The following is a 288358-nucleotide window of genomic DNA, read 5'->3' on the forward strand; positions in this document are numbered from 1 at the left end:
AATAGGATTCATTCCTAACAGGCTGACTGCTCTAAAAATAGTGACTTTTTCCCCCTTTTTGCTCCAAATAGAAATGTTATGTGAGGACATTTGCTGCACATGAATCCCAACACAGTGACACAAACATATAAGCACGCTTATACACCACTTCAGTGCTTCACTGCACAATACAGCACATGTAAATACAATGAACTACATATTTAACATTTCATGTAAAAGCAAATCCATCATCATTATTGTTTTATACCCTTAGGACTTAGGACTTAGGCAAATGAATATTTTGCTTATCTTAACATTTACACCTGGAGAGAGCTCGTAGGGTTAATGTGCAAGGTCAGGTCAGGTGACTTAAACAGGGATTTAGGGCGATTTAGGGCGTCTTCCAGTACTTTCACAGGTTGAAGGCAGAGGTTGTTGGGCAGCTTTTATATTAGCATGTGGAAAGATTTTCCATTTGTGTTTTTAAGTTAAGATAGTATAGACATGCAAACTGGTTGGTTGGTTTGCCTTAGAAACACCATTCTAAATCTAGTAGTATTTAAGTTGCCAGCATTTGTGGTTGCTGTATGGATTGTTGGCTTTTCCACTCTATAAGCCAGAAGAATCAGTGAATCCAAAATGAATCCAGTTTCTTGACAGTGTGACCATGTGTGACCACTGATGTACCTTTTAAGTGAGAGTGTTTATCCCATCTTATAGGCAACCTTTGATTTAAACGTCTAAGCCTCACCCTTTAACTGGAGCCATGTATCGGTGCTTCACCTTCCTCTACATATGCTTCATTAAGACTGTGACTTAATATAGCAGGAGTCCTGGTGCACAGCAGGTTGCACACTAATTAGGCCTGACATTTTAACTGCAGCCAGGAGGGGGGGAGTGCTAAGCCTGAGCATCACTGCACACGTGCAAGCTTGAAGGATGATGTGCTTCGGGGAGTCCTGCTGTGACTATGATCCACACTACGTCCGCATGCAGTGGAGGCTGCAAACCTAATTTGAGTCATTTTAAAGTCCATTTAATGTGGACTAAAAGTTCTTAGAAACCTCCATCAGGCTGGCAGAGCATGCCTGACAGAAGTTGATTAAGGAGAGGACTCTCCCTAGGAAAGCCCACGATTAAAATATTAGCCTCAGTTAGCTTCTGAGTCACTCCTTCCCCTCATGACTCAGTAGGGGATGTGGAGGGGAGGTCTTTCTCTTATTTTCTTCTGTGAGTCAGGATATAATGAAATGGTCACCTCCACCCCACTGTGAGCTGTCAAGCTTGTTAAGACTAAGAGCAGATGGTGTAAAGGGTCACCCCGTGGATGTGCGTGTAGTCTTCACAGGTGCTCATGTGACTAAGCACTTCTTGATTCTCCCCACATCATAAGGACAGGGAGGGACTGGTATGCCGTCTGTGAGCCCCTGATAAGGAGAGACTGCCGTGCATCCTGTGGCTGTTTCCTTGTCCTTGAAAAGATTGATCTGACCCAGAAGGATATTTAGACTAGAAAGGTGCATTTTTTTTAAATTAGCGTCACACGCTGTGGAGCACATACAACAAGGTGGAACATATGCTGAAATGTTTTGAGCCTTGTGACTGTTTTACATGCACCGCCACAGCAATCTGTCAGAGGAGACTGTGCCAGCCTGCCAGTCTGGGATGAAGTAGGCTAATTAGGGGGGCAGTTCCTGTAGTATTTCTATGACATGGCCCCAGAAAATAAATGGGAAATTTAAATGCTGCCATTTACAATGACACGACCCATGAGACAATTCTTTCTGCTGGCCATCATGTCTTAATTGCTTTGTAGGGAGGTACCAATGAATACATATCATGAGACAGCAATTAGAAGAGTAGGTGTGAAACAGGTGATGTTCAGCCGGTAAATCATTTGAAAACCTGCAAAACCTGGTGGATATCCTTACATATTTTAAACAATATGTCAGAGCGATACAGTCATGGTAAAGGTAAACACCCTCTTTAAATTATAAGGTTTTACATATAAGGAACATTCAGCTGTTTGCTAATACGATGCTAAAGAGGAGACACATCAGCAATGATTTTACAGAAGCAATTGTTGGTGACCATCAAACTGGGAAGGATTATAAGGATATGTCCGATATGTCCAAAAAAAAAAAATTCAAGTCCAAACAGTGAGAAAGATTATTAACAGATTGAAAACAGAAAGAGAGCTGCCAGTCTTCCCAGGAGTGAACTTCCTGGCATTCATCCCAAGGTCAGACAACGCAGTACTCAGAGATAATTTAAAAAAATGGGTGGATGAAACCAAAGTGGAGATGTTTAGTCATAAGGTACAAAAACCCAACAAATAAATGCTTCAGATTCTCATAATAAGAATCTGAAGCTAATAATAGGCTGACTTCAAACTAAATCACAGTGAGATTAAGTTACAAGTCCAATCAAATCATCTTTTTGGAGGTCTATCTTTAGTTCTGTTACAGTAACAAAATTACTTTCAAAGCACTACAAGAAAGGGTTGAATATAATAATATTTTTTTCATTGTTTTTTACACAGCCATATATACTAAGGTATATTAAGAAATTGTATCAGACTATGAACTCATCTGTAAAACTAAAGTATTAGCGTACTAGAGTCAAATGTAAGGCCATCTGTCAGACAGCAAACTGAGTCATGCAACAGGACAATGATTCCAAAGACACAAATCTACAACAGGACGGCTGAAAAAGACAAGAATCCAGGTGTTGCAGTGACCCAATCAAAATCCAGCCCACAATGTGCTTGTGGTGTGGCCGTAAGACAGCTCTGCATAAACTGACGTTTAAAGACCTCTGAAGTGATGTTGTAAAGAGGGGTGGGCCAAAACTCCTCGACAACAATGTGAGAGATAAAGTCAAACAGAAAACAATCAATACAAGTTAATACCTCTCAAGGCGGTTCTATAAGCGACTGAATCAAAAGGTAGACTTAGCATTTCACTCACTGCTTCTGCTTTTTCATGGAATTTTGTTTTTAAAAAAAAATGGACTCGGTGTAATATGTTGTGTTTTGTATATTTTTTATTGCATTGTTAATCTGTGATATTTAAAACCTTAGAATTGATGATGATCATGTACTTTCTTTTTGCCGAGACTGTATATTTAAATTGTGAGCACAGCAGACTACAATAAAGACTGAAACATGAAAAGATAAACAGGCAGGTTTTGTGCTCCTGAGAAAGACAAAAAGAGGCGCTCATGCTTGCTGATGATCAGTTAATTGAGTGATCATGAACGTGTAGTTGCTACTTACCCTCCTAACCCCCATGGAAGCAGTATGGGTGGACTTTGTTTTTCACACGCTGCTTCAGTATTTTTGTTACATACGTAATGACAGGATGTGTTGTTTCTCATCTGCCATGGACCCGATTATATAAAAGACCAAAAATTTGGTTTTGACAGTAATGGGTCTGAGATGGTTTTTCTTGTCTCCACTGTCACTGTGACAAATAATAAGAAAACCTGAGTAACAAGACCAGGCAATGTCGTTGAAAGCTATTCTGGGCATTAAGGAAGCAATAAGAGGAAAAGGAAGATGAAAAACAAAATAGAAAAATGCTTCAGAGCTCTGTCATGAGCCAATTCAGCTCATATATCTATCTATCGCTCTCTCTCTTCCTCTATACACACACACACACACACACATATATATATATATATATACACACACACACACACACACATATATATATATATATGTGTGTGTGTGTGTGTGTGTGTGTGTGTGTGTGTGTGTGTGTGTGTGTGTGTGTGTGTGTGTGTGTGTGTGTGTGTGTGTGTGTGCAGTCCCTATCTTGAGTGAAAACAAGGGTTTGCTATGAAGGTAAAACAGGGTATCGTGCTTAGTCATTGAATTTTGCTGAGCCAGGAGTTGCTTTCTAAGTGTTTAACTTAGGGTGTTTAACACCCTTTATGCAATGGTGAAGTCCAAGTCATGTGTCCAAAGCTTCAGCAGATTTCAGTCCAATCTCAGGGTGATTAGCAAGGCTTTTCAGTCTATCCTTAGCATCCCATGTATCTGATTAGCAGGTAGGCCCGCTTCCTCAGGGAGGACTTTTCATTGGTTTCTCTTTTCTTTCCTTGCAATAGCCATGGTACTTCTCTGGGAGTTTACATCTCACATTCTATAGTTTTGGGAGTTGTTTTAATTGCCTGGACTATAACTGTGGATCATGTGAGTATACTGCCTCTGATTATGTGTATGCTTTTGACTGTAGTTACTACACATTTTGATTGAGCTGCTGCACTTAAACTTGCTGGTAAATTAATATAATTTCCACAGCAGAAATGCAATGACCACAACGATGAAATGCAGTTTCAGTTGTGTGAGATCACATTAAGTATTTAAGATATGCTGGGTAATTTTTTTTTTCATGTTGTAACATTACGTATCAACCTCAGTGGACCCATCTGCATACACGAACTCTTCTATATATTGCAGTTTGGTGAAAAAGAAACAAATTTTGTAGGGTAGATAACTGGTATTTAATTTATTAAATTGAATATTACACTGAGGCATTTTTAAAAATAAAATATTATGTGCATTATGTTTGGAAATTGTTTATTTCCATAAACCATCCAGTTTATACAAGCACATATAAACTATCAGTTCACACTGATAGAGGAGACACCTGTAATGTGTGACACGAAACAGTGGCAGCATTCAGTGTCACACATAACAGGACACTGAGGTACTTATTAGTATAGAACACAGACGATATAATTAAGATTAAATACATTTATAAAAGAATCAAAATAAACATTTACACATAAACTAAGTGAAATGGACATTCATAATCCTGATTGTGGGCAACAAAAAACCCCTTTTCGACTCATGTTTTGGCTTCAATAATCAAAAACCTTTTGGGGGATATAAATGGATATTTAAACGTTAAACGACTTAAAAGTTAAACGACTAAAAATGGCAACATGACATGTGAGAATACAAAATAACTGGCTCTTCTTCTCTTTGGAAATGTTCAGCTTCAGGAAACACTTGCTGTTTGACTAAAAAAATTACTAATACAAGAACAAGGATAACAGCCAAGCCTGTTCTTTATAGGTGTCAGTCAAGCTTAGCCTATTTTACCATTTAAAAAAAAAAATCTGTGGCATTTTTATGTGCATTTCATAGTGGGCATGCATCCCTTTTCCATCCGGCAACAATGAATTGACTTTACGTCCAAGTATTGTCACAGTAAGGCTGCATTGTGCCTATTGCAGATATTTCTGCTTTTTTTAGGTAATCCTTGAATTTTAATTGCAGGAGAAGCTGTTCGAGAGTCTATTTTTGTCAGTGACAGGCGCAGTCGCTGAGGTAATGTCCACTTCGACTGTGAGCAGAGACTTAAGCTTGTTATTTAAAGTCACTTAAGGATTTATTTGTGGCTGTAGCCTCATTATCCCTGCCTTTATGCACTCTTTGATCTTCAAAGCAGTCTGTATATATGGCACATGCATGCTGCGTGTGTCACAATATATAATGTCACATTTTTTGTTTGGGCGTAATTGATTTGGGTGTAAATCTCTTAATGAATCCGATTTTAACTGGAATATGTTTGTCTGTGTTTTTCAGTCATAAATGTGGACATGTAGAAATACTGAAATGAAAGCCTTACTGGAACATTGGCTAAACATATTAAAGGATAAAATGACACAACAGCTATTTTTAATTTTTTTTTACAAATAAGACAAGATAAATGTAGAGCAGTATCAAACTTATTACACTAACACAGCGGTCCCCAACCTTTTTTGCTCCACGGACCGGTTTATGCCCGACAATATTTTCACGGACCGGCCTTTAAGGTGTCGCGGATAAATACAACAAAATAAAACTAGTAATGGTACCGAAAAAAAGAAGATTTATTCATAACACACGTGAAAAGACCCAGGAAAACAGAGTTAACGATAAAAACGATAACAAAATAACGCTGAAAAACGATAAAAACCCTGAAAACCATACATTTCACACCTGAGCCTCAACTCTCGACTCACGGCCCGGGGGTTGGGGACCGCTGTACTAACAGATTTTCATATTTCATCATCAGACAGTAGTCAGTGGATTTAAATTAGATTCAACAAATGTGGCCCTTTTTTCCCTCCACACCAGCTGTTTACTTGCTCAAATGTGATTGATCAAATGGAAAACAGAAAAACTGGTTTGTAAGATGTTTCTAATGTAATCTCCTTTCAACGCATGCATTTTCATGTATTTTTTCCACATTGTTTCTAGTGAGCGGAGGTTATGCAGATGTGCGGTGCAACACCTCACCCTAGGCAGCTGCAGAAAAACATGGCAACCTTTCAGGACTGTTTGCCAAAGCTGACCTGGCCCCTTCTTCTGCTCACCTGAGCTCATCCTTCCTCCATTCTGAGCACAAACCCAATCATCAACGTCACCACAGTCCAAAATGTCTTCCCACAGACGCCACTTTCACTGTTTTGACGCTGTAGGAGGCGAAGGCACCCACAGGTCTTCTATTCCTTTTAAGAGCCACAGCACCCGCTTACCCAGAATCCCCCAGCATGGCATGGTGGCCCATCATGAACCCACAGCCGAATGCTATGTTTGCTCAGAGTGTAGACACGCCCATGCCTTGGAAGCAGTAGAGACTCAGTTGTCACCTTTCTATCACACTCACCGGTCATGTCACCACCACAATCCACACCACTATGTTCTCAGTGGGCCGAGCAGGCCTGAAGAAACACCTCTGGGCCACGAACGTCATCATCACCGATACAGTAAGAAGCTGGTGTTGGTGAAGAACAGTGACCCCTCATTCAGAAAGACCATCATCTTGCACCGCAGGGGTCTACGCAGTTTGGGGCTTTTCTTAGAGGAGGTTTCCGAGCTCATGCAGTACCACATCAGGAAGCTGTACACTGTGGGCGGGCACAAGGTGAGGTCATAAACAGCTGGAGCTAGAAATTCACATATTAAGTTTTGGTTTCCTGATTTTCTCTCACAAACCTTCTGAATAAAAGGAGTTAGATAAGATTTTAGACAGGAATGGTTTCCTACTACTTTCAGGGAGAAGTTTTGGTTAGGACCAAGGACCATATGTTAATTAGGCACAAATTTTTACACTGCATGTCGATTATCCTGATGAAACCCTCTGGTTTATCCTGACTTGGAACCGGGACCATTGTGACCCCTGACACTGTATTCGTGTCTTAAACCAAGACTCTTTTGCATATAATCTAATTCTTTGGTCCACAGTACACACGAAGCTTGTGAATCCTGCAAAGCCATGCATTGATTTTCCTATAATAAAACATTATAAAAACCATTAGATCTCAAAAGAAGCGAACGCTTGCAGGAGATTTTTTTGCTCCTCCAACAAAGCATTTCAGTAAAAACAGGAATCTGCACACTAATACATTCAAATCTACAAGATTTTCTATTTTTACTTGGTGTTTAATTGCTCTATAACCCTCTTTATTGTACAACAGGCACATTCATAATAAGTCAATAAATAAATAGCATCATTTCATCAACTTTGCAAATAGTTATAATCCCAGATAAGATACTATGAGGGTGTGAGGGAATGAAATGGGGATATTCCCTCACCCATGCATTCAGATTGTAGAGATTGCTCCAAAACCCATTAATCTTGATCATATCAGTGCTATTTTTGAGAGAGAAGAAACAGGTCAATGTTGAAACTCCCCTACTTTGATACCAGAGGTGTCTCAGAAATGTGTCTTCCACCATGGCAATTAATTATCTTCACCTGGGCTTCGTGTGACCACAGATGAAGCAATTCATCTGCCTTTAACAGCAGTGGCTTTAAAATTCAGAACTGCACTGTCATCACAACGAGCCGTACACGAGCCAGATAAAAATCAACAAAACACTCAATACTTCGGGGCTACATGCTTTCACAGCATTTTATGACTGACAGTAGAGAACATGAGTATTTAATATTAAAAACATAGAAAGAACAATATTACAGATTCATAATATTCTAAGAGTGTTTTGGTCATTTAATTCTGTTATAGACATATTTAACATGCCTATAAGAGGATTTAATTAATTCATTTATTAATGCTTAACAAAATAAGTCCTTAAACCTTAAAAGATTGCATTCTCTGAAATCTGAAAAAAAGGATCACAAACAACAAACATATATTAACCAAGAAGGTTACTCCTGCTAGGCCTTTGTTTGAAAGGTTAGTACACACTCTGTACCCTGAGATTAATATGAATTGTTTCAGGTTAATCATCTCTGACGCAGGAGACAAGTCATCCTAATGCTGATAATTAGCTTGCATGATGTCCAGTTTTATTATCAAACTTTTGATAATAGCTGGAGGTACCCTAAAACTAACTAAATCTTTGTGTCTGAGCTTTATTAATATAGATGAATTACGCAGACATTTAGTCAAACTCTTTTGCACACTCAGCAAGCTGCCAGTACTGCTGAGCCACGCTGATGCTGCTCACAATGGCAGTTCATCATCGTACAAATGCACCGTCATTTCACAGAGATCATCCGGGATTAGGATAGATGCTTTGTCTTGACTCACTGCATGATTCACACCCTTCTTTGGCAGGGATTTAGAACTCTGCCGCTGTGCTCGAGAGGTGGCAGTGTCCTGACACAATGAAGATATTTATTATTATCATCATTACTCAATAAAAGAAAGACCCCACCTGACTAAAATCACCGTAACAAAATAACACTGAAATATTTTAAAATGTATTCATAATGTTAGGAAACAAAAACATGCAGTATTTTCCATTCTTAGTATGACATCCATTTTCACAAATATGTTGTTATGTAACCCCAATATGTACATCAGCTGCTGTCAAATCCAGGTCTCATCCGCTGATGGCTCAGCTCACGGCCCATCTGGGTATCCTTTCGCCAGGTCTTGTACAGGGAGCGCTATTTAAGTAATTTTAGCCTTCCTAGAGTTTCTGCAGGTGATGCAAGGCGCTCTATAGCCCACCTTCATCTCACCTCATCACTGTTATACTGTTTCTAAATTAGATTTAATTTAAATTAAATTAGTTGATCATTGTCCTCTTCACCTTAAGCTTTCTGTGCGGATGGGAAGGTGAGAAAGAGCCCAAAAACCAAAGGTATAACTTTTAACTCCTGATTGAAATATGGGACTCTAATTAGTGTGCCAGATCAGATTGTTAAAGGGGGAAATGATGTTTCCCCTACAGTATATAGCGAGAAGCTATTAGATTGTTTTGGATCAAAACAATGGCAGCTAGAGATCAATCAGAATCTGACAACACTGATAAGGGTAACTTAATTTCACTCTTCAGATGGCATTAAATTCTTACTTTTGCTGATTAATTGTAATTAACGATGGCATTCTTTTTAAATCATCTTCCCTGTGTTCCTTTAAAGATAACAGCAAACTGTAAACAAACGTATTCGTTATTTGGTTTCAGATCGACAGCGTTCAGAGTCTTCTGCAGTGCCCCTGCGTTCTTGTCTGTGTCGGCCGGGAGCCTTCTCACCCATCGATTGTGGAGAACTTTCGGAAAACATCCGACGATAAACTTCCAAAGCTGAGTGTGAGGTCACGCTCCGGTGGCTGCACTGACGGACATGAGAGTAGGAAAAACTCTTAAAGTGATAATTACATTCTTACAAGTAGTAACTACAAAGTAGAAGTACTGAAAGATATGCTATGGATGGTTCTCTAGCATCTAAATTAAATGACTTTTGTTAACGTACACCTTTAACAAAAGGCCTAATTTGAAATATTTGTCTTTTTTCTTTAACTGCTGCATGAAAAATCAAGGACTCCCTTCAAAGAAAAGTGTCATCCATCCAAACCTGGAATCTGGAAACAAAGTTATCAGGCAGTCAGTGTCATCTGACAAGTCAGGCCCAGATGGAACTGATTCACCAGACAATGTCAACTCTTGCCCACCCACTGGTGATGGGGTGAGGGAAGATGATATAGAGAAATGTGTACGTGTTAATAAAGATGGCAGTTTATCAATGGAGATGAAAGTGCGCTTTAGACTGCAAAATGATGAAACAGTGCACTGGTCCACGGAAGTAAGAAAGACCACAGGCAGGACCTGTGACTACCACCAAGGAAACAATAACCCACACTTTCCGAGCTATCTTGAATCTGAAAACATCTCTGCTGTTCAGCCAGATGACCATTTCATGAGTCAGCACTATCAGAGACATCAAGAAGAACCTCATTGTCCTCACTGCTGCAGTCACTGCCAGGATTATGAAATCTGGAAAAATGTACCAAGAACACATGGGGCAAGTCGCTGCATTCAAACATCTAGCTCAAGTGCATCTTCACATACAGTGGTCTCTAGAAAGACAGTAGTATCTAGATCAAGCGAAGAGCTTACTGAACAAGTGGTGGAGACAGAGACTTGTGTGAAGCAGACTATTGAGGCAGCTGAAACTGTAGAGTATTGCACCATCGGGAGTGAGGCTTGCTCACCAAAGTGCAACGTGCAATCTTCCACTTTGTATAACTGTCTAAATGAGAAATCAGAACAAACAAGATCCATTACTAGGCAAAATCAACCCCAGAGTCCTCAAGATACAACATCCAATGCTTCAGGACAATCTAGCAAGTCAAAAAAATCTAAACCCTCACACGCTTGTCATTGTGGAGTATCTGAAGAAAATACAAAAGGACAAATCTACACCCGAGCTGAAGAGGAAGGCAAAATACAAAGAGATTGTTCAAGTGCCATGTCTTTAAAATCTAATGTCTCTTGCAGATCAACTGTGTCTGGCAAAATACAGGACCCAGAGACAAAGGATGAAGAGGAGAACAGGTCTAAAAGTGCCATGTCAGTTCATTCAAATGCCTCGACAAAATCCAAATCGGATGTTTTGGATGTTGCAGTTGGAGGATCTCAAGCATGTGATGACAATGGAACACACAAAAGACCACTGAGCAGCATGTCTGTTAAATCCTCCAAATCTGAAAAATCTGTGAAGTCTGAGCATCAACAACATAAATCAGAGGAAGATGTTGAAGAAGAAAAACCAATAAGTCCCATCTCAGCAAAGTCAGAGATGTCTATTAAATCCAGAGGATCGAGGGCATCTTCTTTCCTAGGTGAAAAAGAAACAAAGGAGGAAGCTCAGCCGAGGACACCTAGTGTCACATCAGCTGCTTCAGATTCTTCTGTAGAGTCACCTGAGGCATCTGCAGAAAAAAGCATTCAAAAGCCAGCTGAGAATGAAACTGAACTGAGAACACAAAGCACCATGTCTGGGAATTCAAACACTTCAGCAACATCTACAGAGTCAAGCGCATCTGAAGATCCACATACAGGAAATGCAGAGGAAAGATCTGAAAGAACAGTAAGTGTAATGTCAGCTAGGTCTGTCAAGTCAAATGAATCTGCAACATCTAGAAAGTCAAACGTTGAGACAGAAGAGACAAGGGAGGCAACTGATGCCATGTCAGCTAACTCTAATTCATCAGCAAGATCTAAAGGATCCAAGAGGCCCGATCCTCCTGATGCAACTGAATGTGTTGGTTCATCAGATGACATAAATACTGAAGAGCAAAGCGGAGAGAGACCACAAAGCATACTGTCAGTCAAATCAGCAAAGTCTGTAAAGTCCAGTGTTTCTGCAAAATCCAGCAGATCCAAACACGGAGAACAGGGAGAGGAGAGGGGACCAAGTTCTTTGTCAGTAAAATCAGTTCAGTCCAATGTGTCAGGAAAATCAAAAGGGTCAAACACTTCAGCCAAATCTAATATGTCCGTGCCCACCGATATTGAAGCTGAAGAACAGGCTGCAGTTAATGATGAATATGAAGAAAGACCTCCAAGCAATACATCAACCACATCTGCTAAATCTTTAAAATCAAATGCTTCTGCAGTTACTCCTGAAAGCTGTGGTGATGCTTCTGAAGAAACTAATATTGAAGGTGAGACTGAAGGAGAATCAGTGAGCTCATTGTCAATTACATCAGATATTTCTGCAACATCGTTTAAATCAAAAGACGAAGGCACTGAGATGCTTCAAGAAGCAAATGATGAAGAGGAAACTGAACAAAGACCACCAAGCTGCTTATCAGCTAAATCACTTCAGTCACATGTTTCTGAAATATCTGCAGAGCGAGTACCAAGTGCTTTGTCAGCTAAATCAGCAAAGTCACGTGCTTCTAACACATCTAATAAACCAAAACCCTGTGAAGTTTGTGCTTGCCAAGCCAATGAAAGATATGGCGAAGAGGAAACTCAGGAAAGAGCACAGAGTGAAGTATCAAACAGATCTGGAAAGTCAACTAATTCTGCAAAATCTCCCAAGTCAAAAGATCACGAAGAGGAAAATATATCTCTTCATATGGAAAATGAAGAGAGAGCTCCAAGCAATCTGTCAGTCAGATCAGGAAAATCAGGAAAGTCAAATGCTTCTGCAGCATCTAAAAGATCAAAGGTTTCTGAAATTTGCTTGGAAGACTTTGCTGACCATCCCGAGGAAAGAATCGTTGAAGGTGAGAGTGAAGTGAGAGCAGTGAGTGCTATGTCTTCCAAGTCAGCTAAGTCAGATATTTCTGCCAGATCAAACAGAACAAATCATTCTGTTAATGGTCCAGGTAGCGAAAACTCAGAGAACTCTAATGAAGAAAATGACAAAGAGCAAACAGAACAAAGAGCACAAAGTAGCCTATCAGCCAAATCAGGTCAGTCACATATTTCCGACAGATCTAAAAGGTCTGCAGATAGATCACCCAGTGCTTTGTCATCTAAATCAGCAAAGTCACATACTTCAAACAAATCTGTGAAATCAAATATTTCTGAAGTTCTGTGTAGTGATACTGATAAAATAGATGGTGAAGATCAAACTCAAGAGAGACCACAGAGTACAATTTCATCCAGAACTGAAAAATCAACAGTTTCTGCAAAATCTAGTAGATCAACGATATTGGAAGATAATATAGTTAGGGAACACACAGAGAGAGCTCCAAGCAATCTGTCGGTCAGATCAGAAAGATCAGCAAAGTCGAATGTTTCTTCAGCATCAAAGAGATCAAATGTTTCTGTAGCTGTCTTAGAAGACAATGTTGACCCTTCTGACGAAAGAATTATTGAAGGTGAGAGTGAAGATGGCACAATGAGATCAGCATCTGCGCAGTCAGATATTTCTGCCAGATCAAATAGGTCAAACCAGTCTGCTGATGCATCAACTAAAGAAAAGTCAGAGAGTGCTGATGAAGAAAATAACAAAGAGCAAACGGAACAAAGAGCACAAAGCAGCTTATCAGCCAAATCAGTTAAGTCACATGTTTCTGGTAGATCTAAAAAGTCTGCAGACAGATCACCCAGTGCTTTATCAGCTAAATCAGCAAGGTCACATACTTCAAACAAATCTGTGAAATCAAATATTTCTGAAGTTCTGTGTAGTGGTACTGATGAAATAGATGGCAAAGATCAAACTCAAGAGAGATCACAGAGCGCAATTTCAGCCAGAACTGAAAAATCAACAGTTTCTGGAAAATCTAGTAGATCAACAAGAATGGAAGAAAATAAAGTTGATCATGAGGAACCCACAGAGAGAGCTCCAAGCAATCTGTCAGTTAGATCAGGAAAATCAGCAAAGTCAAATGTCTCTGCAACATCTGGAACATCAGATATATCTGAAGCTCTTTTAGGAGACTGCATTGACAATACAGAGGATGTTAAGGGTGAAACTGAAGAGAGGGCAATGAGCTCATTGTCTGTCCAGTCAAATATTTCTGCAAGATCAAATAAGTCAAAACGATCTGTTGATGCTCCAATTAAAGAGGACAGAAAGATCTATGATGAAAGGGAAGAAAGAGCACAAAGCAGCTTATCAGTCAAGTCAGTTAAGTCACATGTTTCTGAGAGATCTAAAAATTCTGCAGAGAGATCACCCAGTGTTTTGTCAGTTAAATCCACTCAATCGCATGCTTCTGTAATATCGGTCAAATCAAATGCTTCTGAAGATCAGTCTGGCACAGTTGCGCATACTGCTGATGTAGGAGACCCTAAAGATGAAACTGAGGAAAGAGCACCGAGTGCAGTGTCAACCAAAACTGAAAAGTCAGCTATTTCTGAAAAATCCTCAGTGTCAAAAGTATTTCATTGTCCAGATGAAAACGATATCTGTGATCTGGAGGACCATGAAGATCGGTCTCCAAGCAATATGTCTGCCAGCTCAGCAAAATCAGCAAAGTCAAAGACTTCAGAAGTTTCAAAAAAATCTAAATCTTCTGCCATTCAATGTGATCGCATTGCAGAAAAGGAAAATAAAGAGGAGCACACTGAAAGCAGATCAGTGAGTTCAATGTCACTCCATTCGGCTGATTCAAATTTTTCTGAAATATCAGGTATATCAAAATGTTCAGCAGAGCCTCCAGCTGAAGAGAGAGTTGCCACACCTAAATCCCATGTATCTACTATATCTCTAAAATCTAAAGCTTCAAAAGTTGCTTCACAGCATAAATTACCAGCGCAAGGAAATGATGAGGATGAACCTCAAAACAGAGCAGAAAGTGCAATGTCAGCAAAATCCTCTATTTCTGCCAAATCCAATAAGTCAAAATTATTGGCTGCCCCAGTAGAAGAAATATCTCATGATTCTGATCATACTGAAAGACCTGTAAGCAGTAAATCACAGAGATCAGCAAAATCCACCAAGTCAAATGTTTCTGTGAAATCTAAGAAATCAAAAGCTACTACTATCCCTTCTGAACACAGCACTGAGATTGCTGATGCAGAGTCTGAGGGAAGAGCGAGCTCATTGTCAACACAAACGATAAGGTCAAATATTTCTTCAAAATCCAAAAAGTCAAAATGTTCTCATGTACCAAATTGTGAGACCTCCAATGAAGATAATGACAAATCACAAACTGAAGAAAGATCTCCAAGTGTAATGTCAGTCAAATCAAATATTTCCCATGTTACAGAAAGATCCAATGCCTCTGATATTACTGAAGACGTTGATGAAGTCACTGATGTGTCTGCTGAAGAGCATGTGGCAGAAGATGTAGTGAGAGCAGTTAGTGCCATTTCAGCTGGATCTGCAAAGTCGCATGCCTCAACACGATCTACGAAATCAAAAGGCACATTTCCAGGTGAAGGAAGTGCTGACGAAGAAAGCGCAAAGACAACAACAAGTTGTACATCAGCTAACAAAGAAAATGTAGAGCGAGCACAAAGTTCTATGTCAGCAAAGTCAAGTGGTTCAAGGAGATCTGCAAAAGGATCTCGAGCTTTTGCTGGAAATTCTGCTGAGGAACATGCTGAAGAAGAAACTGAGGAGAGGTCACCAAGCAGCGTGTCGGCCAAATTAAACAATTCAAATGTTTCAGTGTCATCAAGGAGCTCGACAACTTGTGAAATATCTTCAGAATACAACAATGCCAATGATTTGGAGACTGTACAGAGATCTCTAAGCTCCTTGTCAGCAAAATCAGCCCGATCCACCAAATCACTGCAATCCAACATTTCTTCAAAAACTGCTAAGTCAAAACCCTCTGTAGGCAAAGAAAATCATGAAGCCAATGTGGAGAAAGAAACAACTGGTCCCATTATATCTACTGAAAGTTGTTTAAATGACACTGATGAAAATACAGCAGAAGACTCAGAGAACAGAGCAATGACCTCAATGTCTACCGAGTCAAATGCAACATCAGTATCTGCAAAAACAAGAACTTCTCAAAAATCAGGGAAATCAAAAGTGCTGGAGCAGGTAGCTGATAAGGCAGATCCAGCACAGAGGAGTCCAAGTGTTTTATCAGTGAAGTCAAACACCTCAGGAAGAACAAAAAAATCAAATATATCTGGAACAACCACCACTGAAACGGTTGGACATGAAGAAGAAGCTGATGACAGTGCCATGTCAACCAAATCAGTTAGTTCATCAAAGTCAAATAAATTACAAGGTCCAGAAATCACTACTACAAACAGTTCTGGCCATCCTAATGAAGAGAATACTGAAGAGATATCTGAGAAAGCACAGAGTGCTGTGTCAGCAAAATCAAAAAGGTCAGTAAAATCAACAAAATCTGACATTTTAAGCAAATCAGATGTCCCCATCGTGACCGTTGGGGAAAATGAAACCAGAGCACCTACAGCCATGTCAACGAAGTCCAAGGCTTCATCATCTTCAAAAAAGTCCAAAACATCTGAGATCAGTGGAAAGAAAAGTGCCACAACTACAGATGTCTCTTCTGAGCGGACCAGTGTTTCTCCACTAAATTTAGAAGTAATGAAGCCAAAGGAAAAGAGCCGATCTACTGCCAAATCAAACTCTGGAAGACATTCAGCAATGTCAGAAACAAGTCAGAGAGCAAAGCAGCAGAAAGAAAATGAACAACATGTCATATCTCACACAGAGTCAAATGAAAGTAACTTGTCACAAACTCTGTCTAGTTCAGATATCATCAAAGAGATGTGTGAGTCTCCAGCACACAGTCACTCAAAACGTAATGTTCCTCACAAGATAAATGGTGACCTGGATACTAAGGAAAGTGGTGGAAGTGTCACTGACAAGAAAACTGACAGAAGCAGCAAATATCTGCATAAGAGCACCGAAGTTGATGATTTTGACCTGGTCCCATCCAGCCTACCCAACGCATCCCCTACTGAGGTTGTAAACGAATGGCTGAAATCACTGCCAGCAGAGGGTGAATTAGAGGACGTAGAGGAATTTAATGAAAACTGCGATGGACCAAAAACTGTCCCCACAACAGAAGAAATTAACACAGCGGATACTGTTAACAATCCAACTGAGAATTCAAAAGGCCCAGTAGAAGGGGAGGCAAAGAAATGTCTTCCTAATAATGACTGCGAAACAAGCAAAGAAACACCAAAGGAAGATAACGCCTCTACTGATGCAGACAATGCCTCAACAGTATTTAACTCTTCCATACAAGTGATGAAAGTCCTTTTAAATCCGAAGCTAGACAGATGCAACAGTTTACCAGAAATTTCTCCAGCTTATGGACGTAAACTGAGCTCCTCAGCTAGAGGTTTTTTGGATTGCCTTGTGAAGCTGCAGCTAATAGACCATGATCCAAAAAATGCCAATGAAAAAAATGAAAGGTATCAAGAACTCATGGGTATTCTTCAGTCCCTTTGGCTTTGTGATCCTCCTGAAAATGAACATGCATTACGGAAAGATGATCACCATTTTGCAGATGATGATTTCAATCATACGTCATCGTCTGGCGTGGATGTCAACAGTGGCTCCACAGGCTCCGGGAACAGCAGTGATGGTGTAAAGAGTGGCAATGACGTGAATGGTGATGTTTCTGAGCCTCACGCCACTGTGGATATGTTTAAGAAGGTACAACAAGGGTGTGAAGTTGAAACAGATGCAGATGTTCAGAGCACATCAGTAAGAAAGGCAGAAGGAATGTGTGAAGATGAGCAAAAGGAAGATTATCCAGCAAGCAGTGATAGTCCAAGAGAACAATCTGAAACACCACATTCCTCAAACGAGAGTGCAAGAAATTTCAGCGAGGGCCAAAAACTTCCAGAAGCTGAAACCGATTCTTCAGAGAACAGCAACTCTGAGAGCCTTCTCCTCATAGAAAGAGAAGAGCTAGCTAAAATGATTTCACAAGATGATCCTGCTTGGGTCTTAACCTTATTAAATAAAATTGAAAAACAGTTCATGACTCATTATATCAAAGCGATGAATGAGTTCAAAACTCGATGGAACCTGGGAGATAGTGAGCAACTTGACAGTACGATTAATGAACTTAGAGCTGAGGTTCACAAAAGAATCCAAGCAAGTATTGACAGAGAACTGTGGAAAATTCAAGGCCAAAAAGGCCAACCGAGACCTCCAAGAGAGACAAAATCCCGTGTTTCAACGACACAAGCAGAAGAGAGAAGACGGAAACTGAAGGTCAACCTCAAACCATCGACTGATTCACATGCAGAAAAAAGTGACGATTCAGCAACAGGAACGTCTTATAGTGACCAGCGCAGTGAAAACGGCGATGAATGCTGTCAATGCGAATCGTGCATTAAGAAAAAAATGACGTGTAGGACACCTCTTCAGGGAGATTCGATGACACCTGTACCTGCTGCCACGGCAATCAAGTGTGCATCTCACCCTGGAAATATTCATGAAACTCAAGCGGCAGAAACCCTTGTGGAAAAAGTTATTGTTAAAGCTTTAAGGGAAGTGCGAGAAGTACATCCAGGCCCTGAAGATATCTCTGAATTTGCAGCAGATGAAAAGGAAGCAGATGATATGAGTCAAGATGCAGTTCGTGATGAGGTTTCTGAAAAGAATGACGCAAAAGAACATGTTGCCAAAGAAATGCCTGAAAAAACTGTTGCTGAAGAAAATAAGGAGGAGAATGATGCCAATGACATAGGTGATGAACTGCGAAAACAAAAAGGTGATAAAACAAGCGAAGATAAGACTCAGAAAGAAATGTCAGTGGAAGAGTCGTTTTTGGCATCAACAGCTAAACAGGAATATGACAAAGGAGGAGCAAAGAATAAATGTTTGATAGCAAAGAACATAATACTGCCATCAATGCAGCTGATCATGCAGAAGATGAGGGCTAATGAAAAGGATGCCACAGCTGATGAATTGTTACATGAACCAAAAGAATCAGGAAAAATTGTGCAAATTGTATCCACAAATGGAGAAGAATTTGCTGAAGCTATCAGGTCAAATGATGAACTCCCAAAACAAGAAGATGGTGTATATTATAATAAGAGTGCTCTAATAAAACATATTGTGGTTACGAGTGAAGATGACCCTAAGGAAGACACAGTAGAGACTTCAACAGAAGAGACTACTCTGACATCTGATGCTAAACATGAACCTGAGGAAGAAGCAGCAAAGAAGGAATGGTTAACCATAAAGAATACATTGCTGCCATCAATGCAGATGATCATGCAAATGAGAATTCGGAAAGACCAGCTGATGAAAGCAGATGGAAGTGATGCAACAGCTGATGAACCGCTAAATGGACCAACAGAAGAAGATGAAAGTGAAGACACTGAAGCCTCAAGTGAAGATAAGTCTAAGGAAGATGTTGCTGAAGGTACCATGGTTCAAGATGAAGACACACACGTTGCAGGAGCAGCAGCTGAACAAAATCCGATGCCAGAAGAAAGTAAATCAGGGAGGTTTAAGGTAAAGAAGAGAGTGCATATGATGCAGGAGGAAGCAGTGAATGAAGACTTAGCTATAGTTGATGAATTTTTAAAAGAAGAAGAAGAAGCATGGTGTAAAGGTAAACTTACTGCAGAAAATGAGACTGCCAGTTTGAGTGAAGATGAGTCAGATGAGGAGTCTGCTGAAGATACTACTACTGAAGATGAAAATACAGCAGTAGAAGCCACCACAGAAGGGAAAGATGAAGTCTGGGAAGAAAAAATACTCCCTGAAGAAGAGAAAATGTCTACCGTTAGTGAAGACGAGTCTGCAGATGAAAGCACTGACACAGCTACAGGTGACGAATCTACAGAAGAACCAGGTGACCCGGCAACAACTGAGGATGAGACAGCTGCAGAAAAAGAGACTGGTCTCACAAGAAAAGCAGAATCAAAGCATGAAAATGCTGAAGATGAGATTGAAAACAAAGATACTGCTATGGTATCCTCAACTGATCATGAATCAGAGAGTGAGGAAGCTGTGGAATCACTGAAGGTTGATGATGGAGAAGAGACTGATGCTACCAGCGAAGATGACTCTGACGAAGATTTAAATGCCACCACAAATGAAGAAGAAGAGGAAAATGATGTCACAAGTAACGATCTGTCAAATGAACCATCTGAAATAGCAACAACTGAAGATGAGTTTCTTGTAGAAAGAGAGACAGCCGCTACAAGTGAGCATGAACTTACGGAAGGCACTTACGAAGCATCCACAGCTGAAGATGAAAATGTAGCTGTCGAGAGCAGCATGGTGGCCACAAGTGAGCATGAATCTGAGGAAGACGAGGTTGTGGAAAAAGGAACAGTCACTGATGAAGAGAAGATCCCTGCTATCAGTGCAGAGGAGTCTGAGGGTGAAAACAATCACACGAACAAATTGTCAGAAGAACCAGATCGAGCAGCATCAGCTGAAGACAAGACAGCTGTAAGTGAAGAGATTTCTTCAGCAGGAAAAGGTGACTCAAAGGATGAAACTGCAGTGGAAGCAACTGACAATGAGGAAGCTGTTAAAGCAGAAGATGCTGACAATAGTGAAGAGATTGGTGCTGTCACTGAAAATGATTCAGGAGAGGACCTAGATGCCACCACAAATGAAGATGAGACAACAGAGGAGGATGACACCACAGAACCAGCTGAAGAAACAACCGAAGATGAGCGGGTGATCGAAACAGAGATTGCTGTTTCAACCGAGAATGAACCTAACAGAGGCGCTGCTGCTGAAGAAAACGTGGAAGGAACCACAAGTGACAATGAAGCTGAAGATTATGGTGCAGCAGAAGAGGCTGCAACAACTGAACATGACTCAGACACAGCAGTGGCGGTGGACACCGCCAGCGCAAGTGAATCTGAGTCAGAAGATGAGGTTTCTGAAGCAAAAGAGAGTGCTGTCACAAGTGAAGATGAGCTGAAGAAAGCTGCTGTTGAGGTCGCTCAGGAAGAGGCAGCAGAAGATGTGACAGATGCCGAGCACGAATTTAACAAAGACACCAGTTCAGATGAGTCGGACGTGAAGGGAACGGATGAAAAACTAAGTGAGGGTGAGATTGCTGAGCAAAAGGAAATTGCTGCCACAAGCGAAAATGAAATGGCAGAGGAAGCAGATGAAACCAGTGATGAGTCAGACAAGACAGAGTCGTCTGAAAAGATCGGAGAAAGCAGTGCTAATGAAGAATGTAAAGAAGAAGAAAATGATGAAGATAACAGTAAGAAGCTAGTAGAAGGTGAAACAACTGGAGATGAATCGGAAGAACCTGGAAAGGAAGCGGTGGAATCTGGTGAAAATGAATTGACTTGTGAAGATTGCACAGAGGCTTTAACAACAGAGGGCGAGACTGAAAAGCATGAAACCACAGAGGAAGACTCAGGACAGCCTGAAGCAGGAGAAAATGAGACTGATGAAAGTGACAGCAGGGAAGAATCTGGAGCAGAAGGTACATCTGCAGGAGAGGAGGCTGAAGAAACTCAAACGGGAAAGGTGGAATCTACAGACGATACAGAAGATGAATCCGAGCAAGATGAAGGACAGAATGCTGTCAGTGAATCAGAGGATAATTCCAACAAACCAGAGAGTGGATGCCCAGAAAGTGATGTCACTTGTCAAGAAGATACTAATGATGTAGTGGAGCTTAAACCAGAAGAGGATGAGGAGATGGAGGAAAAATCAGAAACCAAAGAAGAAATCAGAGAAAACAACCCAGAGGATGATGTTACACAATGTGAATGTATTAACATCCCAGATGGAAGTCATGATAATAATGAAGAGGATTCCAATGCTTCTGAAAAGGAGAATGAGGAAACCGAGACACCCAATGAAGACTGGAGTGAAAAACAGGGAGATTCAGCTGATGGAGAAGACGAAGCAGAGGAAGACTCAGATGAACCAGGGGAAGAAAGTGGTGACATACAGCTTCCTTTGGTTACCAGCAAGATAGACAATCAAGATGTAGCTAACATAGTACCTAAGGAAGCGCTAAAGCCACTTGATACTTTGATCAAAAAGACCGCAGAATCTGAGGACGGCACTTACGCTGACATTGAAGATTCAGAGCCTGAAATAAACAGCCAAGATGACATTAAAAGCCTTGAGACAAAGAGTGTGAAAAAGAAGTTGTTTTGAATTGACCGTGACTCTGCCAAAGCTGAAGGTGACTGATAGAGAGTGAGACATGGGAGAAAAAAACGAGGGGTATTCTTAATATTTTAGGTTAGGTCTCCTAAATGAAAAAAAGCAAAAGGATTGATGTAGATTATCCTAAATCTTAAGTAGCACTATTAGGCTCTACTTAACAAGTACTAAACATGACAAGCACACAAGATGAGATACTACAGCAAATTCTAGTATCTGCAGAACACAAACTGCTCATGCAACAATATGAAAAACTTGAATGTATATAATGCATATCTAAACTAAATCATAGAGTATTTTATTACATATCACCTGCAATTCTGAGCCTTAGACAGAACACGGCACTGTTTATGAGCTATGCTTTCCAAAACTTGACAGTATGGTCCCGTTCCTGTGAACAACTTACAAATGTCACACATGCACACACATACTGCAATTTTTGTCAGAATTGCTGCAGTTCTTTTACATGTTTTGCTGCTTAACATTTTCTGCAGGACTGTGGGTGTTTTGAATGTATCCTATTTAACCAAATAGGTTTTGATTCTACTATAAGCATGCAAAAAAAATGTGTAATTTTCCATAACCCCAAAACTGTTTGGGTGCTGTGTATAAAAAGTTCTTTAAAAATCAATTGAGATCTTTATTTATTTATCAGATTTTTGAAATATATAATTCTCAGGTTCAATATATTTTGTCTTTGAACCTTTTCTAATCAATTATATATGGATTCTGGCTTCTACCTGTCTTATACAGCACCCACACTCTTTTGGAAAGAAAGCTTGTAAAATAAGTTTTCTCAGCAACCTAGAAAAAACGAATTATATTTATTTATGTGTTTGGTGTACTGCTGTGTATGTAATATACTCTTGTACTCTAGTGTTGCATATACAAAGCAAAACTTGAAGATGATCGCCATCAGTGTAAGCAGATGGTAATGAAAGCCAGAGCTGGGTTTTATGTATCACAACATCCTGCCCTTATGTATTTTAGATGATTCAGCTGTAATTACATGAAGAATTATGTGATTTTCTGTGGTACAGGGAATTACCTTTGCTCAGTGTACTGCACATATTGATATTAAACATACTTGAAAGTAATTTTATTGTTCTTTTATAAGCTGAGATTTCACACAACAAATTAAGGCTTCCAAATAAAATGTTTAACTTAAAAAAAAATCTCCACTACATAATAAGCACGCTACCTATAATAGATCGCAACTACTTTCAGTTACTCCCTTACCACAAGGGGTCACCACAGTGTGTGGGGCTGCATGTTTAATTTGTCAGAGTTTTATGGTGGATGTCGCTCCTGACACATTCCAAAGGGGATTTGTGTCTGGCTGGAATGGAACCAGGAAATTTTCACTTGCCAAGTGTGTGTGTTAACCACTACACTATGGAACTACCTATGATAGATTAAAATTATTATTTTTTTTTTTATATATATACATTGTTTGCTATGACTATTTTTTTATAAAGCATGGTACAGTTTGAAATACTTTATACTAATAAGTCATCACAATTTACTGTGAATTAAATAAAATTAAATAAAATTTTATTTACACAGCACAAAATCACAAAATCACTTTATATTGTAAAGTTAAGACTATTTCTAATGCAGAACCCCAACAACCAATAACTTCCTATCAGCAAACATCTGGTGACAGCGGGAAGGAAAAACGCCCTTTTAACAGGAAGAAACCTCTAGCAGGACCAGGCTCAGGGAGGGGCAGCCATCTGCTGTGATTAGTTGAGGGGAAAAACAGGACAGAAGACACGCTGTAAAGGAGAGCCAGAGATTAATAATAACTAATGATTAAATGCAAAGTAGTGAGAGTGAAAGAGTTGAGTGAACAAGAAACACTCTGTGCATCATGGGAAGCCCCAGCAGTCTAGGCCTACTGCTGAGTAACTAAGGGTTACATGGTCACTTGATCCAGCCCTATATAGTACATTTGCATCATGACTGAAATCAGCCCACTGAAGGAACAATGGGCTAGGAGGTCAGTTCCTTAATCATAATTATGCAAATTCTCATGACCATTCATCAACAACCACTAATCAAAGCCCACTGATCAATGACCATGAGTACCATTCACAGAGAGTTGGGGAATGGCTCTGTGTTAAGCTTGGGGAAACTTGCAGTCAGCTGAGATTGAAGAAGTCACTTGGATGAGTGACGAAACGTTTCTCCCACTGAAAACGCTACATCCAGATGAACAGAATAAACTTTTGGTAACTGGCAATAGCTGATAAACAGAGCGGATGGATGTGCCTCTCTCAGTGTTTCCATTTGCAGTCGATCATTGCTGTCACTTGCAGCACTCTTTTCCATCTAGCTAATTGAAATAAGAATATAGCTTGTACTCTCTTAAGTCATTCCAGGTGCACGTGCCATCTGTGTCCAAGAGTTCCTTGCTCTACAAAGCAACACTCACAAGTGCAGTTATGTGGAGTGCAGTTTGTTTGCTTTTTCCCCCTCTATCTTTGCACAGACACGAGGGCTTCTGTGGTGTAGTGGTTAACACATTCATCTTGCTTGCAAAAGATCTCAGATACTACCCCACTCAAGCTAACTACTACTAGTGCTGGTTGCAAGCCCAAATAAATGGGATGACTGCATCAGTAAGGACATTCAGTGTTGAATCTTTGCGAAGTCATGCATATCAATCAGCTATGGTGACCCTTTGGGAAATAACTGAGTATGCAAAAATTGAAAATGGAACTTCATTTTATGGGTGTATGGGTGCAACATACACTCATACAAAACCATGGGTGCAACATAAAAGTCCCTCCATGACTAGCTTACACTCTTATAGATAAAACAGCAAGCTAGCTGCTATAAAAATAGGCATATAAAATCTTAACAACTTTTTAAAAATTCTTCTGTGTTTGGGTGTTTTCACATTCTGGTCTGGAATATGAATATGGACCAGCACAAGTAGTCTGGTTACTGCGTAGGACTGTTATGAAAATGCATGTCTTACCACATCCTTAGTGAGACAGGCAAGTGTGCAGACAAGTGTGTAGCATGTCGCTAACAAGCTGGCACAGCTTCTGCCTATCCAGGACACTGCTGAGTCATTTAGTTAGTCTAGCAAATTTGACTGTGTCACTGAACCTAAAAGAGGGTTTTCATTTTTTGATTGATTAATAAATGATTAATAAAGGATATTGCTTACCCGGTGGTTTACCAGTGTGCCAAATTTATTAAATAGCTAGCTGCTAGGGAGTTAAATATCTATTTAATATCTCCAGTGGCATGGTAAAGTTGGTCTGTGGACGCATCATATACAACTAAGCTAAAATTAAACAAGCTAAAACAAAGTCTCATCCTCTGGGGCTGAAAAATGAAGCTAATCTGGATCAGCCAAGAAGGTAACACCTTCAACCTCTGGGTAACCACAGTCAATCGCAAACTGAAAGGTCAGTGTTTTATCACAATTAATTGCTGAGTATCACAAACAGCTTTTATGTAATTGACAACTTGACTCCATTCAAATGCAATCTGATGGCAGACTGATTGCACATTGATGGTCACTGTTGTATGGGGCGCTGTTTGCAAACTGAAACTGAAGCTGAAATTAACAGCAACATTTTTCCACATTTAGCTCAAAACCTTACTAAACCATATTTTTCAAGTCACTTTTTACAAAATTTACTAAAATATTTAGCTTTTTATATTTAAAACACAATTTTGTGTTAAATCTAAATGTTATGGGAAACTAAATACTTAGCTAACATGCACATTTATTGTATATGTTGGAAATACCAAAATAAAAGCTTTACAAAAACCTCCAGGGCTAAAGTGTGCTGGTAGTGGTTAGGTTGTGTGCCTGCTCTTCCCTGTTGGTCACTTCTCAACACCATGAGCTGCTTCACTTCTTGCATACCAGCATGTCCAGCAATTTAGCTGCACATATGCTGCGGCGATTGTGAAGTGGAGACTGCAGCTGCTGAAGGGTGAACTACTGCTGAACCTTTGGATGGCCAACAAAACAGATCTTCCAATGTTTTCAGCTAAACTGTGGAAAAATGTTGCTGTTAATTTCAGCATGTTTCAATTTGCAAACAGCACCCCATACTGTTGGGTATGAAGTGCAACTATAATCACATTTTTATTTTTCAATAATGTGTGTACAGTTAAAATGATGTAACTACTCGGGTTGCAAAGGTTCTTCAGTTTATGGGGATAGAAAGAAAAACAAACATCAAACGTGCATTCTCTTCTTGTTTAACAATCAGAAAATTTCAATTCATGTGTGGAGATGAGAACAATTGCTTAGGGGCCTAATGTTTTTATTTCTATTCAATAAAAGGACAAGAAAGGACAAGAGTATGATGTTAAACTGCATCAAGGACAGACAGCATGCTAACGCAAAGCTAGCAAGGAACCTAGAGTGAAGTTAGGTTAGAAGCTCAGTGTATGCTGACCCCAGCCCAGCAACCAGAGCCTCAACTTCAACAGCTAATAAAGGTGTTGATGAGCAGTCAGGCTTGCAGCCTCAATTTTTAACTGTACATGTTACTACTGTAAAATCACTGTGGCGATCAACTTGATGTAGCACGTAGCACGTTGACGCCGTGTAGCCCCACGCACAGGGCAATCCGCGCTAACTCGCTAACGGAGATTTGCGGGGTTAATACGGTTATGGGCGTTAACGTCATTTTAACGAGATCAACGCTGACAGCACTAGTTAAAACTTAAAAACCCTCAAAGAAAGATTGTGCGTGCCCTCATTAGCATAGGGATTTGTGACCGCATGTTAGCTTAAGCTTTATTGTTCTTAATTGATAATTATGTGATAGTTCATTTAAAGTCATGTTACAGAATAACATGAAAGTAATCTAAGGAGTAATGTAACAAATTCGCTCTCCGAGCTGCTCTGGGCAGACTGTTTCAGTCTTACTGACTTTTTCGCAATCTTCATGCACCGGAGATGCTTTGAAGGCGACAATTGTCTGCAAGGTCCCCTTTTCAAACCTTTTCAAAGATCGCACACTCACTGAATACATCAAGAAAAATGTTTTGTTGTTCTGTGGTCTCTAGCTGTCATTTTCCCTAGCATGACTGTAGCATTATAGCTGAAATTAAAAAACGTTTAACCTGGTACGAGACACTGTTCCAACGTGGGTGTGTATCAGAGAACATGGAGGTTTTTATTATACGTCACCCATTCAAGTTCTGTTAAGGCTTAAAGTTTCTATTATTAGAGGTGTGGCCAGTTGTGCTGACTAAGTAGCTAGCTATTTGCTAGGCTTCACCTGAGCTTATTTGACTTACTGTGTTTCAACAATTCATTTGTGTTGTTTGGGCCTTTTGGCTGTACCAAACAGCAGAAATAATGCCAACCGTAAGAAGCGTGCGATGTCACCACACCAGTCAAAAAAATTAGTCTAGTCCAGCAACCAACAGGTATTTTTTGTCCATTTAGTAAGCAGGGATGAGAATAGAGATCTTTTACATTATATGTCAATGTGCCCACTAAATAACTCTTTCTTAAAATATGTAGCAAAGCATAGTCTTATATAAACGAGCTCATTTAAATCATAGTTATGTGTTTAAACATGCTCCAGATTAGAGATGGAAGCTGTCTGCGATAAGGGCAGTCCCAGTTTGTTTACAGAGGAGGAAATGTGATCAACTGTTTTTCAAAATGAGTTTCACTGAAAGCAGAATCTGTTTTCAATTCGAAATGTCATCAGCATTTAATTCTAATCCTATCGAATAAAAATATTTGTTACTGTCTGGCAAGAATGTTGCAGGAGTGTTTGATTTGCTGAGATGAACTGAATCCTCAAATCTTCTGGAAAAGCAAAGACCTTTTGAGGAAGCACCTGCCCGCTGGCACAGGATAATTTCCACAGTAAACACTGGAAGAGTGAGGAACGTCATCCGGAGCACAATAATAAGGGGTTTTCCCGCAGCTATGTTTACCTCAGAGCAACTTGCCCCTGGAACAGCTGCACAGATTTGCTCCCAAGTACATTAATGCAAAATCCTACTGCATGTGTTTTTTGAAAGTTTCATAAGCAGCCTTTAATTAAGGGCAGTGCAGCTACTGGTAACTTAGAATCTTATAGTCATGCATTATTTTCACCTTAAATATGCAAAGGAAGAAATAACTGCTAGATAAACATGCTGAATTCAGCAAATTATAGCTGCTATCTTATATACAGTATACTGTCTGATTAAAAGTGCTATTACAGTGAATTTGACAAATGAAGCTATAATACAGCTGAACCAGTGGTGTGTTATGTCTGCAGTACAAAGAGCATAATATGGGAAAATAGTACAAGGAAAACTGAAGCTCAACTAAAACTCATGAACATCCTGGAGGTACAGCAAAAGGTTTTCAATACATCGGGGGAGCTCAATTGTTCCTTCTTTATTGACAATCACTTTGTCTTTTTATGGCAAATGTAACAGAAAGACCTTCTCTCAGTCTATGTGTGACAGAGGATAAAAAAGGTTCCCACACTGAGAGGAAGTCAAAGAGGGGCCACTTCTGATGCGGAGGGGGATCAAAATTGAGGAAAGTGCGTGCGTGTGAATGTGCGTGATCTAGGTATTACTCATCTTGTGGGGACCACAATCAAAAATGGACAAAAAGTACACGTGTGAGTGGATGTGTGTCTGTCTGTGTATCTAAATAAATAAAACCTATGGTAAGATTTGAAACAACACTAGCTTGCTGCACAGAAATCACTGTAGAGCTTTTCTGAAAACACCCCCACCCCCACTAACACACAATTATAAAACACGCACATTTGCAGTCACATGCAGTGCACACTCACATTAATAATGGGAGTTGAAAGTATCTATTGGCAGCATGTATACTTTTGGCACAGAGGTGGTCAGAAGTGCATTTACTAAAGGAGACCCACGCTCCCTTTCTTTCCCACTGTTGTTCAGGTTATCCTGTGGGGCCACTTATGACCCTTCTGCAGGCAGGATGCAATGTCTGGGGACCCCAACAGAGCTGTACACGAGCATCCGCCAAGCCCTGGGAAGAAAACAAGGGCTGATGGAAAACTAGAAGAAAAGAGTATAAAGAGAAACGGCAGTTAGTAACCAGGACGCACTCAATAACACTCACCATGCACCTGCAGCCTGTGTGTGTGTGTTGCTTTGTGTAAATGTGTGTACATGTGTGTACAGTGAAGCAAGGTTGTTCCTTCAGTGAACTACAGCATAGCACAATCCCCACACACAGCACAGGTGGTCCAAACAAAAACCTGTGAAGTGTTGCCCAGAGAGTAATATCCCCACGTTGTGTGTTGTATAAACCCCCCCATAGGAAACAAACACTTCCGGTGTTGCAAGATTTATTGTTCGGTGCACTTATAGGTTACAGTATACTGTGACTGATATCTTCCTTATACGGTTCTTTGATTTATTCTCAATATTTAATAGCAATTTAGCATGCACGGGAGACATGAAAGGGTCATAATTACTGCTAGATAACTCAAGGACATATTGTTTTGTGTTTATTGTCTCACTCTGAAGAAGAGGGGTGAATTCCCTTGGCAGTGCATTGTGTGGTGAAAAAAGGAAAGACCTGGTTAACTGTTTTGTATGGTGTGAAAAACCAAAGCATTGTTGTACTTTGATAGACTGACCGCACACCATCTTGCTAAATTTTTGCCCCAGATAAGTCACGTTTGCATTCGATTTCACATCTGCACACCTGCACCACATACAACACACAGAGGAATCCACAACGGTTCAACACTATGCTTCTATAGGTGATGTCATTGTAAAGGTCATATATACATAGAAACGCCAAGAATTAGTCACAAATGATTCCCCAACTTTGAACTGACCTACTGTAAGGACAATCTGGGATTAGAATAAGTCTGGTTACACCCTCTAGTGTCAACACTGGGGAACATCGGGAAGCAATAAATAAACAGACATTATATGTATTTCAGAACTGCCTATTAATTCCTTGTATGCCCTTCTATTTGCAGGCAACATTAAAACAAAACCAAAGAAAATATATACTGCCAAACCTAAGTCTCCTTTTGACTAGTGCTATAAACAACAATAGTATCAGAACCATTAAAAGTAAGCTAACTAACATAAGATTAAATTATGGCCACATTTTTGCCCAGTAACCATTTTATATACCAGCAGAAAGATGTCCTATCGATGCTCGACTCACTAACCTAAAGTGTATCTTTATTAAGTATTTGGTGGTATTGCATTGAGAAGTCATTATAAGCAACACACAGTCGTGTGAAAAAGAACATTGTCATAACACTCATTTCATACATTGCAATATTTATATGAAAAACACTAGTTAACACTAGCTTCTTAAGGGACCTTAGGTTCTTATGCCAGTCATCTATCGTCTACTGTCAGAAATCTGGGAGTAGTGCTGGACAGTTCCCTCAAATTAGATAAGCAAGTGGCTGCAGTGGTAAAAACTAGCTTCTACCAACTACGCCAAATTTCGAAGGCAATGCCTTACCTACGACACAAGGACCTTGAAAGGCTCATTCATGCTTTCATAACCTCTAGACTGGACTATTGTAATTCTCTTTACTTAGGCCTCCAACTCTCCCTCATCCAACGCCTACAATTAGTCCAGAATGCCGCAGCACGCCTTTTAAGCGGCACTAGAAGACAGGATCATATCACTCCTATTCTAGCTAACCTCCATTGGCTTCCTGTCAAGTACCGTATTGTTTTTAAAATTCTTCTATACACTTTTAAAATCTTAAATAACTTGGCACCCAGTTATTTGATTGACCTTCTTAATTTATATATCCCTACAAGGGCACTCAGATCCTCTAATCAGGGGCTCCTAATGCAACCAATGTCTCGACTAAAGACGAAGGGGGATCGTGCCTTTGCTTTTGCTGCACCAAAACTGTGGAACAGCCTGCCGGTTGATGTCCGTGCGTCGGAAACTATTCAATCTTTCAAATCACGGTTAAAAACCCATTTGTTTAAGCTTGCCTTTCAAACTACTTAGCTTAATTTCTTCCCGGTTCATGCTTGTTGCAATAGTACCATCCTATAACTGTATTTTTTGTTGTTGATTGTTTTCTTTTGCTGTAAACCTGCAAGTGTGGCTCGTCTGTGAAGCACTTTGTTGTACCTGTGACTTTTAAATGTGCTATAGAAATAAAATTGAAATTGAAATTGAAATTAAGGTATTTGTGTATGCACAGCTCTCTTAATATCCTGTAACAGCATTTGAGGTCTGGACTTTGACTGGGTCACTAAAACATCTTGATTTTTTCAGACATACTCTTGTAGGTTTGCTGCTGTGCATTGTCCAGCTATTATTGTACAAGATCCAGTTTCAGCCAAACTTTAGCTGTTGGACAGATGACCTCACATTTGACTCTAAAATACTTTGGTTTAACGGTGAGTTCATGGTGGAGTCGATACCTGCAAGGTACCCAACCGCCATACTAGACAGTGGTATGAGGCGTTTGTGATAACATGCTGTGTTTGGTTTTGGTTTGTTTGGCAAAAGCATCATGGCCAAACATGTTCATGCTGGTCGTGTTGGTTGAAAAGACAGTATTTAAGTAGTCTAGGTTTATTCAGATCCATCTTTGCAAGCCTAAAATGCTCATTTTAGAGAGAAGAGCGTTTCCCCTTTGTGACCTTTTCAAACCGGCCATACTTATTCAGTTGTTTTGTAAACATGCTGCACTGAATGAGGCATTTAGAGTCTCAGATGTGGCTCTTGGGTTACCTTTACCTTCTTTATTGCTATGGAAGCCGTATGAGTGTTGTTTGTTTTTTACAGTACTGCACAGAGTGCTGGCATAACATTTTCATATGACTATATTTAACTATTTTGGGGTTTCCTGTGTAATAGAACTTATTGCATACAGCCTTTATAATGAAAAAGTATCAGTAAATCAGTAAATGGGAATTGTGAAATCTTGCTCTGTTATTACATGGAAACAGACTGAAACTGGGTGCATTTTTTGGATATACACATTCACACTTTACTGTTTTCTGTGGTCATCAGGCAATATAGGCAAAAGAAGAGCTGCAAGGCCCTCATTTGTTGCTATTGTTACTGCAATAAAAATATTAATTAACACAATAGCAATCAATTATTGACATTAAAACTTGCATAAAATTTATAAAAGGGGTATATTACCAGGGTGGTTGCACATCCCACTAGTAGCTAAACACTCCCTCTTGTGGCTCGAATTGTGTATTGTTTTACAGTATTACTGTAAACATGTTTCTTGACACTGAAAGGTAAAGATATGAGTAGCAGAGGCCAGCAGAGGAACTGAAATGTGTGTCATGGAAACCATGCCCTGTTTCTTTATCTTGCATCTTATACACTTGAGCAGACAACACTCCACCACACCTACATTTAACACCAATCACCCAGACACACAATACAAAACAGTGCAGACGTTTCTTTTTTCCATCGCATTGTTGATTTGATACCAAAGGTCATTTGCATTTTTTAAAAAAAGATCACAGGCACAAATTTTGCAAATCATTGACCGCATCTACACATTCTGAAGTACAACGAGCTCTACTGATAACTAACCTAAAGTCCTTCTTGACCAATAACTTTGAGGACCATACATTTGTGAGTTTTAATAGATGAAATACAGTTATCAGTTGTGCTCACTGACTAATTGCAGGACTGGGGCAGAGTAACTACTGCAAGTGAAGTTTAATCAGAAGATTATTTTTGCACTCTGTAGGTAGATCATCTGCCTGAGAATCAAGGGAGAAATATAAGAGAGCAGATAAAAAAGCAAACTGCTGTCTGTTTCCAGTAAACTGAATGTAACCCCCAAGGGGAGGTCCTGGTCTTCACTGTTAGAGAGAGAGAGAGAGCGAGAGCAAGAGAGAGAGAGAAATTAGAGCAGAGCAAAAGAGAGAGAGAAACTTTCCAAACCAAAATGAGTGAGTGAGAGTGACACACTGACAAGCACTCAGTTTTCAATGAGGAAATTGAAGACATTTTGCATCTGGAGTACTTCTGAAGACACGAGCCAAAGACAAGCTAAAGGTATTTATCTGCTGAATGAAAATATGACGTTATAGAGCAGTGACAGGGACTGAGAATTTCTAGATATTGTGAGGTAGTGGTGAACATAATAGTGTAAGTATTATTTTATTTAAATAATGTTGTACAATGTTGGTAAAACACATCACAAATTAAACAAAACATAACGCATAACGTGGATGATAAAATATGTGCGGTAGAAAATTGGCAAAAGTATCAAGACTAATTATTATTATTAATTTTCATTCCAATTATCACTTTCTTTCGGGTGAAATCCATAAGTCAACGGTTTGTGTAAAGCCTCCCTAAAGTCATGCATTTCTTCACATGACATTTTGTTATTACAAACCACTGAATATTAAAGCACTGCTCTTGCTGTTTTAGGTGTAATTTTCCATTTTAAGACGTAATTAAACCATCGATATTCATAATACGGTACTTACGCTTACAGTATAAAACACACACAGTCCAAATCTGCTACATCATTATTTTATCAGTGTTGTGTATTTGCATGTGCAGTCATTATCTTTAGCTTCTGTAATACACATTACATCAACTATATTTGACTTTGTGATCTAAAAAACACTTTTAACTTTTAACATTAACACCTCATACAACTTGCTTCAGATAAACAACAGTTCTTGTTTAACACCATCACTTAGTTTGGTGACATTTCTACACCAGTGTGTTTTTAGCTATTTTTAGCCGTTTTCTTTTCCTCTATTTTTAACTGGAACATGACAATGAAGCCCCACCATAAACTGTACATGCTAATGCAATGGTAAAGAGCTGTAAACACATTTTCACTTCCTCTTTTGAGAGCCAGTTTTAGTTTTTTTGTTTTCTTGTTTCAATTTTATTATTTTTCTTGGGTCACCTGTTACCAAGCGATACACCTAAAGAGACGCTCACTAAATACATTTTAGCAATTTTGAGTCATTAGATGTCATTTTCCAGCACCGGGCATGAAGTCAAAGAGCAGGCCCTGCAGTGGGAGGAGTGGAGACTAAAAACAGCAGCAGTAAAGCTCATCTGTTTGATCAGGTAACAGCAAAGTAATAAGCACATTGTAGCTATGTGAGTCTCTTTCCAGAAACTTATTGGATCATTGTTTACTGATACTACACTAAACAGTGCATTCTGTAATTAGATATGTGATTTTAGTAAATGTTAGCGTCATGTAACGTAGCTAAAAGAGGTTTCCACCAAACACGCAGGATGGGCTGCACTTGCAGTGGCGAGAAACAAGAAAAAGAAGAAGGATTCCGCAAAGGAAAACACAAATCACATGCCTCCCCGTCATCAAACCATATAGTAAGTAAAACACTAAAAAGATTTACTCGGATGTGAAACTAATTTTACTCTAATTACCTCAAAAGGTTTACTTGACACACTGGACATAATCAAAGTCTTCTTTTTTTCCTCCCAATTCTTTCAAGGGACGAAGTGGAAACGCCTATACAAATAATGGTAATCACAAACTTCCTTGCATATATCAACCATCATAGTGGAAAGTGACAGGCCTGCATTCACGGACCCAACTGCTGCTGCGTTAAGAGACATTAGTGGCAGTAATAAGAGCTACAGTTTTGTGATCAAAATCTTGGTTGAATTTCCTCTGTTTTCTTCTGGGGAATAGATGAGATTGCAAACACATGAAAGTAATGTTAATGTCACAGATGTAAAATAACACAGCGGTTGCTCGGAGAATGAAAACAATATTGCCACAAATTGCGCATGTTAGAACACAGGATCACGTCAGGTAAAAATTAGATTAAAAATACACTTTTAAAGAAACTCTGTGCTCTTCTTTCCTTTAGATGACACTATATTTATTGCACAACACGACTTCAAAGCGACCAACGACAGTGATCTGCCTTTCAGAAAGGGAGACAAACTTAAAGTATTGCAAGAGTAAGTCTCGTTCTATGGTTCCCACAGTAGTGAAAGTGACAATAAAGAAAGCGCACAGAGAAATAAAATGAATTCGGCATGTTTGTCTGGTGTACAGAACCGGAGAATGGTGGCTGGCCCGACTGCTGACGACTGGACAAGAAGGCTTGATACCATCGAATTATGTAGCCAGAGCAGATACGCTGGAAGTGGAAAAGTAAGCTTGAAATATTATGAAATGAAATGTAGCACACATCTATTGATTGATTAATGCTGTTATACGGGGTTTTTGTATTATTATATTCAGGAAGAGTGACTTCTGTGGTTTTGTGGTGCTCTCTCTTGCAGATGGTTTTTCAAGGATTTGGGCAGAAGAGAAACCGAGAGGCTACTTTTAGCACCCGGAAATAAACCAGGGTCCTTTCTAATTCGAGAGAGTGAGACCTGTAAAGGTGACCACCATCAGTATCTTTCCGAGATCATGCCACAACTCACATTTTTAGCAGCTACCTCTATTTATTTTCATTGTGGTCAATAAACCCAAATGTCCTTTTTTCCCCTCTCAGGGTCATTCTCGCTGTCAGTCAAAGATTATGAAGGAGAAAGAGGAGATGTAGTAAAACATTACAAAATCCGTTGTTTGGACAAAGGTGGCTACTACATCTCCCCTTCCAACACGTTCCCGACCCTACAGGAATTGGTTCAATACTATACCCGTAAGTAACAACTACAAATACAACATCTCCACCCTCAAAAAGTTTGTATTTTCAGAGATGTATAATTTAAGAAACCATATCTATGCACAGGATTTTCTGTTTCCATGTTTCCAATTCAGCATTTATAATTGTAAAACCTGCATCTTGCATTAATTGGACTCATATTAAGCTTGCTGCTTTGAATTCTAAAACATCTGCAGTGACTTTGAATTAAAGGGGGAAGTTCGACCCTTGTGATGTGTTGTGCATTTCCTGAGTGAGAGGAGTGATAGTCTTTCCACTCCTGCGACTAAACCACAAGATAAGCAGGCCAGATCTTGAGAAAGGTTGTCTCAAAGATCAACTTATGAAAAAGAAATGCACGAACAAACATGCTTTTAGAATTATCTAATGAAAGATGAGATGTATAGTTTCTGTAACTATATTTATCACTTGTGCAAAGAAAGATGGAAAAGATTTTTGTTTGTTATATCTGAATGTATCGTATTTGGGTGCAGACACGGCAGATGGGTTATGTCAGCGACTGTATGCTCCCTGTAAGCCTATGGCCCCTCAGCAGCCATGGGCCCATGATGAATGGGAGATTCCTCGAGAGACAGTGAAAATGGTGAAGAAATTGGGGGCCGGACAGTTTGGGGAAGTGTGGATGGGTAAGGGAAAGCCACCGATCAAACTGTTTGAAGACACCTAATAAACCAAGACGGCAAAGTCAATAAAGCATTCTGTTTGAATTATTTGGCAGGTTACTACAAGAACACCCAGAAGGTTGCTATTAAGACCTTAAAGGAGGGGACAATGGCGCCTGAGGCCTTCCTTCAGGAGGCCAACCTGATGAAGCAGTTGAGGCATGACCGACTGGTACGACTTCATGCTGTTGTCACTAAGGAGCCCATTCTTATTGTCACCGAATTTATGATCAATGGTAAGTGAAACAAAGAAGAGTTTTAAGAGTTGCTAATAATTAAATATTAACTACAATATATATATATAATGTAGTACAAATTGGACTTTCACCAATAAATTAAAACAGAAGTAATCTGGTACTGATTTTCATGATTGTTTTTTAAAACAATTTACTTGAAAATATTAAAGAACATAGTCGCAGTGGCATTAAGGGCTGTCTTGATTGTCCGAACAACACAAGTGTTTCCAATAAACAAAAATATCTTTTTGGAAGCAGTTCGAAACTGTGGGCAAAGAGCGATTTTTTGGTTAGTCTTAATTCTATAGGCCAACCAAATATAAGATTTTTAAGATTGATACAAACACCAACATTTGGTGATTTGTAAATCTGATATTCCAACATATCAGCCAATATTGTTTTTCTTCCAGAGACACGAAATACAAACAGATTTGCGTAACACTTGTTATTTATTTAATCATTTACACTCTTCACTCTGATTGGATCAGCTTATTGTTGTTTTTTGTCAACAGGGAAGTTGCAGAGTGCTCTCTGCTGAAGGGTGTTTTCTCCCCTCTCTTCTTTACATTTTAAATTTTCAGTCGTCATTACAAATTCCAGTACTGATAAACTGGCAACTAACTTGTATCATTCAATAAAACAGTAATACCTGACATTTCCCAATTAGTACTAAACCAAAAAGAGTGTTGATAACATACAAAATTTAGCAAAAATGCAAACCTTCTAACGATGCAGCTGGTGGTGTACCACAGCGCCACAGCGCCTGGAAGGTGGGAGGCGCCCAGTTGATATCGCTGATAAAATAAACCATAGCACAAGTTACAGATGTTTGTCACCCAAGGCCTAACTTTACTCATGCAGAAAGCATTTAACTTATGAACTGAATTTTACCCAATTGCAACTGATTAAAAGTTGGTTCCTTTTCTGAAGCGTATCACTGGTGGGAAACATGCTTTGAAACATATTACTTGTTCTTCCTGACTTTGCTTTTATCATTTGCGGAAATGTGTGCGAACCTGTTGACGTCAACTATGCAACCATTTTTTGGCAAATGTTATAGAGAAGTTCACAGTCATAGCCGCTACGGTAACAACAAGGTGGGGGCGTAAAAAAACATCTGCGCCAGGGCCGATCGCAGAGTTGTTACGCCAAAATATATATAAAAATATATACACGTGGACATTAAGATAACATAAGATGACATGAGATATATGTTACACTTTTTCTTTTTTATATTCATCCCAAAGTTGAGGAATATAATGTATTATCTAAACACATTAACAACAATATTTGTGACTCTTTTAATATTCGTCTTTTGCAACTGTTTGATTATATGGCTATTGCTTAAGGCCTTAATGTTCGGTGTATTGGTGTGCTAAATGAGATTCTGTAGTAAAGGCAAGCTAATTTAAATATCACACCTACTGACTTCACCAGGAAATGAATATTAAAATCTTTGGTTTGGGTTTTGATTAGACTGGTGCTTGTTGTACTGACTCACTTTAGACTGAACAGACGGCTCTTATTATGGCTAACGGCTAGACAACTCTGCCGTATCCTCATTTTTCAAAATGTGCACCAATCCAAAAGCCCCCAACAACAACTGGAACATTACAGAGCTTTTCTGTTAGGAGATATGTAGGTAGAAGTTTCAATTAAACCACAGTAGTTTCAGATAATATGTGCTTCTCTTTTTTTATTTGCAGGATGTCTTCTAGACTTTCTAAAAACAGACGAAGGGAAAAAGCTAAAGCTAAATAAGCTGATCGACATGTCAGCACAGGTAGGAAACTTCTAATAAAGAAATTCAGTTACATGATTTCAGTTAACTATCGTGTGTGCATGACATTTTCAGCGATAACAGTCACTGATACTGTAATCTTGTAAATGCCAAAACATTTCTTTTTGCTCTGAGTGTTTCCATAATTCTTTCATTTGTGTCTCTTCTGCTGCTTCTGACTGTGATAGTCAGCGTGACTTTAATCTTTAATTAAAAGATGAGTGTATGCTTTGTTAAAAAACAAATACACTAGCCATCTGGCTGACCTCAATGTCTATTTTTACATTCTTGCTGCTCTACAGTAACATTTTGAAAGTACCATATACTATGCGCTTTGGCATCACACACACGGAAACTGTCAGCAGATGCTATGTGGTTTCTGTGGTGGTGCTTTTGCTTGTCTGATTTGAAAGCCTCACCCTACGTCAATTATTAACATCCGGACAGGAAATCATGCTATTTTTCCATCCACAGTGAGCTCCCCCAGAACTCTTTTGGCCCTCCAAAAAACTTTTGACTTCCTGAGAGTTGGCACATCCTGTTAAACCCACTCTACTGTCATTTTTTTTTACAATGTGAACATAAGTATTAACACATACAGCTCGCTGTAGAGGCCTCATTGCATGTGCTCGGCTTTTATAAGACATTCAGATTCCTATCAAACTGATGTGCTGTTGTCTTGTGTGTTTTTACGATGGAAAACCAACATTTCTTGAATTGACATTTGATCTAACAAATCTGCTATTTCTTTGGATATACCAGATAGCTGAAGGCATGGCGTACATTGAGAAGAAGAACTACATCCACCGTGATCTGCGTGCAGCTAACATACTGGTCAGCGAGACGCTGCATTGCAAGATAGCAGACTTTGGCCTGGCCAGAATCATCGAGTCAGAATACACGGCTCAAGAAGGTGCAGTAGTTTTGACGTAAACGCGCCTCCGGTGCCACAAACAGGATTTTAGAAACACTCGCGTCACAAAGAAACGCTGACGTCTTGTCTGAAGACACATTTCCATCTCCTTTAGAAATTTATGACCCAAGTTTTCCTTCTTCTATTAGTAATATAGGTTGTTTTTATATAATGTATTTTTCTGTAGTTTTCAACATTAAGGACGACAATCAATAGTGTCTGATAAATGTCTCAAGAGGGCCTTTAGTTAATATACAGCAGAATATAGAATTCAATTCTTAACTTTAAACCAAAGTGCTCAATAATTAACAGATAATTAAATCATATTAAGTAGTGGAAACTTAAAAAAAAAATGTCTACACAGAAATTTTGACCTTTTTTGTTTAAGATACTGATTTTTTTTTTTTTAATAACTTGATTTGTTTCACAGATTAAGAAACCATCACTTAAAATTGGTAATTTCACATTACTTATTTCTATTGCGTCCTTCTCCTAGCCTGCACTTGTGCATTAATACTGTAGCGTTCGTTTCATTGTGTCGGGCAAGTTCTGGATTTGCAGCAGCATGCATGCTCTATTGCAATGAGTTGGTTGGTATGTGCTGATTTTTGGTGGGCAGGTTTCCGTAGCTTATAGTTGCTGAGATTTTGTTATATTTACTTTTGTTTCAAAAAAAGCAAAGCAGTAAAACCATGTTTGAACTGAGTTACGGGGTTTGTGACTATGACTGCGGTGGTACACACAGGAGTGCACGCAGCACGATGCGTCGTTCATTATAAGGAAGATTTTTGAAATTGTTTCAAAGCACTCTTGTTGATGCTCGTCGGGAGCGATATACTGCTTGGTGTGTGCGCGTGTGAGGGCGAATGTGTAAAATAGAAAAAATGTGATTTCATTTAATCATCTGAGCTTAACTTTAATTGAAAAAGGCACATATAGCACATATAGCATTCAATCACCACTTCACATGTAAGCGCAGCTGCCGAAATCCTTTTTTGAGCTGAAGGTCATTTCCTCTGTTAGCAGAAACTCACCCTCCTCCCCTACCAAAATTAGTAAAGAGTGATTGCTTCAATTATTTTTAAAACAGCATATTGTGTTTTTAAAGTATGTTATAAAAGTGTGAGTACAATGCCCATAATTTTCAATCAGGTGTATACAAGTGTATATTCTAATATCAATATATATTTGGAATTGTATTTACATTTTGTCTAACTCTGTGAATTAAAAACATATAAATCTGTCACAGTGATTGAAAATCTTGTAAAAAAAACAAGAAAATAGAACCCATAGATTTATCAGAGCGACAGAATGATCTGTAAATTCTCTAATGGAAAGCTTTCTCATTATTTCAGAGTATTTCCTGCCCATTAATCATCCCACATTAAAAGGAAAATAAACATTTACACAAATGCGAACACACCTACATATCCTTCACAGTGAACAACAAGTAACACAACTTCCTTCCATTTTTTTCCTTTTACTTTTGTCTAATAATCAGGTGCTAAGTTTCCCATTAAATGGACGGCTCCAGAGGCCATCAACTTTGGGACGTTCAGCATCAAATCGGATGTCTGGTCCTTTGGGATCCTCCTGACAGAAATAGTCACCTACGGAAGAATACCATACCCAGGTATGGGTTATTTGAAATAACTTCATATTCACAGAAAACAGCTCAAATATTGCTTTGCTATCTTATGAAAAAAAAAAGTTACAAAGTATCTGTCAAAGTGCATGCTTTTTTTCTCTCTTCATCAGGTATGACGAACCCAGAGGTGATCAGGAGTCTAGACAGGTCATACAGGATGCCATGTCCAGACGGCTGTCCAGAGGAACTGTATGATATCATGATGGTGTGCTGGAAGCAGAAGCCTGACGACCGACCGACTTTTGAATATCTTCAGAACACTCTCAACGACTTTTTTATTGCCACGGAAGGACAATATGAGATGCAGCCGTGATGACAGAAAAAGAGAATGTTTTTCGTTGTGGACAATGAAATCTCTTAAAAAACCATGACTTGAATGGATAAAGGACCACATAGCTTTTTGATGATACTTTTTCTTTTAAATAGAGTGATGGATACGTTTTTCACACCTGCCTTCTAAGTGAATGTTAAAGATATTCATGGCTTCTTCTGTCTGTAGCGGATATCAGTCAGATATGCAACGCGGCTTCATGTCAGCGCCTTTTCTCGATGGAGCATAAGGTTGCATTCTTAGAACTGATGTATGATGCGTATTAGGACGATGGATATACAAATACAGTTCACTCATGTTGTAAAGCAACATCTGGACCCAGAGAAGTCAGCACAGGTAAAGTTGAAGATTAAACATTTGCATGGTACAGAAACTAGAACCCTGAGATTACATGCACAATACTTTGCACTTTTTTTTATTTTTCTAAAAAAAATAAGTAATTCAGCAGATTTTTTTTAAGTGCTTAGCAAAGAGACGTTATTCTTGCATTTATGTCTTTTGTAAATAAGAACTTGCAGTTCTTGTATTTAAATCAAAAATTTGAAATTACAATGCTGTAAAAGCATTTCTCATGTAGGGCTTTAGTGGTGACTATCACTTTTTACAGTTTGGTGTTTGAGACAACGAGGATGTGTCTCAGTTCACCGATCATTAGAGAAAATAGCAGCGTTTGTGTTTTGTTTTGTTTTTTAAAAAAGACGTTTGACATCTTAAGTGTGAAAGTAAAGCTAACACTCTGGATGAAACAAAAATAAAAATAACTTTAAAGTACATCACCTCCCTCGTGAAAACAAATGGCAGCAATGTGTAGACTGAGTTACTAACTCTAGTTTCGATCATGTTAAAATGATGAAAGGGGTGACTGACCCGAACATACCCCCCATTTTGAACGGCAACCCATAGGAAGCCTTTAAAAGCAGCTAACTACTAAATTACAGCAGTCTTCAACTGAGCCTTCCCAGGGGGAGCACAGACAGTTAGTGATAAGAGACTGGAATGGCTGTGTTAGCCAAGGGGTGAAACTCTGCCATTTCCTGAATGGACAGGAAACAGGAAGTGTGCGTCAGCATTCCTAAAATGCCACAAAGCTAGAACAGTCTCGCATACCAAGTTAGTAGTTGTCTTCACATTTTTCCTCCTGAAATACATCCGTTTGAAATTTACTTTTTGTTGTTATTGCTGATTGAGCGCCTCTGAATTTTGAGGGAGAGGGAAATTGTCATTTAACATAATAGTGATGGTAAATAAAAACCATATTCTTAAAATATATAAAACATTGTTATTAATCTTATTCAATAAGAGCACATGAGAATAAACATGCATTATATCTAAAAATGTCTGCCATGTCTGTTTAAAAAAAATATGGCAGGTGATTTTATGTTGACATTTGTAATATAAAACTGAATATGTTTTAAAATAGCCTGTAAAGCCAGTTGAAATGTTTTTAATATGCCTGACCACTGGACTTTTTCCTTATAAATACAAATTAATCTTTAACCTCGCAGAAGACCCAAAGACGTTTCAACATTTTTAATCTCTCATATGATCCATGAATTCTGTCCCATGCATACTAATATCAGATATGGCAGGTGCTATGTCAGCATCAGCGACAGTGTATCAGTGTTTTAGATTTTCTTGCTGTTGTTTTTTTTAATGATTGCAAGCATGAATGTGTTAATAGTAGTTTAATTTCAGTTCATACTGGTTAATACCAGCAGTGTCTTGGAAATCAATTATATAGATTATTTATTCTCTGTAATTAGATTACTCTTTTCACCTTGTGGACAATGCAAATCAAATATGAAAATGCAAATACATGTGTATTTTTAAAAAATTAAAGTGGGAAGTGAAAAACTGAAAGGCCACAGGGCACAGTGCCGCAGTTCTTTTATACTCCTATCATCCTGCAGATGTCAGTGTTACACAGTATAGCATTCTGTAATGTATCTACAGTATAATGCATGATAGCTTTGAAAATTCTGGAAATTTTTCATAGAGGTATTTGAGAATAGTCCTGGTGAACTCACCGGAAACAGTAGTGTATATCAAAGTACTTAATAACAAAATGTCAACACTGAGTCTTAAGTTGCATTTAAAGTAAAAAGGGTTTATTTGCATACTGCTAGTTTCTCCCAACTTCCCCTAAACTGTTTTCATAAAATAAAAAGAAGGCAACATGCCGCTCTGCCTATGGCCAAAAAATAATATACTCACAAATGCTGTATGTTCTCCACCTTGTTCACAGCTGTGCTCACAAATTCTTCATAAATCACATATCAGTCTGAGCAATTACACAGAAATCCACACAGCTAACCATTCTGTCACGCACTGATCCTATCACAGTCATCTGTATGTATTTAGTCTCTGTCGCTCTAATTGGCTTTCTTTGCATCTGAAGGCCGTGTTGAAAGACATTTACACGGCAACACACACACACACACATTTATTTAGGCTGTTTTTTATGTTAATTTCGCTCTTTACCGTGAATGAATTATCTATTCAACATCCAAATAAACTCATCAACTGAGGATGAGCGTATTAAGTTATGAGGCAAAGCCAAACATCGACACAGCAGTCTGTCAGCCAATCAACTGAAAGGATCGCCATTAAGAAAATCTCACACTGGAGAATGATTGATAAGAAACATCACCCTGAAAAGAGCTTCATGTTAACGCAAGATGACAAGACGCGAGGGGTAGAGGTTTAAAGGCCAAATCATCCTCGCTCCTCCTCCTGTGCATGACTGCTGGCTTAGAGTAATAATGAAGGGAAACAGTGGCTCGCACACAGATTAATGAGTGATCCCCCCAGAAGGCAACACATCATTAGCATTTGATAGCGATAACCCTGCATGGCCCTCTGGGACAAAAAAACAAACAAAAAACAAGCACATCACCACAGATGAAAAGAGATGTGCTTTCATCTTCCAATAATGTCTTCAGTGGTGTTTAGTTGGCATTATGCTCCTCATAAACATGTTTTCTCTTGGTCTCTCTCTTGGGCTTTGATGTCATTAAAATGATGGAGTCCATCAATCAAATGTGTTCGCTCTAATAGAATTGAGGGCTCTTGAACCCGTGACAGACGATGTTTCCAGAACATTTTACCAGAATAGATAAGAAAGTGCAGATAAGGAAAGAGGTGAACAGATGTAGTCATGAATTTCACTGAAATTGCTCTCACAATAGCAGCTATTTTGTGTTCTCTGATTAAACCTATGAAAAAATAATGACTTGCATCTCTCTCCTGAAACATTACCTAATTTTATGGGCTGTTTAACAACTAATGTGTAATACTTTGAAAAAGAAGCCCAGCTCTTTTCATGCGTGCGGTATGAAATGAATCTGTAAAAACTTGCTGTGCACGAGGTCAAGAAGTGAGATAAACAGGCCATTTTCTCGGGTACGCAGAAGAAAAATATGTCTAATGTTATACTATATCTCTGCGATGCCTTTTACAACACTCAGAAGCTCAATTTCAAGAGCTTATTCACGTAACATCACTCAATGGTGAAGATGCTCGGATTTGTGTTTTCTCACAAATCCAGCTAATTTTTAAATGTTAAATCCATCAAATCGTTGCATGTACAGCAAACACAGTTGCTCGAAGAACTGTTAACTTAAAAGCCTCTCAGTTCTGGAGAGCACTGTTTGCTTTCACATTAATTTTGCTTTCAGACCCAAAGCAAGAAGATGACCGACTACAACCGCAGCAAACGAGAAGCTTATAAAAGAACTCAACTGTCAGCACAGAGGCAGAAAGACAAAGCCTGGGACTAGCTGTTGAACATAAAGGAACCAGGATCAGACATTTCCCCTCACAAGTAGGTGAAAATCAGACTAAAGCTTTAAAGGGATTGCAACATTATACAGCAAGACACCCCAGCCAAAACAGGTTCAAATACAGACAATATTTCCCCAGTAAAAACTGGGGGTGTTATGACAGCAGACGAGCGCACAGGCCTACAAAGGTTGATGCTGTTTCCATGTACATTGTGATATCGTCGCATTATTACAATAAACAAAACAAATTGTTCAATTCCAACTACTTTGGTAAACTGTTGTAACTAACAGTCATTTAAACATAAGGCAACACATTTGTGCCAGTCATGTATACGTATATGTAAATAATAGCTTCTCTGCCCTGATGTTACATTGATAAGTCTGATTTGCGACCTACGTGGTGTCTATCAGGTATATGTGTGGAAACGTATGATAGTCTATGCTACAGTAACACGCTCACCACCACCGCTTTAAAAGGAAGTGATGTGTTACACGCTTGCTTCTCTTTCTCCTAATTAAGTTGTGTCTTATGTGCTGTAGAGATATCGCCCTAAATTTTCATGTAATCCCAAGTGTTGTGTTAAGACTTTTCTAATTTCTTCCCCCAAATTATTAAATCAATACTTAAAGCACTCAAACACTCACCAGTCATTTTGTTAGGTGCAACTGTTCGACTGGTACCTAATGAGTCAATCATATGACAGGTATTTCAGAAACTGCTGACCTACAGGGATTTTCCCATTGCCATGAGTCTACATGGTCTGAGAGTCTTATCTTTTATCATCAGAAAGAAATAACCAGCTCCTAGAGGACAGGTGGAAGAGGACGGGCAGATGATTCCTGGAGCCAACAATTCCTAGCTGTATTTCTCCATCCTGCTCCAACCATGACAGGTTGTATAAGCAGCTGAAGAGAGCAGGTCACCAGGAAGAAGGTCGATGGTGCTGTCATAGGGGACAAAGATGACACTTTGTCTTTGCTGAATACCTCCTGTAGGCCATGACTACACCATCAACCTTCTTCCTGGTGGGCAGTTGTGGGTTTGTCAGTTGTCCTTTGTTGTGGGCAGTCTGAGGTACACCTGTGCACTACTCATGATGTCAGATCAGCATCCTGATGTGGCACACCTGTGAGGTGGGATGGATTATCTCAATATAGCAGATGTGCCCACTACCACACATTTGGACTGATTTGTGACCACTGTTTGGGAGGGATGGTTATAATGTGTATCTGGAATGAATTTTAGGTCTCTACGTCCATCCCATGGGGAATGGGAGCAGTAACAAAGGTGTTGCGTTTATATTTTTGTTGAGTGTATATAGACAGCTCAAAAAATAAAATAAAATGAAATAAAGAAACACTTAGAAAGTGTTGGATGAACTGAAACATAATGTCCTTCTATTAGACTTAGGTCAGGTGATCATTGGTTCCAATCAGTGGTATCAGTTCCTTCATCCTCCAGGAACTGCCTGCATAATCTCGTCACATGATGCCAGGTATTGTCACTCACCAGGAGGAACCCAGGACCCACTGCACTAGTGTAGGGTCTGACAATGAGTCAGCCCAAGGATTTCCCCAACCTAATGGCAGTTGGGGTGCCATCGCCTGTGGAGGTCAGAATTTCCATGGACATGCCTACCCACACCATCACTGACCCACTACCAAAAAGGTCATGTTAAATGATGTTGCAGACATCTCCACATCTTCTTCCAGACCCTTTCATGTCTGTCACATGTGCTCAGGGTGAACCTGCTGTCATCATGTCATCTGTGAAAAGCATAGGGTGCCGGTGGAGGACCTGCCAAGTCTGGTATTCTAGGGCCAATTGGGCTCCACAGTCCCTACAAGGCCCACAAGAGGTTTTTGGGTCCTCAGGCCATCATTATGAAGTCTGTTTCTGATTGTTTTGTCTGAGACATTCAAATCTGTGGCCTGCTGGAAGCCATTCTGTAGAACTCTGGCAGGACTCATCCTGTTCCTCCTTGCACAAAGAAGCAGGTACCAGTCCTCTTGATTGGTTAAGGACCTTCCACTGCCCCGTGCAGCTTTCCTACAGAAACTGATGTGCCATCCTGGAGGAGTTGAACTACCTGTGCAACCTCTGTAGGGTTCAGGTATCGGCTCCTGCTACCACTAGGCACACTGACACTAGCCAAACGCAAAACTAAAGACAAAACAGAAAAGATGCAGAGGGAAAAAATGTCAGCAGCCTCCACCTGTAAAACCATTCGTGTTTTGGAGGTTGTCTCATTGTTGCCACTCTAGTCCTGGTGTTCATTTCATAAACACTAAAACAGCTGAAACTGATCAACCCATAGGTTTAACAGACATGCTATACTCTGATTATAGTGTTCCTTTATTTTATTTTATTTTATTTTATTTTATTTTATTTTATTTTAGCAGCGTAATTGGTTTTGACTGGCGTCCCAAAGAACATACTCTAATAATGTGAAGAAAAAAACAACAAGACGGAAATTGCATGCAATATTTATGGGTTGTGTTCCTATTAAGTATTATTAATAGCATTCAGCAATTTACTACCACAGCTACATAGAGTGTTTTATAATGTCCTTTTACAAAATAACCATTAACTTTAGAACTGCTTCATACCCAAGCCAAAAAACTTTTAATGCATAGCAATATTTCTAATATTACACTTCAAGTATCTGAAAATAACCTGGCGGAGCAATAAAGAGTCTATGTCTGCTGTCATTTGTTAAGTCCCTGATATCTCATTACTCATAAAGTCCTTTTACTGGCCACTGAACACCAAGCAATTAACACTTTAAGTCTTCCTCGTGTCAAGTGATGCTTTCCTTTAGGGACTTTAAACCCCGGGATGCTAAAGAGATGCTTCCTGAAAGTTTTATTCAACTAAATGTAGACCTAATAGCACAGAGAAGAATTCAAAGTAAAGAGGAGGAGAGAGAGATAAATAGGTTTCAAAAGGGAGCCAAGGTGTGAAGTGACCTTCTACCTTTAAAAGGTTCTCTGCATTTCATGCATTTATTAAAATGAGCCTTTTAAGACACCACCTGCATAAAAAGATGTTTTGGTTACGTGAAGGTACAAAAATACTGCCAGAGGTTTGTAAAAGCCATTTTTTTCTTTCTTCAGAGTATAAGGAATGAATCTCAGTGAGTTTACCACAAGTTCGGAGAGTAGACAGAAAACAGTCAACAGTTCATAATGAGTTTGAAAATATACACTAAGAAGCAGTCAGTGTGAATGACGATCAACAAGACAAATGAACTGTGAAGTTAGTTATTAAAGCTCAAATAGTATTAAAATGGTTGCCTGGGTCTGATTTTGTAGGGGTTTTTTTCATCTTCATTGTAACCTATAAGCAAAAGAATCATCACTACAAAGTACGGTTTCATTGTACAGCACATACATTCCACCAACTGAGTTGCCAAAACTGATCTTCACCTCATAATGTAATCATTCACAGTATACTGTAAATTCTAATTTACATTGGAAATGTGTACAATGCACTCATAGTGAATTTTTCAAGTTTAAGCAAGAAGATAAAAACAGTTTAGAGCACTTAATATATTAAGTCCAACATTAGTGAAGTCTAGTCAGAATTGCAATTTTAAACAACTAATTTGAAAGTAATTTTTAAAAAATATAAAAATATTTTGTGGTTAACAAGAGTCTCATTTACTTGTTAAACCATGACGATTGACTGCCTGGAAAATGGCAAGTCAAACTCATACTTGCACATTTAAGAAATCCACAGTGATTAATGAAAACACAGTTTGATTTTCACCTTTCTGACTGACACTGCTCATCTGAAAAATGAATTTACACCAGTGGAAGGACAGTATGACAGTGAAGTGTGAACATTTTTGGTGGCATGATCTGTAGATGGGGCCCAAGTCGCACAAAAACAGGCTTAGTTTGCACAAGTTGGCACTGGTTACATAAAACAAGTCACAAAGCATGATTTCATTTCACCTGTGATGGGTTAAAGTCACTACAGGAGACAGTAACATTTTTTAAAGGCAGGAAGCTACTGCCATAGATTAAATAAAATCCAAATCACCAAGTATTAAACATTCAACTGTTTGGGATCTAATTCCTTTTATTCATTGTCTCCTGTTTTCAGATGGGTTTTTTTTTTTTTTTTTTTTTTTTTGCCTGTCCCATTTGGATCTTTAGCCATCAGAAATGTTGTCTGAAGGCCAAGAAAGATGCCAAGCGGCTATTTTTAGATGTTTAAAAGTGAATCTAAGTGAAGCTTGTGCTGGAATGTCACTCTGGATTTTATTATTTTATTTGAGATCTATTTTAGTGGACTCGAGCAGTGGCTCGAGATTGATCTTGGGATAATCTGTGGTCAATCTCTGTCTTTTGACTCTCATAATAAATCTGTGACCCACTCCTGCTTCTTTCATTTAAGAAATATTGCCAAAGGAGGTTTAGTACATTGTTTACAAATCACTGCAAAACTATCCTGACTTCCAGTCTTACACTGAAGCTGTAATAGTAGATAGAACTGGTCTGAATAAACTAATCTTTACATCTATAAAAAAAACTTTTTTATTACACTATAGAGAAAAGAAGTTAAGCTTGATGCAGAAGCTGAAAAAGAAAAACAACAGCACACGTCTGCCTCATCACAGAGTCCTCAATTTTACCATCAAACATCTGTATTTATATTGACTTTCATGCTGAGGGAACATTCACAAAAGAATACAGTCAATACAGTGAGTGCTAACCACAATAGACCCACTTTTCTGAGCTCTCATGAAGATAAATGCCATAGAAATGTCGGCCACAAATAGACAGCTGTCATGGCAACTCCATATCTAATATCTAAAACGTCGCATCCGTCTGCTCAGACTCACAGAAAACTGGACACTAAAAGGTTAAGAGCGCTAATTTAGTTGGCAGAGTTATGAAAAAGAATTAAACGCACGATTAAGTTTCGAGAGGGTACGTGAGTAAGTGTTATTTTACTTCTTTATTCCTAGTAATTGAAAGATTTGCCACCCGTCCCCTGCTTTACAGTAACAAGAACCCAAATATTTGATGACTTCTTTCCTCTTGTCTGAATAAAGACCGCAGTAGCCCTGCGTGCGGCTGGCAGATTCCCCGTAGATAAGCAATCTGCCTTGAAACGCTCGTCCCATGAGGCAATGCACTCAGCTTATCAACGTGATTCATCTTCCTGATTGTTTGGCGTGTCTTAGGGCGCTGTGCAGTGTGCGGTGGGTGAGAGGCACATCGACCTGCTGCAGCTGGATGGTGGAACGAAATGCTAATCATCCGGTATTTATGATCAGCGGTTTAGTGCATGTGAAAGAACGGGAGGACAGGCTGTCTGTCCCATTGTACTGCCATTCACTCACTCCCCTGTTGCTTCCCTCACAGCACAGGCCAGCCTATTGCGGTAAACATTAGCCCCTGGCACTGCTGCTGAAATATTAAAGCATCTGGAGGAGGGTGTGCGCGCACAGGTAGGCGTGCAGCTGCTCCTCTCCTCTGATGACACGTGGAGGATTAATCAGTGCAATGCGCGCGCTTTGGCAGAATAGCTAAGTGTTAGGAACATCGCTGGTCTCATTGGCTACTTGGAGAGAGCGAGAGGTGGGGGGAGGCTTTTAAAAAAAAAAAAAAAAAAAAAAAAAAGGTCCGCAGGATGACCAGCCCCGCGTGCCGTGCGTGAATAAACACGTACAGGTCCGAAGCTGTAAACAGTTTTTAAAAAAAAAGAAAGGAAGAAGAAGAAGAAGAAGAAGAAGAAGAAGAAGAAGAAGAAAGAAAAGAAAAAGAAAAGAAAAGAAAAGAAAAGAAAGGAAAAAAGAAAAAGAAGAAAAGGGGGAAAAAAAACCTTAGAGCGTAAGGGCTCGGCGGAAACTGGAAAACTTAGGCGCTGTCCATGGTGCTGAATTTGAATAGCCCCTCGCCGTCCCCTTGGGCCGTGGGGGGACCGGCGACCCCGCTGTGAAGCATCACATTATTCGGCGACCTGCTCGTACCTGAGCTCACCGGATGATCGATGATCCGGAGGTCGGTGGTGATGGTGTACGATTCCAACCGGCAGGTTTAGAAGGACAGCAGACTCGGTCTCGGTTCGCACGGGAACATGGATGAAGGACTTGTGGGATTAAAAGCCCGAATGAAAACAACATGTCTCTGAGGAGGCGGCTCGCTACGTACTTTCACAGGTTATCTGTTTACTGAGCAGATCGAGCCCGATTCCGCTAGAAGCAGCAGGAGGAGGAGCAGGATCTCAGTCACTCATCCCTCCATTCATGAGAGGAATTCCAACACGTTGCAAAAAAGATGAACTGCTGTAATTTAGTAACCCTTCAATAATAGGAGATTTGCATTAAAAAAATATTAACATTAATCTAAGAAGAGCAAATACATCCACCAAGGCATGGCTCGTCTTCTTGTTTTTGTCAACTCCGTGGTCCTGTTGCTTTTTGGCAGCGATGTGTTCTTGGTGGGAGCAAGTAAGTATGAGCCTCTCAAGCAGACTCAAATTAATTATTGTGCCTTCTTGTAGCCTTGTAAAATGCGCCATTACTCAAACTATTACAGCCCTTTGGAAGGGTTTACGCACCTCAATCCCACAACTCATTCATATACATCAAATACGTGCTAAAATACGATTATGCCGTTGCATCCAGCTTATAACACCTGTTTAACCTGCTGTATGATCTGGGCCTTACATTATCACTATTCTTACCTTATTTACTATCTCTAAATCACTAATAAAACCAGATATAGTGTTTGCAGTGTTTTAAATATACCTTTGGTGTTTTGAATAGCCTGATTACAGATAAACAAAAATCAAACCAAAAACTATTTTAACAAGTCTATCAAAAGAGCACATTCTTGTTTCCCCTCTACTCAATTTAAAGGTAATATTATGTGCAATTCTACTAAAGACAATTCAGTTTAGCCTGTTTTAATTAGACATCCAAATCCATACATTTAATTTCACTACAACAACACTAGTTGCAGAGCCAATGGCGCCTTAAGTTCAATGCAGCAAAGAGACAGATCACCAGTGCATAAACTGTGGTTTGTTTGCATTCTTTCCATTGCGAGGTCCGCTTCAGGCTTAAAATGTATGAATCCTTGCTATTTCTGCCACAGAAGTCTCCTGAGCCTCTGTGTGCATGCATCTACAGTATCTCTGTCTCTTTATCTGTCTACCTCTATCACTTTCCCCCTCGCCTCTCAAGGGAACTGAGTCCTACATGTGATAGCGCCTTGAGAGAATCAGATTGGCACTTCACGGTCTCTGTGGGTGGGTGTGCTCTGTCTGCCTCAGACACCTATTCAGAGCTTCTTTTTTTTTTTTTCGAATGTTTTGTGGCTGACATGTGACGCAAAAAGGCATCTCTGATCTCTGTGGAGTTTGCCCAGAGCGTAAGCTTGTCACTGCTGAACACATAAATGTTACACTCACAGATACAAATGTGGCGGCTGCTCTGAGGTTTAAAGTAAATTGAAATAAATGCTGGATTCATTACCGCCAGTCCAGACTAAGCTAGGAGAGTGCTGGATTCAGTCATTTAGAAGAAGGTGTGACTTAATTTTATGATAATTCGGTGCATGGTGAAGGTATGGAAAAGGATCATTTCAAGTCACTTGGAAGTCCAAATGAAAATGTGTATTTATGGCAAATGTTAGTGTAATACAAAGGCTCTGAAATTTATTTTTCCTTCATTTTCATGTCTTATTTCATCTGGGCCAAAAGCTTTTTCTGCAGCTTGTTAAAAACCGGTCTTGAAAGTAACGCATCAAACTCATCACTGCTCTTCCAATTTTTGAGAAAATTCCAGCACTTTCCAGACAAAACCAAAAGTGAGATGCAGTTCTTCCTTAAATCAATCAGTACAAGCATCCACACTCAATTTCTGTCATTCTAGGTGATATAAAAGACTTGAATACTAGTACCTACGTTAACATTCACACACAAGCTAAAAGCAAGCACATTAGGAAATAGATCCCACGTGAGCGTCAGACACTAAACAAATGTAAATGAAAACTTATTGGATTTACTGGCTTGCCGGGCTCATATCATCCTTCAAATTGGCAATATGCTGTTCATAAACCTGGTGACACATTCATGACAAATAGATGTTCTCAGTTACAGATGAATTCATTAGTATGAAAGCCAATATTTGCCCATCTTGTCATAATTATCTGCCGTGACACAGTATTTATTTTAAACAGACACACACACATAACGAGGGGGAAACGCAAGGTAGATTTTCAGCGTGTTTTTGTGTGTCACTCTTGTCTTGTTCAGATGTCTGCAGAAACCAGTAAACACCCACTGTTGGTGCACATTACACTTTGAGGCGGATAAAGTGATGTCCGCTTGAAACTGAAAAGGCTCAAGGTTGGGCCAGTGATTATATTAACCTTAGAGCGGTGCCGTGTCCCATCTGGTCTCACTGCCATTTCACAGCCTCTGGATCTGCGAGTAATAACACAGAGGGTACCTACAGTAAAGAAAGGGGCGCTAAGTGGTCCTACAGTCAAGGGGATCTGAATTGTGGAGGAAAAGACGCAGGAGCTAGCCAGGCCCGCTTACACACATAACCACTTCAGACTGCTGTGGCAAAACTAAATAGAGAAGTGGATTGAAGCGAGAGACTTAAGATCACATCAAATCACTGCTCCCGCATGACATCATGTATGAAAGAAGAGGATTGAGAGTGAAACAAGAGGGAAAAGGCATTCGCAGGTAATACAGGGATGCACGGTGCTGCAGCGGAAATAAAAGCAGCACAGCACTGCTTAAAAGCTCGATAGCAAGCAATTTACAAGCAGATGTGTGACAACCTCCTGTTGTGCAGAGGAGAACATTTAGACTTCCCATGACTGACTCTGAAATATGTCCTGATGAAGCCATTTGAAGATTGACTGGACAACACGTCAAAATCGGAGGCTCAGTTCTTCCCTTTATTTATGTCAGCAAGAGTTTAATTTTACGAGGGAGGTTGACATTATAAATATTAGATAAGGATTAAACTATAAGTAGTCCTTCAAACTGTCACTATCTTAGAGGTAATTGAAATGTGACTAATAATAAAGGAACATTAAAAAAAAGCCATTGTTCTGCCTTTAAATGTATTTTTACCAGTAAACAGATCAGTCCCCCTGGACCGTTTATGCCCTCTTAACTAAACACAAATTCATGTTAGGCAGCTTTTAAAGTAGCAGCAGCAGCAGCAGTGTAGACGTTTACATAGAAAGACTGCAGAAAACATCAATACAGTTCAATTGAATTCATTTAAAAAAAATGTGGGAAGAATGGAAAACCACCATAAAATAGGTCAGATATTGTGATATCCAGCTGTAGCAGATTTTTTTTATATATGGTCATTTCATGAACCTTTTACAAAATAACATTAATAGATTTAGAAAATCTCTACACATGGGGAACAAAGCTGAATATCTACAATGAGCGGCAGTGATCTTCAGGCACTCAGACAGTGTGTTAAAAGCAGTTATAACTCTGTAGTGGACATCACTGCATGGGCACAGAAACACTTCCAAAAACACACGCGATCACTACCCAATTCATCTATTCATCAAAAAATGGAAGTTAAAACTCTTGTGTGTGAAGAAAATCAGATATAAAAAAAGATCAGAAAAATGGTCCAGTGTAGGAGCTCATTTACATTTAGGTGAAACTAGGTTTGAATTTGTTTACATTCTTCTTCGAGCTAAAGCGGAGAGAGCATCAGTCTTATCAGAACACTTGGAGGACCACGCCTTCAAACACGCCCCCTCTGGGTCTTTTCTTTTATATATGCTCCCCCCCCCCCCCCCAAGCTGTTTGTTCTCATTTTTGTACCCCACCCCACCCTCTCTCCTGGTTTTCCACTCCCTTCACTTCTTCACTTCTCATTAGTACATGGGGATCTGCCAGGCCCGGGAGCCGCCTCCAGTCCCCATCGAGGTCTTCCCCAAACGGCAGCTCTATTCTTGATTAAGCCATTCACCTTTATCTACTAAAAAAACCCTGCCCAACCTAAAATAAGGCCCAGCTAGTGAAAGTATGTAAGATAGCATCCATGACTGTGTTGATGGCATACATAACTTAACTGAAGCTCAAGTTATCAATGAAGGAACCATTAATGTTGAGTGGCACAAAAAGATTTTGAAGCAACACAGCACAAAGCAACACAACCAGACAACTCTTTTTTTCCCCAGGGAAAGCGTTGCTTATTTCAGCAAAACAACAACAAATCTCATTTTGCACACATTCAATCACAGCGCTGTGATAAGACAGTCTGGGGTCTGACTGGGGACAGACCTACAAAACGCTGTTGAGGAGATGAAATCCCTTTTCAAGGCATAATAGGATAATGTCTTATTCCCAGCCTTAAAAATTCCTGTATTCCAAATATTGTCTTGTGTTGACAGACTCAAATCTTATAGATTTGAACTATAAAATGTTTTAATTTCAACATTTAATATTTTGTCTTTGTATTAATTTCACATAAAGATGCAGTTTAAAATACTTCAAAATCACTGAATTTTGTTTTTATTTTCATTTTTCACAGCGATCAAACTGTTTTGTTTTTTGTTTTTTAAAGTTGACTAAGTAAAAGCATAATCTCTCATTTTCCACTTCCAAATTCCTGTTTAACCATCGTGTCATGCTTATGCATTGCTGGGATAAAAAGCATCATAAGCTGTCTTCATACAGTAAATCTGAACTTTTATTTTCTGACCATAAAACATATCCAATTAGTCTTATGGTGTAAAGCATGAGCAGCCAATAAGAAAACAGGCAGTTCTGCTTCGCAAGCAAACATAGAGGTCAAAATAAGAGATGCTGCCCCTTTATCTGGCTCCGATAAACTCAACCTGGGCTCATTTCCACATGGCTCATCAGCCATTCAAAGATCCACCAGCCTTTTCTCCATGTCTGTGTGTGCACTCTGGTTAGATGGGGCACTAGCTAATGTGCTCTGCTTTGGCTATAAGCTATGATTCATCCTGGCAGTGCTCCCACATCCCGAGAGGGATGTACCTATTGCCTTTTTATTTCAGATCTTACATAATGCATTCCGTTGAGTGGGGCTTACCCCAGCCACATGGCAGATAACAAGTACTGAAGTCTCTGCCATGACAATCATTACTGCAGTGGAGAACATCAAAGAAGCTAGAGGGGATCATTTGAACTTCTGGGCTGCACATTAAACACAATGCTGTCTAATAAGCCAGCTGTGATTCAGTTTTATAAATGTAAACACCTATTTTGTTTATTTAGTCTTTCATATGATTGAATAGCAGTTTTAAATGTAAGCATTTCAGCAAATCCTTCATTTATAATGCCTCATGCTTCAGGTTTAAATATGCGCGTCCCAGTCAAATTTGCAAGTAATGGATACGGCACCTTATAGGAAGCGGGCTTCACGTAGTGCATTACATTAGCAATGATTCAAGGCCCGATTGCCCTTTACTGTCACATGCTCCATCATCACCAAATGATCCGCAGACAGAGCATCATGGATACGAGCTGTTTCTTTACCCATGCGCGACTTCGTGTGACCTTCGTTACCTAAAGGACAATGAGCTAAAGAGAAATGAACACGTCCCATCTGGGATGAATGCTGCCCCCTGCTTCTGGCGAAGGCTCACTTTAGGGCACGTGCTGATGGCAATCAAGCCTTAATGGTCTGTCGCTCTGTTAACAGCGGAGTCAAGTGTGACCTCGCTAAACAACGAGCACGGGTAACTCTGCTGCAACAACAACTGAAGCTTCTGTGGAGCTCTGTTAAAAAGGCGCCATTACTGTCAGTCAGTCCCAGGATGTTGGGATTTAATTTGAGTGATGAAAGATTTGAGCATAAATATGACATATTCGCAGTCAGAAGACAATTAAACACTGTCACAACAGAAGGTCGTACATGATTGTACATATATATATCTACAATGTCCTAAAGGATTTCCAAAGTTCAAAGAAAATCAAAAACTATACAAGACTTTCTGTCAGTCTTAACACTGCATAGCCCCTTCTTACATAAAGTTGTTCTCATTACATGGACAAAATGAGGAAGATATAACCTCCAAACCTCTTAATGCCTGTGTTACCCCCCTCCTCCCACCTCCCCCGTCCTCCCCCCGACTATCTCCACAGAACATTAATTTCCTCTCGCACTTTCCATCACAGGGTAAGAATTAGCCCGGTCCCTTGTTCAGCTCATTCACTCCCTTCCACAAACCAATCCGAGCGTGTCATGAGCCAGAGAAACCGAGCATCATGCTCGTGATTGACCCTGACCCCCATGTGCCACGTAGTGCCATGGGAGCTAGGGCAGGGAGACTGATAACCTTGTCTGAACCGGGCTCCATGGATCCACCTCAGTGTCACCTTTTGCACAGAACAGAGCGACTGTTGCTGATTCTCTCAAAGATAAAATAGGAGGCAGGAGTACCAGAGATTTTAAAAAAAAGAAAAAAAAGAAGAGAGACAGACGTATGTAGATAAGCGCGACTGAGCCAGGAAACCGCACATCATCTGAAAAACCTCTCAATTTCATCATTTCGGCTTTCATCTTTCTTTTTCAAGCAATATCTTTTATGGTCCATGCACAGCACATGCTGTGATCTCAAGACAGCTGTGCTATGTATTATTAAATCCATGCTGCATGACTTTACAAAAGTGACTGAAATACAAATTTACTTCATAGCTGTCAATTAATGCTCACTTTGAGGTGAATCGTTAGAGCAAGCATTACTTAAAGGGGCCAGTTGTATATGTTTTACAAGGTCTTCTTTGATGTCATTGCAGAAAATTTCCACTCATGTGACATTTTCCACATATCACCAGCTACCAAGAGGCCATTAGAAATAATGGTAGCAACAAAAGGCTCACAGATAGTGTCCAGGTTCCAAACTGTCGAGCCTGTCCCATCTTACCTATTCATCTGACCTGAGTGATTGCTTATCGCTGTTCAGGCCTCCCCCCGTCACTCTGTAATTCTCCTGCTCTTCGCTTGCCCCCGCTTTTGTTCCCACTTTGCAATCAGCATGTGTACTGGCAACCAAATCATGATAGATGGCTGCAAAGTGACAGGCTGAAGAAGCATAACCCTGTCTAGAGAGGTGAACATGATATAGACAACTATAAGGCTAGTCAGTCAGGCTGACCCAGAAGCTTGTCAGGACTAGTGCAAATATATTTGCAGGTTCATTTAAAATGCAAGTACACAGGTTATTTAAATGAATTTATTTGTCATTTATTGTAACTTTTGGGTTAAAAGAGGCAGGGAAATACTGGTCCCTTCAAAAACACACATTACAAATAATTAAAATAAGTCCAGAGTGTACTAACGGTTTGTGGATGCCTGTAGAAATAGATCTATTCCTGACCTGAGTACAGTACATTACATTTTACAAGTAAGACTGAAAGAAGTGAGTATGTGGGTTCTCTGAATCTTAGACTTCAGAGTACCAGCACGATTTTAGAGACCCCTCATGAACACAGATGGCGTGGGTCTACTCAAATATCTGGAAAAGCTGCTGGATTAACAGATCTCTCTCTTGCTGTTTACTCTCCTCCAGACCGGCCACCAGCTCCTGTCAATGTGTCTGTCATGCACCTGCGAGCCGACTCTGCAACTATATCATGGGAAGTTCCAGAGGGGGACATAATAATTGGTTTCTCCATCTCACAGCAGGTAATTCTTAAAACTTCAAATGCAAAAAAAGGAAAGAAAATTAAATTCAAAGTTTCCTTCTTTCTTTCTTTTTTGTTGTTTTAGCCCTTTTGATTTGTAAATAAGCTTTCATCATTTCCTGTTTTTGGTGCCAACATGCCAGCAGATAGACTGGTGAAGTGGTGCATAATAATAACCTGCATAAAATTGGTACTGGCTGAATGGAGCATGGCTCTTAGCGTGAAGCTAGAATAAAACCTGGTATGCCCAATTTGCAGAGAGAAAACATGAATGCACAGAAGTATGTGACGCTGCCAAAAGTGCATTTTTTTTTTCATAATGAAAAAATTTCAGGCTTAAAATAGGAAAGCCAGTAAATGCTAACAACGAATGACAGAATGCAATACGCTGCTGTAATCATGTTTACGCTTTACGCAGCTGAAAACATTATGCACCCATTTACTTTGTTTTTCATTCAGTGTGACTGATGGGCTGAACACGACACCCACTCTCCTTCTTCCTCCTGTATAGCAGCTGCATTTGAACACCATCAGCATTCGCCTTCAGTGTCTATGGCAGTTTAATCAGAAGATTATTCATTGTTTACAGACAGCTACATGACTTTTTTCTCTCCCCCCAACAATAAAATCTCTCTGTCAAGCGCGGCCATAGAAATAAATAAGAAGACATTTGGCCTGACGTCACTCTAAGTGCAGATTGTTTGTGAGCGCTGAGATCCCTGCATGTTACTGGAGGAGTAATTCTTTTTTGCTTTAGGTCCTGATTGCTCCAATAGCGTTCGGAGAAGTCAAAGATAAAGTTTGAGATTGTGAAAACTTGTCTCCCGGCACTTGTGGTCTAACTTAATCAGACATCAATTCCTAGTCGAGACCCCATATGGTGAAAATAAAGTGCCAACTGCTAATATGATAAAATACTCAGCATGACTTTCACCAGAACCTGGAATATTTTCTGGTTGGTCACCTCTACCTCACATTGGTTCCCTGATTGTTTTTTTAATGACACTGGAGAGAAATACATTGTTGACTATAGCACTAGCATAAAGAAAAAACCTCATGAGGTGAAACAAAGACTGTCTTACCTTTAGAGCCATTTTGAGGTTGTATTTATGCTATCACTGAATCTACTCTGCTCTTTGCTTTCTGTTTAACCCTGCGATTTCACGCATTAACAATATTGCTAAATATCCAAATCATTTTTTAATGTTTCTGTAATGGTTATTCTACCAGTACTTGCAAGTTCCTTAATCCAAATTCTATTTTTAACGCTTTAATATGATTATTGTGTTTATCCATGAATTTTCTTATTTTTTGTTTTATCAAAAAGCTGGAAAAATAGTAAAGCGCATTATTATTCATTATGTTTTGATTAAGATGCTAATTACATTTATATACCTGCAATCCTGAACAGAAAAATGAGTTTTAGTGGTTAAATGTTAAACTCGATTAATTTCTGACTTGTCAGAGTAGTCACATTTGGTTATGTGCCTAGTAAATAAAAGATTTTTAGTTTTTGGCAGATTTCTAAAACATTTGTGGTATCTTATTTTTATGACTGGTGATCCAATGCATTTTTTAAACAGTGAATATTTTAAAAAAGATTGTACTGTTTTTTTGGTCCGAATCTCAAGGTCTTGTTCAAAGAGAATTACTGTGTTTCGCTCTAGAATATATGTATGGTGGGTCTTTACCACAGAGTGTATATTAAGGAGTGACATAAAAACGACCTAAAATCTGCATTCTTTCTAACCATCAGCAAATGGGTTGCTGGTCTTATTTTGCACAACATGATGTTTGGTTTGTAAGTGATAGTGCAAGGAAAACAGATCATAGAGCAGGTTATGCTTTAGGGTGGACCTAACTTTTGATAAATTGTTAAAGGTGAGTGGGCAGCAGAGACACCCCTCATTTGTAATGTCTGGTTTAAAAGAACCAAGAAGGTGCCAGCCTAAATGCTTAGCTCAAGACTTCATTCTATAGTGCTTGCGTTACAATACAAACACTATGTAAACATTTGTTGTGAATTCACGCCAAATAATAGAGAACTGGATTCAATTCACTATCGCTTTGTTTTTCTTCTATTCAAATATTCAGAGGCAGGATGGACACATGCAGCGATTCATCCGGGAGGTCAACACAACCAGCCGTTCTTGCGTTCTTTGGGACCTGGAGGAGGATACAAACTATATCATTCAGGTCCAGTCTATTGGCCTCTATGGCGAGAGTCAAGCCAGCAAGAAGGTCCATTTTCATACCCTTAAGAAGTCAGACCGCTTTCCTTCCAACAGCTCCAACCAAGGTATGGTACTCTGAGACCTTGAGCAAAATTCCTCTAAAAAAAAAAGGGGGGGGGGGGGGGGGTCTCACAACATGCTATGAGTCATTGAAGCTGTAGGCAGACATGATCAAGATTACTGCTACGCTTACAAATCATTGAGACCTGCATGTCTTCGACATGCTGTGGAAAGAAAAACAAAATGTGGCAAGAGCAGAATTCTTGACAGTTCTGCAAAGAGAACAAAATGATTCTCAAAATGAGATAAATATGTGGATTGCTATTGTGTTTCAAACTGAATACGCTCTTCATTTAGTGTCCGAGGAGCCTTCAATCTTCTAATCAGTCATTAAACGAATTAAACAGAGAAGTACGCGGCTAGGTGTTTGGTATTATTGTGTGCTCCACACAGAACAGCGAAAACGAAAAACAAAAGCAGCAAGTTGTCTGAGGAGATAAGAAAGAAAGGATTCCAAGGCATGATGAAGGTGAAGACTACAATACATCTCCAAGCAGCTTGAATCCTGTAACCAGAGATTAAATCTAATTAATAAGTTTGAGGGCCACAGGACTGCAGCCATCCTATCTGGAGATGGATGCAGAGAAAAACTGACACAAGACTGAATAGAAGTTTAGAATGTGTAGAAGGGAAGACAACCAAACTTTGAAACAGTACAATAAGTCCCTTTGGAGATTACAAAATCTGTCAAAAACTTGTTTAAAGCTAAAAATTATATTTCTCATTTATTGGGAAAATAACAAACTGAATTCATGTTTTTACACCCAAATGTGAGGCGGCACACTCAACCGGATTCTGAGAAGTCGCAACTTAATCAAGCGCAACATTCAACATTCACTAAAACTCATTTTACTGTTCAGAAATTCCAATGAATAACTGTAATTTAGCATCTTAATTTAAAAAATAATATATATATTTTAAATGTTTTCTTACATTTTTTTTGTAAAACTGAAAAATTGAACGTTTACAGATGAGAAACAACAATTATTTTTTGGCATTAAAAACATAATTCAGAATAAAGACTCCGTACATACTGCTGGATTAACCATTCCTAAACATAAAATGTGATTTTTGTAATTACCAAAATTTTGGGTAGCTATGGCATAAACCTTACACTGGGTGATTGTGTCAGAATTGTCGATGCAACACCTACTGTGCTTTACCATTTTTTAATCGATTTATTTATTTATTTATGGGGGTTTTTTTGCAATTGGTGACACATGGTGGCATAAATGTGTACAGAGTACAATAAAACAAAAAAATCATCAGAGTGTCAGAGAGATCTACTGTGTCACAGCTGTTCTAACAGACCTCTAACATCTTAAAGCACCCATATTGACACGATTCAGAAGTGAGCTCTGAGTCCCAATCTTAACTCAGCCATAAGAAATCACACATTCAACCTGACAAAATACATTCAGGAAGAGTGAACAATCTACCAATCTATCAGATAAGACATGTGGAAGTCTAATTAAGTGCCAGATTCCTGCGATTGGCTTAAACAATCGTTATAAACGATTCAGTTAGGGTGGGCAAGATGCTGTCAAATTTGTCTAAGTGCAGTAGAATTGATAAGTTCACAAGAAGCCACAGCACCAGTTTTGTGCATTATGTAACACATTTGCTTTTAATTTTACACGGTTTGCCACGGGCCTCAGGCAGGCACAGGCAGAAGCAACCCATTACAGGCACTCTTCCCGCTGTTGCGCTAAAGCCTCTTCTTACTCCTGAATGGTTTTAAGCACCCTAACACTGAGAATGAAATGCAGTAAAGGTTAGACAAGAGCAAGTAACCAGAAGCTTCCTCTCAGAGCAGCTCTCTTGCAGGTGGGGGGAGTGGGTTTCAAGGTGAGGGGTTTTATTTCTCCTAGAAACCAACACATTATTGACAGAAGCTTCAAGCAGGTCTGCTGCCAAACTGCTCTGAATTTATGCAGCTCTATATCACTCTGGGTGTTCCTGTTCAAACTCTAGAACAGCTCATATTCCATGTGTCGGATCAGCTCGCGGGCAGGAGAAAAAATGAAGACCATGACCTAAAGAGAATAAGTTTAGTATCTCTCAATTTCATACAGCTCAGATGTGGAAAAGGCTATTTGCTTGTTATATACTTCAGAGCAAAGTCCTCTGGTAATCTTCTCCGCAGTACTTCAGCCACGATTGTGGGATGAGCCAAATGCATTAACTCATAGAATAACGGCAACATTGCTCTAGAAACACGCCTGACGCTTCAAAAACTGTTTTGTAATTTTTATAGTCTTGTCAAAGTCGTGAATATACGGAAGTGCTGATGCAAGGGAATCATAAATGTTTCTGTTCGGCTGACTCAGGTTGCGTATCATTAGTTAAGCTGGCAAGCCTGGCCAAAGCAAAGAGGAAGAAACTAATTCCTGCTCAGCACACGAGTCTGCTCTCATGCAGGAACTGACATTGCATTCCTTTCCTGTTGCTTTACATTAAGTGTCCAGGAAATTATTTTTTTGGCACTTGTGTTTTTAACTTAAGTTTTCTTTAAGTAAAAAAATTGACCTCGGAAAGCTAAATAACCATCAATATATCTCAATAAATTGCTGAGCAAGAGCAAAGACACGGCCGGTGCAGACGCTTGGAAAAGATTTATTATGCAACATTAATCAGGATTTGTAGCCTCTCGAGTCATCCAACTGGGTCAGAGAAACAGCCCATTCAGTGATGCTCCTCATTTGTAGGATTTTGTTTTGGTGCGTAAAAGACATCAATGTCAGCTTTCCATAAATCTAATGCCGACACTGCTGACTCCTCACGCCCAAGCTTTAAAGTCCAATCACATCAAGTTTCTAGGTGCAACTTTTGTGAACCGCATTACTCAACTTCTCTTTTCTTGTTTGACCCTGTATCAGTATTTATGATTTCAATTTTCTTGTCAAACCTAATTCAGACTGAATTACATTCACACGTGGTGTGACTCACACAAACCATCATACACCAATTGAGGGTGTAGAGTATTGTGATTCTCCAATCAATGACAGCATCCATTCTTACATTTCACCCATGAAAACCTGTCCCAGCTTAACTCTTATAATAAGATCTGCAGGTTGAGCTACAGGAATCCAATGTGACCCATTTTTCACTAAGCATTCACCCACATGTTAAAAACAGAACTAGGCTGTCTGGTGGTCACAGCCCACAACTGGGTTATAAAAAAAAGTTTTCCACATTCAGGAGTGAATGTCTTAATGTTAAAATACGCATATAAAATATCTGAACACTACAAGGGATCAAGCAGATGAAAAGACAGCAGACTCAGCTAGCTTATTATTTATCACAATATCAATAACAAAAAAAGACTCCCCTAAATTTCTGCATATTAACAACAAACAAACAAACAAACAGAAAACGCAGTGTCTGTTATGTTTTTAATTTATAATTTTTTGAAATCTTAATGCGCACTGAGTTCATGTGATATTTTTTGTTGGAGATCTTCCTGCTGACTGTTGTTCCATAAAAGTCATTTTATCCTAGCTGGCTCCAGCACCACAGAGCCATTTCAGAGGTCCTTTGTCACAGCCAAGTGCCTTCTATTGAAACTAAATTGATTTGTGGTATACACCAGACAACCCAGAGTCAGAGCTATGATACATATGAATCAATAGGAGGGTTTTTTTCTCTCTTTTTTGTGAACAAAGCAATTTTATTAATAATGTGATTACATGGTGTATATTATTTACCTGGGCTGGCCAGACTCTGCATCCTCCCATTTTCTATGAAGTATTTCCTGGCAAGATTCAATAAATACATTGGAATAGACTGCAGCACTCCTTTTATAGCATCGATATCACTTTCCAAAGTCTATTTCAGCTTCATTAGTGTCACAGAAAGCTTGTGTGAGTGTATGTTTATGTGTGTCACCTGTCCTTCAAGAGAAGTAAGCTGTAGTTCTGCCTTTCACTTGATTCCCCTTTCAGTCAAATTTCAACTATACCAAGAATATACCAAGAATATATATATATATATATATATATATATATATATATATAAGAAGAAATGAGGAATGATTCAAATTTTTACACAGTACTATACATGCATATGCAATTGCAAATTTAAAAAAATTACTTGCGCTTGAATGGAATTAATTTTAGTTAGATAAGCTTAGTTTAAATTCCAGTCACATGAATTTGGTTCGCAAAAGATTCAAACTTTCAGACAAAGTTGGGTAAACTAACACGTTTTGATTCAAACACAAAAATCATTCCGTAGCACAGCAACTGAGAAGAAACCGCTGACACCAAGTAACTTCCAATCCACTTCACACGGTGTAACAAAAAGGAAGAGTATTTTCAAAGGATGAAGACTTTGAGCAGTCTAACCTAACTAGGCAGGTGGTCCCCTTAGACACAATTACTGCATGATGCTTCAAAGCAGAGCTTAGCTGTCTCTACTGAGTCAGAAGCTACACCTATAGGGTCTCCTATTAACAGCAGTGAGACAAAGGCATGCCACACACTGTCTAATAGCTTCATTATGATTCATACTTGGGCTTATCTCTATCTGCATTCAGTGATTTATATAAGGTTAAAGGCTATTACTCTAGAATATTATGCAACCAAAATAGCTGCAAAGAAATACTCTTATTATTATTATTATTACTATGTAAGTATAAGCATTATAAGTATATGCTTATTATGACTTTCATGGGGGCAACATGCATGACAAAAGCTGGGGCACAAGCTTGTTTATCACTATGTTACATCTGTTATTGCGAACTGAAGAGGCTGTTTTCTATAACTCAGCTGCTCAACGGCATGGGGCATCCTTTGTCACATTTGCTATATTACAATGTTCATGTGTTTGGGCAACACGTCCAAACTACAAGCGGGACAATTCAACTTTTGAACTTTTTGGGAAACATGGCTGCAACAAAAATTGTATTTACTTTCATTGTGATAATCAGTTAATAAGTCCGATCTTGAAGCAAACTTTTTCAGTGGAAAAACTTTTAAAGGAGCAATGCAGCCTAAAATAAAATTGCTCATTCTAAAGTAAACATTATGAAAGACTTCAATGATGCACCATTGTGGCATCAGCACAGAATCCCTGGTGTGTTGTCGCAGTTCACAGCCACAGCCAACATCTCGGGATTAGGGGGCGAGCAGAAGCAGGGTCGACTAATTATCTCTGCACAAATTATTTGGTGTACAGGAGGCAGCGAAATCTACTCATTCCTCTTTAGCACAAATTCACACAGCATATATGAGTCTGCCACCAACATAAAAAATTTATGAAACAACACATGGAAATGTTATTCAGATCTTTGTGTTATTACAGCATCATGTTTCTGCATATATAAGCCAATGATCCAAAGGGTAATGACCACTCACATCGAACAAATAAACAAGTCTTATTTTACAACACTTAAAAGATCTGGTGCCAATATCTTGGTGTCAGATACATTAGTAACCTGAGTTGTTTTGGTGGCAGAAGAAGGAGACATACAAGGTTATAATGGTTAGGTTTATCAGTGTAGTATATGCACACTATACAGCCTGTACCAGTGTGCTCTTGCAAGTGAAGTTTGATCATTAGATCAACTAAAAAACTTCTAAAAGGAACGAGAAGTTCAGTGGAGAAGTAAGAAGTCTCACAGTTTGCATTCATCTCTGAAGCCGGTCTTTGATGTGCCGTCATCAACCCAACGCTTCCACCAGAAGTCTCTCTACGCACAGACCCGGCTACGTTTTCAGAAGTATCTTGCAGTGTAGACACCAAGCCTTCCTACATATAAATGTTGAGTCCAAAGTAAGGTTCAGAACTTTTTCATCAGATTGGGATATCAGCTGCAACTCCTATCTCTCTCACATAGCACACAGCAAAAGACCATCACACTCACGAGGTTGCTGATTGGGTAGTCTTGAGGAGGCGTAACACAGGCCTCAGTACTGGACATACACTCGATATTTCACTCATACTAAAGTTTGGATAAAGCTGAATGAGTGTTTTTGTTTTTTGTGGCATAGGTTTACAACCAGAGCTGGCAGCAATCCTGGGTGCTATGACAGTTTTTCCACCACAACTTAACAAGATATTGGTATCCATGGGAACAAAATGATGGAAGTTGATGCTAAGAAAAAAAAAAGAAGAAAAAAAGGGGAAAAAGTTAATTTATCATGATTTTTGCTTTAATCCCTTCAAATATCCAGTCATCTGTAATTTTACATGTAGTTCCAAGTCTTTTTGGCAAATTAGCATCCTGCTTTTCTCTTTAATTTGTGGTTGATTTTGACGATGTACTCCTACTTCTGCCCTCTCGCCGCTGACATCCTCACACTATCAAGATGGGGGAAAATGTGACACTCCAATTGACCCAACTATCTGACTGTTTTTATGCGAAGAGAGCTGAGTGTCTGGCATTTGAAGCCAGTTTCTTGACAACTTGATTCCATAAAAGAGGCAATTGGGAAGAGTGGGGCTCTGGAAGAGTTCCATCCATACGAGCTGAGAGGCAGTTTGGAAAGTTTCTAGTCAATCCACTTAAAGGAGGATTAATGTTACAAGATTGATGTGTGGGAATGCCCACCAAAACTACTGTAGTTCTGTTAAATGGCATAACTGTCATGAAGGGTAGAGAAAGTATACATTTTTGTCAATCCGTGCAGACACAAAGTGAGTTTGATTCATATTATAAAGCAGACAGACTCTCTCAGACTGTGCCAGACTATTATTTCTACTCCATAAAATGTCCCAGTGGATTGTATTTAAATGCGCAGTGCCTCTTAGATTTCATATTTAGTGTTCTGATGTGCTCTGTCTGTCCTCTCTCCAAGATGACCCCACTGTGCAGGGACTGGACAAGTCTCGACATCTACAAACTGGAGAGATGATCATAATTGTCGTGGTCTTGGTCATGTGGGCAGGTAAGTTTGTAGATTTCATTCAATTAAAAAAAAAAAGAAAGAATGAAGAAAAGAAAGAAGGACCAATAAGCAGGAAGAGGGGGGAATAAATATTCAGTGTGAAGCTCACTCAGGATCACTTTAGTCACAATAATAATTCTAATGTGTGCTTTGTACGATGACAGCAACATCACTCCTCCTTGCACCCACCATACAAAACAGAGCATCAGTAAAAACTGGCGGGACACTGATGAAGTAAGAAAAAACATAAAACAAAGAATCCTGAATCAGATTCAGGATCAGCTGATTTAGTATGAGACTACTTCTTATATTCAGGTATCATTAGTCTGACAGGAGATTGAGTACTGTCTAAAATGCAAATGTTACAGCAGTTGTTTTAAGTTAAATGAAAGCTCTGCAAAAAAAAAAAGTCAGAACTATAATGGGACAGTTTTTTCACAGTAGGTAAAACCTGCGGCACAGCAATCAAGTTTAAGCTAAAGTACAAAAAAATGCAAGTGGGTCTGTCTGTAAACTAAATCTGACGACTGCGCAGCAGTGTCAAACCAACATCACACTTTTCTGAGCATTCTCGTCTTCTGGGGTTCTCCTTTGAAGTAGTGCGATGATTAATGAAGTGTTGAGGCACAATGAGAAGTGGCGTATCTGTCAGGCAGCTAGGAGCAAGGCTTCCCACCCACGAGGACCAGAGTGAGATGTTAAATAATACTAATGAGAGAAACCAAGGTAACGCGGAAGCTGTGAAGAGCGGGAGTGAAAGACAAGAAGCAACCCGTTTGGCATATTCATAATGGACTCCACATTTGTTATCCGTCAAGCTTAATGTCGGATTTACCTGATCCTCTTTGAATTTATTCATTTAGAGTTAAAACTTAAGACACTGCTCAAAGAAATCAAATCAAATAATAGGGAATAATTGATTCTGTCAGTGTAACACAAAGTCAGCTACACTTTAGGAATATCAATCAGTGCAGTTTGGAGCGGAAACCATCGTGAATCCAACCTGACCGAAGAAGCTTCTCGGATGAAAGCTGAAACGTCTTCAAGCAACTTAAAGAAGTCCAGACGCTTTTCTTTCTAAGCTCCTTAGACTACGATGACCTGGATGACTGAGAACCTTCACAGATATATAACCTGACCAATCTTTCTCTAGCTTTGCTTTTTGCTCGTGGAGTGAGCTGGGTTCTAGTGGCAGTTATGCCAGTTGAGCTGGATGGTGCTGGTCAGTGAGCACAGGTCACTAAAGGACACTGGGCCCTTTAGTGGGAGTCTATTCGTGACAGTTTGGTCAAATTCCTGCACATGAGATCATTTTGAAGCGCTCTGGCAGTGCTCCTCCAGCTCCTCCTTGCACAGAGGAGCAGATACAAGTCCCACTGTTGGGTTGATGCCCTTCCACAGCGCTGTAACTGTAGAAGGGCATCAATCTTTATGTAACTATCCATGTTTTGATAACTCATTCACACACTTTTGAGACTGCTGGGAGGCACAGCAAAGCTTCTTGTGACAGCATGTGTAGGTGTGTGATCCTAGAGATTCTGGACTACCTGTGCAACCCTGAATGGGCTTCTGGGATTGTCTCATGCTACCAGAAGTGACAAGCACACTAACAAAAAGAAAAACTAGAGAAAAATCAGTCAAGAAGGAGAAGGAGAGAGCAATGGTCTGTGACCACCACCTGCAAAACCTTTTTAGGGGCTGTCTTGGGGTTTCCTCTCCAGTGCACCTGTTGTCACTTTCATTTGCACCGAAGCAGCTGAGATGGATTCATAACAGTTTAAACTTACTAACGAGAAATTAATGTTCTAACATTTAACTGTCTGTCTTATATTGTGATGATCAAGTGCTTCTTTAATTTTTGGAGCAGTGTGGTATAACTAAGTGATTTTTAATATAGTGCTAATCTTTTCTGCTATTCTGTTTAAGATTTCAATGTACTAACTTAGTCCTGACTAAACCATACTTAAAGTGTAAAGAAAACAGCAATCAGACATACAAAGCTGTGTAGCTGAAGTTTTTGTGGATACTCTCATTCTCCACTTCCGCAAACGCCTTTGTAATTCTACGACAAAACAATGAGGATAGATGCAGAAGTACCCACTCGTACCTTTCTGCAGAGGGAATGACGTGGCTGCAATGCAGGAGACGACTTACATGATGCATGAATAATAATTTAACGAATGCGTCTCAGAACAGCTCTGTAACTCTCATTACCAGGACTGTATATCACTTTCTGAATATTTAATAAAAGCGCCCCCATAAAAATTCATGACCTCAGTGAAGCAAGGAAGATAATTGAGAATATACAGTACTTATCCAAATTGGAGGCAAATCTGCATCTGGCAGATTTAGCAGTGAAAGAAAGCAAAGAGTATAGTGAATGACTCTCCTCCAAGCTTTGAGATAAAGGCGCAGCCGTCACCCTCCCGTGGGAACAAAATTCCATTATCCACATGGCATTTCAGCATGTGCTGTTAGAGGAATTGGTGACATGACAGTGATTGACAGCTGCCTCACGACTGAATTCCTATCCTCTTTTGTGTTTTGTTGCAAATGTGCCCCTGTCTCACCTCCTGGCAGCTGTTATTGCCCTATTCTGCCGGCAGTATGACATCATTAAGGACAACGACTCCAGCAACAATAAGGAGAAGGCCAAGCCGTCGTCAGAAAGAAGCACGCCAGAGCACCACAGTGGAGGACTGCTAAGGAGCAAGGTGAAGTCTCAGGACTGAGGGCACACAGAGACGGAAATATTTGAATTCGGTTCTTGTTAAGCTTCACACCAGCCTCAAACAGCTGTATATATACATCCAAGTAAAGTCTCTCTATACACACCATATGTATTGCTATTTCATATTCCACTGCTATGACAAAAGTTTATTTTCTCTCACTCTCTTGACATACTAGTTGAGCTGAAACTTTCCCTGAGTTGATGGCTGAAGTAATACACTGTACGCTATCACAAATCTGATCTGAGTCACACCAATCTAATAAATTTCCACTGGAGGAACAAAATCATCCATTTTTCAGTAGGCAACTGTCCAATATTTACACATATAAAAATGTACAAACCTGAGACTATACTGGTCATTAAAAGTGCAGATTAAGTCCCTTGTCTTGAACAATACGTAGATAAAGCACCGGCAGAGCCTTAAAGAAGCATCAGACTGGAGTGGATAGATTAATGCAGAGCCCACGACCAATCAATTATCAAGGTCACTTACACTGAGAATTTTGACCTCAAGCAAAAATGTAACATTGCTAGACACTGAGTTCTCTCATCCTTATTAGGTAGTTGTCAGACACCTTGGATCAGTTTTCTCTTCTTAGATTTGGTGACTAGCACACTTGGTTTACCTTGAACCCAATAAATGTCTTAAATCATTTATTACTGAGACAGTGACAGCATACAGTTTGCTCCTTAAAGACAGAGTGGGGCCACATTTTGTCATTTCTTTGAAAAAGCAGAAAATTAACAATTCATCAACTGATGTAACTTGGAAGTACATGTTTAAAGTATTTTACATGCAAAATAAATTTTGACATTTCTTGATATTGATCAATCATTGGAGCTATAACTATATATTATTAAAATTAGTTGTTTTGTATAAGACGGTGCAACTTGAGTAAGCTAGCAGTGGCTTGCAACATATGAGCCAACACTGTCCAAACAAAATACAAAAGTATCAAAAGTATCAAGTTCAACAAAAGATAGAGCTGAATAAAAAGTTTGTTTAGCCTCATGGCTGCTACTTTATTTCCTAAGGTGTTGCCATAGCTGATGGCAAATGTATTAACCACTACACCTAAAGCACAGTAAGGCTTTCACACTCCACGTTTAATGGCTCTGTTAAATTCTGAGATCAAGGCATCCATGTGAGCAGTGACTAATACTTATTTGTATTTTGTTTTTGCAGTTTCACCCTTCTGTGCCATCAATCAACATCATTGAAGTTTGAGAAGAAGAAAGCCAAACTTAAAATCCCATCTCTTCTACCATCAAAGCGTTTCGACCTTTCTCCCTGACGAGGGGGATGAAAGTAGAGAAAAGGAGAGAAATATACAAGGCTTCTGTTGGTCATCAGCAAAGAAAAAAAAAGTGTTGACAAAATACCTGCATGCACCCAGTATTTGTAGGAAAATGCAACACAAACCGACAGACACACTCCGAATGCCATCCAGTAATCCTATAGAAATCCACAAATGCCTACACACAGAAACACCAGAGAGTAAGTACAACAGAATTCTACTCCTGCGGGTTTATTGTACATAGATTAATGTTAACCCATGGTGCAGTTAACATTGATGTCTTTGCCAGGTGCTTGGTATATTATTGCAATACAATACACACAATACGACGTATAATCTCTGGGAAGCCTGTCTTAGTGACTTTAAATACGCAGTGTATTTTTGATATTGGCATGTGCAATTAGACACCACGTTCACACGTTATAGACAAGTGCAAATAGTATTAAAAACTGCCTGGTCACTAATGTATATTATTTTCTGAATACAGTCAGTAGACTAATAAGGCGAGAAAGCAAATACATTAATCTAAAATTAATTTGCTACATTTCTTAGTTGTTGTTTTTTAACCTAATATTACAGTTGAACTGCCCTGGTCTGGATGTTTTTCTTCATACATCATGTAAAACAGATATCTCTGTACATACTTCATCCATTTCCTAATAAAGTTGCATGCAAGTTATTTGCGTGTAGAATAGCCTTCAATGTGCATTCTAAGCTAGATGCCCCAAAATAGGGAAATAAACATGATTGCAGTACAATTAAGCTCTTAATGTTTTTATTCTTCTATTTTATCTGCTTTTAGAAAAAGGCACTGTCATTTATCATCCAGTGTTTTATTTCACATCTTGTACATCTTCTGCAAATTGTATTTTCTAAAGTGTAAAATAAAGCTTCTTTTGAAACTCCCATTACTAAATTGCAGCTAATGTAATAAACTTTCTCTCACCGAAAGGCATAAATCACTTTAACGTTGCACAAATTGCACTCTGACATATAAAAAGAACGTCAAATGTTACAAAGGTGCATGGTGTACATTAAGCGGGAGTGAGACTTACACCAGGAAAGTGCATTTCATGCACAAATTGCTTGGCAAGCCCCCTCACAAAAACGTGTTTTAATCCAAGTAATACTCTCCAAGAGCTACAAATTAGCCTGTTAATGATGTGGTGGCCAAAATCTAAACTAGGTTTCTTCACTTCCAGGTATAAAATGTGCACAATGCTTAAAAATTGACAGATTAATTTCTATCTTGTCACAGCAGTTTTTCTGATACAACATAAAAGCTCTTTGTGGCTGGTTTCTTACCAAAACGCTACATAAATAAATTTTACTTACTTAATTTTACTTACTAACTTTTGGAATATGCTGGAGAAGTAAAACAAATACAAAAAACATTAAAAAAAAGAATCAATAAATAAAAATCTCATCAGTAAAAACTTACTATTTTACAGGTTCTAAACCTTTGCCAAACCTTTGTCACTTAACTTTCTGTTTGAGTTTGTGGTTACACACTGTTTTGTTTTTTGTTGTTTTTTTCCCCCCAATAGGTTTAAGGACCAGAGGAAAGATCACGATACAGCTGGGACAGTGATATCATGTACTGTTATGGGTACTCACAGGGACTTGGTGGAGATAAAGTCATGTCTTGTTAAAGCTCTCCAAATCAGCATGAGAAATGGCTGTGCTTAAGCTCTTCTTTGAAGTAATAAGACAAACACTCTATAAAAATCTCTAGACTAATGTCATACAAACCGTATATTACATTCACATAGCAAACAAAGCATTACCATTCAGGGATGTTTTTATTCACTGATCAAAGTGAGAAAAAAAAACAGAGCCAACACTGACTGAAAAACTGAAGTTATTTTAATGGCCACTGGAATTTAGCTTCAAAGCAAAATTGTCTGTTACTCAACACATGTAAACATGTTTAAAGATACAAAAATTGAATTTTTTTGACTCATTTAAAATGTACTAAGCTATGCATTGTTAGCACTGTGACCACTTTTACTGACACGTCGATGCTAACACATGCAACTGTTTCTGCGAGGCTAGCTTCTGCTAGACTTAAATTTTTCTTGGACTCTGGTGGTGTTGGTGGATTTCAGAGTAAGTTTATTAGCAAATATTTGATAAACAACATGGTATTTTTCACTTATAACTTTTTCAGCAAGCACCTGTGCCATGCGTCCATGTAGTCTATGCAACTTTCTTACCAAGCTAGCCAGAATTAGCTGATATCAAAATATGGTCACTTCATAGGACTAAAGCTGAGGCTTCAAAATTCAGGCTTCTAAACCAATGAATGAATGATTGCCCTGTTCAATCTATGGTACAAACATCTGAATGCACATAAATACCTATATTTGCTGCTAATAATAAACAATCTACTTGCTTAAAATGGTCAATATTTACACGTTAAAATAGCTCAGAACAGTTGGTTAGTGCACCAGCAGCTGCTGCATTCATTTATGAGACTGTCTGCTGCGGTGCTTTAGAGAACAATGAGCCATTTGATCTAGCCTTTAAACTAGAATGTTCCTAATCAAAAATGTAATTACACTAAAGTATCTAAGAATACAGCACATCTTAAAATAGAAAGAGATTACAGTGTCCTGGGGATTAATAGGTAATATTGTATTCCCTCTTAACTCACTGTCCGTGCAGCACAGCAGACAATTTTTATTAGTTGTCCAGGTGATTTATGGGCTGTTAGGGCCAAGTGGTTAGATTTTAGATGTGATTCAGAGATCCAGGGATATGGTGAAGCTATAAATAAATAAAATCTATAAAAAAAAAAAGGGTTTGCATTGGAGTCTACCTTCATTATTGTATTGCTTGGCCCCATCTTTCCAATATTAGCTTTCTCCTGTCTGTCAGTATTGGAGCCAAAATAGATAGGCAATGAAGATATATAGAAAGACATTTATTGCAAGCTCACTGCAAGTTATTACAGTTTATATTGTGTGTTCTAAAATTCCAGTTTTATAAATATATTCATATTGGCCCCACATGCATATACGTGAATATGAAAAGACTGATGGTTCACAGGCACTGAAGAGCCGGCACATCCATATATATATAACTACATCAGTAAATGTGCTAAAAATGAAATGCAGGTTATGGCCCTCCCTATGATAACAATCTCAACTGCAGTGAAGTGTCAGCCTATCTGACCTCCACAAGCTGGTCTCTCCGGAGTCTCAGTATCAAATGGTACAACTATTACATACACAATATTAAGCCATTAGAGCAGGGCAGAGCACCTTATCAGTCACTAATTAGCCATCACAAAATTGTGTTAAATAGGCTATTAGCAATCAATTACACACTTATGAATACTAAATGAGCTGTTCATTGCCATATCCCGGGACACAAAGGACAAATATGACATTGGTAATCAACATATCCCTCGAAAGTTAAACAGTAATTTCAAATTTAGAATGACTGTTTAACTACGTCAAGTGTAATATTTTGTCCCGCGGAGCTAAATGAAAATAAGCCTTTTTCTTTCCCCATCATACGTGACCTTAATTTAATGTCTATGTCCAGAGGTGATTTGGATTACCACTCGTGAAGCAAAACAATGACAAAGCTATTTATTGCTGCTATAAAAAAATAACTGGTGATGGTACTGAATATTCTTACTCTTGCGATTTCTTTTCATGCACTAGGGTTTAATTGACTGCTGCAGACTTTGCTGACATGACATGCAGGTGAGCTCTGCTTCGTCACGCAGTGAGCTGAGAGCAGTTTAAGTGGAAAGATTTATGCACTCCAGTATAATCAACAAAACAAGGCCTGTGCTGCATCAACCCCAGTTTACACATATGTAATGGAAGCAGAAGCAGCACACTAACAATGCTGTTGTTGTCAGTGTGACAATACAATGAAATAACACAGTGTGCCTTTTTAGTCTCTAGTGAGTTCTCTGAAAACATCAAAGAGGAGATTTTCTGTCACTTTTCTTTGTTACTTGTGACAAGCTGATCTTCTTTCTGAGGGTGGGCCGGGTACTCCACACTCTTTGTTCACAGAGTCAGTGATTTCTGTCACACAACAGGTCTGTCATACAGCATTTTCATCATAGTGAAGTTTTCTCTGAAATGTTTAACTCTTCTGATCTAAAGTAGAAGACAGGCCTTCTTTGATCTCATGAATCTGATTAGTCAGTTCTCTATACACTGATCAAACATAACATTCTGACCACTGACAGGGGAAGTGAATAACACTGATTCGCTCTTCATCATTGCACTTGTTAGTGGGTGGGATATATTAGGGATCAATTGAACATTTTGTCCCCAAAGCTGATTTGTTAGAAGCAGGAAAAATGGGCAGGTATAAGGATTAATGTTTGATGATCAGATGACTGGATGGGATTTTCCCATCTTCCTGATCTGCAGTAGTCAGGATCTATTAAAAGTGGTCCAAGGAAGTAACAGTGGTGAACCTACGATGGGGTCATGGGTGGCCAAGGCTCACTGATGTACTGTACTTGAGGAACGAAGGTAGGCTCGCCTGCTGCTTCCAGATCCAGCAGGCGAGCTACTGAAGCTGAAATTCACAATTGACAATTCCCGACCCATGTCCATAACTGAAAACGCCAATAATGAGCACATGAGCAACAGAACTGGACCACGGACCAATGGAAGGAAGTGGTGTGGTCGGATGAATCATGTCTTCTCTTGCATTACATGCATGGCCAGATGCATGTAGGTCACTTACCTGCGAAACACCTGGCACCACACATTACTTTGACACATACCATCTACTGGAGGATTGCTGCAGACCATGTAAACCCTTTCGTGGAAATGCTATTTCCTGATAGCGGTGGCCTCTTTCAGCAGGATAATGAGCCCTGACACAAAGCAAAATGGTTCAGGAATGGTTTTAGGAGCAAAACGGTGAGTTTGAGGTGTTGATTTGACCTCCAAATTCCCCCGATTACAATACAATTGAACATCTGTGGGATGTGCTGGACAGACAAGTACAATCCATGGGAGGCCCACCTTGCAACTTTTAGAACTTAAAGAATCTGTTGCTAACATCTTGGTACCACAGCACAGCTTCAGGGGTTTAGCAGAGTCCATGCCTAGATGAGTCAGGGCTGAGTCAGAGCTTCTGCCATGAATCTCTAATATTTTAATCCCGAAACGTGATTGATTATTATCTTAAACACATATTTTTTTTAAACCACTTTGTGTCAGAGCTGATTCTCATTCCCACTTCTGCACACAGTCTGATAATGAGATTGGAGGCACCCTACTGCGATGCATCCTTGGAAATGAAAATATTTGCCAACCATAATTAATTGGTCTAAACAAACACTCAGATAGCTGACAGAAACACAAGCCCACAGAGCTGATCAGATTGGGATTTTTAAACGTGTGATAAAAGCCCTTGACACTTCAGTGAACTGTTCAGATGAGCTTGTACAGAAATATTCATTCTTTAAAGGCTTTCTCAGAAGTGTGATCATTCTTCATTCAATTAAAAGAAATAAATTGTTAAAAATCTGCAGTAATGTGCAAAAGCCTTGAGCCACCTCCTCATTTCTATATATTTTGATAGGAAAATATTTATTGAAATACGCAAACACAAAGGGAAATAATCCATAAAGTGTTTGAACAATTCTAATAAACTTGAAAGTCAATATTTGGCATGACTACCCTTATTCATCAACACAGCCTGAGCTCTTTTAGACAAACTTTCTTGTAATTTCTTTAAGTAGTCTTCAGGAATAGTTCTCCAGACTTCTCAAGGACATTCCATTCTCCATCAATTCATCCATTTTCCAACAAATTTCCCACGTGTTGGACTAATAAAGTTTATCTTATCTTATCCAGACAATCCCACATTGCTTCAATAACATTGAGGTCCACTGATTTTCAGTGCAGTTCTTGTGCAATATGGCATACTTCTGCATTTTCTTCTTGTTTCCCTTCCTTTATGAATTTCTCCTTGACAGCCACTGTTCCAATGAAAGCATTTATGCTGAGACAAAAGAGCAGAAGGATCAACTGAAGGGTCAGATGCATCTCTCGGGTCCTGTGTCAAATCTTTGCTGTATTTTCCCCACCGATTTTTTAAGGACATAACTCTTTGTTATTCACCTATCTGGTGCAAATAAATGAGGAGTGTATATTATTGTTTACACTTACATTTATAAAATCTACTATACTAATCTATACTTTTATTAACATTTCACAGCATTTGTGCTGCAGTTCACCTGATTTTGTTTATAATGTTGTATATTGCGTTATCATCACTGACAATCAAACATAGGTGGCACCGTATTTGTGTTATGTTGGGTATGGTGCAATATTTTAAATGACTTTCATGTCAATTTTGGAACATATAATCTATAAATCCAACACAACTTAAGGTGAAAGAGCTGCAGAGGTCTGTGAACACAGTATCAAAACCAGCAACATCAATAGAAGGTGAGGTTTTACAGTTACAGTGGGGCAAAAAAGTATTTAGTCAGCCACCGATTGTGCAAGTTCCCCCACCTAAAATGATGACAGAGGTCAGTAATTTGCACCAGAGGTACACTTCAACTGTGAGAGACAGAATGTGAAAAAAAAAAATCCATGAATCCACATGGTAGGATTTGTAAAGAATTTATTGGTAAATCAGGGTGGAAAATAAGTATTTGGTCAATAACAAAAATACAACTCAATACTTTGTAACATAACCTTTGTTGCAATAACAGAGGTCAAACGTTTACTATAGGTCTTTACCAGGTTTGCACACACAGTAGCTGGTATTTTGGCCCATTCCTCCATGCAGATCTTCTCGAGAGCACTGATGTTTTGGGGCTGTCGCCGAGCAACACGGACTTTCAACTCCCGCCACAGATTTTCTATGGGGTTGAGGTCTGGAGACTAGCTAGGCCACTCCAGGACTTTCAAATGCTTCTTACGGAGCCACTCCTTTGTTGCCCGGGCGGTGTGTTTTGGATCATTGTCATGTTGGAAGACCCAGCCTCGTTTCATCTTCAAAGTTCTCACTGATGGAAGGAGGTTTTGGCTCAAAATCTCACGATACATGGCCCCATTCATTCTGTCCTTAACACGGATCAGTCGTCCTGTCCCCTTGGCAGAAAAACAGCCCCATAGCATGATGTTTCCACCCCCATGCTTCACAGTAGGTATGGTGTTCTTGGGATGCAACTCAGTATTCTTCTTCCTCCAAACACGACGAGTTGAGTTTATACCAAAAAGTTCTACTTTGGTTTCCTCTGACCACATGACATTCTCCCAATCCTCTGCTGTATCATCCATGTGCTCTCTGGCAAACTTCAGACGGGCCTGGACATGCACTGGCTTCAGCAGCGGAACACGTCTGGCACTGCGGGATTTGATTCCCTGCCGTTGTAGTGTGTTACTGATGGTGACCTTTGTTACTTTGGTCCCAGCTCTCTGCAGGTCATTCACCAGGTCCCCCCGTGTGGTTCTGGGATCTTTGCTCACCGTTCTCATGATCATTTTGACCCCACGGGATGAGATCTTGCGTGAAGCCCCAGATCGAGGGAGATTATCAGTGGTCTTGTATGTCTTCCATTTTCTAATGATTGCTCCCACAGTTGATTTTTTCACACCAAGCTGCTTGCCTATTGTAGATTCACTCTTCCCAGTCTGGTGCAGGTCTACAATACTTTTCCTGGTGTCCTTCGAAAGCTCTTTGGTCTTGGCCATGGCGGGGTTTGGAGTCTGACTGTTTGAGGCTGTGGACAGGTGTCTTTTATACAGATGATGAGTTCAAACAGGTGCCATTCATACAGGTAACGAGTGGGGGACAGAAAAGCTTCTTACAGAAGACGTTACAGGTCTGTGAGAGCCAGAGATTTTCCTTGTTTGAGGTGACCAAATACTTATTTTCCACCCTGATTTACGAATAAATTCTTTACAAATCCTACCATGTGAATTCATGGATTTTTTTTTCCACATTCTGTCTCTCACAGTTGAAGTGTACCTCTGGTGCAAATTACTGACCTCTGTCATCATTTTAAGTGGGGGAACTTGCACAATCGGTGGCTGACTAAATACTTTTTTGCCCCACTGTATACGCTAGACTGAAGAGTTTCCAGCCAGAGGAAGATTAGAAGTTAGATAAATATACATGTACTTTCCTTAAAGTCCTTCTTTGAATATTATCAGGGGTCACAAATCATTCTATCCATGCATGCAGTATTTAAAACAATTTTCACCTGAGTTTGTACTTTAAATGGCCGTGTAAATGACACTACACAGGCATTTTTATTGATAGCCAAGAAGAATCACCAGACACTACAAATGGTGTGCATTTTTTTAAACCTTTAATCAGGCAACAGCGGTCGACAGAATTTAGAGACATATTGATCAGACAGCCAAAGTGCACGTCCTTGGTTGTGATTGACCAGTAAACTGGGAAATGTTTGAGAAAAGTACAGATTGAATAAAATACTGTGGACAGTTTAGCAGAAAGAGCTAAATCAATAAAGACAAAGCAAACTGAAATGTTTGATTTTGAGCTGTTTGTCTGCAAACCGAACAGCTATTTTAAAGCTTCTTTTCTGAAGATTTTTTAAAACTTCAAGTTCAGAATCATTTTGATATTCTGGTAGTGTCCAAACAGGATCGTAGAAATTAAACAGCACGACAGAAGGCTTCTAGTTTAATAAAACACAGGCTTCTGTGGACTGGTTTCTTAATCCTGTAATTAAAATGACATTTCAGCAAAATGCAGAGTTTGTACAAAGTCCTTTATTATGCATAAATATGTAACAAACCATAACAGCCTCAAAATTCTGTACACAATTTTACACAGATTAGGACACCTGCTTGTGAATCATACACAAACTGCTATTAACATAATATCACAACACTGCTGGAAACCCACTATTTGCATAGATAGAAAATAAGCACCTTGGTAAAGTAAATTCATACTGTAAACGTCAGTGTTTATTTGGGGTTAAGAAGTACAGTAGGTTTTCTGAGAGTACTTGGCTTCCCCAGTCGAAACTCTTTCTCATTTTTTAAAAACCTAACAGCCTAAAATGCTTTCTGGGCTCAGAACCTCACAGGGTGATTTGTATTCAGTGCACATAAGACTCAGTTTGGCATGCTGTACCTCCAAGTGCTAGTTTCTCTCTCTTCACTCCCAAAGACAAAAATCTCAGCTGTGCCAAAGAACCGCATCCAGTCAAGATTTGCTGGGAATCTGCCACATTGATGGCTTGCTGTTTCCAGTATACTAGCTACATGAAACAATACTCAGAGGAGCCTGATGGAATTATCTGCGTCATAATGTTATTAATCCAGGACTTTCTTCTTCTTACATTAGATTACTTTTTATGTTTTATTAATTTACAAATAATAATTTAGCTTTAAGCCTATACAGTACCACAATTTCACCTGGACGTTTTTTGGGACTTTAACACCATGACCATAGAGAAACTGTACAACAAAACCTGCCCATGCACTTTCTCTCATGTCTTTGGCCACTCGTGGATTAATTGTGCTGTGCAGGCAGTAACAGAGCTTTGAACGGCTGTTATTTCCTACGTGCCAAAAGTCACTAGCTTATCACTTTAACAACATTACAGTCCAAATAAAACTTAAAGTGTTTCGAGAATGAGTGTACATGATGTGCTCTGTCCTTATTACAACGCCCAGGACAACATTTCGTATTTAAACTGAGCTCACTACTACATTAATGATTACTACAATGTCATTTAGAAATATTAAGAGTGGTACATTAAAGATCATGGCACATTATCATGGTTAATGTGCCATTTTTTTTTTAAAACTATGCAACCTGTTTTTGCTATAACTGCTGCAGCATAAAGTAAAATAAAGGTTTAAAACCATAAAAAAAATGTTCCCAATATCTTTAATAGTATGTTTTAGTAGTACGTCTGTTTCTAAATTACCTGAGGTGTAAATGTAATACATTATCATAATTTAATATTATTATTATTATCCGGCTCCACAGGTTGAAACTATTGGGGTTTTTTTTTTTAAACGGCAGATTTCACAGATTTCGCAGCTCTTGGACAGCAGCCAATCTTAAAATATCTAACGGCACTGAATCAGCAGACACATCCACACAGGAATCCATCAGTCAATCAATGACGGGTCTGAAAAAGGTGAGTACAGATCATTTGTGCATTACAGCATCGCACTGGCAGCGCACTCTGCTGACCTCCAAATTCACAGTCAATACTAAAGTGAACACATCGCTTCCTAGACCATCCTTGACATGACACAGGGCATTTCTGTTATCCATACTAAATAGTTTCGCTTTAAAATTTGTAATAGAGTTGGTATTTCAGACAGTCAGGAATGAAACAGTGTAATTAAGCCTCATGTCGTAACCTGATAAGCCATCCAATTATTCTGCAGCGGGTGTCATGACAACAATACGGAGCTCCCTGCTACCTCCCACCTACCACCGCCACAATTATTTTCAGTCGTGATGCCGTGAATACAGAGAAGACCACTTCAACCAGACTGTGGCACAATATAACATGCTCTTGACAACAAACAGCATTTGAGTGGTGGATATAAATAAACCGCACAGTCTAATAAAAAAACAAGAAAACAATTGGAATGTATCATTTCCATTAATGAAAAGAGATGTTTAAGAGAAAAGGAAAAGCATCCTTTAAAGAGGACAGTGTGAACTATGTAACTGAATATAACAAGTAAAAAAAAATGAGCGACTCCTGCAGTAGTAAAACCCAGTCATTTAAATCTGTACAATCGTCTAACCTAACGCAAAAGCACACAAGCATCTACACATCCACGTCCCAATTAGTGATAAAAAAAAAGCCCACCTGTGAAAAGCCCTGATTCTAATCATCCTACTTCATTTATAATGATACAATATGTATACATACAGTAAATAGGTACAACTTTGACACTGAAAAAATACAGCATATGGAAATAGGTTTCTTTAGTCTGATTTTGGGCTTGAAACACAGTTTCCATAACCTAACAGCATTAACAGTAACATTGTCTTTATGTACAGTGACAGCTGAATGAATGAGGAGATGCTAAACTCGCCGTATTCCAGTCGGACCGTGATGATCGTTACAGAAATCTCAGCCTGTTACTTTCGAGAGTAAATTCGCATTCATATTTAGCATTTAAGACAGAAAGAAAAACAACTATGTAAACTTTTATGTATGCAGTGCAAACCATAGGCAGATCACTCATTCACCCATAAAAGGCTGCATATGATTAAAATTTGCTTATCTTTTTTTTCTTATTTTGCACAACTACAGATCTTCGGCATAAAGCCTGGGGTGCAAATTGGTAGTGTGGTGAACTTTCAGACTTTAGCTGCTGCATTGTAGAAAACGGAAGGCAGGATTTTGGAATTAGTAGTCACAACACCATCTCACCCTCTGTTAGTTCAATTTTGATCACTGTTAGCATACATTTTTCTATTTATTACAGTTGTAAATTGCCAGAGTAACTGTTTTAACATAAAAACAGCTGGTTGTTGTGTGCATCCCTAATGGTCTTGAAGCTTTAGTTACTTAGTGAATACATAATTTTAAACCTGATAATGACACTAAATGCAAAAGGGATACCAAAATACTTTACCTATAAGGAAAAATAAAACATAGATATAAGGTTCTTTCTTGACCTTGAAAATAATAATCTGGTAACTTTCCCAACATCCAAAGTTCAAGGACTCCTGAAGCTTTCTGCCTTATGTTTCCCAGCAGAAAGATGCACTCGGATTTAACAATTTCTGGGTCCTGTAACAAAAGACGGATGAATAAATTGGTAGTTAAATTCCCTCTTCTCATACATTATCTCTATTATAAATATGATGGATTCCAAACCCCCCCACCCACTGCAAACAATGACCCGATATATAACAAACTGAACCATTCCCATGACAACCTGGCACATCTATCTGCTGGGAAAGGTCACAATAAGTGAATGAAGTGAATACCCCTCAAGCAGTGAGAATTTGGGACCAAAAAACTACGATCATATACAGTTAGCTGGAGATTAAATTTAAGTACTCCACTTTACTTTGTAAATGTTACAAGTATTCTTCTTAAAGAAACATTTCCTTATTGACTGTGTTGCCAGGGGAAAAAAAACCTGACACACACTTTTATATATCTCTGTGTCTAATGGGGCCTTCATCCCCCAAAAGAAATGGTTTGTTCGATACAACAAACTGGATGATTCGTGTAAAACCCATTCAGCATCATGACAGAGTGTTCACTCCAGTGTCTGATGATGACTCCTAACACTGGACTTCCTCCAGCAAGTGCTGTGACTGGCAGCTGTTACTGCACCAAAACAAACAGCAAGATTAGAGAGTGCTCACATTTTCAGAAAGCGATAGCAGGCATATATACAGTGCACGCATCTTTGGACTGTGACGTTTGTGCAGTCTTTACTGTAATTTACAAGTGGAATCCACATGTGGAAATGTTTCACAAATTATTACTAAAAGGAGGAGACTCCAAACTTCATCCTGTGTGATTTGCATTGTGTATAAATTTGTGGTCCTTGCTCTCTTCGCTGTGGTGTATTGCACACTGTGTGCACCAAATTTTAAGATGGCAGGAGATGGCTGTTTACACTGAGAGAAGTGGGTTTTGACAGGCAGGCATTCATAGAAATAACATTTCATGATATCAGGGTATTCACTCTGGCTTCTCTGCAGCAGTGACTGAATATCAAATACAGGCTTTCTCATTCAGTTTGTGCACCGGGGAGGGTGATATGTTTTTTTCTTTCTGATTGAGTAAAGCATGCTGTTTTTGTCAGCCTGGGTACTGGAGCGTATGCTTTTTGTCTAATTTCTGTGGTGCTGTACGTCGGGCAGCTATTGCCGGTATGTTATTTAAACTCATTGTTGCAGACAGGCAACAGATTCTCAGTGGAGACCTCCGGGAGACTCAAAGCTGCATTGTCAGAGATGGGTTCGGAGCGGGACTCGGCCAGTCTGACAGAGACAGAGAAAAGCAGAGCATTGCTAGAACATTTTTTTCAGAAGACAAAGGGGTTTACAGTCTATACAAAGGTTTAAAAAACTGACAGAAGAAGGAAGCATATAATGTAGCAAGGTCACAGACACAAACACACAACGCCAGAGGATGTTGATTTGACTCAAAATGACAAAGAACAAATGGGAAAAGGGAGTGCTAGTGGATAAAGTGCAGCGTGTGAGGTCGTGAGTGGCAGACAACAAGAAAATTCAGTGTTTTTGATGTTGTTCGGAAAAACACTGGCAACACTGAAAACAAAAGCCAACTCCAAAATTGAACAGAAGCGCTACCCTCATTTATTTGGTATATTATATTTTAACAATAAACATTTTTCAGCACGCCAATGGCTTTGATGTGCAACTTAATGATTAAAATTATATCATTCACTCAGTCACTTTTTTTGCACTGGTGATGGACAGGATGACAGACGAGGTCAGGCAGGAGTCTCCGTGGGCTATGACGTTTGCAGATGACACTGTGATCTGCAGTGAGAGTAAGAAGCAGAGTAAGAAGAGTCTGGAGAGGTGGGGGTGTGCACTGGAGAGAAGAGGAATGAAAGCCAGTAAAAGCAAGATGGAATACGTGTGTGAATGAGAGGAGACAGGTGACCGAAGGATAGCAGCAAGAGTGAAAGGGACGGTTTACAAAGTGAAACCTGTTGAGGTATGGTTTGGTAATGGTGGCACCAACAAAAAGACAGGAGGTTGAGATGAAGATGTTAAGATTTACATTGGGCTGGACCACTAACCAAGGAAATGTAATATTAAAATTAATATTGAAAAACAGATTTTAAGTAATAGTTTAATCCTAATTGAAATCAAAATAATCTTTTCAGGTAAAAACAAACAAACAAACAAAAACTTTAATGTGGCTCTGAGCGTAATATCATCTTCTTATTAGTGGAGTCACATACGTCCAGAGGCCAGTGCTTTCCCCTTGCAGAGAGCAGATTGGACTGGGATAATAATAGTTAGGATTTTTCACATTAGGCCTGAAATAAGGAGGCAGAGCAAGCATGTACTGTCCTAAAACAATACATTTATCACATCACTTACCAGTGTCTGTCTCCTCTGTTTCCATGTTGCTGCGTGCCAGATACAAGACAGAAGAAATCAAGACAAAGTGAATCAGTGCTAAAGGTTAGGATAAGTGAAGAAAAGGTGATAGGAACTGTTCCGGTAAAGGGCATCAGGAGTGTACATGCACACATTGTGAAGTGAGCTGCCCCACTTTCACCATGCGGTTAGCAAAGTGACACACAAAGAAGCCTAAACTAAACTAAAAAGAACACTTCAGATTTCAATGGGGAGAAGTACTTCAGTGCTAAATCGGCTGTTACACAGGGTCGCCGTTCATTTATGAAATTTTAAATACCATAAATGAATCATTTTAATTAAACCAGTTTGAACTGAAGCTGAAGTCAATAGTTGTGAGCACTTTTGGCTCTGCTAAAAATAGATTTTTTAATGAGGTCTAAATCCTGACCTGTGCAGCTAAGTGTTAATTAAAATTATTCTACTGAAGTTGGTTTAACGGTATCAGCTGCAGCTCAACTCGCAAAACTACAAAGTGCTACCAGTGACCCCTAGAGGTCATGCTGCTGCTTACACCAAAGTGGATTAAAGAGATTTAAACTGAATCGCCAAACCGCAGACCAATAACGTGACCCCGATGCTATATTTAAACAAGCGCACTCGTAGATATACCAGGAAGCTGAAGAGGCACTGGTGATGGAAACTTACTGCAGTGTGTGCAAGAGATTCAGACAACCACCCAACCCCAAACCAAACAGACAATTCCTATACAAACACCTAATGTTATGAGCTATACAAAGTTAGAGCAAGAGTAAAGCAAGAGTAAAATACTTCACCAAAAACATTTTTAATGGGTACTAGCAAAATTCTTTGCCCCTTAAAGACGACCCTGACTGCTTCCCCAGTACCCTTAATGACGAGTTTTGACACCTCATAATATATAAAGACATGGTTTAAGACCACTAGAATAGTTTCTGGGTTTTTTAAAGGGTAGCTGTAAAGGCAGAGACTACCTTCACTAACATTTGAGGCAAACCCAGTCATTCTGTTGTATAAGCAGGCCTGAAATATAACAGAAACCACTCAGTTCACAAAAGAGCTTTTTCTATTTAACAGTAAATCTTTGGCAGTTAAACATACTTACATTTTGGGAACCAAAGGGCTAGAGAGTAGATAAACAGCAGAGACATTTTAAAACAGAGTTCTCCTTGAACATATGAAGAGCCACAAATAAAACCCTCCTCTGTTGTATCTAAAGGCATTCCCGAAGTCACATACAACATTAAATAGGTGTGACAGCCATGAAAACTCAATGTCACCCAGATTCTTCAGAGTTTCAGGCCGCGTCTCATTCACCAGTGCTGTACCACAACTGCAGCGCTTGACATCCTTGCTGACCCCTGCAGAGCACGTTCACTCTAAACACTTCAAACTCCTTTAGTGCGACTCCCAGGACGTCAGATTTAGTAGACGTTTATCTAGAGTTTCACCTACCCACTATTTGACAACTGTCCCCATCCCTGCTGAGAAGTGCCTGAGTGATGACCTGCTTTCCTTTTCTGCTCTCCACGCATGTAAAAGCAACTTCCACAGAAACACACATGCAGAAAATCCCTTCGTCGAATTTACTCATTTGCTTTCCCCAAAACTTCCGTTAGCCACAGGCAGCACAGCTTAACGAGTGCAATGTCTTTAATGTGTGCAGCACCATCTTTCTGTAGCTCTTCTCTGTCTTTGTAGACAGATTTTACAGAGCTGTAGGATGTATACACAGTCTCAGAGACTGAAAGCTGGCTACACAACGAAATTAAGAGTCATGCAGACAATCATACATTTTGTGAGCTGCGAGTTTTCAGAGTGATCAAGTGCATCAAGTAGTAACAGGTGAAATATACTATGTTTATATATTTAATTTAAAAGATACACAATTTTTAAATTGGGTATCTGCATGCAAGGATTTGTAACAATCAGGCAGAATTGGGGGTATTCCTTTGACGTGTGACTTTTTCATATCCCTCATGTCTCATTTCACCTGAGACTCACATTCCTGTCTCTGCAGGTATCCTACACCTATAAAAAGTCAATTTTACAAGCTGTCACACATCGTGGTATAAGCGCTGTATCGTAATCCTAGTTCAGTGACAAGGTGTTGATGCATTGTGGAGCTCCCGCACTGGTTTGAGCTGGTGTGCTCCTGAAACCTCTGTCTGGGAAAGTGGTGATCTTGTAGCAATCAAAGGAGGTTGCTTGTTCCACATGATCTCTATGAGTCAATTATGCTTGATGTTTAGAACAAGCTTACAGCTTTAAGGGTGCATGTTGTACAGTGATGCCCTATAAAACAAATAATGTATATTTATGGAAACCTATGAATAAAAATTCAGTCAAATTCACCTTTTCAAAAAAGGTTGGCCATTGCGTATAGAGCTAAATAATAATACAGATTTTCAAAACAAAACGCCACATGTCATTAAAAATAAACACACAAATAAATAAGGAAATAAATTCCTCCTTTTAATGTGAAAACAACACATTTCACAGAAGCTGGGTGAGGGGTGATGAAAGACTGGAAAGTTTTTTTAATGCATTGGTGTGTACAGCAGTAACAGCATATAAATGTTTTTGGAGCAACACATGCTGTGGTGTATACATTTTTCAGGAAAAGCCTGGAATATTTCATCAAAAATGCTGATAACACCATTCTGCATGTACTTCAAAAGAGCGGCTCAACAGGAAGAGAACCAGGGTGTGCAGCCTGGAGTCCAGAGCTATCACCCCTTTAAAACATTTCATAAATTATGAAATGAAAAATAAGGCAAAAGAGTATCTGAACAGCCTCGGAGAAGCTGAGATTCTACAAGAAGCAAGAAAGGGAACATATTTTCTTTTCAAGACAACAGAATCTGGTCTCCTCAAGTTCACAGAGTTAAAAGAACAGTTAAATGATAATTACTATATTATTACTATACAGTAGTAGCACTATTTTCTTTTTTCTTTTTCTTTTTTTTTTAAATTGAAACACGTTTATCTTGTAAATAAGACACTAAGTCTCAGTGGGATTACCTGTAAAAATAAGGTTGAATAAAATAAAAGACAAATTTGCAGAATTCTGACACTAAATTTGGTGGAAAGGTGCCTCTCACACAACGGTCATATTAGTGGAGGATTCACAACAAAGTGAAACAGCGCAGCATAACTCCAGAGTGTGTAACTTGTAACTTGCAGAAGGTCTTTTGCATGAGTCAGATCATTTCTAAAGCTTTGAATTTTTCACACAACTCTTTGGAGATCAGATAATCCCACTCAACTATTCACAGTAAGAAATTTTGATTATGCCCACCCAAACCTTTGCATGCCACTGTGAAAATATCTTAAGACAGCTGCTTTGAATATCAAGTTATTTCACCAGTTTCAATGCCATCTTTTAGACCAAGGTACCTTGGAAAATCACGTTTATCACATTCGCCTGCTTATTTCAGTTTCTATGTGACTTTCAATATCTGTTTTCAAAAGAAAAGATATTTCATCCAAAGACTCAAAGGCCCTCAGTGTAACTCAGGAGCTATTCAACTGTAATCAAAAGGCAATATTCATTGTCACAATGTGTTGAATACATTTGTTTCTTATGGTAGTATTTAAATATTAGTGTGCATAAAACAAGAAAATCAGATTTTATTCTCATTAGCGCTCTGCAGAATTACAGTCACGAACAAAGCTCACCTTGAGAATGCATCCTCAAGTCCATCTTCCACATCCTGTTGAGACACAACAATAGGACTCAGTCCACGTTCAAAGTGCTTCAAGTTATAATCCTGCTCGTTCTGTACTTTCAAGCATTTGTGCATCTGCACTGAGCCAGGTGCTTGCCTGTTTGCTTATTCACATAAATGAACTGCTACTGAGGAATCAATCTGTGAAAATAGATTCTCTTAATCCAGTCACAGATGCAACTCAATTAACAGTCACAGTAATAGATATTTAGTACAATATGAGAAAGTACCCTGGAAAAATACCCCACTTAATAAGCACGGACAGATGATAAACTGCACAACTGCAGCAATAAAATGAACTTGAACCAGCTTGAACCAGGTCTCGTTCAGCCACAGGATCATTTCTCACTGAGAGGAAAGGCACATCAGGGAAAAATGTGCATCATCGGGATTTCCGTGTATGAGATCAGTGTATATGGGAGACATTCGTATGGGTATGGTGTCACCTAGTGTTGAAAATCTGCAACTGAACACCAGATTATATACAGATGTGCAATAAATGTATAAAATTAGCTCCCATTATTTTATACTTTGCACATATTTATTACGTTTTATAGAGGATAAATGGCAGGATATGACCAATAATCATGCTATACTATTCCTTCCCACTTTTACATTTTAATCTTTTTTTCCACTGAAATTTAAAGTTTCAATTTTTTCCATTTAAATTTGGCTCATGTAAAGAAGAGGTCCATGGATATATGACCATATTCATCATTCTAGTCCACTTATTCGGTTTAAAAGTTTAAAGCACATTTAATAGAAAGACAACATCAAACTAAGTTGAAATGATACATTTTACATGAAATAAACATGGTTTAAAAAACTAAAAACAAATATTATGTATGAACATTTAACAGTGGGATTATTTGATTGTGAAAGGAAGGCTATTGCAAAGCCTTGGAGCAGCAACCACAAAAGCGCAATGTCACTAACCACTAACCCCAGTATTTAAAAGCAGCTGGTTTGAGGATTTAACAGACATAGTGATATATTAGGAGTGGAGAACTTCTGAAATGTGCAGTACCCAAATGCTGAAGCAGGCATGGATTTATAGGCAAAAGGAGCAGACATTAATTCTGTATTTGACAGGTAGCAAGAGCACGCAAGCTAGCAATGATGTAACGCTTTAAAGCTGACCTACCCAAGAGTCATGTTTGATTGGTCGCCTTCGAGTAGGGTTACTACGAGGTGAGGGCGAGCTGAGCGAAGCAGAGAATAAGGGCCTCCGGAGCTTTTCCTCCATCCCACTGGGCTTATGTGTCTCTGGATCTATGAGAGATGGCAGGTGCTTATGAGAGGCTGCCAAACAATAAAGCAAAAGAGCAGGAAGAAGGAAACATAGAGGGCAGAGTAGAGACAGGCAGATGAGAGGTAAAGGACAGACACATCCGGACGCAAAGGAAAGGAAGAGCTGTCAGATTTCAAAGAGGTGAAACAACATTTCCAGCCCGTGGCACTCAAAAACTTCTTCATGACAGGCACAATTTAAATCATCTCTGTAAAACTTTAATGCATCTGTCCGTGTAGTTATTCCAAAGGTCCTTGAGGCTTTCACACCAGACTTTCTCTATGTCCTCAGGCCACTACCACTGGGAGCAGAGCAAATTTTAATTGAAAGAATCTGGGAAAACCAGGCCGCGACTAACAATGGATGATTAAGTCTCATTTTGTAAGTCTGCTGACCCTCTGAGGTCAGGAAAACATTTTGACCTATAAAGAATAACCTATAAATGTCACAGTCATTAGAAGGCGCTTAAAATTCACTGTTTCCCTGAAGGGTGATTTGCCCTGAGCGTGTATGACAAGTGACAGATGACTGATACATTTGTGAGAGAGCAGTGTCAATCAAAAACTTAAAAGCCAAAATTGTGATAGACTTAGTATAACTGAAAAGGTCATTTAAGATCATCATAGGACTGACTTGCAGTGACTTCCACTTAGTCACGATGAGTTGAAACGGATAGGTTTGTGCAGATGAAACAAATCAGCATCTTATTATTGCTTCACTTCAATAACACAGCATATTATTTTCTCAGCATTAATCAGATCCCCGTGTGCAGACTGATTTCAAACGCGGATCTTGAGAATTGATTACAGAAGCAACAAACCTGAAAAAAGGGTTTAAGAGAAAAGACACTCTTTGGCATTCTTGCTGAGAGATAGATGAGAAGATTGACGCCACTTTCTCGTCTCGACAGTAAATATTGTGCGACTCAAAAAGACAGCTGCAAGTTAGCAGAGCGTAAAAAGTGGAAACTGCAGGAAACTGTCAGCCGTGACGCATGATGAATTCTAATTTTCTGACATGAAGGCCCCAAACAGCTTGAGCAGCGTAGATCAAAACTTTCAGCTGTTTTAATGTGTCGTCTGCACCCAAACACAGAGTGGTTTAAAAAAGAAAACGTAATGCTGCACATCCCTAAAAACGCTTTTATCTTCTGAAACATGTTGCCTGCCTCAAATTCATTAAAAATCACATTTTTTCAACATTTAAAAAGTTGTATTTGTACCATTTTCAATAAAATTAGAGCAATAATAAAGATTTTCAAGTCATGACCTTATTTTGGAAAGCAGATTGTGTAATCAGCCTCTGTCATATCTTAAAGACTTCATAGTACCTCATTATCTTAGCACAGAACTTCTCTCTCAGACTGCAGGCTTATTTGTAGTAAGTGTTTCAAAAGTTTTCAACAGTAGAAAGAAAAAGTCGAATCCTGATAAATTTTGGAGTTAGGGCTGGATCAGATTACCCTGAAGCATCTCATTGTTATACTGCAACAGGCTTGCAGGCTATCCCATGATCCACTGAGTGTTTCTTCTTCACTCACCTCTTTTAACTCTCTGTGTGTTTATACATCACTACTATTTAATCATTAGCAACTATTAAACCCGGGTTCTATCTGCTCTCTTCTCCCCTCACCCCCAACTACTCATGGCAGATGGCTGCCCCTCTCTTAGCCTGATTCTATCAGAGGTTTCTTCCTGTTAAAATGGGGTTTTTCCTTCCCACTGTCACCAAGTGCCTGCTCGTCGGGGGTTGTCTGGTTGTCGGGGTTTCTTTTTAATACTGTAGGGTCTTTATGTTGTAATATAATTAATATAACACACCTTGGCACAATATTGATTATGAATTCAACAGAATTTTTATAATCCCCCCCCCCCCGGTTTTATGGTGATGTGTCAGACTTGTTAAAAAGCAAAGAAAATGAATTTAATTTGGATTTGTTGCTATTTCTAATATTGAGAACTAGATAATTTGTTAAATCACATTAAAACAACTTCACAGTTAACACAGTATTTAACATTCTGCTGTCTTTTACCTTTCACTAATATAGTTATTTCTTGTTCGATATGCGGGGACACAATATGGATGAGGACACAATAAAATGAAGTTACCTGCTGGGACACACTGAGCGTCCGCTGCCTCCGTCTGCCCATTGCTTGCTGCGCACGTACAGCAGGTCCTGGCCTTCTTGCTTTTGTCTGTGAACCAAGAAGCTGTTTCAAACTCTTAGAAAATAACAGACTCCAACTATACTTGAAACTTTCATTTATGCACAGACAATTTAATGTCCACAAAATGCTGAGTATAAACGTAAGTTCCAGAGTCATTTCCTCTTTGTTCAGGGAACTTACCTTCCTGAGCAATCTCCCAAAGATCTAAGGCCACTTTAAAGGCCTGGGCTACTGTTAATGTTACAGCCTGAGCCTGGAAAGAGAATAACACAGAGAAACTAGATGAAATTAAATTATTTTTAATAATGGGTATTTGATTTTGTGATAAAGAAGATATTTTAACTTTTTCTTTGGATAAGAGTGTATCTATTGTGAAAGATTTGTCAGAAAGCAGTATTTTTTTAATACTAACCACAGAAGTAAATCTCAAGTATCACTAAGGAAACAGCCACAAGATGGAGCCACACGCCACCCATTGTTATGTTGCACTTAGAGTTCACAATTATTGGTCCTGAAACAAACTGAGCATCCTCCTAAAGTCTGACAACATATATCCAACACATCAGTCTAAATCCAGGTATATACAAGAAACCCACGGCACTGCAGACTTACAATTTTCTTCTTTTGGCAGAGAAAGGCATGGCACTCTAGAGTCTCGTTGAACTGACTCTGTGAAACATATGCAAAGACCTTATCCTGAGTTTTATCTGCTGTGCAGTATGAGATTCTGTTTTAAAGGAAAGAGAGAAATATGAGAGAGAACAGAATTTTATTGCAGTGTAGCAGTTCCATCAATTCACATGATATACAGTCAGTTACAACGGCTCTACATATTTCAGCCAAGCACATAAATAAAGCAATATCTAGTCCTTACCAGGTTTTAAAAATAGGTGAATAAAACTAAGATCATTAACAACACATGACATAAAACACCATGTTATTTTTATTTGACAAAAATGGAGCAAAATGCAGAAGGAACGCAGGAAAAACGAAGATGATTTAGTAGTTTAGTAGAACCACATTTGATAACGATAACTTAAAGCAATAATTTTCTGTCTCTCACATTGCTGTGGAAGAATTTTGACCATCCTTTACAACGTTTTCTCAGTTCATTAGGTTTTGTTTATACACAGCAAACCTAAGGACTTGCCAAAGCATTCCAATGAGGTTGCGGTCTGGACTTTAATTGGGCTACTGCAATGACTTGATTTGGGTTTTTTTTTTTTTTTTAGCCATTTCTGTTATAAATTTGTCCCTTTGCTTTGAATCATCATCCTGTTGTATGGCCATATGTAAGCCACGTTTTAGCCATTAGACAGATTGCCTCACATTTGACTTATTATTGACACATTTGACATTGGTATGCAGAGGACTTCATGATCAGTAATAACTAAAAGGTGCCCAAAGACCAAATCATCACCCCTCCACCACTGTGTTTGACAGTTGGTGTAACATGTTTGTGCTGATATGCTCTGTTTGGTTTTCACCAAACATAGTGCTGTGCAAACATCTCGTCTATCCAGAAGTCTTCTATTTTTTTCCAATGCAGCTTTCTTGAATGTTTTCCACTTGGGAATATTCCTTCTCGCTGCAGAATGATGGCCTGTTTTTATAATTGGCCTTAAAACACTTCCCAGATTGATGATCACCAACCGTTCATTCATTGCTGCAGTCTTCCCTCCTTGGCATTGTATTAACACATAGCTGAATGTTCTAAACCATAGAACTACCAAAATTTCTGATTTCATGGGAGATGCTAACATTTACTGATAACCAGTTAACAGTGGATTAGCAGCACGCAGCTGCTACTTACAGTCTTAACTCCTATGGAAGCGGTAAGGGTGTAATATCTCATGTGTTTCTGTTCATCTAAGGTTGTATTTAGTTAATTTTCAGACCCAGTGCGGACCATATAATGTTTTTTAATTATGTTCCGATATGTAAAACCTTAAGAGTTTGAATTTTGCCATGAGTGTACATCCATTTATAATGAATGATACACGAAAAAGTACAAATAGGAAGGCTTTAGTGTCACACATGCGACACAAAGTACACAACATTACCTACTAGTCCGCACTGTGAATGAAACCTCGTAGATCAAGGTAAGCTGCACTGCCTACATGTCAATTAAGGCTGTAACTTTGCGGTTTACTTTTTGCATATGCATGAGCACACCAGTCACAGCACCAGAGCAATGGATATGAATAATATGCTGATTGAGTCCCACAGCTGGGCAAAGACAAATGAGCAGCAGTGACATCCATAAGTGAGTTGTGCTTGAAGCTGTAGGAACTTCAGAGTTTGGATGGAGAGAAAGTGTTTCATGCCGAACTCGAATGTTGATAAAATGTTACCTTTAAAGACTGAGCTTGTCGATTAACCCTGAATTTTCAGCAAAGGAGCATTATTTACACTTTTGTGATGAAAATGATAGAATTATTCAAAGGTAAAGGACTTTTTAAAAAAATATTATATTCAGATCAACTGTTTGCTGTTCCTCATTTTTTATCTGAGAGCATCAACCACTGCAGGAAGGCATTTGAAACTGCAGTAAATCTGCTGAAGATTTTCTGAAATAACCTCCCTGACAGTTACATAATATATTGCGAATTCTTATCAACCGCAGAAAAATGTCCCCATCATGTGGGTATATATAAACATTTAAATTTCTACCATCAGTGGAAAATAGAAAGTCTAAGATTACAAATTGATCTCCACTGTGATTGTATTGCATTTGAAACCTCATTCCCAGCAGTCACACTGAATCCACTATCTGGTTTTCAAGAAATCCAATTGTCTGCAAATCCAGCCACAGCCTCGGCCCTGTGATTTTCAATAGTTATCTAAAACCCAATCCAGACAAAGTCCACCAAGCCATTTTGTTCTCCCACAGCAGCTTGTTTGGGGCTCACTGAGGCAACAAAAGCAGTGAATTTCCTTTGTCAGATTTTACACAGGCTATTAGAAGCTGTATTGATCTTCAGTCACTCTGTGTATATGCGATGGTTACCTGAATCGGCAGCATGCGTCATTTGTTTGTTGCCTTAAATAGATATGCAAATTAGCCACGGTAAACGTTGCACTTGACCTTTTTCACTATAATTAAAAACAGCACAACAAGGACAATTAGGGGCTCCTTCCATAGAGCCGATAGCAGAACTCTTCGACACGAGCTATGTTGCTATTTTTTATATTCATGCTGTCATCATCATCACTGGAGAAAAGAGAAAGCTCTGGGTTGATGGCTGTATAATCTGCCATCATTAGAGCAAATTGTAAACTACGTGCAAAGGGGATTTGTGGATGGCTGACACTCATTTGCTACCCCAATTCAGAGGTGGGGGTTGGGTGGGTAGTGGTGCTAAAAATGAAGTTATGTATTAGATCAAACAACAACCATGAAATCAACAGCGCTCACTACTCCATCTCAGATTGTTTGCTGGCTTGCACCACTGATGCATGACCCACATAGCAATGCCCAGGATACCCAGCTTTGCGTATTACCCCCTCTCCCGAAGCGCGAACTTATATTTGGGGCCGTAATTGCATAAAAATGAGCAGGGAAAAGTTGAAAGGGTTGACCTATTTAAAATTAGAAAACAAGAATGACGAAACTCAAGTACTACTCAATACAACTCAATTATCATCCTATTGAGATAGTATGTGCTTTTAATTAACTTCATATATTTTCCACAAGATGAATTTCACTTATTTTAAATATTTAAGCATCCACATGCCTTCATAATTCTTTGTGTTCTCAGAATTTTATTTACTAAATAATATGCTCCCTTCAAGGCATCTCCTTGTGCACATCTGGATCGCTTCTAGCAAACATAGATTTCCATTCTTACCACTACACTGCATCTGCTATTTCGCAATCGACTTGCAAGTACAGAAAACACTACTGATGAGAAATTATCCTGACCTGTGTCTAAAGGTAACAAACGGAGCACAACCAAGAGCATAGCAATCTTTATTTTGGATTATGCAAGTTAAGCCTGTCAGTGACCCAAAAATTGTCTCGTACCATGCTTTCATCATGTTGCAACTATTCACACCACACTCAAAAACAGTTGTTTGGCCACACCAACACAATCCCTACTAAGCTACTGCCCTACTTGCCAGATTTGGCTCGCGCAAAATGAGATTTATTTTGAAGAATCATTATTTTGATCTAGTGGCGGACATCCAGCGCACATGCAACTGATCAGAAGGGGTGATCTAAAAATAACTGGGGCTTAAAGGAAGCAGACCCTGAAGGCGATAGCAGCTAAAAATTACATCAGGCGTGTTGTGTTTTTTGCATTTTTCTCGTTTCTTTCTTTTGCTTTTTAAGGACTGATCTGCTAACCTCAGAAAAAGTTCTATGAATAGAATTTAAATCAGTAACTGCAGCATTTGACATTTTATTTTTATTTAATGGCAGTATCTAAGCTTTAGCTGTTCTTGACATATTTTTAAAACCTTTTTTAGCCTTATTATGAAAAAAAAATAAAACTTTTTCACAGTAAGTCTTTAGCTTTCCCAGAACAATGTGCTGTAAGCGAAATATTAAAATAGGTCAGTGCACACGCAGTGCATGTCTTGCAAGTCAGTGACCCCAAAGCTGTTTGTGCATCAGTTATGATTCACATTACTAATATTATTATTTTGCACTGGACTGTCCAAAATCCCAATATCACAATAATCATATTAAGAAGCACATGCCACATTGACTTCTACTGTCAACAGCATAAAAGTCAGACTTATACATATAGTTACATGTATTCATCAACAAAGAGGCCTCTGTCCAGTGAATGTACATGTAAGATTTAATCCATGTGCCAAAGACACGTTTCTTCTATTTATAAAAACTCTTAAGAAAACTTTTTAGTCATTACAGGATAATAAGTGTCAGACGTGCGGCGCAGTGGATCTTATTTTCAATACAGGCCTTCAGGTTTAAAGAACAACAGGAAAAAAAAACAACCTGACAGTATCGCATAGTTCCCGCTAAGCTTGAACAACAGAAGCTGAGCTGTCAGTCGCCATCATATCTCCAAAGGGGCTGTCTGGACTGCAAGCCTTTGATCTTCTTACTGTGTACCGCACCGGTATTTGTGAGGCAGCGAGAGAACGTGATTGGATATTATTTAAATATTTACAGTACAAAGCCTGAATAGATCTTCACACATCAAAGCCTCAAACCTTTCATACGCTGAATGAAACAGGTCTGCTGCTTAATTCGACAGTGATAACTTCTGTTCAATTTTCAACTTAGCAATACTATAAAAAAGAAAGAAAAAGCAGTGGGTTTTTTCATCTTTAAATAAAATGATGAAAGAAGCCATGTTTCCATGAATGTTTAGGATCACTGTTACACCCAATAGCCTCAGCTTAGAGATCGTACAGACACATGTCAGAACCACGTGTATCATTACAAGGTGCGTTGTCAGTCTGCATTTCAGCTCTGCTTTTCTGACCCGTATGCTCTGCTAATTGATATGCTGGCTGTTCCCTGAGAGCTCTTGTCAGAATATGAATCAGCAACGCTAGCCCAGATGGAGTCTGAACACCCTCACAATGTTCTCTGCTGGGAGCATCTTCTGTCTGCATGTTTTAAACAAAGCATGTTTTTAAAAGGATGACAAACATCGATTACTGTATTGGCGTTGAATATCTGGATTTTTCTACACCGGCGCACATAAAGGCCTCTCCAGAGTGTCAGTACTCAAAAACAAACCAGCCACTTGTCTACTGATCCAGTAAGTGGCTGCATTAATCAAACTCCCACATCTTCTCCTACACCTGCAGATCTGCAAATCTGTGCATGACCCAGTAACAGAAAACACACAGATTACTTATATTTTGAACTAAACACAGGAAGATTTCTTCATCACTGATTATGGTTCAAACATCTATAGGAATCCTTTGTTAGAGACTGATCTAAGAACAAGAAGCTGTAACTTTAGCCTAGCATAAAGACTGGAGGTAAACAGCTAACCTGGCTCTTCTTGATAGAAAGCTGTCAAACCAAATAGGTTCTGACATTTAATTTGGATTAACTGGATCTGGTGAATCTTTGGACCCCACCTAATGTGCACTTTTGAAAATTGTGTTTTGTTAGAAGCAGAAAATTTGACTTCTCCCTAATAGGAACTCTGCTTCATTATCATATCAATGGATGTTTTCCACTTCCTTCCTTATATATAAGCGCCATCACTGATCTGTAAACTACTGACAGGTATTATCATTACAATCCAGGGTTATGCCTGAGGTAGAAAATCATCTATTCACCTCCTGTGTGGTGTAATCCTTCACTGCTGTTTGCAGTTAGACAACAGCAGCTCTGCAAATCCGGGAACATCAAGCTTGTGACAATAAGCTTTAACCCTTTAACATCAAAGTATACAGGCTACCTGGACTTATTTTTTAATTTTGGCTTTAAAATTGCAAAATAATTATCATCTTTCAGGAACCACTTAAATTTTCTCTATAGCGAAAACATTTCAGCAGTTATGATAATGTGAAGCGCACTGAGATTAATTTTCTGTGTTCAGACAGAGGACCTTGTGAAAGCTTTGTGCTACCATGACATGCCGAATATCCCCATAAAGCTTGTCTTCTCTCATTTCAGAAACCCTTTTAATTCTGTCTCTGGCACAAATGGTAACAGAGTTATGATCATTTAAAAAGTGCCAATGAGGTAACCCCCCCCCCCCTAAAAGCTATTGGATATTTTGAAACTGTAAAAAGTGAAATTCCACCCATACAGGTTAGTATTGCATTGTTTTGGGTGTGGATGGGTGCAGTGGGAGGGTTATGGGTGCTGGGATCCTATTTTCTATGCCATGCACAATGCCCTCCTGTCTGTTTTCTAACCCCCACTAAGCTTCCCCTGAGGGGAAACAGACTGGCTTTAACCCAGTGTGAATCCAAAATTAATTCTACAAACACACAAATTTACATACACACTCACTGTGCAAGTTACATCCACAAAGTCACAATGTGTGGACATATGTGCACATAACTTGTGTATCTAACTCCCCCTGTGGATGCTACGCACTCTAAACACAGTCTTGATTTGCTTGATTTGAATTCTTTCACACTCTGCTTGCTTTCTTGGCCAACAAATGGATTATGTGCAGCAAAAAAAAAAAAAAAAAAGATACGAGGGGGTGGGGTGGCTACAAGGAAGTGGAGGTGGGGGTGGGGTTCCATAAAATCTTCAGTCAACCCGAGCACAGCATGTGGTCCTTCACTGAGTCCTGTATCATATCTCGGCAAACAATCGAAGCTCGAGTTTCAGTCTAAGAACTCTGTTGTCCTGTGTTCAAAGCTCAGTTTAAGATAATGAGCATAAATAGGAGCTTTTTTTTCCTTAGACAGTATAAAGGAAAAGAGGAGAGAAAAGAAGGAGATCAAAGACGAGGCAGGTTTCACTAGCCTGTGGTCTGTTACTGCTGATAAGGTGGATCAAGAGGGGATCCAGAGCTACACCTGCACACACATCGATTCACCTTCAAACACATGCGTCTTTTATCAAAGCTTGTTCTGTAATCACAGTCCAGCCATATGATATTTAGACTGTAATCCCCAACAACAAGAGGCCAAGGCTGTATTATAGAATGCTACCCAGAGAGAAGCCAGCCAAACATATCATATCCACACACACACACACACACACACACACACACACACACACACACACACACACACACACACACACACACACACACACACACACACACACACACACACACACACACACACACACACTATGGGCTGATTTACCCACTTTCTGTTATGTTTTTGTTGTAATTGGTTTCCTTTACCCTTTGGTGCCAGGCAAAAGAAGATATTTCATTACCCTATTGTTCAACATTTAGTCCAAAATTGATGTGATACAACAGATAATCATCTTGTGATGTACCCCTAATTGACCCACTCACCACAGCTCTGAGCAGAAAACTGCTTAGTTTAATGCTGCAAAAGAAGCACGGCAATGGACAGAAGGGAAAATGACCTACATAGAAGGTCAAAAAATGAAGCCATATCATAACAACAACAGCAACAAGACTTATATTAAGAGCATTATATCAAAGAATGGCTGAACAAAGAATAAAATAAAGGAGAAATAAAATAGCAGCAAATTATTATAGAAAAGAGGGGACAAACCAATGACCTCTTGTAAAATGAATTAAAAAATAATAATTTAAGTGAATTTGAATTTAAATTGAGTTTGGTACAAATGAGTTCTCTGCTGGAGTGTTTGTCTCATTCAGTTCCAAATCCCTGCAGGTGTATCTGCTAACTCTGATAGCAAACTAGTATATTACATGCACACGCTGCTTGGGAAGTTTGAACCAATGCTGGTACCTCTGCAAGGTTGTAGTCCACTATAATGTTTTCCACTTTAATCAGTTTATATCTAGAGCACAGATAGACAGAGAGTACATTGTAGCAGTACAGTAGAGCCTGAGAGGAACTGTTTCTGATAATGAATGTCAACTTTTATGAACCATGCTGATTGTTCAGTTTTTGGGATTTTTTTTTTTTTTTTTTTTTCTTAAGAAAAGGGCAAAAAATTGAAGTACAGGAAAATGGGGTAAGGGAAGTTCTCTGGGAAACATGAGTATTAAAAAAAATCTTAGTAATCAATCACTGTTGTGGACTAACAGGTTCAGGATAGAAATGCGATGGCCGTACCTGTAAATGGAGACATTCTCTATGAGGTCTGTGGTTTCTGTGTCTGTGATAACGATGCCTTTCGGTGAGACTGTCAGTGTTACTTTCCGAAACTTCTTTGCACCGGCTCTGGCCTGTGGATATTGAACACAAAACATATACAGTAATGTGCAAAAGTCTTGAGCCACCCCTCATTTCGTCCAGTGAACCAGACTTTATTAACATTTGTAATGTGGTCTTGAACAACAGTTCTCCAGGCTTTCTGAAGGTCTTTCAAAGTTTTGGAATGTTTGTTGCTTTTTCACTCATTTTCAGTCCAGTCCTTGTACCTGACCATTTTCAGAGGATTTTTTTTCTTTTTGTTAAGATGCTTAACTCTCAAATATATATTTTTCAAGCATAAAGAGGTACCCAACTCAAGGGATGAACCTGTATCGTATGTACAAAATTAGACAACATAGCAAAGAAGAAACTTCAAGCAGTCTTTTTAAAGTGCATCTTTAAGCACTTTGTTACTAGTAGCCTGTGCCATTTCTTTAGTTGACATGAAATAGTCATTTTGTACAACCAATCAAGAGCAGGTGAAGAGTATATGAAGGTCATGTCTTTAAGAAATAGAAAGCAATCCATCAAAGACCTGACACAGGATCTAAGAGATGGATATAGCCCTTCAGTTGATCCGTCTACTGTTCTCTCAAGCCTCATCAAAGATGGTTGAAATGGAAGTGTGGCTGTATTTATGCCAAATTAAATCAGTGGCAAGAGTTCTGATGGGGTGATGAATTCAAAGTGACATTTTTGGTTCAAATTTCTGTCAACGTGTACGGATGAGGTCAGGAGAAAGGTACAACAGTGAGTATCTACAGCCAGCTGTAAAACACCTTGGAGGCTCTGTCATGGTTGCATTTTAGCCAGCGATGTTGGAGATCTTGTCAAAATGAATGCAATTATGAACGCAGAAAAATATAGTCAGATTTAGATCCAACATGTAATATCATCTGGAACGTGTCTCAATGGCATGTTCCAGATAGTATTTTTGCACGACAACAATCTCAAACTCGCTATAATAAAAGTATACCAGGATAAAAGAACAGACAATGAAACACTACCTTAATATTGTTGAGGCAGTGTGGGATCATCTTGATAAAGAATGGAAAAAAAGGCAGCCAAAATCCAAAAAAGAGCTTTGAATGTCCTTCAGTAACTTAGAGAAGTATTTCTGAATACTAGTTAAACATTTTTTCTTAAAAAAGAAAGCCTGGCTATGTTGAGGAATAAAGGAGGCCATTGCTGCACCCGTTTCTCATTTTCCTATCAAAAACTAGGAAAAAGGAAGGATGGCTCAAGACTTCTGCACAGCAGACGCACACTGTGTATACAAACATAGATGAAAGAAGATGAGGAAACTGGAGGAAATGTTGCCTCATAGAAGAAAATGCAGGCCTTCTATGTCACTCTGACATTAATACGAAATGACCTTCTGATCAAACACTAAAAGCCCTCAACTTGTAAACAGTATGCTGTTAAGCAAAACCAAGCAGCCTGCTTTATAAAAAGCGACAGAATGAGGGGAGAAAAGCTGCAACATGCAGCCCAGAATGAGCACTCCAGGTCGGGCCAGCAGCCACTGACTCTCCCTGAAACTTTACACCATCTGGACTTCCAGAAAATACTGTTGACAGTGACAATAACCTCCAGATAATACAATTAAATAGCAAATGACAGCAGTTTTTTGCGACACTCAACAGATATCAGGCTAAGCATCAGTAGAGTGACCACCAATGAATAGATTAAATACATATAAATACAAATACATTTAAAGAACTACATAATTTAGTATTTCCATATGTTGAATTGTGTAAGAACTTTTTTATTCATAAAAGAATGATGGTGAGAAGCTAAAGATCAGTAGGAGTGAGATCTTTGCTTAAACAAAACTAGGACTTCTCAAGGACAATGGGAATGGTGCCATGGCTTGCTGTAGGAATTGTAATACCCTGGAGATGGTGACATTGAACAATAGTCTCTGCTTAGAACCACAACGCTTAAAAGCGTGCTGTAGCTGATTGTGGTAGCTCTTTCATGCAGGAAGCGCTAACGGCTACAGTTGCCGGCGTCATGTTTCGAGTGCCATGCCACAAGGCAAAAACCAATCTGTCGGCTTGAGATACGCCAAGTTCAGCCTTTCTCTATGTTTGCTTCCCCTGTCTTGTCTAATCATGTCTTACTGAAGCATGTAGTGAACAGAAAAGTCACTTATTTATTCAATATACCCATTCAGTTCAGTCAATTATAATGGTTACCGAGGGAACAGACTTTTTGTCTTGGTGTAAATCAACTGAATCTTAATCCCACCATTAGGTTTGGTTCAGTCTCTAATTGAGAGGCGGGGGATTTATGATTGTACTGCTGCCTGTGCCAGGCTGTTCATTCTGCAAAGAAACATCAGACATTTGCATTGTTGAGAAAGTGCCAAGTGAATAGGTGTGCAAGTGTGAGCGTTAGTAGAAACAGAAACATGAGTATCAATTTGCATGAATAAAAACGGTCCAGGAATTGGCTTCTTGGTATGTTTCCAAGTTAACTGGTTTAAATGCAATGGTTTTCTTGTAGTTTCAAGAGAAAACTGCCAGCCGGCTGAACTAATGTAGAAAACCGTACCCAGAAATCCCCAGTATGCTGGTGGTAAGCACAAACATGAAAACAGAGATTGGCCTTCTGCATGTGTGCAACCCCTGATAATCCTGGATTAGCTGCTCTATTTCCATGCATATACGTGCAAACCCTGACACAGAGATAAACTTTGTAAACAACTTGGCAAGCATATTACAGAAATTTCCCTGTGAATGATGCTGATTACTTGGTTTAAGAGTAATCGCAGTAAGCTGTTAAATATTTCGCAGAACGTCTCAATCAAAAGATTTCCTTTAACTGAGCTGTTTATCCTTAATACTCATATAAGACAATAATCAAAGGTTATAGTTTAAATGATTCTGACAGTGTCACAGTGATTTTGCTCCTGTTATGATGACAATCAAATTCACTGACCCTTTGCTTGCTTATCTTTAAAACAATGTCCTGAGCCATTAAGATGACATGGATGAAATCTAAATTTAGCAATCAGTCATCTTAGAGTCACTCAGATAATGTGCACTGGAATTTGAAAGTACATTGTCACAGTAATCCTCTAAATAAATATCACTGCAGTTGAAATGTTCACAGTTTCCCTCTTTAAACTTTAGAAATATGATTGTGACCTTTGTGGTCTGGCTAACTAATTTCACTGTATAAGCAACTGTACATTGACAATAAAAACGTTCTAAGTTCTAGATCTTGATGACAGATTTTTGCTAATAGGGTATAATTTATACACTACTTAGTTTAGTAAAATCAAGTAATACCAGCACAGCTCATATAGTGACATGCATTATAATGCATTAGGTTTAAGCTTCTAATGGGGGATAGAGACTCACCGTGGCAACAATTCTGCGAATGGCAGCAGAGGCCATGTCCTCTCCTTTAGGCTGGCCCACCAGAGTCATACCCAGGTACTTCACGTTGAACACCATCCCCTCCAACAGAGTCTCCTTCGTGTCTGTCCAGTTCTCTGGCAGCTCTGGAAAAACAAGTTCATCCCAAAATAAGGTGTTAAGTTACTTTTTCTTTTTGGAAACCGACACACTTTCAAAGTAGTGCATTTGCAGGCTCATGCATATCACCTCAATTCCCAAAAAAGTTGTGACACTGTGGAAAATGGAAAACCAAAAGCAGAATGCAATCATTTGCAAATGTCACACATTCTGGAAATTTTTTTTCCCACTCTTTCAGGATCAGTTTCTAGGTCAGCGTGGTCATTCTAAAGATTGCTGAGCAAACAGTTTACGGTACTCAGCCCCAGCAACGTGTGAGCTGGCAAAGTGACATCACCGCTCCGCACATACTGGTATAAATATAGAGTCAGATTTTGTGTAACATTAGAAATGTAAAACATGAACAGCTCTAAATATTTAAAATATCTCTGTGATATTTTAAATGGGACTAATTTGAACTTCACTTTTAAATCTAAATTAATTTTGAATGAAATGGGTAACCACTTTTGAATGATTGCATCATTACAGTAGAAAATAGTATGAATTTAAGTAAAAAAAAAAACCCAAAACAAAACAAAACATCCACTGGCAAGCAAATCCAGTATCAGGGCTCTGATAATGCCATAACAGAATGCCTGCAATATCCTGTTGTCTCTGCGATTCCCAACAGGTAGTACCAGCTGTCCTCGAGCTGACTATTGCAGGCAGTGTCAGTGACTGCACCCATGCAGAGAGCTGAAAATATCTTTCAGAGACACCTGGACACCCTACAGATGAGCAGCAGGAGAACAACAACAACTTACAAAACTGCTACAGGCCACATTCTGTGATAAAAACCAACAGTTGAACAAGGGAAACATCTGAGCTACAGATTTTCAAATGACTCTTCCAACACCAAAGTGTGATTAAACTACTATAAATATAAAACTATGAAACAATCAACATTAAGCTCTAGCGCTTTCCCCCTCTGTCTTTCTTCTCCATATAAATTCAATGCTGCTTACACAATTGAATGAAGTGAGAGAGTGAGATTGACAAAAGGAATGAGCAAGAAGAGCAGGGTGAGGGAAAAGAGACACGCACACACAGTGTCCAACACTCTATTGGGATATACTGGCACTAAATTCTCCACATGGGCTGAGCCATCTGTCACTGGCAGACCCCATGCAGCTGTGAAGCGAACAGCAAACACCGCCATCCCCGTCCCACTGCTTCCAACGACGCTGAATTATTAACTAATTTTCAATCACACTGTGGGGGCTGTTTCAGAACCAGGAAGCACATTTGGTGTTATGAAATGCAAATTCTAAGGTACGCAGTGGCCAGCTTACTGTAAATCATTTGACAGCTCTGGATGAGAGGTGGCTGCTGATAAGGAGTCCCATAATTTATCCTCCATGAAAGTTCTGCCTTTAAATGTAATATATTTACAGTCCCGTGTGACCTAGCTCACTACTACCTAGGAATGGTACTTGAATTATTTCCTGACCCCTTCTCACAGTGGTGTCCCTTCTCACAGAAGGTCAAAGGGCAGGTTTGGCTACATGACAGGAAAAAGGGGTTTCAGGCTTTTAAAGAAAAATACATGAAGGGAGAAATTAGATAAGGGACTCCATCCCTGGAAGGATTACTCACAAACAAATTCCATTGACTTTCACCGGCAAAGGGAGCAGGATTCTATATAATTACATTTTTGTTCTATTATGAATGGGTCGATGAGATTTTACTGAACTAATGCATTTAGGTTTTTCAAAATGTTACTGACCAAAGACGCAGATGCTGAAGGGACATTTAAAAAAAAAAAAAAAAAAAAAAAAAAAAAAGAGCACACACATGTTTTTTAAAACACTAAAAACTGATATCAGTTTTTGACTGTTTGCTGTACCCCTCAATAATCTCTTCCTTCCACTGCCCATACTTATCATTGTGGTGTGCTTCAGGCTACAGCATAGACAAGAGACATGCGCATAAATGTAAAGTATGGTTTAAAAGCTGTGCCTCTGCCCTGACAGAAGCTGCACACCCTTCCTAGCTTTCATAGTTAAATATAGCTTCAGAGAGCCACAGTATAAAATTATTTTTTACTTATGGTCTTAGGAAGTTTACACGAATAACTACATCTAACAAGTGTTATTAAAATTCTATTCAATTATATAAATAAAACTAAACTGAGAATGTATTACCAAATCACAACAACAGTCGCCTCAAGTTAAAGGAAATATTAGAAAGAAGCCCCATCAGATGAGCCACTATGAGCAAGTACATGGTGACAGTGGGAAGGAAAAACTCCCTATTAACAGGAAGAAACATCAAGCAAGACCAGCCTCAGGGAGGGCTAGCAATCTGCCGCCACCAAATGAGAGTGACACGAGGGAGAAATCAGTTTATGTTTTGTGTGTCTTAAAGAAAAAAATACCAGCTGAGATTGGCTTATTTTAACTATCAAATATCGGTATTAGTCTAAAAACCCAATATTAACCTAAATACATACAAATGTTTTTGTTTGTTTGTTTGTTTGGTTGGTTTTTACACAAACTGGTCAACAGATTACTCTCATGGGTGAAGTTGTCAAAAAAATATAGTCAATACTAATCGATAAAAATTACTATCAGATAAGAGAGCGGTCCCCAACCCCCGGGCCGAGTCGTTTGGTACCGTGCCGCGAGAGCTGAGGCTCGGGTGTGAAATGTATGGTTTTCAGGTTTTTTATCGTTAACTTGGTTTCCCTGACTCTTTTCCCGTGTTGTAGTTGTGTGTCTTATTTTGAAAGAAATAGTTACACGTTACATTAACGACCAGAGAGCATTAAGAGGAGGATGTTACTCTCAATGTTGTTGCCGCATTTCAGGAGGACGCTGCTAATAAAGTTACACAATTACACAGTGAATTCGTGTTTATTATTATATTTACAAAATACCACAGTTTTTCTCTTGGCCGTATCATTTTATTTTGTTGTATTTATCCGCGACACCTTAAAGGCCGGTCCATGAAAATATTGTCTGACATTAAACCGGCCCGTGGCGCAAAAAAGGTTGGGAACCTTAAACCTAACCGAAAAAATAGCGTTTTACGCTCTTTTTGCACACTATGTTTTTCATACATGTCTTATAGTTGCGTTACTCTATTTTTTTATGCTATGTGAGAAATTGATGACATTAGTAAACTAGTATTATAATCCTATTCACAGTTAACTCATTTGTTACACGGCAGCTGTGCTCAGGCAAAGCCCTAATGTTTACCACTGCTCATGGGCTAATCTGTTTTAAAATATTAATAAAATATCTTACAAATAACAGGAGGAAAAAAAACACATTTTTGTAGTACACATGAGTCAAATTTTTAACATTTCCTGTTTAGTTTTCATCATTTCAGTTAAGGGATAGCTGACTTTACCTGGGACTTTTCTCAGTCTTTACCATCATATACCTATTTAAGACCCTTTTACATCACAAACGTTTTACACAAAAAAGTTAGATTTAATTAACAAGTTAAGCTCAGCTCATAAAATCTGCTTCTGAAACAACAACTATGTTTTATTTATTTGTTTTTTTCCCAGGCAATAAAATCTACACTTATCATCTAAAAATAAGACGTCCGTTTTTGTTTCCTCCTGTGCAAAATCAGGGGACCATTGTTTAAAAGGGGACCATTGGGGCGATCGTGGCTCAAGAGTTGGGCGATCGTGGCTCAAGAGTTGGGCGTTCGTCTTGTAATCGGAAGGTTGCCGGTTCGAGCCCTGGCTCCGACAGTCTCGGTCGTTGTGTCCTTGGGCAAGACACTTCACCTGTTGCCTACTGGTGGTGGTCAGAGGGCCCGGTGGCGCCAGTGTCCGGCAGCCTCGCCTCTGTCAGTGCGCCCCAGGGCGGCTGTGGCTACACTGTAGCTTGCCATCACCAGTGTGTGAATGGGTGGATGATTGTGTATAGTGTAAAGCGCTTTGGGGTCCTTAGGACCAAGTAAAGCACTATACAAATACAGACCATTTACCATTTAAAAGGATTTTTGAGCCCGTCTGTCACAGCTGTCACTACAAACTGTATCCACGGTGTTAAAATAGAAATCCTGTCACATGGCGCTTCTGCAAGAGTGGCGGGGCTTAGAGATTGGTCAATCCAAAACAATTAAATACACTTCACCCTGTCAACTTTATTACCAATCTTTCAGTATCCATATGACTTTATGTCATTCAAAGCTGCAATGCGTCAGCTTCTGGTCGAAAGATTTATTGCACAGTTTGGCTCTGTAAAAATGTCACAGCAATACAAAGCTGAAGTGCCACAGTCCATATTGTGTCTTCCCCAAGCTACACAAATGAATTATTAAACAGCTTTATGTTGATGCTGCAGGGTTTCCAATATATTATCTGCCTAAAAGAGGAGGTCTTAAATTTTTAATAAATCCTATGTGAGTCTACAGAAGGACTGGGACTGATAAGAGTGGCAGGAACAAGCAGAGGGTGGCTAATTGGATTTAACACGTTGAAGAAAATCCTCAGGACAACTAAAAATGCGAAATTTGAACTTTAAAGTAGGCGTGCGTGCATACATTCGCGTTGTGTTTGCGAGATAGTTCTCATCAAGGCCGATCAAATTTGGATGAGGACAAAACAAGATTAGGGTATGAGCGCGGCCTTGGCGGTGCACTGGTGACATTTGCATCTCTAACAAATTGATGCCTGGCAACACTTTCACACCGAGTACACTGCAGCAAGAGCACTGATTTCACTGTGTTCGCACAAAGGCTTCACAGTGGAGACACACTCTAAAGGAATCAGTGCATTACAACAAAGGCACAGAACAATTTAATAACATTTTGCTCCACGGGGCTTTAAGTGTATTCGTATAAAGTTACTTTATAATACTACCGCCTTGAGATGTTGAACACTGTAAAATATTTCAGACTGTGTTAAACCAGCAAATGACAAGAGCAGCATTTCACAGTAGCTGATCTGACTCTGGGAAGTGCTGCTGTAGTATAATAGACGCCATGTGCTCTGCACGCCTTCAGCTACATGCCGTGATCACCAGCTGTCTTTCTGAGCTACACGCTCGGTAATTTAATTTGCTCTGAGAAGTCAAAATCATACCCAGGTGAATTCTGAACACCTCGGCTGATGGCTAATTAATAACATAAACACGAGTAAGCAAAGACGTAGAGGGCATATGGACAAACAGCGGGCCGATACGCTATTTTCCTCGAGACGCTTAATCTCAGTTACTTTCTAAAACTGCAGAAACAAGCATGACACCCAAATGAATTGTCTATTTTTTGCCTCCATCTCTTTACAGGCAAACTGGATATTCTTTCCTAGAATGTTTTTCACAGCAACTTGACTGGAGACCAGTGGATTGAATACACTATCATCATATGAGTAGAGATACATTCAGCTTGCTTTAAGACCCCTGCTGACACCCCCATCCTCCACATCCTTCTAGATGTAATCTTTTTGCCTTAGTGTTTTACTCATCTGATGGAACTTTGAATCTAGGACACCACCTTGACAGAGAAAATAGGCCGCACATTCAGGGAAGATGGTTGGCTGGGATGATGTGGGTGTATTGGGGGGGGTGTAACTGGTTTCCTGATTCTGCCTTGAGGGGAAACCAAGTAAAGCTAAGTCTTTTCATTCAAGCTCTCACTCTTCAAACTGCTTTTTTTAAATCCGTCCCCTAACTCACCTTATGCATCTTCAGTTCCTCTGGCACTAACTGAACGCACAGAATAAACTCCAGTTGTAGCTAATGAGAGCAGCTTGGGCTCCTCACAGCCAGGAGTGCAGTACAAGCTATTTCTCAAAGCCTGACAGCATAAAAAAAAAGATACGAAAACGCAATCATGGGATCAAACAGATGATGTCTGAAGCAGCGAGGTGGTACTTGCAAATAGCATTACTAAACACCTTGGCTAAGCATCAAAAGAAGTGGATCAACTACAGTGGAATAGTAGACCCTGCACACTCGGCTTGAGTAGTACATAAAAAAACCCACACATTCACCAACCCAGAGTACAAACCATCATGTCATTCTATTTTAAACCCTCACAATCACAGCTTTTGATTTTCTTCACTGTACTGCCCTTACACTGATAGACAAACCTGAATAGAAACTCACTCGAAAAAGGGTTAGGGTTATTAACAGAGTGCCTGATTCAATAAGATGGAGAAGGAAATAAGCTTTACTAATAAAAACAACAGCCACATTACTTCAAAGTTTTTATGCAAAAGTACTCTAGATGGAAATAATATGATTGTATCCAGGTAGTCCTCTGAAAATTTGAGCTTGGAAGACTAGATAAGCACCATATACCCATTAGTCATGCACTTTTCTAATGGAATCACAACTTGTGGTCAGCTGATCGGAGAAGCTAAAATCTATTAGAGCTGCACAGATTGGCCGGGTAGGGTCTGCAATCCCTCGGTTCACAGCGTCCTCAGACCGGACTGGTCAGCCCTGTCATGCCTGTGCAACACTGGCACAGCAGCACAGGTAAATAGTTGCTCGCACAGTCACAGCTACACTATGAGCATGGCTATAGCTGTTAGCGAGTTCTTCACTATGAGTGAGGTTTGCTAAACTAAACCATGGGGAAACATGACAACTGTCATAACAAAATACCTAATTAAACACTTAAATACCTTTCATCCAGCTGAACACAGCTAACAAGGGGGAAGTAGCTATCTTTAGCTTTAGCCACTACCCCTCTTGTCTAGTTTAAAATGCATAAGAATATAGCTTCTCGGAAAAGAAGCTGAAACCCAACAGAAAAAAGAAGACAATGGATTTGGGTTGACACTGGTTCAGGTTTCTATTATTACTTTCATTATAACAACTTAAACAAAGCTACTGTTCTATTTGCTTCTAAGCTACTGTTTAATTTAAAATTTCTTGAGAGCTTGAAAAACCTTTTTATTCAACTGATGACTTTTGACATTCACACTTAAGTGTGATGCTTTTAATTTTCCCTGCCAGAAAAAGAAAACTTTTGGTACATTATTAAATCAGAAGACTATAGAGTGATTTATAGTGGATACAAGCCAACAAGATTCAGTTTGTACTTTGTAAAACATAGATATTTTATAATAGTTGCATCAAGCTCCTGAATTTAGAAAATTTCATTTATACCAACTGTAAGAATTCTCTAGCGTAAAATAATTTAGGTTAATAAACCAGCAATTTTCCCCAAACGTTTATCTGTGAATCCGTGCTAGTGCCCCCCATTCAGCATAATGTCTCTTTCAGCACACCACCCCTTGCTTTTACTTAAAACACTGTATCTGCTGTTAATGCTGATTGAATTATCTAGCATGGCTGAGCAAATAGAACAGAAGCAAAGTGGGAGCTGTTCTGTTGAGTGACTGACATGGGCTGAGCCTCTGTAATAAAAGACAGATAAGAAAGTAAATATTAGCAAAGAAAGATACCACCTAATACCACTCTTCATTAATGTGTTAAGCACTTTGTTTCAGCAAAAAGGGAAAAAAATCATGACTGTATTCAAAGCTTAAAACAACAATCTGCAGGGCCTTTAAACCACTCGAACTAAGACATAATATCTTGTTTGTGTAATACATACAAATTTTGCCAAGTTAGGCTTTTGTGGTCTTAAAAGAATGTTGGGACTGTTATTGATGTTCCCATCTAGATCTTGATTATGAAAAGCCAATTATGTCCTGAATGTTAATTGCCATAACTGTATTTATTATGCAAAACATAGACCTGAGCTCTCCCATCACAAAGCCTTCCAAAGGTTCCATGAATCCTTAATAAGAAAGCATTAAACTGACATTTGGGGATACAGCAGTGAAACGCTCTTATCTTTTCCTCAAAAACTAGGATGCTTTCTCCTCAGAAGTGTCCAGAGAATAAAATGGGATTAACATTAAGGTTATTTTGTGGACATGCGTCATTACACGGTCAAATTAAAAGCCAACACAGACGTTTAGGGTTTGTTCCTGGATGATTTCCTGCACTCTATTTATAGCTGGCATCCCAGTGTGAAAATTGTGCTAATATTTACTCTGCAGACAGTGACAGTTGGTGTGTGGCTGGTATGATACTGTGCAGGAGGACTGAGCCAGATAAGCAGACAATGATTAAAAAAAAGAGAGAGAGAGAGAAAGAAAGAGCCACATGGATTCATGCCATCATACAGAATTCAGTGTGTAATGGCACCAGAAAAACTGAAAACAGCATTCATTTTAATCTAGTAACTGTTGTCTCTTCTGGAAGAAGACGTAAAATGTTGCAACATGCTGTATCTATTTGGAACAAATGGTACTGGAAAGAGGTTGGGATTGTTTGCTGATCAGAAATCACAAAATCATTATATGTGTGCATTTTATCTTTATATTTACATGTTTTTACATGTTAATACATTAACTATAACTTGTTTTGGGGCAGCGTAATTACAAGCTTCCATTACCATAAAATATTGCTACTGATAATGTAAGTAACCACTGCATAAACTACACTGACACTCAGGACTGCTGTATTGATACACATCGTTAACACATTGCCATGTTGGGAATAAATGAACACACAATGTTTTTGCAGTTTATCCTTCATATTATTGATTGCTAGTATGTTGGAGTGCAGTGAGTCATTTGATCATAGGAGGGACACGGCTGTATTATTGTATTACATGTATGTATGTTTAGCTTAATGTCAGCTAGACTTGCTAACTACAGACTCATGCTAACCTGAAGAAACAAACAAACTTACCTCTGCCTCCTCACAGGGATGGTAACATAAGTGGGGTATAGATACAGGTGTGTTTGGTTCTACTGTTCTAAGTGTATTTACTTATTTATATTCACTTCCAAGTGAATGGCTTGTGGCTGGCTGTGAGCTCTGGATAGCTTTAGCCACTTTGTCTTTGTTAGCCTCTTTAAATTGCTCATGTTTGATAAACAGTGGTGCAATGGTTAGTATTGGCCCATCACAGCAGGGATGTCCTGGGTTCAAATCCAGTCTTTATGTGCAAATTTGCATGTTCTCCTCATATCAGTGTGGGTACTCCAGCTTCCTCTCACAGTCTAATAACATGCATGGAGTTATGCCAATTGGTGATTCCAATTTTATCAAGCGTGACTGGTTGTCTGTGTCAGTGTTAGCCCTGTGACAGACTGATGACCTGTCCAGGGTGTACCTTGCCTCTCACCCTGTGAAAGCTGGAATAGGCTCCAGCACAACCCTGAACTGAATAAGTGAAGGAAAATAGATGATTAGGTTTGTTGAAGCAACGGTTTTTTATAGTGGTTCCCCTGTAGTTTACTTTGGCAAACTATGTGCCTTCCCCATTCACAGCAAAGAACTTGTTAACAGCAAAGTCTCACTATCTTCTCGCTACGAGAAGATTTGCCTGTGCAGCTGTGCATGTGTTGCACATTCGTATGAAAACCATCCGATCCTGGTCCCCGGCTGGTTGATTGAGTTGTTTGGTGGAAAATAAATGTGCTTCAACATTTCAAACTCCTGCTGGATTTTCGTCCCGTTTCGCTTCGGCCAAGCTCACAGGCAGCTTGTTTTATATAATCACTAGAGCCAGCTTTCTAAGAACCCCTCTCACTCATTTTACTGAGAATATGATACTTAGGTCTAGGAAGATGAAAGGAAGATGGGATACACTCGTGTCTAGAATGTAACTCATGCCCTGCACTTTTGTTTTTAACAGTATGTCCATGATTGTTTCCGAACATTCATCAAGAAGCTTTAATTTTGCATATTTAATCAGACCTTAAAGATACACCTGTTAGGTCAGAAAAGCACCATTTAAAATGTTCAATTAGTTGTCTTACTATGCAACACAGAGCAGCCCTCGTTTGTCAAACAGGGTGTTTACAGTTTCTTGAGTTGTGGTCTAACATTGACTGAAGGGTACTAAATATGGAGGTGACTTGCACTTTAAGTGTCCATTAGAAACACCCTGAATCATCTGAGTGACTCGCATCCACCCTTGTTTATACATGTAGAGCGCTGTGTCTGTTAAATTATGTGATTTCCATACAGGTCTGAACCACTACGATCAATACCCAAGGATCTAAAATAACACTGCATCCTAGATTTATTACTTTAAAATGGTAAATGGTAAATGGACTAGTTCTTATATAGCGCTTTTCCACTCTTCTGAGCACTCAAAGCGCTTTACACAACTTGTGCATTCACCCATTCACACCCATTCGCACAAGCACAACTGACATTCACACACATTCATACTCCGATGAATGCATCGGAGAGCAATTTCGGGTTAGTATCTTGCCCAAGGATATTTGGCATGCAGACTAGGGGAAGCCGGGAATCGAACCACCAACCTTCCGATCAGTAGATGACCTGCTCTACCACCTGAGCTACAGCCACCCACTTTACAACTTTTTAGATTGTAGCAATTGCTTGTGAAAGCACTAAACTCAGCCACAAAGGACAGACTGAAAACTACTAACTGTATAATTATGTACAGAGAGAACAATGGTTGTCATCACCTATAAAATGATTTTACATCAACGTTCACTAGAGGGAAAGTAAACATTTCCAAAGTCATGGCAAGTTAACACAGCAACAGAAGAGACACTTTAATATCGGAGCTATTTCCTCGCGGCCATTTATTCATAAAGTATAATCGCTCTGCACCATACAAGGATTGTTTTCATTAGCAATTCAAACAGGGCGTGATTTTCTCTGCGCTGATACGAATCTGTTCCCCCAGGAGTCCTCGAGCTCCCATTTCAACATCTTCATCAACTATAAATAGCCTCCCAAAAAGAAAATCTATTCAGGAAATAATAGGTTTATATTTAATATTTTGTTTTCAACTCAAGACTAAGGCTGTGACTCAAATGAAAAGAGGAAAACTAGAATCCCCACATTCCCCAGTGCTAATCTCAAGCTGAGTTCAAGGGACAAACAAAGCAGTCATTACTTTTCCCATCCATTATCACACCAAAGCAAAACAAGTCACCTTTGAGAGCTGCTGATCTAATTTAAGACAGTGTATCTCTGCACCCCTTTAATAGATGAGGGCATCTCACAGGAATCCCTTCTAATGCAGTGGAGCACTTCAGACCCTTCCATCTGACTGATGGATGTTAGTCCGGCAAGTACCAAATACATCAGCTTCTAGGGTGTTACGCCTTTGGGATAACAAGATAAAGGGATAATCAATGTGAGTACTTGAGCTGTGCATTTGGAAACGACTGATTTCAACTGTATACATTTTCCTGGCGTTTTTGCCTTTCCTTTATATCAACTTGTGAGTTTCAAGATCCTTGGCTAGATTTCCAGAATGCTGCAGGCACTCCACAGGCAAGGTCATATTTTTTTAATGTGTTTGCCTGTTTGTTTGTGTGCCTGTAACTGTGTAGTGGTTAGTGCACTCGCTTGGCAAGCAAAAGGTCGCTGGTTTGATTCCAGCATGAGATACAAATCCCCTTTGGGGTTGCATCAGGAAGAGCATCCGGAGTAAAAACTCTGCCAAAGCAAACATGCAGTGCGACCCCTTCTGGCAAGGGAGAAGCTGAAAGTCTGATATTATCCAGCCACAAAAACTGACGGCCAGTTCCTGCATTTTGGAGCTTATTTTGCTTTCAAAAGAGCCATAGTGCTGTCATATGGTTACAGTAAATATAAAGCTAGAGCCAGCAGCTGTAAAGCTAAGCTTAGCACAAAGATGGAAAAACAAGTGGAAATAACCTTCTGGATATAGCAGATCTTAGTAAGTCTCAAGCAGCAATTTCCCCCCTTTGTGGCAAATGTAGATGGGTTGATTCTTCTTCCAACTCTTTTGTTTAGATTTTATTGAGGCTTAAAGGTATATATTATTAGTCGCATGGCCACTTTGAGTAGTGATTCGGTGCTGAATCAAAATATCAACATCGCAGCGAACAGGGACACACCTTGCTACACATGCTAAGTAGCGCGCACTGCTATTAGCTGACTTCCCATGTTTTGATCCATCTAAACATGGTTATCTTACCTTAATTATACAGGATTATAACTGCAAAGATGCTGAACCTAAGCCTTCAAAATGGAAACTCTAAAACCACAGATTGCATAAAAGTAGCTGTAGCTAGCATAACAGGAGCCACTGGTTTCTACGTTGCATTTTGAGATGCCATCTTCTAAGACCCCACCCCCCAAAAAAAACATTTAAATAATTTTGGATGTACAACAGATCTCAATAATTTAAACCCTAAAAAAATTATGTAAAATAATTCAGAATTCATCAAACAGCAATTTTCAGAAGCTTTTAAAGCCAATATTCATCAGATAGCCCCCTAATTAATACCAGTATGATCAGAGGAATCCACTGAAGTATAACTAACTTATCTGAGCTGGGTTAAACACTTCCAGCTCATCTTAATAAACTGCAAAATCAAGATAACATGTCTTATGATAAAACTTCTACTGGGATTTTTGATGCTTTGTTTCAATAACAGCAAACAGAATGGATTTCTGTACAGTGCTGACGTTAGGCGTTTTCCCCTTTTAGTGTGACAGCATAGGGTTATTTTTAGGAGTGGGCTCCTCAGCTCTCAGTGCTGAGCTCAGGCAGGGACATGACGTGTCAGAAATGGTAAGGGGAGTTGAATTTTTCAGAGGTACAGAGCAGATATGGGATTTGGCTCTCCAGTGAATTGCTGGAGGGACAGGTTCAGCAAGATATGCATGCATGCACACGCACACACACAAGATGCATCTGCAATAGTTAATCTCTCTCCTACACATACAAACACACACACAGAATAACAATCGACAACATGCTGATAAAGACTCTTACACTGGAGTGACAGCATATCCTATTTCATAGACACCTGTCACAGGCATCAAACAAGACAGAACACTCAAATGTTTGGACTTCACACAGTAAACAGGAAGCAGTATTTGTGTGAGTGCGTGTGCACATTATAGCGGCTGTGTGAACAAGGACCTCTCCCGAGATAGGGGCTCTCAGTTTCTCTCTGTTGCATAATTCTCTTCACTTCAGGCCAGGGAACCTTGCTGGTGCTAAAAACACTCCAGAGAAAATGCATCGAATAACAGAATAACATTCAGCTCTCTTTAAGCCACTAAAACAGTAGTTTGGCTGCACATGTTACTGTTTATAAAGGGGAACGGGGACATGTGGGAGTGAATCATGTCCTCTTGGCCATTACTGATGTACTGGATGAAACTGTTAATAACCCCAAGGCTTTAAAAAATGAATTACCAAACATAAACATTTATAGCAAAAATTCTACTGTGGACCACGAGAAAACATTACGCTTGCCACAACACAACACAAAGAAAATCAATATAGAATATGATATGCTGCAGTTTTTAATAACACGAGGCTGAGGTTTTAAAAATCAATATTTGTGGAGTGAACCAGTGAAGAAAATAAACCTGCTTGCTTCAAATGTAACAGGCACAAGACAACATGTGGAAGATCGAACAAACAACGTCGTGAAAAATCTGATTTACTTTCTGAATGTTGGCTGAAATAGATACAACATATAGAAATGTACATAAAGGTAACATCTGTACCACCCTTTCACGAAAAATTTATAATACCATATGTAAAAATCAAACCTTAAAGTATTAATACAGAAATTATTACGCTGTGGAATACTACAACTCATCTTTGAATGAGGCTTCCTTCAGTTTCAAAATATCCACCGCAAACAGGGGGTTATCACACGTGACATGTGACAACATCCCAAAACCATTTAATACTGCATATTCTCATGGCTGTGGAAAAATGAAGACCAAAACTTCACCTTTGCAGCCTGAACTGGGTTTACAAGAAGATGAAGCAAAGTGGCAAAAAATATGGAGGATATGCTAGTTTATAAATGTACTTCCCCTATCTAATACTACCAGGCAGAAATAAAAAAATGCACACTAACTAAACAAAAGAGTATATTACACAGTCAGTTCTATGTCTCTGAGCTAAATTTGTGCTAAGGGCAAAGCAATGCTTTGAATGAAATGCAAACAATGAGCGTGCCGATATCCTCCCAGTGGCAATGCCTGCAGGCTGGTGTTAAGTGGACAAAACATTTTTACAAAGATCATGCCCATATTTGCTAGTTTGTACAAAATTAGCACGCCACTTACCAACCCCATTTATTAGCTGTACCATGCTAGTATAAAAATGAGATTTAACAAGATCCTGAAAACATTCCTAAGAGATTTTGATCAATACTGACATGACAGCATCACACATCAAAGCTCCTGTTCCACCACATCACAAAGGTGCTCTGTTGGATTGAGATCTGGAGACTGTGTTGAACTAATTTGTCTTTTAAGCCATTTAAATGATGCTCAGGTGGCAATGAGGGACCCAAAATGTGCCCAAATATATCTTGCACACCAATACACCACCAGCAGCAGCAGCCACGATGCATACCTGATTTTATGTTATTTATGCATATTCTGACCCATTCATCCATCTTCTCCTGCTTATACAGGGCCAGGTCGCATGGGCAGCAGCCTAAGCAGAGAAGTCCAGACCTCCCTCTTCCCAGCCACCTCCTCCAGTTTGTCTGGGGGAACACCAAAGCATTTCCAGGCCAGCCGAGAGATATACTCTCTCCAGCATGTCCTGAGTCTGCCCCAGAGCCTCCTCCTGGTGGGACATGCCCGAAACACCTCACCTAGGAGGCGCCCCGGGGGCATCCTTATCAGATGCCTCAACTGCCTCAACTGGCTCCTTTCGATGTGGAGGAGCAGAGACTCTACTCTGAGCCCCTCTCGCTACTTCTCACCCTATCTCTAAGGGAGAGGGCTTCAAAGGAAGCTCATTTCTGCCGCTTGTATCCGCGATCTCGTTCTTTTAGTCACTACCCACAGTGACCATAGGTGAGGGTAGGAATGCAGATCGACAGCTAAAGTAAGAGCTTCGCTTTTACACTCAGCTCTCTCTTTACTACGACAGGCAGGTACAGGGTCCTCATCACTGCAGCCGCCTTGTGAGAAAGTCCCAGTAGATCAGCAGTTTCTGAGATACTCAAACTAGTCTGCCTGGCACCAACAAGCATGTCCCATTCAAAGTCACTTTAATCAGCTTCCCTCTCCATTCTGATGCTCAGTTTCAACTTCAGCAGGTCGTCTTAACCATGTCTACATGTCTGATTGAATAGAGTTGCTCCCAAGTGATTGGCTGATTAGATATTTGTTTTAACAAACAGCTGAACACAGTACAATGGAAAATTTTGACGTGCCATGGCCTGGTATAACACAGAAAGGCTTTGGATCAGCAAAGTGATTCATCCTCTTGTGGGTGCCAAGAACAATAACATTTCATCCATAAAGTAGTTATTGAGATATTTTAGCCAGAACAAAAATAGTGGACTGATACTTTCATTTTTCACCATCTAGAACGTGATGACAGCCGGTTGCTAGTCAACAACTCTTCAGATTACTCAATTATTTTGCCTCAGAGTTGAGGAGTTTTATTTAGCGACCAGCCGCTTCATGACACTGACATTTTTTTTCTCCCATTGTCGCTACAAGTCACTGAATTTCAGTGACATTCTGTGGTCTCTGGTTGCCACATGCCTGCCAGTCTCTTCCTGTGTAGGCGTCCCTTTAGACTCTCACTGCAAGCATGGCTAAAAAGGTCACACGCCAAGCACCAGGGTATTTGCTACTAGAAGCCTAAAATAAAATTTCTAACACAACATGGCATTTATATATATATATATTTTGTCAGTTTCCTCATAAAACAATGCAGGAAAAAAAATTCAAACAAACTGTAGCGGAAAAAGGCTATGCAGAACTGTGAGATAGGTCTCTGTGCTTTTGACAGTAATCCCACTAATCAGACTGCTGGGGCGATAGAGCTCGTGCATTTCCCTTCTGAAGTGGAATGCTTGAAAAGACACTCAGACAAAAACATCTCTGCTGTTATCTATGCAACTAAACAGCACTGATTTGTGTTTGAAACATGGTTGTAAATAAAATAAAAAAAACACATTCAAAAAGAAAAAATATGTCTGTTCAATTTCTTTTTAAATCAAAGACTTTATAAAGCCGTTAGCTGAAATTACAAGAAACACAATGAGATCCTATTTTCAGTCACAGTGTGGGTTCAGTTAGACACACAGTGGGTTAAATAATTTAAAATCTTTACTGCAAATAATAGCTCACAACTTAGATAGTACTAATTTTTGAAATAAAAAATCCATTAGACAGGTTTCTTGCCTTAAAGCACGCCCTGTAAAAACTCATTAACAGCTTTTTATCATCTAATCTATCATCAGCATGCGACTGGTGGGACTGAGGAGTAGTGAACATGAATTATGCAGACTATAGGTGGGAAATCTGCTCACTCAAATCATCATCTGATGTACTGAAGCTCAGCTAATGGCATATACTGGCTTAACTGATCCTCTAAATCACTGTGTGCTTATACATGAACCCTAGTAAATGCAAAGAGAAATAAGAGTGCCTCTACTTTTAGCAGAAGAAATCCAAAAGCACAGCAACATCTGGCTGTATATCAGACTAAATATATGCACTATTCTTGCTCCATTTGCCTCTTTCTGGGTGGATGATGTTTTTTAGTGCAACAGTAAATGGGACAGTGCTGGTTGTGTACTTTATGCTAATACAACCTTTCCTAAAGATGTCATGTTAAATGAATCAGGTCTCTACACTGAAGTAGCCAGTGCATTGAATCCATGCAGTCTACAGACATATTTGTACTGGTTTACTGTCAGGACTGCATTATCTAAAGCCAAGTACACTGACTTTTTCCAAAAACATGTTGCTGTTGACTATTTAATTTATAAATAGTTTTAGCACTGCCAATGTTGTGCTGTATCAGGGTCAAGAGTCATGTTTAAAACCTGATCACACACAGGGATAGCCACATGGCTACATCTGGTATTAAAATATAACTAGTTTAGTTTAGTTACAGTGCAATGAAAACTTATTTTAGGCATGAATAAAATCTAGAATTTTATTAGGCCAATCATAATTTTGGTTTTGTTGTTTTGTTGATGTTGTGTGTTTTGCATCATCGTCCTGCAGCATAACTTCCTAAAAAGCTCCACTTGAGCTTCACGCCATGAACTGATGGCCAGACATTCTCCTTCAGGATTTTCTGGTAGAGAGCAGAATTCATGGACTGTCTAGGTTCTGAAACAACAAAGCAGCCCTGGACCATCACACTACCGCCACCATGTTTGACTGGTACTATGATGGTCTTTTTATAAAATGCTGTGTTAGTTCCATGCAGATGTAACCACACTCAAACCTTGTAAAAAGTTTAGTTTTGATCTTATCGGTTCAAAGAATATTTTTCCAGAAGTTTTAGGAATCATCAAGGTGCTTTTGAGCTCCTCCTGGCTGAGCTCTTTTTTAGTCTTGAAACTAAAGAAGTTTTTTCAGTTGTCTTTAAGAAACTTAAAGTCCAGTCGCTTGTCTATGCAAGCTCCTTAGATAACACCATATAATGTAATTAGTACCTAATAAAGTTACATTACTAGTACTTATTTCTGGATCCTAACACAGCTCTGACTGCTCAATCAGTCACTAATTCGTCATCTTATTTATCACATTCAGATCGTGGGAACCCTCTGTAAATTGATCTTTACTAATTCTGGTCTTCAGCCCTTTATTGACACTCAATTCTTCCTTAATGGTGGAGGGGGACTATGTTTCCTCTTCCTCCTCACTGCTATCTCTCTAGGTCACGGGTTCCTGAGTCTTAATGAGCCACTGAGAGATAATTGCTCCTTCAGGACACTGTTAACTGACACCAGTGTCTCCTGGATGACATTCAGTCAAGCCCCTGTCAGGTTCAATATAACCAAGGGCTATATGCACAGCCAGAGATTGAACCTAATGACTCCTGAGTCCACCAACTTCAGATCGAGCTATGATCCAAACTGCAAAGCACAGGAAACAAATTGCATATTCTGACAGTTTCTTCAAAGCCACAGGGCTTGAGACACCAGAGATTTTGTTAAAGATGCTTGTTGTCTTCTGTTTTCTTCTTCTCACATTGGTCCCACAGCTACGCAGCAAAAAAGAAGATATGCTCCGTTACAAAAAGCACTTATAAAATGCAATACTAAAGCAAATTACACAATCTTGCTTGGCTTCAGCTCAGTCTCCTCCAGTCACAGCATTTTGAACTGATGCAGCAGGGACATCCTTTAGTGCCAAGGGCAAGTGTGTGTGACTTCTAAGACACAGGAAAGGTCTGTACTGCTACTGTGTGACGTGATGCAAAGGGACGGCCTGTACTCAGGGTACATGCTGTGTCCTCTTCCATGCTGCCAGTGGCTTTGACCTCAACAGATGACAATGGGCAGCCACAGTGGGCGACTAGAAAGTGCTGCACATGTCAGTTTTCCACTTGCTAAAGGACTAAAGACTGACTACATTTAAGGTGGAGCAAATAGATCACTTTATTTTAATAAGGTTTATTAAGGTGGCTGGTTAAAAATAAAATTGTTATTATGCATTGTTTTTGTCTTTTTGGTTTACTAATGAAAAGAGTGTTCACTCCTCATTTCATAGAAACCTATAAATATGTTATATATATATAAAATTTTAAAGTGCTTTAATTCCACAGCTATTCACAGAGGGGGTTCGTGACTTTCACATGGTTGATGGTAGGTAGCAGTGGCCACAGTGACTCCAGAAATGCTCGCAAAAGTGTGGGACGGGTTTGACTACCACATGGACATATATCCAGAGGGGGACATATTGACCACTTGTAATAAAATAAATAAATAAATTTTTGTTATATAGGGTGTATTAAAAGAGAACCACACAATTTCAAAAGGGTAATTCAATTCAGTTTTTTCAATTCAATTTTATTTATATAGCGCCAATCATAACAACAGTCGCCTCAAGGTGCTTTATATTGTAAGGTAGACCCTACAATAATACATACAGAGAAAAATCCAACAATCAAATGACCCTCTATGAGCAAGCACTTTGGCGACAGTGGGAAGGAAAAACTCCCTTTTAACAGGAAGAAACCTCCGGGAGAACCAGGCTCAGGGAGGGGCGGTAAGTTAAGTGTAACCTTACAGTGGTGGACAATTAGAGGTCAGGAGGCAATTAAATTAATCAGTGTAACACTCCAGACACAAGAGATCATCCAATTAAATTCCTCTGTCTCATTCCACCTTCACACTGGAGTCTCATTTAACCTATTAAGCCCCAAGCTTAACTGATCTCCTGCCTTTGCCCCCCGTATCAGGGGGCGCTGGGGCTTAAGGGGTTAAAACCAACTCTTACCTAAATTAACTAAATATTGTCCTTAAAAGTGATTATTTATCCACAGTGACTTACCATCCACGCTCCACATGCACTTTCAGTTGGCTGTCAGCACACAAATAATTCATCACTCTCTTTCAAACTTAACCACACCTAATGTGTGTGAAAGTGCCAACCGGCTGCGATGTTACCTTATTTAAATTCCGACAGGCAGCTCTGACGCATTGCCACATGCTGCCATACAGACACTGTCCTCTCTCCACTTTGCCTGCTTAAGTAGCATCTGGATATCAACAGCCGCTCTTACTGCCTGCACCGTTTCCTCACTGCTGCGTTCACACGTTTTCCCAGCCTGATCTCTGCGGTGTTTCTGAGACACAAACTGCTTCTGTCATCAGGTGCCGAAATCCAGCTGGATTCTGCTCTGGCAGTGTCACTCTGCCTTTTCTTATCTCTCTCACTGGCAACAACAATAAGAGAAGAAAAGCACAATGCAGGGGCTTCTGCTAACAATGTGTCACAATCGATGTCTTTCAAAATGACACGCTGATGGTTTGTTTGTCATCAAAAGTCAGCGCGGTTGATGCGCAGAGTATTGTGACGTGGAAAATTATGATTTTTTTTTTTTTAAATCCCTCACTGTTTGTGCACAATCAAAAGTTTTAGCCCAGCAGTTATGAGAAGCTGACAAACCCAAGCACTTATTTGAGACAAGCCACCACTTAAAACTGTCATTTTGTGCTCGAGCTGAGAAACAAAATGCATTTAAAGCAACCAGAGACAATCATGAAAGCCCAAATCCAACAGATTTATGTTCGGGCATTCAATAATTTATGTAGAACATGTCCAACAGAGCAGAAGAAACTAAGAACATCTTGCTGGCTGTGAAATTAATCAGTCATGTTTAATGAAAGCTGGCACTAAGTAGGAATTTTGGATGAAGCATAACCAGCATGCTACCATTTATTGCAGTGGGAAGCTCACAGGCAAAGTAGCAGAGAGGAGGGAGCGTTCAAGACGGCGCTTGACACATTTGTGTTACAGCAGGGCTGCAGGCTGCAAGGCAGTCTGTCACTGATGGTGTGACAAGGTTTGCTGCTCTGACCCCTCACTCAGCACTCAAAACCTCCTGTACTTCGCACTGTAGTTGTCCTTAAGCAACATTGCATATTGAATATGGTCAAAAAAACTTTTTGAAAAACCAATAACTGAGAATTATGATGTAAATTCAGCTCAATTATTAAAGATGTGTTTGTTGCATATTCATTTATCTTCGTCGAATGATAATTGGTCGACCTCTGTGGATGAAACTCGCTGAAAAATTGGTTTCATTTTTATATTTTTTAAGTAGCTGTATAATCTTATTAGACAGCTGAAGTGTGTTCAACAGAAAAACTAACCTAGACCTTTAATTAGATCTTAGTAGGATTAAATCTTAGTATAGTCCTCAGTTCTACCTGCAACAAATGAATACCATGCTACTTTTAACTAAGATAGTCATAGCCAGAGGCAATTTGATTGCTGTTGCCAGTCTGCCCTTATCCCCAACCTATTTTCACTTTTTTGAACACCTTGATTGATTTTTTTTCCCATTAAGCACCAAAGGATGAACTTGGACCATAGGATGAGCACTGATTAGCATCTCAAGGTCACTGTGACCTCCCAAAACGCATTGTGACTGTAACTCAAGAATTAATGTGCTACTTATGACAAGATTTCATGAAAATATCTAACAGGATACAACAATGAAGTGAGGAGATTTTACAAGCAAAGGGTCAAAGGTCAACTTTCTGTGTTATTATAGTGTCCCTACAAACACGGGCATTATTCAGCTCCATAACTCAGGAACAGACTGGGACTATGCTTAACTTTGATTAGGTGTTTCAGTAATCTGTATTGTAATCTCTATAAAATCCCTGCAGTTTTCACTACTGATTGATGGCCGAATGTTCATCCTGATTTTACAAAGTACAAAGTTGCAGTATTGATTTATCAGCGGATTTATTTGTTTATTATCTATAACTACATATATAAAAGTGATGAGATCATAGTTTACGAACTGTGTAGGAACCTACTTTACAAATTAACAAATAGCTTACCTTATTTTTATTTATTTTTTTGGAATATTTTCCATTAAAATAAAGATTGCATTACAATTACAATTGCATTGTAGTATGTTACTAATAATACACTGTTATGAATATGCCTGTGATAGCAGAGAACATCTGATAGATATATAGGAATCAAAATACCTCATCATTTGCTTTACCTTCTTAGTGCCAGGTTGGACTCTCTTTTGCCTTCAGAGCTACCTAAATTCTTTGTGTCACAGATCCAACAAGGTGCCGGACACATTCCTCTGAGATTTTAGTCCATGTTGACATGATAGCATCACACAGTTCCTGTAGATTTAATTCAGCTGCACATCCACAATGTGAATCTCCTGTTTCACACCCTAAAAGTGCTTTACTGTTATAATAAAAGGTCATTTACGTTACCATTGCCATCCTAACAGCTCAAAGCAGTGTAGCTATTCTCCTCTGAAGCAAACTTCCCAGAGAACTGCAGCTCACTAGGTAGCTTCTCATTTTCACACCATTCTCTATAAAACCCAAGAGATATTTGCTGGAAAAAGCCCAACAGATCAGCAGTTTATAAAATACTCAGAGCAGCAGGTTTGGCACCAACCAAGTCGCTTAAATCACCCTTATTCTCCAATCAGATGCTCATTTTGAACTTCAGCAGGTTGTCTTGACTACATGCACTGAGTTGCTGCCATGTGATTGGCTGATTACAGATTTGCATTTATGCAAAGTTAAGCAGGTGTACCTAATGAAGTGGTAGGTGAGTGTAGATGGCTGTAAAACGCAGCTAGGTGGAAAACCTGTAAAGCTCTTATGCTAGCGTTCTCAATTAATCTATCAATTATTGTACATATTACTAGATTAAGCGAATCCAATGGGGAAAATGCCGAAAAGAAAGAGTCCTAAGATCCCAAAGTGAATGTTTCAGAGTTTCAAACAGTATAAAGCTTTAATATATTTAACTAAAAAACAAGAACAGCAGCTATTTAGATTTTAGTTTAACTTGTTTAAACTGGTAATGAAGAAATACTGGCTCTAAGTAGCCATTTATGTTGGTATGGGGCTTCTGGCAGCATTAGCTCCATATCACACAGTAAAAGTGACAGGACTGTGCTTGTGTTTCTTATTATGTGACAGCTCAGAGTCAACAGCATAATAAAACAGCTTGTAACTGTACAGCTATGGCGCTTAGATTTGGCAGAAGGACAAACAAAAGCGCCCGAGCAATAAAACAACAAGTCCACTAGCTTGCTGCGAGCAGCCAGAGGCACACACTGCCCTCCTTTCATACTCCCAATCTGACAGATGATGCTGCCGCTACGCCACATGAAGAAAAAAAAAAGAATCTTTGCAAAACTGTAACCGTTTCCAAACATTTGTATCATCTCACTCACTTTCGTGTTTTGAAGTTCCCCATGTGTGCCGCGGAACTCCCGGGCTCTTGATAATCGCTCTGCCGGCAGATTTCAGGGCATCCATCACGAGGTGTGTCTGCTCTCCGGCAGGTGGATTCCCCAGTCACCGGACCACAGGGAGGAAAAGACGGAACAGCCTGCGCTCGATGGCGGATACGCCGGAAAGGAAAAAGGCGAGGGAGATAGGACACAGATTCAAGTTCCAGCCCCGAGCCTCTCTTCCTCGTTCTCTCTCTCTCTGTCTTTACCTCTCTCTCTCTTTCCCAAGTGATAACGTGAGCGGCTGAGGGCACACACGAGTCCACTGCACCGTTTCCAAAGTTGAGGGCGTGTCCTTCTAACCTTCACGAGCTTCCTTCGGTGAGAGGGAGTGACCTTAATGAAAAAAGTCATTACAGTCTAATGTGTGTACCGAGGACTTAAACACACTAATGAGTTTATGCCTAATGAGCTTACAACTGCACTTTCTGTCTCATAGGATTTCTTGCGGGTTATTGATCAGTGGTGGGCCCATTGTTACCATGGTTTCTTTTTCTCTTAGTTTTATTTTTTTAATTATCAAATAAAGTCATTTAGCCCTTTACCATGTTTAATATTTTAACCTTGACTAGAAACAACCCTACAGTTTTATTTAAGGGTGGTGATAAAATCATTAGCTACTGCTGACCATTTTCTGCCTTCTGTTTTCTTTAATGTTTTTTCCACATGTCCGTCTATGTTTCTTGTTAATAATAAACAAAGTAACAAAAGTAGTCAAAAGTCGAAATAATAAATAATTTGTTGGTATTCTGGCGCCATCTTTCGATTGTAGCTCGAAATTGCAATTTTCTTGTAATAACTGCTGTGACATCTTCACCTACTCGACAACATTTAGTAAGATTGTAAACAGATTAAAATGTCACTAAAATTTAAATGGCACGGAGAAAGTGCTTTAGTTTTAAAAGATCTCAAGACAAAAGGATAAAAATTCTGCACTCTAAATGTAAAATGAAACCGAAATATATAAAATTAAAGGTTTTTTTATTTAATAAAACTAAACGTATACCAACCACGTATATTTTATTTAACCAGATTCCATTAAATTTAACACTTTACTTACTCTTACACCTGTAATTTAATTAGTTAAAGTCAGCATATTGTGCATTTTTTAATGCAAGGGGCTAAAATCCACTGGTGTACCTTTAACATAAGCAAATATCTGTCTTTGATGTGTTCTGCCCAGGTTTCATATATTTCCCAATACCAAATAACAATCATAACATTTACAAACATTTGTTTCATATGTGATTATGCAATATTAAGACACAATGGTCTACAGTTGTGGTCAGAAGTTTATATGTGCAGATCATCGGCATGAAGGTCATGCTTGTCATGCTAATTTGGAGAATTTAATGATTTCTTTAAACAGCATATATCTTAAATGGCTATAAAAACAAGAACTGGGTACACAAGTTTGAATTGCTTTCTCTTTTCTCTAAGAGAAAGAAGATTTTCTGTAATTCACACAGGGTCAAAAGTATACATACAGCTTTGTATACTTTGACCACATATTTTTGGTGGTCATCAGCAAAAGTCTAGCTGGATATTTGATGACTCTTCTTGGCACAATTTCATTTAAATTGTCTGGTTTCCTACCATGGACCAAGCTTTTAAGTGTGGTGGACACATTTTCAACAGGGCTGAAAGTCGAGGTTTTCAAAAGGCCATTCCAGAAGCCTTCCAGTTAGCCTGCTTTGTCCATTCAAAAAAACAATTCTGATGTGTGTATGGATCATTGTTCTATTGAAGCACTCAACTGTATCCGAGTTTTAACTGCTTAGCTGTTAATGTGAGGTGATGTTGAAGACTTTGAAAGTAGTCCCCCTTCCTAATTATTCCATCCACTGTACAATGGATCAGTACCACTAATAGCAAAACAACCCCAGCACATGATGCTACCAGCACCATGCTTGACAGTTGGTGTATAGTTCTTAGGTTTGAAAGCCTCACCTTTACGCCTCAAACATACTTCTGGTCATTGTGGCCAAATAGTTCAGTCTTTGTCTTGTCTGATCACAGAAGCTCTTTCCGGAAGGCTTGTTCATTTCATTTGAGCTTTAAAGTATTGGTTTTGGAGCAGGGGCTTCTTTCTTGATGAGCACTTTCTCAGCTCATAATGATGTAAAACTTGCTTTACAATGGACAGTGACGCCAATGTTCCAGCAGTTTCCAGTTCATGGCACATTTAAGCCTTTGTGGTTCTTGGATTGTTTCTCACTAACCTAACCAATTTCCTCTCATCTGAGGGTGGCAGTTTGGGTCTTCTTCGATACTTTGGCAAAGTGTTGATGGGTCCAAATAATTTGTACTTACAAACAATAGTTTGAACTGATGATCTTACAATTTGCAGTTGTTTTGAAATGGCTCCAAGAGACCTTCATGACTTGTGTAAATATTCATTTTTCTGAGTTTTATTCAAACAAACTCTTTTTGTGCTGGCAAAGAGAAACAAAGACTAATGGGGCCGAATTAGGCCTCATTAGGCCTTGTCAAGTTAAAAGACACAGAAGAACCTTTACCACCACAAAAATTAAGTGAGTGTATGTACATATTTGAGCCAGTATGCATACTTTTAACCCCGTGTGAATTACACCCAATTCTTTTTTTCTTTTTTTTTAAAAGTCATTAAAGATGTATGCTGTACAACAGTTCAAAGAAATAATTTAAAGCCACCACATTACCCTAACATCCATGCCCATGGATGAGTTAATGTAATCTTCTGACCACAACTACAAGTACTTGTACCAAAGAAAAATAATTTTTGAGACATAGAGAACATGAAATTTGTTGTTTTTTTCCTTCATGGTGAAATATTTATTTAAATTCTCTCCACAACCCAGCACAGATTACAACTTCTCATTTTAAGTCTAAGCTCATCTCACAAGTATGTCACACTCAGGAAGCTAAGCAGTGCGTGTACTGTATAGTCACGGATTTCTCACAAATCATCTAGAACGAGTTATTACGGTTTAGCCTGCGGTGGCATGCTTGCTGTTGTAGTAATTTTGGTGCTCTGTGGTCATTTGAGAGAGTCTTTAGTTTATATTTAATGCCCTGAGCAGCACACACTACTGCAACTACACTGACTGCTTTGCATGTGATCATGTGAGTATGTGCCAATCTGCACGTGTTAATGTGTTGCTATTCTGGATACAGCAAGTTGGAGAACCATGCAGCGTTTTAAAATTCAAGAAGGTTGTGTCGCTCCCACGTCGTCCTGCATCAGAGTGAGCATTTTTACAAACTAAAGAATCATCTCCCTCTTCAGTTTAAAAAAAGAAACAGCTTCTTGAAAGCTGAAAGCTGCACTGAAACAATGCAAAAGAAAACCCTCCGACCCCGCCTCCACCTGTTTTCATGGAAGACTGGATCTGTGATAAATCGTAATTCTTGGTATTTAGAAGCCCTCTAGTCACTGGCACATTGTCACAGAGCACCCCTGAATCCAATAAAAAATAGCAGTTCGAGGCTTTAGTTTCAAATTTAATCTTCCACTAGACTTCTTTGACAGAAGCGTAATCGAACAGTGCAGCATGCATCATCTGTTTAAGGTTGCCCAATTCATGTGTGAACACTGCATCATAAGATGCTTGAAATACCCATTTAGATTAAAACAAAAGAAAAAATCATCCTGTTTTGCAGCATGTTTTGGGAAAATGTTTACATCAAGTCACTGACAGGACATTTGTTAGAGTCTTAGTCCCCCATAAAACAATTCATGCTTCTGGTGGTCTCTGAATTTGTAAAGGGTGAGGAAGGCAAGATCGCTGAAAGAGCAGAGCCAGATGAAGGGGAGGACTTCATGAAATAGACTTAAATGAGAGGGAGAGAAAGGTAGTTTCTTTTAGAAAGGACAACATAGGAAAAAAAAACAGACTGGACTAGTCGGCTAACATGCTCTCCTGTCTGCTTTACAGTATATAGCCCTCCTGGGTTTTTTAAAATATCATAGCCTCATGCTTTTTGTCTCATACACACACTCAAACACACACTCTCATCTTTATTTCTAAACCCGCATCTTCCTCAGAGGGTGCAGCTACAAGGCATCTGGTTGGAGGGCCCATCTTGGAAGCAGAAGGTGACCTTTGCCAACTATTCTCAGGTCAATCCAATGTCAGGTGATGGATTAGTGTACATCCATAAAACCTGACGAAATCTTCAACCAAGCACAACACCTGCATTGAAGAACCTCATACACCGTCCGTTTCAAAGACTGGGAAAACCGTCCCTTCGTCTTCTCCCGTTTCCCCTCCTGGTTTCTCTTGTCCTTCCTGCTCCTCTCCTCCTCCTCTTCCTTCTCCCCCCTCTCGTCTCTCTTCTCGTTCTGAGGCACACGGGTAGTCTTGGGACTGGGGCTGCGGCTGTCCCAGTGACTCCGTTGACAAGCTGCGGCTAGACAGGATGCTACTTAGGCTGGACTGGCGGGCGCCCCTGGGGTGGGTCTCAATTTCAACGCGAACCTCAATATTCGTTCTTTCCCTGCGGTCACAATGAAGAAACACAGTGGAGTCATTATACAGTACCGTCCAAAAATATTGCCATTCCATAGTGCACTCCAGTCGATCCAAAAATCATTATTCAGCAGAAGACATCAAGCTCACAGAGCAAGTCATAAAGAGCTGTCATTGGTGATGAGACATAGTGGCACACAGAGTCCTGACCAAACATTATCGAATCAGTCTAGAAATGCATTTACAAGAAATACAAGCAAGTACTTGCACAAGTACTGTTTTAAAAGCAAAGACTGATATACAGAATACTGTGGTGGTTTGCTTCAGTTGTGTGTGCATTTGTCTATTTGGTTACTGCTCCATTAACTTTAAGGTGTATCTCCTGAACTCTAATAGCAATATGTAACAGCTGCTTTATCCCACTGACTAACAAGTGGTGGTAATGCACCAACAAATGCAGCAATGGCCCAGCCTCCGCTGCAGAAGAGGACTGCTTGCAAATAAACAGAGATGGGTGCTTTTCATTTTTCTGTTTTGTGCCTCCTCACCTCCTCTCTACTCCATCCACCTGCCGCTGACGTGAAAATGAATCTAAGCATGTTAAAGGAAGTCTGAATACCTAAAAGGGTCTCTCAAAGAGGGAGGAGTGAGGAGACAGGGTGTATCCTCTATGGAAGTCAGACTATAAGGACCACGGGGAAAGTTAGACTTAGCAAATATATGTTTGTAAGACTAACAAAAAATGTATATACACAGCTATTCTGGTGTCAAGATCCATGGAGTGTTGACCCAGAGTTTAGAGTTTTGTCAGTTCTTTATTCTTTTTGGATTTTTAAAGTGGTTTATGTTGATAGTGTTTTTGTAATTTCTTGGTCTTACAAGTTATTTTGATCCCTGGTTTTGGTTCCCTATTGTTTTGTTATTTTTGCCTCTACTTCTTAGTATCGATGATTTTAGGTTTATTAGTTCCCTTTAGCATTCCTGTCCTGTTCCCTCTGTCTCATCTTTGTGTTAGCCTTGTCTGTCTGCAAGTTAATCTCATTATCCGGTCCTGTTCTGTCTCTCCTCCTGTTTAATTCCTGTTTTGTTCTCTGTGTCTTGTGTCGAGCTCAACTTCCCGCATCTCGTCATCTCTGATTTGTTCCCGCCGTGTCTCCCATCTGTCAGTGTAAATAAAGGCTAGTACTCCATCATTTTTCAAGTTTAAATCAATGATGCCATGAAAACTTTTATGCTCATCTAACAAAGATAATAAAATGCAGCGGCCGGCTGCTGTAACAAAACAGATGACGCAGCTGCGCCAGTGACATTACTTTAAAATGACAGCTCCGTAGCGAGGAGGACTCTGCTTTCTTGATATGTTCCACTCTTCCACTCGCATCTCAGATGGCAGTGACTTCAAGCCAAAGATTTTCTTGATTAACTCTGAATAACTTTTGTTTGCTTAAAAGAAAATTTCCACAAGATATCTTTAATTTAATTGCGAGAACATACCTAAAACCTTTACACACAATACTGTGCAAGTGGCAAGTTATTTTATATAAACATTAATGCATCAGTCATTGGACAAACAAGTCACTGAGCTTAAGTATAGGCATTAAAGCAGGAGAAACTATAAATGGTTGCTTTCAAATATTAAAGTCCTGTGTAAAAACATGTAAACATCTGAGGAAATTGTAAAGGCAATAATTACCTTAAAGGAATCATTTGCATCTCATCAGTCTTGTTATCAGGCACAATAACCACCTTGCAGTCAGACTGGCTGTCCTGCTGGGTGTATCCATGGCGTTTTGTGGCTTCATCCAATCCGGCATATCTATCTGGCTCTGGCGGTGTGGTGCTCGTACTTGGGAGGTCGCCTACTTCCTGTACACTGACTCGAACTTCTTGGACGCTGGTGTTGTTGAGTGCTGGGTTGTTCTGACCCGTCCAGTGATCACTGACTACATGAGAGAATAGAAGATCTATAAGAGAAGTTGAAACTTCATCAGATCGGGTCAAAATTCGGGGCACAAATCATAACCGACTACTCATACGGTCAGACAGTATCCCTAACTTGAACTATAGACTGATTAAATTATTGATACTCACAGTTGGCTAAGTCTTCCAGCTGGATTTTGTGTGTTTCAGGGGGCTCACTCTGCGGTCGACACCAACCGTTCCTACAGAGTGACATGGGAACGACCCCATAGACATAAGTCAGCATTAGCGGTACACCCACACCTGAAAGAAAACAGCAAAGAGTAAAGACCTCGTTCTTAACATATTTTTCATAATGACTTTTCTGGACTTTGTGCTTAATGTTAATAATCATATAACCGAAATGTCTTTGTAATGGTGAAGCACTGGATTACAGATAGGCCCGTAAGGGTTTTTGAGCATTGTCTTGCCTCTGTGCGCTACGGTAGTGCATTTGAAATCAAAATATGATGATATGATCGACCTCCAAAGGTTGATTCAGTTCATCTGGACGTAGTGTTTTCAGTGGGAGAAACGTTTCGTCACTCATCCAAGTGACTTCTTCAGCCTTAGCTGACTGCAGGTTTCCCCAAATCTTATAAACAGTACATTTGACCTCCCAGCCCAATGTTCCTTCAAGGGGCTGGTTTCAGTCATTATGTAAATGTACTGTTTCTAAGATTGGGGAAACCTGCAGTCAGCTGAGACTGAAGAAGTCACTTGGATGATTGAGAATGCATCAAGACATGATGCATTCTCAATCATTTTTACACAAAGTGCCCCTTTAAGGACTTCAGTTATTGTCTTTTTATCATTATCATTATTATTATTATCACAACAACAACACAAAACAAACACAAGGGGGAGCCTTTCCCGCTTTACCCTGGACTGGACACATTCAAGCTGCCAGGCATTTATAGACACAGGCTTGTTTTTTTTAAGGCGTTTTAGCCCCAAGTAACTGGAAAAAATTAGGCATATAGAGTGGACCTAAAAAAGGAAGAAAAACTCATTTTCTCTGAAATTATATCCTCATAATTATTATGTTCTTTAAGTGAGTAACATTGGTTTCCTTCCAAGCTTTTCTAAAAATAATTTTAGTTGCAGACATCCAGGCAACTGGATCTTCCTTTAGTCATCTATTTTATGTGCTGTTTGTAAGAAGCTGTGTTTTGGTCTATTTTAGCAATAACAAACTTTTTTTTAACTTTCCTATTTCGTCCTTTTGATCATGATCATCATTTATATATAGGATTTTATGCTGTATGTAGTATTTATTATAGGAGGCAAATAATTAGAAAGAGAGGTGAAATGTGTTTCCTGGTTAATTACTGTTATTAATATGAACTGATTATGGTGCGGACAATTGCGCAGTAGACACCTAAACAAAAAGTGTCTTCTTTGTTACATTTGTGAATGTAGAGATGAACACAAATGTTTCCTTAGAAGCTCTAAAAATGTGCAGTACATACCCTGTCAGGATACAATAAGACAGTTTTCACAAAAATAGATCATTAGTCACTCTTATGGATCGACTCATCATATTAGCAGAGCAAAGTTAGAATGTTGCAGGGCACAGCTGCGCTGGGAAAGTCAAATTTTATTTAACGAGCTGTACTTCTTTCGATTGTCCTTCGTAACCTTCACAAAAGTGCTTTGAATAAAGCCCAAGCTTGGTGACCAGCAGCCTCCCTACGCTGTGCAATTATGCAACCTGTGATTGAGACAGGAGTTTGAGAACACAAAGAAGAGTGCCAGCCAAACAAAGGGACATCATTAACACAGCAGGAACACTGGGGCGCTATTGACTCAGCAAGAGGGTGAAACCAGGGCAAGAGGATGAACCTGCCAGCCAAACAGATCACACAGGGAGAGGAGTGAAAGCGAAAGACAGTGTGCATCTGTGTCCAAGAGAGACACACACAAAAAAAACAGAGTGCTTTGACTCAAATATGAGAAACAAAACAACAGTTGGAGGGCAGTGAGAGCACAAAATAGAAGATGTTCGACAAAACACATGGTGGAATGAAGTAAAACATGAAGTAAAAATGGCTAAAGAAACTGCACAGTATGCAAGCACAGTAGTACATGCAGGGGTAAGAGGTACGGTGACGAGTACAATGCGGCTAAATGTGTCTTTGAGTTTGTGTGCGGCAAGCAAGGACCAGTCAGAGTGGGGTACAGTTATGGCTGTGACACTGCAGGGGAAAGATAAGACGCTACTGAAGTCTTACGAATTTCTGTCACGGCTGGGACTGTTACCTAAAGTACCATGAGTCACTGAAATGCTACTTTGCACTGTGTGTGTGTGTGGAGCAATGAAATAAAGTGGTATGTTTGTATACAGAAGCCTGGCTTGTGGATATTTGTATGGCTGGCACTAAACCCTATGCAGATTGCTTGGCTGCATATTCAGATCTGTAGAATTTATGGAAAAAATACAGCAGGTTAGGAAAAATTCTTCACTGTCTTGCTGAGTTATATAAAATAAACTGTACAATACTGCATAGAGGTAACACATGCAGCCTTATTAATTAAAAGTCAAGGATGAGTTTAGAAAACAAATAGATTTATGATTTTTGGGGATTTTTTTTTGTTTAGCAGGATGTTTTAGAGCTGCTGTTAGGTCAGACATATCAGTGTGAGCTAACACAGAAGGCATCAGTATCAGTCCATCATCAAACTTTCAGGGTGAAAGCAAAAATACAGTCATGTAAAAAAGAAAGTTTTCACAGCACTCTATGCTCTAACTCGCATCAAGTACATCCTTGATGCTTTTTATAAAAAATAACAGGGAACGTAGCAGCCGGGTGCTGCTAGTCGAACACACTTACCACCTCTGTAAAAGCAGAAGTTTGGGCAGTTTGCTGGTCTGAAGCATTCAGTTGTATGTTACCACAATGATACAACCTTCCCAGGAGTGAACACCCCACCAAATTCAACCAAAGATCAGGCTGTGCAATGCTTAGGAAAAGTGAAAAAAAAAACCCAAAAAAAACAAGAGCTACACCTCAGGTTTGTAAATGTTAATGCACATGACCGTACAAGTAAAAAAAAGAAAAGACTAGTAAGAAAAGACTAGAAAACATGTAAATATAAGAAAAAGACTGAAAAATGTGGCTTATTAGGTAGGGTTACTGGGAGAAAGTCTTTCTAAACATCTTTCTAAAAAGAACATAAGAGCACATAAGACCAAAGTGGAGATGCTTGGTCATAATCCACAGCAGCATGCTTGGGAAAACTAAACACAGCATTAAGCAAATCAACATAAACACCTCATAGCAACTGTTAAGCACGGTGGTGGAAGCGTGATGACTCGGGCTTGTTTTATAGCCAGAGGACCCGGGCATCTTTCAGTCGCTGAGTCAACCATGAACTCCACTAGAGCCAAAGCACTCTAGAGTCAAATGTGGCAGCTAAAGCTTGGCTAAAATTGAATCATGCTACTGGACAATGATCCCAAGCAGAGCAGCAACTCTAATACAGGATGCCCAAAAAAGAAAAGAATCAGATGTTGAAGTGGCACAAAGTCCAGACCTCAGCCTGAGTGAAATACTGTGACAGTACCTTAAGTAAGCTGTGCATAAACAAGTGCCAGCAAACTTCAATGAACTGAAGCAACACCGTAAAGAATAGTGGGCCAAAATTCCTCCACAATGATGTGAAAGACTGATACAGTCATACAGAAAGCGTTTACTTGAATTTGCGACTGGCAAAGATGTTTCCACAAGTTACTAAATCATATGGCACGCTCAGTTTTTGAATGGACTGAATGTATTTTACAAAAGGTTTACTTATTCCTTTCATTTTACGTTTTAAATTGAGTTCATTGCATGGTAAAAGATGAGGGTTTGCTCCTACAGTTCTCACTCTGATCACTGAGGAAACTATCCAAGATGGCCCAGAAAGAGCTGTGTGCTAGTCAAACTTTTCAAAAGTGACTTTCTGAGCATTGCCCTAGAAAAACTCTGACAAAACTACATCTTATTATACCGAAAGAGAAAGATCTGTCGAATTATCATTTTTAGCATCTTAGAGCTCCAAAGGGGATACATTTTCTGCAGTTTTATCCTTTTTTTTTTTTTTACTGAAATTCATTCTTTATAACACAAGATCAACAACAACAATATTTTGCCCTTTGAATTTTCTCTCTGGTTTGCAGGATAAAAAATGTAACATTACTATTATATGTTCCTTACCCACAGTGACAGCTGCTATGACCGGCGACACAAACACTGACATCATCACCCCACTTGCCACAGTCAAGTAGTGCTTACTTCCTGAGATATTGTTTTTCTTACAACGACCATGGACCTGAAAGGTAATAAACAGCACAAATCACATTACTGAAATTCAAAGTGCTCCGAGTTTTCATTTTCTATTTCTGCAGCCACTTACTCATGCCCAATAACACACACACACACACACACACACACACACACACACACACACACACACACACACACACACACACACACACACACACACACACACACTGCAGCATGCCTGTGAAGACTTTATAAGACACACCATGGCTCTGACAAAAAGAAAACTAATCATATCTAAGGGGATTTCATTTGCAGCTTAATTTCCCTAGGACATGTTTTTAGTTTCTAAGGTAAGGTAAGCTTTGATCTACTAGTCACATGTGAAGTGTGTTACACAGTGTGACATGGGCTTTACTGACCTTGCGGCCCATGTAGATTGGTATCCCCACAATGATGACTGGGATGGCAATGCCTGCTATAAGGGAGATGACCACAGGTGCTCCGAGCAACATGCCCACCTGCCACAGTACCTTGCGGGTTTGAGACCATGGTTTCTTCCCCCAGAATGTACATCCTGAGGGACTGAGAGACAAAGCAGACACATCAGGAGAGATCAGTTACTGTAAAACAACAAAAGATTTGGTACAGACATTCCCTGCAGACTTGGTGATCCCTTACAGTAACTCCCTTTTGATGTGCAAAAACAAATTAAATTCCTGTCAAAATGAGCGGTACTTTATTTTAAGACTTCAAATAAATGCCCTCATAATCATTTGCTATAACCAACAAAGCATCATCATGTACGCCTGATGTCGTATAAACCATTTTTGATATGCATTCCTTATTATAGTCCTGCTTTCATTTCCTGAAGTGCAATCATTTACTACTTATAATTTATTCAAATACTCATTTATCATATTTAACCATTTATGTTTGAGAAATCAGTAAAACAAAGCTGCCTGGATTGGTTTATCAGCAATAGCTAGTCTCTTACTTAAAATATGACTGGCTAAAAAAGTCTATTTTGCCTTCAGTGTTACCTTAATCTGCTACCAGCCTTTGACGCTGTGGTGTAACATTTAACTGTCTAGAAGAGCAATACAATGTGATGAGTGCTGTCTGATTTTAATCAAGCGGAAAAATAACTTTTATAAAGAACACAAATAGCAGCCAAGGGCTATGTTTTTCTCAAAGTATGCATTTAGGCCACTTTGGGGATTTTTAAAGCATGAGTGGGGGAAATTATGGTAAGAGATTATGGCTGCGTTATTCTGAACTCGCTGTGAGACTTTAAAAGCTTTGCCATTCTGTACAACATCTACTGTAATTTTTTATATGAAAGCCAGAAAAGACTGAAGGGAGAGGAGAGAACAAAGGAAGCGGGGAAAGGAAGACAAAATTAAATTAAACAAGGTAATCGGAAATAGTTGGTTTCACATGACAAAAAAAAATACTTTCATTAAATACAGTGCATATTAAGTATCCAACTACAGTGTATTAATTTTTTTTGTTTAATCAAAGTTTAAATGTAGCACTTTGTCTTCCTGGAGAAAATAATTGGTTACCCTGTATAGGGCTATATTAAGACAGAGTTGATAATAATATATATTTTTTTAAAGTCAGGTTAGTTTTTAATCATATGCCTGACAATCTGATTACCATGCTTTTGTGGTTTTTAACTGTGTTAAATTATGAATAAGACACAGGTAATATTCCATATATTCCCAATAACATTGTTCAACGTATAGCTGCTACTGCAGGATGAGCATGAACCAGCAGGGGTTAAAATATGCATTGAAATTAAGATTAATGAAGATTATTTATATAGAAACACAAACAAATAAGAGCTTGAGAAACACAGTCTTAGCTCGACTTACACATTGTGCTGATTTAGGAGTATGGAAGGAGAAACACTGGAGGTGAATAACTGATGTCAAGTCAGCAGTGACTCCCTTCCAAGAATGTGAAAACAAATGAAAGCTGAGATGAACCATTTAAACTAGTGCAGCTTCTAAATTATGAAATACGGGCATGCTTCCCTGACTGGCACGGTTTTTATCTCTGACTAGCTACTGCATTGTTGATGCATTAGCAGTTGTGATGCACTGAAATCGATTGTTTTTAGGATGAACTTGTGCCACTGAATATCCCCCTCAAACATTTTACAGCTACCAAAACCGATGACGGTTGCTTTTGTCTGACCAGCTGCTTATAACTAAGCCTAAGAAATTCAAACCGGGCGATGTTCAGCATTTTTTTCTAATAGAAAATATCATCATCAGGCTTCTTAGGCTTACAGCTATAGAGTCAAGGTCCTGGTTTTTCGTCCCAGCGTTTTGAGTTTGTTTTTCATGGTTCTGTCTTTGGTTTAAGTTCATACTCTGGATTATTTTGTTCTGAGTTCAGTATGTCCTTTTGCTCCTGAGTTTTGCTTTCTACAGTTTCTATTTGTTGGTTTCTTGTTTCATTATGTTACTTCCGAGCCTCGTCTTTGTGTTTTGTCATGGGCATCCCCTGTGTTTAGTCCAAGTTGTCTCCCTGCTTTGCCTTCTGTCTGTGTCAAGTTCACACGTCTTAGTCCAGGTCAGTGTTAGTCATTTCCTGTTTTATTTTGATGACATCTTGTCTCTTGGGCTTTCTATTCAGTTCTACTTCCCCTGTCTAATTATCTGAGTGGTTTCAGCAGCCCTCCCACCTGCCACCTGTTCCCTCGTTACCCTCTGTGTACATATTGTCTCATTTTTCCCTTTGCCTTTTGTTGTGTCCTCCTTCATGGTTGTGTTGTCTCTTGCAGTGAGTTTCCTGAGCATTCATAAATGTAGTTTTCCTGTTTTCCTTGTTTTCTGACTTGCATTATTTTTGCACTAAGTTTAAGTTGAACAAAACTGCTTTTGGTTTACCCGTCATGTTTCCGAGTCCTGAGTTTGGGTCCTACTCCTGCCTGCTACACAGCCAACCTTGACATTAGAGTAAGCATTTAATAGGACTTCTGGCTGTTAGTTTTCTTGTTCTTGTGAGTTCAGCATGAACAGCATACCTGAGGTAGTGCACGTCAGTAATCTCCTGCATACACAGCCAGCAGAACTGACAGGCACACACAGTGCAGTTCATACGGTTACAGCTGCCATCATTGGTCTTCATGATGTAGGCACCACAGCGAGGGCATGCTTTGATTTCCTCTGCATCTGCAACGGAGGAAATACTTCAGCTACTACACACTTAACAAGCAATATCTATATGTCATCGTAAAGGAACAGTTTAATTTTTTGTAGATATGCTCTATTTTGTTCAGAAAAATATAGTTGGAAAGATGAGACTAAAGTGGAGAATACGTTTACTAATAATGCACAGTCCAAAATAGTCCATCTACACAAACACCTCATACCAGCTGTCAAGCACGGTGGTGGAGGCGTGATGATTTGGGCTTGTTTTATAGCCAAAGGACCTTGGCAGCAGTTATTGAGTCAATTATAAACTCCTCTGTATTCTAAAATATAACAGAATCAAATGTGAGGCCCTCTGTCTGACAGCTAAAGCTTGGCTAAAATTGGATCATGCAACTGAACAATGATCCCAACAACAGCAGCAAATCTACAACAGGATGGCCGAAAAAGTAAAGAATCAAGGTGTTACGATGGCCCAGTAAAGACCTCAACCTGAGTGACTGTGGCAGGACTTTAAGAGAGTTGTGCATAAAAAATAAAAAATGCTCAATGAACTGAAGTAACATTTAAAGAAAAGTGGGTCAAAATTCCTCCACGACTTCTACAAGAATCATAAAACTAAATGGAAAACTGTTTAGTTTTCAAGTTAGCTAAAGTTATTTCTACAAGCTACATCATGGTATGTACTTATTTTTTCACCTGACTGCATGGGGTCCTGTAAAAGCTCACCACCCTCCAAAAAACACTTGTTTCTATAATATACCAGGATGTGAACCAAAAGTGACGTAACTTTTCCCAAAATGAAATGTTGCAATGTTACCGTAAGTTACTGGCGCTGCCAAATTTGATGGAAATTATGGAAGAAATTACAGTATAACCATGACAGGATTTCAGTCTGTAGATAAGAAACTTATCTGTTAGACAGATAGACAAGTACAAAATATTTATGACCACATTTTGAGCCCATACTCTCTGTCTAACAGACCTGAAAACCATACAGGCCTGGAAGTACTCGTGGCAAAACCAGGTAGACTTTTTCAAGTGGTTGTTTAGAGCAAAGAGGCCCACAAACGACTCGTAGCTTCATTTAATCACATGGCTCCTGTCTCACCTCCTCCAGGTTCTTCATTGAAGACGTACAGTGTAGAGGCATCGTTGCCGCCTGAGGTGTGGCGGGCTCGCTGACGCCGGGCCTGGTCGCACGTCTGGTTGGGGTGCCACAGCTGCCGACAGTGGTAGCAGAACTCTGTGTCACATCCCTCACGGCCACAGCTCAGCTTGGGACACTCTGCACAGCCGTAAGCTATCACAGCATAGCTGAGGAAAGAGAGAAACTACAGATAAAAATGACAGAAAAATATCAGACGTTCGGTTGGCTGATGGGGATTCTGGGGGACGGCTTTCCAGAACTGAAAACCTATCATCTGATAATAAACAGATATATGATAATCTTATTGGCTCCATACCCAAATATGACTTTTAAAACTTTGTATCAATAACTAAATAAAAAAATAAGGCAGTCTGGTCATGTGTGTGTGCTTGTTGTGTTTTTTAACAAACATTCATTTAGTGCAGTGTTGACTTTAAAGTTGTGGTGGTTTTTCTTCTTTGTTGGGTTAGGATTGGGGCAAAACCTACACCTCCCTCGTTGCTAGGAAACTGCAGATTATGTTAAAGTTATGGGCTCTTGATTTTTTTTTAACCTCACATTTGTTAAATAAAATCAAATAAGGTTTATGAGGAATGGAGACAGTACCATCTCCATTTTCTGATACAGGCATGTTCACAAGATTATGTGATTTAGCTATAACCAAAAAATAAAAAAAGTAAAAGCAATCTTAAATAATCTGAATGCCTCTGGGAATCAAACTCTGCTGTGAAAAACGAGGGCTCTGACAGGCTGGCATTTCCAGCTCTGAGTGGTTTTCTGTTTGTCAGACAGGCGAATGAATCAAACAAGCTGAAGGCAACACAGGCAAGAAGATAATTACAGCGTTACCTTGATTCCACTACGGTGTCAGACCAGATTTGAAGTGACTTTGATTCTCTAGTCCAACATGTCTGGCTGAAGAACAAAGCTGCTGTTCATGCATAAAATATTTCTAGATACCAGTGAGTATCCTGTATCCATGAAACAAGCAATAATTGGATTATTTATATTGTGTACAAACTTCTACGCCTTGTCATACAGAGAAATTAGAAAGAAACAGCTGCAAAGCCAATGACCACTTTAAGCGATTTTAATTCTACTTTTTTTATATATGCACCACACAGACACACACACACACATATATATATATATATATATATATATATATGTATACTCTCAGTGGCAAGGGAACAATAAGAGAACAGCACCACCAAGGCTGGAGACGGAGCAATACTGGAAGAGCATATGGGAGAAGGATGCAACCCATAACGGCAATGCTCAGTGGCTAGAGGATCTGAGGGCAGACCACAGCGACCTCCCTGAACAGGGTCCAGTAACCATCACAGTGGCAGATATCCAAGAAAGGGTCTCCAGTATGAAGAGTTGGACAGCACCAGGGCCCGACATGGTTCACGCCTACTGGCTGAAGAAGCTAACTGCACTCCACGAGCGTCTGGCAGCACAAATGAACCAGCTGCTAGTTAACGAGAGACACCCGGAATGGCTAACTGAAGGCCGGACGGTCCTGATCCCCAAGGACCCCAAGAAGGGACCGGTCCCCTCCAACTACCGACCAATAACCTGCCTCAGTACTACATGGAAGCTCCTGTCAGGCATCATATCGGCTAAGATGAACAGGCACATGGGTCAATACATGAGCGGGACACAGAAAGGAATTGGCAAGAATACCAGAGGCGCAAAACACCAGCTACTGGTAGACAGAACAATCAGCCGAGACTGCAAGACCAGACTGACCAACCTGTGCACTGCCTGGATTGATTACAAGAAGGCCTATGACTCAATGCCCCACAGCTGGATACTGGAATGCCTAGAATTGTACAAGATCAATGGGACCCTAAGAGCCTTCATCAGGAACTCAATGGGGATGTGGCGTACAACACTAGAGGCCAACTCCAAGCCCATAGCACAAGTCACCATCAAGTGCGGGATCTACCAAGGAGATGCTCTGTCCCCACTGCTGTTCTGCATAGGCCTGAACCCCCTCAGTGAGATCATTAACAAGACTGGCTACGGATACCGACTACGGAACGGAGCAGTTGTCAGCCACCTCCTGTACATGGATGACATCAAGCTGTATGCCAAGAGTGAACGAGACATCGATTCACTGATCCACACTACCAGGCTATACAGCAATGACATTGGAATGTCGTTCGGACTGGAGAAGTGTAGTCGGATGGTAACAAAGAGAGGGAAGGTAGTCAGAACTGAGGGGATTGAACTACCAGAAGGCAACATTGCAGACATAGAGAACAGTTACAAGTACTTGGGGATCCCGCAGGCGAATGGGAACCATGAAGAGGCCGCTAGAAAAGCTGCAACCACCAAGTACCTGCAGAGGGTCAGGCAAGTCCTGAGGAGTCAGCTGAATGGTAAGAACAAGATCCGGGCCATCAACACGTACGCCCTGCCCGTGATCAGGTACCCTGCTGGGGTAATAGGCTGGCCAAAGGAGGAGATAGAAGCCACTGACATAAAGACAAGAAAGCTCCTTACCATGCATGGAGGGTTTCACCCCAAGTCCAGCACCCTGAGGCTGTACGCTAAGCGGAAGGAAGGGGGCCGGGGACTGGTGAGTGTCAGCACCACAGTCCAGGATGAGACAACGAACATCCAAGAATACATTGGGAAGATGGCCCCAACTGACCGAGTGCTCAGTGAATACCTCAGGCAGCAGAAACCCAAGAAAGAGGAGGGAGACGAGGAACCATCATGGAAGGACAGAGCCCTGCACGGTATGTACCACCGGCAGATAGAGGAGGTGGCTGATATCCAGAAATCCTACCAGTGGCTGGACAAAGCTGGACTGAAAGACAGCACAGAGGCACTAATCATGGCAGCACAAGAACAAGCTCTGAGCACAAGATCCATAGAGGCTGGGGTCTATCACACCAGGCAAGACCCCAGGTGCAGGCTGTGTAAAGATGCCCCAGAGACAATCCAGCACATAACAGCAGGGTGCAAGATGCTAGCAGGCAAGGCATACATGGAACGCCATAACCAAGTGGCCGGCATAGTGTACAGGAACATCTGTGCCGAGTATAACCTGGAAGTCCCGAGGTCAAAATGGGAGATGCCCCCAAGGGTGGTGGAGAATGACCGAGCTAAGATCCTGTGGGACTTCCAGATACAGACGGACAAAATGGTGGTGGCTAACCAACCGGACATAGTGGTGGTAGACAAACAGAAGAAGACGGCCGTAGTGATCGATGTAGCGGTTCCGAATGACAGCAATATCAGGAAGAAGGAACACGAGAAGCTGGAGAAATACCAAGGGCTCAGAGAAGAGCTCGAGAGGATGTGGAGGGTGAAGGTAACGGTGGTCCCCGTGGTAATCGGAGCACTAGGTGCGGTGACTCCCAAGATAGGCGAGTGGCTCCAGCAGATCCCGGGAACAACATCGGAGATCTCTGTCCAGAAGAGCGCAGTCCTGGGAACAGCTAAGATACTGCGCAGGACCCTCAAGCTCCCAGGCCTCTGGTAGAGGATCCGAGCTTGAAGGATAAACCGCCCGCAGGGGCGTGCTGGGTGTTTTTTATATATATATATATATATATATATATATATATATATATATATATATATATATATATATATATATATATATATACATATATAATTCAACCATTAAAACAAATGTGTATGTTTAGGAATGCAAGGACAAAACTGTAATTAATGATTTTGTGTGTGTTGACAAGGCCTAACACATCTAAAAATAGTCTGCTTTGATGAATAATTTGTGTCTGATATGGGTAAGTCAGCTCATTTAACATGTTTGTGTGTGTTAGCCCCAAGGAAAATCCTCTTAGAACAAAGGAGTGCTGGAAATCAAAAGTATTAATTGCTGTTCACAGTGGCCACACTTAAATATAATCCTGTGAATTTCAGAAATGTATAGACCCCCTACTCTGACATCATAAATGTGTGGGGTATGTTTCTGTAACATGTTGGATTATGGTTATAAAATAAATTGAAGCCCAGAGCGTACTTTTAATCTGGTAGAGGTTTTTTGTTTTTGTTTTTTTACTGAGATATCTAAATAATTCCTACTTGTATTACACATGTAGATAAAACATGATTAGCTGCCCTCATAGACCCAAGTGTGTGTTACACAGTCAGACCTAGGGCAAAAACACACAGTTTTCACACTCTCTCTGAGAGTCTCTCTCCCGACATTATCTTCAGCTAAGCTTCTGTCACTAAGACCTCAGGGAATCTCTACATGTTGGAAACACAGGAATGCACCAATCATAACTGTTAAAGACCAGTTTACATAATTAATCACAGCTTCAAAGTCTCTTTTATGTGAGAAGTGTTATTCACTGTTATTCAAAATGCCATTTTGCACACTTGTACACCCTTCTAATAAATCAAACGCAAAACACACTGAATTTGTTGTAGATATTTTAAAAACAGGATCTCCTGTTTCTCTGCGTTATATTTAATTCACCACTGTGTATTGATTTTTGCTCCTCTCATTCATCATCGCTGAGCAGCAAGTACTGACAGACTTTCACTGAACGGGGTCCTGAGCCCTGGCGCGTACGTGCTTTTGACCACAAAAAATCCACTGAAAACGTTGCACACAAAAAAATGGACGCACGTCGTGACTTCCCATCAGCCCCCCTTATCCAGTTACCCATGCATGAACATTAAGCTGATATAGCAAAGGATCAGTGTCAGCGCCAGTTCTGAACAACAGAAAAAAAAAAGAGAGCTGATTGACGCCAATGTCAGCGGAAAGAAAAAAAAATACATCTTTCCCTCGTAAGATTTACGACGACATCAAGGATCGATTTTGTAATGAAATCATATTGCAGCTGAGCTTTGCAGCTCAATGAAAGCTATATTTCAGGCAGTTATTCTGAGGGAAAAAGAGTAACAATACAATGGCGCCATAAATGTTAAGTACGGCACTAATAACATTTTAAACCGATTAAAGGTGAATGTTTCTTACATCTCACTAAGGAAAATCTTTTAGGTATTTCTGTTTGAGGCCTCAAAGAGTAACTCTTACCAATACGTAGAGGACTGGTTTATTCACAGTCCATTCTCTTTCGGGATCTGCAAAATATATAAACTGCAGCAAACTTGGTGAACTATAGAAAAAGCTTTAAAAATGCTGCCAATTATCCTCTTAAATCTAAGTCAATTATTCTGACAGTGACAAATGCGTCAGTCTTGTGTTTTACAAAATAAAGCCGGCGGTGGGATGACAAGAATTTGACAAGGGCTGCCACATTGTAGTGCTGGATTAGCTCTAATGTTTTTTTTAATAAGTAATTAAATTGTAGTGGATTGTTGCTGTGTCAATCATGTCAATAAAAGACCTATTTTTTCACAAAACAAAGTCATTATTGTTAATTTCCAAAATATTATTCTCCCTTCTAATTAACAGTTTTTTGCTTATATCTTTATTAGATATAAGCAATAAAAAAACAAGATGTTCTAGTTTTATTACAGTACGCTTGAAACTGTTCTTGATGCCTAAAACAGCCTGTTGGTAGATGGTATCAGTTCACGTCTCACCTGCAGTCAGGCGCAGGGCACCAGCGTGTATCTGGATCAGAAGCCAGAAAACGCCTCAACTGGTACTCCTCAAACCTTTCCAGCAATGCCCGATCATCCAGAATGGCACGAACATCCAGAGGTGCCAGTGTTTCCGGGCACTGCGGGCACGCGATGCCCACCCGACTCTCCGATATCTCAATACGCAAGTACTGGCGTAGGCAGTCAGAGCATGCCCTGTGAGAACAGGAGGTGAGTCGCGGGAAGTGGCAGCGCGGTTGACTGAGCAGGCACAGTGGGCATTCTTCTAGGTGTTCGTCCAATAGCTGGTCCTGGCTGGAGGAGGAGAGGGACAGGACAACGGTGGACACCCGGCTGACCCCACCCACGCACTCGACTGTGGCAGCGCTGTTCTCGCCCACCTCAGCCAGTGATGCTGGCGGACCTCCTCCTTCTCCTTTTTCTGCTCCAGAAACTCTTGATTCTCCAGCCTCTTCTGCTGTGAGGTCCTAAGAACAGTTATAGGATATGGTGATTTACCAAATCCAAACACAGCACGCTTATGAGAATGAAGGGCTCTTAGAAATGAAGGGAGTATTGGTAAGTGTGTACATAGCTGGAATGCTGTAATTCATTTGGTTTCTTGGCAACGTCATTTGTACAAATGATCAATTAATTGTACAAACACACTAATGGATTTGTTCAGTAGCAGCGCAGAACAAAGCAAGCAAACGGGCATGGCTCTAAAGTTAATGATCAATAGCTTTGTTGCTTTTCTTTCGACATTTTCTGTGAGACATTTTCATCTTCTGACTGATGCAAGGATAATGATCCTGTATGAGCTACAAATTTCAAAAATAAACACAAATTTCAAAATGGTATACATATATGCCATAATACTCTACCATACTCTACCAAAACTTGTATAAACCCAAATAAAGAACTCCTTCATTGCTTACGCTCACTCCAAGCAGACGAAGCATCAATCTTACCTGTTCTGGATGCTCGCTTGGGGTCAGGGTAATGGCCACCTCCTCTTTGGGACAGGCTTCCACAGGCCTCTCCGCCCTTGGCTCTGATTTGGGCTTTCGGCTGAAGAAATTTAAGAAGCTCAAGGGCCCAGTCTGCTGCTTGGGCCTCTTCATGGTCTAGAACTAGAGCGGGAGCAGCAGCTGAGGAGAACAGGCCAACGACCATGAGCAGGATGCAAAAGCGATGTTAGAGTACGTGTGTGTTTGTGCGCGGGTGGGCGAGCACAGTGCGCTCTCACGGCTCAGAGTCTTGGAGCTGGACGGCTGCTCTGTTGTATGAGGGAGGGTGAGTGGGTGAGATGGAGAGAAAGACGACGGGGAGGAGGTAATCCCTGCCTGAGGGGAACATCACCGTTTTGGAGCCTTTCCGAGGCCTGATCATGTGGTTTACTTTGTCTCTCTTCAGTCTTCCTCCTCCACCCACACAGAAGTCTGAATTAGTCCTGAACTGGTCGACTGTTGTTCATCATTTTAGGCTTTTTCTCCACTGTTAGCAGTCCTTCAACCTGGAAACACAAGTAAGTAATGACTATAATACACAGCAAGAACTACAGACCTTTGGATGTGCATTTTGGTTCACTGGATATCAATTTTCTAAAAATAACATTACAATAAGAAATAAATTAAGAATATCTAGTCATAGCTTCTAAAAAATTGTTTTACACAATGAAAGTGTTTCAATCTGATGCAAGTCTCCTAAAGTCAATCCTCTTAAACTTCAATGTTAAAATCCCAACTTTATAGCAGAAGCCAGCATGTCTGACCTGAAACAGAAACATGGTTTTAGTTTCTATGGTTAATTTCCCCCTTTGATACAATCGGTTACAATTAGTTTAGATGACAGTCTATTAAATGGTTTTATGACAATCTTTCTATCAGCAGTCTCCAAAGATTTCAGGTCAAGTCTCCCTGTCATTACTACAGGCATTCCACAGGTTTTCATTGCTAGATGTCTTTTATTCACCTTCTACAGTATAATCTACACCTCCTAAATCTTGAAACCTATTTTTATGCAGATGACACCATCTTATATACCACTGGGTCCTTGTTGATCGGGCTATTGAAAAATCCAAAGTTTGCATTTCAAAATTATCTTATGAAACATAAGCTTGTTTTTCATTCTGATAAAACCAACTGAAAACTATTCACAAGGTCACCAAGGTCAGTATCCACCATACAGTCCATATTAAAACTCTCCAGTGTCATATAAAATACAAATACAAATACAAAAAGCAAATATTGGTTCTCATTAACTGTTGTATTAGGTACAATTTTGTCTGAGCTTGATTATTATTGTAGTGATAGTTTATATGGATACAATGACAGGTCCTTGGACATTTTAAGATTAGCTGTGCCTCTTACTGACATTAAACTTGGAAAAGAACAAATGGAAAGACTACAAAAGACTGCAAAGCTACATTCTGTGATTTCATAGCAGCTTTTTAAAATATGTTAAACTGTATGCAACTGTCCTTGCACATGCTTTTCTTAATTTCTGAACGCCTATAATGTGTCCTTGAATTTTCTGCCTGTCTACTAGTCTGTGTACTCTTAATCTGTAGATGTCATTTGTACACAGGTCTCTCTTGAAAAGCGATCTTGAGTCCATGAGACATCCTGTTTAAAATACTAATAATAACATAACACCAGTATTATAAATGGTGGAGTGCTAATCAGGCATGAGACTGAATGTAATTTCAATCAATCAAACACATTACAGAGATCTGATTTAAAAAACTGATCATCAATAGTGTTGGACAAACAGCTATTTCAAACATAGGGTGTGTCATTTTTACTCTCGAATCTCTGTATGAGATACATTTAAAAATGCAAACACATGGAAGGGTGTTGTCTGCACCATGGCCCGTTTGTCATATAGCCCAGACAAGCAGTGAGGCCATTGCTATGAGACACAAAGAGCAGAAAGATGTGAAACTTGTGACTGATCAGACAAAAAGGACTGGGGGAGACAGGAGGGTGAAGCAGTAGAGAGGCGGTGACAGACACCACAGACAACTCATTCTGCATCCATTAGGCAGCAGCAAGCTTTCATAATCAGCCCCAGAGAGCAAAGGGAGCATGAGGTGATTCATGAAACCCCAGACCAATTAAAATAGCTGTCTCCATGCAACTACATCAAATCAGACCAAGGAATATGGACTGAAATGTGATATGATTATAGATCATCTATTTCAAGCTCCCCAGTGCTGCTTTTAGTATTTTTTTAGTTGTGGAAAACAGTAAAATGTATGAAATCTATCTATCTCTTTGCTTGCCTTATCGTTATTATTAAATCAAATTCAATGACTACAGGAGTTGAGGTAATTCTGCAGATATTATAAGCTTCATCATTCTTTAAACAGAGATATACAAAGGATCTGCATTTCTGATACACTGAAGTACCTAAACTGCTCTCTCCCTGTCTGAGACCAGAGTTAGGGCTATACCTTTATTTCATTCGTGTTAAATCAACATGAACAGAATACCCTTTTTAGATCATTACTGTATATGGTAATTTAAGGGTAAAGAACCAACATTCTTGCCCTTTGAAAGTATTCTCCATATACTGAAGAGTCACGTTAATATTTTAGATATATATGACCATAGTGTACCCCTCTTCTGATCTTCCAGCAGGATAACACATCGTGTCACAAAACTCAAATCATCCCAAACTGGTTTCTTAATTATGACAAGGAATTTACTGCACTCAAATGGCCTCCACAGTCATCAGATCTCAAGATTCGTTTTGAATGTGAAGCCAACAAATCCACAGACAGTGTAATGCTATGGACCAAAATCTCTGAGGAATGTTTTCAGGACCTTGTTCAATCCATTAAAGCACTTCTGAAGGCAAAAGGGGATCCAACCTGGTACTAGCAAGGTCTACAGAAAAAAGTGGCTGGTCAGTGTAGATGATAATTGTTGGAACCGATATTCCAATAAGAACTACGAATGTTGTTTAGAGTTGTCTGTAAACATACTCACATTTGACACAGTTACAGCTAGTGTCCACCCAAGTCTTCCAGATTGCTTACTGCCTTGGGAATTCCCTTGAAGAACCCAAAAAAGATACTAAATATGATGGTACTTTTTCAAAAATCTTTTTCAAAATCATTAGGAAAAGCTTCAGATCAAGAACCACCAGGGTGTTTTGTATTTCAAATTAACTATCCTTTCCTCAAAACCCACCAGTTTAAAGAATTTGGAGTTCAGAGGTACAAAATCTTTACTTTCGACACATTTATTTAAAAACATCTTTACTACTGGTCCTCTAATGGCTTGGATTTCACATGGATGCCTTTGTTTGCTCTAAAATAAATATTTAAGTAAAGCAATCCAGTGGAAAACAAAGCAGCAACCAGCTCATCATTTCTATATCCAGCTATGTCCAGAGTCTAGTAACACAGTTCTATCCTAATATAGCATCCCAAATGTGCATCCACTTGAATTTCCCCATCATCCGTATTCTGTGGGGACTGACCTTCACCAAAGCACCAACCTCTGTGATGAACACACCACTGAGCTGCTGTTTATTTATAGAAATAATTCCCACAGATGAAAACATCAAAAGCGCACATGCTTATATGCTCACGTACATATAATTATGCAAATGAAGACACTCAAGCGCACGCCGGCAAACTGATGCATGTAGTATTGAGTGTTTTTAAAGCATAGCTCGGTGGGTTTGTTGCTCTACACTATGAGACAGATTGCCAAGCAATTAGACAACACAATTCGCTGCCTAACGACTTAGATAAGTTGTCACTGTGAGGAAATGAAGTAAAAATGAAGAGATAAGCAGGCAGTGCCTTTGTAGAGACTGCTCATTTGAGATCAGATTGTACAGAACATTATAGCAACAAGAAACAGAACATCTCAAAATCTAATTGACTAGATTACAGCCTAAAACCACATACTGGATTTCTTTATGGATTCATTGAAGTACAATTTCTGATGTTTTACTAGAATAATTTACCTACTTATATGTTTAACTCTTTTTTGCATTAAGATAAGATAAGATAAGATAAGATAAGATAAGATAAGATAAGATAAGACTTTATATACTATACTAGGGCTGCTCAATTAATCGAATTTTAATCACGATTACGATCTGGGCTTTCAACGATCATTAAAAATGACTGAGCCGATTATTAGCCCCTCCCTCATTTATCCGCGACACCTTAAAGGCCGGTCCGTGAAAATATTGTCGGGCATAAACCGGTCCGTGGCGCAAAAAAGGTTGGAGACCGCTGATTAAGGGGACCCGAGGGAAGCTCGGAAAGCTAAGCAGAAGCTATTTGGAGAGTGACTGCCGTTGGTTGAAAAGAGTTAAAAAAAAAAACTTCACTGGTGTTGCACACTATTTTATATTATTTTTTAAAAGTCATTGTTAACCCTTTAAAGCCGGTCAGAGCAGCACGCTCCGTTTTGCGTAACTATTTTTAAATCCCTGTAGAACCTGAACCGTGTAAGCTAGCGCAATAATTTGTTTTGCATATGAAACCGGAGGAGTTGTACTTACATCTGATGCCATCAGCTTGTCCTCGGTCACGGTTTCGTTCCACATATAGCTTTGCAAAAATTGCATAAAAAGCGCTTGCAGGAACAAAAACATAATATTCCAGAAACACGCTTTGCCGTTCCTATCAGCTGTTCGTAACACTTCCCACAGTGAAATTATGCACATGCTGTTTTCTTTGCAAATTTGCATCATAGGATTGTTTTTTGTTTTTCCTGCAGTATATAAAAATTGCTGTATCTCCAAAATAAAACTATGAAGACACTCAAAATAAATTTCCTGTGGTGGGAAACTATTTTTTGCAACTTTTTTTGTATTTAAAGTTTTGAGGGATAAGCCTCTTAAACTTCTCCAAGTAGAAATATATGTAAACAAAACAAAAGCGATTTTCAATTTTTTTTTGTAGTTTATTGCACTTTTTTGCAATTTATGTAATTACTATGCACTTAATGCATACATATTATTAAAATATGGGCTATAACAGTTGTATTTGTCACGATCTGGTACAGGGATTCAACGCAGAGCGGTAAGGTATCTCCAAGGTGTGGTTTATTTACAGTGCAGTGCAATATATGTACAGTGAAGGGATCCAAAAACTCCGGGGGGAATCACAGGGTAACTCGCTCACGTCTTCTCCGCTCACACTCACACACTTTCCCGTAGCAGGGAGGTCGCAGGTCCGGGGGGGGGGAGATCTGAAGCAGACGAGAAGGCAGGTCACCAACAAATCACAAGTCACGGATATGAAGCACAAGAGCTGTGAGAACACTAACGTTAGGGGTACAATCATCCAGCGACGAGAGGATCTGTGTTCCAGCCTCAAATAGTGCTCCCGGTGATGATGGGTGAGTGTTGTCAGGTGTGTGTGTGGGCCAAGGGCGGGAGCCCACAGTGAGCTCCGCCCAGGCAGAGAGGGAGAAAACAGCAACAGCAATTGTAGCCTTGTGGGGCCGACCGGGCAGGCACGGAGACCATGACAGTACCCCCCCCTCAACGGGAGCCTCCCGGTGACCCACCAGGCTTACCTGGATGCCTGCGGTGGAAGTCCCGGAGCATGGCAACATCCAGGACAGCAGCTCGAGGCACCCAGGAGCGTTCCTCTATCCCGTAGCCCTCCCAGTCAACCAGGTACTGAAAACCCCGACCCCGGCGCCGGGAGTCCATGATGCGGGTGATATTGTAGACCAGCTGACCATCCACGAGCCGGGGGGGCGGCGGGGCCCTGGAGGGAGGGCACAACGGGCTGGAGAGCACCGGCTTGACCTGAGACACATGAAAGACATTGTGAATGCGCATGTTGCGCGGCAGCTTGAGGCGGACAGACACAGGGTTCACAATGGCCTCAACGGGAAAAGGGCCAATAAACTGAGGAGACAGCTTCTTCGACTCAGTCCGTAGCGGCACAAAACGGGTAGCCAGCCATACTTGTTGACCGATGGTGTACACGGGGGCCGGTGTCCGGCAACAGTCAGCGAGGGTCTTGTTCCGCTCCTTAGTACGGAGCAGGGCAGCCCGAGTCGTCCGCCAGACACGACGGCACCCGCGGAGGTGAGCCTGTACAGAAGGAACGGAGTGCTCACCTTCGATGGCCGGGAGCAAAGGTGGTTGATAGCCCAGGGACGCTTCGAAGGGAGACTTGCCCGTGGCGGAGGATGTGTGGCTGTTGTGGGCGTATTCGATCCATGGAAGCTGTTCACTCCAGGTCGATTGGTTGTGCGAAGTGACACAGCGGAGGGCAGCTTCCAGCTCCTGGTTGGCCCGCTCCGATTGCCCGTTACTCTGTGGATGGAAACCGGAAGACAGACTGACCTTGGCCCCCAGTGCGGAGCAGAACTCCCTCCAAACACGGGACGTGAATTGCGGCCCCCTATCCGAGACGATGTCCTCGGGGATCCCGTGAAGACGGAACACATGGGAGGTGAGGAGCCGGGCCGTCTCCAAGGCCGAGGGGAGCTTCGGGAGGGCGACGAAGTGTGCAGCTTTGGAGAAACGATCGATAATGGTAAGTATGGTGGTGTTACCAGCGGAGGGCGGCAGGCCCATGACAAAGTCCAAAGAAACATGGGACCATGGTCGAGCTGGTGTAGGGAGAGGCTGCAGAAGACCCGGTGGAGGGCGGTTCGAAAGCTTATTCCGGGCGCAGGTCGAACAGGCGGCTACATACTCCTTGGCATCCCTAGTCATAGCAGGCCACCAGAAGTAACGTCGGAGGAACGAGCAGGTGCGGAGGACCCCAGGATGGCATGAAAAGCGGGCGGTGTGAGCCCACTGGAGAACCTGAGAGCGGACGGCTGAAGGAACGAAGAGGCGACCAGGTGGACCAGTGCCAGGATCCGGTTCGGTCTCCAGCGCCTCTTGGATGAGCCCCTCGATCTCCCAGGAGATGGCTCCAATTACGCAGGCGGCCGGGAGGACAGGCTCAGGGTCCGAGTCCTCCCCAGTGATGGAGAATTGCCTGGACAGGGCGTCTGGCTTTACGTTCCGTGTTCCTGGCCTGTAGGTGATAGTGAAGTCAAAACGAGCGAAAAACAGTGCCCACCTGGCTTGCCGGGAATTGAGACGTCTAGCCGAGCGCAGGTACTCCAGATTCTTGTGATCCGTCCAGACGATGAATGGTTGTGCTGCTCCCTCCAACCAATGTCTCCACTCCTCCAGGGCCAGCTTGACGGCCAGAAGCTCCCGGTCCCCGATGTCATAGTTACACTCTGCTGGGGAGAGACGGCGAGAATAAAAGGCACACGGGTGCAGCTTACCGTCCATCTGTTGCGACAGAACTGCCCCAACCCCGGAGTCCGACGCGTCCACTTCCACAACGAACTGCCGTGTAAGGTCCGGTTGCCGGAGTATGGGAGCGGTGGTGAACCTGTCCTTGAGCAGGGCGAAGGCTCGCTGAGCGGCAGAATCCCACTGGAAGGGAACCTTGGGAGAGGTGAGTTTAGTGAGAGGGAGAGCGATTCTGCTGAAATCACGAATGAACCGTCTGTAAAAGTTGGCGAATCCCAAAAAACGTTGCACTTGGCGGCGATCAGGAGGAGTAGGCCATTCCACCACAGCTCGCACTTTCTCCGGATCTGTCCGCAAGTCCCCCTTCTCGATAATGTGGCCCAGAAAACTCACAGACGACACGTGGAAGTCGCACTTCTCCCCCTTCACAAGGAGCCGGTTCTCCAGAAGGCGTAGCAGGACCTGCCGGACATGGACCTTGTGCTCCTCGAGCGTCTTAGAAAAGACCAAGATGTCATCTAAGTACACAAACACACAACGGTTAACAAAATCACGAAGGACATCATTAACCATCGCCTGAAACACCGCGGGGGCGTTAGTCAGCCCAAACGGCATCACGAGATACTCAAAGTGGCCCCGATGCGTATTGAACGCGGTCTTCCACTCATCCCCCTCCCTGATGCGCACCAGGTGGTAAGCGTTGCGCAGATCCAGCTTGGTAAAGACGGTCATGCCCTGAAGCAGTTCAAAGGCGGAGAAAAGCAACGGCAAAGGGTATTTGTTCTTAACAGTGATCTGATTAAGGCCCCGAAAGTCAATACACGGCCGCAGCGAACCATCCTTCTTATCCACAAAAAAAACCCCAGCCGCGACAGGGGAAGAGGAGGGGCGAATCAACCCCGCCGCCAGCGACTCCGAGATGTAGCGCTCCATAGCATCCCTCTCAGGCCGGGAGAGGCTGTACAGGCGGCTAGACGGCAGCGGAGCTCCAGGAAGAAGATCGACGGCACAATCGTACGGGCGGTGCGGGGGAAGGGACCGCGCCCGATCCTTACAAAAAACATCCCGCAGATCATGATAAACCCGCGGAACCATCGAGAGGTCCGGGGCGTCCGACGGCGAGGCCGTGGGTGGGAGCGAAACGGGGGAAGCCGCAGCCCGGAGGCAGTTCATATGGCAGGCCACACTCCAACCTAGTACGGCACCCTTCTCCCAGTCGATATGCGGGTTGTGGAGGACAAGCCAGGGGTGACCCAGAACCAGCGGAGTGAGAGGAGCCTTAAACGAAAAAAAACAAATCCTTTCTGTGTGATTGCCAGAGAGAGATAATGAAAGGAATTCAGAAACATGAGTGATGTCAGGCAGGCGCTGGCCCGACAGTGCGTGAACGCGGAGGGGGCGTGACAGAGGCTCCAAGGCGATGTTCAGTTTGGCGGCGAGTGAGGTGTCAATAAAGTTCTGCTCAGCCCCAGAGTCAATGAGAACGGAGAGAGAATGAGAAACAGTCCGAACACGCAGAGTAGCCGGTAAAAGAAGTCTGGGGAGAGGGCTTTCACTCGACAGATCGCCCACCAGCACCCTCACGATCACTGGTGAGCGCGCCCTTTTGCCAGCGTTGGGCAGGAGGAGACAGAGTGGCCTTTACGGCTGCAGTAAACGCACTCACCGGAGGCAAGGCGGCGCTGGCGCTCCGCGGGCGACAGCCGCGAGCGCCCAAGCTGCATGGGCTCTTCCCCATCCCCGGCGTCGGCGTCACACAACCCATGGGCCGCAGTAGGGGTCCCACAAAAGTCCAGCGGGGCATGCCCCGAACGCGCGTGTGCGCTCCGATGTGCGCGCACCTGATCGTCCACCCGCATACACAAAACCAAAAGCGCATCCAGGGAGGAAGGTAGTTCTCGGAGCATAAGTTCATTCCTTATTTCCTCATTAATATTAGTGAGCAATGCACTTTTAAGGGCCTCTTCCCCCCATTTCGCCTGTTCAGCCAAGGTAGAAAAGTCAATAGAAAAATCAGCCATGCTGCGTTTACCTTGTTTAAGCGCAAGCAAGCGCTGGCCGGCGGTGGCAGTTGTGGCTTTCCTGTCAAACACACCTTTAAACTTAGTCAGAAAGTCAGAAAAGGTGATGTCCGGCTCCGCCTGAAGCGCAGCTTGAGCCCAGGTTAGAGCACGGTCCTGGAGTAACTGGACGATATAAGCGATTTTAGCACCATCAGTAGAAAAGGCTTGCGGTTGCTGGCGAAACTGAAGGGTACACTGAGTGAGAAAACCAGCACATTTATCAATCTCTCCCGTGAAAGCCCTGGGAGTAGGGAGGAATCTGTCAACGTGAACAGGTGAGGGAACAGGTGGCGCGACACTTACAGCTGGAACTGGCGCCTCCAACGGAGGAGCGGCGACCAGAGGAGCGGCCGGTAGCGGTGTTAGCTGAGCCACGGCCTGTGTGAGGTTCGCGAGCTCTGCTCGAAGGTGAATGAACATCTGCTCGTGGCGTGCCAGCATCGCGGCCAAAATGGCGAGGGTGGGAGTCGAGACCGCTGGGTCTGCTGAATCCATTTCCGTGGCTGGATGATTCTGTCACGATCTGGTACAGGGATTCAACGCAGAGCGGTAAGGTATCTCCAAGGTGTGGTTTATTTACAGTGCAGTGCAATATATGTACAGTGAAGGGATCCAAAAACTCCGGGTGGAATCACAGGGTAACTCGCTCACGTCTTCTCCGCTCACACTCACACACTTTCCCGTAGCAGGGAGGTCGCAGGTCCGGGGGGGGGAGAGATCTGAAGCAGACGAGAAGGCAGGTCACCAACAAATCACAAGTCACGGATATGAAGCACAAGAGCTGTGAGAACACTAACGTTAGGGGTACAATCATCCAGCGACGAGAGGATCTGTGTTCCAGCCTCAAATAGTGCTCCCGGTGATGATGGGTGAGTGTTGTCAGGTGTGTGTGTGGGCCAAGGGCGGGAGCCCACAGTGAGCTCCGCCCAGGCAGAGAGGGAGAAAACAGCAACAGCAATTGTAGCCTTGTGGGGCCGACCGGGCAGGCACGGAGACCATGACAGTATTGATGTATAGCAACTTAAAATGCTCCCACAAATGGCACTACAGCATGTAAAAAAAAAAATAAAAATAATATAAGCTCTGGTGGACTTGGTTCTATAGTAGGTCTTAAAGGCTTAAATAAATATCGTCAAATAATCGTGATCTCAATTTCAGTGAAAATAATCGTGATTATCATTTTTGCCATAATCGAGCAGCCCTATACTATACTACTATATACTATATATATTATATATATAGTGATTGTAATTCTCTGCTAAGTGTCTGTAAAGTTTGCTGGGTTTTGGCTCCAAATGACTAAATGTAACTTAGTGCTGATTCATGCTGCTGTCGGACCTGGCAAGGATTTTTGAGCTCCAGGTTATTAGGATGAGGGTCATCCCAAGTTAGCAGAACTACCAAGAAGATTTTCAGTCTAGTTATGGCTGAACATTCAAGAAAGGCAGTTTGAATATTGCATGAGTCTCTCAACTAAGTGCCTTAAACTTAAGTCACCACTGAGCTGCAATCCTTCTGGGTATCTTGGTTCTTTTTTTTCTCTTGTTTCTCTTGCTTGCTTATGTTCTTTTAATTAAATATCTGCTGCAGTCCAGCTTTCCAAACTACAGAGCATCCTTCAACTGTAATGCATCATGATTTAGAAACAGATCTCCCATCAACTGAAAATACTGACATGCACATGCACACACTTACATTTACCCACATCATCATATATATACGTAACCTAATTATGTGGATACACAGATGAAATGGCCAAGAAGATGCTATCTGTTTTCCATGATCAGTTGCTAGAACAGGGTCAGAATTAGTACAAACTGCTTTTCGGATCAGCTCAATGTCAACAATACCATCAAAATCGGACAGATAAGCATGATAATAATAACTTCATGAGGTTCACGTTAGGGAAATGCGCATTACATGATACACAACAAGATAATGGGAGAAATTTCATTCAAGAACATCTTCAAATCAGGAATCACATGGTTCCAGTGTATCAGAACAAGCATATGAACGTGACCGTGACACTGTCACACACACAAACACAACTTTGACCTTATGTAACGCATGCCACACATAGTTTATAACATACATACTATATCTACATATACTCTAAAGAGATATAGTTAGTTAAAAAATTATTCATTTTAAATATTTCAAATGGAATAATTAGATAACAGAAATGAGTGATGTGGTGCTGTTACCATGGTGAGATATTCACAGAACTCCAAAACCACTGCAGTTGCAGTCTCTGGCTACTGACAATACACTCAAGCACTTTTTTGCCAAGCTGCGCATCTCTCCTAATAAATGAATCAACAATCCATCTCTATATATATTGTGAGACAAGAAGAGAGAGAAGAGCCCTGCTGTCATCTCTCAGAAAACTCAGGACAACAACAGTTAACACAGAGATGCTGTCCATAAAGAGTGAGCACACACTCTCTCTTTGGTCCAGGTATTATTAACATGTTGTCTCTATTACATGTATTATGGGAACAAAAGAAAGACAAGGCCCCATTAGCTGAATCAATTAATTTTCAATTAACTGTGTTTTAGCTTAGGCTTTAGAGAATTGGCATTAGAAAGTTTGTGAAGCTGAAGTATCTATAACCTGCACTGTTTTCACGGCCGGCAGGGTGCGGCTCCTCTAGCTTTCACATGCTGCTCTAAGAGGATATCCTCCAACGTATTAACATCAGCACAGAAACTGTGCATTGGGGGCTTCATGGCATGGGTTTCCGTTATACCTAGAGTGTAAGCGGATTACCATTTGTTAGTAAATCGCATTAGCAGGCTCTTCGGTGTGATAATATTAATCTTAAGTGACATTCATTTTTAGTCATTATTATTATTATTTAGCATATAATATTAATTACTTATTCATACTTCATAACTCATAACAAATTCATAGCATAAACCACCTTTCATTTATACCATTTTCAAATCAGGTCTTTATACTGTACGTAATATAGTTAATGAACAGAATAAATATAGTCACGAGAATTAGTCAGTGAGTTTATACGATGACAACCAAGTTGTGAATCACACATTTGGGATTCAAAGTTCAAAGAGACTGTGTGAATAATGCCAATAACTAACAAAAGAATGGAATCTATTATGAATCTTTTTGAAATAAATAACATGCTGAAATCTCAAAATCTGTCAGTACCATTAAAGGTTTAGAATCTTCACACCACAAAGTATGAGCGAAACCAGAAAATGTGAACCATAACCTGCTGTTATGTGTTTACTTAATCCATCTGAGTGCTTAGGCGCCACAAGTTCAAAGCACAACCCACTATAATTTTCTCAGAGCTCAGGGTACAAACAAATCACAATGAATTGACTCCCATTGGAGTTAATCTATATATATAATATTTTCAGAAGAAAAATAACCAATTTCGGTTCTAAACGAAAAATTCTCTGTAATCCATGAAAGTTTCTAAGAAAGTAATTACTTCCAAATCGAACTTTTCAGCCCATTTCTTTTTCTTCATCCATAAAATCATACCATCACCTGTGTATATTTGAGCTGTGAGGAATGGGTGAAAAGGAGCTAGGATCTTAAGATGATTTAAACAAGATGTCACCTTGTAACCTGTTTAAACTCCTCACAACTTCCTTTTTTAGCAAGCCAAAGGAAGTAATACTGTGAAACTGCCCTCCTTTCATGTCCTGTCAACGCAAAACAAAAGCTTAAAACCCTCATTTTAGTCTTAATTCACAGCAGCAAACACTGATTTTTTATTTATTTCAAAGAGGCGAAAGAAAACAGATCCCTCGGGCACAGTATCACTGGACATTATTACATAACATACTAAGGCATGTGCAGGAGTCTTGTATTGTTATCCTCTGACATGAATCAGCATGCTGATTCACACCGCCTTTACTGTGACCAAAAAGAGTGACACACACTCACACAGTTTCCCACAGAAAGCACACGTGAGCAAAGTTGGCAAGGCTGTTTTACTGATACATGCAAAAAAGGTCATCCCATTTGTCCTCTGCGGTTTCAGAGGAGCTTTACAAAGATTAAAAGAAAAGTTGTGATGATGTCAGATGTTTTTGACTTTGAGACTTTTTATCAGAAAGTCTGTGTTGCAAACTGGCAGGGAAGGTCACACAAACTGATACTGTTAGTAGTGATGCAGGCCATCTGGGATGCGGCCTTTCTGAAAAAAAGAAAATCGATATCTGCTGCTTCTTGTTTTGACCATTTTCTTGTGAGTTCCCCAAATTTATTAAAGCACAATAAGAAATTACCTGAGTAAAATGTCTAGATATGGTTTAAAATACTCAAAATGTTTTATGTTTATCCCAAATGTGCTTCATTAATGTATACACAGACTACAACGGAGTCACCTCAGGGATATATAGAGAACTATAAAACACTTCAAGGGAGTAATGATCTATTGCTGTGACATTTGACCTTTTCAGATACCTGCTGTGGGTCAAAAGAATGTCGTCATCAATCATACATCATACAATTACAGTGAAACCATGAGTTCAATGTTTTTAAATCATGCCCCCATGCTATTTTTTATAAGTGAGCAAAGGTACACTTTGTAAAAAAAACGAATTCACTGTTCTTAACTCTGACTTCACGAATAATTACCTACAGTTAGCGTTTATACTTGTTTATGCCACTCCACCTCTAACAGATGGGATTATTACACAATCAGGATTCTGCCCCAAAGCAGCTTCCCATCCTCTGAAAAGCCAAACAGGGAAGAAACAGAGTACTTTTTTTTCAGAATCCTGTCCTCTGCATGAACCTTGCTGTCACAGCCATTATTACAGTATCTTCTCGCTTTGGAGGCGTTTTCGACGATGTGACACCTGTTAATAAGCTGTTGCTATTTTAAATAATAATAATAATAATAATAATAATAATAATAATAATAATAATAATAATAAAAAGAGTGAAATAAATAGTAGTTTTCAGACGGATGTTGAGTTCTGCCTCGGTGGAGGGAAGCGTGATGATACACCCTATTAAATATCCCTCCACTGGACAGATGCCCGCATCAGCAATGCGGGTTTCAGAGGCATGAGAGTGACCTCAGCCTACCCACACATAGACACACACTGGCGCGCGCACTTAAGCGCTCCACGGCATCCCTGACCAAAATATTGAGCTTCTGTGCCATGCGGCGCGTAGCGGACAGTGTTAGTGACCTGTGAAAACCTATAGTCTACTCGACTGTATTGAATAACCGCATGCAGCATAGGGGATTTAGTTTGATAAGACATCATACTATTGTTGTAGAATTTTACAACACTGTTAGACCATGTCTTCTAAATCCACGTTAACTCTCTGACACACATGTTTAAGCACTGTTAAAAATGATGCAGTTATACCGCAATTACCTTAAACTACTCAATAATATAAAGTATCGTTTTAAGAATAAACCACGGGCCTGCGGGGTTCATCTTGGGAGTGCATCTGGAAATTATATGAATGAAAAAAGCGGGTTATTATAAGGCAGCCGAGCGCAAGTACCACTCTTATTGGGGTTATTTGGGCATGCTGACAGAATATTTGAATCATTTAATGAGGATTTGTCCGGAGCATCAGTATGCTATTGCAGGGAGTGGCATGTCAGCCTACGTATTCGTATTCACCTCCACCTCCACGTACCCCACACGGCCACGAGTGAAAAACACCAATAAAAAGGGTCTGAATGCGCATCTGAAAGTGTGTCCGGGCAGCGGATAAAACGCACAATAATTTCTATTACGTAAAGGGTATCTTACCTCTCTGCACGGCGCCTTCTCTCCTCGCAAGCGTAGAATCGACAACTGGCTCCTCCCCCTTGAGGACCAAACAGTAGCACAGAAATCTGCACCCCACACCCACACCCACCTCCCTCCACTCCCCACCCAGGTCGCCTCCTCTTCACTGCCTCACACAAACCGTGTCCGCCCGACGGAGCTGCAGAGAGGGGGTGGGTATTGTGGTCCAGACCGGTCCGGTTGAGAGGCGAGCAGAGGAAAGGAGATCCGCAGTGAGGAAAGCCTTCCCTCTTACAGCAGCTGCCTGATGGCTTTTCTGTGCGGCGGCCTGGAGGGGAGGCACACTGCAGAGATGCGAGCCAATGACATGGCGCAGAATCCCAGGATCTCCTATTCATAAATGCCCAGTCCCATAAAAAAAAACAAAAAAACATTCTCCCTCGTTTCAGATATAAAGCCAAAGCAGTCTACATGCAGGACTCCTTCCTCTTCTTTTCTTTGTTTTTCCTTTTTTCCCGTTTTGACATCTTGTCCCAATTAACCTGGCAGATTGTTTATGGGGTTTTGGTCATTTATAGTGACACATGACAGCTTACTGTTGTGTCCACTGAGTGATTGTTTCTATTTTTGATTCCAGAGAAACCACACTCTCTTTGTTCTCTGGGATTTCTTGCAGCCCACTCTGCAGACACGAATTCTTCTTCAAGTTCCAATTTCTGTTGATGGGGAAGTACTCAAATGTACTCTCTATTCTTTTTTTTCTCGGTTAACCTAGATTTAAGTCCCATTTAAGTCTACAGGCTTTTGATCCAGCTTCCTGGAGAAACTGAGAGATTGATTGACCTACTTTGTATTGTACTTTATATCCTAATGTTTTACTACTGCTTTTATCGGTAACAGACAGCGTATCCGTGTGTCTTTGCACAGATAGAGCACCAAACTGCACAGTTTCTAGCCTCCTCAGACCTCCCAATAATTTTTAGTTGTCACATAACTATTCCTAAAAGCTCTATTTGATGCCAGTCGCATAGTAGCTGTTAGCCTTTGGCCAGTGGACTTAACTTTATGGTATTAAGTAGGATCTGTGATCGTTTTGTAACCAGACATAATTTTCTTTTTAAGTACTGTAAAACAATTCAAGCATCACGCTCCTCGTCGCAACTATATACACAAGAACTACAACTACTATAATCCATTGAGGTACAGCAGCCGGAAATTATTTTCGGAACGGAAGCGTCTAAGGGCGAGAGATGTGCAGCCTTTACAATGGAGTGTGGAGTCAAGATTCATCCCGCAAGGAATAAAACATCCGGCATGCGCCTGGGTTTTCAAAATAAAGGCAGAGGGCTCAAAGCTCTTCACCGTTTTACGTGCTGCAGATTTAAATTTAACCAGACCAGTAAATTAATAATAACAATAAAGATAAATTGATAAAATGTCAGAAAAGTAAAAGGTAAATCGACGTATCACAGACCAAAAAGAACTAGAAACAAATGAATATTGTGAATTATTGTTTTGTTTTGTTTTGTTTTTTGACAAAACTGCTTTAAAGTGAGATAGCTTAAGCTATCAAGCTATTAAGCTTTTCAAATTTGAAAAGTACAAAACAACGGCCATTGCACTCCAGCTCGTATCTTATCAATACACCAAGTTAACAGAAGGCTAGAAATTGCAAGAAATCTGAGCTTTTTATTCCTACAATGACAGGATGGCGTATCTCTGTGGTGACAATGTATGAAAAAAGACCCAAGAAGTCACTGAATAGTTTCACAGGTATGAAAAATAAATTAATTATATGCTATTACCTTTTCTTCAATCCCTTTTTACATCAATGGGGCATTTTTTATATGCAAGGGCAAAAGTGCTCACCACCTTAACCATCAAAGTAAAATGCCACATGAGGATATATTCTGGGATGTCTCCAGCAAAGATTCTCCGGACTTAGTACTAAAGGACCACATTAACTGAATTTTTCAGTTTTTCTACTACATAAAAACAGCTCAAATTAAATATATGTGTTTACAATTGTACTGTAAACTGTAAAACCTTGTTATATTGTTGTTTTCACTGTAGAGGATGTGCAGCTATTAAGGGTGCGCAAGTATTACTACTACAGATCTCAACAATGTTGAAACAGTATGGGATCATCTTGATACAGAATGGAGTAAAAGGCAGCCAACATCCAATGAAGATCTTTGAATGTCCTTAAAGAAGCCTGAGGAGCTATTCCTGAAGACAAGTTGAAGAAACGTTAAAGAAAAGTTTGCCCAAGAGAGTTCAGGTTATATTAAAGTCTAAAGGTGGTCATATTTAAATGTGACTCCAAAGCTCCGTCTTTACCTTATATAATGTATTTGCATGTATCCTATTTTCCAAGCAAAATAATAAAAAAAGGCCCGTATATACGAGCGTTTGTGGCGAAATAAGTTTTACTATTAAGCGGAGATGCCGCTTTTATTCTGAAAGACGTAAGCCGGAAGTGTCTTTGTTGTTGCTACCGCTGGATCACAGGCGAATCAGAAAATCAATTAAGTTATGAAAAATACCATTAATTGCCTTTCTTTGTCACCGCAGCTCATGAAGAAATGGCGGATTTCCAGACGTTGGACATTTAGGGAGAAACACTTGACACCTAATGGCGTTTTAACCGACGGTAACAACCATCTCAGTCGACAGGAATATTTACGTTTTTTAGGTAAGTTAGCTCGAAAGCTAACTAGTGAAGTTGACATTAGCTGCCCAGCTAATTTAGCTGAACGTTACCATGCTTAGCTCCCGGCTAATACTAAGTAAAGATGGCACTTGTCAATCATACTACGCGCTGACGAGGACGCGCTTTGATTAGACACTCGTAAGGTTGTGCGCCGCCAGTTTTCTCAGATCTTACTGTCATTTCTTGTTGTATACTGACATGGCCAGCTTCATGCAACACACGGGCATGTTTGAACTTAATTTGTTACCTGACTGAATGGTTTCCTCTGACGGGTTTCAGCACCAGAGCTAATGGGCTAGCCATTTTGTTTAAGTAGCTTGGTGGTCTTTACTTATACTGTTTACATGCACCAGCTCAAACCCCGATTCACCAGTGTCCTGCCAGTGTTGGTTATCTTTACGAGAATTTGATAATGCCACCATAACTGAATAAAGTGCTAATTTAGATTATGTTAATATCAATGTAATGTCCCCCCAGCTGGTGTTATTAAAATACATAAAAATAAATCCTGATCCAAACCATTATTGTTTTCTTATGCCCATGATTCGTCACACTTTATGAAAGTTGGCCTGTTAGTTTTTGTATGTTAATGGAATTCTCCTGTTATGTTAATTATATTTTGTATAGGTTTGTACGTGTTTTTAGTTATATCCCTCGATTAACGTGGTATGGTAACGTTGTACTTGAATCTGTAGAAATGCTGAGAACTACTTTCCAAATATTCCAGGCAAGAATGAGCTGATAGTTGTGGAAGTCTGCAAGAGGACATTGCAAACAGGAGAGAGGCTGACTGGAAGATGCCAAGAAAAAAACAACAGAATCCACAGCCAGTGAAGTGTAGGTATTCAGAGATGTTTTTTAATGTTGGGAACTTGATGCAGACCTGAGCCACAGTCCTAGAATTATTTGTCACTCCACACCAGGTGTGTCAAGGATTAGCCCGGCAAAGACTCTAGTCAGGCCCACTGGGTAGCTTTGGAAAATGTGAAGGAGGTTTACATTTGTTTTCTTGTACAGTAAGCATAAGAAAACAATGAAATTTGCTCTGAACTAACAAGAACTTTATATTTTATAATTTGAGACAATCTGGACAATGAACTATCAGATTTATTTCTGTAATTTTACACATTTATTACATAGTTTCACTGGGCCAGCCCACTTAATATCAAAGTAAATTGCATGTGGGCCACAATGTAAAATGAGTTTGACATCCCTCCTCCACACTGACTGTAACTTTAGCATTTTAAATGAAATCTATGTCTATGTGTCTTGATTATTTATTTATTTTTACATTTATCCTCTTTTATTGCTCACCTCTGAGTTTTTAAGGAATTGAAATCTGACAGACGGTGCTGGAACAAATGTCAGTAGTAGTGTGAATGTTGAAGTCGCTTCTCCCATTGATGTAGTGCTATTTTGTGTTTTTAAAAGAAGATATTTCGAGTTATTTAATGGCAGAAAATTGCATGTTTCCTCTCTGTGTCTTATTCTGAACAGTAGCTGAATTAGCATGAAACAAACCCATATGTTAGCAGTTGGATGCATTAGAAAGAGTTTAAACTGTAACATAAACTTAATGCCACCAGCATTAACCTCTCTTAACAACATAACATAACGTAAGTAGTTATTCTAATTGATATTGCAGGTTACCTTTGTTTTTTTTAGCAAAATGATGATTTTATCCTGAGGGCATGGATTTGATAGCTGGTAGAAGCCAAAATTATAACTGAACTTCAAATGTGATTAATTGCACAGTCCTAATTATACTGCCATTTTTTAACTTTCACATGGCTTTCTTCCACAGGCTAGTATTTTGATTTATTTAAGATAAGATAAGATAAGATAAGATAGAACTTTATTAATCCCTCGGGTGGGTTCCTCTGGGAAATTCGACTTCCAAAAAAAAGCACAGCAACGACCGAAGTTACAGTTACAGAATTGTTATATATATATATATATATATATATATATATATATATATATACACACACACACACACATATATATATATATAAATGCAGAGACAAATATAAATAAAATATACAAAGGGGATAAATAGAATAAATAGGAATAAAAAATAAAAATACAAGTGAATTGCACATTTCAAGTATTGAGTCTATTGCACTGTTGACTATTTACAAAAATTATTGCACAAGGTATTGTACAGTGAGGTGAAGAGGCACTACAGCTTAGTTGTTCCCCCCTCCTTTGTCCTCCTGTTTCCTGTTTCCCCTACCTCTCCCCTCCAGAGAGGAGTTAAACAGTCTGATGGCGTGTGGGACAAAGGAGTTTTTGACCAGAACACCATAAGGAGATGTTTTATTATCCACCTATTCATTTAAAATGTAAAAGTAGAATCATCCCACACAGTTACCATACATTATTGTTTATGTGCCAAATGCAAAAATGACCAGTAGATGGTAGCAAGATGCTGGTACAGGAGAGTTACCAAAATGGGCTGTTGAGCTTGATGCCCTACAACTGGCCTGATTCTAGTTTTCTGAAGAGTGACAGCTGTGCGATGGCAGTTTGGATTCCATCAAAAAAAAAAAAAAAAAAAAACAAGTTAAAATTTCACACATCATTACTTGTAACTGTAGTACAAAAAAAACCTCCATCTGTTTGCTTGCAGATATTTTTGTTGTTGTTGTGGGGTAGAAAATTTCTGATTTTCCGCTTTTGGCTTTTAAAGCCATATTTAAATAGATACTACACTCTATTGCCAAAAAATATTTGATTGCCTGTCTTCACGTCCATATGGACTTTAGTCACATCCCGTTCTTAATCCATAGGGTTTAATATGATGTCGGCCCACCCTTTGCAGCTGCAACAGCTTCAACTCCTCTGATAGACTTTCTAAAAGGTTTAGGAGTGTTTATGGGAATTTTTGACAATTGTGGCAGAAACACATTTGTGAGGTCAGACACTGGACAGGAAGGCCTGGCTTGCTGGCCTCTCTGTTCATGTTTTCTATTGGGTTGAGGTCGGGACTCCGTGTAGGCCATTTAAGTTCTTCCCCACCGAACTTGCTCATCCATGTTTTTATGGGGCTTGCTTTGTGCACTGGTGTGTAGTCATGTTGGAAAAGGAAGGGGCCATCCCCAAACTGTTCCCCAAAGTTTGGAGGGTGAAATTGTCCAAAAGTTCTCTGTTTGCTTAAGCATTAAGAGTTCCTTTCACTGGAACTAAGGAGCCGACGAACTCCTAAAAAACACCCCCACACCATAATCCCCCCTCCACTAAACTTTACACTTGGTACAGCGCAGTTTAACAGGTACCGTTCTCCTGGTAACTGCCAATACCAGACTCGTCCATTGGATTGCCAGACAGAAAAGCATGATTCGTCACTCCAGAGAACATGTCTCGACTGCTCAGCAGTTAAGCTTTAGCGTGCTTTACACCACTGCATCCCCCGCTTTGCATTACACTTGGTGATGTCGGCCATGGAACCCCACACCTTGAAGCCATTTTTGATCTAATCTGAAGGCCACATGAAGTTTGGAGGTTTGTAATGTTTGGCTCTGTAAAAAGCAACCTCTGTGCACTTTGCACCTCAGCATCTGTTGCTGTTGATCCCAGTTGCTTCCAATTTGTTATAATATGACTAACAGCTGACTGTGGAATATTTACTAGCGAGGAAACTTCACGACAGGTGGCATCCTATCACGATATCACACTGGAATTCACTGAGCTCCTGAGAGCGACCCATTCTTTCACAAAATGTTTGTAAAAGGAGTTTGCGTGCCTAGGTGTTGATTGTAAACACCTGTGGGCATGGAAGCGATTGAAACAACTGAATTAAATTATTTGGATAGGTGAATGAATACTTTTGGCAATATAGTGTATCATGCTTTTATAAATGCTCAAAACTAGCATCCCCAAAACCAAATAATAAAGAAGAGAAGAAAGAAAAGAGGGAAATATCACTCCCTGGTTGATTTAAGGCAGTATACTTACCATAAACCTTTTTCGGCTAGGCTCATGTTCATAGTGAGTGAGATATCATGATTGTCATGGGATGTTTACATAAAAAAGTGTAGACAGCTCAACTTTCTAATGGAACAAAGTATGAATGGAAAAATATCTATGTAAAATATAATTAAATTGTAAAGAAGTGATATTAGTGATTAAATGTTTGATTCTCTGTGACTGTAGTGGATTCTGAAGATGATGTAGCCATTGAAGCCCCAGAAAACCTCCCCTTAGACACAGACTTCCTTCTAGGACAAGACCTTGAGTTTGATGATCCTGATCAGGACAACAAGATTCTAGGCCTGGAAAAGTTCTCAGGTTTGTAAACCCTTTTTTATGAATAAATCTAAAGTTTATAATCCTTACTGTTGTATTCCTGCTTGTTGTGTAGATACCTGTGGTTTCTGTGGTTGGTAACATCACTGCAGCTGTATCTGCACACAGTGCAACCAAATAAACTCATGATGATTTAATAAAGAAGTAAAAAAATAATGTAACCACAGGGTATTTTATGATGCACAGGGAGTTGGTATAGTGCAGGTTCATCTCAGTATTGCTGAGATGGTTGTTTTAAATAGAAACAAAAAAGGCATTACCTTAGACTGGCCTAATGGTGCACAGTACACCTACAGGGGCCAATATGGGTTGTAGCATTAGTGGCTCATTCCAAATCGATCTGTGTATTTGTTTTTTGGATTATTTTTTTTCAACCTTAAATAAACCACATTTCTTGTGATGATTTCACAATAAAAGCCCCCTGTGTTTAATACAAAGCAGAGGCAGTCATAGTAAGTTAGTAACTTAAACAAGGTCTGATGCAGCACTGGGAGCGTGAACATGAAACCATGAAGGCTTTCTCAGTTAAAGAAAATGCAAACGGCAATGATCCAAAATACTCTTTATTGTTACCATCCTCAGTACTTTTATATTTTGTATGGTGCCTCATTAAAATAAGTATAAAACAGATAAAATGTAGCGTAGAAATAAAATGTGCAGTGCTTTTATTTAAAGGTTAGCAGCAGCGATCATAGTGCACAATACAATATAAGCCTCCCACCACATAACAAAAAACTTTGTAGTGAGTTGCAGTAACTGTTAGTTAAAAGTACATTAAACAAATCATGCAGAGTATATAAAAACCTTGGTTTCCTTTCAGAAAAATCGTAGTGATTAATGATAGACACCATGTAAAATGAATGTAGTTTGCATGTCGAAAAAGTGAAGCCAATGCCGTAAAACTTGCATTCTTTGTAACGGCCAGCAGGGGGTGCTCTTTTGGTTGTAATAAAAGGCTTCTGTTTGTATTGAAGTTGTGGGAAAATATCCCTTGTATCACCCCCAGTAAACGCTTTTTTGATGACTTTAAAGTAATAAGTTAATTTTCTAAATTCTGATCATTATTAGAGTCAGAAAGGACGATGAGCCAGTGGATGCTCATTGGCTAATAAAGTGCCATTCACCAGTTGTTAGCCAATGATAGTACTCTGCTGAAATGCTAGCATGTTCTCAAAAGGCAACAAGGCTGAACTGTCTGTGCACCAGCATCCTTCACTGTATCTGCTCATCTATTTATCCTCTAATTTTTGCTCTTTTAGTGACTTTTACTTTTCTACTTGTGTCGTTTTTAAAAAATTCATTATTTATAAAGATCTCAGTGCACATTTCATAGAATTAGACTACTGATTAAACACTAAATGGACTGGATGATCACACATCTTGGTCTTTATACTGTATTTCAGCAGCGGAGCAGTGTGAAGCAGATTTGTTTCAAAACAATTGATTATATAAACGTAACATGGAAATAGCATATTAAATAGAATCAGCCACCTCTGTTTTTTTTCCCCGTGTGCCGGGGTCACAGGTTTGTACAGTTTGTCAGTAATGAAGTGTTGTCCCACAATGAATCAGTAAGAGAATGGGTGCTATCAGCTCACATTTCCCAGCATGCCTCTTTGTCAGAGTGATCTGAAAAATGGAAAAGTAGAGAAAGGAACTGAGACACCATTATTATATGGGGTCATAAAAATAGGACTATTACCATCAAGGACACCATTATAAAAGGGCATTTATTCATCATCATCATCATCATCGTCATCTGCTGCAGCCTCTGCTCCCACTACCCCACTGCCATTATCGTTTCCCCCCTCATCATCATCATCATCATCATCATCATCTACCCTCATCATCTACCCTCATCATCATTATCATCATCATCATCATCATCAGAAGCAGCAGCCTCGCCATTATAGTCATCATCATTATCATTAGGCTCGGTAATCATCCACGAGGGGTTTCCATGGGCCAGGATAAAAGGGCAGCCTCAGCTCTCGCCTCTCTCGCACTTCGTCTCAGCCTCACTGACGGAAGGTGGTCTCCTGGCCTTCTCGCTTTCCGACGTATCAGACGAAGCCACAGAGCGCTCTGCCCCGAAGCTTTTCTTTCTGCCCTTCTGGAAACAATATCTCTCTCCTTTTTCTTTTTTTCCTTTGATGTCTGAATATTCTCAGATGATATTTACAACATCTTAAAATGCACTTAACCTTGCAGCTCTGTGAGTATGAAGCGTTTTCATGAGATTCACTACTTCCCTCAGTTTGATGTGTTTGAGCATGTCTTCTTTTTAGTAATTGCTGGTTTTTGTTTAAATTGTGTCCATTAATTTTGAGTGATTAAGTGAGTTGACAGTGGGTTGGTGCCTTCAGATGTCCTTACGCTTCCTTTGTATCAATCCCCAGCCGTATAAAAAGAACTTCATTCATTTTTTTCCCTTTATGTTGAAATAAGTTTATTGGAGCGTGTCGTATTTTAGGACGAAAGTCAGTTTCATATTATATTGGCGTTTTTTCCTGTGACACTTTCAGTCACGGCACATTTCTAAACTTAAGGGATTAAGTTTTCTGAATAATAATGCATTTTATGTTGACGTATTTCACAATTTTTTGCAAAGACTGTATATTTTAAACTTTTAGTTATATGTTTATTTCATGATTCCTTATGAAATTGGATTTCTGTAAAAGTCATGCTCTCTTTTGAGCCAGCATGCCTGAATAATACAGATTAATAACAGATACCTGAGAATAGAACTGTACTATGTTCATTTTCTGTCTTCTTTTTTCTTCTTCTGTAGTTTCTCTTTCCTTAGATTTCTTAAGCTCAGTCATATTACCCGTTTAATTAGAGTTGCATACTGATTAATACAGGCAGTGCTGCAAATGTAAATGTAAGCACAGCTCTGAGAGCTGCCTAATCAAATATTTCTCTTGTCTTCCCTGCACAGAAGTTGCTGCCGAGATCGGTTTCTCCGTGTATCCTCTGGGTGATGAGAGTTCTACTTACAGCCAGCTGAGCATGGAAAGTGAAACGGACAACTCGCGCAGCACGACGGACAATGGGAGGGAAGACGAAGGCAGAGCGACCCAGTCTGAGCCCAGTTTCCCTCCTTACCTGTCCTGCAGGGGCTGCGGACAGCTCCGTGATGAACCTCTGGGACCTGGCATTGACCTCGTTGGCCCGTACTGCCTTAGATGTTGCAAAGCCTCTCGGGAAGCTAAGAGTACGGACTTCTGCTCACCTTTTGGAAGCATCAGCGGTATCCGCTCAGGTTCTAATATGCAGCTTGATTGCGAAGAGGTGGGAAATGGGATGGGTGACAAGGCGCTGACAGCCGAGGACAAATCGGCTAAAATGCACTCGTGTCATCTCTGCGGATTCTCCTCGCGTTACGCCAACCACGTGAAGCGCCACATGAAGACGCACAATGGGGAGAAGCCTTTTAACTGCCCGCTGTGCACGTACGCCTCGGCTCAGCTGGTGAACCTCCAGAGACACCTTCGCATTCACACGGGGGAAAAACCTTACAAATGTGACAGCTGCACTTTTGCCTGCAGCTCTCTCGGCAACCTCAAGAGGCACCAGCGCATGCATGTACCCTGTGTGGGGGTGGGGCAGGACGCACCGTCACGACCCACCAGTGGCCAGAACAGTCTGAAGAGGCAAGGGACCGGGCAGAGAGAAGAGGTTTCTGGTGCTGCAGGCAAAGGTGTGTCTCATTTCTTTTACTTTAGTTGCTCAGTGCTGATGCATGAAAGCTCATTTTGATGTCTTTAAATCATCTTTGATGCCTAATAACTGTCTAATCTGACTGTGAAGTTACAGAGGTTGCACGGCCAACGTCAAACCTGACTTTGGCAGCCCAGAACAGCGACTACCTGTCAGCCTTTGATAGCCTAAAGGGAGCATCTCCGCCCCCCATAGCAGCTTCCAATCCAGCTCCGGGTCATCAACCTCCACCCTTGCTGGATACGACAGGCAGCAGCGAAAGCAGAGCATCAAGAGGAGGTGTAGCAGACAGGAGCGGCCTCCCACCGTCACTTTTCCCTTTTACCTGCCGGCTCTGTGGCATCGTCCTGGAAGACGAGGACGGCTCCTCGGCCCAGATTTGTGCCAAGTGTACCCTCGAAATGCTGACTAAAGACTCCTCGTCATCTCCCAACAGCCCCGGCGAGCGCAGTGACAAGGTTTACACATGCGCCGCCTGCCCCTTTCTCACACACTACCCTAACCACTTGGCACGCCACATGAAAACTCACAGCGGCGAGAAACCCTACAAGTGCCCACAGTGCGATTACGCCTCAGCACACTTCGACAACCTCAAGCGACACCACAGAGTGCACACCGGCGAGAAACCCTACAAGTGCCATTTGTGTGATTACGCGTGCGGGAATCTGGCCAACCTAAAGCGCCATCAGCGGGTGCACTCTGGCGCCAAGCCCTTCCAGTGCGCCGTGTGCAGTTACAGCTGCAACCAGAGCATGAACCTGAAGCGGCACATGCTCCGGCACACCGGGGAGAAGCCCTATAAATGTCAAGAGTGCGGCTACACCACGGGCCACTGGGACAACTACAAGAGACACCAGAAGAAGCACGGCCTGGCCACAGACGGCTGGGTGAAAGTGCCGATGACGGGCAACAACGAAGAGCAGGAAGTGAGGAAAGGGATGGGAGCTGGGCTTCAAACTCACAGAAAGGAAGCAGGGGTCGATATGCAGTACATGCCAAGGGAGGGGAGTCAGACAATACACTCATGCTACAAACTTGAGATTGTATAAATTCTAACTCAGCAAAACTAAGCTACCAGCAAGTTGTCCTTTGATTTCCACAGAGCCTTTATATTGTTTTGGTGTGTGTCCGTCTTTCAGTGTTTTGTCAGATGTCTTCTGAGGCTGCTAATTGTTCGTTTGTAGGATCTCACACAAATATGATAATGTGTTGATGTCTTCTAGTCCTTTTTTTGTTTTGTTTTTTCATGTCAAGACTAAAGGACTTCTTTTTCTGTGGAAGTCCACTCCCTGTCTAATTCTATATGTTAACACACAGTAGGCTAACTGTAAAAATATTCCTCTCACACTGTAATACATATCTGATTGTTCGTTCTGACGAGGACACTACCAAATATTCCTTGTTACATGGAACTGATGCAACTATTTGCCTGGACTTTTAAAGCTGCACTGTGTAGTCTTTGAAATGTTTTCATGATGAAGTTCTTTGAATGTTCAAGATTGTGTTTTTCACATCTTACATCATTAGGAGACAGACGTTATTTTGACATGTGTTCTGTTTTTCTACTTTTCCCAAACTACACAGTGCAGCTTTAAGCAGAGATGAGTCCTTGAGCGGGCCATACTGTGCTTTGTTTGCTTTCAGCAACAAGCTCTGCCTTTGGTTTGATGTACTGATGTACTACTATAAAAGTGCTATTTAATAGTACTGAAACACTTAACTCATCCCTCTGATTTGGTGCTAAAATGCTCAGATTATGGTAAAGAACAGATTAGAATAGAATTTTATTCTAAAACTGGACTCAAAATCATGTAGAAAGTTCATCTTCAGTCTGTATGCGGTAAAATAAAAAAGCACAATCTTACACACATAGCTGCAATTTCCAAGTTTGGATTAAGGTTAAAAAAATACAAGTGAAAATGAAATGTATGAGCATGCTGTTCAATTTTTTTTTTTTTTTGCCCCAAACACTAGTATTACAATGACATATCAGTTATTTCGGATTTAAATGATTTCACTGTTTTCAAAAGGTTCTTCTTTTTTAGAGGAAACCACTTAATCACCTCACTTGTGATTACTGTGAATTTTATTTTATTGTTTTGAGGAAAAAAAAGATGACACTGTTAGCAAGCATGTGAGTGTGTATTGGTTGTTTTCTTTTTCTAATGTGGCTCTTATACACTGCTAGAAGTGCATACTTTATAGAGTCTTATTTTGAATGTGTGGTGTGTTATTTGCTTGCCATGGGAATAATAACTGTGATTTCAGATTTACTCTTTGTGAATGACTGTTTTATGCAAGTGAGATGTTTGACAGGTCGCCAACTTGCCGTGTCATGATGGAGCATTGTACCTTTAGATTAGTGATGACATCCCACAAGTGGCCATTTGTGTCTTTATGCAGTGTCTCATAAATGCCTTAAGTGAGGAACTTTTGAAATAAACACATGGAATTCATTTCATTGAATGTCAGATGTCAGACTTCTGATTTTTACTCAGATCTTTGTGACCTTTTCACACACAGGCATCTACATTCCTAAAGACAAAGGGACAAAATAACCAAACATAATCTGGTTTGAGAATGTTGTATATGTTCACTGATTGGATCATCAGGATGTGTTTACTGGTTACCAGAGTTTATTTCCACAGAAGGATAAGATAAACCAACAGGTTTATATTGGTTTGACTGTGTTTAGAAACAAATGTATTTATAAAATCCTATCAACAGACCATTACTGGATATAATATACTGGTTGGGAAGAAATACAGATAAACTAATCATCTAATCTGCATCTGATCAAAGGTGAAATATGGTTATAAGAGATGGACATGGTCAGCAACAATACTTAGGTAGGTATTTAAACAATGGCGAGCTGTTGCTAGGGGCTCCAAACTGCCAAGAAAATATCCCCGATACCATTACACCACCACCAGCAGCATAAACCACTGATACAAGGCAGGATAGATCCATGCTTTTGTGGTTCTGACCCTATCATCTGAATGTTGCACCAGAAGTTGAGATTCCTCACACCAGACGATCTTCTGTTGTCCAATTTTGGTGAGTCAGTGTGAATTGTTGCTCATTTTTCTATTTTTCGCTGACAGTAGTGGCTCTCTGTGTGGTCTTCTGCTGCTGGAGCCCATCTACATCAAAGTTCATCATGTCCGATCAAAGATGCTCTTCTGCAGATGCTGGTTGTAATAAGTGGTTATTCGAGTTACTGTTGCATTCCTATCAGCTCGAAGCAGTCTGGTCATTCTCCTCTGATGTCTGATATCAACAAGGCATTTTCCCCCAAAGAAACATTGCTCGGTAGATATTTTCTCTTTGTGCATTCTCAGTAAATGCCACAGATGGTTGTGTTGGAAAATTCCAGTACATCAGCCCGTCTGGCAACAGCAACCATGCCATTTTCAAAGTCATTTAAATCACATTTCCTTGCTGCCATTTGATTGGCTGATAGCATTTTTGTGTAAATAAGTAGCTGAACACTTGTAGCTGATGAAGTGCTTGGTGAGTTTATGTCTACAGTTAAAGTCTATAAACACTGCACCCCCTGGTATCTTGACACTTATCTGTGCTACTCTTAGCATATAACGTGGCAAAGTACAAAACTGCTGCTGCAAAATAAATGGGAGTAGTGGTAAAAGATGACTGTTACATAATAAATAAAATAAACCCACACATAATCGTTGAAGTTCAGAGTTTATTTTAAGCATCATGACCAAATGAACCGACAGCTGTCACTGAACATACCACTAAAAATCAACATGAAAATTAGTGGAATGTATCAAGACGGTACAACGTTCATAAAAGCAATGCTAAAGGAAAAAACCAAAACAAAACGGCACATTAGAAAAATTTGGCACCTACACATACACTAACATCAAGGACCTTGCAGCTTTGTGTACTTCATATCGACAGGAACAGAGAAAATATAAATGAATCGCTGCGACCGTGTCTCCCTACAGTGAAAGCAACCGAACAGAAGAATCACACCAGTGAAAGAACAAGACAATTATACTGAGAACATTTTTGTTTGCAGTTCTGGCTAAAAGTGACAGTAAAGCTGTTGATAGGTTGGCACTGATTTACAGTTAGCGTCTTTAAAATCTGCTGGCATGAAATAAGTCAAGTTGACAGCAAAAAAAGAAAAAAAATTAAAATTAATAATAATGGAATAACACACCTTATAAAAGTGGGATATGTTCACTCTTTAAAATTTTGTTCACTCCAGCAATTATGATCACATTAGCCGCTTCATCAAAGCACCTTTTACCAAATCCTCTGAGATGACTGGAACAACGTACGAACAAATTACAATGAACTGAAGCCCCGCGACGCCATCGCTCCCCCCAAAAAGAACAACACAAATCAAAATCAGATGCAAAAATTTGTAAACAATTTCCATTTGAACTAAAACATTATGTAAACATGATAAATGTTGGTCCATTTAAACTTTGTTCCATACAGCTTAGATTACATTAGATCTGATTACAATAAGCTAGATGATAAAGATATTAGTAAATGTTCAGAATACTTAATTGCATGTACATAATATAAAAAGTGACTTTTTAAAAATGTTTATTTTGTGCAAAATGCTTTAGTAAACTATAATTTGGCATTTATGAGAAACCTTTAAAAAAAATTGTTAAAAAAAAAAATCTGATGGATTTACTGAGCCCCCCAGGGTAAGAGCCTACGCACATTTATAAATTCATGCTCAAACATTCATCTCCACCGGTTATACTGTGCAAAAACGATGGGTTCAGCAAGTGCAAGCAGCTCAACCAAATCAACCATCCATTAAATTCTGCAAAATTCTAGTTAACATCTCTTTAGTTTCAACCCATGTGAGAAGGTGACCCCAGAAACTATATATTAAAAAAAAAAAAAAAAAAAGCAAGTTAAGGCCTCGAACTACATCTGAATACATGTGACTCTAATGTCTAATATAAAATGAACCCCTGCTGATGATCTCTGTTAACTTGGCACACATGTAGCATGACGCACAAGAGGACCACTGACATCAGAGGAAGCATTTTGGTATATAGCAAAGCCGAACATTGATCGTCACGCAGCTAAGCAGTTGCTCTAAATATTCTACATTTTGAGTTAAAGAGAACATTCTCAGAAATATGCCTGGTAACTTCCAGAACAACTGCGTCCAGTTCTGCTGTATCTTCACTAGTGCCGGGTCTAACCAAACAGTTGGCTCTCTGGTTGGAAACGGACACGCAGCCAGTCAGGGAAGAATCCAGGATCTTCGAATAACGTATGTTAATGACGTGATAAGTTCAATAAGAGAGCTGGATGATATGATGATTGTAACTAAAATGCAAATCAAGATTACCCTTCAGAGTCTAAATCATGAAAGGTCACCGTCAAAGATTAAATGAGAGCTTAAGGCAGCAAATTCTCCGGGAAGTAGCTACAATATTGCAGAATCGGACGCCTGCGTGGACCGCTCGGCTCGGCTCAGCTCAGCTTGTAATCTTTGTCGTTAACAGTGGAATGAGTAGGGGAGGAAGGGGAATTGTGGGTTACAGGTCATCGTCTCCGATTCCCTCGAAAGCATAGTTGCTGATGTTGTTTGCCAAGTTGGAGGCGCTGACCCCTCTGAGAGACACCGAGGTCAGCTTGGTCTATATGGAATAATCAATATAAGTATAATTAATGCTTAGCTGATGCTAATTTATTGGAATATTTATTAGCTAGTCAGTAAAAACGACAAAGAAGGTACTCACTGAGAGTTTGACAATTTGTTCACGGTTTGAATCAGGGGAGTCCTGCAGCATGGAAGAAAAAAAAAAGACAGTCAAGAAAAAAAAGCTACAGCTGAGAATAAAAAACTTGGCATGCTATCCCGTTTCTCACCAGTAGAGGGGAAGATTTCACAGCTTGCTGACTGTCAGACCGGTGGATGGAGCCATTGTGTCGTTTCCTCAGCATCTGAAATGTGACAGAAGATGTCAAAAGAAATAGAATAAATGTCAAAGCTATAAATGAATGACTTATACATTTACAAACGCTGTGATATGTATGGAAAACAAAATGATGGCATAATGTTGTTAAATGCAGTCAACACAAACCTTTTTTATGCTGCCACCGGACTTCTTTACCATTAATTCATCCACCATAGACTGGAGGCAGATACTCATCATGATAGCCTGCAATCACATCCACACAGAAACCAGTCAGACATAAAGCAGCAAGCCTGTATAGTTTGAAAAAGAACAAAACGCACTAAAAATGGCCGATCACATAATGAGCTGCAAGCAACTTACAGTTACACCTCCTTAAAATCTCAGCTAAACTATGAAAAAACAAAACAACACGGCTGTTTTCAGCCTTGAGCCGCAGCATTTTTGAGGTAATCCAATGAGCACTAAAGAGGATTATGTACAGTACCTTAAGAAACTAAAAAATTCTAAATACACAAAGGGAAAAATTATCTTTAATGAATAAAAAAGATCTAGTTTATCTATATAAAAGTGAAACTATCCATCATCCTCCTACCTGGTCGCTGGTGATGGTGACCCACTGGAGGCGGTCCTTGCTCATCAGGTACTCAAAGGAGAGCTCGAGTTTGATTTCAAATTGACCCGAGCTGCAGGGATTGGTTGTACCGTTGGCAATTGGAACTTGCTGCAGTGACAAAAACAAAGACAAAAAAAAGTCACCTTCTGTTATCATCGACCACTTCTGTTTACATTTGAGAATGACAAAGAAACCGATTTCAATATTTTTTCAACCAGCATCAAACTTTCAATATTAAGCGGATAAGCTCCGTCGCTGGAGCTAAATCTCATTTTCTACCCTGCATGTCTTCTCCTTAAGCTGCTATTCTTGAACTCCTGCATCACAAATGACAGGCAGGCTAAAAGATAACATGAAAGAAATATTTGTGATGGGTGTGTTACGCTCCCTAGAAATAAGCCCTCATTCCTCGTTTAAGCAGTGTCTGCCCTTCACTGCTTCACAAACCATTTCCGCTCTGGGTCAGAATGTAGCTGTAGTGGAAATGCAAGACAAACAACGGTCTGACACAGATGCACAAACACATGTACATGCTAAGTGTTTATTTTGGGTTCTTCCGAATGTAATTTGGCTACAACAGATTGGGGGGGGGGGGGGGGTGTCTTGCAGAGCTACAACAAATGAGATGTTTTGAATATTTGGCTGCTAAGGAAAGGACTCATTAAATGACTCTGACCTCTGAGAATGAGCTCAGGAATTAATCACCCCGCCTGGCAGTGTGGGGGCTCATTCAAATGACATATTTAAATGTTCCATCTTTCAAATGGCAGCAGAAATTGTGCGGGTAGAGCCTCAAGTAATGCTTTTCTCAGTAGTAAAATAGACTGTTCTGCTACGATTGGGTGCAAACACAAAAAATGCATATTTCAGCTGTTCCATGCACAATACTGTCATGGTCCGCGGCCCGGTGTCCGAGGAGCTGATGGGATGCCCACGCCCACGGGTGTGGCTGTTAACTCCACACCTGCATTCCATCTCAGGCAATTATCAGGTGGACTATTTGATCCAGCCCAGCCAGCTGCTCCACGCCAGTCCGTTAGTCGTCTCACAGCGGTAACGTACACCCACGGGAAGACAGTTGTGAAAACCCTCATTTACCTGAACAAACGCTAATCTTTTCCTTTGCGCTCAGGTAACAGCTCGGCGTGTTTTTGAGCCACCTGCCTGTCCACCTGCCCGTCTGGAGTTTGGATCGCCTCCGGTACCAATCACCTCTACTTTCCTGGAGCTCCCCCGCGGACCCTCACCCCTCCCTCCGGCTCCCACGGCCCCGCTTTGACTGTAAGACTCATACTCTCCCCCACATATGCTGCTATTTCCCTGCTTCCCAGTAACTCTCTTCCTCTTTCTGTTGCAGCCTCCCACAGTCCCGATTACAGCGTTCCTGCGTAACTCATCCCCCGGTCCCTTGGTTTTTCTAGTTTCTCGCGTGTTTTCCTTTGACCCTTCCGGGACACCTTTAGTTGAAATAAAGTTTATTTTTCGTACTCCTGTGCGTGTTGTCTCTGCTTCTGGGTCCAGCTTGTGTACGGAACTTCGGTTCATGACAAATACTGGTTAATGAGATGCTTTACATTCCCAAAACAAGCCGTTTTTCTAGATGGCTTAAGAGCTGAAGTGTCAAATAAGGTTAAAAAAAAAAATCCAATTAATGAGTTAAATTTAGCCCATTTGAAATTGTAACTTTTTAAAAGGGGATCAAATGTATTTTGAAAAATGCACAGAAAGAACAAAATCTGTATAGCTGAAACTAAATATTGTTTAGTATTTGTGATACAGCAAAGAAAAGATGGTATAAGACCATCAATCTAATCTGTGCACAAAAATAGCCGAGCGCTGACGCAATCACAAACACGAGACTTTCCAACATTCCCGGTCTTTGTTATCTTAACGCCACTGTCTGCAAATATCTACCACAACTACAACTAACTTATGTTTAGAAGTTTAAATCTATTCATCATGTGGATGAATATCATGATAATTGGTAATTTTGATGATTTCCTTTAACTGTTCTTTTTCCATGGTGGAATGATTATGCAGGATACAGCTTTAATAACCTCTCTAATCCACAGAGGGTTAAAAGTTTAGATATAGGCTTAAATATACATGCACTCACTTAAATCTTTCAATATGTGGTGCTGAAGGTCCTACAATGAAGGTCCTTTAATGAGTTAAAACTGAATGTACATTGTCATAGACTGAGAGAGTGCTGACCAAGAAGGAACCTCCTGCTCCAGAATCGATACCTTCAACCTAAACTGGAATCTGTAGCTGCCCACACAAACCAAATGTTTTTGTTTTTTTGCTGAGACAGACGCCCAGTTGAGAGAGACTCAGTCCTCCATCTGTAACATTTGAGGAAATGACAACAAGAGATGGTTTTTGTTCCTTCCCCCCCGCCATCAATGCAACAGATAACACTCATTAAATGCTGGGCATTGGACCAGCAATATGTTAGCCTGATCAATCAATTCCAGTCATATGCTCGAGGGACTCTGGCACCATCTCATGCTGATCAATTGATTTAAGGTCACAGTTGAAACAGAACCTTCATGGATTAACTCGTAAATCTTTGGTGTGTGATTTGGACAATTACACTTTCATTAGACTCACCGCCCAAAAAAAAACAACACACTTTCAATGGGTTTAATTCAGTGTTAGTGGAGCTGTTAGTACTGTCTGATAGCTTTTTTTGAGGTTTTTCTGCACTTCAGCACACTTCAGAATAAGATAATGGATAAAATGCATTAAATTTCCAAAGTAGCCAAGAAGCAAAAACACTCAGCTAGTAAATGATTTCACCATCACAACATTTACAAGGAACTCACAGATGGCTCAGATGATGCAGAGTTGACATTTAGACTGATTTTGAGTTTTCTGTTAATATAAAAGGTAAAGAAGAGACTGCACAAGTGGTATGCTTTAACAAAGTTCAACAGACTAATGATAAAAATAGTTTCATTCACTGACTGAAAGAGGAAGCATGGAGGAAGAACAGCTCATGACCAGAAGTACTCCACCTTAATACCATAGCAGCCAGTGGACATGACACACTGATATTACTTTATTACTTACTGAAGGAAGTGGCAGCATTAATTCAAAGGCATGAAAAACAAGCAGAAGACCAGGCTGAGACAGCAATAAGTGGTTTCTGTGATTGCCTGAAGAGACTGCATCATGTCTGAGGGTAAAAAGACTAAAAGCAAAAACTGGCTTGAAATATGAAAAAAAAAACCCTACTGAGATAAAACTGAAGCGTGCATGTACTATCTGGTGTCTTACTTTGAATTCAGTGTATTAAAGAAACGCGCGAGAAATAAAACTTGACATTTACACTTTTTTTCTACACATGTAACTGTTTACAGAGGTGTGGAAGTACTTCCCCTCAATGCATGAATCTGCTTTTCCCAGCAGACAATTTGCAGTTCAAATACTGTTTTAGGTGTTAATCGATACAAAAGATCAATTCAGCACTATCCTTGTGTGGGCTGTGTGTTTGGGTAATTGGACTGATGACAATGGATGGTGTGGAGGTAAGCATTTTTAGCTAGCTGTTAATGCTAAAAAACTAACTATGGTTTGTTTCTGGTGCAATGCCAATAGGCCACTTTAGAAACAGGAGGGCCTTCATCTTGATAAAATAAAGGTACACTTAAACTCTCATGCATTCACGCTTCCACTTACAGAAGATGTGATTCGCCAGCACCTCATGCGAGTAACTTTGAAGCTCCCCTCTTTCATCTGTTCATTAGGCAGCTTGACATGGAAGTTGAGCTCATTGTTTCCGGCGCTGACGATGACTTGGCAGCCCTTCTCGGGGAAGTCAGTGACACAAGGGTCAAACTTAATATAGCCATAATATTTGAGGGTCTGGCCTAGATGGATGAACTGAGGAAAAAAAGAAAAAAAAAACAACCAAACAATTTTTAGATGTCATTTTTTTAGGCTTACCTAATCCCTGATAGAAAATTCTGAAATTCTCTCCTGGGATGTGTTTAAAAATTCATATTATGGGGCAAACTAGGTTAATTGCATAACATGGAATTCACTAGAGGGAGTATTCTCCGTGGTCTACAGATTTGTCCTAGCACAAGGACATTTCTGAGCATCAGCTGGATTTAAGTGACAACTGGCAAAGAAAATTCAAATGGCAGAAACGTCAAAAAGAGGCACCCTTGCTTACTTCTTTCTTAGAGCCTTTCTCCTGCAACGATTTGAGCTGCCTGTGCTGGTCTTTGTTGACGAGTATCCAGCCTCGCTCAATGTCAGATACTGTCTGGTGAAGCAACAAACAGGAAGTTTATTTTTCTACACAGACAAATACAATAATTCAGGTCAATGAGTTTCCTTTGCTAGGAGAAACAACACTAAAAACGCCATGTTAACAGTGCAGCTCAACAAAATATGCACAAAAGCACAAGCTCGTTGGCACTATACTGCTTCGCAGAGGCAACGCTCAGAGGTTACAGATTCTAATCAAACTTGCCGCCCCGAAAATGCTTAATAAAATCAGACAACTGTTACAGCAGAGGGAAGTTACTATAATAGGAAGGACATCTCTTCTGAAAGAGGGACGCAGAGAGGATTCAAGGTGTTGCAATGTTAAAACAAGCTGACACCAATATTTCGATAATGGATGATCCCAGGGGATGCACAAAAGCATTTGGCAACCAAAAGATGAAGCAGCTGCTGATTCAGTTTTCTTGGTGAGAGGCTGGCACCAAGCAAGCTCAATAAAATACAACAGATGCAATCTGGAAACAAATACAATCAAGTCTAATTTAAATTTTCTGCTTGGGTGCACATCTCAGCGGGAGTTTAATTTAAAACAGTGTCTGGTTTACCTAAGTGATGAAGCCTCTTACCTGGGCATAAAGCAAATTCAGGCCAACTCTGTTTTCCATTACATCACTATCATATGCCATGTCCCAGTAGCTGAAGAGACAAAAAAAATAAGACAGTGTCAAATAAAGCAGAATTAACACAGCCTGATTGTCAACTTTGAGTGATTTGAAGAGAGCTAAGGGGGGTACTGTAGTCATGTGAAAAGCTTTGGCAGCAATAACCTGAAGTAATCATTTTCTGTATGACTCTGGCATCATTGTGAAGGAATTTTGGCCTACTCTTTCTAACAACACTGCTTCAGTTCAATAGTTTATTCACCGCTATTAGCCTCCTGCAACAGCAATCCAATAAGCTTCAGTTCTGGACTTTGACTGGGCCATTGCAACATCTTGATTTTGTTGTAGATTTACTGCTGTGCTTGGGATTTTTGTCTTGTTGCGTTCGCCAATTTTAGCCGAGCTTTAGCTGTCAGACAGATGGCCCCACACTCTAGAATACTTTGGTGTAGAGAGTCTGAGATGTAGCTCTTGGTTTTGGGGGTTTTTTTTGCAGTTTTTCTGACCATGAACAATCTGGCCTCAGGGTGAATTTTGCTGGGATGTACACTCCTGGGAAGATTAGGGCATTGTGTTAACACACCTGAATGCTCCAGACCAGTCAACTGCCAAAATGTCGGCTTTTAAATAGTTGGTCTTTTCTAACATGCATGTACATGCAGCAGAAAGGAGTCAGCTGCATTCTTAATACTGATAATGCTACTATTTGTTTCAGATCAGACTGATACCATAAACTAAACGTGCAAGGAGCAGGACAGAGAACAAAAGACTGCTAGCCATCAATTCACTGTCTACTATAAGCCCTATTCACATCACATGGACTTTGTACCATGGAGCAAGCAATGCAATGCAATACAATGCATTAACCCATTAACAAACCTATTTCTATGGACTATGTATTTATCAATACAAGGCAATGGAGACGTCTGTCCGGTGTACAGTCAAACTCCATCCATGAAATGAGTGACTTATGGAGAAATCAGCTCAGTCAGTGAGTAAGGCATGCAAACATTCACCTCAAGAATTATTTACAGCTGAGTTTGAAAGGATGTGACTGAAATGGTATAATTTCCACACAGCACTGTGGCAATATTAGAAGTACTGCTTGTACGTTTGTGCAAAGAGATGTGTGGGAGCCCGAGGCCAGCTTGAAAATCAGAACATGATGTTGAAAAAGAAATTCAAAAAATTCTATCTGACTGAGACAGACGAATCAGATCTGGGTCTATGTTTTTAAAAACACCCAGAACAACAGTATACAATTTAGATGTATCACTTCCTCACTGCTGGTTGTGAAATGTCTTAAGCAAACACTTTCTTTACACCACAACTGAGGCATTTTTCCTGCCCCAGTTACATTTTGTATTTACGTTTGTTCTTAAATAAAATCGTCCTTGAGCTCATGTTTCCCAACAGTTTAGCGCAAAGGTGTGAAACTTAACATGTAGGCGCTTGGCTGGGGTGCTATTAGGAGCAGTTGAATAGAGCAGTTGTTTGAGGAAATGTTAAGCTACTTGGCCACATCCGCAATTCAAAAACGACCAGTAAAACGTAGGGCGGTGAAAGGGAGCAAGAGAGTATGGGTGGTGGAATCAGAAGCACTGTGTTTGGTGAGTCCTTTTATTTTGTCTCATCAGATGTAATGGAAAGTGCACTTAAAGACCCTGTTGAGAGAAATAGTTTTGCTTGTTGGACTGGTTCAAACCACCTCCTGGATCTTCTTTACCGCATACAAAGACTGAAAATACCATAAAGCTACAATCTTACTAGTATATAAACTATATTGTACCGCTCACTAACCTTGACTGTTTTTCATAATCCTGTTTTCATTTTGTAGATGCTTTGAATAAAGCTTGGCAATAGAGAACTGCATCATACATTTTAGGTTTTCAGTAGTTTTCTTCCCTACATTCTTCCTCTTCGTTTGGATCTCATACACTGGGGGTCTGTTTTTTCTCACTTGTTAGTTCTACGTTTATTCTTCCCCTCACTCTTCTACACTCCACAGCGAAACTAGGTCAGCAGGACTGAGACTTTCCTTAAGGCAGAAAGAAAGTAAACATCCTGTGTACCTCCAGAGTCCACAGGAGGCAGAATAATGAAGGAAAAGAAAAAGGAGGAAGCAGATAAAAGTTATCTTGACAAAAAGCGGACAAATCAGCGGACTGGACTGTAGGCTTGAAACTGAATGAGCAGTTAGTATCTTCTCGTTTATTTAGCCGTTTCTCTCAAATAGAACAACATTAAGACTAATTCTATCACTTTCCCCCCCCCCCCGTTTTTGTGACACATGCAATTCCTGGTGCACTGCTCTCCACACCAACAGCTCAGACTCAGTGGGTTTTTCTGTTAATTGAAAAGTAATACAGATATCTGCAGCAAAAAACACTGTTGATGCATTTCTTGTGCTGACATTTAGTTTCCTCTGATGTTTATTGAACCCTGACCCAGTCAAATAAATTATAAACCCGAAAAAAACAAAACAAAACACTGATGCAGCACAACAGTCTGTTGGAAATGTGACTTTCGTGAAGTGAGAAGTTCAATTATATAAAATATTTGAATCTATTTGTTTATTTTCAGGCTAAATTTTGTGTAAATAAAAAAGCGAAAGCTGGTAATCGATGAACCCCAAGAACAAGTTTAAATCTCAGAGTAAATGATTTATCAGAACTCTGGTTATCCAGTTAATTGGTAACGAAGATGTTAGAAATTGCAACAGGCATTCTGCACCAAGGGTAAATGAATGAAATGAAATCTATAGCAAGATAAAATATAATATAAATTTGTTTGCAGTTATTTTGTCCTTTAATGTTTTGGTTTAGTTCTGGTTCAAAGATTAACTTGTTGGATCAGTGCAACTGATTGTTGTAGACGCTGTAGCTGTAAGGAATACCTACTGCAAAGACAAACTGCAAAGTGGTGAAATTTAAGTAGATGTAGAATTTATTGTCATTTCATTACATTTTCTGGACCAAGCCCACTTACTGTCAGGTGATGATCATCATTCTCCCTGACAACAAAAAAGGTAACCTTTCTAGCAGCCCATCTTTAACCTTCTCTTTTAACATGTCTACACCAAGAGCTTTACCACAGATAAAGAAAACAAGACGTGATCAGATTCATACTCATAATGTGAACAAGAGGAGGTACATACCTTTTCCGTAAGACTATGTGAAATTCTGAGCTCCGTGAGCTGGTAATGGATACATAGGGCAGCTCAAATTCTTGCAACTTCCGCACAACTGAAAGAGGAAAAAAAAAGCAGAATTTATCATAAATGTAGCTCAGGTACCAAAGACATGGATAACAATGTCTACAACGGGGAAGACACCATCTGTGCAGGCCCCAGCAGGATACAACTTGTGGTAAAATGTGTGTGTGTGACAATACTTTTTTAAAAGGGCTCTTGTGTACATGCACCCAGAATCTGCAGCTATTTTATTGCAGTCAGTTCCCTAAGGAGAGTGAAGCAGACTGAAGGTCGTTGCTGCTGCTACTTTGTTTTCACCCATCAATAAATGTGCTCAGTGCACACACACAAATACACACAAATGAGATGACTAAAGAGCCCTTTAGTTTACCATTAGGTTTATAAAAGTGTATTCTGTCTTTTTTATGGGCAGAGGGGCTGTGTACTGAAAACAGAAACACAGAGTGGTTACTTTGATGTTGAAAATTATCTGGCATAAAGAGAAACAAACTCAATACTTAACATGTAATGGGACATTTTTAAGCAAAATAAATCATCTCTGGAAAGCTAAAAATGCCACAAAAAGCAAATGAGAGCAGCACTAATTCAAACCACATCCTGGCTCTTCTCAACATGTCCGTAATATTTTACATTATATCCTGACTAACACTCCGACCTCAGGGAAATTACTGCCTGAATTTTTCTCATTATCCTGTTATGTCAATCATCCCACCATCAGTTCTGCTTGATCAATGACCTGCTGCGTTGTTAGCCATATTTAGCACATGCCTCTTCTTTTTCATATCACTCAGCCTCAGATTTAAATGGCAGGATGAACAACACGTCTGTAAAATATACAGACCCCTCTGAGTTCATCTGGGTTCACTTCCAGCCTGGTATCGATGCTCTCTGAGGCGAGCATGTGACAGGTGGAAACCATGAGAATCTCAGACTGTGGAGAGGTTTGACCTAAAAGGGCTCTCTTCCTCTGTCACTGGGGTATACATGAATGTGAATGCTAATACTTTGCAATGATGTGCGTCAAGTGAAACTGAGCCACATGAGATGTGGCCATTTGGTCTTTTGAGGCGGTCCTGTAAGTAACATTGACAACAAAAAGACAATGGACAAACCACATGCTAACTGCTACAGAGTCTTCACAAAATGTATATGGGCAAAAAAATGATTTTGCCCTGGCTTGAAACAGTATCATTGTGTATTTCCATTTACAGCGTACTTTAAAAAAAAAAAAAAAACACATTTATAATATGCTGGAAGTCAACACTCCTCTTGCAGTCTGGAAAAACAATAACTTTACTAATCAGACGCCTGTAAATGTGGTACCACTCTGGAACTGTTGGTAAACCACAACATGCATTTCAGCCAAGAACACTGCAAAAAGGATGTTGTGCGCACTCACACTCCAGCACTACAAAATGTTTTGCATGCACCAGCCAACAAATAGCTGACTCTCACTGGGAGTCAGAACAGCCCCCAAAAAATTTATTATACATTCTAGTTAGAGACAGAAATACAGCAGAATTTGGATTCAAGATAAACCCTCTAGAGGCGATACACAGCTTTTCTTTTTTCCTCAACTAAACTGAAGTATTTCTCAGAACAGAGAGACAAACACACTCAGCCGTATTCTTGTTGCCAGAATAAAGTTCCCTGCGGTTCCACAGGAATCTACTCTCTAGCAATTCTTAATGAAAGTTCAAGTGTTTACACCAAAATCCTACTTTCATTTATTTCTGTGTGATTTGTGTCTTCTGAGAATCGTCTCTTTTGGTTACTGAGAAATGAATTCCAGCTAGAACATAAATAATCAGCAGTAATAAATGATGGCTCTTTTTTTATGGCTCTTGTTAGCTGGAGAGATAATCCTTAAAACATTTGCTGGCAAACTACACTTTCAGCTCAAATGGATTTTTGCTACAATTTACTTTACTTTACAATTCTTATCAGGGAACATTTCTGCAGCTTATGTAGCACGCAAAAGAAAACTTTCCAGCAATAACAGAAACGGGAGGATGCTGCACAAGTTCAAGTTGCTTTTATGGCTCTGTTTTTATGATTTTGAACTTACATGATAAACTTCCATCCACACCTTCACGAACCAGGAAAAGACTGAAGTAACCAACAAGGTCATCTGGGAGGTCAAGCTTTGTCGCAACAGCCTGCAGAAACAATAACATTTAATTTCAGCAACATTCAATCAATCGTTTCATCAGAGCTTTATTTTTCAGAAGGTTAAAAAAAGAGCAGATTAAAAATACTACACTAAAAAAACCAAAGAGATAAAAACAATAGAAAAAAAAATAGACTTCCATTAAAAATAAATAAATAGTATACTTATGTTGACAATTTGCTATAGCTTATTCGGATGATTAATAGCAGCTGGGACAAAGCCATTTCTGTAATGCTTAGAGACTGCAAACCTGAAATTACTAAGGGTGGGAGTCATTGTTTGGCTGATTGCTTAATGGTCATCTTCTGCAACTGTTTGATATAAATAGTTTAACTAGGTTAAACTGCAATTTGCCAATCAGCTTCTCTGACTAGTTTGACTGCATCAGTTTGTTCCTGTTCTTCAAAGACAGGTTACCGTATCAGGACACCAAGGAAAGAAGATTAAACTGACTAAAAGATCTATAAAATAGATAAAACTGCTCACATTCCATAGTTTGACCTTTAATGTTTTTGGCATCAGGTGTGGTGGAATTTTTGCTGAACTCCACAAAGCAGTTTAGTATTGCTGACATATTTACTGAAATACAAGAGCTTCCTTGAAAAGGACATCTGGATGGGAGCATATGTTGTTCTATAACCCGTTTATACCTTTCAGCATTAATGGTGCTTTTCCCAATTTAAGAGCTGCCAATTCCAAAGGCACTGATTCACCTCCACGCCATCAAAGATGAATGCTTTTCAACTAACCCTTGATAACAAGCCAGACGGTGTCTCATCTTTAACCCAGAACATCTGTGTTTTCCAAAAAAAGAACTTTACTTTTTTTTTTTCCGTCTGACCACAGAACAGTTTACCACTTAGATTCAGTCTATTTTAATCGAGCTTTGGCCCAGAGACAGCAAAGAAATTTCTCCAGATTCTTAAAATCTTTTGATATTATATACTGTAGATGATGAGATATTCAAAGTTTTCACAAAGCAAGGAACATTATTCTAACATTGTTCTGCAATTTGTAGATGTGGTTCTTAGCAGATGGGCAATTCAAATGAAACAATATGCCCCAGTTTAAAAATCAGATTTGTTTTCTGTGCTCTTGTGTGACTAAAATGTGGGTTTATGAGATTTTTTTTTTATTTACATTTTACACATTTCTGGTTTTGAAGTTGTAATTCTCATAATTTAACGGTAAACAAAGCCACATGCAAACCACTGGTAGAGTTTTTGAACTGCCTAGACAAAACAAACAAACAAACAAACAAACAAACAAAAAATCTAGCATTTTAGTTAGTAAAATAATTAAGCAATACTACATTGAGGCAGAAACCCTGACTAAAATATACACCATCTGTGTGCTCTGACAGCTGCTGTTCTGATCAGAGGTTAACTGTGGTTAAACTTTCATAAGAGACTCAAACAAGTTTGATTTACAGCCAAGATCGACAAAGTGCACGCCACTGAGGCATCACCATGTTTACTGGGATGAGTTAGAGTGTGTACTTTAGTGTGTGTTTATGGTGAATAAAGAGTACAGGTGAAGTGCATATACTGAATGGTTTGGACATCACCATGTCTTGCACAGATTATTAAAAAAATAATAAAACAACAACAACAACAAAACAAGTCACATATAATAAAGCTGTTTGATAATAATACTGTATATTTGTTTCACTGGCACATTGTAATTGCTCTTTTGGGATTATGGCCTGAAAGCTTAAATAGGCCTGATGGGTATTTTCATCATGCCATCAAGTGTCTTTAGCGTGTGCTTAGATTTGTTTTCTTTCCATCTGTCTTGGTTGTGTTCCGAGTTTTCCTTAGTTTTGATTGAAGTAGGCCAGACTTCATAAAGTGCTTCGTGAAATATTGCTGTACTGAGGAGGTGCTATACAAATAAACATGGCTTAATTTGACTTATGGTATGTAGTGCCTCAGAGCTCACAGGAGATTGTAAAGCAATATTGCTTGCCTGAGGCAAATCCCTGGTGTCTATCAGATCTGTTATGAAGAGCTCAAATGCCTCTAGGTCAGAGATGACCATACCGATTTAAATGAAATAAGCAATGGGCCACACTTTAAATAACTGAACTGAAACATGGCCACAGGTTACAATGAAAATATTTATAACTTGCTTAGATGCCTACATAAATATTTAAAATACGCTACATTCTGGTAGTGTCCTGGTATATACGCTACTGCATGGGTCACTGATCAAACACACTGCATTGGAATTGAGTGAAATAGCAGCGCAGACTTATCTAGTTCATCCAATTCCAGCCCTCAGGGCTGAATTTTGTCCATGTGCTCTCCAACCAAACACACAGAACTAATAAAAAAAAAAGTTGAAACCAAACAGATAAAAGTTTAAGACTTTAGTTTCTTTTAACTATATCAAGATATGGAGCTGACAGCAGTATTCACTTATAGTTTTTTCATGTAAATATTTTTCTGTCTAAGCAAGATTTCAACAAACATGGCACTTAAAAAGCACCGTACTGTGCAAAACAGTAAAAACATGTTTACTCTCACTTTAAACATGCAGCACTTACATCAAGCACATCTTCCGTCTTATATGATGTGAAAATGTTGACTGTGACCTTCTGGCCATTACAGAGGCAGATATCTATTGCAACCTCTTCTGTGGGGATCTGCTGGGTCTCCTGTGGAAACAAAAGGATTGAATTCAACTTTCTGGGTGAGCTACATGTTTTCATTCCCATCAGTCAACAACAAAAATCACACCAAGCCACACAGATGGAAAAACTCTGTCTGGTTAGAGGGGGAACCACCCCCTCCCCCCCAAACCCTTTCCGACAATGGATGACCCTCCACTGTAACATTTTCTCAAACACAAATTTATAATGCACTTCAAACAAAATTGAATCCATTCAGTCTGATCATTTTTATCTTTACTGTCAATTTTGACATAAAAGCTTGAAAGATGTTCAAAGTATGTTATGGTTTAACGCAAATGGAGAAGGAACAAAGGCAATGGCTCACATATGGGAATTATTTAGTGCATATAAGAATAGGACCTGTGCAATGAACAGTCCACAATAACGAGTAATTAAATATTTTTAATTATTAAAATCACCTTTAATTATTCACTAACTTTTTGGGGGACTGGACAATACTGATCACATTCATTTTCTTTGTAATTGATTGTTATCTACATACTGTTTGGAAAATATGAAAATATTTACCATAACTTTAGTAAAGGGTTGCCTTGTTTTGTCCAAGCGACAGTCAAAAGGAAAAACCCCATAAAGATATTCAAAAGCAGGGAAATGTTTATTGGATATAGTGCTACATACAGTCTTTTGTTTTGGATAACAAACTTGTAAAAAAAAAAGCCACGATTTGACTACACATTACAAAACAATAAAATAAAAAAAAAAGCACCATTCAACAAAAATGCTTACTTAAAAAGGTAAAAGCAATATCATTATGTAAGAAAAGGCCTCTAACACTAATTAAACCAAGTCTGCATTAAAAAAAAGAAAAGAAAAACGTATGATAAGATGATTAAATAATCTCATCGTTTATATTAAGGGTGCAATGTTGAACTGGATGACTCCAGCTTCTTCTCTCTCTCGTCTTCCTGGCTAAATCATCTATCATCTTCCCTTTTCCCACAGCAGGGGGTCTCTGAGAGCACAGAAGGCACAGATGAAAAGCCTACACTGGGAGGCAAGTCATCTCCTATTCCAGACCTGCTTTCCTCACAGTACGTGAGAGAAGTGACATAAACACTGACTCTAATGTGCTAATCTGAGAGGAGAAGAGGGCGGAAGAAAAAAACAAAACAGGAGAATGGGTGCGATGTGGCTGCAGATGGATGAATCTGAATGGATTTGCAGCCTCAGGTAATGCAAGTCACAGACTAAATGATGCAACCTGCTATGAATAAGTTATGAATACACCATCCATTTGAAATAACATAGAATCAGGTTAAACTGAAAACCTGCTTAGATTTTTTTGGTATGGAAAAAGCTTGTTTTGAGCTGGATGTCTCTCACACAGACACACACACACACACACACAGTAACTAAGTTGCTGTGTTTAACAAAAGACTTGTTACATGATTCATGTTTTCATTTTCCATGTTTCAGCATGCAGGCCAGTCTTGATCTGACACATCTAACCAGAAGCTTACAAGTACAGATGACACAATCCAAGAAAGTGTATGTGTGCTGCTGCGATAGATAAACAGCAAGAACAGCACTACCTAATTTCACCGCAATGTCAAAGTAATTACTAGTGAAGCAGAAATAACTGCCTCAGCATTTTAGTATAAGGTGCATTGCTCCTTTCAGACCTATTGACCGACAACAGCTTGATGCAGGTTAGATATAAAATAACCACCAACCTGTTGGGCCTTCCTTAAGAAACTGTTGAACAACTCGCTGGCTCCAAGCAAGGGATCCTGACGGACTGAAAAAAACAAAACAAAACAAAGGACAGTAAAGCAATAATTGAAAGTAACACAACTACATGAATGCCTAACTGGTGTTGGTATGCAATTTTGGGGGTTACTCATAAACATCAATGTTTTTAGGTGGAGCCACTTCCCATTTCTTAGTTTTCTGCTTTTTGAGCTTGCTATTGTGAAATAGGTCATACCTTCCAAGTTATTTGTAAAGGCAATTTAGCTTAGCGCATAAAAACTTTATGACAGAAGGGCTGGCCTCTGGCAAAGGATCAACGACCTTAACTGCCACTAACCAGCTCCAACACACCATACTTAGTAAATAAAAGGCTGAATGAGCAACTCTCCTTTGCTTTGGCTTCTCATTTATTCCTGACACAGTTTTCAGTGGCAAAGCAGAGCATTTAACATAACATACAATATGACTTAGTGTGAGCATGTGTGTGTCATCCTGTATACTAACTTCACAAACTCCACTTGACAAAAAGGGAAATTTTGAAGCCATCTGCATCAGTGCATATTGTGTTTGCGTCAGTTTATTTTCCATAACTATGTCAAAAACCATGATGTAACCTAGTGAACTTGTAGCCAAGAACACCCTGAATGCGTATGCTCCCAGACTATGAGCAAATATGCACTCAAACAATGATCCCTTGTTCTGCTGTAACTTCCAGTGCTTGAAAGGATTAAAACCAACCCTCCATGTTGCTGCCAGTTGCACTTATTTGTGTATGTGTGTACTTGGATAGTTCACCTTTGACCTGTTTGCACAACGTGTAATATGCCGAAACCCTCTCGAATTGAAATACTCTGAATGGGTTTACTGACCTGATGCTAAATAAGCTTTTAAAACTGTCATGAGGTGTTCCACTTGGTTTTACCATGCCAAAGATTTTAATTATTCTTCATGGTACAAAAGCCGGGTATTTTTCCTCCAAAAAACCAACCAAAAAAAACAAAAATCTCTTTACTAAAAAATTCAAATCAATAAAAAATTATTTAAATTACTGACACTTTCAGCTTTGAGATTCTGGGTCTCGATATTTTTCTTCATAAGGTGTGTCAACATTTCACTCCCAACTGAAGCAGTGTCCCTGCTCAGACACTATGCCCAGATTAACAGTTCTTTCACACTTATGTGGCATGAAGAGAACAGTGCATGTTTGGACTCCCTGCAGACACCAAGCAAACTTGTTCTTGTGATTGCTGTGGGGAAAGCTCTCAAGGAAACCGTGTTTGTCCTGCAAATATTCTGTTTTAAAAACACAGACTCGTTATACACACACACTACTAAAGAGGGGAATGTGTGCAACTTAAAAAACACTATCTAATTTAAACACTGGTTTAAACAACCACTCTGCATCTGAATGAAGTGAAATACAATACAAGCCATCTGTGAAAAGTTTATTCTGCATGAATAACTTACTAGCTTGCATGTATTTCTCCAGCTGTTCTCTCCTCTGTTCGACCTCAGCAGGGGTCAGTGTGAAGATCTTCTTTGGGGGGAAGGCAGGCACCACATTGCTTCCATATTCTTTCTTTATCTGTTGATGCAAACCACAAGTTGTGAAGCTCGGAGGGAACAAAGAGTCGGCACTCTTGGAAAAAACAAACCCTCGCAAACCAGTATTTCTCTGGTTTTAAGAGAAAACAGAGTTTGTTCAAGCAGTCTGCTAGCTACATTCTTATTTTAACAAAGCCATAATTACTGAAAAGAGATTTAAGTTTGAACTATTAAAAATGATAACTTTGCTATAGAACAGCAGTCTTCTGAATTAAAGATCTGTGGATTAATTTTTCTAAGAGGTACATTGAGGTTGTTTGAGATGAATCACAGGTTTATTTTAAGCACTGTTTCAACGGCTAGCTGCTGGAGTTTCCGTGCATAACAAACACAGACACAGACACACTCACACACGAACACATCTGGAACGCTGACTGTCTAGTCATTCCAAGTTTACTTTGTCTTCCAGCTTCTTGACTCATTTCTTTCCATTTTCTATCATCTGAGCACTGGTAGCTTGAACGATTGAAGTCTTACACCATTTGGTGTCTGATCTAAAAATCAAACACGTTTATGTGGTTTAATTTTTAACCTGCATATTGCTGCAGGTATGCTATGATGAAGGCAGACCACAGCGAGTGCTAGAGGAAAAGAGGCGATTTTCACCTCTGCATATTTCCCTGTGGTATTTTAAGTATGCCAGAGGCAGCAACTGGTTACACATACAAATAAGCTTTCACAGCCACACACACCGAGCACAGGTTGCAGATTCATAAAAGTCTGTCACATCTGAAATACATGTGAGCTCATGCAGAGCATTTTTGGCAGAGCTTGTCCTGTTTTTTACTGTTTGCTTTAAACAGGATTTGAATCTAGCACAGATTCTGCCGTGTTGCAAATCATTACAGGAGAAAACACATGAGAAGCACTTAAAAAAAATCTAATTTTCTGAGCAATAACTGAGACGAGTGTGTGCACCACAATCAAGTGTGGAGTGTTTTGGGGTCATGAGTATGCCACAGGAAGCCCTTTGGGGTTGATGCTTAAAGATTTGAGTGTGTCTTTCCCACTCCCTGTTGCCAGGCAACAGCAACTGTCAGGATGATAACACAGAGTTGAGGATGGAGATTGTAAAGTTTGGCCCTAGCTCTCTTAGTTTGTAATGTGTATAAGCAAAAGGGGCATTGGGCACTCCTTTAGGGCCATGTTTTATGCTGTTGTATACATTTTAGTGCACAAAGCACTTAAAAACACATCTTTACAAGAAAGAAAAACACATGTGAAACACTGAATACACTAATTGCCTATTAACAGCTCTGAAATATCAGTCTGGCTGTGTGTAAAGCTCAGCTGAGGCAGAGACCAAACAACTCTCAAGAACAGACAACTCAACACTTTCCCACCACATTTCTTTTTCAGATTAAATTCCTTTTCCCAGCAGGTAAAGTGTAAGAAAGGCCAAGAACATTCTTTCCATGTCACACACCCCCACCCACCCCCCTCCATAATACTGTCTATTTACAGCCAATAGCTGGAACTCTTGGAAAAGCGGAAGCCAAAGACTTCAAGGCATCGTAGTCATGATTTAAAGTGACGGGAGGCTGGCGTATCGACCGTATGACACAAATACGAGTAAAAGGTCACCATGGGTGGATGTGATGGCATTTATGTCAGAGCACCACACATAAAAACGTGCTTTGAAGCACACTGACAGTGTGGTTGGTATATTAACATGGCTGAAACCTTACCTGTTCATGGAGGCCAAGAAGTTGGCTATAGCGTACCCGACAGTGCAGCACACCATTGACATGGATGTTGTAGGCCTGTGGGGACAGACATAAGGACAAAGACTATGTAAAAAAAAGCATAAAGCGAGTGCTGAATTTGTTTCTTTAAATGCACACCCAACAGTGATTTGGTGACTTCAGAGGCATTGTGTTTGCATGGAGGAAATAAAACCACAACCGCTGAAAGACGCTGGAAGAATCAGCATTTACCACCCTGTACCTTTAGCATCAAGTTTCACTACTGATTTCATCTGATTATCCCACTGCAGTGTGCTTCCTCGGCTTTTGTTTTCTTAGACCAAACAAATGAAGTGTGAACTGGATTCAATCATATTCCAGCGACTTCCATCCAAAGAGGAAAACAGAACCTGCTGCACAGTTTTCAATCCAAACCGCTTCGTTTGCCTCATCCAGACATTTAATATAGAGAGAAAGTATTTCATGTGGAATCTTTAACTCCTTCTCTGGAGACACTTTGCTTGTTTTGACAGGAGCTGTCACTGAAAACTCCTCCACAAAACAACCACTTGGAGCTAGCAGACCAAAAATCTGCTTGCCTTCATGTTGAGAGCCAGCCACAGAAAGCAAGGAAGAAATTTTTCATGTCATTAAATACGATAGTAAACCAAATATACATAAAAATGTAATGCATCAATTACAGAACAACCTACATGGAATAATCCTATTAGTATTGTGTGAAGAATTATTCTTAAGAATTTGAGAATTATTATTTCCTCCTTCATATGCTAAACCCCCCCCCCAAAAAAAACCCAATCAGCTTCCAGCAGGCTGTGCACAGTGATAAGGGAACAACAAGCTCACTGAGAAGACTTCATATTTGGATATCAAGACATAAACTGCTGTAGTGCTTTAATCCTCTTCCCTTTCTATCTCAATTAATTCTTGCAGTCAACATGGCGGGTCATCTGTCCACACAAAAGGAATTTTACAGTTTCTGACTGCACATGTACATGCTCTTGCTGAACTGCACAAACAATCAAAGGGAAAAACAAGAATATCACGCCAAAAGTTGTTCTTGCAAAAGAGGAAGGCTTGGACAAAAAAAAAAAAAATGTCTGTGTAGGCAGGATCCTGACAGGAAGGAAGAATGAGTATGCAGAATGTCTTGGCTCTAAAAATGCAAAAGTGCAACAACAACAAAAAAAAAAAATACCCGAGTTTTTTTTTGGTGGCTACAAGCAGTTCAACTTGGGGACAGTTCAAGAGGCTGTATATGTTTTCCTCCATATTCCCACACTCATCTTTGTTTCTGCACCCCAAACTCTTACAAATGTATTAAATAGTGTTACATTTTGATCCTAGTTCCTCATCATGTTTAAAAGCTTTTGATTTCATAATCCAGCTGCTAATCTAAAATTTGTGTCATAATAAAGTTTCTTAATAAAGGAGTGAGATGCTGTCTGATCCCATTGCTGTAATCAGATCAAAACACTGAATGTTCAGTCCTGAGATAGACCAGATTTAATATGAGACGCCCTTATTAGAAACAAAACTGTCAGTGTTTTTACTTTTTTCATCACTGCCCACTTTAACCCCTAAAACCATATGTGATCTAATCTTGTGAACCAGTATCTGTGAGAGGATTTCCAAGATACCTGCTACTGTTAGCACATTTTAGGGAACCTCTCTGTGTCTCTAAGTTTATACATCTGGCTCAGTACATGGAGCCAACTGACACAGCTACACTGTTGAGCACAGCTTTCATGGTTTCAAAAAACAAAACAAAAACCAAAGTAATACAGACTTTGAATAATGAATAATGAACTAGTTTAGAGCTAAGTCTAAACCTGTTCCTCATCCTGAGTAAATGAGTTATTGTCACTTAATGTAACACCAAAGTCTCTTGTTCTCATATCCACAAACACTAAAAAAATTAGGTTGAAATAAAGGCAGAAGTGTAATAGCGGAAAAAAACAACAACCCAGGAACACTGCCATAAAAAAGAGGCCTTTTTAATTCTAAGAAAGCCCTTTGCAAACGCGGCAAATTCTGCGGCTTACTGGTTCCAAGGTACACAACCCATCTCTCAGTGTTACAATCAAGCAAAGTCCCTTCCTTTCAGCTGGTTATGGGAAGGTCACAGTGACAGTCACAGGACTCCCAGCTGAGAGGTGAAAGGCCTTTGCTTTTCCCACTGGAGTACAGGCTAAAAATGTGCTTGGTTAAGTAGAGATACGTCAGAGAACGACATCAGTGAGGAACGCGTGGAGAACACTGTAAAGAGGGAAATAATTCTGAATTATTCGACATGTCCACTACTTCTCTTGGAAAGCTTTTTATGTTTATTTCCTAATTCTGTGCCAATTCAAATATTATTATACCTACTCCAAGACTTTCTTCCAAATACACAGTCAAAATGGAAAATACTCATTTACAGGTGTATGACACTGAGAGCAGCCAGAGTAATGTTACATTAAAATCAGATGATGCAGTGTTTGTGTTTTTAAGTACACACACACACACACACACACACACACACACACACACACACACACACACACACACACACACACACACACAGGACAAAGGGACCTGACACACAAAAACACTTTTAATAAATACTATAGACACTGTTTTCTATAAAAATCCTGAATTATTAATTATTTGTTGCACGACATCAACACATGAGGAGAAGCAAACTTGGGAACCGAGAACAGGTTCCAAATGATCTGATCCATCAGAGCTCTGAGCTTTCCAGTTCCATTCATCGATGCTGTCAAGGTTTTCTGACAGTCGCACATTGCTAAACAATGACGTCCCACTCCTGGCAGTGGAGCTCTTGCACATCTGAGTCAGATGCAAACCTTTTTTCTACTCTGTGTTCAGAAGTAATGAAACTGTTGTACTTATGCCATAAACCTGCAAAGGCCTACTGCTAGGAACAAATAAGAAAATGGATGAGGAATGGAAGCACAATTCATAATGACATCTTTAAAATCATTATCCATCTCAACTTGAACCCAAGCAGTTTTCTGGCAACTTGCAATCACCAATAGATCATATTTATCGTCTCTGTCCAAATAATCAAGCAACACAAGGAAGAAATCTTTTGAGTTGACGCAAACTTTGAGAAATAAACACTACATCTGGCAAACATTAATACAATGTATCCTGACTGTCAGTCACTGGGTTTTTCATAAATAGCAAAGAAAATGGTGCTATTACGGCTGTCCTTGATCAACCTTCACTTCAGAACACAGCAAAGCACAATGGTAATTCATGTTTCAAACAACATTAAACACAATAAGAAACAGAAAGAAGAAAATAAACATAAAGATTATGCTGCAGCTCCCAATGTGCTTTGAAGACTACCATAGTTTAGACTGATATATATAACTGCTAGTTAAGGGATGAAGTTAAAGCAATGCTGGCTGTATTCTCTTTTTCTAAATAACACGGGAGATGGCAACATCATAGTAAGCAAACCTCAAATCTCACTAAGAATTTAGGTGCTGGCTCAAACCTTTAAAACAAAAGAGACTTTGTTGTGGCTGATTTGAGCCTATAAAGAGACTGGGACACATGCAAGTTTGTGCATAAAGCTTTGAGGGTAAATCACAGTGTGTTAAACTTCAGACATGGCATAATGATGCTATATGTTTATACTGTAGAACTAATTTTCTCCGCCAGATGAAGGTAAAATGGCAGAAACTGTGTTGAACACGATAAAAGCCACATTACTTTTCTGTTGATGTCTCAAAGAATCATGCTAAAATATTTTTTGCCCAATTTGCTCAAATTTTAATACAACAAATCAAGTTTTTAATCACCTATGCAAAGCATAAATGGCATGATTACACAGTAATGTTTATAGCTGATTTATAACCCAGCAGTTCCGCCTTCCCAATAATTTGTGCACAGTAAACACTGGAGCCCGTGCCGCACTGACATTAGCTCGACATGTGGGCAGCTGAAACAAGCATTAACACAGTCTGTGGTTAAAGCGGGTACAACAACAACAACAAAAAAGAAAGACACAACGTCGTGCTTACCACGTAGGTCGAACCGTTTTCTCCCGAACGAACCTCTGTGTCGGGTATGGAAAAATGCATCTTAGCTCGAAAAACAAGCAGCTCCCAGATGATAAGTCCTTTAACGCCACCACAGTCTGCGATGGAGAGGAAGACACCACAGTTTCCCCACAAAGTCCACTGCAGTGACTAACGTCGGTGACTACGGAGGAGGAGGAGGACGAAGAGGAGGAGGAGGCGTCTCTCTCTCGGTTCAGCCACTGGTTTGAGAGTCCGGGGGGATACTGTTGCCGGACTACGGGGCGACTGCTTACGACTTTATTATGTGGACAACAACTCGCGTACCAAGTCGCACTAACGTTAAACTTCTCCCACGTCAGTGTTAAACTTTTCCCTCTGCCGTTCGAGTAGCAGCCATGTTGCAAGTGTAATTACACCTTCACTGTTAGCATTACAATATCCTATTAACTCACTTTAGGCAAGTTGTAAGAAAACCTTTAAAATCACCTATTTGTTAAAAAACAAAAAAACCCAAAACTCAGTTTCAAGCTGTGCAGTGAATTCAGTTCATTAGCGTAACCAGATGAAGTTGCTGGATAAAAGGTGCAGTTGGTTCTTGCAAGCCCAAGAGCGCCGCACAGCCCGTATGGTAAACCTTTCGAAATATATGAGCGGACAGTTTTACTTGAACGTTTCCTGCTTTCCCGACGTCCTACCTTTGCGTAAAAAAGTTTAAACAGCGACAAGGTATATAGATAGAGCAAATGTGGCAAATATCGCGTAAGAAACCAGAGGCTACCCCACCGTCCGGCCACTCTGTGTTCAGCGTACGTATTGGCAGATCAAGGTTTTGGGTCAAACCATCTTATCGTCGGCACACGGGTGTATACTGCAGTTTATGCAATTAAAATAACACAAATTCACCCCCAAGACATACAGTTATTTTACTTTATGGCACAATATTTTGTAAACATAACACAAAGGGTATTTTTTGTATTAGAATTAGTTTTACGTTATTTGATCCAATCCGTTAGTTGGTCCAATCCGAACTGACAGTGAACGCGCAGTCAAAATTCGTTAGTCAAAAATGTTTTTTTCCGCTAGTTTTACAACACACACAGTTAAACGTTATATTTAAAAAATATATTCGAAGACGTGAAAAACTACTTCAAATGTTTTGAATATTAAAAATATTTTGTATTTTGTAATATTTCTTATTTGACCTTTTTTCTACAGCTAGAAATGCTTACGGCATAATTTTATACTATTGTTTGTGATTGTGTGTAACAGAGAGCGTACAGAAGCAGGTAATGTTAGTTAAAATCCCATAAAATCCTGCAAACGTCATAAAATGCTGGACCCGCTTCCTGTCACGTGCCCTGCTGCGGCCTGATCATGTGACTCCAGTTGCTAAAAATGAAAGCTTTATGTAGCTGTATGAGATTTGTGGCGCTTGTTTTGATCCTTAATTTATTTTTCCAAGCAAGTTATCAGCTGACCGAGCTGCAGGTAAGGCTGGGCTTTCTAAATGCAATAACTGTAGTCTTTACTTCAACAACTCTGTGGCGCATATATATTACTAATAATACAACAGGTTCTGGTGTAGCTGTATGTGCCAGAAAGGAAATGGCCAGCAAGATTGTTGTTTACAGGTGTCCCCCCCTCTCTTTGTTATGACGTGTAACCACAGGTATGTAACCTGTGTGGCGGGACCATCCTAAACAGCTCCGAGGTCGGTCACTTTTGCTTCTTATCCGCTGGACGGATAGACGGGCGTTGCTGTTTGAGAAATGACACCACAAACGACCCTGAACACATCATCGGGTAGGATTTGCTGCTTTCAGGGTCCGTCGGAAACAGAATTTACACCCAAGCTAAGATTTGTTAAGCTATTTTGTGAATAACTGTTAAAAAAAAAAGAAAATGTAAATGTCTTTTTCCTTCTAGTGACTTCCAATGCTGACTGTGTATTAACTTGTGGGAAAGGTTTCGTCTTCATAATCTCACTAACAGACAGGAGGCTGAGCTGGAGGTGGCAGAATTGGCAGTGCTAGCATTTTCATTAGGAAGTACAGCTCAATTTGGGTTTTTTGGAGACACAGTTAGAGAGGCAAAGCTGAGATGGTTTGGATAGTGGGATATATTGGACAAAGGGTGTTGAATGTGGATCTGGCAGGCAGAATAAAAAGAGGAAGACCACAGAAATGATTCATGGATATAATGAAGAAGCACATGCACAGTTGGTAGAGAAGGATGCTAGGGATAGGGTGAGATGGAGGCAGATGATCAAATTTGGTAGTGACCCCTAAAGAGTGCAGCTGAAAGAGGAAGTTCTTCATTATCTGAACTTTATTTGTGTTTTTTGTTTGTCAGGTTGGATCTGTCCAACTGTTCACTAACTTGTGTGCAGGATCTTCAGGGAGCATCAACAGCTTTCATGATGTAAGAACAGTAAATACAGTTTCACATCTTTTTTTGCACAAATAATCCTCTCGTCTGCACGCAAAACAACAGAAGCTCCTGCTTACACATGCTTTTTCTTTGATTGTAAGGTTATTTTTAATTCAAAAGGAAATAACTGCTCTTATCGCTACTCCACAGTTTACATTTCATATGAAAAATTGTAGTAAAAGCCTGTATTGGTGTACCGAGAAAGACAAATGACACATGTGCAGGCAATTCCTCAGAATGATCTTCATGTTCATAAAAGCATTCTTGAGCAGCAGGAGTTTAGGAAAGTTTCTATTTCTGGCCATGCATAACAACTTTTATCTCCCCTTCTGGCAAGCACTAAAATGATTTAACTTCACAAAAAATAAATATAACTGAAGCAAATAAGGAAGACACAGGGCGGCTGTGGTTGAGCAGTTTCTCTACCAAATGGTTCACATATTGAAGTATCCTTGGGCAAGATGTATCAAAGTTAAACAAAGTGTTTTAGGCATAGATACAAGTGCAGTGTGACTGGATGACTGATAGTTGTACTAGAAAGTGCTAGTGTTTTTATCTATGTGGTCGCTCTTTTAAATGCATCCTATAAATGTTTATATTACAGAGACCTCTCGTTCAATCCCCTTGTCAACATCAGTGATACAGCTTTTCAAGGATTTAATAAGTTAAACTACATGTAAGTATTTTACCCAAATTATGACAGATTCTCCTCAGTGTTAGATTGAGATTATTTTTTTCTAACTTAATTTCTCTGTAGGATTTTACCACAAAATATAGATTGTCCGGGAAGCAACACATCTTGGGAAAAGGTTAAAATCAAAGAGGGAAATCGCCATTGTGAAGGCCAAAGGAATATATGCAACGAGACTGGACAACTGTGTAAGTTCCTAACTTTTGCTGTGACACATGCCATCTAAAACTACAGTTAAATATGTTACACGTGACATCTATTCATACTTGTTGGTAATCCACAGCAATGAACTGTCCAGAGAACTCCCTCTGTGCCCCCTTCGGCCCAGGCTTCTTTGAGTGCAGCTGCGCTGAAAACTTCCGTGGATACAAGTGTCTTCGAGAGGTTGGTTCTGCAAGCAGCTTTATGCAAATCACCTTTTGATGCTAAGCTTTTCGATTATTTAAAGTTGTGCATTTGTTAAAACTGTCCATAGGGGGAGTTCCCAGCTCTGCAAGTCTTTGGGCCTCTTGCAGCTTCTACGGTTGTGATCTCGGTTCTTCTGTGGGCCACCCAGAGACGTAAAGCCAAATCACTCTAAAGCTGAACCTTAGTCAGCTGGTTTTAATCTCAAACTGACTGTTCTTAAAGGGAAGATACTGATAGGGGAAAATGCTGACAAAGTCTGAGGGGACTTTTACAGGGCTTCTTTTAAATGTGTTTTTATTCATTTTACACCTTTTTGAGGTCTGTTGTATTTTTTGTTTCAAGGAAATTTACACGTTTGACCTCAAAGATGTTTCAGTGCAATTTTAAAGAAAAGATTTGCTCCGCATTTCAAATATTTTTGTCAAAAATGACCACTATTAGCACATCAATTATATTTGTAAATGTATTTGACTGACACCATGTGATAGAAGGGAAAACACTGTGTTTTACAAAATCCTTCAGAAACTATGTGCACTTACACAAATACTGTCTTCAGTCCTAAAACCTGTCTGGGCAGACGTGCTGAATTTACACTTTACTGACAGCAAAGACTAAGTTTGTTTTAAGGGTGCAAGCTTATTTGACATCTTTAAAAATTATTTTAATAGTCCAATAGGTTAAATTCCTTATTTTTTTTTCTATGTAGTTGAGCGACACAAAATCCTTTCTATTGCAACAAACCTCTTTTTGAAGTGTGATGTTTTTATTTACATCTTTAATTTCAATTTCAGACAAAACACAAAATGTGGAAGATACTTGTCTGTTACAGCCACATTTTGTTTATAGGCCACATGTGCTAAATGTCTTGAGATTCAAGGGTAACCTCCTTTGATACTCTTCTCCAGTGAGATTCAGGGTTCTACTGAAGATTTTAAAACAGGATATCTGTTTCTATGCTTCGAGTATCATGTTTACATTATGCATATACAGGATTTAATTGTACATTAACTGATTTTCTAGCTGTTAAAATGTTGTGTTCTCCCATTGGGAAAATTCAGTGTTGAAGGGCAGCTCTAGTTGCTCTATGTTCAATACATTGCTTCTGGCTAAATAAGTTGTCTGAATGTTAATGCACTGACTAAATATTGCAACTAATAAATAATTCTTGTAAGGAGAGAGTGCATCTACAGCATGCAGAATATTTCTCCTGGTTTTAACTGAACTTGGTGACGATATATGAGCAGTGAGAACATAAACTCCTAGCTGCTTTACCAAAAACTGTAGTACCTGGTTAATGTCTTACTTTTCTTTTGTCATTAAACCTAACTTTATGGGAGCCATAACATTTATCTGATGCTTCAACTCCAACTGTAATTAGGAAAAATTTGTCTTGTTTCAAATTGCATGCCATGGTTAATAACTAGTGTTGTGATGCTCAGTGGGATTGTATTGACAATTAATTGTTCTGTTTCTAATAAACAGTGGGTCTTATAACATCTAGCACTACTTTTTTTTTAATAAACAGAACAGCCTTGTCACATTAGGCCAGGAAATATATTTCCATTCAGCCAATACTACCATAAAAACACACATGGACTCAATTTAAAAAGCATATGTCACTTCAGATATATATTTATTGCATGCTAAAAGCACAATTTGTTGTGTGTGTACAAGCTCTGGTGCACACAAACTGAGTTGTTCACTGGTCCACGTTTTTGACTCGCAGCACCACGGGGACAGAGGTACACGGGATCATCCCGAGCTCTGTGATGACTAGATCTACGAAATCAGGCGGCGTCACGTCGTAGACCAGGTTAAGAAGGCCGAGAGAGGACTCGTTCTCCCATCCCTCCAGCGGAGTCGTTCCTTTACGGGTTACAATGAGGTCGTCGGGGTCATCTGGAAAGCAAAGATGAGGATAAACTGGTGTATGGAAATAAAGTTGAGCAAAAGGACAAATTGAGCTGAAAGGCTCGCAGACATTTATGTAGCAACTGAACACTTTCCATACCGAGTTCATTAGATACAAAGGAGTCTGTCTGCACCCTGTCGCAGAACTTGTAGGTCTCACAACACACCAGCACAGGCACATTAAAAGCTTTGGCCACCAGAGCTATCTGTGATGTCCCCACTCGAGACATGACGTAACCATTAGCCAGCAGAGCATGAGCACCAAGGAAAACCTTTGACACCTAGAAGAGAATAAAGAAACTCATTGTGCTTAGAACCAAATATTTTGGGGTTTACTCTAGTGTAGCTCCATGATTACCTCTGGAAGGATGTAAGAGACAGCAGAGATAAGAACATAGGTGCAGCTGATGCCTTTCTGGACCAGGCGCCTCAGGGCCTCCTTGCCCTCTAGCCGAGGCCTGCTGTCCACAACAATAACACGGAATTTTCTGCTCTTCTCAAAGGCCTTGCAAAGGATGTGGTTGACCAGTGACGAGCTGTCAGGGAGGAGAGAGGAACATTTAATGTCAGGACAAAAATGCGGAAGGAAGGTTGCATCTAACCAAAACAGGGAAGAGAAAGTGTTAAGAATAAACAATTAAGCAATGCTCGCTAATAAAGAACAGATTTAACAGCTGAAACCAAGTACATGCACGCAGCTTTTAGAGACTTACCATCCATAAACTAGGATCACATCTCCATCACTGATCTTTTGTTTTTCTATGGCGCACTTGGCAATAGCTACACCAGCGAGAATAATCTTCTCATTAATGTAGGACTCGATACAGTTGAGCAGTTTGTTCTTTGCCTAAAAACAAAAGGAAGTGCATGAGTTCTCAAGTTTTGGAAACTTAAAATGAACCACACAGTGTGATAAAAGTCTCACTACTTAAACAGATTATGTGATTGCAAATACACGAGTGTCACTAACCTCGTCTTCTTTACAGTTACTAGGAATATTAGAGATCTCCTTCTTGATGTATTTGATTGCATTACCCATGCTGGCTGACAGAGGGCGACACTGATTCAGAAAACTGAAATAAAAACAAAGCAAAAGGAATGATTTCATGTGTTAAACCAAAAACGTGTCAGTAGTGTAGGAAATAATGATGAATGACTAAAATCAGTATTTTTCTTCCTTTACCTGATATAAGGTTTTAGCTTGTTGACCAAGTCTCTTGATAGCTCTTCATTTTGAGGTGTAGTGTAATCCCTTATTACCTGAAGGGAAAAATGAAACACTGGACTTTGACTGGGCCATTACAACATTCTTTTCTTTTCCAGTCATTCTGTTGTAGATTTGCTGCTGTGCTTGCGATCGTTGTCCTGTTGCATGACCCAATTAAGGCCAGACTTTTAGGTGTCAGACAGATGGCCTCACATTGACTTTACAATACTTTTATATACATAGGAGCTCGTAGTAAACTCAGTGACTACAAAGTGCCCAGGTCCTGTGGCTGTAAAACAAGCCCAGATGCAACTTTGAAAAGCTAAGCTATACCACCATATTCTTTTTAGAAAGAATAAGCTTTCCCTATGACAACACTTCCAAACAAACCATACTTGTTCAGTGTTTTTCTAACTGTACTGTCATGAACTCACTGAGGCGTGTAGAGTCTGAGATCTAGTCCTTGAATTTTTTTTTTTTTGCAGCTTCTCTGAGCATTACACGCTCTCAACTTGGTGTGAATTTGAGATTGTATCTACCTGATTTTAATGACCAGATTCACTTTTACAATGTCTCCTGATAAGTAAAAACATGGACCCTCTCCAATACTGGCCGACTTCTTTGTAACTGACTGCAGTCAAACGGTCACTGTGTCAGCCTTAGCCTTGCCCATGAGAGAGGGAACAGTGGGGTTTGAAGAATGAATGGTCTATGTTGGGACTGTACCTGTTTGAAAGCATGCAGCAGGGCGACAGAGCGAGCATTGGATCCTGCAACAATGCCGTGTGAATACTGCAAACCCAGCCTGACAATAGCGGGATGAATCACTGTGGAAGGAATGCTGCAAACCACAAAAGAGATTTAAGGAAATCTTAAGAGGTTACATCTTATAACATGACATAAACAACACACTGTAACATACAATTTAAAGTCAGTTTACCTGAGTTGCTGTGTTAGAGGAGCTTTGCGACTGTACTGGTGGAGATGAGAAAACAGGCTGACTTTGTAGCCATAATCTGAGCGCAGCGGGATCTGAAATGCACAAAATGTACACCAGGTCAGAGATTACAGCTGAGTTAATGAGGTGAAAACAGGGAGTCTGTAGACTGTGCTCATTAAGAGTTACATTAAACTTTGAATTCTGTGTAGACCTAATAGAAAGAAAACTGACAAAATTAAAAATTACTGTTATAATAAATTATGACTAACAGAACAGCAGCAAGCAACGGACAGCCTGGTGTTTCGGTGACCACAGCAAACAACACACATACTGTAAAACCTACTTGCCAACTTAACAGCTGTCTACATGGTAGAGATGTTTTTACATCTCTACCATTAAGTTTGTAACAACCAACAATAATGGGTTAAACCGGATTAAGATAACAGGTTAGCAACTGAAACAGAACCAAAAAGGTTAAAGGCACACATTCTGTAAAGCCAGACGCCGATGGCTTATACCTTTTTAGCAGCATAGTGCTCTGGTGTCTGAAAGAAATGTTGGATACAGTCACATGCAATCACAACTGCTGGTTACTGGCTGCAATGACTCAACCAAATAAAGTTACTTTATTTTGGAGTTACTGTACAAATAACAGGAATTCTATTTATGTATACAACTGACTGACTTTTGTTTAATTAGAGAATGTCTCAGATTTAACTAGTAAAAGCTTAGATTTCCAAAAACGAACCATGCACCTGCAGGAAATGTCACACTTCTGTCCAATATAACATGTTGTAAACATACCAGCAGTGTTTTTTTCCATCAACTGAATTTGTTTACAATACAGTATGTTAGATTCAAACAAAAATAGTTACTTGAAGCATCCAAGATCAAGCCATTTTCATAAAATAAGTCAAACATTTCCCGATGAATCTATCCATCCTTACAACAAATTAAAAGGTTACTTAGAATCACTATGTATCGTGTGTATTCAGTGTGTCTTGAATCATTTTTAAGGGTCTTCAGAAGTTCCTCACAGCAATACTGACCTGTTGCCTTTCCAACTTCTTGGCAAGTTTCTTTAAAACGTCTGGGTTGTCCACTTGAATGTGTTCAGGGAGCCTCTTCACCACTGAAAATGCAAAGAGTGTTAATATTCTCCAGTTTGCTGACGAGCCAAAAAATTCTGCTGGTCGTTTGGGAGATGCTAAATAGCTGTACTGCGAAGCAGGATTTTATGTTATCCAGGTATTTGCACTGTCAAATTTGAACAAAGACTAAGGCTACATTCACACGTACAAGGGTATTTTTGGAATCTGAGATTTTCCGTTTTTAAAAAAAATCCCGTCCACACGTGCAGTTTTAAAAAATATCTCCGTTCACATGTAAATAGGCTAAACTTTATCAAGTCTTGTCTAGCCTTACTGACCAAAGCACTTAAAGCTTACACTTTTGATATATTATTACGTTACAGTCATTTTCCCCTCTTACACACTCATATTGATGGTCTGTCTGCAGCAGCTGTATTGCTTTCAGTCTGTATTACATGTTTAATGTCTTCATATTTTCCCATATTTCTGTACAGGTTCACCTTCCAAAATCAGTCGCTCTACTGCTGATACACTTATTACCATTGCCACCGATATCACATGACCTTGACCTTTACATTTAACACTTCACTGGCACCAAAACCTTGTTGGTGAAGTTACCACCAGTCAGTCTTGTTTCAGCATATTTCCCTGCAGCCAATCATGAGGCCAACGTTTGACCCTACAACAATCACTGATCACTGTTAGTCTGTATTTATCACAGCCAGCTTCTGTGTTGGCAAAAACAGCTTCTCAAAGTTCTACAGGTAGCTGTCTGTTGTTCTGACTTGATTATTTTGAGTTAGATTATCCAAAAGATAAAACTGAACGCGCAAATGTTAGGTGCAACAGCAGTACCTGGCTGCAGATCACTGGGCGGAGCTTTTGGTTTGCTCGTGGCTGCCTGCTGTCCTGTCTCTCCCTTCTTGGTCTGTTTGCTGGCCCTCTCAGCCTCTTGCCGAGCTCTCCTCTCAGCTTTCAGCTCCGCTTTAGTCTTTGTTGGCTTGTCCGCCGGCACAGAAGCCTCCGAGGCAGGCACAGAAACAGGTGCAGTAGCAGGCACTGCTGAAGGAGCTGACAAAGACCATAACAGACACAGATGTTAGGATAAAGAATGAATCACACTGTGCACCCAGATACAACAACACTTGCTGCTGCCTAAATGGGAGGCACCTTTCTGCACTGTGGGTTGTGTCGGGGGCTGGGATGCTGGAGCTGCTGAAGTGACCGGCTTCTTCTCCTTCTCATTTTCCTGTGATGCCTTGTCATCTTTTTTCTCTTTGATTTTTTTCTGCTGTTTCTTCTCTTTCCTCAGCCGTTGCTTTTCCTCCTTGGTTAGGTCTTTGCCTTCACTCTGTCACGTGACAGGAAGAGGCGTCAAGAAAAACCTAACTATTAAGGAAAGCATTTATCCACACAAAAGGCTGTAATAAATTTCAAGAAAACACCTAGACTAACCTTTGCGCGTTCGATTTCATCTTTCCTCCCGGGTCCGTCTGTAAGACGAGCAACAGAGGATGATAATATTAGGTTATTTAGCATTATAACGTAGTTCTGTTACTTTTTCCACAAGAGGCGGTGATATTAAGGTCGAGTCTGTTAGCTGCTTTTAGTTTGCACCGTGTCAACGAAATCAGTAACAAAACAAGTGTAGTGCATCATCGTCACAGCACAGTGACAACTAGAAACATGAGTATTGTACATTTTAAAACTACTCGAAAAGATGATGCAATACATTCTCTGTCTACGGCATGAGTACCGTTTACATGCTCTCGACGCTAACGTTAGCAGGTCTAGCATCTGGGAAATTAACTAGCTAATAACAAAGTCTACATAATAAGCGCTGTGAGTATGAGATACTTCTTCGTAACTCCTGCAACTAAAGAATAAGAACCAAAAGGAAAAACCAAATGAACTACAGCTATTTACACACTCTGAAACCCACCTATCACTCCACTGTCAGCCATGTTTACGATGCTGCTTCACCTCCTCTTCTGCTGTAGAAACTACTACCATAGAAACGTATATCGCCCCCTGGTGGATGACGTTGTATGTTGATGAGTATGTGCACATTAATATTAAGCATATTGATTTGCTCTCCTGATATTTAGACTATAGTATTGATATTTTAATCTTTGCCTTATGCCCATTAAACATTAATACTATTTTCCAAATAGTATTAATGTTTAATGGGTGTTATTAAGGCTCACTCAGTGACATACTGTTATTTATTTTATGTTTAGATGTGATTCTAAAGGCCGAACTTGCTACATCAACAAAAATAAAATAAAATCTAAAACTATTAAACTTCCTACATCATTAAGTAGCCTACTGTGAAAAAGTCTTGAGCATTCCCTTATTTCTTTAAACAAAAAATCTTTTGAGTATTATACATATGAACATTACAAGGGGAAATAAATAAATAGTGTTATGTATATACAGTTTTGGTTACTGCACGTAGAATTAAGTACTGCACAGTGATTGCACAGTAGAGGGAATCACTGTGCAATACATAGAGGGAATATTGAATATTGAAGTGAATATTGGAATATTGATCTGGTCAGTTAAGTAGCAGAAGGGGTTGTTGATCAGTTTTATCTGTTTTGGTGTGAATAAATTCACAACAGGTGCACTAGAGAGAAAACAATGAGACACCCCCATAACACTAATTATTTTACAGATGGAGGCCACTAACCTTTTTTCCAATTCTGGCATTGAAATGTCACATTGCCAGAAGGCTTGATGTGTCTCCTTACACAGTCTCAACAGCAAGGAAGAGATTCCAAGAGACAGGCAGTCACTCTAGGAGAACTGGACGAGGTCGTGGAAGGTCCTTAACCCACCAACAGAACTGGTATATGCTCCTTTGTCTAACAAGGAACAGGGTGAAATGAACTACAAACTACAACCGGACTGATTAGGAATGTTATTTTGGTGACTTTGCTGTAATGATAAGGGCAAAGGTTCATAATGAAAATCCATCCATCCATCCATCCATTGGGTAGGAGATATGTAAACCCTGGACAGATTGCCTGTCTATTCCTGATTAAAATGCTGACGTTAAATATCAGTTTACTGTCTATATTATGATCCAGTGAATTACAACTTCAGCATCCTGGCTTTTGGTCAGTGATTTCAATAACAGCAGCAGATTTAGCTGGTTTTGACAAAAGGTTTGAAGTGAAAAAGTTGGTAAGGGATGTGCAGCGCTGTTCTTTGTATGCTTATTTGCATCCCCATTACATCTGCATGCTTAGAGGAAGTTTATTTTCATGGAGACAGCTGGAGTGTCATTTTTGTGTGTATATTATCCTCCATCACAAAATAGACTGAAGACAGATTTTATTGTCCCACATTGTAGGAAATTTGGATCAGGTTTCCACCCAGGCTGTATTTATAAAAAATGTTTAAACACACATGAAATATGAGTGAAACAAGAACAAAAATACACAGACATAAGCATATGTGCTATTTATAGACCTATACAGTAGAGTGCAAAATAACTGTAAAATTCATGCAAACACTAAAAGTAAAAAGATCTGTCATTTTTTATTGATACATCCCTACCTCATCATTTAAAACTGAGCTTGAAGTTGGGATAAAAGAGATTTATTCTAGCTCTAGTCAGGCAGCACAGTGATATTCTAAACCTCCGAGTGGTACTTGGTGTGTAGCTCATATAGCGCAGGGTTATTAGATTGTTGGCTTGCCTCTGCACAGCCTGTTTGTAAATAGTCTGCAGGCATGTGTACACTCCACACCCACACAGAAGGCAACCTAGCTAGAAACAGCATATTACTGTATATATACATCATGCGTGCTATCCATGGTACTGAATTCTCTGGCCCGGACTGTAATATTAGCTTTTCCCATCTATTCTACAGTGTCTATCCCTGCACTGCTACACCTGCGTTCTTTTTCTGTTTAAATAATTTACTAAGTTATACTTTGCTGCCATTTTAGGCCTCATATTTATATCATCTCATACTGGCTCAGAGTCTATTCTGCAGAATAAGGTGGACTCAACTGCTAGACTTAATGTATCGTTGTGTTTTTCCTCGAGTACACAATGGACTGAACGTGAATCAGAAGAACAGGAATTCAACACTGTACATCATCAGTGATCTTTTATTTGGTTTCTAGTCACATATTACCATGGACAATCAACATAGTGCTCCTAAAGAAGATTCACGTTGCATCTGTGCTGTAAAATCTATTCTATTCACCACCTCCAGATTAAGCAGCGCTACACCACAACGTCACTGCGTGTTTGACTCCCAGCCGGTGTGTGCTGACTGAATTCACGGCGCAGTAGCTGGTTGAAGGGGACCAAACCTCACAGAAACACCTGACTTGGTTCCGTTTGACCAGCCACAGCAAGGCGTGTTGCTTCAGCTGCGAGTGGCAGAGCAAGAGGCAGAGCAGGAGGGGAGGGGCAGTCAGGAGGAAAGGTTACAGGGGTAAAGGTCACGGAAAAAGAGGGACATGAGAAAGACGGTAGGAGATGGACATCATCTGCAGGCAGTAAGGGCTGCTGAATCCGCTTCAGTCTTACCTGATGGAACACACAGAGAGAGAAAAGGAGAAGTTACAGCACAGGAACAAGTGCCTCCGTGTTACCAAGCAAATAGTTCCTATTTAGAGGCTTGAGAACTCTGACAGCCGGTGACATCTCTCCGTTTCCTTCCAAATCCAGCCCACGGCAGTGAACTTTCACCCTCAGTGACAGCTCCTGCATCTCTGCCCTTCCCTCCCCTCTTCCCTTTTTGAGAGCTCTGCGGTTGCTATAATGGGTGACAGCTGTGCTCTGTCAATCCTCCTTGACTGTCAGCAGTTGGGGCAGGGCAGGAATTTTTCAAGAAGTCCCTGAGACCCGATCAGCGGCCCTGGGAGTAATGCTAACTGCACACGTGCCTGAGCTGAAGGAGAGGGAACAGGCCTTTCACCTGTTGTCCTGCCACACACACACACACACACACACACACACACACACACACACACACACACACACACACACACACACACACACACACATGGTCATGAACTCTGACACCCCCCAAATGGTAAATGGCCTGTATTTGTATAGCTCTTTACACAACACACACACACACACACACACACACACACACACACACACACACACACACACACACACACACACACACACACACATAAAGTAGACAGACACCCTCACACAATTTTCTGAATGAAGACAAATGAAAGGACAATATGAGAAATGTCGACGTCGATGCTCAGGTCCCCTTGAAACCACACACTTCCTTACATTCCATAAGTGGCGTATTAATATGGGGATATAAGGAAGCATGTGCTCACAAGGGACAACAACTGGATTCGCTGCTCCTCGAGACACAAAGCACCCTTTCATAGCCACGCGTGAAGAGTAGCGGGAAGAACCGGCTTAACAGCGGTTAACTGTGACAGAGTGAGTGAGTGAATAAAGGAATAATGGAGCATGAGAGGCACAGAATGGTGGCTTCTATCATCTCCATGAAGCTAGAAGCAATTTGTATGGGTTAAACCTGACCATTGTTTTATTAGACAAATAAAAAGTGAATTTTCTGACACTGACAGATGACGGGACTGATCATACTGGCAGATACTTGATGGATAATGCCAGTGTGATGCTGCTGAAATGAGTTTAAATAACTCAGGCGGGTGAGGCAAATACCGGCTCCCATCAAACAAAGGTCATCGTCCTTTTTTTATTTCCCAAACATCGTGCCATGCCAAGTCAACGTGATGCCGACAGTTGTGTCAAGTGATCCTTAAAAGCGGAAAAAATTCAATTCATTTTAATTGCAACCTCTTATTAAAATAGCTTGAGCTGATTTTTAAAAAAATGCGTTTTACTCACCTTCGTCTGGTCTCCTTGTGCCTCCTCTTGTGGTTTTCTCACGGTGAGTAAATGGGGTTAAGATGAAGGCCTCAGTCCACCTCTCCTTCACAAGTGGTGACTTCCTTGATAAATCTAAACACTTCTGAACCAAATGGCCACCAGAAAGTCTGTCTCGTCTACTGTAATTAGACTAGGACGACTCCTCTGAGAGGCACCAGATTTCCTGATTCTTTCCTGCATCACATCTCAGCTTCCCCTCACCTGACACAACTGGCTGCCATGTTGTGCTGTGTCTTCAGTAAAAGTGAGAGAAAGCTGGTTTGATACCAGATTTTTACTCATATTGTGCTGAAGTTAAGCTGAAACCACACAAGCACAGTAACCCGAAGATTCTGTTGCCTGACATATGACTTTGTCTCTTCCTGCGCTGTGAACTAAAGTTTTAGAAGGAGAAATCACAGGAGTGATTCAAAAACAGACAAAACTCAGACCAACCTTACTCCTCATCCCTGAAGTTGTCCTCTGCCTTTTATCCACCCTTTAAAGCCAAGCTCATGAAACTAACCCTCCGCTTTCTGAGAACCACTCCCCGGCTTCACCCTCAGCTCTCCTGTGATCACCCATCCTCCTCTGTATCTGGTCAGTGGATTGTGCCCACAGCAGGCCTTGCAGATCGGCCTTTTCTATGGCTCCAGGAGCGGCCCCCTCCAATGCGGCCTCCCACCTGTTGGTGTCCTTTAGAAGCCCGGGCCTCTCCTGCGCCTCCTGTCCGGCCCAATCAGCGCTTTGACAGAGGGGAGCCAGCCTGTGAAATCACACCTCTCAGCTGTTCACACTGGGCTCGAGACATCCTACACCCCTGCCGTTCCTCTGTTCAGGCCCCCCCCACCCCACCCTGCCTCTATTTTACACCGAATGTCAATGGCTCCTTTTTGGATAAAAAAAAAGAAAGGGAAAGAAAAAAGAAAAGAAAAGGGGATACAGGGAGAAACAAGGAAGCAACTGCAAGAGGGGCGTGTTTTACTGGGTCTGGGGGTACAGTCAGAGCAGCAGTTACGGCAGGCCGTGAGTCACAGCCGAAGCCAAGGTTGAGTTTCAGCCCTCTTTGGCTTCTTTGATTCACTTTAGCTTCATTGCATCGTTTACCGGGGAGGAAAAAGTGACGTATGTGCTTATCAAGTTCACAAAATAACATTTCAGGCCCCTTTATGCGGTGATTCGGGCAACTGAAACAGGTCCCTTTGGGAGACATCACATGATAAGAAGCCTGTATGCTTCACAGTGCACCAAATGTGGCAAATGCTTTGACAAACTGTAAAGTAAACCTCTGTCCACGAAGCATGGCCAGTAGGATATATAGGTGCTCCTGTGGCATCATAAAAAGAAAGCAATAAATTCTTCAGTGGCCACAAGATGACCATTCTGCCACCATGACTCTTAGAACGCAAGCACTCGATGTGAAATGAGCCACTTTAGGAGGCAAAAATCCAAAGCCTGGAAGAATATGTCTTTTCTCAGGATACGTGCTGCCGTATAGAATGACAGGTCTGAAGGTGTGACAGCGCTGAAGCATCTACACGCACTGATCACCAGCAGTGTAGAGGCAAACAGACCCAGGCTCAGGGGGTTCATTTTCCTCTGCAGCAAGCACAAGCTGCTCCACTAAGGTCAACACCTGTGTTCTAAAATCAGCGCCGGGGTTGGGTGTGATAGGAACCCGGGCCTCATTCACAGAAAGCTCAAGCTCAGAGAGAGGGGCTTATATTGAAACCTAACGCTCTCGCTATTTTCGAGGCACTTGCCGTCCACAAATAGCAACCTGGCTGCATCTTTGTGGCTCCCGTTTTTTTTTTCACCCCACAGGATGTTGTCTAAATTCGACAGTTGTTCAATATTTCCCATGGCGCCGAGCCAGGGTGTATCACAAATGCAACATTTCCACTAATGCCAGCGATGTGCCACGGCCTTGCTTGTTACATCTGAGCGCTTGGAATATCAGATGACTTTTGTTGCTGAGTGAATTCTTGGTCGCTCGCACCGGACACGATGGTAAAGACACAAATCATAATCCTTGTGTTCCTCTTTTGCGGGAACAGCTGATCACTGTCACATACTGGCGCACAGGCCGGGGCTTTGCCAGCGAACGCTCTCATCTAATCATCTGTTTCTCCTTCATCATGTGTCATGCATCATTCAGAAGAGCTCACCTTACCCTCTGATTTTTTTTTCATCTGTCTACACCTTTTCTGTTTTTTGTTTTTTTTAATTTGACTTCCAGTCATCCAGTCTGGTGATTCTTTATACTTCCAGAACTCACTGTAAACATGGACACTGGATGACAGGATTTTGACTTGCTCACCAATTTTGAGATCAATTAAATCAACATGGGGGAAAGTCAGTGAAGGGGCTTAAGTGCCCAAGCTGCATGTTATCTTCAAATTGGGCTAGGGAGGTTATTTTTAACTACTGTTCACATACCGGGGCCCCCGTTTGCTAATCACTTTGTTCCCCTCTGTCATACCCATCTGCCCTGCTGCCAATGTCCCACTGCTTCTGGGGAGGTCACAACACACTTCACTTGGCAGGAGGAAATAATTTCCCTCAGGACAGCAGACAGGAGCTTTGAATGATGAACTCCAGAGCAGTTTCTTCAACAGCGGATAATATGGAATTCTATTGGTATAAATAAAGTGGCAGCTGACACCAGACCAGATCTTGCGCATGCACACGCACACGGAGTGACCCCCACCTCTTTTAGCAGGAAAGCTCCTGTAGGAGGTAGTGGTGGTGGTGGAAGGTGGGGATGGGGGGGTTAATAAATAACTTAATAACTTAACAACAAATAACTTAGAAGTAAGACTAAAACTGGGATTTGAGATTGTAAAATTGGCATCATGGCAACAGATAATAGCTTAAAGTGTCTAAAAAATTCACACACATTTTTTAATGTATTCTAAAGGCACACTAAAAAGATTAGGAGCTGGCCTAGTTGAAAAAGCAATAGTGAGCTGCTTAATCCTGACAATGGTAAGACGGTACTGTGCTGCTGACTCATTACGTGGTCTGATATTAATGGCGCTCTCTGTCCTTCCCTGGGCACAGCAGTTGCCAGCATCGAGGTTGACACAGCTGCCAAAGGAAGCCCGGTCCGTGTGGCAAAGCAATGGAGCAGAAAGGTCAAAGGTCAGCAGCATTTATGCTGAAAGAGAGAACAGGTGATGGAGAGGTGAAGGAAACTCGCCCACATGATTCAAGGAGAGGACAGAAGGATTTAAACGGATGCTCTGAGGATGTGAGATTTAGGAGTGAGGAAATGCAGCAGTTGGTGATGTCAGCGTCTTTATTGTTTGGTGTTTGGTTAGAAAACAGCAAAGAGTTTTCATTTCATTTCACCAACACAGAGAAAAAAGCTTGTTATTAATGTGGCACCCTAAGTAATTCAATTCAAGTCAGTTTTATTTATATGGCACCAAATCACCACAACAGTTGCCTCGAGGTGCTTGGGACTAGGCTTCAGTCTGATACTGAAGCCATCCAAAGGTGCCAAAACAGGAAACACATCCCACACTTTTCTCACCAGCCCGACAGTTAGGACATGAAAGGGTTCTGGGTGTTACACTGGAGCCTGTGTCACCCTAGAAGGGCCTACTGCAGCAGTCAGAGGTGACACATGAGGTCTGATTTTGGACGATAGCAGGGGACAAATTAAGTACAATTTTATTAAACGATCATATTCACTGTGCTATTGTACCAAAGCATGGTAGGATGTTTTGTCAGCTCAATTACATAATGGCAATGACAGGCTGAAATGACTTCGCAGGCAAGCATATCTAACTGCTAATATTAAAAATCATAGCATCTATTAGTATTAGAAATTACTAAAATGACTTGTTGGAATGTTTCTGTAATGGTTAATCCACAAGTATGTGCCAGCTCTTTAATCAAATAATGTTTTGAGTGCTAAAATGTAACTATTGTTGTTATCCATGAATTTTCAAATTGACTATTTGACAAAATGTTTTTAGTTTTAGATTAAGATGCCAAATTATATTTATTTATTTTCATTTCTGAACAGAAAAAGCAGTTTTAGGGGTTTCTGAAAACCTGATTTCAGGTTTTAATCCTGCCTAATAAATAAAAATATGATTTTTTAAACAAGTTTTTGGTCTAATAAGTTTGTTAAACACTGTCTTTCAAATAATAACTGGATCACTTTGTGAATGTTTCTTGTCATAGAAACCAATACCTGAAGGCGATGTGACACCATACATCCTCCTGTGTATCGATATACAGTATGTGTGTATATAAATAGTAGTAAATCAGATGGAATTTTTACTAAATGCCTCACTGTAGAGGATAATAAAGGGTAATTATAAGGGAAGATATTAAACTGTTACTTGTTCAGGCTCATTATTTCCTCGTAAAATTTCTTAAACTGAACCATTTAGTTTGGATAAGGTTTAACAACTATGTTGTGTATGTAATAAATATTTAGTTTATTTTAATATTTATTTAAAACAACATATGCATTATTGTTGATAAAACAACCAAGTCTTTCACAGAAACAGAAATCATCAAGTGCATGAAACCATTAAAAAAAGGGACTTGATATAAAAATGATACAGCCTAAAAATTAAAAGAATAACAGGATAGTAATTAAAACCAGCAAGAGGGCAGCAAAAATATAACACATTTAGTTTAAAACCAATAAAATAAGCATACATTCAATAAATCAATCAATAATTGACACTCGTTTTAAACAGTGTAACTACGTGAAGATGCTGTGCACATTTCCATCACAGTTGGTCATGACAAAAGCTCAGTTTTTTCTCACATTAAGCATTCCTTTTCCACGTGATACTTTGCGGTGGCTACTGGCAAAAGAATGAGCAGCCTATGGACACCCAAGCACCCGTGGGGGTCGTGAGTAAGTCAGTTGTCAGTTGACTCCCACCAAAAGGGAACGACAACTGCAGGAGAGCCAGAAGCAAGGGAAGGAAGAGAAGCAAGAGAAGCAACAGCAGCAGTGGCACGGAGATGAAACAGAGATGAGTTTTATGGTGGTCAAAGAGTGCAGGATCAGCTGAATCAGCCGACCAGCTGAGAACACTTGAAGTGAGAGTCAGCAGTGACCATTACGGCAAGGCTGGGATGGTCAATTTGGTAAAGTGAATCCGTTGGGCATCTTTCTTTGCCTTTAGACAATAATTCTGATGGCAAAAGAGCCAAATGGGACAGGCAAAAAAAAAAAAGGAACGGGAAAAAAAAAGAAAGAGAGAGAGTCAGCAGTGAGCATCGATGATGTCTGTTCTGTCCAAGTGTTGCGCTCTACCATCTGAAAACTGCTTTTCAGGCAGTTTGGTGTACTTCTCAGTGACTGCTCCTCAATACATCATCTGCAGAGATGCTGAGCGGACACAGGCAGAATTGGAAGGAGCCCTTTGTGGAAAAAAAAAAATCCTTTAACATTAACATTTAACAAGTTATTTCATATTAAGGCAATAACAATTTCAAGATTAAAACAAACACTATTTTTTAACACTTCTGAGCAGTTTAGGTATATAAATGGTCGCAACAAATTATTTTTATCATTCCAAATTGCAATTATGATAGTGTGGCTTAAAAAGAAATACAAGAACGACTGATGTTTTAAAAAAAGTTTAACATTAAAAAACTATTTTTCCTGGAAAAGACGCTGGTGTTGTGTAAATTTAATGCTGCTTATATTACACGGATAGTATCAAACTCGCAGTATCTCCATAACCAGACAGTTCAGCCATATAAACTCATTTGGGGGATGTAAGGTCCTAAAAGTATTTCAGGTTATCCTGTTGACTGCTGGAACAAGATAATAAAATTCTTGCTGGTGTTAAATGTGCACTCATTAGTACAAGATCAAAGGGCGACTAGGGTACTTTTGCATGTAAAACTGAGCTACCTTTACATGTGTTACATGTATCTTCTTCCACTTATAATACTTGCTAATATGGTGCTGATTGCCAATGTGGTTATAAAATTTTGCTGATTAAAAATGTACAGGATATCTGTGTAAGCATGGCTGAACAGCCACATTTGATCCTGTCATGTTAATTTTTGATTTGATATCATGACGCCTTAGACCAGGGATGCCACACTCATTTTACATTGAGGGTTACTTTGATATTAAGTGGGCCAGAGGAGTGAAACTGCACTTTCTGTCAGTGTAAAGACATTTAGCGACATATTTAATCCCAGATATATCTTGATATGAGATGAAGTGTAATTTCAACAGCACATCTCAGTCTCTATACATGATCAATTTTCTTGTAGCTCACTGCTCAGACTGTCCTATATTTATAAAACATTAAGTTTTTTGTTGATTGATGAAATTTCTATACTCCACAATGAAAAACATAAATTCGTCTGTCATTTTATTGTTTATCTTTTACATATCTACTTAAGTGTAGTATGAAAGCTTCCAGGGGAGAGCTTTATCAGCAGGAAAAGCTGTAAAACCTATTAAAATATAGTTAAAAGTACAAAAGTTATATTTTCCCAAGTCATCCAGTGGGCCCAACTGGAATCTTCGGTGAGCAGATTTTGATCCTCACACCTTATGTTTGACACCCTACCTTAGACAAAATCATAAGTGTAAAAAACACAAAATCACCTGTATTTTGTGTCACTCAGCAACAGTATTTCATTTGCAATTTATTTACAGCAAAGCAAGTGATCATAAAACAGCACAACACCCTCACACAACTTTCATATCCAAGTTTCTTTTCTCTCACGTCTTCCTGACGATTGAGTTGAATGCCTTTATTGTCAGTGGAGGATGTGTATGGATATGTGTGGGTTGTAAAGCCATACAAAATACAAAAACTACAGGTTACATAGAATTTAGGTCTTCAGTCTGTACTCTTAAAATATATCCAATTTAACTCTGCACCTCTTCTTATCCTCTTCAGCCCTCTCATGGGAGGTAACAGCTGTCCTGTCACCCCAAGTCACATGACATGGGCAGGTGGGAGAAACCTATGTGGGACATCTAACTACCCTCCTCCCCCCATTCTGTCTCTCTGAATGTCAGACACACACACACACACACACACACACACACACACACACACACACACACACACACACACACACACACACACACACACACACACACACAATCTCTACTCTTCAAGGGTGTGGCCATTTTGCATTGCTGGAATGTGCGCTGTGTTTGTAATTCATACTGTATGTCTGATCTGCCCCAGTGTTGAAATACCAGAGACAAAAATCTGTCTCGTTCCAGTCCCTGCTTGTAGCTGGTGTGCTGCTGAACTCGACGTCTCGGTTTTATGTTCAAACATTCTTGCTCACTTTGATGTGCAGGGAAATTTCTCTATATCGATCGTTTATATCACATACTTGGAACTGCTGGTCCTTTGCTTTACAAGACAACCCAGGTGCAATATTCATTTAGTGTATATGTACAAAGAATTTCCTTCCAATAATCTAGGAAACAAATTAAACATTAATAACGAGAAGGGCACACTCACTGGACACTTGATCTGGTATATTTTGCTAGTATTGGTTTGCACCCACTCCCCTACTCCTCGCCTTCAGAACTGTCTAAATTTTCCAGGACACAGATTCAACAAAGTGCTGAAAACATTCCTCAAAAATTTGTGGTCCATATTGACATGACAGCATCAAACAGTTGCTCTAGATTTGTCTGCTCCACATCCATGATGCAAATCTCCAATTCTCCCACATCTTAGTGGATTGAGATCTGGTGACTGCGTCGTTTGAGTACAGTGAACTCACTGTTGAGATAATTTGATCTTTGTGACATGGAGTGTTATCTGTACATTAACAATACTCAGGCATGCTGTGACTTTTTTGCAAAGCTTAGTTGGTACTAAAGTTTTCCAAGAAAATATCTCCCACATCATTATACTGTTTACACTGAACAGTTTATATAAAGAATTATGGATCCATGCTTTTGTGTAATTTACATCAAATTCTGACACTGCCTTCTGACCAGATGACATTTTTCCATTTTCCTAGCGTTCCAATACGGGAACAATAGGAAAGTATTTGTCTCATTCCACTGCCAAATGCAATAATAAGTGCAGTATTTATATATGGAATCTCAGTATGCCAGTACCTACGTGTAGTTACGTTCCTATTCTACATACACATTTTGTGGAAATCAAGAAAAATAATTCCAAAAAGCTTCTATTAGAACTAAAATTTATAAGACATGAAATCTATGTTTTTACTTCTTCTCGCGGGGGAACAAACTCTGCTGGCACTGTTTCTGGGGACCCTTTTTACGAACGGACAGACCAAACAACGACTCGTTCAGCTAATTTTCACATTTTTAGCATTGTTTTTGGTGTAATTGGACAAGCAAGGATGCAGACTATATTCACACGCTACAGTTGTAGATAACCGCTAACTCCACAAAAATTACGCGTTTTTATTTGCAACAGTATTTGCACAGCGTTTTTATTTAACAGTATGTCGGCGGCCGTTGCTCTGCTCCCCGTTACAAACTGATTGTTTTTTCTTTTTTGGACAGAAGTCACAACAGAGGTTAGTGTCAGTCACGAACTTAGCACTGATGGGTTGGAAACTGTCACGCAGAAAATCTTCGTATTTTTATTAACTTTATATGATTTATATTAATGGTAAATTAACGATAAAAAAAAATCGAAAAAGAAGTCGCATCTTCGTTGCTTGTGGTGTTTGTTTTGTATTAATTTAACTAAAAATGTAAGTACTTTTAGGCGAGTTGGATCTTATCATTGAGGGCGTATTTTCTGTTCAGTCTTTAGATAATGTTGCTGACAAGTGCTCGCCTGTCCAAAGTGCTGCAGCTCACCCTGGCGGTCATCAAACCAGATGCTGTGGCTCATCCTTTGATGCTAGAGGTAAGCTGCCCTGATGTTTAAGTTACAGAGTTTAAGACCTAAGATTACACAGTTGAAGTTGTAGTCTGAAAGCTACAGACTACCACAGATTCAACAAGGTGCTGCAAACATTCTTCTGAGATTTTGGTTGATATTGACATAATGGCATCACACAGTTGCTGCAGATTTGTTGGCTGTACATTCATGATGAGACTCTCTTGTTCCCACACATCCCAAAGGTTCTCTATTGGATTGAGCTCTGGTGACTGATCTGTGGAGGCCATTTGAGTGCCGTTATCTCATTGTCTATGTTCAAGAAACCAGTTTGAGATATTTTGAGCTTTCTGACAGTTGTAATACTCAGACAGGTTGTGGCATTTAAGTGTTGTTCAACTGGTACTAAAAGTGTTCCAAGAAAATCTCCATCATTACACAACCACCATCAGCCTAAACTATTTATACAAGGCAGGATGTATCCCTGCTTTAATGTTGTTTACACAAAATTCTGACTCTACCATCCAAATGTTACAGTAGAAATGGAGACTCATCAGAACCTGATAACATTTTCCACTCTTCTGTTGTCCAGTTAAGGTGAGCCTGTGTGAATTGTGGAGTCAGTTTCCTGTTCTGTGCTGACAGGACTGGCACCCAGTGTTTTCTTTTTGCTCATGTAGCCCATTTGCTTCAAGGTTCAACATGTTGAGAAATTCTCTTGTGCAGACCTTGGTTGTAATGGGCGATTGTTTGAGTCACTGTTGCCTTCCTATTAGCTCAAAGCAGTCTGGCCATCCTTCTCTGACCTCAGGCCCCAACAAGTAGATCATCGATTTCTGAAATACATCTATTCTGATGGTCTGTTTGAAGTTCAGCAGGTTGTTTTCATCATGCCTACATGTCTATTAACTTGCTGCCATGTGATTGGCTGATTTGATGAATGAGCAGTTGAACAGCTGTACCTAATAAAATGACCAGTGAATGTTATTTTCATTTTTCAAGATTTCAAACATTTGTTGCTCTTTCTCAGGGTGTAACAGTTTGCATGGTGTGATTTAAATACTGTGTTCCTTATTTGTTTAATCTATAAAGATTAGTTTTTGGAATTAATGAAGCATAAATGAACATATCTTTCCGTTTAATTGCTTTTTTTTTTTTAACCCACTGTCAAATAAAACAGCAATTAATTAATTGATGTTTTCTGTTCTGATATCAATTTTATCGAGTGGTAAAGAAGCATTTTCTCACCTCACAGACCTGGACGCTTCAAAATCATAGCAGCTGTGTCTATCATAAAATATTCCATCAGTGATAGGTTTAATTTCACTTGTTAATGTGCATTACTTTATTGTCATCTCAAGTTAAAGCACAAGAGGATGACCTTTTGAAGCAGAGCTGTCAATTTTTAACTTTTTCTCTGCAAAAAAATCTACACACAGGAAAAAGCATCTAAAGTTGATCCAGTCATGTTTTGATGCAACTTGGAGGACAAACATCGTGATTTCTGTCTTTCAGGCTCTTCACCAGAGAATTCTAGACAACAACTTTGGGATTGTTAGATGCAAAGATCTGGTCTGGAGACGACAGGACTCTGAGAGGTTTTATGCTGAACATTCAGGTTTGGAAACAATTCATTTGTGTTTAAGCTTTACTGAAAAATACTGCTGTAGTATATGATGTACCCAAATAAATGAGTCAGCAGCCTATTTTAGCAGGGTGCACTGTATGTATGACAGTTAAAAGAAATAAATGTCTTGTCAAATGAAGGATAGCTGATTTCTCCTTTTTGTTATTGAAGGTCTTTATTCTTTCTTTCTTTATTATTTCTGTTTTACAAATCTCAGGGAGATTCTTCTATCAAAGACTTGTTGAATTCATGTCAAGGTAAGCCTCCATGCTTATATCATGGACAGATTTCGTTGACTCCATGTGATTGAGTTACAATTTTATGTGTTTGGATGATTGTTGTTGGGTGTTGTATTTTAAATGGAATAATGGATGGAGAGCCATCAGCACCTCTGCTGATAGCACTCCAATTTCATGCTCAGTAAGGCACCAGTAAACGATTTTCCCAAAACAGGACAACAGGAGTTTCAGTTATCCGTGTTTAGAACACAATTCCCTGGTGCAGTAGCCTAAATATCGCTATGCAGACCACTCACAATAGGTCCTCCTGCTGCGAGCCTCCATTGGATTGTTAAAGGCGTTTGTAATTACTTTGTCTTTTTTTTTGTCTGCTCACAGCAGTGAAGCAGTAGTTGCTACAGCAACCCTTCTCTGACTGCTGCTATTGATATCGCAAACATAGGAAGCATCTTCAAGTGTGTCAGCCAGTCAAGCTTGATGCCGCACCAGCTGGCATTGTTTAGCTAAAACGGATTTATTTATGGCTGAACTGTCTTCCCAGGAGGTCCTGGGGGTGAATAGATTAGATTTGTATGAAGAGTGTTTTTTTTTTTTTTTTTGGTCTGTTATCTAGAAAACATCAGCAGTGTTCAAAGTCAGATTCATGACTGCTGTGGAAATTTGTCCTCAGTGGGCCAATGCGAGCGTACATTTTAGCCAGGGAGGATGCCATAAGCCACTGGAGAGAACTGATGGGGCCGACCAAAGTGTTCAGAGCCAGATTCAACTCGCCTGCTTCCATCAGGGGCCAGTTTGGACTCACAGACACAAGGAACACAACTCATGGCTCAGGTAAAAAAGCTCCCAAGCTTCATAATGCTAAAAAAATGATAACAAAATGATATGCGTAATGTTAATAATCTATTATTGTGAATATATTATCTTAAACATATGCAAGAGGTAATAGTGGGGCGATCGTGGCTCAAAGAGTTGGTGGTTCGTCTTGTAACCGGAAGGTTGCCGGTTCGAGCCCCGGCTCGGACAGTCTCGGTCGTTGTGTCCTTGGGCAAGACACTTCACCTACCGCCTACTGGTGTTGGCCAGAGGGGCAATGGCGCGATATGGCAGCCTCGCTTCTGTCAGTCTGCCCCAGGGCAGCTGTGGCTACAACTGTAGCTGCCTCCACCAGTGTGTGAATGTGAGAGTGAATGAATAGTGGAATTGTAAAGCGCTTTGAGGGCCCCAAAAAGCGCTATATAAATGCAATCCATTATTATTATAACTATATATAACTTTACACATGACTCAATTTCACATCTTTTAAAGCCCATCAGTTTCTATAATGGTGTTTGGTGTCATTGGGCAGAAAACAGAATAGGCATAGTCTGTGCAAAACCCTCCTCTTTTCTTTTTGTTTCACTAGAAAATTGGGAAATGGGTACAATGATTTATTGAAACGTGCAAACATGCATGAAAATAAAAGGCAAAAACAGCTTTCTGTAGTTTCAGGAATAGTTCTCCAGGCTTTTTGAAGGACATGAAAAAACAAACAAAACATTCTTCAGAAGATGGTCAGGTAGAAGGACTGGACTGAAAATGAGGGAACAGCAGAAATCATGGAGAGCTATTTCTATTATAAGATTTATTATAAGTCTGGCTTATTTGGGGAAAAAACTATAAAGAATTGAAGGCTCAAGACTTTTGCACAGTATTGTACATTTATATTTTGAACATGTGACAAGTAGTATTGCTGCATGAAAATGTAAGAAATGTTTAAGATTTGCGTTTATTTTCATAGCAGATCTTGGAATCCATCTTAATATTTTATAGTAACGTGTCTTTCTGGTTGCACATAAATGACATTTTTAGACCAATTAAAAAGAAGCCTGTAATTACTATGCAAATTTTTGATTTTCCATTCTGTTATTGTTTTCTGTAGATTCTCTTGAGTCGGCTCAAAGAGAGATTACTTTCTTCTTCCCAGACTTCTGTGCAGACGAGTGGATGAAAAAGGAGGAGCCATTGTTTAGATCAGGGCAGATCCGTTATGACCATCAAAACCAGATTCACACACTTTCATTGTCAAGCTGACACCAGATCAGCTCAACGCTGTCAACATCATCAGTATAAAGACTATTACTGTTGATCTATTGCTCACATATATACAGAGGTACCTCAGCTGAAGGCCACATGATTACCTGATTGTCTTTGAGCATGCCAAATGAGTTCATTTTAAAAGGACAGTACATTTCGGTGTGTAATTTATTATCATTAGAAAACACAAATAACGACAGAATTTTAAAAAGTAACCTCAATATCTTACAAAACACGATGCTGTTCGTGAGCGCTTTTTCTTTTTTATTATCACAAACCTCCGTCCAGGCTTCACTGTAAATAGTGCAATCGTCACAGTCAGTTTCCTGAGCCTTTTGCTTTGTAGGACAGCAGCGACTACAAATGGTGCATCAATGCCAAGTAACAAAACTATGAAACATTTATATCATATTAAATAATATTGCAGTAATAGTTTTACACCTATGTTAATGTTCAACCACATCTTAAAATGTGAAAATACTCTGGATTAAACTATTTTCGAGTTCAGTGCTAAGCAATGATTTCTTTACACTGATGTGGAAACAAGCTGTCAGCTGTAATATACTACAATTGCTTTTAATATGACATTCGCTGTAACATACCACGTTTTGTTTTGCCTGTTACCCCATGCTTGTTTGATCAAATGTCTCTTGTAAAAGTCTCCAACATGTCAGTAAAACATACATCGTAAAGTATTAAATGCACTAGAAATCTGATTTTTGTGCTTTCGACACCTGTCAGACCACAAAACCTGTTCGATTTCTTTCACAGTCATAATTATTTTCATTTTTTGGCTTCTTCCAATGTCCCCCTGCACTCAGGCGTTTTGTGTCGCCACCTGTTTGATAGCTTCCACTGGTTTCATGACCTCATATGTCGTGAGGGACTTCTTCACCTTCCCGTTCTTGTCCACCTGGTGGATGCTCTGGGTGACTGTAATGGTCACCTGCTTGGTCGACATCCGATTGTCCTGCCATTTTGTCTGTTAATGGAGAATAAATGGACAATAAAAAATAATAAAAAACACTGAAATACTGACAGTGTGGTAAATATTCTTCCTGGGGTCCTACACACTCAAGCCAACATCAACAACATGTCAGTGTAAAACAAGCCAATTCTGCTTATACAGACAGCACTGAATTTCGCAGAACATAAAACTAGTTTATAAAAGGACACCAAAAGAAGCAATAGTCAACATCTGCATTACTTCATTGCATCCAAGTGACTTCTTCAGTCTCAGCTGACTGCAGGTTACCCCAACCTTATAAACAGTACATTTGCACAGTAACTGAAAACAGCCCACTGAATGAACAATAGGTTGACAGGTCAGTTCCTTGATCATTAATATGCAAATTGTCATGACCATTGATAAACAACCATTGATCAAAGACCATTGGTCAATGGCCATAAGTATCATTCACAGAGAGTTGGGGAATGGCTGCCATCACAGCATTGTAAGATGGTGAAAGATGTACCCTTTGGCCCCCTCCTCGATTCATAGATGGTCTTTCCCTTTTAACGTTATGTCTCTGTCTTCATGTCTTAACAAATATTTTAATTCATCTTTAGTACTCTGTTGCATAATATAAACTGGTAAGGAGTTCTATCCTATCATAGTTCTGTAAATTGTTTTCTGTGTGCACTTTTTAAAATTTCTTTTGATGAAGCACTCAACCAGATTACACTTCAGTAATCAAACTGCGACAGAACAAATTGATTTAACCCTTGTATGGTGTTCGGGTCTGTGAGACCCGTGTTCAGTTTTTTTTTTGAAAAGAAAAATTAAACAATTAATTATTTTTTCACGTGTAAATGTGTTGTGTCTTTCCACTCACTCCACTTGATTATAACTGATTTATTTATAACATTTTATATAAAAGAAAAACGAGAAGTACATTAATTCATAAATGTGATCTAACAAAGGTAAAAGGAAAAAATTAACCATGTTTGCTGTTCATATGTCTTGTAATTGGGATGAAGTAAACATCTGTTGAGTAATTTAACATAAAATTGTTTGATAGTGTTAATTTGGAAAGCCAAAACTCTAGCGGGTCCACCAGACCCATGAACACTGGCTGAGTAACAAAAATACGAACACCACACAAGGGTTAAAACATGTTTTATAGCCTCTGATGTCATTAATGTTTAAACCACACCACTGACAGACCTCTACCTATATTACTTATTAAATTATAATATCAGTATGTTTCGACCATGTTAATTTACAATCCACTGTTCTACCTAATCAGTTTCTCTCCTGGTCTGCAACTGTTCCATGGGAATATTATTATTACCTAAGATTAAGTATTTGTTTTGTTTTTGGTTGATACCTGCATTACCATACACTTTGGTTTGCTAACATTAAACATCAGTTTATTATCTTTCATCCAATTTTCTACTGCCTTCAAATATCTAACATATCAATTGAGATATTAAAATTTTTAAAAAAGAATCGTTAATAAAATCCAAAACTAACAGTGGTCCCAAACAGGTACCTTGAGGCACTCCACACATCACATTTCTTGTCTTTGACATACTATTAAAATAAATGGTCTGCCTGTGATTTGTCAGATAGCTTTCTAACAAATTTCAATGACATGCTTGCAAAATCTTAGAAGTGATTGTATGAATGTGTTTAGCTCCAAATGTGAAACGAAATGTTTGATGCGCCACACCTTAGATGTAGGTCAGTATTGCAGGGAAAAAAAGGTGCTGTGAGCTGTCTCGAGCACATTTAAACACATTACAGAAGGAAAGGCTTACAATCTCTTCAGTGTGCAAAACACTTCTGCGCTGCACTGTGGTTCCAGAAGAAGGCATCGTCGTGTCCTGCCGCGGAGAGCCCAGTGCTGTTGGTGTGCTGCTGGGCTTCACATCGTTCAGGCTGGCTTCAGACATGGCCGAGCAGACCTTTAGGTAGGCCTGAGCCGGTGGCGGGAGGCCGTCTTCAAAGAAATCTGGAACTGTAAAGATGTAGAGGTTCAGCTATGTCTGCTTATGTGTTTGTAGCTTTTATACATTTCTATGAATTTTCGTTTTTTTTCTCTTGAAGTTAATCAATTTCAGCTTGATAAGATAACCGCTATGCCACAATTAGCTTCTGTTAGAAGTCATCGGTAAATGAAACGGTAGCGATTACATATTGACAACTTAGTTGTCTTACACTGAACCAACTTGATGGTACTGTGGAGGCGTGAGCTGTGATCAGTTATTCGCAGGTAGTCGATGTTTGCATTTTACAGATGTGTGTACACCTCATCTCCTCGTTAATGTGTGACCATGTGTCTAATGATGACAGATGACATATGGTGCAGGTTGGACAAAACCAAAACACGAAATGAGGACATTTTAATGAATATTTTCTCTAGACATACTGAACCACAACTTATTATGATTATTGTCATAAAAATCTGTTTGGTTCCCAGCTGCTGATTAATTTAGCCAATTTTGGGTCTGTTTTATCTCTCCACATTGAAGCTCAAGTCAATTTGCCTTCACAATTACATCAAGGCTCCTCTCCCTGCATTCACTCATGCCTGTATCTGTTGCCATGAGAGCTGAGCCCTGTTTGAGCACAGTGGCTTTTGAAGCAGCCTATCATCCCCATTTACTGACTCATCTCCCCTTGGCTTCAAAGAAAAGAAGAGGATCCATCTAAGAGATTTATCTGTTTCTGATGTCCTGACCTGTATGTAGAGGCACATACAACTAACTGCACACTAGAAGAACAAAGGTCTCTAAAGTGGATACTTCCTCTGTCACTCATGTTTCTGTTTTCTTTCTTCTGCATAATGGATTCTTGTTGAAATCAGGCATGCCATCAGCACAGCCCTTGACATGAAGAGATGGTCCACTCCGCTTTGATAGAAAGAGTGTAAAGAATGGGCAAGTCATTGCTAGTATGTTCAAATTATTTACAGCAGTGAGATTTTAAAGGATGTACCTTACTCATGTAAAACGGCAGTAGAACAATAACATTAGAAACTATGGATTGATGCAAAAACAAACAGATTTAAAATCATCTGTTACAGATATATTAAATTCTGATGGGGAAGCCTCCCACCCCCCTTTATATTTCTTCATACAGTAATCAAGGATATTTCTTTTCAGCAGGTTAAATTAATGCCTGCTCCGGTTAAGAGATTAATTCAGTATTCATTCACCCATCTGCTCAGCCATACAGTAATTCATTCTTCTTACCAGGGCTGATTGTTTTCTCAGAAGTGAAGCCAGCCTCTGAGTTCTCAGAGGGGATGCTCTGGATGGATGACAAGGGGATATCTGTGTCTGTGCTCGTCAGCCATGTCGACTCCGTCTCTTTTGTCCAGCTCTCCAGGTAGCGAGGCTCCAAAGCGTCAGTTCTGCTGCCCCCACAGCCCATGACTCTTCACTTCCCAGCTCAAAAAGATTCACACTGGAAGTGATTTGAATCACAGGAAACTGTGATGTTAAGTGTGTGTCTACTGATCCAGTTCTTTACACGACATGCACTGCAAAACAATCTAAATGACTTAAAAATGATGAGATAATTACTCAGTGTTCCTGCTGTGCACTGTTTGTGAACAACCAGACCTCTGCAACACAGGAGTCATCCAAATACACTTATTTATGCACGTTATTCTCTCATATGAGAGATATGACACAAACACATACTTACAGCACAGCACACAGCTGTGGGAGAAGCTGAGGGCCCTCATACAGTTAGTATGCATCAACTTCTATCCTTCAGAGAGCAGATTATGTGGTCCCACCCTCTGTTAACTCAGCTATGTTTAGGTTTGTTTATGCAGCATCTTCTGATTATTAAGTAGACCAGGGAGACCATGTTCAAATCTACAGGAGAGAGATGAGAGAAGTTATTGAAATGTGTGTTTTTCTATCTGTCTACGTATTGCAAAATCAAGTCTTCCTCAAATTGCATGTAAATAAATTCTCGGTTTCACTGATTGTCAGACACTGAATTAGCCGTTCGCAGTCAGGCCTTCGGGCTCTTTATACCGTCCTGTTTAACTTATTTAGCCCTCCCCCCCTTCAGATCATGTAGGTGGAGAGCGCTGCTGTAAAGCCATAAAGTCGCATATAGGCTGTTATATAAGCGAAGAAAAACACATAAATCATAGTATATGGATCTGTCAGCTGGCGATACATAGGCAGCTTTCGCGTCACTGTCATCGTCACAGGCCATAGGAAAAAAATATCAACACTGCCGTGAAATACATAAACAGAAAGACGAGATGTAAATATGTATGACGGAAACGCGAATGGCGCTGTAATGCAGATGAATCAAACACCGGACACTAACACAGATGATCTCTGAAGGCTTACGGATGCTGGAAAGTCGGGTTTTTGTCTTGCCTCGGTGCTTTTCCAGTGTGTCGTCTGCCAGTCAAACCAGTAACACACTGTTAATAATAATAATAATTATACTAGCGACACGAGCACAGCCGGTAGCACACTGCGCGTCCGCACGCTGCTGCACCACCAGCCTCTTCATTCATCCTCCTGTAAACACACTGAACGGCGGATCTGTGGCGGAGCGGTGTATGTTAGAGCGTCCATCCTCTTGTCCTGAGGATGAGGGGGTGTACTTGAATTCAAGCAGAAAAAAAAAAATCAAAGTATTACCTCAGCTGTTGCCAGGTAAACTTCAAAATAAAATAACGGTCCTCTGCGAGCGTTGATTGACTTTTGTTTGATAACCGCGAACTGAGTTGCACTTTATTTATTTCATTTCATATTTTATGACAGTATCTGATTCCAAATTTCTTGTCTATGCGGCCTTTAAAAAACGTGTTTACAGTCCTGACATAAAAACTACTACTTCTACTATCTGAACACACCACAGACTGAACCTTGAAGCAGTCTGTGGTGAGGATGAGGGGGCTACAGCAGCAGAAGACCGCAATGGGTCCCACTCCTGAGAAAAGGAAGCGGAGATAGTCAGGCGGTTCTGAAAATGTTGTAAGGGCTGTTAGGGAAGATCAAATGTTATAACATATGTGAAACTATATACTTTAGGCATCTAAGTAGCAATAGTTTTGTGGTAGTAAGAGATGCTCTTCTGCAGACCTTGGTTCCGGTGAGTTGTTATTTGAGCTGCTGTTCCCTTCCTATCAGATTGAAGCAGTCTGGTTATTCTCCTCTGACTTCTGACATCAACAATTTTTTTCCAACAAAAACTTTCATAAATACATGACAATCTGGGCAATGAGCAACAGAAAATTTTATGTAATTTTACACAATTAGCAGGTAGAAAAACTGAGACATGCTGCTGAAATTGCTCTTTAGATCTGTATGTGGGAAAATCCTAGTTAATCAGCAGTTCTTCAAGTACTCAGACCAGCATGTCTGGCACCAACAACCATTCTGGTTTGAACCTCATCTTGACCACTTCTACATGTCAGGCAGAGACACCATGGTTAGCCTCATAGCAAGAACCTTTCTGGGTTTGAATCCACCATCTGGCCGATGCCTTTCTTTGCGGGGTTTGCATGTTCTCCACGTGTCTGTGTCAGTTCTCTCTGGGTTCTCTGTCTTCCTTCCACAGTGTAAAAACAGGCAGTTAGTGGGGTTAGGTTCCATCCATCCATCCATCCTCATCCGCTTTATCCGAGGCCGGGTCGCGGGGGCAGCAGCCTAAGCAAAGAGGCCCAGACCTCCCTCTCCCCAGCCACCTCCTCCAGCTTATCCGGGGGAACACCAAGGCGTTCCCAGGCCAGCCGAGAGATATAATCTCTCCAGCGTGTCCTGGGTCTGCCCCGGGGCCTCCTCCCGGTGGGACATGCCTGGAACACCTCACCCAGGAGGCGCCCAGGGGGCATCCTTGTCAGATGCCCGAACCACCTCAGCTGGCTCCTTTCGATGTGGAGCAGCAGCGGCTCTACTCTGAGCCCCTCCCGGATGGCCGAACTTCTCACCCTATCTCTAAGGGAGAGGCCAGCCACCCTTCGGAGGAAGCTCATTTCCTCCACTTGTATCCGCAATCTCGTTTTTTCAGTCAATACCCACAGCTCGTGGCCATAGGTGAGGGTAGGGACGTAGATCGACCGGTAAATTGAGAGCTTTGCTTTTACACTCAGCTCTCTCTTCCCTGGTAATTCTAAATTGCCCATTGGTGTGAATGCGAGTGTGAATGGTTGTGTGTCTCTCTGTGTAAGCCCTGCAACAGACTGGGGACCCTGTCTAGGGTTTACTCTGCCTCTCGCCTTATGGTAGGTGGGATAGACTCCAGTCCCCCAACCCTGAATTGGCTAAGCGGAAAAGAACAGATGGATGGATAAATGCACTGAGTTCCAGTGGTTCTCTACACTGACACGTCAAAACATCCTGTGCACAAAAACACCCTGTAAACATTTAAATATGCTACTTCAGTACTGCTTCAGTATTGAAGCTTCCCTTTACAATAGAAAGGCCCCTTCTCTCTCAAATCTGCATTTCACTGATTGCTTGTGAAACTCCTCAGTTGGCTGCAAAGTGCACATTCATCACACTTCTGTGCTGCGGTTCCACAATGAATTGAATGAACAATAAACAGCATCCCTCTTTGTGCTTTACTGCAGAGAGAACACTACAGGTCTGCTTGTGGAAATAGAGGTCATTTATTCCTGACATATCTGCTGCCAATAAAGCACACTGCAAAAAACCAAAAAAACAAAACAAACCCCAACAAAAAACACGCACACACACAAACAAAGAATGGAGCTCAGACTGTAAAACCAATTCACTAATGTGATAGTTCGACATTTGTTCCTGTCAGAAAGAAAAGATTTAATGTGCAACATCATATGGTCTATGCCCCGGTCAGTTAGTGATGACTGCTCACAGTACTGCAGATGAGGTCCTTTAGATTCCAAAGACTTGGCGGGATACACCAAACTTCTTAAAATACAGGGGCAAACAGAAAACTCGTCATTGTTCACTTTTTCATGTTGAGGAAGCTCACCGTGAGCAGCTCTCACACACCTGACCACCCTCCTACACACAGGTGCATTAGACCAAAAGCAGAACACACATTTCACCTCTGGCTTTACTTTGGGGATTTACCAAACTGCCAGTTGCCCTTTAAATACACAATAAACCATTAATTTGTGCAGATCTGGCTGATCCTGAGCCAAATCACATCTCCATGACTTCCTGTGCTCATTCCCCTGTCACCTGGCAAATAAATCTTGCTTCCTGTGGACAGCCTTGTCAATATGAAGCCGGACAGCTTTGATTTGTATGTCCTGAGCCTCTGTCCTATTGGACTACTGGTCAATAGGCCTGTCTTCCCATTACCCTGGTGATTAATGTGGCACACGGCCAAATGCTACACAGGAGTAAATTATTCCAGCAACAAACAAAGATCCATGCAACAGCCTTTTATTTTAACAGTGAGCAAGTCTATGATACACTGTAATGAGTAACATTTTACATTTAAAATATGCATGGTGCATATGAAACATGTCCAAGGTGTCAAATAATGACATAAGTTTCAGATAGATTTTTAAACTGCTGTTCAAAACTTCTATTTACGAAGGGCAGCCAATCAAAAGGAAAGAGAAGGCATCATTAAAAGGAAGAATGCCAAAAACGACTTGTTTTCAGCTGGGGACAAACTGAGGAGGGGCTGTACCAAAGCCCCTGTGGAAGATCGATCATTTTGAATTTTGAATCATGCAAAGCTAATCTAATAAAGTCCAAGAATATTAAAACAATTGAGCTGTAAAGGTCCACTTTAAAAAGTTATTTCTTATAAAGCAGCTGCTAAAGTTCAGCAATTGTTAAATGCATGACACTCAAGATAAGAAGTGAGTTGTCATATTCCCTTTAAATTTATGTACAGTCTGTATGTGTCAAACCTCTCCCTTGTGTTTCCAGCTGGGTTTTGTTGATAGCAAAAATGTGCACTCTCCACTGATTTGCTAAAGTTTCTGTGAGAAAGAAAAGAACTTTTTCTGGCAAATTCAGTTAGGCAAGGGAGTAAATGAGCCTATGTGCAACAGTGAAGCGGCCAAATCCCAACTTTCACTGGGATTTTAGTGAGACAGCCAGTGTGTTACAGCACAGGAAAACTAATTAGGAAGCTTAGAACTTAGGGTGGGAAAAAACATGGTTTTGCAATCAGATTAGCTGCAATGATGATCAAAGGTATGCCATATTGTTCTAAAACTTAAAACTTTTAGAGTTTCAATTCTTTAAATTAACATCACTTGGAAAAACAAAACCCTTTGGGAGGGACACTGAGATGTTATCATGTCCGCTTGTCTGGATTCCATCAGCAAATTGTTGATACTGGAGCTGCCAGCGGCACAAAGAGCAGCTTATCCAGATTGAGGTTTGCCTCGAGGTTGTGGTTCATCGGCATCAATCACATCTCGGGGCTTTTTTCTGGCACAGACGCGCCTCCTCTCCTCAGACCGGCAGCGGCAGTCTCCTCCTCTCATGAGACGCTTTGCCAGAGATCTCTCCAGAGGTTGTGTTCTTTCAATCCATCACAATCTCAGCGAACATGGCACCTTTTCATTAGTGCAAAGTGTTCCAGAGCAGAGGAACGACCACTGCCCCGAATAAGCATGCGTGGCTAAAATGAAAGTATTTACTCAGTCAGTGTAATGAGCTGTGGATGGGTTTATTTACACAGGGCCGCGAGGGCTCAACGCAACACTTCTGAAAGATTGTCAAAAATTAGTAACAAATCTGTTTCCAGCTTAGTCTTTTTATTAAAGGAGAAATTACTTCTGGACTGTGTCCTAATAGAGCCAGGCGAAAGAAACCACACAGGACAGCTTCTTTAAATAGCTCTATATCCCCCTTCCTATTAAAAAATTCTAATCTGGGAACATGCTGTATAAATTAATGTATTTCACCATATCTTGATGAAATGGCTTTTTATCCTATTTAATTACCTAAGTAGCATGAAAAAAAAAAAACACTGTGCTGCAATTCCTGTGCAGCACTAAAAGTCATGTTTGCCCTAAAAATGATTCATATTGGCTCCATAAAAACCTCATTCTCCATGACTGATTTATGTAATTTCAGTTACTGTCATTTTACATTATCAGGGGGAAGTGCTAAAATTGATCTTTAGCCACTCCTCTGGCCCCAATTGATATTTCCGCCTTTTTAATTTCTGGCGAGGGCTGGCTCATAAACGCAGCCTTTGCACTTTATGTGCTCCATTCGTTTTATCCTGCTAAACACACAACTCTAATCCTATCAAAGGCAAAGAATATTCCAGAAAGGCCAATAGTGGAGCCTTAAGAAGCGAGAGAGCCGAGCATTAGTATTCATGGAATTTCTTTGGCGAGAACCTAGTTTTTAGGGAAAATTATCTCATGAAGGTGATGGAGCTTACATAAACAAATGGCAGGAGCACCCCCCCTAACAAAAAAAAAGTCTGGAGGTCAGCTAAACTCTATCCAGTGACTATTTTGTGGTGAAAATCTTAATACCAGTGTGGATATGTATGTAGGAGTTTTAGAGACGACCATCTGGACCACCAGATCCTGCTGAAGGGTCCCTCCCAAATGCTGCGTAGAAATCAAATGGACGCGTAGAGTTCATCGCTGTCCTAACTGTGGGTTTTTTAATTTCATAGTGTAGTGGTTTACACATTAACCTAACAAGCAAAAGATCCCCTGTTTGATCCCAGGAAGAGATACAAATCCCGTTTGGGATGTAGCAGGAAAGGCGTGAAGAAGACAAATCAAATATGTGGACCTAACTGCTGTGGTGACTCCTTGCTAATAAGGGAGCAGCTGAAAGTTCAACATTGTATTGAAATGCCACGCATTGTATTTACTGTTACTGTCAAGTGAAGATGTGACTTTTTTTTGCCTTTTGTGCCTCATCAATAATTTATATTGACAAAACTGTTTTACCTGATTATGTAATAAACTTAGCCAACAAAGAAAAGCCAAATATTTTCTTTACCCTTTGCCAAAAATAATGTAAAACCCCCTTTATAATAAATTTAAGCTGAGTAAATGAGTTCAGAAAGCATGAGAGAAGTAGGTGGGCTGCAAAGTATTTTACTCTATATGTTAAGCATCCTAGTTTTTTTCACTCCAAACTCACAACAGAATACAAAGAAAAACCTCTGAGATTTGCTCATGGTACAAACTGTTGGAGCCTTACAGCAGTTAAAATATTCTCTAAATGTTGTGTTATGAGAGACACAACATAAGTGTTTAGCAAAGGTTTTCCTTTAAGGAGCTATAATAAGCTCAAAAAACGTTTCAGAAATCACTGTGTCCCACTATATTCTGTAATATATGACTATATGATGGCTTTGGAAGACCAAAATCAATAGATGATCTTGTGCAGGCAGTGAGTCCTCAGAGCAATGCTGCAGCAGTTTTGCCTTTCGTGAAACAAAGAATATAAATTAATTGGCTTAAGAATGACACTAAAACTCATGTAATGGGAAAGAGGTCCTTAGGGGAGATGTGAAATAGTTCAGTAAATGTCAGGCTTACTCCCATTTCACATTCACAGCTTTGTATAAATTTAGTCTTATGTGTGGCAGCAGAACAGAGGGCGATGGGGTCATAATGAGTAGCCATTTACATTTTGAGTATCAAGAACAAATTCAGGTATCTTATGATGATGACAGTTTGACCTGCTGCAGGGAACCACACAGGGCAGGGATGTCAAACTCATTTCACATTGGGGCCACATTGCAGCACACTTTCATCTTAAGTTGGCTGAAACAGAAAAACTCTATTTTCTGTAATAGAGGTAATAGAAAAGAAGAAGTTACATTTATACAGTACGTCTCTGTTTTTCTATGTGGTGAAGAAATGCTGATGTAGTGAATGAAAAAAAAATCTGTCAGCACAAATAAGTAGAAGAGTGAAATTACAAAAAAAGTTCTGTACCTCATTACCATCTCCTGCAATTACAGTTACAAGAGAGCAATTCATAGTTAATAAATTATAATTAAGAAATACTGGTGATATAGAAATGTCTATTATTGCTTATCTGTTACTTTGTTGCCATAGGAATGGCTATGGAGGAGGTCTGCCCTCCTTGACATTTTCTGGAGGTGTCCAATGGACCGGACTGGAGTTATATTTGGATTGGAGCTGGGCCGAACACGGTCCCCAGGCTTTATGTTTGATACCCTTAACATAGCATATTATTAGTAAGTTTGTTTGCATTTTTCCTGGTAAAATTTGATACTTTTTTCTTATGTGGAAGGACAGGCAACAGCACAATGCATAAATGTACCCCAATACCAACACCCTGCAAAGAAAGCTCCCAATCAAGTATAAGGCCAACATCTTGGTTCACCACTTTGATGTAACAAGAACTTTGTGATTCAAATGCACGGGCATGCAATGCAAAGGTTGTTCTGGGTTATCACTAACTGTGATGGATGGTGACAGTGAATTAAACCTGATTACCTTCCCATTCATTGACTGGCGTGCAGCTAATGCCTCTAAAAGCACGAGGACGTCTCTGAAAACAAAGGTGCGCTAGTTTGTGTGGGATCTCCACCAACAATTACACAGACCGGTATAATTCTGGAAGGCTATTTTGCTTTTTAATGGGAGTAATAAAGATACCGTGCGAAATGCATCAGCCTTGATTTAATTTTCCGCATTCGATTAGTTGCACGGCTATTATTTCACAGCCACGAGTGACATTTTGACAGTGTAATTTCTACCATTGTTTAAAAAGTGCCTTAGCAGTGTCAAGAGCCATCCGAAGCTAATGAGCGCGCGAGATAATTTGGGTAATTAGTCACTCTATACTGTTTGAGTGCAGAGCCGCTAATTACTTTGAGGAACGATAATGTGCCCTCAGGGGAGCAGTCAGACATTCGTAAAGTCAATGGTATCAGTCAAAGAGCTAATTTAGATTCATTTCTGATATTTTCATCCAAATGCATAAAATGAGCTGTGGATCTGTTTGTTTAAAATGTTACAGATATCCTCATTTAGAAACTATGACACATTAGTTCACATTACACAGCAGTAATGTGAGTACACCAAAGAAGATCACCACCCATCTCCTGTCCGCTGACTATCTACCCCTTCTAATTAAATGGTGAGTGGTTGGCTGTGTTACAGTGATGACGAACTGCTGAGTCAGAGGATCATCCAGCAGCACTTGTGTGAGTCAGCTCATCTTAACTGGTTGTTTTTCAGATTTTCTTTTCATACCGAAGTGATACTTAAGCTCTGCTTGTATTATACAGTCTGCTTTCTCTGCATACCAACAATTTTCACCTTAATACAGAATCAATACATACCAAAATGAGTCCACATTACAGAAGTGTGTAGAACAATAAAAGAAGAGCAGGCGGTGCAGCAGATGGGATTGTTTCATACGCTGCTGATTCACGGTAATGGGAAGAGTGCACCTCCATGTCTTATAGCCTGATGCATGAGTCTCACAACTCAAACTGACAAGAGGACAGCGAGAAGAGAACATCTTATCATTATGGCTATTTCTTCCGAAAACCCGTTCCTATTTTTATTTAACCGAAGCTCCTGTTTGTTGTAGGTTTACACTGCTCGTTAGTCGCTGGACAAAATGATCTTAAAAGCAATCCTGATTTAAAAAAACAGAGGAATTAAACTTGTACAAAAGTGAGAGGAATGTATGTAAGAAGGATGAGAGAGACAAGGATGTGTTAGCCAAAAAAAGTGCACGTCTGAGATGATGCCCCTGCTAATCATGAAACTGTCAGAAAATAAATTTAAAGCGCAGGCAGACAAACTGGTCCACTGCTCTTATGTTTTATTATACATCACCACTGCTGAGGTGAGCTGCAGTGTGTATTTTTGCTGAAATGGGAGGAGCTCTGCTGCACGTTTGCTCTGAAAACACATAGAAGCTGCAGATTTATTTATTTTTGGATACTCAGTTACATAAACATATGTGTCACTCTGCAATCAATTTTAAAGCAGCACAAACTATGACACGTGTTACTGTTTAAAAGGCCACATTAAACAGCTTTCCACTTTGAATGAGAATCCACATCAGTATCTTCTTGCACACGATCACAGAGTCACGGAGAACAACGAAAGACTTTTTGCACATTCTGGGCACCTCTTTGGCCTCAATGAACTATAAAACTGAGTTACAGCCAGCACTCTGATTGAGCCTCCTCTCTCTATGGCTGTTCACACTCACACATTTATCTGACGTGACATAAGCGCCAACCTTCAGCTGCTATGGCTGTGTTAGTGAGTGACTTTGTCAGTCATTTTGGCAGCCGCTATTGCTGATTCATGTCTCTGTCTTTCAGCAGAGCAGTTTGCACCCGCTGACAAAATCAAGTTACATGACATCAGTTCAATGACAGCTACCACTGCCTTTGGGCTTCATTTTAAAATTGTTCTTAATTGCAGGTGATGATCCTAATCGACCTGATGCTGACACATAGTTAGTCACCTGTGATGAAGTGCATCCCAAGTGGAAGATAATGACATTATTATTATGCTGGAGAATAATCACTTTTGGTTGGATATTTATCCAAAATTAAGAAAATTTAGGCAGGTACTCTTTAATGCATATGCAACATTTCTTTTGACATGTGAAAACAATGACAGACTAAATTTAACAAATCAGCTCATCAGATGATGGCTGACGTTTCTTATTTTGATCTGGAGCAAATCAGCTGATTGACTGATCAAATCTGCCATTATAGCATGACTGAAAGGCTAAACATCCACCTCTGACTCTGATCACATTACTAAGCCTTGAAAATTAGGAAAGTATTAAACAGTTGAAGAAGTGAATATTAATCCCAGATTATCTGCAATGACTGTTGAGATACTAGTCAATGAACAGCAGGATTAAGCGCAGAAAAAAACACAAAAAATACCCGAGTTGAACAGACAACATCCATTGAGGAGACACTTTATTAAGTATATTTTAAGTAGATCTTGCTAATACTGCGCTGGAACCCCTTTGGAGTTCAGGACTACCTTAAGTCTTCAGGGCATTGATTCAACTAAGTGTGAATTGTAGCCTTGGTTTTCTGTTCTTAGCTGATAGGAGTGCCACCCAGTGTGGTCTTCTGCTGCTACAGCAGAAGATGCTCTGCTGGATACCTTGGTTGTAATGAGTGGTTACCTGAGTTACTGTTAGTTTCCTATCAACGTAAAGGCTGTCTGACCAATCTCCTCTGACCTCTAGCATCAATAAGGCATTTTCGCCCAAAAAATGCTCACTGGATATTTTCTCTTTCTCATTCTCTGTAAAGCCAAGAGTTGGTTGTGTGGGAAAATCCCATCAGATTAACAATTTCTGAAAATCTCAAACCAGCTCGTCTGGTACAAACAACCATGCAACATTCAAAGACACTTAAATCCCTTTTCTTCCCCATTCTGATGCTCAGTTTGAACATCAAGAGGTTGTCTCGGCCATTTCTGCATCACTAAATGCGTTGGGTTGCTGTGATATGATTGGTTCATTAGACATCCACATTGATGAGCAGTGGCTGGTGGCCAGAGACTGTGAGGTCAGTGATACAACTGTAGGCAGTGAATATTTCCCACTTCCACACACTTACCCATCTGGCTGAATAAAATTTTAATCATCCTCAATTATTACAGTGAGAGCTGAACACAAAGAAGGAACAATATGAAGACATGCTGAGCACAGTGCTGCATTTACCTATGATGACATCAGGTAAATCAGATGAATTTCTCCCAGTGAAATAAGCCTTGATGAGAAAAGCATATTGAAGTGGACTCTACATAATTAATTATAGACAAAGCTCATTATGATTCTTGAACATCTTTCGATATTCTTAAGGGAGGAAGTAGTAATGATAGTAGTAATTTCAGGAGCTGATGGAGCTCTACATTATGGTTCTGGGTGATAACACAGGTGTGTCAATGCTGACGTGCTCTTCAGATCAGACAGTGACTAATTCCACATAGATGCAGTTTCCATTTATCTTTCTGCTAAAGTTGCAGGCTCGTGTGCTTCTCGGAGAGCAAAGATGTGGAGGTGGGATGATAAATACAGCACAGTATGAGAAAGATGGATGATGCGTAAAACCTGAGGCTGTGAATTGTGTGACTGTGGAACAGGAACAGTGATTACAACCTTCAGACCTCACCCTGAACTCAGCTGTCCATCACGTCTGAAAACCATGGAAACGCTTCAGTGAGTGGGGCATCAGGTGGACCAAGGCTGTCTGTTCTTTTATCAAAAATCAGTTTAAGTTCATGTTATAGTTTCATTTGCCAAATACTTGGGAGGTTGAGTAAAATACAAATAGGCAAAAGACAAGAAAATGTCAATTGTTGAAGCTGATTTTGCTTTTTGAAAAATATAAGCTCATTGTGAATTTGATGCTTGCCCAAATATTTTCTATAGTGTTGAGACAGAGGCAGAGGTTTCAATTCCATCACCTCTTCTTTTCACTCTGTCTTTAAGGACCAATAGAACCAAATGGTTTCATTTTTTAAAATAAATTGTTTACCCATTTTTGCTTCATACAGGATTTTGGTTATGCTGCTTTGTTGTATTTTGTTTTATAATAAGTCAAATCAGAGTCAGGAAGTAAGTGTTTACCCAAAAGGCAGTTTTCTGCATGATGGCATATGTTGCTTCAAGGTCTGTATACAATATCACTTCACTGTCCACAGTGAAGTGAGTTTTACATCCCCATGAACCTAGAAGGTGTTGACCAAGAAAAATCAGTAAATCAAGCTTGATTGAAATTTGCAGCAGCCTGCATGGACAAGCTAAAGGCCTTCTGGAGAATTGTTTTATGACCAGATGAGACCAATATTGAGCTCTTAGGCCACAATGGAGGGTGAGGCTTTCAATCCCAAGAGCAATGTACCAGCTGTTAAGCATCGTGGTGGTAGCATCATGCTCTGGGGTTGCTTTGTTGCCTATGGTACTGGTACATTACACAAAGAGGATAGAAAAATGAAGAAGACTAGCTCCAAATTCTTCAACTTCACCTTAAAACAGCTAGATAGTGGAATCTTAAACAAAGTTGGGTTTTCCACCAGGACAGTTGGGTTGGGTTGGGTTTATATATATTTCAGCCTGTGTGCATACTTCTGAATGTGTAAATGCACTCTCACACATTACAGAAGCTGAGTTTTGAAAAGTGTGTTGACAGCAAGCTGTATGGCTTTCTCCTATCTAGCTTCTTGTTTATTTTCCTTCTTGCTGAGCTGATGCAAAGGATTATATCTGATCTTAGGGGCCAAAGATCAGAGCCATGCAGTATTGATTTGTCTTTTTTTCTTGCATACAGAGATTTCTCTTGCATTCTTAAATTGCTGCACTGTTTGCCCAAACTGACTGCTTAGCCCCTGCCCATGATTACCCCCCAGATATCTCTGTGAATTTGAAGAACTAAAAGCGGTGGGTGAAACATCTCCAACAAGTCATATTCCTATGATTTGTTGGAGATACACTGCAGTGTTTAAACTGGACTTCTAAACAGACCATTTAAACTGATTTCATTTCTATTCCATATGCCATCTTGTATTTTAAAGTTTTATACTACAGAGAAACCCAAGCAGATAGTAGGAGTGTGTGAGCTATAAATTGGCTTGTACTACACTATGCCGAGTGCTGCAGACCTCTGATGAATAAGATTTCTTTTCTGTTAGTTCTGATTTTCTGCTCTGTTTGAATAATGTCAATAGTTCCAGAGCAATATTCAGCAGAGGCAGAGACTAACCTTGAATTTCCCTTCAGAGCCTGGGATTAGAAACTTTTTTTTTTTGCATTAGATCAAATGCTGTCAAAAAACTGCACTTGTAATTTGTCACTCTGCTCTCTAAAATGCCATATTACGCGACTAACCCAAAGATTCTCACATAAACCCAAGTGAGATTTGAGCTGATAGGCTATTTTCTTAAAAATTCTTTATTCATGTCATGGTCCCTGTGCCTCCCCTCGCCCTTGGCCCACGCACCTGCAGCTGATCTCGAGCGGATTGCAGTTCTCTGGCTCTTAAGGCTGGGGCTCTGAGCTGTTCGTCGCTGGAATATTGAGTAACTCTCGTTAGTATTGCCTGGCTTCCTTGCGATTCTACTGTTCCCGTGTTTGCCTTCGACTTACCCTCGTCTGTGTAAACAGGTTTACCTGGATCAGCCCTTTTGTGACCCCTGGACCCCGTGAGTAGGAGAGTGAGCTGAGCTGCTTGTGTGGAGACTGTTTGGACGAGGAGCAGAGCGAGTGCGAAGAAGTGTGTCTCCCCAGCCAAGTGATCCCCGGGACCCTGGTGTTTCCCCCCCCTTCACGTGTATATAGTGCACCAGTGTGATTAATAAAGTGTCGTTGAACTGTGCTACCTCAGTCTGCGCCTGAGTCCGTTCCACTCCCGTGACAATTCACCAGCTCCTTTCCAGCACACTCAAATCTTTAACACTATTTTCTCAAACCACATGGTGGCAACAGTGTCTCATCTTATCACAGGCCAACTTTAATACAAAAAGAATTAAATTAAAGTAAAACAAAAATGAGACAACATGTGTTCTTCCTGCTGGCCAAAAAGGCATCGCTTTAGGTGTTACTACTGAGGATGACTCATAGAAAGAGAAGAAAAATACTTTAAAGGTTCACATCATGGGCACTTATAAAGTTAAAATGGAAACCACATACAGACAATAGACAGGGTAAATGTGAAGGGATCTTTCTAAAGTTACTGATAAAGGCAGTATTGTTTACATTGGTGATTCATTAATTGTGTAGCTGAAGATACTATTGATTTCTGAATGCTTTTTTAAAGGTACGTTTAAGCTATAATAATTATTTTTGATATTCAAATGTGATAGAACTTGTGTTTTTTAAATGTTGGTTAGTACTGTCGCTTCATAGCAAGAAGACTGGGGCCATTCTGTGTGGAGCTTGAACGTTTTCTCTGCTGCTCTGTTTTCCTCCCACAGTCCAACGACATGCATGTCAGGTTAACTGGTGATCCCAAATGGAATAGGGGTCTGTCTGTCTGTGTTAGCCCTGTGATAGATTGGTGACCTGTCTAGGATAATCCCTGCCTCTTGCCACATGAAAACTGGCTCCAGTCTGTTAGTGGATGGATGAATGGACAGATGGATGGATAGTAATGGAAGAAATCAGAAATCTGAACACTTATTGTACTTCATCTGGTATTAAAGCAAAGAGGGAAATTATCATGAAAAGAAACAAGACAATAATATATAGAGGTCCTTACATGAGCAAATACACTCGCTCTCTTTCCTTTTTTTTTCTTTCTTTTTATACTAAGAAAAATCAGTCTGTGAATGAAGTTAATAAAAAGCAGTAGGCTTTCTAGAAGTGAGTGATTATTAGGTTATAGATGTAAACAACTGAATTATTGCTGGTTTTGATTCATGTTTAATTTGATTGCTTTAACATAATACTGTTTTACCAATAACATCACTGCCAGCTCAAATGTCAGTTCATGACATTTATTTACATTCGAGTGCCAGGATCTGGTAACATAGTGCTTTGCATTGTCAGAGGCTACATTCAGTGTCATGGTCTTAATTAATTAATTATATTTAGTCCGCTTTCTTTCTTTTTTATCCATTAGTCACATTTTCTTCTTTTTCTTCTTCTTTTCATTCTGCTGATCTTCACATCCTTTGCCATCTGACATTTAGATTTCCGATTATGCTTTGTCAAAATCCAAGACTCTTTAATGTTTGAGTTGCTCTGGCCTTATGATGTATTATGTGTGTCAGATCACGGTCATTGTTCTGAAAAAGCAACTTCTGTAACCAACAACAAGCCTGTGCATTCACTCCATTTAAAATAAAGTACTGCAAACAGTAGTATGCATTTAAAGTAACAAAATACAGCAAATACAGTAACACACAGTGGCAGTAACAGAGTTCCAACAAGCTTGAAAGTCAATATTTAGTATGACTATCCTTAGTATTCAACACAACCTGGATTTCTAGTTTTCTATGTATGCTTTCATTGCATTGGCAGTGTGTTTGGGATCATAGTCATGCTGCTAAATGAAGTCGTTGCCAATCAGATACTTTCCAGATGGTTTTGCCTGGTGGATCAAAATCTGATGGTAATTTTCTGTGTTCATAATTCCATTGATTTTGAGACAATTCCTAACACCACTGGCTGAAACCACTACAGAGCCTCCAGTGCATATAACAGATGGCTGTAGACAATCACTTCATATATACTGACAGACTTTAACCCAAAAATTCAAATGTGGGTTCATAACTCAAAAGGTTCTGTTGCTGCTGATTTTCAGCTTATTTCTGAAAACTGAAAACCAGCCATTTCTCCCTGTTTGCCCTCCTTAAGAATGGCTTCTTCACAGCCACCCTTCCACTGAGACCACTTCAGTAGATGGATCAACTGAAGGTCCAGGTGCAGCTCTTAGATCCTGTGCCAGATCTTCACTATGTTTTCCTCGTTTAGCAAGAACATAAACATTTATCTCCTTCCTCTTTTGTCATCCACTCGTCCAGTTTCCTTAGATTTTTTTTAAAGACACACTGCACACTATGCTGAAATATGTCAAAGTTTTGCTTAATAACTGTGAGAACCAAATCTTTGTTGGTAATGGGAACACATTGTAAATGACCTTTAAATCATCAGACATATTTGGGTAATATTTTCACATATATATGTTTTGAAAATATTTTGGCTTTGGTTTGAAGTTCATGCTTTTATTTTGAAACAGGAAGTTGTAGCAAAAAACAGGGGAATGCACTAAGCAGAAAGAAATGTGAATTGCCTGTGTTAATAAGTACCTGATTGACAGTGATGTTTTCTTTATTGTAATAAGTTATGTGCGATCAATATCAGAGTTTATGTGTAGCTGTAAGCTAGTGAGGTAATATAGTTAAAAAGGTGAAATGTAGTAGTGTCATAACAGTATTGTGATTTATTATGTAGGAGTTGACATATAAAAGATATTCTGCTTAAGATACATGATATAAAGCATGGACTTTAGATGTGTATGTTATAGTTTATGTGTGTGTAGGATAAACAAATGTTACCCTGATATTTAAATTTTAATATATTGCACTTTTTAAATTTTTGTTACAAATTTTTTTAGGGACATTTTGTTTAGTTCTTAAATGAATCATAGGTCAGCGTTAAGTGCCAACGGATGAAAAAACAGCCTATGTCCAAAGAAAAGCTTTGAAAGCCCTTCAGAAAGCCTTGCTCAAGACCACTTAAAAAAACACCTCACAAGAAATTGTGGCTCCATATAAGCAAATCATAAAAAAACAAGGGATGGCTCAAGAATTTTGCACAGCACTAAATCTCCACCTTGATGCTAAAACTTTAAAGCACCACATATAAAAAGATCAAAGTTTAATGGTTTGAGGCTTACTTTAAATTGCCTTTGGCCCCCAGATTTTGAACACACCGTAAATCAGCAACAACCAAAATGTAGCTATTAAGGATGGATCCAGAGTTTAAGTACCATGCTTAAATTTGACTAAAAGAATAATTGAGGATTTTGAGAATTATGCATGCTTTCCAGATCAATATCATATTCATATTTTTCTGTTAAATAGCAGACATACTGTGTTAATAAGTGAGCTTAATCGGTATGGACAAACCGCCTTTTTATTACCTTTGTACAGAGCCAGGCTGTCTGTTTCCCCTGTTCCCAAATTTTATGGCGAGATAAGCTTCTCAGCTGTTTGTTGTTTCTTCTTATTTAGGGCAGAGATAATAAGTTTTATTGATCTTCTTATCTAATTCAGCTTAGTTTCTCTAAATGTCAAACTATTTAAGCGCAATAATCGCAGGAACTCTGCTGCAGGACTAACAGGCACATGTGTTAAGTCTAATTTTTAATGCAAGGGTCAAAATAAAACTTTGCTTTGCTTGAAAAAAAAAATCATAATCAGATTTAAAAAACAAACAAACAACAACGTCAGTGCCATTTAAGAAAGGGATGTGGAGAGCTTTTAACTCAAACAGGATTATTTTTCAGTTGTGTTAGATTTCCAGGCAACAGCATAAAAGTGTGAGGGTGTGGGAGAGTGGATGTTATATAGGAGTGGGTGATATGAGGTAATTCCGCAAACTTATTAAGCAACATCCAGATCTATATTACTTGGCATCAGTCTCAGCCATCTCATTTCTATAAACTATCTATCGAAGATGGTTTCTTGGCATTTATTAACGCAAATTCAGGAATATCCCTGCGTGCTTCTGTACTCTGTTTAAACTCTGTCTAAACTCCTGATAGAGCAGCAACTCCTCACTGGCTCTCTGAACCTTTCACAGCACTTCGTCTTTATCAGTATGGCCGATGGGAAGTGTGGGGTAGATGAGACTTGAAAAGAACAGCAGCTGATTACAAAATCTCTTGGTGCTTGTTAACGTTCGTCTCACAAGAGATTATAACTTCCTAAACCTTTGCTTGTGATTTGGAACTTGAGACGAGGGTTTGCCACTTGTTTATTCAAACCCTGTTGCAGGAGATTCTCTGTGTCAGTCTGCACTATTGATTAAAACTTAAATCAGGCTCTGGGCACATCCAGATCATTTTGACTAGATATGTCCGGTGGGGCACGTATTCAAGCTGTCATAGTAATTCAGACTCAAGATGTACAAGCTGGCAGGAGCTAATATGTTAAAGATTCTTTATTTAAGAAACATTACGTCATAAAATTGTTAAGCTAAAGTTAAAGCTGGATTTTGTTTTAACCAAAGTGCATAATTTTCTTTTTAGACATGAATGAGTGATTATCCATGAAAATTGGACCCACTGGTTTGAGAGGTTCTGTTGGCAGCTTAGGTCTGGCCATATTCCCACATTAGGCTAAAGTTTCAGCACCGGTGAATGCTGCTTGGTGCAAGATAAATGCTGGACCTCATTGGGAGAGAAACGTATAATAAGGTTCTGATATAAAAATAAATATATTTTTAAAGAATTACGTCCCATCTGTGCTTTGAAATAAGATAACTCGTACACACCTATCTAAATAAAATCATCTGTGGAAATAAGTACATCCCACAATTCAGTAGCATGTAAAAATTAGTTTAGTAGATATTTGTTTATGCACTCTTAAGGCCCCACCACAGCATTTCAGTCAGGTTGAGGTCTGGACTTTGACTCTGCCGCTGAAACAGCTTGATTCTTTTCTTTTTCAGTTGTTCTGTTGTAGATTTGCTGCTGTGATTGGGATCATTGTCCTGTCGCGAGGCCCAACTGACTGTTACCTGTTGAAGTTACGCAGCGGCTGGCTTCACTGGAGATGACGGCTCACTTTATCACGTTGCTGGGCTGTGGTCAGCATTTACTCAGCTTTTACATCACTCTGGGTTCCTGGCTAGCATAGCATTAGCATGCTGTGCTTGTAAAGAGCCAAAATTGTGTTAACAGTACAATGCAGATGTTTCTGTTCTGGAGCAGTCTCTACCATTGCGCTCTCGTCCTTTTGTGTAATAAAAATAAAAGTAATGCCCATATACTGTGCCACTATTTTCCCCCTCTGACACACAAACTGAAATCAGCTGATCGAGAGCGTAAGAACCGATAAGCGGGATTGATAGGCAGGCAGGCAGGCTAACGATTCCAAGGAATTGGACTACTGTGCATCCAGTGCTCTGCTTCTTGGATGGCTCACCCCTCTCTAGAAACCCTCTAAGAAATTCCAGCTCAATTTCCAGGTCCTCACTCTGGCCAAACACTACCCTGTTTTCTCTTCTCTGGCAGAAGTCCTGTCCCTGAAAGGCGCACTCTACTTGTTATTACCTACCTGTTTAACCTTGTGCCCTGTTGATTCCCTACACAAGTTAAATGGAACCTTTAAATCGTTTATTACTCCTTTTGAGTCCCAAAAAATGACAGATGTAGCTTTTGTGATTTTTGCAGTTTCTCTGAGCATTGCATAGTTTGACCTTGAGGTGAATTTGCCAGATTTACCACTCTTGGGAAAAATGTTGCATTGTGTTAACACACACCTGAATCCCCCAGACCTACAAACTGCTAAAAATTCTGCTTTTATAGAGATGCTCACACTTGCTGGTGGACAATTAATCAAGTGCATTTGATTAGCAGCACCTGGCTCCTACTTACTCTCTTAATTCCCATGGAAGCCACGAAGAGGTCCTTGGTTTTTCACAGGACTATAGTTACTCATTTTTATCCACCACTTTCTACAGTAATTATTTAAAAAGTTCTCTGAAATGTAAACCCTTGTTGTTGTACTTCAGTTTCTTTTTCATCTTTTTTTGTGAAATAACAAAGTTTATGACTTTTGCATGGATTAAGTGCTGCACAGTCAATTGCTTATTCATTGCTGAAGCACAGAGTTATTGCATTAAAACTGAATTGAATTGACGTGGGTTACCGAGCCTACTTTTGATGTCTTGAGATGGAGGCTGCAATCGTCTTCTCATCACATCGGCCAGGAATAACTTAGAGCTAATTAAAGAATTATAAAACACCACAGAAATGCTGTTAAACAGAGATCATGCAGATTTGGGACATTGTGGGAGGAATTTTAAAGCATTCTAATTTCTCCAGAGTGTAATAAATGTTTTATCTCTCCTTCAAGATCAGCAGATACCGTCTGATGTCAGATACGTTGCTCGCACGGTTTAATGAGGCTGCTTAAGATGACTGTGAAGATAATTCACTTTAACACCTCATCGCTATTGATTCTAATAGGGATGAATTGTGTTCCAGACTTCCTGCACTACTTTGTTTTTCTTTCTTCTTTTTTTGTCATGGATGTCAGGAGATGAAAACAACTAAGTAGCCTTTTCCTGCCTGTGCAAAAACAATAAAGACAGTGAAACAGCAGCGCTCACCTCATGACACAACAACTTCTGTGACTAAACGCATTCGTCACATCTAACCTGCATGCAAAGGAAATAACATTGCTTACTTCTAAGGCCAATTAGGAAAGAAAATGTCATTTTTAGTTCTCGTACATGCTGAAGAATTCTTATACTGCACATTTTAATGGTCCTACATGAAAATAAATCTCAGATAGCCATAGCTTGAGTGGTTTTACTTCTAAATATCAAGCACTAAAGAACTGAATTTGAGGGAAATGTGTGGTTTTCTATCCTATTATCTATGAACCCAAGTTATATTTGACAGTCAGTGCTGAACTGTGAACTCTAGGAAGAGTAATTCCCAGACAACTGTCTCTGCACATCAGACATAAAGCTCAGAATCTGTCGGTCCTTTCGGTGGAAAAAGCCATTCAAGATATAACACAGTACTTTAATTTAAGGAGATATATTTATACATCCAGTTAATCAGGACTTCCTTAAAGTTCTGTCAGGAGGTCGAGGTTTAAAAGATTTAGTCTAGGGTCAAGAATGATAGAAAACAAAGCAATGTGGGTAAGGTTAACATGTCTAATGTGATAACATAATTAAGTTAAAGCATCATTTCTTTCAAGCTCACTGCTGCATTATTTTGCCATCACACTCTCTCCTTGTCAGCTCTTACTTCTTTTAGTTGCTTTTTTCTGTGTGTAGAGTTTGTGCACACAAACATATCCAGCTACAGACATTTAAAGCTATTTTTTAAAAAACTTTTCTAAGCAGAAAATATGCACTTCTAACGAACATGGATGTGTTCTGAGATGTTCATTCAATTCCAGGATACATATTTTAACATAAAGTTGGAGGATTCTTGTAATGTAGTGTCCTTCTTCAATATGAGGGAATAGGCAGTTGAAGATACCATGCTCATGCATTGATTTATTGCATTTACGCATTTGTATCTGGTCATAGATTACAGTTTTTGTCATGGCACATTTCTCTCTGTCAGCGCTGTAATGAATAATGTTGCATATCGATGATGCTGCCAGTCTATCTGTGAATTATAAACTTATCAAAACCACATGACCCTGACAGTTGGATAGTTCAGTGTCAAACCCAACCTGCAAACCTAGAAGGATATGATTTATACAACGTGGCATATATCTTTGATCGTAGAGGAGTGTTTACACCAAAGGGAAATGTGGCATATTAGAAATAGAATACACCGTCACGAGTCATAGCTCTGGGTGGAAGAACATGGTTAAATGTATGTATGTCTGTAAAGGGAATTTTACATTTGATAAGACGCGTGATGCTCTTGTGCACTGACATAAAAAAAGAGTAATATTGGTAACTATAGTCCGGAAAGCCCCACAAAGTAGCAGTTATAGAAGCTCAGTTCAAGGCGCTGAGCTTGGTGTCATGTAAGATGATTGGTTGATTCAAATCCTCTCAAAAAAGATCTTTGACAAAGAAAGGAAAACTAAGCCATAGCTACCTAAATGCGTAAAGCTGTGATGATGGAAATTGCATTCGTTTTGCAAGTGCTTTGCCATAAATATAGTCACTATAACCACTTCTGAAAGATGCAGATTATAACAAAGTAGTTTAATACTGTCATGTAAAACATAAAGATTTAATGTGATAATAACCTGTGATGAAAAGGATGCCTAGTGAGGTGCTTTGGCAATGTCTCACCAGGAGGGAACCCCGGGGCACTTTAAATGAAACACCTAACATCTCGAGATACTCCAAGAGCCACTTTCAGCAGAGAATGGACATCCAGGTCCTCTAAGACTGAGCACTAAGGCCTCTGCATATTTCTTATTCTCTGGCTTGGGAACACCTGGGTATCTTTACTTGGATTGCTATGATGAATGACTGGATGGATGGGTGATCTCCAGATATATTATAACATGCCTTATTAAACTCTAATAATAAGACTAACTACTCTACTTAGCAAAATACATCTTCTTCTTCTTCTTCTTCCTAGTAGTTTATATCCTGTGATGCAGGGTCCACTATTTTGCATGCCTTCCTTCACTTCTTCCTATCCAGGGCGTCTTCTGGTGTAACATTCGCAGCCTTCATATCATCTTTGATTTCGTCCATCCAGCGCTTTTTTGGTCCTCTCGTGGCCTGTTTCCACCCAGATCTAATTGCTGGGCTGTCTTTGCGATGGAGTTCTTATCACTACGGACAACATGGCCGTGCCATCGGAGCCTCGCCTCTCGCATCTTGTCTGTGATTGGTGTCACTCCCCATCATTTCCTGACATCTTTGTTCCTCGCTCGGTCAAGTCGTGTGAGACCCAGAGGCCACCTCAGCATCTTCATCTCCATGGTGTGAGATTGTGTTTGGTCGTCGCTGGCCAGCACTCTGACCTGTAGAGTGCCACTGGGCGCACAATCGTCTTATAGACTTTCGCCTTAAGATAGATTGGCATTCTCTTGTCGCATAAGACTCCACTGACCTGATGCCACTTCATCCACGCTGTGTTGACACGGAGTCTGGCGTCAGGTAGAGTTTTGCAGTCCGAGGTGACAAGGGACCCGAGGTACTTGAATTGGGCAACTTTAGTCAGCGGCTCGCCGTCGATAGTGATGGTACTATTGGTCTGGGGGCCGCATTCAAGGTTACTCAGTCACTTAGCAAAATACATATTAGCTCCTTATTTTACCACCAGACTGACATCAGCCTCATAAAGAAGTGAGTTCACCTTTGACTCATTGTGTGGACTAAAGAGGTTGTTTGCCAGCAAATCACAGAAGATTTAAAACTTATAAAAACTGGGCCTTCAGATTTCATCTGAATGACTTAACTCAAGAGACTGTCAGCAAGTTGGTGCACCAAACTTTTCATTTCCCTTAACAATGACTTTTTACTTTTAGTTATCAAAGCATTTGATGATTAAATGTTGAAGAATGTATATATACATCTCTCAAAAACGCACACCTGACCTTTTCTAAGGATTGCAAGCTTTTCCACTGTACAATTTCCTTTGGTGGAAAAGTCAGATTGTGCAAAGGTTGCTGGGGTACTTCACTTTGGTACATGGGCTTTAAACTTCAAAAAGAAATTATATTTGGATTAGCATTCAGTATGAATTATTAAATAAAAACTGTTCCTGATGTCTCCCAGGTCAAAAAAGAAACTTTGCAGAGGAATAGAGCTCTGTCTTTTCACTGCCTGGATAAAAGAAAAAAAAACTTGTTCATTGTGCAGCAGAAATATGTTGTGGTTATCTTGGGCATATTGTGTTTATGCTACAGTGGCTCTCAAGAGGCATCTGTATGCTTGCTTGGGCAAACACAAAGCTGTCTGTGGCGAAGAGCAGATTTCATACCAGAGAGCTCCTTTTTCACATTCCTTGCTGAGGATAGAAAAAAGACCGATGAGTCCTAAAGATGAGACAAAATCTGACTTACTGAAATTGACTTATTAGCTACAGAGGAGGTAAACAAGCTCCTTAAGGAAATTGACTCATCTTGCAACTTTATGTGACCTTACTGAGCTGGGATGTCATTTTGTCTCCAGTGAGCTGTAGGAAGAAAAGTCAAGGCTGAGCATCACAGTACTGTAGATACAGGAAGATGGGGTTAAATATGGTTAAAAGCTGCCTTCTTGGACCTGTTGTGCTATCTACGAGCAACCAGTCTTTGAAATAGATATAAACAGTTAAAGAGAACATGAAGACAACGATGTATTTATTTAATCCTTGACTGTTGTTGAAACTGGCTTTATTCCTTCGTTTTTTGGCAACAGTAGCGCTGGCCTTTACCACAAACTTGGCTAAAGAATTGGCCATTGAGTATAATGTTTTGATAAAATGTCATTCACAGAAAAAGACACAGTTTCAGAAGTAAATTTAATTATTCCACATAAAAAAAAAATCTATTGGAGCCTAAAGAGGTCTAATTCCCCATGTTGCTTAAAAAATGCTGTGACTACAAGTCACAGAGAGCATGTCAGAATCCATTTACCACTGCGTGAAATACGATCATAACTCATATTAAAGCCAGATGTTTCCTTTTAAATAAATAAATGAATGAACAAATAAATAGATTCACAAAGTTGTGAAAAAGTGTCTGCAGAATGTCTGCTTGCCAAAATGCATTCAACAGGCTTACCTAATAAAGTGGCTGGAAAGTGTACATATCTGTTTCACCATCACAATGTACAGCAAGAAATGTGTGCCTTCTATATCCGATAAGGGCTTTATCATTTATCCAAAAGATATTACCATCTTTGCACTGAAGGTTTTTTTTTCTTTGTACTGGACACCTACTGTAAAGCACCAGCCAGGAAAAAAGGCCCATACTTTCTCTTTAAACCTGGAATGAAAGAGCTTGAGTGTGCATAAATAACTTCAGCTCAACTGTCTGGCTGCTTGGTGGGCTCCAAAGCCAAGAGTGGCCGTTTTCAGTAATGAACAAAGGCGAGCTCGCTACTCGCTGTGCCAAGATGTGTCGGCACATTTGTGGCCATTCTAATGGCACTACTTAAACTAAATGCAGAGTCACTTTAGACAGTTGAGTCTAATAATAGCTTATGGAGGCTACTGAAAGGGAAAAAAAATGCTTAACTTTGCTGGTTCTGACAGCAAAGCAATAACCCTGAGCCCATGACCAAAAAAATTCATTAAGTATCTGGCAGTAATTCAATTATCTGGATTTGATTCACTTACTAATGAGATGAAATGTTTCAATATTATTAACAGACTTTCCAAAACTCAAAGCCTCATTCAAAAAAACAGATCTGAAAATAACCCTAGCCATATTAGGGGACATGCTAGTGCAAAGGATGCACGAACAAGCTAAAAATAGTAAGTGAATGAAGTGTAATGTCTCACAAAGCATCAAACAAAATACAAAACACATTTTAATGAACAGAGAATGAGCACTAATGTACCTATTACTAAAATAATAGCTTGGACGTTCACTAAAGACATAGCTTTCATTAAAGACGTAGCTTTCATCTTTCTTAGCTGAGAGACCGATACTCAACCTCTAATCACGCTTTCTTGCCCTCTGTTTCACTGAAATTGCCTATAAAATTACTTTTCTTCTTTGCCATTTTTTCAAGGCAGTTTTTCCCCTTTGATCACACTGATGTGAGCTTGAACATGCGGCTAGCAATTTGTAGGTTAGAATTTCTGAAGTCTCATATATTATTGTGGTCCTGTACATACAATGATCATGGGCATGAATGCCATGGTAATTTTGGGCTTTTAAGGATTTCTTTAAAGGTTTTTTCCCCCCCATTGGATCAATATATTGTACATATGGACCAGTTAGTCTGACGTAACCACAAAGGCTCAAGCCTGCTGGGAACTGCAAACTGCTGGAATAGCAGTGATACCACAGTGAAGTTTTACATTGATGTTTTACATTTTACAAACCTACCAGGAGTCAAGCATGGCAGTGGTAGCATCATGTTTTTGGGCTGTTTTGCTTCCAGTGGTACTCGCACATTTCAGAAAGTGGAAGGAATAATGAAGAAGGACTACCTAAATTTCACCTCAGATCAACAGCTAGATGGTTGAAACTTGGACCCAGTTGCGTGCTCCGACAGGACAATGATCCTAATCACAAAATAAAACTGATTTTTGAATGGATAAAGCAGACTAACATTAAGTTTCTGAAATGGCCTTCCCAAAGCCCCAGCCTGAACCATACTGATAATTTGTGGACTTTGCCAAAATTGTGCAACAGTAAAGACATCATGCTGTTGTAACAAATATTTTAGAAACAGCAACAAAATATATAAATTGTTCCAATATAATGGAACAACTATTTCCTTTAGTTTAAAATCACAGTTTTAAAATTTCTTTTTGCAATCAGAACATAAGGCAGTAGTTTAATAAAGACGCACTTCATGCACGCTGTGTGATCAAACCAATTTTGCAGAGAACTTAATTGAACATGCTTTCTAAAATCCTACACGAGCACTTTATAAATGTAAATGATCAAATGAGTGAGAGGCTAAAGATGGTCACTTCATTGGTTTTACTATCTGGTAATTACAAGGCTCTATAAAACACAGGGTTCATTTACCTGTGACATGAATGCTCTTATATAGTTGCCATGTGACCATGAAATATGACATAATTTACGTTTAGAGCCTAGAAGTGCCATCGCTCTTTGAAGTTCAATTAACCTGCATAAGTCAGGGAATGGACCAGTGCAAAGGGCGCAGTGGATGCTGTGAATGAGAGTTCAATTAACGGTTCTTCTGAACTGCCTTAATTATTTATGGCATAGATTGGAACGGAAACCACACACATTCTGGTCCATATTGACATGATAGCGTCACACAGTTGCGACAGACTTGTCATCAGCACATCCATGATGTAAATCTCTGGTTGCACCCCATCCCAAAGGTGCTCTGCTGGATTTGGTGACTATGGAGTCTGTGGGAGAATAGTGAGCTTGCAAAAAATGTTCAAGAAGTCAGTTTGAGATTATTGACACAATGTGTTATTCTGCTGGAAACAGCCATTAGAAGATGAGTATCCCCCTCTTAACTGTAACGTCACGGTTTCCGGGTCCAAACTCCTCTTCAGTTTCCAAACTCAAACAAACACAAACAGTGGCATCACTGAGAGTTAAAAACTGTCTAAATGTTCAGATTAGATAGAGCAAGATACAAAGCATCAAAAAATGTTGAAAAGACAACAGCTTTAGTGAATACAGTGTAGTTTGGACCTGTGTAGTTTGGTTAACACCATAATCTCAGACTTCCCAGACCCCCAAACTGGACCACCTCGAGATGGCCCCTGCTGCCTGCTCCTGGATCTTCCAAACCAATCAGCCTCAATCAGTCCGACCCCCCTCGAAACAGTCTGGCCATTCTCCTCTGACATCTGGCATCAAAAAGGCACTTTTACTTAGCTGCATACTGCCACTCACTGGATATTTTCTCTGTTCTAATCATTTTCTGTAAACCCAAGAGGTGCATGCCTCAGTAGGTCAGTAGCTTCTGAAATACTTAGACCAGTCCGTCTGGCATTAATAACCATGCCGTCTTCAGAGTTACTTAAATCACTTTTCTTCTCTAGTTTTCTCACTTTGAACTTCAGCATGTTGTCTTGAACATGTCTACATACCAAAGTTCATGTGATTGACTGATTAGATATTTGAGTTAACAAGCGGTTTAACCGGTGTATTTAATAAAGTGGCTATAAAAGCTTAAAGAACACAAAAGACCTAAACATTTTTTTAATTCAAAATTTCTTAAATATATCTACTGTAACCGTCATAGACATCTACTATATACCACTTTGTGCAACAAGATGCTACAGTAAGTCTATGTAGCATTTAGCATTTTGTTTTTGCACTGAACAATTGATGTGACATGTTTGGGTCGTGTTGTTCTTTTGCCGTAAATAGCAGAAAACTGAAAGTGCATATTCATTGACACATTTCTGATAACATGTCACACACAATCTGTTACAAACAGTTCAGCCAATGCCTCCGACAGCAATCCTATCTACCTTAATGTTGCTGCTCACTATCATTCTCACATACTATCCTTTTTGTCATTTCTGTTTTATCAAACAATAGAGATAGAAAGAAAGGGCCTTTTATCAGGATCAGTTGTCAAGTTCACAAGCTATTGCAGCACAGTGGTGCATCAGCTGGCCTTTTACTAACCTCCTGCTCTCTGTGATACCGCATTTAATGCAGCCACTTTTAGTATAGAAAATCTAAAATGCGGATGGGATGGTGAACAGAAGCATGTTGCATTCAATCAGGATAGTCCACAACTCAAGGCCACTTTGTGTTTACAGCAACAGCCATTCTGGAGAGTGGTGAATGAAACTACAGCAGAAACATATGACACCGTTACACCACTGTATTTTCCATGTTTAGCTCTTTCCATAAAGATGTGCCAGCCAAAACTAGCCATCCTAAACACATTAGACAAAATGCAGTCACATGTCAGCCCATCTGTCTTTCAGTGGTGCATGTAGAGAGCTTCAGCAGCTGCACATCTGACAGTACTGTATAATGTTGCCTCTTAGTGTTACCCGAGGTGACAGAATGTAAAAGGCATCTCCAGATTCAAGCTAGTGATAAGAGGGAGAGACGTGATTTGTAGCAGTAAATCACTCACAGTACTCCTCCTGTTGTACCTGATATAAATGTTATTCCTTTAGATTTTTTTTCAAGTGCAAGATAAACTCTGTAATATAATCACATATGGGCAAAAATGGGAGAAGAGGGTTGTAGTCAGTGTGTTGCTTTGTTCTGGTAAACTAGATACTCTATGAGCTTCAGAGTAAATACGTGTGTTATTATGTATTATGCAGCGAGGTATTTATAGTTAAGTTAAATAAAACTAAAAGCCAAAACAAGATGTGAGAAAACCTTTTAGTTCACTAAAACAAAGCTGCAAAAATAGACTTAAAAAAATCAAAACAAAATAAAATGATTTTGGGACATCTTGGAAAATTAATTAAAATAAAATGAAATGATAGAGGAAATAACCCCAGCTTTAGTATTTAAGTTTAGTAAAAATGTTATTACTACTTGCCCTATCGAGATATTAATGGATGTGTTCATTGACACTCTGGATGTCTAAAATACTGTGTCTAAAAGTTCAGTGTTTTCATCTTGCCTTTGACATCTCCATGCAATAATCTGAAAGCATAACTGTGATGCAGACATGCAGGGGCAATTTTACATATACTGTTTTTTTGAAACTTCACTTACCACGTGTTCGTCACTTGTTTGTGCTACTGCGACTACACGCTATGGTTAAGGAAGAACACACCGCGGTCGCGGCATCTTTTACTTTTAACTAATGAGATTAGTTTTTGCGCAGTTGAAATTGTTTTGTTAGTATTTGTGATAACCTACACAATCACTCAACCTTTTCTGAGGTATAGTGTTTCCTGTTTCATTCGGTGTTATGTAACACATAGAATGAAACAGTAGAGATGTACTATTTATCAATAAATAATTCAGAGTATTCATAACAAAAGATAATTAAAAACCGAATTTAAAGGTGAATAATTTAACACAGTCTAATCTCTTTTTAAAATGCTCAAACTGTGTACACAGTGGATCATGGCAAGCTAGTCCCTGATTAAAATCTATGGTTTTATTGTGATACTAATATAAACACCCCAGCATTTTAAAATTAGATTATATTGATGTTTTTTTAATCTTACCTGCACTAAAATGACATCTGTGTTCAACAGCTGAGGTGAGGGTGTTGTAACAGGAATGCATGTTGCATTTACAGGGAGACGCTTAATATTGATTTTGTGTGTCTTGTATGTAAGAATTCACAGTTGCTCATGTTTTATATCCACAAATAGCTCATAATGGCTGCATAATTAACTTTTATAATCAAACCTGGTGGCTACAGGGTTTGACCCTCACGCCGAAGATTGAAATGGATCCATCACAGGTTTTAGTTTTTTTCCATGGTCTCAAATGCAAATATTTAGGAGTTGTGCTTCCTGCACTAGTGTGTGAAATCTTCATATACACATCATATATAAATTATTATCCATGGTTTAAAAAGTTGACCTTTTCATAATAGTTAATTGCTAATAAGCCTAATATCCAGGGTTTCTACTCGTAATTAAAAGTATTGCGGTTTTAAATTTGTCATATTCAAACATATTCCTATTTTTGGTAAACCGTTGCATGGATCCTCTGATTTGTCACAAAGGTTTGAGTGCTTTCATAAAACATAAAATAGCAATGCATTGCAGAAGATTTAACAGAAGTAGCTCCATCTATATTCTTTTCAAAATGCGAAAAACCTGGAAATAAATAGAAAGAAAAATTCAGAATGGAACAAGCAGGGTTTTGGTCAATCAGGAAAACACAGACTCCTTAAGTGCAGAGGAAACGGACATTTACATGTGCATTACCATAAATTGAATCTGTCTCTTGTGTCTGTTGACAGATATTTTGAATGTCTTTAAAAGTGGGCCCGACATCTGTCTGTTGACAGATATTTTGAATGTCTTTAAAAGTGGGCCCGACAGTACCCTTTCTCTGTAAAGATGAATGTGAACACTAAAAGGGAAGTGCTTCTGACACTGGTTTTAAGTGGTATACTCAATGTGTAAAAACATGTCATCCATGAGTGATGATTTCATTACATACAGGATACAGAAGCACATGTTTAAGACAAAACGCAATACATAAGGTTGTAAAATGAGAGATTTACTTTTTTTTAACTGTAATATAAAACAGTGTATATCATATTTAAGGAATAGATTCAACTGAAAACAACCTCCAGCAGCTACTCACCAAATAGCAACACCTTAACAGTTATTAAAACATCTCAATCACTTCTAAGTTAAACCTAAGCAGAACACACCATCTCAGGGATACATCACACAGTCTTACATATTGCACCCACCCCCACAACATCAACAATGTATGTTACTCCACTTTTTATCACACCATAATCCCTATTGTGGAGAGGAGAACTTGTTTCAATGCTGCTGCTGATTTTACTTTTTTTTGCCCACAAAGCTTTAACTCCCAGAAACAGGCGGGTTTCATTTCTGAGAAAAAGAATGACATCTAATTCCCCTCGATTGCCCAGTGGAGGCAAACTAAAGCTGCTTTGAAAGGGCACTGATCTAAAGAGCCTCTCTGTTCAGGCTTATTTTCTGGTTTTGATCTATCTTTTGGTCACAGTGGGTCTCCATGAAGGATTTTATACATTGTTTGAGTTGACTGACCGAGCGCTGTGTCCTCTGGGTTTTACTGCATGCTGCTCTAGTGAAAGAAATGCAGCCATTTTCTCCTTGACTTCTCTGAAATAAAGCTATATAAATTCATATATTTGCATAATAATGTGTCTAAGGTAAAACAAACACTGTTATTTTAGTCTCTTTTCATACTAAGAAACTTTGTTTTCTGCTCTTAAAGCAAGAGGAGTTCCCACAAGGTATCTATGCAGTCTCTGTGAGTGAGGGCTATGTGTCTCATGCTGAATTCTGGTAAACTTGAGACCAGATCTTATTAGCACTGCCAGCAGGTGCAGGAAAATTTGTTAAAAAAATTCTTCAATGATCCACCATGTTGTTAATTAACAATAATCTCCCACTTATTTTACAATTTCAAAGCACACTATCCGGAGGGACATTGGTGCTTTGCACCATTCTGCTGCAGTCAGTAGTTTGACTTCTTCAGTTGGATCTTAAGAAGCGTCAGCTAAACATCAAAGGGCCTTTTTTTAAAACTCCTCAAGTTGTAGTTTGAACTGAAGGAAAAAGTGCTTGAGAAATATAATTGCATCCACATTGGGGAGCATGTTACACAAGCATAGAGATTAAGGCTTCATGTCCAGTGGCATTTCCTGAATGGTTTCTTCAACTTAGAATTTTTGCATGAGGTGTTAATGTTTGACTGTTTAACAAGCTTAAAATCAAGTCTATGTAAAGTGCACTTTTCCCCCAACAACTTTGGTAATTAATTAAGTAATTATATTTCACTGCTCAGAAGTTTAGTTTAAGTCAAATTTGCAAGTGATTGGTTGCATCACAGCCTTTGAACCCTTTCACTGTCCCTTTTATATTATTTACACAAGCCTCTGTTGGGTTTTATTTGAATGTTCTTTTTACTGGATAGTTCTTATCATTGGTTAATGTCTCAGAACTCTACCTGTGCACCTGATATTTATTGGTTAACACGCTTGAGGCAGAACTGCTCTTTTCAGATACCAACTTTAAACTATTTTCCTCAATCGGTAAAGCAGTGAAGGTGGGTCAACTGGTGCTTGATAGATGATCTTCATATATACATATTTTTTTATCAGTCACATTTTTGCATTTGTTTTAAGGAACGTCTGTGTTAGCATGTCTGTTTCACATTGTATTCATCAACCATAATATTCAGAATCAGCCTGTGGTGCAGAGTCACAGTTTTACCTCATCAACTGCCTCATGAGATGTGGGGTCCCACAGGGCTCAGTTCTTGGACCTATTGTCCTTTGGTTACATCTTCGTCCATACATCCATCCGCCCATCTATCCATACAGGTTGCTGGAGCCTATAATGGTTGAGATAGGCTATATAGGACAAGAGGCAGGGTACACCCTGGGCATGTAACCAGTTTGCATTCAGTTCTTTTTCTCATTTAGTCCTGACAAACGCACAAAAATTGACTGGATTACTTTTGATTTCTTACAACCGAGCACTGATAAATCTGAAGTGCCACTACCCACCTTGGACGACTAATAACGACCCAAAGCAATCTGCTAGAAACATGGGCATAATTTTCAATCAGTGTCTCAATTTCAACCAGAATGTCAAAAGCCCTGTCCAGTCTTGCTTTGTACAGATTAGAAATACTGCAAAGGTCAGTCCAAGTCGCCGATTTCCTCCCTGCAACTCACTGTAAACATACAAAACACAGCGGCAAGACTCACAAACGCTTGGTGCAGGTAACACATTACTCCAGTGCTCACACAGTTGCACTGGCTTCCAATTTCCTTCACAGTCCAAATTAAGATTTTACTGCCTCCTTTTAAATCACTGCTATAACAGGGAAGGGGGAGATACTATAGTTGTGATCATAACTTTAAGATAAAAAGATACTATTTAATTTGCAAAACTTATTGTAGATGATGTAAGCATAACATTTTTCTCCAGATTTACTTTGATGATACACAGATGCTCAACATCAGTAAACTCGGTATCCACATACCAAATGGTATGTAAAAAATACCAATAAAAGTATAATAAATTTAGGTACAGTGTATTTTATTCACAAGTTACTTCTACTGTTTGCTAGATGCATTTCACCACAGGACCTTGTTCTTTATTGCAGAAGATAAATTTCACACTTACCGCTGTGATTTATATTGAAATGTTGGCTGATTTTCAAGAGCAACAAAGGAAAACGTTTCTCTTTAGCTTTCTAAAGGTACCAGTATATGCTGTACTGTTGCACTGCACTTTTAAAACACCTTTTTTCCACCAAAACGCTGCACTGCTTAGCTTCAGTCACCACATAAAGAATTCTGCACTCACCAATGCTATTTGCTCATATGAACCTTATTGTTACACATTATACTTGCCTGTCTACTTAATCACTGATGTTTTTTCCTCTATGCACTTGTCAAACTGCCCACATTGATTTGTCTTCTATATGTTTTGTGTTGCTTTTTGTTGAGATTTAGTAGCTCTCTACTTCTCTGGTATACCTCTCCAAAACAGAAGGGCCCGCGTTCCAACAGCTCATTGTTACTTCAAAGTACTAGTGGAAGAAGGACTCACAAGTGTTTCTGTCCTCCTGTAAACCTTTATGAGCTGCTTCATGACAGTGTATTGCAAAAGTAGTTCTGATAAAGCTGTAATAATTTTTGGCCAAAGTGGGGAGCTTGCCCAAACTGAAAAAAACTCTTTTTCAGGTGGTGCTTTAGGCGCATCAGTTTCTCAAGTACCCTCCACAATCAGCAATCATTCCCCAGGAAGGAAGATGTATGACTTCCCTTAACCCAGAGTTCCAAACTCAGTTCGATCAAGGGAGGAAACCACAACATGTAGTGTACCAGTTTTGTTTGGCTTTTTTTCTGTCTATAAAAATTATTACAATCAACCAAAAGGTTGATCTATATGAAAGCTATAACACTAATGAGGTTTGTTATAGAACCTCTTTATTTGGAGTGCTGTGGAGCTTCTGTGCCTGCAGGACATGATCAAAGATGAATCCTATAAAGGACCAATTAGAGATTCCAGTGAAAAAACTGAATAGAGATCAAAGCGAGAGGGGTGGGGAGGGGGGCATAACGTGACAGACCTGGGATTTAAAAAAAAACAACCCAACTCTCTCCCATTATTATTGTGAGCACATCTGCTAATGGGACTTTTCAGAAAGGGAGCCATTATGGTTGCAGAATGATTAAGGTGTGTGCTGAGGTGCCGTTTGTAATCAGTGAAGCAACTGGGGTGTATTTCGTCAGGTTTTCAACATCACTGTGAAATAGACAACCTGTGGGTAGTGGCTTGAATTAGAAGAGATTTAATTCAGTTCAATTCAGGTTTATATATATATGTATACATATCGTCAAATCACAACAACAGTTGCCTCAAGGTGCTTTATATTGTATTATTATTGCACACTCTCTCTGACTTTTCTACTTTTAAATTCCCTAGGAACCACAAGTAAGACAGTAGTCTGAAGTGATCTGTTGGGTTATTTGGTTGATATGCTACTATGAGGTCTTTAAGACAAGATGAGCCCCAATGCTTCAAGATGAAGTTAATATGGCTCCAACATTGTGAACTGTCATGTTATATTTAAAGTTATTCTAGATACAGCAGGAGAGCCTTTGTTATTGATGTAAGGCCATCTCCCCATATGAGAAACAGGTGAACATTATAAGACTGATGAAGCAAATCTAGTAAAAAAACAATCAAACAACTGTTGCTTACAAGCATGATGGAAAACAGACGAACAAGAACATAGGATGTGAATAGTGGATTACATACTGCTGTGTGCCCTTACGTCACAAAATCCTATAAAGCAATATAAAAAAGTGGAATATTCAATTTGATGCAGTATTGTCTTCATTGTTCCTGTGATGCTGGGTGTGGAGGTAAGATTTCAGCAAAGTCACACAAGCTGAAAATCTATGACACAAAAAGAATTTGGCTGAAAACACAGTCTTGAACTTTATTTGAAGTTCACAACAACAAATAACTCAAGGCACTTTATATTGTAAAATCCTCGAACATCATATATCCTCCTCAAATACCCTCCAAGCAAAGCCTGAGTGATGGTTTTAACAGGAGGAGACCTTTGGCAGAACAAGTCTCAGGAACAAGTGTGGTTACAGGGAGGGGAAAGAGAAGACAGAAACAGGAGCATCGAGAGACGCTCGATAAAAAATATGAAAAAAAGCACAGAAGACAGCAGACAAAAGTAATGCTTCACTTATTCCACACTTTGTCATGTTACAGATTTATCCCAAAATTGATTAAACCTATTTTCACCTAAAATTCTACACACAATCTCCCAAAACAATGAAGTGAAAAACGTTTGCTCGAAATTCTTGGAAACTGATTCAGCCCTACCTGCACGTTTGATCAAAAAGGACATTTTTGAGCTTAATCCTCAAAGATAGTGTCTGTCTCTTGACACTGAACAGTAGCTGGTGCCACAGGACAGGGGTCTGAAGGCTGAAGGGTTTGCCTCCAACTATAGTTTTGTAATCACAAAATCCATCTTTAAGAAAGAAAATTGCCACACTAGTCCAGAAGTCTAGAAGTATCAAATGCACTAATTCTTCAGAATCAGTTGGCGACAGGTCTGTTCTTACAAAGGAAGCAGGCTAGAATGAGCTATTTGTTTAATCTATGGTTTAAAGCATGCGGTCCCCAACCTTTTTTGCGCCACGGACCGGTTTGTGCCCAACAATATTTTCACAGACCGGCCTTTAAGGTGTCGCGGATAAATACAACAAAATAAAACAAGTACTGGTACCAAAAAAAATATGATTTATTCATAACACACGTGAAAAGACCCAGGAAAAACAAGTTAACGAAAAAAACGATAACAAAATAATGATAAAAACCAATAAAAACCCTGAAAACCATACATTTCACACCCGAGTCTCAACTCTCGTGGCCCGGTACCAAATGACTCACGAACCGGCACCGGTCCGTGGCCCGGGGGTTGGGGACCACTGGTTAAAAGACATAGAATGAACATAGAATGGTTGCACAGAATGGCACTCTGTGCTTTTCACAGATGAGAGCAGGTGCACCCCGAGCAGGCACATTACCCTGTCCATCAGTACAGATATCCAGCATCATTTTTTCTTCTCTCCTATTCTTTTTTTTTTGAGGAAATATGGGATTGCTCAAGACTTTTTAATTTTATTAAATAAAAAAAGGGATAATCTGCATAGCAGCATAAATGTATGCAGTGTTTTTTTAAAACTTTTACCTAGTTAATGTCCCATTAACCCAGCTGTGTCATTTGTAGAGAATTGCACAGGTGACAAAAGTACAGACTTTCTTTACTTTCTTTACAGACAACTGGGTTAAAAAATACTCCAATAAAAGTTGACGTACTGAAGCAACTTTTTAAACTCCTGGAAGGACGAATGTACATTTTTTAAATTATGAATTTTAGTACAGGAAAATAAAAATATTATTTGAATCAAAGTTCTAATTCTAATGAAGGTATTCAGTTTGACTCTGTTATGGAGTGAAAAATAATTTTAAAAAATGTTCTGTTGTCTGCATTGTAGATGGTGACTTTACATCCACACCTAGTAAAGTAAGTAAAGCAAGGGCGTAGATTTGGTTTTGGCATTGGTGGGGACGGATGATTCAACCACCGAACCCTGCCCCGTTTCTTTTTTTTCTTCTTCTTTTTGTCTTTGCTTCTTGATAAAAAAAGGAGAAATATACTTGCCTACATATGATATTCTACATGCTTTTAAACCATTTAAACTTACAATTCATAGTTTTATAATGTTAAATTACTATTAAACAAATGACTGACTAAGTATTTTAGGCTTTAGTTTACTTCAGCCCTATTCCATATAAATCAGGTATCATACAAAAATAAAAATAGCTTCAAATACAGACATCACAATAAAAGAATATGACTTTAAGGACTTAACAACATTACTTCAGTTATAGTACACAAACATCTCTTACACATTAGCACTAAGGGAACACTGAATGCCCTGGTGGGTTTTGTCCATAAAACTACTCATCTAAGATTACCACAAAGTAAAAGATCTCACAGCAAAATTCTGCAACATTTTAGGCACTATTGCTCCTATCAACTCAGTGAGCTGGGATTTTTTTTAATTCTAAATGAACTACTGTTACAGCAACATGAATTGCTGTCATTTTTTTACATCACAAAAACCTGGCATTTGAACATGGGTGTGTAGATTTTTTTCTATAGCCACTGTACATGCGTTTTATCCTCAGATTAAAATTATTATTCTGTGCTTGATGTGCCTCACCTTTGGCCCTGGCTCTTCCCCTCTGACTGCACTAGGACATATTGCTACCTGATAAAATAACACATTGATTCGTGCCATATAAAAAGTGAGACATGTCAATTCAGATTCTTTGTCAAATATACACAAATGAATCAATTTACGTCAGCAGCCTAACAATTGTCATGATAATAAATACTAGTTAATCTATAGCACCAAATCATCAGTCAGTGACTCTTCACCTCTGTCCGAGCTACAACATGGCAGAGCTGCCTCTGTCACCTGATGAATAACAGTGAGACATTCCAAATACTACTACTCTGAGACTGAGATAACTAATAGTGCTGTTGTGCAGTTAGTTTCCAAAACACGTTATTCATGGTTACATACAATTTTAGACTGATGTGGGCCAAAGCCTAGCATAGCCTGTAACATTATTATGACAGACACATTTTAGGAGTTAACTTGGCTTTAAGTGACTTACAGGTTTCTTTGAAAAATACTTTCTTATATCCAGGTTCATCCCCTTCTCCTCCTTGCAGGTCCTTGCAGCGCAGGCTTGCCGCTGATAAAACTAAACAGAGCTCCCTGAAAGGCACAGCCAATCACATTGGCCATATTTGTCACATGAGGTAGGACTCCAGTAGAGAACCTAATTTCATGATTTAAAATGCATCTTAATCTATTACAGTTGATATAAACCAACACTGACCATGCGCACCACAGCCACTCTGCAACAGTCCAGCGCACTGCTTTACAAGAAATTCACCACAGTATGACAAGCTAACCTCTTTATTAACTACACAGGATTTTCATGACATTTGAATAACACAAAAATAGAATAGCTTGTGATTAAAATTACAACATTAAGCTTTAAATCTGCAGTTTATCAAGCATCACTGAGCAGTCCTTACCTTTAAACCTAACCTGTCATCTTCCTCTCCTGTCCTGTCTTTTCTCACATCATTCTCCAACTCAGAGATTTTTCCTTTTTGTGCTTGTTGTGGTTTGCAGGACTAAGAATTCATCTTAATTACAGAGTCATAACGCCAAACATAACAATAAAATCCATAGACTCTAACCATACCACTGAGATTTTCACATTCAATCGCCCTGGTATTTCTTGCTGTTGTCCAAGTGGTTGGCCAATTTTGCTATAGCTCAACCTAGTTTGTTTTGGAAACACCATATGGATTTTTCTAAAAGATTAACATGCTGGCACAATCCTAACAGATGGTAATCACCATTGTAGCTGCTGTTTTGCGATACAACTCAGTGGCACTTTCAAATTGACATCTGGCTCCATCATTAAGTTCTATACACAAGTGGCAGAGAAGGAAAAAAACAAGTCAGCGGTCACTTTTAAGGTCTATGTTGACCATGTCAAAGGCAAAGTGTCCACTTAATCAAACACTTTCCCCTCCAAAAGCCTCTCTCCCCTCATCTTCTTAAGGTGCATTTAAGGAATTAGAATATCCTTCATGATGGCGGAGGGGGAACAGTTTCTTGATCGCACGATGCGAAGCAGTGCAAGTTAGCATAATGAAAAGTGCCCAGTATATTCCTTTGCCTCACTTTTCTCCACTGTTCCTGTTTTCCCTGCTTGTGCTCTGTTAAGAAGGTATAGCGGGTCATCTACCAATTGGATGGTTAGTGATTCAGTCCCCGGCTCCTTTAGTCTACATGCCAAAGTACCCTTGTGCAAGATACTGACCCTCCAAATAGCCCAAAATGCATTCATCATTCAGTGTGAGTGTGTGAAGTTTAAAAAGGCAACAGCACAGAAAAAGGCACATGTGGGAACGAGGCGTGTAGTAAGAAGGCACTCAAATAGAGTCGATAAGCACTCAACCAATTTGAAGTTTTCAGTCCTTGCATTTTGGACTAATAATTTCACATGATTCATTAATTTACTTTTTGGTTCCAGCTTTTGTTAGTAAAGCTCCCTTTTCACTGTGCTTGGATTAAATTAAGATGGTACTGATGATTGATGTGCATAGTGTTTGTACTCAGGACTATACAGCCACTAACTGGCCTAAAGAGCATGAACATGGGCACCTTACACTATAATGAAATCGTTATCTCTGTATCAAGTCTATTTTTTCTGCCCGGTAACAAATTAATAAAGGCGAGAAATTTTCTATTACTGTTAAAACTTTTCAAATTACTGCTTTCATTTTCAGACTGACAGTGTCCCTCTCTAGATGATATCAAAATGAGCTGCTCAGATACAATTAGTCATAATTAGATTATCTGCAGAAAAGATTATGCTCATTTGCTAGAGAGCCAGAGCATGATGAGATCACTTTCGAATTAACTTTTGAGTAATTGGGTCCATATTACCATAAATGTACATATAAATGCATATAAGCTTCAATATGTTGCTGTTTATTTGTTAAATGTGACGCAGAATAGCGGCAATAGAGGATGCTGTGAAACTGAGTGTGACTGTAAGAGAGAGACAGCTACGAATAATGGTTGTTCAGTGTGTCGGCAGAGGTGAAGTGCCCTGTCAGTGCCCGTGACGAGTCCTTATTCTGTGCACAACAACTGGGATGAGATGAAGCACGCCGACCGCGCTTAACACACCGCAACAGCCACTGTCAGGCCGCCGCCAGTCAGCCTGCTGGGTCAGTGGAGTCTGTGAAATCCAAACTCAGCCAGGTTTCCCAGAAAGCCGACAATTAATAATTAGATCCCAAAACAAATGATTTCTTCAGTCAGCATCCATTATTGTGGAGGGTTTGTGAGTGTTTGGACGTCAGCAGAGTGTGTCTGATCATGCATGGAGCATAATTACCATCGAGGGAAAACAACCGCTTGTTTTCATTCTGTCCACCTTCTAACCTTCAAAACCCAGAAGACAAGCACCTACAAGTATTAGCATATTTATATTATGAATCTTAATTTTCCATTAATAAAGAGGTTTAAGTGAGTCTATTTTTTTCATATGGTGGCACAGCAGTTTTTGCCCAATTTACAAATTCACATTATATTATTAGTACGTAATTAATAATTCAGTCATGAACATATCACTTTTTCCATGTTGCTGAGAAGCCTAAACTTTTTTAAAAATTTTAAATTAAATTTTTTTTAAATTCATATATATATATATATATATATATATATATATATATATATATATATATATATATATATATATATATATATATATATATACATGTGTGTGTGTGTGTGTTATGGAATGCCCTTTAGGAAAATATTATATGTATATTCCAACCAAAGTCTGAATATATAGAATGATCTTCTGAATATATAGAATGAAACTTGAATATATAGAATGATCTTCTGATCTTCTATAGAATGAAGCTTGACGTCACGGAGGCACTTGTGCCATCTAGTGTTTTCCTTGTTTGTACCTGCGAGGAATGGCACTATGAGCAGGTCCGCACGGAATTTTGTGGCTCAAATTCTAAGGAATGAGGAGCTAATTAACACCCTGGCAAATGCATGTTCTGGCCAACCTAATATTTGTACTAGTGTACCGCATCGTACTACTGATGAAGAAATTTATTCACTTTTTCATCGTGGAAGACCAAATGCAGTGAACCTCTCCGGTCAGATAACCCCTGGTTATCCAGCTAACGTTATGGAGAATGTGCCTTCCACATCACAGGAGTGCCCCACAACAGGTCCCATCTACAATCTTAGACCTTTTACTCGAAAGGGCCCAAGGCAGAAGAGGTAAGAACAGAACTAAATGCACTGAAATTACTAGTGGAAGGTTAGTAATAGCCCGTAGGTTTCAATTGCTCGACGAAGCTAAGTAAACAAAAATATCACAAAAAAACAAACCAAAAAAACTGTGCGACAGACTGACAGCGTGTGGACGTGGAGACTAAACTGTGCACAACAGTTAATTTGTTTAATTGTGGAAACATGCAATTTCTATAATATTTCACGTCCCGTAAGCTTAATCTGCAAACATTGTGTAAAAGCAAAGCACATCAGTTGTTACAATACATAGTTGTTGGCAGTATATAATTTAATGAAACTTTTTTTAAAGCAACAAAAAGTACTCCGTGAATTGAAGACATTTGTTTATGTGATTGTTAAGTTTCTCCACCCACCCATCCCACTATCTTCCATCATCTATCCATCCATTCATCCATCCATTCTCTTCCACTTATCCAATTCAGGATTCCAAGAGCCTATCCTAGCTACCATGGGGCTAGAGGGTGTTTATTAATGCAGATTAGACATGTGTACAGCATGGTGTATTTTTTTAATTAAATGTACTTCATTGATCAGAGAAGTGTGAGTATATTACATGCAGAAATGTTTAATTTGCCTTTATCCTCCATTAGGTTTCCAGCACAGCTAAGCAGGTCACATTCTGTGGCTCAGTCTTTCACCAAAGAAGTGATTCTCTTGCCAGACCATCTAACTACACATGTGCCAAGGCGTAACAAAAAAGCTTGGCTTTTTGAAAATGGACATATAAAATCTGCACTGGAGTTTAGCTGTGACTGGGACTCAGACAAAGTAATGCAGGCAATAAGGACTGCCTTCCAGCCAGTTCTTGAAGGATGCAGGTAAGCATTAGATCCTTTTTTATAAAAAAAAAAAAAAAAAATTTTGTTACTTAGATTATTATACTATTAAAGGTCAACTTTGGGTATTTCCAAAAAGGATCTGGGAGCACCGATCGGATGACTGGATTGATATCTTTTAGAGTTAACAAAAATTAAGCCTTTTAATGTATTGTATTGTATTGTAGTCTGTTAGCCTTAACAAAAATTTCATATACACTATGTTTTCTTCCTCCCCTAGGCTACAGATTTTGCTGGCATGCCACACCAAACTAGTTGAGCCATCACTCACTTCCAAACAGACTTTGAATGGAGACCTTGTGAAAAAACTGTTTCATCAGAAGTCAATTTATGTCAGACCTGACAAGGTCACCTTATGTGAGGACAATGAATCAGTAAGTAATCCTGATCATTTCAGCAAATGTATGTATGTTCATAAAATGAGAGTGAAAAAGGCAAAGATGGATTTTAAACTCCCTTAAACATTGTCACTTGTATTATGTTTTAATACATAATACATAAACATATTACTAATATTTATTATGACATTTTGTTGTCAGTAAAATGAAATGTATTCTCTGTTTTAATTTACAGACATATTCTGATGGAGAGAGTAGCCATACAAGCAGGCAGGATTTCACAGAAACGTTGAATTCTGACAAATGCGGTAAATATTCCTATCTAAAAGTCGCTCCAAATAAACTGTAAATTAAGTTGGTTCAGTGTCTGTTACTTAGTCATCTTAGCCATTGTGTCTTTAGTTAAGTGTCAAGTCTTTGTTAAAATCATATTTAAATTTAGTTTAATATTTTGAGCAGGAAGAAATGTACCCCTAAATACATGAAAAGCAAAAGCTATATATGTGATGAGATGTTATTCAAAAGTTAAACTCCTGTTCTTTGTGTTCTCACAGTTGAAATTTCTAAAGAAGCTCAGCCATTCCCATTGTTAACGCACAGTCCATGTCTGTTGATGATGAGGTCATCTGGTGCGTTGCAACCCAAGATGTTTGTACTGTTGAATCTTCCATCTCTGCTGACACCCTCACAATGTCCACCAATCCTGCTGTCGTTGCTACTGATGAGGATGAGCCTTACTCCAGTGGAACATCTGCCTTTGTCAGTTACAACACACCTGGCTTATCAGCGGGTTCTTCTGCCAGTGTTACTGGTGACACACGTGTCTTCTCTAGTAACACCTCCAGTGTGTCCAATGGACCTACCCAGCCAAGTTTATCCAGCACATCCTACAGGTATGTGTTTTGTACATGTTTGTATCTTTTAATCTTTTGAGCTATATTGTGCAAAAGTCATGAGCCACCCCTGCTTTCTTTGTATTTTGCTGGAAAAATAGGAAAGAAGCACAGTGATTTACTGAAGTCTACAAAATTCTGTCCAGAAACAGACATGGAAGCGCATTATATTAGAGTATTATATTAGAGTATATATATCTAATATATATATATATATATATATATATATATTAGACATGGGTTGCATCCTTCTCCCATATGCTCTTCCGGTATTGCTCCGTCTCCAGCCTTGGTGGTGCTGTTCTCTTATTGTTCCCTTGCCACTGAGAGTACACCTTTGCTGGTTCTGTGGAGAACAGCTGGTTTATTCTCCTGCCTTCGATCTCTCTGGTGTACCTCCTCAAGCGGCTGGCCAAGGCTGTGAGTCTTTGCTTGGCAGTTTCCAAGGCCTCAGGTATGGACAGCTTGCTGTATTTCTTAGGCACCTTATTTGTCGCACCTTTCTGCAACTCTGTTAGTTGGCTAACCTCCCTCCGTGCTACTTTGATCTTGCCCTCTAGCCTCCTTCTCCATGGAGGGTACTGCCCCTTGTCGCTGTTCAACTTGTAGCCAAGCATCTCACTGATCACTGCTGCCGTATTGTAGATCAGCTTGTTAGTGTCGGTAATCGTGGTTGTAGGTATTGCCCGTAGTGCTGCATTAATTAAGTGCAGTTAATTAACTGCATTAATTAAGTGCAGTTAATATATATATATATATATATATATATATATATATATATATATATATATATATATATATATATATGTGTTGGGAAGGTTACTTTTAAAATGTATTCCATTACAGAATACAGAATACATGCCCCAAAATGTATTCTGTAACGTATTCCGTTACGTTACTCAATGACAGTAACGTATTCTGAATACTTTGGATTACTTAATATATTATCATGCTTTTTACAACAGCGTGAATGTACTATTGCTGTGTGATTTATTACTATTACTGAAGGTCCGCGACTCCGAACTGTAGTAAAGGGACCTCTGACTAATACGGCGGGGTCCCTGTCGGCTCGTATCCGAAAACTAGCTTTACTTTGTTGTGTGGGTCAACTTTGCCTGTGAGAGACAGAGAGAGGCGTTGAAAGGCTGCTCCAACGGAACTTATTGTTTTCGGAGGAAAACACGAACACGGTGTACAGTCGAGTCTTAATAGCTTACTTACAACTGGGCTCGTCAGGCACTCTTCTTGGCTGCAGTGGTTATTATTATATTTACATGCTTCCAGCTCCCGTTTTTCCTCGATAACAACTCGTACCTTTCCACTCCCCTTTTTCTCCCTCCTCGCGCTCACAGACCCATAACGTGTATGGCAGTCCATTCTCCCTGCAGCACGAACTACACTGGCCATGATGCTACATTCTTTAGAGCTATGCTTGTAGCATTCTGCCTGTTAGCTTAGCACAACAACAACGAAAAGGCGCTCTCTCACCCAGGAAACACACAATCGCAGAGAGAGAGAGAGAGCGTCGCCCTGTAACCATGGCAACCGTAACGCTGCCGCCTGGAACAACAGAACGTAGCTGTCAAACAAAACCCAAACAGTCCTGACCCGCGACAAAATGAAACAGGAAAGTACCGCAGTGTAATCCATTTATTTCAACAAAGTAACTGTATTCTGAATACCACCTTTTTAAACGGTAACTGTAACGGAATACAGTTACTCATATTTTGTATTTTAAATACGTAACGGCGGTACATGTATTCCGTTACTCCCCAACACTGTATATATATATATATATATATATATATATATATATATATATATATATATATATATATATATATATATATATATATATATATATATATATATATGTATATATGTATATATATGTTTACCCCACAAATGTTCAGTTTTTTAACTTACTGATTTGCCATGTTTGTTTGTTTTTTGCTTTGGTTGTTTTAAGTAGTTCATTTAAAGTTATTGTTGCAGTGTCAGTCCTATTTTTGATTTAATGATTTGTTAAATAAACTATTGAAATTAACCTGTTAGTTTAATATTCCTACATTTCCTGGGGTACAGTTCCCCAGGTGACACTGTATGTGTCTTTTTTCCAACTTTTTAGAGTACTGCCACAACCACATGTAAACATGTGGTGTGAGAGGGTTAAAACTCAGTCATTTTTATAACTAAATAGATTAATATATTGCACTGCAGTACTATAACGCTGTTTATATTACAGAACAACTATAATGTACAGCTTAGATCACTGCTGATATTGTTTTGAGGCATTTGAATGTCTAAATAAAAAATTTGACATTTTGTGCCTATCGCAGTTCTTTTGATAGTATCAGTGATTAAATAAAAACTATTCAGATTAGAAAATGCATCAGTGTGACAGCACTGTTGCCACAAGAAGAATGCAGCTCTAGTGACCTTATTCCCTAAACATAGCTGCGAAATTAATATAAGAGTGATGTCGTACTTCAGGTAATCATTTTGTCACACTCTGATAACCACAGAGGAAGGGTGGCTCAGCTGTGCAATGAAAGTGCTGAATTTGGTTAATCTATTCTTCACTGTTTTTGTATCAAGCAGAGTTTGAAGCAGTCACCTCTCATAAACACCTTGCCTATCAAGGGGGTGGAGAAGGTAAGTCGTGCTTCACTGTCCAGACTTTCCTCTGCCCTCAAATGAGGATATTGCAGTTAATAAACATGCTGTTTCCCTAACAACGTTTCTGTAATAGGGGGTGCATTGCTGTAGTACAGAGCCTGAGCGCATTAAAGGCACAGGAATCAGGATCAAACTAACTTTGTTGTTCATTATCTTTGCTAACCAGATGCCCCCTACAGCAAGCAGCTTTGATGTCAGCTAATTATAATCATATAATCAATCATGTGATTCACGTTTTCAGAATACCGTTTATTTCTCAAATTTTCCTACATAAATTTACACACATGAAGTCAAGAGAAAAAATGTTAAAGTAACAAAAGTCATAATTTCTAATTAATGCACACATTTTGCAAATTGCTCATTTATTTTATTTGGCTTCTGTCTTTGTAAAGTACTGCTATGGAAGTGTTGTGAGCAGCCTGATCACATTCATTTCCTTAACATTGCAGTACTTGTGATTATTTATAGCTCAGTGGGCTTTGGTTTTTGACAAAAGTAAAGGCTATACCATCCTCTGGGTGGCAATCTACTTCAGTTTGGGTAATTTAATTCAGATTGTGTTATTAACCTCTTAAGCCCCAAGAGGTTAATAACACAATCTGTTACATTTTGAGCTTCCTGCTCGAAAATGTAATGCCCAAATTTAATTTAATAATTCTCTGCAATTACAAACTCTGTCCTTACAATCTTGGTATCGAAATAAAGCTAACACTTGTGAGATTTCATCAGACGTGTAAGTATTGAAGCAGATATTACTGTGTCAAAGTTACTGAGACTGGAACACAGAAAAAGTAAGTAGATTTTATCCTCGCCTAATTTTTTATTTTTAGCATATAACCCTTTTAAAAATGTGCCTCAGTTCACATTTGATTCCAGAAATTCAGTAACCAATATATAAACATCATCTATGCAAAGAGTTATGTTTCTAAAGTGAAACAGTGAAAAATTACAGGCCTGTCAATACATGAATATCCAGACGTTGTACAAAAATGTCCAATTTTGGCACACAATTGGACATCATACCAGTTGAATTTTTTTAGGTATTAAAGAGAATCAGAATCAGAATACTTTATTGATCCCTAGGGGAAATTATTTTTCGTTACAGTGCTCCATTATAAACAAACATTAACAAAGACAGATAATATGCTAACTAAGAATAGCACAATATATACAGGCATATATATACATAAAAGTTACTTATTAATAAGTAGCTGAAAAAGAATATGTGCAAGAAGGGTGCAGCTGTTGCAGTAAACAGTGTGTTAAGTGGATGAGCTGTACAGGGAGATGGCCACAGGCAGGAATGATTTCCTGTGTCGTTCAGTGGTGCTTTTCGGTAATCTGTCTCTCACTGAACGCGCTCCTGTGACTGACCAGCATGTCATGGAGTGGGTGCTGGTCAGTCACAGAAGCAGAAATTAATTAATTTTATTAATAGGCCTAAAAATGCTTTTTATTAAATATATTTTTTGAAGAATTAACCACACAATTACATGGCAATGGCCCTTTTCTGCCGTGCGCATGGAGAATTTAATTGGTCTCTGGCCCTTTAAAATCAGAGGGGCTGTAACTTTGGTTTCTTTTGGTCAATTTGCGTGATGACACCTGAAACTTGGTGTGTGGAGTCAGTGATAGCTCTGGAAGCTCACCAGCCTGTCTTTAGCCGGTGTTCTGGGAATCCATCCTACCTGACAAACCATCCTACCCATTGTTTCTATGCATGCGCACAAGGCAAGGCAAGGCAAGGCAAGTTTATTTGTATAGCACAATTCAACAACAAGGTGATTCAAAGTGCTTTACAGAGACATTAGAAACAAGAACAAATAAAAAGCATGATTTAAAATTGAATAAAACAAGCAAATAAACTAACTAACTAATTAACAAACAAACAAACAACAGTATATAAAATCAAAACAGATAAAATCAGAACAGTAGATAAAATCAGTAGTTAAATGTAAGTTTTGAAATTTAAGCTTAAAGTGTGGATTTGGTGCTTTATTCAAATGCAGCTGAGAACAGGTGAGTCTTCAACCTGGATTTAAATAAACTGAGTGTTTCAGCTGATCTGAGGCTTTCTGGGAGTTTGTTCCAGATATAAGGAGCATAAAAGCTGAATGCAGCTTCTCCGTGTCTGGTTCTGACTCTGGGAACTGATAAAAGACCGGATCCAGATGACCTGAGGGATCTGGATGGTTCATACTGGGTCAGGAGGTCATTGATGTATTTTGGTCCTAAACCATTCAGAGCTTTATAGGCCAGCATCAGAACTTTAAAGTCTATCCTCTGACGGACAGGCAGCCAGTGTAAGGACCTCAGAGCTGGACTGATGTGGTCCACTTTTTTGGTCTTAGTGAGGACTCGAGCAGCAGAGTTCTGAATGAGCTGTAGTTGTCTGACTGATTTTTTAGGTAGACCTGTAAAGATGCTGTTACAGTAATCAAGCCTACTAAAGATGAATGCATGGACTAGTTTTTCCAGGTCCTGTTGAGACATCAGATCTTTTATCCTTGATATATTCTTGAGGTGATAGTAAGCTGACTTTGTTATTGTCTTAATGTGTTTTTCTAAGTTTAGGTCTGCATCCATCACTACACCCAAATTTCTCGCCTGGTTTGTGGTTTTTAGATGTATAGATTGAAGTTCTCTGGTGACCTGTAATCGTTTTTCTTTGGCGCCAAAGACTATTACCTCAGTTTTGTTTTTGTTTAGCTGGAGAAAATTGTGGCACAACCAGTCATTGATTTCCTCAATGCATTTACCAAGAGCCTGTACAGGGCCTCGGTCTCCTGGTGACATTGTGATATATATTTGTGTGTCATCTGCATAGCTGTGATAGTTTATTTTGTTGTTGTTTATAATCTGTGCCAGTGGGAGCATGTAGATGTTAAACAGAAGGGGTCCCAAGATGGAACCTTGGGGAACTCCACATGTGATACTTGTCTGCTCAGATGTGAAGTTACCTATTGATACAAAGTATTTCCTGTTTTCTACGTATGTTTTGAACCAGTTTAGTACAGTTCCTGAAAGACCTGTCCAGTTCTCCAGTCGTTTGAGTAATATGTTGTGGTCAACTGTATCAAATGCTGCACTGAGATCCAGTAAAACTAGGACTGACATTTTTCCACTGTCTGTATTCAGACATATGTCATTAAACACTTTGGTCAGAGCGGTTTCAGTGCTGTGGTTCTGTCTAAAACCTGACTGAAAGGCATCGTAGCAATTATTCTGTTTTAAGAAGTAACTGAGCTGTTGGGAAACTGCTTTTTCAATGATCTTACTTAAAAACGGGAGATTTGAGATCGGCCTGTAGTTGTTCATTTGTGTCTTGTCAAGATTGTCCTTTTTCAGTATAGGTTTGATTACAGCAGTTTTTAGTGATTCTGGAAACACACCTGATAATAAAGAAAAGTTGACGATCTGTAACAGGTCTGACTCTAAAGTCTTTGAGACCTTTTTGAAAAAACTTGTTGGCAGGACATCTAAACAGCAGGAGGAGGAGTTCAGTTGACCTAAGATGTCCTCCAGGTCTTTGCTGTTAATAGGTTGAAACTGTTTCATGGTGTTTAAACAGTTTTTTGTTGGACACAGTACATATCCTGGATCTGCTGTTGATGTACCAATTGCTTGTCTAATTTTTTGGATTTTTTCAGTGAAGAATTTGGCAAAGTCATTGCAGGCCATGGTCGAATGAAGTTCAGCTGCCACTGACACAGGAGGGTTTGTTAGCCTGTCAACTGTAGAAAATGAGACCCGAGCATTATGGCTGTTTTTAGTGATGATGTCAGAGAAGTAGGACCTCCTTGCATTCCTCAGTTGTAAATTATAATTGTGAAGTTTCTCTTTATAAATGTCATAATGAACCTGGAGGTTTGTTTTTCTCCATCTGCGCTCAGCTTTCCTACACTCTCTTTTTTCATTTTTCACCAGTGTGGAGTTTCTCCATGGAGACTTTTTCCTTCCAGAGATAACCTTCACCTTAATGGGAGCAATAGTGTCCATTACATTTAACATGTTAGCATTGAAGCTATTGATGAGCTCATTGACTGACCCTCTGGGCAGGTCAGGTGTTAATGGGAAGACCTGGTTAAAAATTGCACTACTGTGTTCAGTTATACACCGTTTTGTGATCACTGTTGTTGATATATTTGTGTGGGCTGAGATTTTACTTTCAAAGAAAACACAGTAATGATCAGACAGGCCCACATCAGACACAGTAACCTTTGAAATGCTCAGGCCTTTGGAGATCAGTAGGTCAAGAGTGTGTCCTCTATTATGTGTGGCCTCTGTTACATGCTGAGTCAGCCCAAAGTTGCCCAGAGTGTTACTCAGGTCTTTAGTCCCTTTGTCCTGAGGGTTGTCCACATGAATGTTAAAATCCCCAGCAATAATTACACAGTCAAAATCAACACAGATCACAGACAGCAGTTCACTGAGGTCATTAAAAAAGTCTGTGCAGTATTTGGGAGGCCTGTAAACATTAAGAAACACAACTTTGGATGGGGCCTTCAGCTGTAAAGCCACATATTCAAAAGACTGAAAACTTCCAGGAGATAGCTGCTTACATTGAAATGATTCATTAAATAAGACAGCAACCCCTCCTCCTCTCCTGCTCGCCCTGACCTCACTGATAAAACTGTAGTTAGGAGGGGTCGTCTCGATGAGAACAGCTCCACTGTTACTTTGGTCCAACCAAGTTTCAGTTAAAAACATAAAATCAAGGCTGTGCTCAGTGATTAAATCATTAATTAAAAATGTTTTCCCAGCTAGAGATCTAATGTTTAATAAAGCCAACTTAAGTGTTTTAGAGGTATTACTTGTCCCCTCATGTTTGGGAGCAGTCTGTGGCACACAAGGTATGTTTACTATGTTTAAAGATCTTTTAGAGTGCAGCTCTCTGTGTTTTGACCAGGCCACATGTCTCCTGTCACCTAAAAGTACAGAAAATTTAAAACCTTCTAGTAAACAGGGTCCCAGCTTCTCCTGGGAAAAGTCATCACTGCCATAATCCTCACAGCCCGGACCCTTCACATATCACATATCAGACTGCGGAGACAGGGCATGAAGAGGAACTAAGGGGGGCGAGGCTGGGCAATGTGACTTCGATTGCTCTGTTGAGGGTGGGGCTCGATGGTGAACCTTTGGCCGCTCTGGTGGGGGGTTTATGGGGGACAAAAAGGGATTGGGACGGGGGGTAGATCTGAGCCCAGCATTGACCCGCTCCATCATCTCCTCAGTGAATTTCAGGTGTAGGGAGGAGGGAGAAAGGGAGGGGGAGGAGGGTGATGGCCTGTCAGGGGTTTGGGGGACTGGGGAAGGTCGTGGTCCCTTGTCCTGGTCGTTGGTGTTGTTGAGAGAGTTGGAGGCAAATAGGGACCCCTCTTCTTGCCTTAGATGTCTCTCCTTTCTGAGGCTCTTCCTCAGATGCCATGGATGTCTCTCCTTTCTGAGGCTCTTCCCGGGTGGGGGCAAATGGAGCTCCTCCTCAAGGTTTCTGCTGGGCTTTGTCTGTTCTTGGAGTACTGTTTGTTCCTCTTTATGAGATAACTCCTCGTTTATCTCAGCCTTGGCACCAAGCACGGATGGATGACGTATGGAATAAAACAAGTTGGAGGTGAACAGTTTCACCCCTGACTTGTTAAAATTAAATCCATTTGCTTTGAACAGATGCCTGCGTTCCCAAAAAATATTAAAGTTGTCGATAAAATGCACTGAGTGGTCAGCACATGCTGATATAAGCCATTTATTCAGTGTAAACAACCTGCTGAATCTCTCGTCTCCTCCTCTGACCGGCGGTACAGGTCCGCTGATGAATACAGCTGCATTCAGAGAGTTTACAGTATTTAATAATCCAGTAAAGTCCCGTTTCAGAACCTCCGACTGTTGTTTGGACACATCGTTTGACCCTGTATGCAGAACAATGTTTGTCACAGTTGGATATTCATCTGCAATTTGAAGAATTCTCTCCTTCAGGTTGTTGACCATATCGTTAGGAAAGCAGAAGAAATTCAGTGGCGAATCTTCCTACCTTTGTGAATATAAGCTAAAAAACATACTCTGACGGGTAAAATTAAGTGCCAAACCATCCTACCTTTGTAAATGTGACGTACAAGCATACTTTAACAGCTAAAATTAAGTGGCAAATCGTCCTACCTTTGTTAATATGAGCTAGAAGCATACTTTAACAGCTAAAATTAAGTGGCGAACCATCCTACCTTTCTGAATATGAGCTAGAAGCATAATTTTACAGCTAGAATTCAGTGGCAAATCATCTTACCTTTGTTAATAAGAGCTAGAAACATACTCTGACGGGTAAAATTACGTGCCAAACCATGCTACCTTTGTGAATGTGACCTACAAGCATACTTTAACGGGTAAAATGAAGTGGCAAACCATCCTGGCTTTATGAATGTGAGCTACAAGCATACTCTGATGAGCAAAGTTAAGTGGCACGAAGTCTGGAGAATTTCTGGTTTGGTTTTGTTTGTTTAGCGGTCTCCTGCGCATTTATGTAACAGCTCGTTTAAGGGAGGGAAGACGATATCACATAATTTATTTGAGATATTGACACTATATTCACTTAACAACTCAGTAGCTTTTCATGGGAATAGCAATCTAGTTGTCAGAGACCATCAACAAATAATAAAGTCAAGCTAGCAGCTGTAGCAATAATACCTTTATCCAGCGGTCTCTTAGGAATATAATTCTGAAACCTGCCATGAATCATTTCGGTTATTATTGCAGATTTTAAGTTGAGAGTAAATTATAGCACGAGCTTAGAAAATAATGTTGTGAAAAATAAATCAAATATAAAATTGATCACAAACCGTCCCAAGAGAAAATCCAAGCATACTCTGCATTGTCTTGTTAGGATTTATTGACCTTGTTCAGTTAAACGCTACAAAAAAACTGGTTTTGTGACTCATGTCACTGATTCAGTTATTTAGTTTTGACTATGTAAAGCACCACACTGGATTTTAAATCAAACAAACACTAAATGATTAAAAAGCATGCTTGGACCTTTAATTCAAGGTATTTCACAGGTAATCTGTCATGAGTCATT

At 39.7% G+C, this 288358-nt stretch overlaps 12 protein-coding genes and 1 long non-coding RNA gene across 25 annotated transcripts; 7 read left to right on the top strand and 6 right to left on the bottom strand.

The window, feature by feature from the left end:
- Nucleotides 1-14870: 14870 nt before the first annotated feature.
- rp1l1b (rp1 like 1b) lies at nucleotides 14871-21746 on the top strand (the record flags this gene model as incomplete). Its single annotated transcript, XM_080883408.1, has 1 exon — nucleotides 14871-21746. The coding sequence occupies one exon, from the start codon at nucleotides 14871-14873 to the stop codon at nucleotides 21744-21746; it is 6876 nt and encodes a 2291-aa protein (XP_080739534.1).
- Nucleotides 21747-32633: 10887 nt separating this feature from the next.
- blk (BLK proto-oncogene, Src family tyrosine kinase) lies at nucleotides 32634-42217 on the top strand. The gene is made up of 14 exons (XM_080882049.1): nucleotides 32634-32769; nucleotides 33724-33810; nucleotides 33984-34080; nucleotides 34206-34236; nucleotides 34587-34680; nucleotides 34778-34876; nucleotides 35008-35111; nucleotides 35226-35375; nucleotides 35873-36025; nucleotides 36118-36297; nucleotides 38004-38080; nucleotides 38840-38990; nucleotides 40492-40623; nucleotides 40749-42217. Exons 3-14 carry the CDS (start codon nucleotides 33985-33987, stop codon nucleotides 40949-40951), a joined length of 1470 nt encoding a protein of 489 aa, XP_080738175.1. The 5' UTR covers nucleotides 32634-32769; nucleotides 33724-33810; nucleotide 33984; the 3' UTR covers nucleotides 40952-42217.
- An 8265-nt stretch (nucleotides 42218-50482) lies between these two features.
- On the top strand, nucleotides 50483-72422 carry fndc4a (fibronectin type III domain containing 4a). Its single transcript, XM_080883190.1, has 6 exons — nucleotides 50483-51218; nucleotides 58309-58424; nucleotides 60518-60722; nucleotides 67518-67607; nucleotides 70188-70321; nucleotides 71525-72422. Exons 1-6 carry the CDS (start codon nucleotides 51143-51145, stop codon nucleotides 71564-71566), a joined length of 663 nt encoding a protein of 220 aa, XP_080739316.1. The 5' UTR covers nucleotides 50483-51142; the 3' UTR covers nucleotides 71567-72422.
- A 7863-nt stretch (nucleotides 72423-80285) lies between these two features.
- On the bottom strand, nucleotides 80286-128177 carry LOC308397002 (low density lipoprotein receptor adapter protein 1). 2 transcript variants are annotated; one of them, XM_080882711.1, is made up of 10 exons: nucleotides 127858-128177; nucleotides 105049-105191; nucleotides 101597-101709; nucleotides 93521-93635; nucleotides 93089-93161; nucleotides 92849-92935; nucleotides 90594-90721; nucleotides 89400-89434; nucleotides 85701-85729; nucleotides 80286-84602 (listed from the first exon to the last, which is right to left on the bottom strand). In XM_080882711.1, exons 1-10 carry the CDS (start codon nucleotides 127940-127942, stop codon nucleotides 84556-84558), a joined length of 855 nt encoding a protein of 284 aa, XP_080738837.1. In that variant the 5' UTR covers nucleotides 127943-128177; the 3' UTR covers nucleotides 80286-84555. The 2 variants fall into 2 exon arrangements, with proteins under 2 accessions (XP_080738837.1, XP_080738836.1); XM_080882710.1 differs by lacking the exon at nucleotides 85701-85729.
- Nucleotides 128178-130721: 2544 nt separating this feature from the next.
- On the bottom strand, nucleotides 130722-167489 carry LOC308397398 (E3 ubiquitin-protein ligase RNF19A). 5 transcript variants are annotated; one of them, XM_080883288.1, is made up of 11 exons: nucleotides 164533-164547; nucleotides 152452-152516; nucleotides 149428-149972; nucleotides 148457-148944; nucleotides 142871-143076; nucleotides 141633-141780; nucleotides 139015-139177; nucleotides 138527-138641; nucleotides 134460-134591; nucleotides 134062-134332; nucleotides 130722-132396 (listed from the first exon to the last, which is right to left on the bottom strand). In XM_080883288.1, exons 3-11 carry the CDS (start codon nucleotides 149578-149580, stop codon nucleotides 132108-132110), a joined length of 1965 nt encoding a protein of 654 aa, XP_080739414.1. In that variant the 5' UTR covers nucleotides 149581-149972; nucleotides 152452-152516; nucleotides 164533-164547; the 3' UTR covers nucleotides 130722-132107. The 5 variants fall into 5 exon arrangements, with proteins under 5 accessions (XP_080739414.1, XP_080739416.1, XP_080739417.1 ...); XM_080883290.1 differs by lacking the exons at nucleotides 152452-152516; nucleotides 164533-164547 and adding an exon at nucleotides 167472-167489; XM_080883291.1 differs by lacking the exon at nucleotides 152452-152516 and having other exon boundaries at nucleotides 134062-134311; nucleotides 164533-164669.
- znf513a (zinc finger protein 513a) lies at nucleotides 167029-177721 on the top strand. 5 transcript variants are annotated; one of them, XM_080883293.1, is made up of 5 exons: nucleotides 167029-167164; nucleotides 167952-168061; nucleotides 171380-171514; nucleotides 174474-175235; nucleotides 175346-177721. In XM_080883293.1, exons 2-5 carry the CDS (start codon nucleotides 168022-168024, stop codon nucleotides 176302-176304), a joined length of 1896 nt encoding a protein of 631 aa, XP_080739419.1. In that variant the 5' UTR covers nucleotides 167029-167164; nucleotides 167952-168021; the 3' UTR covers nucleotides 176305-177721. The 5 variants fall into 5 exon arrangements, with proteins under 5 accessions (XP_080739419.1, XP_080739418.1, XP_080739421.1 ...); XM_080883292.1 differs by having other exon boundaries at nucleotides 167070-167206; XM_080883295.1 differs by having other exon boundaries at nucleotides 167070-167206; nucleotides 175352-177721.
- A 1228-nt stretch (nucleotides 177722-178949) lies between these two features.
- On the bottom strand, nucleotides 178950-204633 carry snx17 (sorting nexin 17). Its single transcript, XM_080882277.1, has 15 exons — nucleotides 203813-204633; nucleotides 199761-199835; nucleotides 197935-198052; nucleotides 196449-196513; nucleotides 194629-194739; nucleotides 191979-192069; nucleotides 189854-189941; nucleotides 186661-186730; nucleotides 185979-186071; nucleotides 185480-185683; nucleotides 181775-181903; nucleotides 181348-181425; nucleotides 181133-181207; nucleotides 181003-181044; nucleotides 178950-180900 (listed from the first exon to the last, which is right to left on the bottom strand). The coding sequence occupies exons 1-15, from the start codon at nucleotides 203870-203872 to the stop codon at nucleotides 180799-180801; spliced, it is 1401 nt and encodes a 466-aa protein (XP_080738403.1). The 5' UTR covers nucleotides 203873-204633; the 3' UTR covers nucleotides 178950-180798.
- Nucleotides 204634-205159: 526 nt separating this feature from the next.
- On the top strand, nucleotides 205160-208837 carry atraid (all-trans retinoic acid-induced differentiation factor). Its single transcript, XM_080882268.1, has 7 exons — nucleotides 205160-205300; nucleotides 205482-205615; nucleotides 206165-206233; nucleotides 206847-206918; nucleotides 207000-207121; nucleotides 207217-207317; nucleotides 207409-208837. The coding sequence occupies exons 1-7, from the start codon at nucleotides 205208-205210 to the stop codon at nucleotides 207511-207513; spliced, it is 696 nt and encodes a 231-aa protein (XP_080738394.1). The 5' UTR covers nucleotides 205160-205207; the 3' UTR covers nucleotides 207514-208837.
- A 101-nt stretch (nucleotides 208838-208938) lies between these two features.
- eif2b4 (eukaryotic translation initiation factor 2B, subunit 4 delta) lies at nucleotides 208939-214521 on the bottom strand. Its single transcript, XM_080882267.1, has 13 exons — nucleotides 214433-214521; nucleotides 213946-213983; nucleotides 213661-213841; nucleotides 213346-213561; nucleotides 212449-212531; nucleotides 211400-211491; nucleotides 211186-211300; nucleotides 210436-210512; nucleotides 210223-210325; nucleotides 209966-210099; nucleotides 209611-209788; nucleotides 209353-209533; nucleotides 208939-209240 (listed from the first exon to the last, which is right to left on the bottom strand). Exons 1-13 carry the CDS (start codon nucleotides 214452-214454, stop codon nucleotides 209041-209043), a joined length of 1620 nt encoding a protein of 539 aa, XP_080738393.1. The 5' UTR covers nucleotides 214455-214521; the 3' UTR covers nucleotides 208939-209040.
- Nucleotides 214522-216587: 2066 nt separating this feature from the next.
- On the bottom strand, nucleotides 216588-219165 carry LOC308396736. Its single transcript, XR_013971610.1, has 2 exons — nucleotides 218363-219165; nucleotides 216588-217042 (listed from the first exon to the last, which is right to left on the bottom strand). It is a non-coding gene; the product is annotated as an uncharacterized lncRNA (long non-coding RNA).
- A 7481-nt stretch (nucleotides 219166-226646) lies between these two features.
- nme6 (NME/NM23 nucleoside diphosphate kinase 6) lies at nucleotides 226647-231966 on the top strand. The gene is made up of 6 exons (XM_080882701.1): nucleotides 226647-226915; nucleotides 227151-227253; nucleotides 228742-228844; nucleotides 229071-229110; nucleotides 229763-229923; nucleotides 231011-231966. Exons 2-6 carry the CDS (start codon nucleotides 227161-227163, stop codon nucleotides 231160-231162), a joined length of 549 nt encoding a protein of 182 aa, XP_080738827.1. The 5' UTR covers nucleotides 226647-226915; nucleotides 227151-227160; the 3' UTR covers nucleotides 231163-231966.
- On the bottom strand, nucleotides 231326-237777 carry baalcb (BAALC binder of MAP3K1 and KLF4 b). Of its 4 annotated transcripts, none has more exons than XM_080882705.1 (5): nucleotides 237604-237777; nucleotides 235823-235998; nucleotides 235366-235579; nucleotides 233929-234128; nucleotides 231326-232147 (listed from the first exon to the last, which is right to left on the bottom strand). In XM_080882705.1, the coding sequence occupies exons 3-5, from the start codon at nucleotides 235544-235546 to the stop codon at nucleotides 231983-231985; spliced, it is 546 nt and encodes a 181-aa protein (XP_080738831.1). In that variant the 5' UTR covers nucleotides 235547-235579; nucleotides 235823-235998; nucleotides 237604-237777; the 3' UTR covers nucleotides 231326-231982. The 4 variants fall into 4 exon arrangements, with proteins under 4 accessions (XP_080738831.1, XP_080738830.1, XP_080738829.1 ...); XM_080882704.1 differs by lacking the exon at nucleotides 237604-237777 and adding an exon at nucleotides 236521-236786; XM_080882703.1 differs by lacking the exon at nucleotides 237604-237777 and adding an exon at nucleotides 236491-236786.
- Nucleotides 237778-276219: 38442 nt separating this feature from the next.
- Nucleotides 276220-281490, top strand: LOC308397068 (uncharacterized protein; the record flags this gene model as incomplete). The annotated part of the gene is made up of 7 exons (XM_080882787.1): nucleotides 276220-276519; nucleotides 277143-277370; nucleotides 277609-277762; nucleotides 277962-278034; nucleotides 278281-278619; nucleotides 281221-281274; nucleotides 281465-281490. The coding sequence occupies exons 1-7, from the start codon at nucleotides 276425-276427 to the stop codon at nucleotides 281488-281490; spliced, it is 969 nt and encodes a 322-aa protein (XP_080738913.1). The 5' UTR covers nucleotides 276220-276424.
- Nucleotides 281491-288358: the final 6868 nt, after the last annotated feature.

The sequence above is a fragment of the Rhamphochromis sp. 'chilingali' genome, assembly GCF_963969265.1.
Source record: "Rhamphochromis sp. 'chilingali' genome assembly, chromosome: 5".
Taxonomy (NCBI): domain Eukaryota; kingdom Metazoa; phylum Chordata; class Actinopteri; order Cichliformes; family Cichlidae; genus Rhamphochromis; species Rhamphochromis sp. 'chilingali'.

Bases quoted from the DNA above. Each gene is read 5' to 3' on its own strand.
- blk (XM_080882049.1), top strand. From the start codon at position 33,985: ATGGGCTGCACTTGCAGTGGCGAGAAACAAGAAAAAGAAGAAGGATTC. The intron at 34,237-34,586 runs GTAATCACAAAC...TCTTTCCTTTAG, and splicing joins AAACGCCTATACAAATAATG to ATGACACTATATTTATTGCA. The intron at 35,376-35,872 runs GTAAGTAACAAC...ATTTGGGTGCAG, and splicing joins ATTGGTTCAATACTATACCC to ACACGGCAGATGGGTTATGT.
- fndc4a (XM_080883190.1), top strand. From the start codon at position 51,143: ATGGCTCGTCTTCTTGTTTTTGTCAACTCCGTGGTCCTGTTGCTTTTT. The intron at 60,723-67,517 runs GTATGGTACTCT...CCTCTCTCCAAG, and splicing joins TTCCAACAGCTCCAACCAAG to ATGACCCCACTGTGCAGGGA. The intron at 67,608-70,187 runs GTAAGTTTGTAG...ACCTCCTGGCAG, and splicing joins GGTCTTGGTCATGTGGGCAG to CTGTTATTGCCCTATTCTGC.
- atraid (XM_080882268.1), top strand. From the start codon at position 205,208: ATGAAAGCTTTATGTAGCTGTATGAGATTTGTGGCGCTTGTTTTGATC. The intron at 207,122-207,216 runs GTAAGTTCCTAA...GGTAATCCACAG, and splicing joins CAACGAGACTGGACAACTGT to CAATGAACTGTCCAGAGAAC. The intron at 207,318-207,408 runs GTTGGTTCTGCA...AACTGTCCATAG, and splicing joins GATACAAGTGTCTTCGAGAG to GGGGAGTTCCCAGCTCTGCA.
- baalcb (XM_080882705.1), bottom strand. From the start codon at position 235,546: ATGGGCTGTGGGGGCAGCAGAACTGACGCTTTGGAGCCTCGCTACCTG. The intron at 234,129-235,365 runs GTAAGAAGAATG...ACATCTTTACAG, and splicing joins TGAGAAAACAATCAGCCCTG to TTCCAGATTTCTTTGAAGAC. The intron at 232,148-233,928 runs GTAAGCCTTTCC...CTCCATTAACAG, and splicing joins TTTTGCACACTGAAGAGATT to ACAAAATGGCAGGACAATCG.
- nme6 (XM_080882701.1), top strand. From the start codon at position 227,161: ATGTTGCTGACAAGTGCTCGCCTGTCCAAAGTGCTGCAGCTCACCCTG. The intron at 227,254-228,741 runs GTAAGCTGCCCT...TCTGTCTTTCAG, and splicing joins CTCATCCTTTGATGCTAGAG to GCTCTTCACCAGAGAATTCT. The intron at 229,924-231,010 runs GTAAAAAAGCTC...TGTTTTCTGTAG, and splicing joins GAACACAACTCATGGCTCAG to ATTCTCTTGAGTCGGCTCAA.
- LOC308397002 (XM_080882710.1), bottom strand. From the start codon at position 127,942: ATGGATGCCCTGAAATCTGCCGGCAGAGCGATTATCAAGAGCCCGGGA. The intron at 101,710-105,048 runs GTGAGTCTCTAT...CAATATCCACAG, and splicing joins TTCGCAGAATTGTTGCCACG to GCCAGAGCCGGTGCAAAGAA. The intron at 93,636-101,596 runs GTACGGCCATCG...CCTTTAAAACAG, and splicing joins GAGAATGTCTCCATTTACAG to AATCTCATACTGCACAGCAG.
- LOC308397398 (XM_080883290.1), bottom strand. From the start codon at position 149,580: ATGAAGAGGCCCAAGCAGCAGACTGGGCCCTTGAGCTTCTTAAATTTC. The intron at 148,945-149,427 runs GTAAGATTGATG...AACTGTTCTTAG, and splicing joins CAAGCGAGCATCCAGAACAG to GACCTCACAGCAGAAGAGGC. The intron at 139,178-141,632 runs GTATGCTGTTCA...TTTGTCTCTCAG, and splicing joins ACTGACGTGCACTACCTCAG to TCCCTCAGGATGTACATTCT.
- znf513a (XM_080883293.1), top strand. From the start codon at position 168,022: ATGCCAAGAAAAAAACAACAGAATCCACAGCCAGTGAAGT. The intron at 168,062-171,379 runs GTAGGTATTCAG...CTGTGACTGTAG, and splicing joins GAATCCACAGCCAGTGAAGT to TGGATTCTGAAGATGATGTA. The intron at 175,236-175,345 runs GTGTGTCTCATT...CTGACTGTGAAG, and splicing joins TTCTGGTGCTGCAGGCAAAG to TTACAGAGGTTGCACGGCCA.
- snx17 (XM_080882277.1), bottom strand. From the start codon at position 203,872: ATGCATTTTTCCATACCCGACACAGAGGTTCGTTCGGGAGAAAACGGT. The intron at 192,070-194,628 runs GTAAGTGCTGCA...TTGTTTCTGCAG, and splicing joins AGACGGAAGATGTGCTTGAT to GCTGTTGCGACAAAGCTTGA. The intron at 180,901-181,002 runs GTGAGTACCTTC...TATTCCATATAG, and splicing joins AACAAATTGTCAAACTCTCA to ACCAAGCTGACCTCGGTGTC.
- eif2b4 (XM_080882267.1), bottom strand. From the start codon at position 214,454: ATGGCTGACAGTGGAGTGATAG. The intron at 213,984-214,432 runs GTGGGTTTCAGA...CTCGTCTTACAG, and splicing joins GGCTGACAGTGGAGTGATAG to ACGGACCCGGGAGGAAAGAT. The intron at 210,100-210,222 runs GTTAGTGACACT...TTTTGTTTTTAG, and splicing joins GTAACTGTAAAGAAGACGAG to GCAAAGAACAAACTGCTCAA.